This window comes from Eublepharis macularius, chromosome 5 (assembly GCF_028583425.1).
Source record: "Eublepharis macularius isolate TG4126 chromosome 5, MPM_Emac_v1.0, whole genome shotgun sequence".
Taxonomy (NCBI): Eukaryota; Metazoa; Chordata; class Lepidosauria; order Squamata; family Eublepharidae; genus Eublepharis; species Eublepharis macularius.
The window spans coordinates 143533679-143822036 of NC_072794.1; the positions used below are offsets into that span (position 1 = coordinate 143533679).

At 42.3% G+C, this 288358-nt stretch overlaps 4 protein-coding genes across 5 annotated transcripts; 1 reads left to right on the forward strand and 3 right to left on the reverse strand.

Moving 5' to 3' along the window:
• Positions 1-24543: 24543 nt before the first annotated feature.
• On the reverse strand, positions 24544-108491 carry STK4 (serine/threonine kinase 4). 2 transcript variants are annotated; one of them, XM_054981074.1, is made up of 11 exons: positions 108358-108491; positions 101827-101907; positions 98802-98930; positions 97647-97761; positions 95376-95540; positions 94873-95040; positions 93091-93228; positions 90911-91039; positions 89745-89931; positions 73364-73515; positions 24544-27230 (listed from the first exon to the last, which is right to left on the reverse strand). In XM_054981074.1, exons 1-11 carry the CDS (start codon positions 108387-108389, stop codon positions 27072-27074), a joined length of 1455 nt encoding a protein of 484 aa, XP_054837049.1. In that variant the 5' UTR covers positions 108390-108491; the 3' UTR covers positions 24544-27071. The 2 variants fall into 2 exon arrangements, with proteins under 2 accessions (XP_054837049.1, XP_054837050.1); XM_054981075.1 differs by lacking the exon at positions 73364-73515.
• Positions 108492-108745: 254 nt separating this feature from the next.
• TOMM34 (translocase of outer mitochondrial membrane 34) lies at positions 108746-131477 on the forward strand. Its single transcript, XM_054979226.1, has 8 exons — positions 108746-108815; positions 110807-111106; positions 116130-116229; positions 118124-118276; positions 119358-119527; positions 124703-124850; positions 128974-129100; positions 130053-131477. The coding sequence occupies exons 2-8, from the start codon at positions 110986-110988 to the stop codon at positions 130155-130157; spliced, it is 924 nt and encodes a 307-aa protein (XP_054835201.1). The 5' UTR covers positions 108746-108815; positions 110807-110985; the 3' UTR covers positions 130158-131477.
• Positions 131478-134562: 3085 nt separating this feature from the next.
• PABPC1L (poly(A) binding protein cytoplasmic 1 like) lies at positions 134563-162761 on the reverse strand. Its single transcript, XM_054980575.1, has 15 exons — positions 162569-162761; positions 161186-161379; positions 159736-159851; positions 158062-158201; positions 157473-157567; positions 155937-156074; positions 154430-154525; positions 152122-152388; positions 149721-149811; positions 149416-149529; positions 147172-147311; positions 146517-146610; positions 139313-139443; positions 136402-136490; positions 134563-135016 (listed from the first exon to the last, which is right to left on the reverse strand). Exons 1-14 carry the CDS (start codon positions 162759-162761, stop codon positions 136407-136409), a joined length of 1893 nt encoding a protein of 630 aa, XP_054836550.1. The 3' UTR covers positions 134563-135016; positions 136402-136406.
• A 6941-nt stretch (positions 162762-169702) lies between these two features.
• YWHAB (tyrosine 3-monooxygenase/tryptophan 5-monooxygenase activation protein beta) lies at positions 169703-186010 on the reverse strand. Its single transcript, XM_054980060.1, has 6 exons — positions 185865-186010; positions 175308-175609; positions 174401-174524; positions 172676-172839; positions 171938-172033; positions 169703-171504 (listed from the first exon to the last, which is right to left on the reverse strand). Exons 2-6 carry the CDS (start codon positions 175599-175601, stop codon positions 171448-171450), a joined length of 735 nt encoding a protein of 244 aa, XP_054836035.1. The 5' UTR covers positions 175602-175609; positions 185865-186010; the 3' UTR covers positions 169703-171447.
• Positions 186011-288358: the final 102348 nt, after the last annotated feature.

Genomic DNA, 288358 nt, shown 5'->3' on the forward strand with positions numbered 1-288358 from the left:
TAGCCATAGACATGAGGGTCATTGTCTTCCATTCTTAAGAAGCCCATGGGAAACATTCATGGTCCAACTGTTGCTTGTTGTTGTTGTGATTGGTGAAGGATGATGATGCAGATACTTGAATACAGGAGTGTCCAATCACTCCATTCTGGTAGCAAAATGTACTTGATGTAGATGCCAGTTTCAGTGTGCGCAAAGGAAACTGTTATGCAAATAGTTCATCAAAAAGCATGTACAATAATTTTATATTTATGCATGGGGTGCATATGGTATATTTTATTAAAGAGCTAACTAACCCATCATTGAATCTGGTTGTTCTTGTTTGCTTTCACACTGAACACCCAATTTTCCTGAGGACAAAAATGCGCAGCCTCCTCTCGTGGAGTCAGATCAGAATTATTAGACACATTTCCCCCAGGTGCTGGGCTGGCATGGGAGAGATGTTCTCAGCGTGGCCCTCAACTGCATCCCTATACTTCAGCCCTTTGTTCAACTTCACCAGTTTTGCCAAGCTCACCAAGAAACCACTGAAGGGTTCATTACATCCAGTGGTTACCTAGCAGCTACAAATAGCTGGTGATGTCACTACCCTTGACCTACCCTGGCTGGCCTCAGTTCCTTCCTCTCTGCACTAAGAAAAGGTCATGTCTGGGGCAATGATCTTGATGATGAGGCTAAAATATTGTAAACTTGTAATCAACGATGTACCACATGCTATGTGATGTAAGCAAGCTTGACTATTTCAGCATCTGAACTCTCTCTATTCGGGGCTCAGAGATTTTGAAGTGATATGATATCACATCTGAGCCAGCCGGCTTAATAAATTTTCCTTCTTGAGATTCTGTTGGTTTCAAGTCCTTGGGCAAATCCCTAGTCCTGCTACAGTCAGAGCAATGGGGCAGGCAACCATACCTTGAGGACAAGGGTAGTACCAGGAGAAGGTAAAAGCGAACAAAAACATGGAAAGGGAGCAGCAGAATGGAGACAGCCCAGCAGTATGGCCAGATGGCCAATGTGAGTAGAACATTCAGAAGTGAGACCCAGCATTCATCACAATAGTGCAGACGGTTGGGGGAGGGAGGGGGTTGTATTACCTACTGTTTTTATTGCCCTAAAAATGTTGCTTACCATTAAGCCCTTACAAATCCCACAGATTTCAAAGGAGAGATCTCAGCATGCGCTTAACTCTTCCATTGCATTTAATAGGGACACAGATGTACTTGACTCTGATTGGATGATGCCCTCTGTTTATTCATAAAATTTACTTCATGCATTCCTGGACAATAGCAACATCCAATGAAATAAAATAGATTAAAATATAAAAATGTAAGTCGTTCTATGGTGGACTTTGCTCAGGCCTATTTTTACGTTTACTTGATTTATTAATCTGGAGAACCATTTTACAAGCACTGTGGGATAGGACAGCGCCAGCACAAGGGCAACACTGCAACTTAAAACACCTACTTACCCGCAGTAAGAACACCATAACAAAATCAGTCAATACACAAGAGCACGCAATGGCCCCAGCTGTTGACTGTCTCCTTTAAATCAACACCAGCAATATACAGGACTGAACGGCACCATCCATCAGAGATATGTACCACTTGGTGTCTGTTAATGTGCTGTAAATTTGTTGTCATGATTTTATTTTGCCCTTCCACCAAATATGTGGTTCTGCTTTCTCCTGCTTTACCCTCGTAACCACCCTGTGAGGCAGATTACATTGAGAGAGACTATCTGGCCTAGTGTTACCCAGTGAAATTTATGGACAACCACTTGGAGAAAAAAGATGTCATATTCCTTTAACAGATGATTAATGGGATGTTGTTTATCAGGTGATGTTATTTATCTATATCAGAAGAAAATCTGCAACTACCACACTAAGCTTCTAGTAAAGGGACAGGACATTTTTACTTCAGGTGTGTTAGAAACAGGGATTTTTGAATATCATTCTTTCTAGTCCTGTTCTAACCATTATACAATATTATGTCATTTTGAGACAAATGGCTGTTGGCCTAAGTAGCCTATACTATGGTAAAGAAAAAGATGACTAGACATCTATACAAAATAAAGTCCTGAGAGTGAATACTTTAACACTTGGCATCAGATTTCAAAACAGCAGTTCTTCAGATTATTAATCCTGGTGGATAACAGGAGCAGGAAGTAATTCTTAAAGAAATCAACTGTGTCAATAATTGTTTCTCACATCAGAAAAAAACAGGCTTTCATTTTCCTGGGTTCTGGTTTTTACATCCTGAATTTTAGCTCATACAGATTGAGGAATGATGGTAAACATCCCAATAAGTGATTGATCTGACTAGCACCCCACAGTTCCATTCTAGCATTTGAGGAAGCGAGTAACTGCCTGCAAAAGTTTGTGGCCTTCCAATAAAAATAATTTCATTTAGTCTTAGAAGGGCCATCCTAGAAGGGTGTTTGGGGAGCAGTTATAACAATGAGAGGGTGATGTGAAATAAAATCCAATGCAGAGAATAATCAGTTCACTCTATATTGGTGTGAGACACTCCCAACTGTGCTGGGCAGCAAAATGTAAAACCGAATGCAGAATGCAAATAAAGAACTTGAGACTATGCTTTGGATCTAACGTAGGGTTGCTAGCCTCCATATGGTGGCTGGAGATCTCCCGGAATTATAACTGATCTCAAGCTGATAGAGATTAGTTCCCCTGGAGAAAATGGCTGCTTTGGAGGGTCGACTCTAGAGTATTATACCCCACTTAGGCTCCTCCCTTCTCCGAAACCTGCCCCCTCCAGGCTCCATCCCCCAAATCTCCAGAAATTTCCCAACCTGGACCTGGCAAACCTACAGTAAATCTCAAAAGCCTGGGAGGGTGGAGTGTTGGTGAATCCCTCGTTCCAGTTCAGATTAATCCCTTAAGCTGTTTCTGGGGCTCCCATTGGGACTGCAACAAGATGGAGGAGGCAAAAAACTCTCATTCTGCTGATAGAAATCCATCTCCCTGGCTATAACCTAACCACTCACAAAAGCTGATATTGGAATAAATTTTGTAGATCGTTAAAGTGTTGCTGGAGTTCTGTTTTATTCTAAGCTGAGCAACACTCTTCTATGATCATTGCCTTCAGTGGACTTAAAAGGGTGTAACTTGGTTTTGGATTGCGCTGTTTTCCTCTCTAGCCTCTAGATACCCATGACAGCATGATGTAGCTGATTGGGGAGCATCTGAAAACTACTACAGAGCATACGATAATGCATTGATAGTGATGTGCTATGTAAATATGACTGATGGTTTCTCAGGGGTCTTGGCAGCACTTGTGTGGGCATGAGAAATATTTCTTCTGCAGCCTGGAACATTCACCATGATTAAAAATTAACAGTAACTTTTCTGGGCATAACTAAATAAAGAATCCATTTTAAATTCTGATTCTCTCTTCCCCTGAACTCAATTTAGCCTCATCAGAAACTTGGGAAATTTAGGAGAGTGTTTTAGTTTTAGTTATATCTGTATTTATGTTATGGTATTATAATGTAAAAGGTCATGCTGCTTTAAATGGCTCATATGGAAAAAAATTAATCGTTTGTGATTTTCAGGGTTATGCTGTCCAAGTAACTTTTAACTAATTAATTTGAGCTCAACCTGTGGGAATCATCCTGACCTAAAAACAGAAAGGGCTAAATTTAAAAACACACAAAAATGCTGTGCAGCTGACCACAGTATAAGTTCAGAGAGTTAAACAATCTATCTACACGTTTTCACTAATAATATAAAAAAATCAATCCATATTTCTAATCAAAATGCCTCTCTCTTTCAAATATGTTGCAAAGCCAGTAGATAAACAAGTGGTCATTAGACTCCATCTGGATTAGCAGCACTGATCTCTGGGGAGAATTGATACTGGGAATTTTATGATTTATTCCAATAGGTTTAAAGAAGCTAATCCTACAGTGTGAGATTTCCCACTTTAAAAAATACCTGATCTGCATCCAGTGCTGCTGAGAAGAGTAGACTAGGGGCATGAAATTCTGGGGGTTTCTGGTCACCCTGTAGGTCCATGAAGCCAAACGAGACATGATTTGATTTCCTATGATGTTTGGTCATGTCTTAGGGGTATAATGTAGAAGTTAAAGGGACTCTTTGCCTGGGGACCCATGGGCAGCTTGGCAACCCTGCCTGCCCTCCCATTGCCAGCAAGCTTGATGAAAAATGTCTTGTCTCTTTAATGGAGGCTTAATGTGCAGAAATGGGCCACTGAAGTTTTTCATGGCATGGAGGTAAAGAACATCACCTAGTAAATAACATCTCATTAAGCTTCTATTATTTATTTAAAATATTTCTAGGCCACCTTTCTACCCAAATAGGGACCCCAAGGCAGTGAACAACAAAGCATTAAGGTATTTTAACATTCAAAGAGCATGACATTAAAAACAGATTCAAAATACAAGTGTATATAGAATATTTAAACAAGTGAATAAACACACATAACAATACAATCAAAGAGGAGGGTCAATAAGAGTTACTGGGGGTGTGCATGCAAAAAAAGAACTTCGCCTGCTGGCAGAAGACTACAGTAGAGGGAAGCAGGCAGCTGGGGAGGGAGATACAAAGTTTTGGCATCATAGTCAAGAAGGCACTTTCTTGGGTTGTCACCTGTCTAGCCTCAGATGATGGAGGCACCCAAAGTAGGGATCCCAAAGATGACTGGACTGGTAGGTTCATAAGAGAACGGGTGGTCCATCAAGTGTGCTGGGACGGGACATGTTTTTCTACAGGCCAGCTGGCACCCTAATTTGCTCTAATGCCTTTAACAGCAATTTGGTTAGCTGAAAATCAGCAGATGAAGCTTCTCAAGGTATGGAAATCACAGCTGCCTATGAAGGAACAAGGGGGTGCCCCAGTGGGCTCCACTGCTGCCTCCTAGGGGCTCTGCATCAATTCATAGAATCAGGCTATTGAGCTAAACCATTCCAGTCACAACCTTGGCCGATTCCAGACGGCCCTCCCCATCCCGAAACGTCGCGCGGAAAACACACAACGTTTCGGGATGGGGAGGGCCGTCTGGAATCGGCCCTTGTATATCTCCAGGGCTCATTTCGAGGGGGAACGCACAGGAACGCAGTTCCGGCAGTTCCCCAAAGAGGTCACATGTCAGGTGGCCCTGCTCACCTGACTCTCGGCCATTTGGGGCCCGTTTCAGCCTGGATTAGGGGCCAAAACAGCCCAGATCGGGCCTCTGACGGGTGGTAGATCACTCTCCCACTCAGCAACGGCCCGATTCTGACCATTTGGGGCCCCTTTTCAGCCATTTTCAGCCCCGTTTTTCCATTTGGGGCCAAATTTCGGCCCTGAACGGTCAGGACTGGGTCCAAAACAGCCAGGATAGGTGATGTCAGGGGGTGTGGCATATGCAAATCAGTTATGCCAATGACATACTGCCGGTGATGTCAAGGGGCGTGGCATATGCTAATGAGTTGTGCTAATGAGCTATGTGAATGCGTTCCTCCAGCTCTTTTTCTATGAAATGACCCCTGTATATCTTTATCCTCATTGAGAGGATTGTATAACTAAGTAATGAGGAACTTGTGGCCAATTTCTAGATGGAAATGTCTTTAAGTTGAAGTCTTTCTCCATGCATCATAACATAGTTTAGAATGAGCCCTTGCTTCAGTTTGCTTGAGAACACCTTAGAATAATTTGGAAGTCTCTATGTTTACAACACTTTCTGTGTAAAGTGTATGGAACAACAACACCCTCCCCCACCCCGAACTTAAAAATATTATGCTGACATGTTGTGAACTTGCTGAAATGGAGAAAGAGAAAGAGACCTGGGGGTCATAGTGGATACCTCAATGAAAATGTCAACTCAGTGTGCAGCAACAGGGGAAAAGACAGTAAAGAGTCCAGTAGCACCTATAAGACTAACCAATTTTGTTGTAGCATAAGCTTTTGAGAACCACAGTTCTCTTCGTCAGATGCAAGTTCTCGAAACATGGTTCTCAAAAGCTTATGCTACAGTAAAGTTGGTTAGTCTTAAAGGTGCTACTGGACTCTTTGCTATTTTGCTACTACAGACTAACATGGCTACTCCTCTGGATCTATGACCGGGGAAAAGACAGACTCTGTGCTGGGGAATATTAAGAAAGGAGTTGAAAATAAAGCATCTGGTATTATAATATCCCTGTATAACTCTATGGTGTGGCCTCATTTTGAATAACATGTGCAGTTCTGGCTGCCGTATCTCTAAAAGGGCATTTCACAGCTGGATGAAGTATGGGATACCTAAGAGGAATTATGCCTGCTGGTACCATCTCCATCCATCTGAACACACTAGGAGCCTGATATACACATAAGTGTAGGCTTTGTAACTGCTTCTCTCTCTCTCTCTCTCTCTCTCTCTCTCTCTCTCTCTCTCTCTCTCTCTCACACACACACACACACACACACACACACACACACACACACTGTTGAAAAGGCTAAGTATGTGTGACTGGCCCAAGTCACCCAGCAAGCCACCATGGCAAAGCAGTGATTTGAACCAGATCCTTGTCTGACACTCTTAACCACTTTACCACTCTGCCTTAAGTATGGGTGTCCACCATGCATTGGATGAAGTGAGCTCTGACTCACAGAAACTTAAGCTGGAATAAATTTTATTAGACTTTATGGTGTCAGTGGTGCCCTGCTTAATTCTTCTACAACAAAATCACTAACAACAACTACAACTGCACTTATATACTGCTCCTCTAGACAGATCAGTGGCCCACTCAGAGAAGTGAACAAAGTCAATGTTGTTATCCTCACAATACGTCTGGGGAGCTGAGACTGAGAGGAGTGGCTTTCTCAGTGCTGCTACTCTGGAAATATGTGGCTCACAGAAATCAAACCAACAATTGTCACAAAACGTCCCCCTTGGCTGCCCAACTTTTCTCCTTTCTATAAAAAAAAGCCCAGTTGGCAAAAAGGTGTGAATGTTGGAGAAATCCATTCTCTCAGCTTCAGCTTTTAATGAACTGCAAAAACCTCTAGCTCTGTGAAATGACTACCTCTGAAAACCAGAGGCACTTTTTGTTCCTTTGATAGCTTCTTAGTAAGAAGTTACTTGTATCTTAGTTTGCAGAGCTCCTCTAGGGAATGAAGAGTAAACTGGCAACATTTATTGAATTTCCCCTGTCAAGATAGAATCTCCTGGTCCTCGATTTTCATTCTCACAATGCCTGCCAGGCATCAATTTTTAATAAGAGCGGAGGAACCAGAGCTAGAAAAGATTTTTTCCTTATTTTTGTTTATTAGTATGGAGACTTTCATGACAGATGCTGAAATTACATTCCATTTAATATCAGAAGAAAGAACGTTCTGTAACTTCGAGAGAGCACCTTGTTTGGAGGTGATCAGCAGAGACATCCTTCTTCTGAATTTCATGAAAGGTAATGAGCCTCTCAGCTCATAATGTCAACAAAAAGCATACCAGCATAGGACTGCCGCCTTTTCAACAATGGCCTGATTTGCAGCAATTAGCAAAGGCTGAAGCTGGGTATACTTGGTCCAATCCTTGCTATAAGCACACTTGGCTTTGTTCTCCTAGTAGCATAATACATACACACTTGAAAATGCCTTACTTAGGTCAGACCCTTCATCTACCAAAGTCAGCATTTGTCTGGCAGCAGCTCTACAGAGGCTCAGAGATAGGTCTTCTACATTGTCTCCTACCTGATCCTTTTAACTGGACATGCTGAGGACTGAACTGGGGATCTTCTGCATACAACACAGATGCTCTACCACTGAGCCACGGCTCTGCCCCTCCTGCAAGCATCCCATGATGTGTTTTGTAGTATTGGGTATTATGAGAGGGGAGGAGGAGGAGATGACAAATCTAGAGGAGAAGAGAGCAACTTCTTCAAGACAACTCCATTCAGTATGCTTGAGCATGGGTTTGAACCTGGGTTTCCTTACTTACAAGCCTCTCTAGCTATTATATTACACTATATGTTAGAAGGAAAGTGATGTTCCCTTGAGGCTTAGGAAAACAGATCTGAGTGTGTGATAATCTTCTGTGATAGGCAAAATTTTTAAAAAATTAGCACAAGAACAAACCACCCACAACAAAGGGCTAAGTAGGGAAGAGTTGGATAAACAGGGTTGCACTTACCTGTAACTAGTGTTCATCGAGTGGTCTTCTCTGCAGTTCCACATTGGGACTGCACACATGCAGGCCAGCCATAGAGAAGATTTCCAGAGCTTTCTAGAAGGCTAAGAGTGCCCCTCCTCCCTTTGGCACTTTCCCATCAAAAACATCACATAACCAGGAGGAGGCGCACTATTTCCTCAGTTCTCTCCATGCCGCTGCTGGAGACAACCCCCACCCCCCAAACTAAGGTTCCAGAGAGTTCACAGCAGGGCAGGAGGGAGGGATGTGTGCCTGCATAGAAGACTACTCAACAACCAAGTTACAGGTGAGTGCAACCCTGTTTTCATCTTTGTGGCTTCTGTGCAGTCCCACACTGGGAGTAGCAAGCTGAAGAAGGTGGGTGTGAAGCTCTCAAAGACTATGGAGGACCACCTTCTCAACAGATGTGGGACTGCACAGAAGCCATTGAAATGAATCTATCTTGCCAAATGCATTTTAGTGAGACTATTTGGCCCCTTTTAAAATGGTGCAAACTGAATTTTGAAAACATCTGGAGCCTCAATTCCCAGATGTTTTCACTGTGTTGCAGATCAGCAGAAGTGCACATTTGCTTCAATTTGTACATTTGTACATTTGTACATCAAGAATTTTTCATTTTTTTTCGGGTTTCCTTTGTGAACTTTCATTATATTCTCTTATTTTCTTACTCCTGAATAATTATTTCCAAAAACATGGTGCTCCTGACTGGTCACATTATTGCCTTTCCAAAGGAACAGCAGATCATACTGACGACCTGGAAGTTGTAAGAAATGGCTGTATTTTATTCATTGAGTGAAGGACTTAATTTTGATTCTCCTGAACCTACGACCCATCAACTACTGCTCCAAATTCTCGTGATGGAGAAAAAGGTTTGCTCTCTCTGCCCCATGGAAAATTTTATAAACCTCTCTCAACTGAAAAGTCTCAAATTCTTTAGCCTTTCCTTCATTTTTGTTGCTCTTTTCTGCACCTTTTCCAGTACTACAATATCCTTTTTGAGTTGCAGTGACCAAGTTGTACACACTACTATTCCAAATGTGACCAAATTAGGATCTGTACGAAAGCGTTACTATACTGGCTGTTTTGTTCTCAACCCCCTTCTTAATCATTCTGTGCATAGAATTTGCCTCTCCCGTCGCTGCCTGTAGGCAAAAACATAATCTTACACCCCTTCATACTCATCAGGCAACCAACTCATTAGTGCTTCTAAATCAGATGCCCGAATTAGGCAATCTGTAGTGGCGCTCAGCATGCCAGATGCTAGCATAGCTAAAACCTTGCCAGTAGTGTCTGGCCCGTAGCCTTTTGGACAGGGAAAAGTGGGACAAGTTACATTTCACACAGGGCTAAGTGGTCTGAGGCAGGCATAATGTCCTCTAGTAGGGTAGAAGCATTAAAATACAAAATCCTGAACCAGTGTCTGGAGTCTCTGAAGGGACATACAGGAGCAAACTGAAACGTCACCTCAGCGTGAAGGAAGGACTGCGAAACAGGAGTAAAGCTGATTTGGGATCAGGTATATCTGAGTTTGTATTTCCCTCATTGGAAGGACTCCTGGATCCATCACTCTGGCTGGATAAATTGTGAGATGGCCAGGAATGCTTTTCATCAACTTTGTCTGAAGCCATTCCTGGAGGCAGCAGACCTGCAAACAGTTACATAGGTCCTGATAACCTCCAGATTAGGTTACTATAATACACTTTATGCATGACTGCCTTTGAAGACCATTGAGAAACTTTAAGATTCAAAATGTAGCAACTCAAGTTTTAACAGATTCTCATCATATTGTTTGTATTATATTATCAGGTAAGACTCAAAAATATTTGGGGCCCACATCTAAATTTACTGTGCTTTCCAGGGGCCACTTTCAGAGTAACTCCAGCGATTCTTTCCCCCTCCACACAAAAAATAATGCACTCATTAACGCTGAGTAACTCAAAAGCAAACTTCAAAAGAAGGAGCTCTGAAGACTTAGGGACTTTCCATAGTATTTCTTTTATTTACAAATATACAGGTAGAGCACAGGTGGAGGCAAAAAGGCACTTCTACAGGACAGCAGAGAGCGTGGCAGGAAATTATTGATCAAGACTGTAAATACCAGAAATGCTCCAAACTGGAACAAAATTATTTCTGGCATTCAGAAGCAACTAGAAACATCCAGATCTAACAGTCCATTTTATTTTTTCAGGCAGTGGGGGAGAGGAGGAGGAGGGGAGGAGGCAGTGAGATGAGTGACTCAGCATCATTAGACACGTGCTTGACAAGAACACCAGGAAACAGTGTCATCTCTAAACGATCAGCATTTCAACTTCCCATCAATCACTGTATCATACCACTGGCTTTGGAGAGCTTTGCAATCCTATGTACCCATGGATCCTGGTTACCTGAGCTGGGGTGGCATGTGTACAAGACAGGCAGGGGAAAACCTTTGCTTATATCTACTGTTATACAGGTAGGGCAGATGGGGGGAGGAATATAGAAACATCAGTGTTACGTTCTGACAGTCGTACTGCAAACCAAAAAAGGGATTAGGTGCAAACACATGAAACGGCCTTATACTCATATCATTGGTCTGTCTGCTCTAAATGACAGCTCTTTGGAGTCATAGGTACAGCACATCACCTTCAGCTTGATTCTTTTAACTGGAGGTACCCAGGGATTGAACCTGGGTCTTCTTGGTGAATGCAAAGCAAATGTTCCACTACTGAGTGACAGCCCTTCCAGCTTTGCCTCTAGCCTATTGAAACCAAGGAATACCACACTGGCTTGCTAAAACCACTAGCTTTAGTTCTGGTACTAAAGAAATCTGGTTTAGGTTTTAAAAATGATGGATGACCCAACTCAAAATCCATCACCTTTTTGCACATTCTTATCTGACACCACTGAGGTCCCATTAAATCTTTGTTACTCACTTTCTAAGAGACCTAACCTTGAAAATTTATCCGTGGTAGAAAGGCAAGAATAGTTGAAAGCAGGCTTACCTGAGAGGGACACATTTTAAGCGGGATGACGTTTTCCTCCCATAAGCATTCCGATCAGAGCTGACTGATCAGAGGTGACTGAAGCCTTCTGTTGTTTCTTATGAAGTGAAGAATGTGTACTAATTGTGCAGGCAGCTGCCTAGGAAGTCCCTACAGTTCAATGCACTTCCTACCACTCAAAATGTGAGATGGGAACAGACTTCACGGCTGGAGAAAAACAAAAGGGAGCTATGTAGAAAACACAAGCTTTGAGCAGTAACCTTTATTAAGTTTATAAAACAAGTCACTTCTCTGCTAAACAGTACTCTAAGCAATGGACCAGTGAGATGGGGTCAAATGACATTTCAGGGAAAACATATGACATATTACATATTATTACATACAAAGTTCTTAATGGCTTTCGTCTGGCATACCTATGGAACCGCCTCCTTCCCTATGCTCCTCCACGGCAGCTTCCCTCATCTGAACAGGGTCTCCTGCAGGTGCCAGGCTGCATACAGGTGAAGTCAGCAGCAGCCTGTACACGGGCTTTCTCTGTGGTGGCCCCTATCCTGTGGAATGACCTGCCTGAGGAAGTCAGAAGAGCCCCCACTCTCCTGGCTTTCCGTAAACGATGCAAAACTGAACGATTCAAAAAGACTTTTTACTCAAATGGGAGGGCTGTATTGTAGGGATGGGGTCTCAGATGCTTCACTAACGAGTTGGGGATCATAGACTTCATCACCATTTTTGCCTTATATATTATCTGCTGCTTTAAATATATACTCCTATGTATAACCAGTGCTCCATGTTGTCTGATGTTTGTACTAGAATTGATTATGTTTTGCTCCAGTATTTTTTCTACTCTGTCTTGGATGCTTGCTAATGCTATGTCTTTTAAACTTGTATCTGTTTACCTTATGGTATTGTATTGTAATGTACTTGATACTGATTGTATTAACCTCATACTGTGTAATCCGCCTTGAGTCTCAGTGAGAAAAGCGGACTATAAATGATGCAAACAAACAAACAAACAGAAACAAACTCAAAAACAGCAGCATCAGAAAGCCTAATTTAAAAACAAACAGAGATGGTCAATGAGATATTTTTCAAGGCCTTCCCAAAAAGAAATATTATGAGCTTGGTGTGTAATAAAGCAACCATCTCTTTTTGAGGTAATGGATTTCACATGGTAGGTGTCACAATATATTGGCTGGAATCCAGGAGGGTTTGTGCATGTGAGCAAGGCATTTTACCTGTCTATGAAGCAGGGTAGGGGCTGCCCATTTTTTTCAACCTGCAGCAAGGCCAGTCCTCATGCCTTAAGGACATTGCTGTGGGTGGTCCCCAAATTGGAGGTGGGGGCGCAAAAGTCAGCTGCTGGAAGGGATGAGTCAAAAAGCTGTCTTCTATCCAAGCTTTAGATAACATCCATTAATCATTGTGACAGATTGATTGCTGCAAAATGAGTGTTACATGCTTTATGCTACAGAACTATATATAGCTAAGGCAGCAACAAACTCTCAACAATATAGAACACATTGATATTACAAGTTATTGTATTCATATCTGGTGCTTTCTTGGACATTTATTAGAATGCATTTATGTTTTTTTCAGTGGTCCCACATTAGAAATATATTGTGTTGGCACTTGTTTTATTATGGGGAAATTGGGCTGTCCCTGGGAGAGGCTGTGGCTTAGCTTCCACATTCCTTCTCAGTACTTTTCATTTTACTTATCTGTTGATACAAATGCACCATTGTTTTGTTAAGGATGCTCCTAAATCATTTATTACTTGAAATTAGAAGTCTGATTAAAATATGCACCATTGTTGGGGAACATTAATTTAAACCCAGATTTTGTTTTGAGAAGCCAACAAACTGAAACCTAGACTTTTAAGCCATTTTAGTTCTCTGGTTGTTGGGGGTTTTCCGGGCTGTATTGCCGTGGTCTTGGCATTGTAGTTCCTGACGTTTCGCCAGCAGCTGTGGCTGGCATCTTCAGAGGTGTAGCACCAAAAGACAGAGATCTCTCAGTGTCAACGTCAGGAACTACAATGCCAAGACCACGGCAATACAGCCCGGAAAACCCCCAACAACCATCGTTCTCCGGCCGTGAAAGCCTTCGACAATACATTTTAGTTCTCCTTTGAACTGCCTAAAAAGGCAAACAATTGAAACCATGTTTTGTAACATTAGATTCACTTATATTTATTTTTGCAGTGTGCTTTTGATTATTGTGCTTTCCCTTATATATTTAGAGAATTGGGTATGTGATTCTGGGATAGGGATTATATCCTATGAATCTATTCCATTAAGAGCAACGCTTGTTTGTATAAATATCCCTACTGTGTTTGGCATATGCCTGATTGCTGAGTTACCCCTCTTCCCTTTTTATGGCATAAAGATCAGCCTCCTGGAAACAGTTATTTAAAAGTGGTGGTAGACATACACCTTTTAGGGAATACCTGGGAGAATCTGTAACACTTCTAATATTCACTGGGTGTCATCATGACATACATGTTCACTATATGAATCCCAGCCTTTCTGACTGGGACTCAAGGCGGACTGTAAGCATGATAAAAAATTCAGTCAACCAATAAGTATAGGAAAAACTGTATACCTAATAGAAGTCACCTCCCAAGCCGATCCATTACATAGCAGCTTTCCTCCTCCTACAAGAATGCCATCCTAAACCATTTTGTTTAGTACATTTTGTGAAATGATTGATGTGTGGGGAGCAGGCTTTGTAATAGCCTCAGGGAAACCATACCCTAACGTAGGAGCCAACACAGAGTATGTGCGCAAATGGGTGGCCGCTGATTTTACCTGTTGCAGAATGGCACCTTCAGAAAGCTTTGCTCAGATGAGAGGACCTGTCACAGCGGAACATAGCAAGAGAGGCAGACCTGCAGGTTTGTGGGTCCATTGCTTTTAAGGGCTTTGTAGGCGGTATCTACAAACTGGAACTGAACCCAGTAACTGATTGGTAACCAATGGAGGGTCCGCAGAAAGGGAGCGATATGTAGATTCCACTTAGAGGCCGATATTAGCTTGAATTTTTATTTCCTATCAAATTACCAAAGGGTATGTGAGAAGGAAGTAACTGCAGCATCAAATTAGCACAGTTCCCAGCACACTGAACGTTGCTGTTACTGAGATCCTACAAAATGTTTTCAGTATATTAACTTTGAGCCCGCACTAAAACTCAGCTGATTTCCATCAGCAGAACAGGACTTCTTGGCCTCCTTTAGAACAGCATTGATGGTGGAAGACGGACGTTTGTAGACAGAGAGGGAAACTGGCAAAAACTATTCCTCTCTTCCATTAGTGGAAATTTTCCATGGTATGCAACCCAGTAGCTTGGCCATTTTTCCTTATTTATATAATCAGAAATATTGACATAAAACATGTACCCCAATTTTAAAAAGTAATTTTAATACATTGTAAGGATGGTGTCATCTAGTAAAATACAACTAACAAGCACAATATTGACTTTCCTTATTCTCTCAACTTGTTCCTTATTTTAACACCAGTAAGATTTCCAGGGTATCAGCTTTTGAGAGTCAAAGCTCCCTTCATCAGAAATATACACCCTGGAACTCTTTTGGTCTTTAAGGTGCTACTGGACTGAAATCTTGCTCTGCTACTGTGTACCAACACGGTTACCCACCTGAAATTATTTTGGCACCCTTTCCGTTGGCGACCCAACAGGTAAATAAACGTTGACTAAATTTGTTTTGCATAGTCTTGAATTCAGCTTTGAAAGTGCAGTAAATCATAGAGCAGGCAGTGCCTACCCTCTTCTTCTTCTTGTTCCACATCATTCTGGGTTTATGTAACTGAAGCAATGGTACACATTTTTTTTTAAAAAGCTGTACAAGTTCTTAACCTTCCCTTCCCAGGAAATGAGTGCATTCTTATTGTTAACAGTGGGTAAATCTATTTAACACATTCTCCTGTTACTGCTGCTGAAGCTGCGACCGAAGAAGATGAATGACACAGTCACTAATTAGTCCCACTGGCACTCAATTTGTTCATAATGTTGGTAAATACTGTGTGCATGTAAAGTGCTATCAAGGTGCAGCCGACTTATGGTGACCTGTTGGGTTTTCAATGCAAGAGACATTCAGAGGTGGTTTACCACTGCCTGCCTCTGTGTAGCAACCCTGGATTCCTTGGTGGTCTCCCATCCAGCTACTAACCAGGGCCTGCTTAGCTTCCAAGATCTGAAGAAATTAGATTAGCTTTAGTAAAGATTATTATATGATAAAATTAAACATTTTACTTTCTATCAAAATAAACTATCACCAATTTTAAAAATACAGGGTTGAGGAAATAATCTATTATTTTCAAATTAATCCAGCCCCCCCCCCCCCCCACAACACCTGTACTAATCATAATCTGTGATTGGTTCACATATATGCACATTGCAAAACTTCAGGCATCCATTTGCTACTGCTGCCTTACCAAAAAATTGTGGTCAGTGAAGGCAGGAACAAGTTTTTTAGCCACTGTATTGCACTGGCTGTCAATGACAATATAATACATCCAAGTCCATGGTAGAGAGGCTTGGGATGGTAGGGGGGAGTGTCTCCAACCACTCCCCAAACAGTTTAAGCGAAACAGGATGCCTCTGCAGGATTTAGTAAATTAGGAGCTTGAAATGAACCTGCTGGTCTTTGGGCAAATTATAAACATTTTGCTGGATTTTCTTTAGGATTAAGCAATAGACGAACTGCCTGTTTAATCTAATCCATAGCCGTGTTAGTCTGTAGTAGCAAAATAGAAGACTCCAGTAGCACCTTTAAGACTAACCAACTTTACTGTAGCATAAGTTTTCGAGAATAACAGTTCTCTTTGTCAGATGCATGGAGGGTAAGAAGATAAATAGGTGGAGAGGGGAGGGGGGAGTAGATGCAATCAATGGCTTCTGATAATGGAATCAGTTACTTCTGATAATGAGATAACCATTCATAGTCTCTATTCAATCCAAGCCTGACTGAGTCAAATTTACATATGAATTCCAATTCAGCAGCTTCCCGTTGGATTCTGTTTTTGAAAGGTTTCTGTTGAATGACAGTGACTTTTAAGTCCTTGATGGAATGTCTTGGTAGACTGAAGTGTTCTCCCACTGGTTTCTGGATGTTGCCATTTTTAATGTCAGATTTGTGTCCATTTATTCTTTTGCACAGAGGTTGGCTGGTTTGTCCAATGTACAGAGCAGATGGACATTGTTGGCACATGAGGGCATATATCATGTTGGAGGATGAGCAGCTGTAAGAGCCAGAGATAGTGTAGTTAACGCCATTGGGTCCTGTAATAGCATTTCCTGGGTAGATATGAGGGCAGAGCTGGCATCTGGGTCTGTTGCAGGGTCTGGTACCTGTGTTGGTGACTCTGCTAGCCGATTCATGGTTGTAAGTGAGAAGTCATTTAAGGTTGGGGGGCTGAATTGGAATTCCTATGTAAATTTGACTCAGTCAGGCTTGGATTGAATAGAGACTATGAATGGTTATCTCATTATCAGAAGTAACTGATTCCATTATCAGAAGCCACTGATTGCATCTACTCCCCCCTCCACCTATATATCTGACCAGTTTCTTCTTACCCTCCATGCATCTGACGAAGAGAACGGACCTTTGGACACTTACCGTGAAGGGTCCTTCTCCTCTGAGGAAAGGAGGACATCTTGGGTGATTCCCACCATCCAATCAGGGAGGCAGGAACTAACTTTCTTCCTCTTCCTGTCTAGCCTGTGGGACCACCCTCTCTTCAGTTCAGGTGACTCCACAAAGCAGTAACATTGAATTTATCATTCAGCAACTGTTAATACTGAGAGAAAAAACACCTGTTGCATTAACATGTACTGTAAATAAAGCATAACCCGGAGGAGGTATAAGAATGAGGCAGCAGGGTAGAGAAGGACGGAGACCCGGGGAGGGCAAGATGTCCTCCTTTCCTCAGAGGAGAAGGACCCTTCACGGTAAGTGTCCAAAGGTCTGTTCTCCCTCTGAGGCGGAGGACATCTTGGGTGCTCCCAAAGCAGTTTCCAGTTTCTGGGTGGGATGTGGTCTTCGTCCATGATCACGCACTGCAGTACTTTTCCACTACAGTCGCTGTCCGCTGAATCATATAGATTCGATTTGTAGCATCTTAATAAGGTCAAGACTGACAAACGTGCAGCCTTCTACAAAAGTGTTCCCGTGTAACGCTGCACTGGTAGTAGCATCCCTCAAAGAGTGAGCTGGTATCCCACAAGGAACCTCTGCAAAAAGAGTTTTTAAAAGTTTCGATAGTGTATGTTTTGCTATTGGCACCTACTGCTGCTGAAGACATTTTCTTCCCTAAACTGAGATGAGATATATTTAAGAACAGTAAGACTGACTTTCTAAATTGCAATATTCGGAGCAGAGGCCTTAATCCTCCTTCTGACATCTAGGTTGTGTCAGAGCCCCTCCCTAGTCTATTTAGGGTACAGGTATAAATATGGTAGCCTTATCTCTTGCAAACTATGCAGTTTGGAATACGGTTTTGGAAGACAGTACGAGGCATCACCTTACTATTGGGAAAGATACAGAGTTCAGGTCTGACTAAATCTTCTGGCAGACGCGAACATAATAAGGAAGATAGTCTTCATTCTCAGCCTTCTCAGGGGAACATCCTTGACTGGTTCAAATGGATGCTTTGAGTGAGGGCTTCCCAATAAGAGTTGTAAATTCTGAGCATAAACTGTTTTCTGAATGCTAGGAGAGTGTCGGCCACCTCTCAGAAATATTCCCATCTTAGGAAGGTGTTCCTTTCTATTTCCACACGGTTAAGCAGAATAAGTCTAAATGAGAGAGCCAAATCGGCCCCTGCTGTAACTTGACTGGATAGGTCAGTAGGATGAGAGGTGGAAATATCACCATCTGTTGGAGGGTGGAAAGGCATGGTCTGTTACTGGTAAGGGTAGTAATACATAGAGGAGGCCTAATGGCCACTGCAATGTCAGGGCATCTGCTTGTGAGTAGAACAAATCTTGTCATGTACCCCAGTAGTTGATGGCTGTGTTGGGGCGCACACAGGTTCATGAGGTGTTGTGAAGTGCAATGTTATGAGATGTTTCTTAAGGGACTATACCCGTTGTCCCCTCAGCCAGTCTGCCTGGGCATTGGATATGCCTTTGATGTGTACAGTTCTGATTGAAGCTAGGTGACCATCCTCCCAGGTAAGTATCCTTGCTGCCACCTGTGTCACTTCAAGGTCTTGAATCCCCCCTGCTTGTTTATATATATTTTGTCTGCAACCTTGTCCATACAGAGCTCTGAACTGGAAAAGGGCCAGACAAATTGCTCCCCTTTCTACGTCTTTGATAGGAAGACATGCCTAACCTGATTCTTACACCTGTAAATATTTGTTGTTCTTGAAGGATCATGAATCTTTTGCTTTGTATTGGGTTGGTGACCTTAGCTCAGATGGGTTTTGATCTGAAGTGGTATCTGAATGGGAAGATCTGTCTTCTCCATGATCTGTTGTTAATCAGATCTAAGTAAGGTCTGAAGTGGTCTTGCCTATAGACGACCCCAAAGGTATTGCATTGTAGGTAGCAACTAGCAAACCCATCAGTTTCAGTAGTGTTGTGAGAAGTGATTTTGCACTCTGATGACAGTCTCAGTCAGCAGTTTGGTCTTCCTGACCTTTTCTTTGGTGAGGGATAGAAAAAACCCTTTTGGTGACTGTGATCTAACCCAGGTGTTCAAGCTTGTAGGAACTGAATGGTGAATTGAGTGTTGTGGTGAGATTTTCTCTTGAACCGATCAGGAGATCATCTGGGTACAAGTGAACATGAATACCCCCGTCTCTGAAACGTATGATGGGGTTGAACATGAATTTTGTAAATACTCTTGGTGTGATGGACAGGCCAAACCAGGATGGCTCAGAACTGCCAATTTTTGTTTATCATCATCATCATCATCATCATCATCATCATCATCATCATCATCATCATCATCATCATCATTTATTTATTTATTTTAAAAACATAAAATCTTAGATAATTTTGATGGGCTGTTAGAATTGGTACATGGAGGTATGTCTCTGTGAGATCTGTAGATGTCATGTGTTCTTCTGATTGATTAGTCACTGCGACTGAGCACAGAGTCTCCATTCAGAATTGATATAATTTGATAAACTTGTTCAAAAAACTTGAGGTCTAATAACACCCTCCAGTCCCTATTCTTTTTAGGGACTGAGAAGAAGATTGAGTAGACCCCTTTCTGGAGGGCAGCTTTCAAATTGTATGGAATAGCCTTGTGAGACTATGTGTAAGGCCTGCCTGCTTGTCAACCTAAGCTTGATGGTAAAGAGTAGTTGGCCTCTCACGGGACAGCTAGCAAGTTCTGTCTTAGAGATCTGGGTATTAAGGTTGATCTCTTTCCCCGTGTGGAGAACTGTCTGTTTGATCTTGGGAAAAGGTAAGCATTATCCCCACAATACAGCTGGAGAGCTGGGACTGAGAGGACTGGTTTATCCAAGACCATGTGGCAAGTTCATGGCAGCGGTGAGAAGTAAACCTGCAGAGTACTGCATCACTGTTCAGTTATTTAACCGTTATACTACAAGTGTGGTCTTAAAAAGACACACACACCCTTATTAAAGGGTTGCCTAGATTAACCTCAGGATGGCCATTTGGAATCTTGTCTGGACCTTAGTAGTGTGTGTTATGAATAAAAGGCTGAGGTCCAATGGATCTCCTCTCAGAGTGTTTGAGTGTTTTTGGCAACACATTCTTCTGTCCTAGGTCTCAATCTAGATCTTTCCCAGGGCACCCCCAAATAGCTTGTCTCTCTGAAAGAGGTAAGCCAGGATGATAATTTTAGAGTGTGAATCTGCTGGCCATGCTCTTACTCAAGCGTGCCAGCTTGTCACTGCTGTCAAGACCATAATCCTAGAAGAAAAAGGTAAATGTATCCAGGATGATGTCTGTCTTGAAGGTATTGGCCCTTACATTTCTGTTTGCCCCTTCAATGGGGGCAGCTATTGTTGTACAGGAGGAGTTGGATCAGTTTCCAGATCCATACTCCTGACACTCTTGAGGCAATAGAGACAATAGCTGTAGCCTTAATAGCCATGGTCACGGACTCGTGAGCTCTTGTTAGCATGGCCTCTCTCTTCTTGTCTAAGTGGTCTCTGACTGATCCTTACCCATCTTCTGACCAGAGCCCAGATGACTGAAGAGTAGCCACTGGAGGTTCCATCGCAGGTACCTGCAACAACTCATAGCAAAAAAGGTAGTAAGTACAGGGTTTTTTTTGGGGGGGGGGGAGACCAAGTTTGGGGATTATTAATTGGCTTATGGTGTAGAACACTCAGCCTTGAACCTTCTCCACAAATATTCTGGAAATGGGAGGACCTTTCCTGAGGAACCTTCACGAGGAAGTGACTCGTTTCCCTGGGCTGGATTTAGTATTCCCAGTCTAAGGGTCCTACTCCCCCAAGGCTAATTTTTACAGCTCTAAGGCTGAGAATGTCTTAGGTGTAAATACTGGTAGACCTCAGATTCTGACAGCTGGACTGACTGTTCTGGTAGGGATATTTCTTCCTTTTCCACATCTGAAGGAATTCATCCTTCTCCCTGTCATTACAAACTCCATCTGAGGGTGATTCCCCTGCTCCGTGGGGATCCCTGACTTATAAATGTTACAAACTGCCTTATTCTGACTCAGACCATCGGTCAGTGTTCTCTCCTCAGACTGGCAGCAGGTCACCAGGGTCTCAGAAAGAGTTTTTTTTTTTTCCTCATCTACCTAATCTCTTAAACTGGAGTTAAGGGGAACAAACCTGGATCTTTTGCATACAAAGCAGAAGCTCTTCCACAGAGCTACAGCCTTACTCATGGAGGGAGGAGGAGGTAGACACCACACCACTATTTCCTCTCTCCTGGTTAGTCTTAAGAGTTAAAAGGTTCAAAGACACCAGCAAAATTGCGCCCTTTATACATTACCCATCTGACAGGGAAAGGAAGGGCTAGATCCTGTTGTAAAAGCAGGGCTAAATCCAAAGGGGAAAAGGCCTGCTGTAAAATCTCCAGGCAGGAGATTGGCATGGGCACATTCACATGGAGCCAGGGCTGAGGAGATTCCTGGAATCTTTATAGGGCCAAGGTGCTTCTGACTGGTAAAGTAACAGGATTTCCTCCCTCACAGCCAGTCTAATTGCTGACAGGAATTCTGGAGGTATAACACGCTCGGGGGAACACTTACGTGGCCCTCCTGGGCTTGTTGGCTGGAGCTCTGGGTGTCTGGATTATGTTTCAGCCATGTTTCTCCTGCCAGGAGATTGGCAAGTGCATTGCGTTGTTTCCCGCCAAAATTGAGCTCCACCGGGTGGCGCTGTTCTCAGCTGGCTGGCTGAGGCACGCTGTTTTAACAAGCTCCCTCTGTGGAAGATGGAGCTGTTGAGAGGCCTGCGTCTCTTCCAAGGCCATTTCCTTGCCGGGGAACACATACAGCCTCAGAGGCATGTTGGTGCCGGCTGGGCCTGTTCCCACCATCGGTAGGACGGCACTCCATGGGAACAGCCCATATTCTCCTTGCCAGGGAACCCATACAGCCTCAGAGGCATGCTGGTGCTGGCTGGGCCTGTTCCCGCCACCGGAAGGATGGCTCTCCGTGGGAACAGCCCAAATTCTTCTCCATGAAGCTTTCCTCAGAGTCCGATGACTCTCTAGAGACCATCTCTTCCTCTTCTTTTCTTTCTTTGGCAAGAGGAGTAAAAGAAGAGGAAATGGGAGTAGAGTAAGGTAATGAAGTAAGTAAGGAGTAAGATAAAGAATGATTTGAGGAAGAAGAAAGATAAATAAGAGATAGAGAGAAAAAAGGCAGCAGAGCTAGTCTGCTGCAGAACTGCTCTCCCTGGAGGCAGGAACAGAACTGAAGAGAGGGTGGTCCCACAGGCTAGACAGGAAGAGGAAGAAAGTTAGTTCCTGCCTCCCTGATTGGATGGTGGGAATCACCCAAGATGTCCTCCGCCTCAGAGGGAGAACTGTGATTCTCTAAAATTTATGCTACAGTAAAGATGGTTAGTGCTACTGGACTCTCTTATATTTTGTTTCATCTAAGATCCAGCTGAAAGGGTGTAATCCAAAGCACAGCACACCATGAAGAAACTCCTTTCCACTTGATGGCTAAATAGCTACAAACTCAGGAATCTGTTTTCTAGAGGGACAGCAGCAAAAGAATCTGGTTTCTCCTGTAACAACTGGCTGCCATAAAGGGAGACTCCCCTTTTTTCTCTAGCAACTAGGAGGCAACAATCCATTGGGCTCCCTCTCACGAGGGTGGCAAAGTTATTTTTCTAATAATAGAGGCTGGCTTGGTTTTATCACCAATCATAGAAAACTGATCTTCCTAGGCTGGCTGGAGTTCAGTTCTCTTTATGTGACAGCAACTAGGTGAAAAGACTGGGCATGCTTCTGGATGCAGATTTTTTATTTATTTTTTTAAAACACATGTGATTGCTGCAGTCAGGAGTGTTTTTGTATCAGATGGAACTGATTTGGGCTATATTAATATGCTCTATATTGGGTTGCCCTTGAAGATAACCTGGATACTGCAGCCAGTACAAAATGGAGCAATATACCTGTTAGCCGGTAAGGAGAAGCCCTTGCAACACTGCTCCTACTGATGACTGCAGCAGCTTCCAGTTTGCTTTTGGATTTGGTTCAGGGTGCTAGTTTTAATCAATAAAGCCCTTAAAGACCTGGGACCTACATACCTGAAAGACTACTTCACCCAAAATATGCCTACACAGCAATTTATATAGCACAAAGTCATTTTCTAGTAGTTCCTTCATTCCAAGAGGCTCCCTGTGTCTTCTGTTTGGGCTATGCTTTTCCAAGTATTAATCCTACTTATGGATTTGAGTCCAGTGGCACCTTAGAGACCAACAAGGTGACCTTTCAGACACAAGGGGGCTTTGACTCTCAAAAGCTTACACTCTGGAATGTTTTGCTGGAGATGACTAGAGCATCATCTTTGACAAGATTTAGGAAAATATATACAGTGGCATTATTCTGGCAGGCCTTTGGTATGACTGATATGAATGAAGTCTGTCTGATGCTGAATCTATTTTCTGGTATGTGAGGATCTGGCTGTCAATTTTCTTGAGAAATTGAGTGGTTGTTTGGATTTATGTGGCTATGGAGGATGTGATTTAATTTTGAAAGTAATTTGTGGGTCTAAGTTTTGTGTATTGAATTTTTATCGTTTCTTGCTTTTTGTTTTTGGCATATCTTAATTGTGATTTTATTGGTTGTGGGTATGTGTTGCCAATTTGCAAGCTGCTTCATGCTGTGAAGCAGCAGAATAAACAAAATACTTAAAATAAATGTATGTCTTATAGTAGTTGAGTGATGGCTTCAATTGGAATTGGCATTCTAGATTTGCTACCTTCAGCATTCTATTAGCAACCTCTAGGTCACCTAGTTTGAAAAATGATTAATATATAAATCAGAGATGGAAAGGGAAAATTTAGACAATACCTCCCCATACATTCAAATGAGGCAGATATGCTAAGGCCAGTCAGAAAGTTTGATCCATCTTAAACAAGTAACCGAGCCACATCAAGCACACAGCAATGCCATTTTGCACCATGAAAGCAGGTGTTATACCATAAACCACAAATAGTTTTATCAGAACACTTTATTTTGTCCTATTAAACCAACAAGGCAAGATACTTAAGACTCCAAACGAACAAAAATATCCTGTATCAAACTCAAAAAGGAAATGCAATAAAGTTATTTTTTTCATACATATACAAACCAAGGATCATGTACTATTATATACAAAACAGACAGATCTCTACAAAAGAGGATTTCAAGTTAGCATGTCATACCAGCATAACTTCCTTTTATTACAAAATTTTAAAGCTACAAGCTTCACATTAAGTCTCTCAACATAACTGACACCAGGCATCTCTGATTTCAGGTTGCTAAAAGGAAATCTTGGCAGCTGGCTTGGAATGCTTTGGGCAGTGCATATGGACCCATTAACCACATGAGCGAGATTTCCTAAGTATATGAATATTTTGCCTAAAGCTGTTCAAATTGGACATCATAACTTCAAGAGGTTAATCTCTGAAATCACAACCTGGGTGACAGATGAAATGATACATTCCTTCAGAAAATTCCAAAATGAGGTCTCCTGATAGCTAAGTTGCTGACTATGACAGTTGGCTTATTAAATGCAGGGACTCCCAGGGTGAAAAAATCTAGCATTTTATCCGGATGTACGTGCAATTTATGGGTGGGTAGGGAATCTAAATTAGACCACTGTGCTTTCTTGCCCATTTGTTTCCACAGCACAGTTTAAAAAAATAACTAACAATAACTATTCCCAACTAAATATGCCACCATCATCTCCTTCATGTGAAGTTACCCAACTTGGTACACATATGAGTCACACCCTAACGAGAGGCAAAATGCTTCTATTTCAGAAGCAATTTGGTTCATAGCTAACTATTTAAGGTCCTTCCATCTTATTGGTGTATGCAGATATTACCTTTACAGCAAGAGAACAGGGTGGGCTGCAAAAATGAGCCCATGAACAACAAACATGAACAGTAAGCTGCACTGTAGAAAGCATCTGGGCTCTGCTTTTGGTCACTGACAGTCTTCATGCCATACTATTTGCTGGAGAGTTCAGCCATCAACAACCAATATTTCAAAAAGGCAGTTGGTCTTGCAAGTAGGCTTGTTTTTAATTTACTAGCTTTGTTTGCAGGGTTACTCCTTTGAAATAGCAGAAGTGACCAGAGCGCGTGCTTCCTCAGAAGTTACCAGCATGGCTTCACAATGGACACACAGTTACTTTGGTTTATTATTCAATGCTCCTTTTACAATCACAGAAACTGCATTCCTTATCTGCCAATATCTGTGAATTGGTTGTTTGGCTTTTTTCTTGGTCTCTGAACTCCAATGTAAGCCAAGGTATTAACAGACATGTCCTCAAAAAAGGAAATGCCATCAATTTTACTGCTTTGTAAAAGGCAGGGAATTACTCCTATTAATACTAAAACTGAAAAACAAAACATGTTGCTTCCTTTAGAACTGTAAGAGTCCTAAAGAAGGAAATACTTGGGCAGACACCACCAATCTGGCCTTTTAAAAATCTGAACTGAGATCAGCTGGTGGGGGGGGGGGGCTGCATGTCCAATCAGACAGTTGAATCAACAGCTATTCTTTAGAACAGAGTTCTAAATGGAAAATATCAAGAAGAAGAACTCTGTTGTGGCAAATGTAAAACACCCTCACAAATAATGTTTCCAGGCTTAAGCAGCAGGAATGGTCTTTGTATGTCCGAACAAATGCCTCTGAAAAAAACAGGAGACTGTCCAGAAAGAATTCCATTAGGCACAAGGGGCTGCTGCTAGAGGGGAAAATTCACAGTGCACCTGTGCCAGACTGTTATTTGGATTTTGGCCAGCACACACCAGTGATGTTCACAAAGTCTGGTCAATCCATGAGATAGGGGTTAAAAATTGTGAAATCCAAACAGACCACATGCACATTCAACTATAAACTTCTGCACCAATTCCACTCTAATGAATGTGAATTGTGGGAGAGGTGAGTCTCAGTCTTACACATTTCCCATTTAACTTCCAGCTGGAGTTCCTAGAGGAATCTGCCTAGAATGAATGGAATTACTTTGTTAAACTCAACTCTTCAAGCTTTTCCTAAAAGGACAATTTGAAGATATTTAGTTCAACAGATTTTTTGTTTTACATTTAACCAATAACCTTCTTCAAAAGAAACTACAAATGTGCCCCAATTTAAATTTAAAGTAACATTGCAAGCCACAAACAATTAAGCCCAGAATAGCAAAGCCCATAAACGTTCACAATCCCTTAAATATTTTAAGCCTCTTGTTATCTCAAGAGAGTTCCTAATTTCCTAAGTTGCAAGCACTTCGACATTCCTCTGCTGCATGCAGGAAGTGGTATTCATATTGTGTCCAGTGATCGATTGGTCTCACATTAAAAAAAGGAAAAAAAATTAAAAAAACACTTAAGGCATCAGCATTCACTCAAAGGGGACACACACAAAAAAGAACCAAATGGTAACTTTGAAATATGATGCAGTAAGTGTGGCAATATAAGGCATGGGGCTTTTATATCGGCTTTTGAAGGAATAAAAATTGGAAGTGTGATTTCCTTTTCAAATTCTTTTCACAGTACCATTAATACAGTAGTAGAGCACAATAGAAAGCAAGATTTACAGTGCTTGCTTTTGGTGGCTCTGAGGGAGAGGAGATAACAGAAAAGGTTAAATGATGTATCCCCCCCCACTTTTTGAGATCACTTTTAGGTGGGTATACAAGTATACAGAGTTTCCAGTTTCACTGAAAACATCAACCTAAGAACATACTGTTGGTGGCTGTTTAATATAGATTCTCACACACTTGAATATACATACATACATATATATATATATAATATACACACGTATATATGTACAGTGTATGTATATGTGTGTGTGTATTTCTATGAAGATAGGCACCCTTCAAGTATTAGAATGACAGGCAAATTATGCACTTTGTAATCTTCAGAAAGTAGCACTGCAATGCTACTGTATAGAATAAACTCAAAACAGTAGACTATGGGCCAGTATGTGACTGAAGCTATGTTAATTAATTAATCCACTTCCAACTTTTGTCAAAAGACAAAAACAAGCTCCAAACAGTAATGTAACAATTCCTCTGAAGCAACATCACCCTCTTTAAAAACACATCAAACACTGAAACACAGCATTACCTGTTCATGAGGATTCCATACTATGGCATTCCTGAGTTTGAAAAGATGCTACAGTAAAAGGGGGGAAAGATGCTGGCCTTCTGCTTCGCTAATACATTTTAAACAGAAATCCATCTACAGAGTCGTAAAAGCACAGTTTATTGTTAGGAATGATGGAAATCTATTCTACCGGTGAGCCTTCCTCAGAAGTTCTGCTGGCGTCTTTTCTTTGCTTCAATGGCATCAAGAATTGGCTGCCGTTTCGACTGATACCTTTGTCGAACTTCTTCTATCTCCTGTTCCATCATTGGATCAAGCGCACCAAGTCTCCTCTGAAGTTCTTCCACAGTCCAGTTCCTCAACTAAAAAAAATACACACAACCCAGATGTGATGAGCAGAGAGTGGAAAAACATTTCAAACTTAAGAACTCACACACTGAGCCATGCAGGGAAGTTTACCTTTTCATACAAGCAGTAAGATTTTTAAAAGGTTTTGACTTCAAGGGTCAAGCTACATGACACCGAGGTCCTGGACTTCTGTTGGTCTTTAAAAGCTCATTTATAGCCATGTACAAAGAAGGGTATAACTTTTCCATCACTCCCATCCATCATTTCACTAACAAAAACTCACCTCTCTATGCACACAGTTTAAAGGGGGGGAAAACCCAGGTTCTAGTAGCAGCACTGGGAATGGGGCAAGACTCGAGTTTTGAGTAGTAAAAGCATAGTTGTAGCAGGGTGTGATGGAATGGGCTTTTAATGAAAGGTTTACTAAGTGCAGCACCCAAAGAATGATAAACTACCTAAATGGAGAATGATTGACAAGCTGCTCCCCCCCCCCCCTCCTCTGTGACTGGCCAGTGAGAAGGTAACATTTGGTGCTGACAGAATTATGGAAGCAGTTGAAGTCTGGACTGGAGTCTGACAAGGGAGGTCAGACTAGTAACCCTCTGTGTGAAGAAAAAGGGAAGGTTTGCCCTAACCGAGACAGCTTTAGATTGAAAAAAGACTTTTAGTTGAAGCACTTAAGTGTGAATGCGAGCATTAATTTAAACAGACAAGATAGAACTGGGAGTGTGTTGTTGGCAGAGGAAGTGAACCTCTTCCCTTCAGCCAAGTGAACAGGGTTATTTCTTTTGGTGAAGAATAATTCCTGCCTAGTGTCTAAAAAGGGGTTTAGCTCTTGGGAGGAGCCTGGATCTGGTGTACAGGGAAAAGAGTGCTGTGTTGAAGTCAGAACACCTAAGCTATAAAGTGAAATCTATGAAGAATCCTTGTTAATGTAGCCTAAGTCTAAAACTACAAACCTCTCACTTTTAGGAACTGTAAATAATTGAAACTAATCTGTAAGAAGATTATTGTGCCTAATACTTTTGAACTATTCTGTTCTAAAATCAAAATTTACCTCAGCTTTTCTTTCACTGCCTACCTGTATACCAACCCTGCCTGTTTAATAAATCTGCTGTTTCCTTCTGAACTTTACTCAGCCTCTAGTGCCATTTCATTTTAAAGATGTGCCTTCTGTTTCTTCCCTTCCAAGCATCTGGGCTGGGATATGAGCAAAATATGTGTGCGTTGAGTTTGGGACAAAAAGACCTTTAAATTATACTTAGAGGTATGATACCAGAGGCTTCCCAGCCACAGCAAGCAACTTTTATCAGTTGGAGGGAAAATCTGCCTCACGGTGGTGAAAGTGAATAGGGCCTTACGCTACACAGGATTAAATCCTCTCTTCCCTCCCCATGCAGCACCTGTCTGAACTAGGGCTCCATGCACTACACTTTAACTTTTAGAGATAGAGAACCTTAATCTCTATCAGTATGATCCTAACAAAAAAAAGAGTAATTTTTCAGACTTAAAATGTAATTAGAAGTTCACTGACAAACAAAAAAGAAGAAACAGTTACCTGGATCTAGCTAATAAAGGTGTGAAATCATAGAAGGGAGATTTGCAGTCTTCCCCTTCCCTGAGCTACATTCCCTGCCTTTTGGGGGTCAAGGGGCTGCAGCAAGAAAGGATCTCTCCTCACAAACTCAGCTCTATTTGAATTTGGTTGGAACTGAGCCTATGAGTCTAGAAACTCCCAAGACCTGTTTTTAATAAAACCAGTTTACACATAACACAATAGCCTTGCACTTAACACTGCACTTCCCTATGGATATAGAAAAAATGCAATTTAAATGGTTTTTGTAGAGAGATACTTTCTGAAGCATGTGTTTGCAGGATACTGCTGTCTACTGAGGAAGCAGCCAAAGACTTGAGATGTACACTGATCCTTAAGTCCAGGACTGCTACACAGAGGAAAGCAAAAGTCAACCATCTTTGCTCATCTCTTGCTTGAACCACCCATGGCATGGATTGCTATGAATCAGTTGCAACTCAATGGCATATTGTTGTTGTTCTTGGATCATAAAATTTATGTAATTTTTAAAAACAGCCAGTGTTGTATAGTAGATAAAGAGTTTCAGATTAAGATCTAGAAGATCCAGATTCAAATCCCTATTTTGACATGAAGCTTGCTGAGTCATCAAACTCAATCACTCACTCTCCTTACTGCAGCCTACATTCCATATGGCTTTTGTTCATGCAAGCCCCATAGTCCCTGGTATAGACTTCTGGTGGTCCAAGGGGACCCTCAACTTTTTTTCCACCAAGGTAAAAATTTGCTTGGGTCCTACCCAGTATCTGGATCTCAGATAATACAGAGAAAGATTATGATACATTACATCAAAGCTGTATAACATTTATGTAGATCATGTTCCAGTGTTTTCCCCCTGCATGGAAAAGACGCCCCAGAGTTGTCAACTGTAATAGAGCCAGCATGACTTAGTTTGCAGATTTCATTTATTTTTTTTTGCATGGTATGATGTTATTCCTCTCATTAGCAACTGTCTTAAACTCATTAAAAATGCATAGATTATTGTGCTGCCAAGCACAAGGGAAATACTAATCATTTTAGCAAGACAACACAGATTTCTTCCTATTGAGTAAGGAAGCTGTTAATCGGGGAAAGGCCCTTTCCTGTCAGATGTATTATGCATGCACATTAATAGAGCTTCACCTGACAGCTATTTAAGTGACGTATTGTACCCGCTATGATTTTATGCTAATTGTATAACACCTATGTTAGAGACTGTTCAATACCCAGTCCTCTGAAGATGAATATAACGAAACATAAAAGAAAAGATGAACATATTATTTCAGGCCTGCATATAAAGCTCTAGCTATTCCATGGTGTTAAGTAGCCTAATACTGTATAACATATTCATCCTCTGATGGTTCAGGACTTCAGCCAAAGATTCAGTTTTCTCTTTTTGTTGAAGGGTTCTTTTGGAATTCTGCCTTGGAATTTTCAGTGAGAGAGACCAGATTCTGGGTTTGGCCTCTCTTCTGATGACCCAAGAGCTTCTCCTTTGTCCTCCTACATGCTATTTCCCACATGCTTTGCTTGGTAGTTTCTGGTGTAATGTTTCCAGGTATTTATTTTATTTATGTAATTCATGCCTTTCTCACTGAGACTCAATGCAGATTACATAGTGCAAGATTAGTACAATCAATATCAAAGACATTTCCATAAACAATGCCATAGGGTAAATAAATAGAAGTTTACAAAGGCATAATATTAGCAGGAATCCAATACAGAGGTACCATGTACATAAGCTGACTATACAGCCCCGGAATGGCAGGCAGAGGATAGGGCTGGCTTCTCTGAAAGGTATGAAGGCACTATTTAAAATATTTATACCCCAGCTTGCTCCTAAGTAAGAACACAGAAAGTCAAGCCCCTGCAAAGAGCTCCCAATTTATTAAGTCAACAAAAGGGAATGGTGATGGAAAGCAGGCTGTTTAATTGACAGTTCAATTAATGCCGCCTGAGAAGTGAAGTGATCTCTGACTAACAAAAGCTTGTGATGGAATAAATTTTGGTAGTCTCCAAGGCGCCACTGGACTCTTGTTTTGAAATCTAAGAGAGGAGCCTTGTAAGGCCACAAAACACAAGGAGGCAAGATCTCACTCTACCTACTTTCCAACTGCTCCACAATCCCTCTTCCACCATTCCCTTTCCTTGTTTCATTATTGTTTGGAGGGGGGTGGGTCTCTGCCCTGCTTGTCCCTTACTCCATCAAGATGAGCACATGCAAACAAAATGGTCTCTGTGACCTGGGAAGCTGCAAGTCACACTCCTGAAAAAAAGTGGGGGAGCATCTATAAATCTTTAGGTACTTTCAACACAGGCACACAGTAGATCTGCAGTCAACAAATGGGCTCCAACAAATATCAACCAACCAAGAAATCAGGTCTGAATAGTGAACTGGTGAAATTGCAGCATGATTCCTACTAGGTACTAGTGCTGGTTTAAATGCACTATTCTGGATTTCAGACAGCCACAATTTACAGCCTTACTGCTTATCCCACTATCAACTGTAGCAGACCTGTGACTGTGAAGCAAAGGGATGGCTACACGGAACATCATCCAAAACCGCACATTAGAGAAGGAGTTGTCCAACAGTGACTTCTCAAATACCATAAAAAAACAGACTCTTCAAGTTGCTTTGTGTAAGTACAAAGGCAGAGATTCTTTTAATGAAACAAAATTTGCCCATGAAGCTCTTTAAATCAAGAGAAACGACTCATTCATATAGCCCTAAAATGTTCAAATATGTGTCACAGTCTTGAGAAATGCTGATTTCTCAGCTGTATGAGGGAAAGCATCTGTGCATATTCCAAACAAGCATGTCCTACAGTATACGAAAATCATATACTGTTATTCTATGTGAATAAAATTACGCAGCACTTGGCAGCAAAATGCTGAATTCTAAGGCAGTAGAAAAGAGGAATAAGTGAGCTGTGTCTCACAAAAGCTCATACCCTACCACAAACTTTGTTGGTCTTATAGATGCTACTGGACTCTTGCTCTTTTCTACTGCTACTGACAAACACAGCTATCTATCTTGACTGAATTCTAAGGCAAAGTGATAAAATTGCATTTTACATGTTAGCCAAAATACAGTGATACAGAAAACAGAATCGCATTACATTTCAGCTAAGGTTAAAACATGAACCCTAACAATCTAATAAGAATCTAATTAGTTATCCACCAAGCATTAATTCTGTAATGTTTATGCTTCGCTTAAATGGAGACACGGTGTCTATATGGTCAGAAACCAGAGTGGGGCTCTGGTGTTATAACTGCTCATGAAGGAATTTTCAGATCAATTGTTTTGGAGTCTGTCCTTGAACTTATTAGCATCCTTGGCTGCCAAACATTCTACATTAAAAATGGGTCCAAAAATACACAAGGATTTGACATAAAATCCAATATCCTCTCCCTGTATTGATTACAGCACAGCTACAGATTAGGAGAAAAGCAACAAAAATACAAGAACAGGCGACAGGGGGAGGATACACAGTCCTTCCTCCTCATGCGTATAGCGTGTTCACAGGGAGGAGTCTTGACAAGGTACGCCCTATCCCATCTCATCACATGCAGGTGGGCACTCATTGTGCCAGATCATCAAAGGAAATAGGAGACATGTGAGCTTTTCCCATATCCACAGGCAGCTTTATGTGGTGACCTAGCAGTTGGTTTTTGGGGGGGGGATGGCAAGATCTACCATACCAGCTGCCACTGGCCACCCAAGAACTAGAGGGAATAAAACAAGGTTGCACTTACACAGAGCGTTCTTCTGTGCAGGCACACACGGGAACTGTGCATGCGCAGGCCAGCCACGGACATTCTAAGGCTCCTAAAGCCGCAAGATGCTCGCCTAGGCTTTTCAAATGCTTTTTGCACAGGCATGACTATAAAAAGTAGAGTGTGGCTCCCTCTGTCTGTTCTCTAAGCCACCAGCATAGAAGGAATGTAAGAAAACAAAAGAGCACATGGCGGGGAAGGAGGGTGGAATATGTTCCTGTACAGAAGAATACTTGATGAACAAGTTAGAGGCCCTGTTTTCATCGTTGTGTCTTCTGTGCAGTTCCACATGGGAGATTAGAGAGCTAACTTACCCAGCAGATGGGTGTGAAGCTCTTTAAAGGAAAAGGCTCTTCAGGACTGTCTTGCCGACAGCTGTGCCCATTCCGGAGTCATGGAGTATCACATCGTCTTGTAGCAGAGATGGTGTTATAGGAAAATGATTATTCTGCCTTGTACCATCTGGAATACAGTGACAAACAAGGCTTGTCTTGGAAAGTAAGGGGCTATTATGATCACCAAGGAACCTTCCCTCATCATTTTGCTGAGTGTTAACATGAGAGGAAGAGAGAGAATGCATACAGGAGGGTGTCCGATCAAGAGATCTGAGAGATGTCCCCAAGAGAAGCCTTTTCCTTTGCTGCGCATAAGCAGTATCAGGCACATCTGTTGTTGAGGTCTGTAGCAAACAGATCTACGGTAAGATGCCCTCACAATGCAAAAACAGGACAGAGGAAGTCCATGCTGATGGGCCATTCAAAGTTCTGGGCTTAGTGCATCTTGCCAGAACATTGTCCTTGCCCGCTATTTGTAGGGCAAAGAGAGTGACTCGATGCTGGATAGCCCATTCCCATTTCAATGAGGATTCCTGGGAGAGAGCCAGAGAAGCTGTGCCCCCTGTCTGTTCAAGTACTGCAGGCAGTAATATTTTCTGTGCATATTTGAATATTCTTGCCTTCTACTAGGCAAACTAGAGCCTTCAGAGCATACCTTATTGCCCTGAGCTCCAGGAGAATGACGTGTATAGAGGATTCTTGAGGGCACCACACTCCCTTCACCTGGGTGGTCCCAGAACAAGCTCCCCATCCCAACAGATAGAGATCGGTGTTGATTGAGCCAAACGGCCCATACTTTTTTTGAGGCCCTTGACTTGGGGAGTCTCAGTGAAAACAGAATAGGCAGAAAGGTTAGTAAATGGAAAACTAAAACCTTCTTGTGGTCATGGTGTCTCCCTTGTCTTCTTGTTTGGTTTTATACACATTGTCCAGCTTTTTCAACGTTGCTGGAGTCTAGGCTGGCCTGGACCATATGTCTTTCATCACATCGAGCATACCCTGCATGATTAGAAATGCCATCTGTCCAGCTGCTTCCAAGAGAAGGACGTTGAAGACTGAATACAACAAGGTCGGAACAGAGCAGATCACCTCAATGTCCAGGGATCTTGCCATCCGGACTAACTGCTCGGTGTACAAGCAGAGATCCTCACTTGGAGACACAGCAGAAACTTCAGGAAGGAATTCTGGTGGAGATGGTTCTGACACAAAATCAGAACCGACACTGAAGTAGACATTAGACTGTGCATTGTGGTTTAATGTTAGTTCTGGGACAGTGTTGTCTTCAGGAACCATGACTGAGACGATGTAGGTTTAGCTTTACTTCTACGTTCCGCGTGAACCACAACATAAGGGCTTTCTTCATGGGAGAAGTAATGAGAGGCCAGGTACATGCCCGGAGAATCTTCAAACCCATAAGAGTAGTAATGGTACAGGGAGCCATATGGGGAATAATGGAACCAATGGGGTCTATGATAAGAAGCCAGTTCCAATCTATTATTCTCAGATGGATCTGAAGAACCCCTTTGTCTTTCTACAGGCCTTATTGGTGACAGCAGCAACGAAGAAATGGCCGGAGAGGGTTCCATAACCTCAGGAATCTCATCCTCAGAAAGGGACGGAACTGATGCGGAGTGCCGACTAAGGGTTGGAGATGGGGTTCTCAGAACCCAGGACTTGATATAACTGATGTGGTCAGAGCTGAATACGAGGATTTTTTCCTCTTATGTGACTTAGAAGTTGACACTTCATCAGCGTGCTTCAACTTGTGCTTAGCCTTTTTTGTGGGAGGCTCTGATTGGCAGCAAGGTGGAACCAAGGTGGGCTAGGTGAGCACCTTGAACCTTTAGGGGCTTTAGAATGCCTGCGGCTGACCTGTTCACACACAGTTTCATGTGTTATTGAACAGAAGACACAATGAAGAATCATCCTTACTCTCCAAAGTCTCTTTAAAAACTAGAATCTTGCTGCTTGCTAAACTCCTGTATGATTCCCTCGTGAGTGCTTGGCTGCAATTTCTGGATGCTGCCAAAGCAATTAAAATAGTGGCCCAACTCCTGCCCATACCAGCATACTCCAAGACCATGCTCCTTGACTGAATGGCTGACAGGCATGTGGGAGGAGCCTCTCATTCCTACAGCAGTGTGCAACAGTGCTTTGATACGTGCTTATCTGCCTTAGGTCCCAGAAACGCTCATGTGAAAGGCAGCATTATAAATTATTTCATGAGTAAGTGAACTCCTGAAAAGCCTCTCCCCCCTTCCTTACCACTTTTACACCAATAAGGCTTCTTCATACACAGCTGTTATTGTGTTCATAAGAACTCTTATTCAGCCATTTCTCACTCCATCCTTTTAACAGCAAAACACACTTATCCAACATGAAACTGCAATTTTTAAAAATGAGTTTTGGAGACGGTTTTTCTAAGAAAACACAGCAACTGGGGTGAAGCAGAAAAACAGACTTATATAGTGCATATCCACATTCTCATATCCTCCAACTTTTGAGAAATTAGAAAAAGCACAGACAATAGGAAAGGACAGGCAGCCTCTATTTCACAGGGATCCCTTTGTACCTTTACTAGAAATATAAGAGCCTTCACCTACCAGAAAGTTAAGGACAAATGGTTTTCCCTCATTTCTTTCCCTCCTCTATCCAGAATTTTTCTTTAATTTTTTTTTTCAGCGGGAAAATTGGAAGCTTGAGAGAGCATTGAAAAACACTCCTCTGAAATATTTTCTTTTGGAACGAGCACAATTCTTGTCAAGATAAAATTTCACTCCAAATGAACAGGATAAAGATTCTTATGTAAGACAGCATTAGATACTGTATTTGTTTAAATGTGCCTAATTTTGTACATAACATATTACAGGTATAAAACACTACTGAATAGTTCTGAGTGTTTAATGTTATAATGTTCAACTCAATATCAATGTTCTGAGTTATAATGTTATAATGTTCAACTCAATATGGTTTTGTCCCCAACAGATCTTGTCAGACCAACCTGGTTTCCTTCTTTGATCTAGTGACGAGCTTACTAGATCGTGGGAACTCTGTCGACGTGATTTGCCTGGATTTTAGTAAAGCTTTTGATAAAGTTCCCCATGACATTCTAATGGGTAAACTGGAAAACTGCAGACTAGACTATAGGACAGTTTGGTGGATAGGGAACTGGTTAAAGGACCGCACCCAAAGAGTGATGGTCAATGGTGTTTCATCAGATTGGAGGGAGGTGTCCAGTGGGGTGCTACAGGGCTTGGTTTTGGGCCCAGTACTTTTCAATATTTTTATCTATGATCTGGATGAAGAGGTAAAAGGGCTACTCATTAAATTTGCTGATGATACCAAATTGGGAGGAGTAGCAAACACCCAAGAAGACAGAGGTAAAATTCAGCAAGACCTGAATACTCTGGAGAAGTAGGCGGTTGTGAACAGGTTGCAATTCAACAAAGATAAGTGCACAGTATTACATCTGGGCCACAAAAATGTGAAGCACAAATATAGGATGGGGGATATACTTCTGGGTAGTAGTGAGTAGTATAAGCGAAAGAGATCTTGAGTAAGAGTGGACTGTAAACTAAATATGAACAGTCAGTGTGATGCGGTGGCAAAAAAAAGGCAAACTCAGTCTTGGGTTGTATCAAAAGAGCCATTGCATCGAAATCAAAGGAGGTCATAGTCCCTCTCCATACTGCCTTGGAGTATTGTGTGCAGTTCTGGAGGCCTCACTTCAAAAAGGATGTGGACAAAACTGAGAGGGTGCAGAAGAGAGCGATGAGAACGATCAGGGGTTTGGAGACTGAGCCCTACGAGGAAAGGCTGAGGGCCTTGGGAATGTTTAGTCTGGAGAAGAGGAGATTGAGGGGGGACATGATTGCTCTTTTTAAATATCTGAAAGGCTGTCATTTGGAGGAGGGCAAGGAGCTGTTCCAGTTGGCAGCAGAGGATAAGATTCAAAGCAATGGGCTTAAATTACATGCAGAAAGGTACCGGCTGGATAAACTTTTTCACAGTCAGAGTAGTTAAAAGGTGGAATCAGCTGCCTAGGGAGGTGGTGAGCTCCCCTTCACTGGCAGTTTTCAAGAAGAGGCTGGATGAATATTTGTCAGGGATGCTTTAGGCTCATCCTGCATTGGGCAGCGGGTTGGACTAGAAGGTCTGTATGGCCCCTTCCAACTCTGTGATATCCAAACATGTAGTTAGTCCTATTGTGATTGTACAGTAATACATGGGCAAAGACCATCTTTTGCTTACTATAAAATTTGTGTTTTCTGTTTTCAGCTTAATCTTTTTCTACCTGTCAGATAACAAAAACTAAAACTCATGTAACTAAGGAAGCATAGAGTACAGCAGTTTGCAGCTTTCATTCTCTTTAGTATTGATCTGTAATTAAAGCATTTATTCTTTAAATTCCATATTGTCGTAGCAAAAAATATGGTTAGGTTTGACAACATAATTTTCTTCAAGGGGCAGACCCCATCCCATCTTCCCCATGTCTTCAAGATTCAGAAATTTTTTTCTACATAATACATGGGTGAAGCAACCTGAAATAAAGATGAAGGACAACACAAACGTTGAGCATCTCATGGGGAGTATACTAAAACACTGTTCTGAGAACAAAAAAGGGAGAGAGGAAATAATTGTGCAGACATGCCCTTCACAAAAGGACAAAGGCATACGTCTCAAAAGTCCTTGACCAAAGAGGCAAATTCCATGCCATGTCCTATTTCTTTCTGCTCACATCTCCAAAACATATGGCCAACTTCCTGCTAAATGCCTTGGGATTTTGACGCAGGAAGCTTGATTCCCCAAGCTGACCTCTCAATTTCAGCACTTAAAATAGGTTTCATCTGTCACAATGAGGCTCTGGTACAACATCAAGCTTTTTTGAATCTCAATGAAATTAAAACACTGAAGAGGAATACACAACAAATTTAAGCAGAGACAGTCATAGTTTATACTCTTAAGGACGCATTGCTGAGTAGCTGTATAGCATCACAGCCCCATTCTGACCTCCAAAGACCATTCTTTAACAGCTATATGGCCTCCCAAGATGCAATGGGACAGATTTAAATTTATGACACTTACTGTTAACACAAAAACCAGACACAGGAAACCATGTCCCTGTCTCCCTGCCCTTCTATCACTGTTAAAAAAATACAAAATGCAAATACTTCAATGACTGTGCATCAGAGCAAGTCTCTAGTAAAAGAGCAAAACAATGAGTGGGACTACAGGGGCAATTACTAGCTTTCTCCAGAACCAGGCTGAAACATCCCCTCCCCTTTCAAATACATCACTGCCACCTTCTGGCACTTAATTTTACAGTCCCAGACTACATCCTACTAAAATCTGTTAATCTCTGTTCCGCAGAGAATTCCATGAGGTATGACTGGAAAAACTCCAGAATTCCTTGTAAGTGTACATCAGGCCTACATTATCGGTAATTCTCTAAAATCAGAAACAGTTGACCAACTGGAGGCTTGATAAATCACTCATTTTGTGGGGTGGGTGTTTAGAGATCCATAAGCAAGGCAGGGGAAGGGGCGCTGACAGAAGAAAGAAATGTGAAGCATGGCAGACCATGTACAAGATGATGGTTGCCATCTCAGGGTAACGTATGACTTCTGAACCTTGATGGCATATAACTAATCCATATATGGCCTAGAAGGGCCACTGATAAGTAAGTATTAAGTGCTATTAACCATTTACCACCTGGATTCATTGTGTGCCTCAGGGCCAACAGCAACAGAGAGGTGGGAAGAAAATTTTGTCATTGCATAAACATCTTTCTCCTGCCAGGTCAACCAGCAGGAAAGCCCATTCCTTCTCAACTTTGACGGCTGGGAGGGGACAGAAACTACAGCCTTTAGACGCAGTGGCATTTAGCACTACTTGACACCATGCTTTTGGGAGGGGGGGGGGTTTCCATGCGTGTGCATGTGTTATGTTCCCTAGGACTAATACGCTTTGCATTTCAGTCTTGTGTTGTTTTAGCCTGCTACAAACTGTCTTGGAGATCATTTGAGGGACGGACTGGATGTATGCGCAATAATTTCTGAGTTTAGCAATGATGGTGCTTTTTCATACTATATTAACTAGCAGTTGTTTAAAAGGTCACATATTTATTCATGTGAGCTCCTTCAGAAAGCAAACTTTTGGCTTCTAAATGGTCACCTTGAAGCTTCCAGTTTAGCTTTTTAATATTCGGAGAACAAAAGGGTAAGATTGCTCCTCTTGCTGTGAGGAATCCATGTGTATCTTCTCTCAAGGTCACAAGCCACTTTCCTATGCTGTTGCTAGAAATTAAAAACACAACCCAGGTATATTACCGCCAAAAGACATTGCGAGAATCACTAAAGGTTATAGTAGATAGTGTTGGAAATGTCAATACACAGATGCAACATTTTACCATATGTGGTAGACTTGTAAGAAAGCGAGAAATCCCTGTCATATTCTTTGATCCAGGTTAGAGAATCCTGGATTTAACAGGCCATTGTTCCCTATGGGGAAAAATGTCTGGGGGCATTTTTAAGCAAAATCCACCAAATTTGCTGGGGACCTACTCCAGATTGTCTACTAAAGACCACCCAAATTTCAGGAGGATTGAACCTTGGGGTCCAATTCTATGGGTCCCTGAACAAGCTGCCCCCAGCTACTTACCATTGTTTACTATGGAAGAAAATTTCCAGTGCTTTTAAACTCTGCCACTTGTCCTCCCTCTCTTGCCTGGAATTCTCTTGTTTGACATTAACCCCCTTGCAACCAGCTAAGCCCAACAGAACCAAACTGCAGTAGGGGAATCAATGTCAAATCCGAGAATCCCAATGTCAAACCAGAGCATCTCAATGCAGAACTGGAGAATCTCAAGAATCCCTTTACTGAAAGCAAGAGGAGGGGAAGCCTGTTGAGCCAAAGAGTTTTAAAAGTGCCTGGCAGCAGTGGCTTGAAGGACTCTTTTGGAACTCAGGCAGAGGGGGGCCAAACAGGATGGGAATCTACTCTGCCTGCTGCCTTCTTCCTTTCCCCACCAACCTCATGCCACTCTCCTTCAGCGGCATGGAGCTGGCTCCATTCGCGCTGCTGCCCTCTCAAGGCTGCTCTCCTCCCACACCCAGCTGCCTGCCTATGGCCAGATAATTTGGCCCAGTAGAGTCCAGATACTCAGATCTGTGGTTCATCCTGGGAAATCAGCATAGCCAGATTGGCATAATCCATCTTTTTTGCTGGTTTCTGAACCAAATCACATATCCCTACTGGACAGTGCCTGTGACATCAATTGAATTTCATCACAGTTCACCATCACCACCTCTTTTAATGTCTAACAAAAAATCTTTTTAAAATGTTTTTCTTTGCTAAACAAGTAATCCCTTTCAAAAAGCTGTAAATCTAAGAATACACCTCTTTATTATCATGTAACAAGATTTCCCCACACCCTTGACCCACAGTAGATCACTTCACAGAATAAAGGCCCTGTATATTATTATTTTAAAAGGAGCAAGTGACAACATGGATATGTTGCTTTCTATAATGCTGATGAGACACTGCACTGCTTAGGCTTCTGGGGCTACCCTGGAAATGCAATTGGGTATGCTTATGATTCGCTGGATAAAACTTGACCACCATTACCTAGTACTACTGTGCAGATCTGAATTTTCATTTGATTTATATTCAGCACAGGGAGGGATCCAGAGTGTGGTGCTTACAGGCTTTTCAGCCCCTTTCTTCCAGCAGCAATCCCCTCCCCGTGAGGTCCGGGGCACCCCATGAGCAAAAACAACTACTGCTGGAAGGAAAAGTCCTCCCTAAGTGAACATAAGCCTCTCTAAATTCTGGCTGCTGTTTAGATGTCCAAAAGGACAACAAAGGAGACTCTGTTAACCAAGATGAATACCAGCGTTTTAAAAAAGATTATTAGGTTGGGTAAAAGACTCATCAAGAACAAAGACACAGAACAACAAAATATTGAACACACTGCAAAATACTTCTTTACAAGGAAAACACATTTCACACACACAAACTCAAGCACGGGGAGGAGACATAAGCTCAGTGGTAGAGTGTTTAATGAAGCAAACAGAAGGCCCCAGGTTCAACCGCTAGCCTTCTCCACTTCTCAGGTAGGGGGTGCTGGGAAAGACCTCTACCCAGACCTTGGAGAGCAGCTGCCAGAGTTGACAGCGGTCTGACTCAGCTTCATATGCTCAAACCCATTTTTAATCACATATTCCCAGACTTCTATAAATGAATGGTATACTTCACATCGTTTGACCCTGTATCATCTGGATGACTAATTGTCCTTCAGCCAGTCTAAAATGATTAATACTGGAGTGCTTTATCTCAAAACAGAAAGAGAATACTTTCTGATTCCTTGTAAAATTGGATAGAGAGCTTCTAATTTAATTTAGAACTTTTGTGCCTAATGCCTACTGATTAAGAAATCAGATTTTCAGATTCAGACATTATTCATTTTTAGAAAAGTATTTCAAAGCAAATGCCAGCTCGCTGGACACAAAACAAGCTACCCACAATTCAAGACCAATACAAAAGATACTTCTATGACACAGCAAGAAGACACACACCACATTTTACTTGAAACCAGGAGGATGACAGACAAATACAGAAGGGTGAAAGTCGGAAAAGTTTCCATCATTAGCTTAAAGTGTCAGTAGTACAAATTCAAAGCAACTAAGAGAGATTTAATTAAGATGGCAAGTTGTCCAAGAAAGAGTGAAAATGTGGATATCTACTACTACAAATTATATAGGTACATTCTTATTGTGGAGGGAGAGCTTTGTATGCTGCCTTTCCAGACCTACTCAAGGCTACTTACATTAAAAACACCACAAAACCAACCATGCCAATATAAACAAGTCATTAAAATAAAGTTAATGAAAAGAAGTACATAAAACCAACAGAGAAGTCAAATGATACTGATGTAACAGTACTCATGCTAGAAGCAGACCATGAAATAGCTTTAAAAAAAAGCTATGAAGGAAAAAAGTTTCGGCCTAGCACCTAAAGGAAAGTAAGGTAGGAGTCAGGTGAGCCTTCAGGAGGCAAGATATTCCAATGGTGAGGCACCACCACTGAAAAAGCCCTGCCTCTAGTCACCATCCACCTTACCTCTCCATGCAGGGCCATAGGCAGCAGGACTTAAGAAGATCTTAGTGGGCAAGGTGAACAACACGGGAGGAGGCAGTCCTTAAAGTATGAAAAAAACCCCATATAAATACAGGCACTGCCATTTCAAATGGAGGGCTCACAAAGCAGCAACCTTAGACAAGAGTTATAAAGCAGTACTGGATGACACTCATTGATCACTGAAGAGATATGAGGTTGGTAGTAATAATAGTTTCATAAATTAATGGTTTTAAGGTTCTTTTTAAAAATTCTATAAAGATCAAGAGAATAGGGGGAAAATCCAAACTATTATTTACATATACGCCAATAAAAAGAACACCAAATCCATAAAATAATTCTTCAAACCGTAATAAATTCTATCACAGAAACATACTGTTGAATTACATTAATCATGGTTTCCAGTTCTAAAAGAAGAAAAATAAACTGACACCTGACAAAAGTATTGCATAATATTTCTATTACCCTCTAATTTGTATTTTGTCCTGTACGTTGTGCCCCCCACCCCACCCCAGGACAGGAAAAGTCTGATTTACAGCCAGGACTCCAAAATTTCTAGAAATGTTACATCTGTATTCAGGAACAATGTAGGATGTAGCATAAGAGGCTCAATTTGGGGGGGGGGGGAGGGAATCTGCAGAAAATCATGCCCCCAAATTGGGCAAGCACAAGGAGAGATCTGTACACAACTCAAGAGTTACAAACAAACATATAATATAAAGTCTGAACTAGTTCTGAGAGGTGGAATGGGTTGGGGACACAAAGTGACAGCTAAAAGTACATTACTTGGGATCAAAAGTACAGCTAAAAGTACATTACTGGATGATGGTAGAAAAATACAACTCTCAATAGGGAACATTTTCTTGGTAATATAAAATATAATTCCTTTTTCAATGCATGATTGCACTCATCATGGGCAAGAACCTCTTAATACCCATTTACCCAACTGCAAGGTTTTCTGGAGGGTTCCTGTGAGAACGGGGCCGATGGGCTTGGGTGCATAAACAGCACCAAAAGAACTGTAAAAGAAGGTCTAGAGGAATGAAAGTAGGCAGAGGCTTTTGCACAAGTGGCCTAAACACTGAACAAAATGAAGAATGGGAAGGCGATAGAGAAGATTCCTAATCATGTCAAACAGTAGTTCAGTCATGTTACTAGTGAGATGTCTCATCCCTCATATGCATGAAGAGAAATGTGTAACACTGGATGAAAAATCGCTAGCAGAACTTAAATGTGAACCCACACAAGCATTTCTGGACATGGACAAACCTCCTTTTATCTGTCACCAAGGCCCCCTTTGTCTTCAGACGATACACAGCCTTCATAGTCCAAATTCAGGTTTTCTCCAATGCTTCCGATGTGAAGGGCATATGTGAAGAACCCACAACTGGGTTCGTTCCAGGAGGATCTGACCCCCCCCTTTGGGAATTCCTTGCCAGTAGACCGTCCAAGGCCTCAACATTCCAACCATACACCTCCTCACCATATCTGTTCCCCCAAGACTTACCCACCCATAGGGGATATGGATTCTGGGATTGACACCTGGAAATCCACTCTCTCCCCAGGATAGTGGGATTTTGGCTGTGGCTGCTTCTTTTCCACATACGCATACCTCCCGCCCATGCCGTTGTGTTGTCCCGGGAATCGTCACTTCCACCCTTCCCTGTCCACACCTGCCTCCCCACAAGTTGTGTTCCTGCACAACCCAAGATGCACCTCACAGCACAAAATCGACCTCATAGTGCAACAGCAACACCCACTTCATGAAACAACATCTACTTCATCTACCTCACACCCAAAGATCTACCTCTTAGCACAACACCTACCTCGTGGACAGGCATCCACCTATGCAGCCTCCACCTCATCAAAAATCCACCTGCACAAGCAAGTTCGTTTGACTTTTGCACCCATGGTTTCCCCAACTACAGCAACAATATCCCAAATGTGGAGGCGGGCAGGTGACTGCCTCTTGGGCCTGCGAGAAAGGGACGGCCACCCCCAGAATCCATGTCCTCTACATGGAGGCCTGCAGGTAACCACCTCCCAGGTACCTGGAGAGTGTGGCAGCCCCCCTCCCACACCAGGAGCCCGTTGCCCCTGTGTAGCCAACCTCCCAGGTTGCAACCGAGGACCAGTAGGTATCCTGCAGGGTTGGGCTCTTGGAGGCTGAGATGCTGGGAGCTGCCAATGCAACTCAATTGGCATTCGTGGCTCCCATTATATCTAATGGAACTTTCCTTGGGGCTTCCGCTTTGGGGGTCTGTAACTCAGACATTGGAAATCCAATCATCACCAAACTTGGAGGGTGGCTAGAGGAGAGCTTGCTGAAGACTCCCTGTGAGTTTGGCATCTCTGACTGTCAAGGGGGCTGTTCTACGGCCTCTGGAAGTGATGAAACAAACAAACCAGTTGCGAACTGGGCAAGTTCATGGTTCGTGAAATGCGACAAACCATGAACCGCCATTTTCCCGGTTAATGCCCATCTCTAATGTAGACCTATACTCAAGGTCTTTCAACAAATGAAAAAAGATAAAAGAAACCAGGTCTTTCACGCTATCAACAATAGCTGCTTGCCTTCAGATGCACATCTTCAGAAAGCAAAATGCTGGAGTGCTATCCAAGAAATTAACATCAAAGTATATCCAAGTTTTCCATACACAGCAATCAATATGGACCAAGCATCAAGAAGTGGTCACATCTGACCCCCAAAGTAGCTATTATTTCAGTAGCTGACAAAGATATTCCTATAAATAGTTTGCTAAGTGCTTGGATATCCCGTTGGGATGGAAGGTATTCTGTGTACAAGATTACAAGCATCACCTCTGCTTCAATAACTTTGGCTCCAAGAGACTTCTGTAATCAATACATTTAAGTTCTCTTTAAAATAAAAGATGTATGAACTGGGTCTTCATGTTTCCACGAGCTAGCCTGGCAGAGGCCAGGCAGGCTACCATCCACCCGTCTCACTCCCTTCATTGGCCTCCCTCCTTCATAGCCTATCCTGTCTTGATCTAGTTTTTCACCCTCTCCTGGCTTCATCAGTTCCCATCTTGCCCCTCTTTCACACACTCTAGCTCCCAACACTATTATTGGTAAGGAAAAATCTTGAAGCAGCACTGCCTCTACTGTCTGTATGGAAGTGGGGCTTAGTAGCTGTCTTATAAATAAAATGGGCCCAAAACATTTATCATCCAAGCTTTCCAGACTACTGTGGAGTAGAACCTTATGCGAGGGACCTTGAGGAGATCAGTAATGTCAGACAAATTCTTCTGCATTACAAAACCCTTCAGCAACAGAGACTGATAGGTAAATTATCAGTTTCCCTGGGATAACAGCTAGCCAAATACTCAGAATAAACTGAGAGTTCAAACAGAACATGCCCTGGAAACAGAAATTTGTTGACTGGGGCAGTGGAAATCTGATGCAGAAACACGTTCTCAGAGTGAGAAGCTTGCAAGCAATTGTTCTAGACTAGAGATGGGCACGAACTGAAGTAAGAATCAAAGTTCATGACGAACCAAAGTTCGTAACAAACCGGGCTGGTTCGTGATTTGCGAACCAGCGATTCGTCAGAGCCCATTTCCGATGAACCACCACTAACTTTAGGTTGGTCCTTTGGTTTTGCTTTTTGGTTTGTCACTGCAGACAGCCTGGCACCGATCAATCAGTTTCCTAGACAACAGGGGATGGACTTCCTGCAGACCTTCTGCTGACCGGGAAGTGACAGTTTGCTGACCTAGATGTGATGCTTTCATGAACTAAGCAAACTGGTTTGCAAACTGGGGCAGGTTTGTGAAAGTTTGTGGTTCGTGAAATGTGAAGAACCATGAACCACACGGTTCGTTTTCCCCCCGGTTCATGCCCATCTCTATTCTAGACTGATGTAAAGGATTTAACAAGTCCTTTGAATTCCAATCTCTGAAGCAGGAATTTATTATATTGAAATTACCATCAACATTATCAGGAAAACTCAAAATCTGACAAAACATTGATCAGACACTACAAGATACTAAAACCACAAGCACCGTTATCTTAAAGGTTTTTATATATTCTGAAAACAGAGGAAAAAATTTACAGGGTGGGAAGGAGAGAACCACAAAGGTATGAACTGTTGACAGTGTTGGAATTCCTGTAAGACTACAGCACAGATATTAATCTTTCAGAGAATTTGAATAATAGAAGTCTCAGCACAAGCTTCTGCTTTTAATGCAGCTTAATTATTTAGGCAGCTTGCTAGCCTAAGAGACATTGTGGGTGGCAGCATGCAAAGGAATTCATAAAAGTGCACGTTTTTTTAAATAAAGATGTTAAAAGAGGAAGGGAGAAACCATTTTGCTCCAAACCAATGATTCAAAGACAAACTTCAGATTACTTGAGGGATTTTTACATATCATGAATCAGGCTTTACTTACTACTTATGATAGAGAGGGCAGGATGAAGATATGTGAAAGGATTAGTTGATATGGTTGGGTGCAAGTAGCAGTTTTCTTTAAAAGATAAAAAAGTCCCCACCAAACCATGTTTTGTAACCAAAATAAGGATAAGAATGAATGTGCTTGGGTGCTTTTGCACTCCCAAAATTGGGAAGGCTGTGAAGACAAGCCTCATTTTTACCAGTCATATGCAAAACTACAGTAGCAATTAATATTTATTTATTTAACTTATATACCACCTCGCCACCATGTTTAATGCTCGAGGCAGTTTACAGCATACCAAATATGGTTTGGCAGTTTCCATGAAACAGCTAGTTAATCAAACAATTGCTTAATTTTGTTTCTAAAATTTTTTCCAAGAGGCCTTGAAAATAAGCACCATACATTTGACATATATAACTGAAAAATATATTTGGTAGCATCTTTTAAATTATAAATAATATAGAGTTGGATCCAGTGCAGCATTTCTGCAAGTGCAAGAACTTTCACTTGTGAAGTGCAACTTGCTCAGCTTCCATCTCCCACAATAGTCTGCAATCTCTCCCAATCTTGCCCTTGGTGGAGAGGAGATCCCACCTCCCAAGAGCAAGATTTGAGGTGGCATGCAACAGTGCGGGGGCGGGGGGGGGGCGAGGAAGAAAGTCACATTGCACAGGCTGGATCCAGACTAAACTTCCCACTAATGGAAGGCACTTTCCTGCCTCCCCCCTCCCCAGTGCAGCACACTGATTCCCCCCTCCCCAAGCTATACCTGGGGAATGGGGACCCTCAGGACTGGCATGAGGAGAAAACTGGAGGTCTGTAGCATGAAGAAGAAATTGGAGGAAGTTGACTCACCAATTCTGTTTCTGGAAAATTTAGTCTGAAGCAAATCCCATAAGTAAAAGTCCTTGCACCCACACCCAGAATCTGTATGTCTGGAAATCAACTTTTTAAAAAAAGGTGAACCATTTGTAAGATAAGCTTCTAAAAAAGCTCCCCAAAATTGTTCTGTATATGTCATGGGTGGTCAAACTGCACCATCAGCAGGACGGGTAGGGAGCCACAGAACGGGCTATGACACATTAGGGTCTGCACTCTTGCCTTGCTCCCCTGAACTGTGTTCTTGGTTTCCCAGCACACTAAGTTAGAGCAAACATCCAGAGAGCATGAAGGGAGTACTGCTTATTTACTATGAGTCAGATCCAGTGCAAAAGCTTGAGGAAGAAATTATCAAAACAGATTTTACCCCGCATTTCCCATACCCTAGAAGCCTGCTGCTTGTTGTGAAAATGCTATCCAAAGGTTGCAGGACATAATGAACAAGTACAGAGGGTTTGGGGGTGGGGGAGAGAGAGAGAGAGAGAGAGAATGTAACAGATATAGACCCAACCCTCCTGATTTGCACTTCACTTATGGCATACTTTTCAGAGGCTAGCCATCAATGGTCTAATGGTCTAATTATCAACAATGAATTCACTTTTTTATTTAATTTATGGTCACCAAGATGGCTTACAAATTAAGACAGACAAAAAAAATCACATCTTGAAAACATTAAAAACCACCCCTGCATCATTAAAACAATTAAAACCAGAGCTAAAAACAGACAAGCATTAAAAACAACAATTAAAACATATAAAGGCTTTCTAGTACTAGCTACCAACATGTTTTTTCAACCATTGATGGAAATGCTCAACCTGTGTTGAAATGCTCTCACTATACACCTCCAGCATGAAGGGAAGAAATCATTCTGTTTCCACATACATAACTTATTATCGCCTTCCTTCATCTCCAGGCAAAGCTCAGAGGCTGATCAAGCAGCAGTTGTGAGTCACTGAAACTGCAGCATGAGACAGCAATGGGGAGTACTGTGGATGGGCACTTAGCAGTTCTGGGATTCTGCTTGAGATCTGTTGGGCTCAGAGAAGAGGATGGCAGAATAAAATGAGAAAGAGATGGGGAAAAATAGTGATACTTATTGCCTTGTCACTTGCTTGTGAGAAGAGCAGGGTATAAGTTGAATAAAATAAAAATAAAAATAAAAATAATTCAATATTTTTGCTCAAGTCGCATGTCATGCTTTGTTCTTGCAGTTTTACTGCAAAGATGGTATTATTGGACTTGAGACAGACTTCTGAAAGTCTATCACAACACAGGGATTGTAATACGCGGATTAAAGAGATTTGTATATTCACCATATGGTTTAGAGGAACTCCATCTACATGATTATGCAAATCAGACACCCACACTGAAAATGGAGGCAGGAGAAACAACGTGAAGAAAAACATGCAGTTCTGCATCAGCAACATGAGAAGCCCCAACTACCTCTGATGAACTGAAAAATTCTACTTCAATAACACTTAAATCCCTGAAAAGAAGAGACATACTTGAGTATTTTCTCATATAATGTTTGTTAGTAATAAGATAAGCTACCTCTAAATTTTACACAGAGTAAATTAGAAATCACACTGCATTTTAAAATGCCATAGAAGAGTTAAACAGATGTCCACATAATGTGCAGAGCTTCCTGTCCTCTGCACAGGGAAAAAATGTTTTGTGCAACTCAAATCCTGTGCCAAGAAAAGTTAGATTTGCACAAATTGAGCAAATTTGCATATTTGTTTTGCATAATTTAGTCTGGTTTTGTTCATTATGTGGAAAGACGCAACACAGAACTCTGTAGCCTCTCCCCAGCACTGGGCATCTACTTCTGTCTCTTCTCTGGCTTCTGAGATGTCAGCAGACATTGTCTATAGACTTGTACACAATCACCTTCATAGCCATAAGGATCAGACACTTTTTTAAATGAAAGACAAGCTTCTCCAGATGTTGAATTATAATGAAAGACAAACTTCTCCAGCTGCTGAATTATGCACTCAATATAGCACCCTCCACTTTTCTGGGACTGCTGCAGAGCTGCAGCACCCTTGTGCGTACAAACCTTGCTCATGTTTCCACAGCTCATGTGCCTGAAATTGATACTGGCAAGTTTCAGTCTTGGATCATCAACGTGAGCGGCTGTGGCTTAATGGCAGATCATGAGCTTTGCATGCAGATTAGAAACTCACAGGAATTCCCAGTTTAAAAGATGTCCATCAGCACAGGATGAAAAAGACCAGCGAGCCAATGCCAGTCAGAGTAGCCAACAGTGAGCTAGATGATCCAGTGGTCTAACACAGTATAAGTCAATCTCATGAGAACTTTTGAACAAGTAATCTTCTGGTTCAGTCACTCATACCTTCTCCATAATGACAGAATCGGTAAGATGAAGGGGGGAGAAGAAGGGAAGAATATATTTGTAGCAGGGCTCTTTGGACACTAACTGGAATAAGAGTTAGTTAGGTAGCCGAAGCAATCTTGTGTGCACAATGACTAGGACTGCCAATAATTCATTCTAAACTTGCACTTTGCTTAATTCCCACAAACATCTTGAATCTGTGCACACATGACTGAAAGACAAGAAATGTCAAGGTATCTCAATTGTCTTGTTCTAGAGCAAATGGCTACAAACATTTCATTCTTTCAAAGGACAAGGACTCTGATGGTGTAATCTAATCAACCACAAAGGACAAGGTCTCTTTCTCTTCCCCGTCCTCCTAAAACTGAATTACAAGATAAGCAAAGGTCAATTTTTCAGGACCAACAGAAAAGATTAGTTTCTTCTCCCTAAGACATTTAGTAGATCTGGAATAATGCTTGAAACTGCTTACAGTGGGAGACTTCTACAGTTTCAAAACGACCTATTTTTTTCCTTTCAAATGATTACTACCTTTCCAGATATTAATGAGTAGTCCTCAAAGAATGATAAATCAACTTAGGAGGCTCTGACGACTGTGCATGTGTATAGCTTTCAATACACACACACACAGTTACAGTTGTAAAGACATGTACAGATAATTCTGAGATTTGGAACAACTGGAAAAAGATTTTTAGTGGCTCTGATTTGAGGCTTCTGTAGGAACAAGTAGGAAACTTCAAGGAATTGCAGGTATTTTATGAGGGAGAAGTACTTTTCTTCTTTTGCTCAGCTTTCAACAAACTAACCTTTGGAAGAGAAAGCTGAGCTTGGAGAAGGTCTTATCTGACCCACTCCCTCCTCAGCCCCATTGACTTAGTCCTCATTTCACGCTCAGAGTAACTGTTGTGCGGAGAGAAAGGCATCCAAAACAATGATGTTTACCTCTTTCTGCATCTTATCTTTTAGGTATTCTATCAGTTAAGATTGCAATCAAAGGCAAATAGAGGCTTGAAATCTATATATCCTAGAGAAATCCAAACGGATTGAGTTGCTGCAGGATGTGGTATACGGCTCAATTCATCATTTAAGACCTTTTCTTAATAAAAACATATATATGAGAGCAATGAGTTCCAGAGATACTGACAATCTACTGCAGCTGTGTACAAGGAAACTCTGAGGACCCCTTTTCTATTGCAAAAAGTCCTCGGGATAGGCAACCTGCATGTTTTAATTCACAAGAAGAGAGAAACCAGATTCATTGGGAACTACTCTTTGACTGCAACAACTATACAGATACTGTATTGTCGAAGGCTTTCATGGCCGGAGAACGATGGTTGTTGTGGGTTTTCCGGGCTGTATTGCCGTGGTCTTGGCATTGTAGTTCCTGACGTTTCGCCAGCAGCTGTGGCTGGCATCTTCAGAGGTGTAGCACCAAAAGACAGAGATCTCTCAGTGTCACAGTGTGGAAAGATGTGGGTCATTTGTATCCCTAACCCTAACCCCACCCCTCCTGAGTAGATACAAATGACCCACATCTTTCCACACTGTGACACTGAGAGATCTCTGTCTTTTGGTGCTACACCTCTGAAGATGCCAGCCACAGCTGCTGGCGAAACGTCAGGAACTACAATGCCAAGACCACGGCAATACAGCCCGGAAAACCCACAACAACCATATACAGATACTGTCTAATCCCCTCTTAAGAGGGGATTAGACAGACATACATATAATAGATTAATCTATGGTGACTAATGAGAATTTCAACATCCAGAGGCAGAAAACCTCTAAGCAATAGTGATAAGAGGCAACATCAGGGGAAGGTGATGGTCTCTAGACTGTTTGTTGGTCTTTTAAGCAAACTCACTGGCTACTGTGTGAAATAGGTTGTTGGAATAGATGGGCAACTGGTCTGATCCAGCAGGGCTCTTATATAACCTGTGTTGGTATTTCAAAGTGCTACTGGACTCTGTGATTCTTCTACAAGCATTGTTAACTGGCATAAAAGCTTAAGGACATTAAACTTTCAGGACTTCTTAATAACCCAGCTACAATAAGCGACCTTAAAATAAAGAAGCATGGGAAGTTTTTGAGTAGAAAAGGAAGACAAAATAAAGACAGTTCTAATATTCATCCCACCATGTTTTCACCAACACTTGCATGGTAAAATGATTTACACCCCAGAATTTGTATCAAAGTTTACTATAATTGGGTCTGCACTCTGTACGGGCTCAGAGGACACAGAGCGCCGTTGCTGCCTGGAAGGATCAACAGAAAAAGAGTGAGAATGACTCACCTTTCAGGTATCCAATACCATAAAAATACAAATGGACTTAGTTGGGAGAAGGACAATAGGCAGATGAAGTCACACCCAAGCCAGAGCCCCACTTAGGCTATATAGCTACAAGAGGCCAAAGCATAGAAGGGCCCCTTTCTGCAAACAGGAAGAGATGGAAAGTCTGCAGAGGGTTGGCAGAAGGGAGTTGATAAAAGTCCAGGACACATGGAAGAAACCCTATTAACCTCTACAAGCTTCTCTTGCTCCTTTCTGTTGCTGCTCAGTCTCCATCTGACTGCAAGCCTCTCTAAGGTGTCTCCATGTTAACCCTGACTCCATCCTGAGTACACATGGCTGAGTCCACTGTGGAAGGACACAAAAATGCTAAACCAAGGTAATGGATGATTTCTAGATACTTACAACTCCCAAGACTTAATAGGTTGTCCCAATTTTCCTTCATTTAGGGTATGTAAAATATTAGGAAAAGAGGATCGTGGTTTCATCATCTTTTCTTTTGGTCCTTGCTCAGCCTGTTGGGTCTACAACATTGTGTCCACTTTTATTTCTTTATTAAACATTCTCTACATTTTGAATGCTGCCAGTCTGGCACCTGTGATCCATGTTAAGCCCTATTTAGTTATGCTTATCAAGGAGTAGGAGGGGGAGGGACAGCAATCGATCCTTTCATCCCCAGAGTGTGCAGGCGAATGAGCTCGTCCCCTGAGTAGCCAGTGCAAATGAAGCAGGAGATGTAAAAATGAGGTGGAGCTTTTAAGAAGCAACATAACAGAGGGTGCCTGGGTGCTGGCTCCCAGGTAGATCATGCCCTAGAAACTGACTATCTGGTGGCAGTGGTACCAGAATAAAGGAGAAGTAACAGGAGTGCAGGGAGGGAAAGCCTTCTCAGACAGCAGACCCAGGATGGCTATGTGTTCACACAAACACACCACCATAATTGAATAAATGAGGGCTGTCAAGAGCAAGCCCCTGTTTTCTCAGCAACCTGCATTTGTGAGTATTCACACAGCAACATTCTCCCTACTTCCTATCAGTGGTGTCTTTCAGAGTGACTGTGGTGCCCTATCTCCCAGAAAGAGACCTCCTAGATAGTTTGTTTTCAGTCATGGTACTTACGCATCTGTTAAAAAGCATGTGCATTCAAAGATGACTACAAGAGCATCTCAAGCATTAAATGTGCATGTAAAAAACTATGAAATATTTTAGTAAGTCATTAAATCCTTAAGATTTTCAAAATAGTTAGCATAGTATCTTGCCATCCGGTTTGTGCTTCACAAGATTAATGTGGTACAGTGGATAGACTTGGAAAACCCAGGTTCAAATCTCCACTCCGCCACAATGAGTCAAGTAAAATGCAGTTGTTATATCTCAGAACAAAGCCCCATCTCTGCAAGTTGCACAGCATCTAGATGACATCGCTAGTTAATGACACCGCTTAATTGAAGCCAGGGCTTGCCAGTGTCATGTCAGGGTATACAGAAAGCCACTGTCAGATCTCGGAACCAGACCTCTCTAGCTTTAGCTGGCACTTTTTCTGAATAGTTCATAAGCAGCAAGGTGCATCTTTGACCTCTCCTTCCAATTCTTCACCACTCTCTCTCTCTCATTATCCTCCAAAGGTCAAGAGCACATACAGAATTAATAACCCACTGGGCTAAACACATACCATATATGCTTATCGTTAACTGAATTCAACTAATTTATCTATATACATATAGAGAATAAAGTGAGTTAGTACCAACGTATTTCAAAGTCTTTTCTTTAAAAAGTCTTAAATATCAAAGGAACATATAAAATATGGCTTTGGTGGAAACAAAGGGAGAAAACTTTACAAATCAAATCAGTGTCAGGGACACTTATGAATGATGGGTTCAACTTATGAAGTGGAACTTCTGTGCCTAGTAAGGCTGGGGGGTGGGGGTGGGAATCATCTTATGCGGTAGATATTAAAAAACAAATCAAGCCCCAAGGTATCTGTCTTTTTCCCAATTTCAAATACTGGCAGAAAGAATTTTCTAAATCCAACGTGATGCAATCCCATTGTGAGTTACAATGGAATTCAAAGCTCATAAGATTCGTAATGAAGGCATATGAGAAACCTGACACGTAACAGAAATAGAATTTAAAGTAGATGTGAATCTGCATAGAAAATATCCAAAAAACTCCTCTGCATTGGAGGTGGGATGTTATAAAGAACTTGTCGTACCACACCCATCCTAGGCTATAATGTTGTTTGGGGGATGGAGGGAAGCTTGACCTAGTAAAGCATGCCCTAGGAAATATAATAAAGTAGATATGAAGCTCAAGTTCAGCAAAGAAAAAAGCTTTCATTTAATAATACTAATTATCTAGCTCTCATAGTTGTAAAGGTAGTTTTGAAAGGGTAAGGGCAACACACTGCAAAATCTTAAAATCCAGGGAGGCTGTATGGGAGTTCTACTGGCCAGTTCTGCCTCACAATTAGTAAAAGCAGAACAAACCCATATAGACAAAGTAATTATACACAATTTGCATATACAGGTTGTAGAAAACTGCCCTTCTTGGCTTCGAATTGCTTATATTTTTTTTTTCTTCAAGCACAAACACCCTTGTTTACATAACAAAGGATAAGAAAGACTAGAGCAGTGGTACTCACTTCATGGCTCATGGAGAGCCACAATTGCAATTAGCATCGCTCCCACAGCCAGACTTGCATGCCTGACATAGAGCCTGCACCTCTGGGAGACCTGAAAGTCACCTGTTTCTCTGGAGGTGCTTTTTCAAAGTGGGAACCATCTGCTATCCACAAGCACCACAAGGCAAAGGCCTTGCCAACTTTCCTAAAACATGAGGCAGGTGCCACATTGGGGAACAGTGATTAGAAGAGCCACAGATGGCATGTCAAAGAGCTACACACACATCTCCCGAGCCACTAAGTGAGCACCATTGGCCTAGAGGAAGTAAAAAGTTTCCAGTGACCTGAAATATTTAAACCAATGAAGAGTACAATGAAAATGAACCTAATTCCGTTTTCCAAGTTTTCTTCAAAGCATATTTTCATGCTTTGTTTTGGTTCTTAATTTTAAAAACTACAAAAGAAGGTCTAACGCTAGTGTAGAGAATTCATGCCATTGTAAGCTGCCTACCTACCAATATTTCAATTGTGGTACCAAAATTCCAATATTTATGCAACACCCCTGGATCCAGAACAATGTAGTTATGCAACGGGACAATGAAGTCAGTTAAAAAAAATTGCCCTCTCCAAAATAGGATCATTTAACATTCACTACAGCTGAGAGATCAATCTATGCAATTCTATTTTCAAATATGAAGCTACTCAGATACTTATGAATACAAGAAAGTGCACTAAAAGAATGAATAAGGCATGCTGTTGGAAGGGGAGAAAGTTGGCAAAAAATATTACTGTTGAAACCACATTTTCTCTTCCTACAATCTGCCAATGGAAAATATGGAGACACTTTTGAACAGAGAAATCCCTTCAGATTCAGTAAAAGTGCAGGATTTTACTCATAAAACATTCAGTGCACAAAAGGAATGCTTCACTTTAAAGGACACTTGTTTTTCTAGAAAAAGAAGCTTGACAGTAGCAGAATTCTTGATACAATCCCATTGCAAAAAACCTCAAGAATATCAGAAAGCACAGTGAGTTATTTACTCTTACTCGTAAAGAATCCAGTGGCACCTTTAAGACTAACCAACTTTATTGTAGCATAAGCTTTCAAGAGCCACAGATCTCTTCGTCAGATGCATCTAACATGGCTAACTCCTCTGGATCTTACTCTTATCATAAGCTCTCCAGCAGAGAGACTTGCCTTCAGTTATGCTTCCATACTTCAAAATTAAAACCTCCAACGTAATCTACTACTTACAAACAACTACCTAGTTGGGTTAAACTAAATGTTCATCTAAGTCTAGTGTTCTCTGTCACTCAACAGCCAATCACACCTTTCCCGTTCATCTCCAGCATCTGAAACTCACCGCATGCTACCTAGCTAGAGCTTTTTTCCCCTGTGTGCTGTTTTGTGAATATGCAAGTAGTTACTGAGAAAACATTAAAAGGTTCTCTTCCACACTTGCACAAAGCACCAATATTTCTGACTAAACAATTGTTACTAGAATGATGTGTCTAGGGATGTTTTGGATGGAATCTGACTGCATCTGAACACATTGGAAATCTGTGGCCTATCATAGCTTCCCAGAGTGTGTATATACAGCAAGCGCATACAGTAACTGCATGGAGAAATCTCACATAATACCATATAACATGATCAATGGCAGTATGTATTCAGGATTTATCTCAGTTCCAAATGGATGGATCACTATATACATCAATATAATATCCACTGTCTAAAAGACTGCTGGCTCTTATCTCATGTTTCACATGAGCCTATCAGATCACATTCTAAATATCCATGCTAGCTAGCACCATGCTTCCCTAAGGCTCCAAGAGAAACAAAATGGAATGCTCCTCTGGTTGTACATGGCTGCAAACATATGGAAAGTCTGTCACCAATCACCATTTGTCTGCAAACATTCACAATGGAAATAATTTGACCTTCTAACTTGGCAAGTGTGTACCAATACTATTTATTTTTTTCTTTCTTTCTTTATGTCATTTATAGTCCGCCTTTCTCACTGAGATTCAAGGCAGATTACACAGTACGAGTTTAGTATAATCAGTATCAAGTACGTTTCCATACAGTGTCAGGGACATTTCCATAAACAATGCCATAGGGTAAATAGATACAAGTTTAAAAAGACATAGCGTTAGCAAGAATCCAATGCAAAGTAGAAGAAAATACTGGAACAGAACATAATCACTTCTAGGTTTAACATCAGACAACATAAAGCACAGGTAGTACATAGGAATATATATTTAAAGCAACAGATAAGGCAACATAGTGGTGGAGTCTATGGTCCCTAACTCATTAGCAAAGTATCTGAGACCCCATCCCTACAATACAGCCCTCCCATTCGAGTAAAAAGCCTTTTTGAATAATTCAGTTTTACATCGTTTGTGGAAAGCCAGGAGAGAGGGGGCTCTCCTGACCTCCTCAGACAGGCCGTTACACAGGGTAGGGGCCACCACAAAGAAAGCCCATGTTCGGACTGCTGTTGATTTCACCCATGTGCAGCCTGGCACCTGCAGGAGACCCTGTTCATATGAGCGAAGCTGCTGTGGAGGAACATAGGGAGGGAGGCGGTCTTGCAGGTATGCCAGACCAAGGCCATGAAGAGCTTCGTATGTGATAACCAATACTTTCAACTGAGCTCAGTTAACTGATAGGTAGCCAATGGAGCAACTGTAGGATGGGAGTGATGCTCATGCTCCTGCTCGCTCCTGATAACAGTTGAGCTGCAGTATTTTACACTAATTGGAGCCTCTTAGTTAGCTTAGACGGGAGACCTATGTATAATGCATTACAATAGTCAAGCCTTGATGTTGCCATGGCATGGATCCAGGTGGCCAGGTCAGCCGTGTCAGCATAAGAGGCCATCTTCCAGGCAAGAGTGAGGTTGTAGAAAGCATTTTTTGCCACTGCCTTAACTTGTTTTTCTAGTAGTAGCGCTGGATGCAGTATAACTCCTAGGCTCTTAACAGAGTCAGTGAGGGTCAAACAAACTCCATTGAAAATGGGGAGTACAATATCCTTCAAGATCTCTGCCTTCCCAATAAGCCTCACTTCAGTCTTGTCTGGGTTCAATTTCAGTTTGTTGTTTTTCAATCTGGAGTTTGCCATGTTAGTCTCTAGTCACAAAATAGTAAAGAGTCCAGTAGCACCTTTAAGACTAGCCAACTTTGTGGTAGCATAAGCTTTCGAGAACCACAGTTCTCTTCATCAGATTTCTTACCAGCAATTTCAATTGGCCTATATTTTGCTACTGTATGAAAATGTATGGTCAGTCAGTGAAACTGACAGGCAGAAGAGTGGAAGGCAGGTTGGACTGGACAAGGGATTCTTGAATGGTAATTGTGGATAAAGATGTGTCGCCGAGGACCAAGATCAAAATAATCCATACAATGGAATTTCTTATTATGATGTATGGATGTGAAAGTCGGACAATGAAGAAAGCTGATAGGAAGAAAGTTGATTAATTTGATATGTGCTGCTGGAGGAGTTTTATGGATACCATGGATGGCCAAAAAGACAAACCAGCATGTTCTAGATCAAATCAAGCCCTAGAAGCTGAAATGATGAAAACTGAAGCTAGGAAAGGTAGAAGGCAACAGGAAAAGAAGATCCAAAATGAGATGGCTTGACTCAATAAAGGAAGCCACAGAGTCCACTGTGCATGATCTGAAAAGATGTTAATGACAGTGTGTTTTAGAAGTCTTTTGGAAGACACTTCATGGTATATAACACACAAAAACTGTGGATGTGAACAGTTTATAGGTTGGATCCCATGGTCCATCAGCATAAAGTTCCCTCCCCCAGCAGTCCCATCTTGCTCCAGGAGTGCAGGATCCACATGGACAATAACTACATGGGTCAGGAGGTGGCAGTGTGGAAAGATGGGGGGGGGTAATAGTATCCCCTTCCTGCTGCGTTTTGTCAACCCACATGGCTATTAGCCACACAGACAGAGTTATTAGGGGTAGGTGAATGTGGGAAACATCTGTGACTGTCAGTGATTCTGCCGACAAATTGTAGGATCCAATCCATAGTTTTACTTTTACAGCTACTGCTAACAGGGCTTTTCGTTATGACATCTCAATGCCACACCAGAAATATTAGATTTATTATCTTAATATTTTTCTATTCTGATTGATGCATGGAGTTTACGTAAGACATGAACTCGACCAAAGGAAAAATTATTGATAAAGGGTCATCTTCCTGCATTTAAATGAAATTCAATATTCACATAAACTGAGCTCTTAGGATATGGTGAACTACAAGAGGCCAGACCACTGTCACCCGCACAGGAGAGGCATCACTGAAAGTCAACAGCTAAGGGTCCGTTCGAATGCAATCCTCCATTTGCTATTTTGTATTGATCTTTGTGCAAGGATGATTTTACTGGCTGCTTTGAATATGCCAATGGGCAGTTAGGATATAAATCTGATCAATAAAACGTATACTGCTTGACGGGGTGGGGGCACTGATGGAACCAACCTCCAACAAGGTCAGACAGGAGGCACTGAAAGAATAAGTTATCAACTTTAGGTTATTAATATGCAATTCAGTATCAGTGTTCAGGAGAGAGAAAAATAAACCACAGGGAGGAAGAGGCACATATTGAGATACTGACCTGTTCATAAGACAAATTACACCAGCACAAAGGCTTGTAACACATCAGACACAGCAGTCATTGTAAAGCAGAGTGTGCTTCCATTGATCAATAAGCAATAAATCACTTGGCCTCTAGCAGTTCCTCACTATAAATCATTTCCAAAGAGGGTAATGGATGCTTCCTCTGTACCTCTGGTGAGACCATTAACATTCTGCTGAGCGAGTTATGAAACAGCCACTATGTATCGGCACCAGAATATGAAAAGTTTGAAGGTATTGAAAGTACTTACTATTAAGCTTTGCCAAGCTTCCACAGCATACCAGGAATTGATGGTAAATAGGTCTTGGTTATAGTGGAAATGAAACTTTATAAACTTAGCTGACAAAGCACATCAAGGAAAGCACTATAATTTTATTTTCAGGTAGATAACTAAGTTGGTCTGCAGAAGAACAGCAATATTTGGTATTGCTTGGTATTACATTAACTTTAGTATGCAGTGTGGCATGGCAACAGCCCAAATGTTCATGCCCTTCCCCCCAACTAATGGTCTTCTGATCTTAATTTGCCAGCCCTCTGCACAATGTCCATAACATAATATTCAGTGTGTATACCGAGTGCAGTCCCCCATCCTCCAACATGGAAAAAACAGAGTTGCACTTACCGTAACTGCTGTTCATCGATGTCTTCTGTGCAGGTACATATGGGACTGTGCTCGCACAGGCCTGCCAACCAGAATTCTTTTTTCTAGCAAAACATCCACTAGGGGGCGCTCGTCTGCCAAATGTGCATGCGCGGCTTTTCCTGTCGATCACAACATCTGGCGACGGCACCCCCTCACCCTCAGTTTCTTCTACTTCAGGAAACTCCCACTTTGCAAAAACACTGTTCACATAAGTGTCTGCTAAGGTCCACTCGTAGTTGTCGGACACCACGTGACTCAACTTGTCTGCTACTACGTTTGTGGTACCGGGGATGTGTATTGCTTGTATGTGGATGTGTCTGTCCAGTGCCCACTCCCAAATCCGCACTGCCTCTTTGCAAAGATCTCTGGAAGTGGTGCCCCCTTGCTTGTTCAAATAAAACATCACCGTACTGTTGTCTGTGAGAATCTGGATGGATTTCTGGTGCAAAGTATCTGCAAAAGTGATAAGGGCGTAACGAACAGCCTTTAACTCTAAAAGGTTAATATGACACTCCCTTTCCTGATCTGTCCAGGTTCCATGAGCCCTAAGGGCCCCACACTGGGCACCCCACCCTACCGTAGATGCATCAGTAGAAACAGAAATTTCAGGCTGAACTGGGCCAAAAGCTATACCCTTAAGCAGATTTGCTTCACTGAGCCACCATCCCAAAGAACGAATGACACCCCAAGGGATTGAGTACTTCTTATTTCAGGAAGTGTCTCCAAAATTGTGGACCGACAGAAACCACAGTTGGAGGGTACACATATGCAAGCGTGCCATAGGGGTGACTGTAGAAGAGGCCATAAGCCCCAATAACTTCTGGATAGCTGATGCAGACTGAAATCTGCACCTCGTAAAAAGGGCTACCATCCTACTGATCCTTCAAACCCAATCACAGGGTGAAAATCCCTTATTTAAGATGCCATCCAGCACCATACCTATAAAGAGGATTCTCCTAGAGGGAACAAGGACTGATTTCTTAAAGTTTGCCAAGAGCCCCAAGTAGGAGCAAGTAAACACCACCCTCTTAACCTGCTCCTGAGGAGCATCTGCTGAAGGGGCTGCTAGTAACCAGTTGTCCAAGTATGGGTAAATTGTACATCCTTGCTCCCTAAGAAAAGCCATGACTGTGGCCATACATTTTGTAAATACTCAAGGAGCAGTAGACAAACCAAAAGGCAGTACCTGGTATTGGAAAAGGTTATCCTTATAGGTGAACCTAAGGAACTTCCTATGATCAGGGCATATAGAGATATGAAAGTACGCATCCTTTAGGTCTAGGACAGCGAACCACATATCATCGGGCATTAACTGAAGCACTGTACTGAGTGTGAGCATTCTAAACTTCTTGACCCAGACAAACTTGTTCAGCTCCCTCAGTTCTAGGATAGGACGAACTCCTCCATCTTTTTTCTCTACCAAAAATATCCTAGAATAAAACCTCCATGGGGATGCCTGTGGAGGGACCACTTGTACAGCCCCTTTCTGTTGTAATGCCAGCACCTCTGCCTGAAATTTGTTAGAGGAGTTTTGGTGAGAAAAATCAGGAAGAGACAACTTTGGATAAGTTTCAAACTGAACTTTATAACCAACTCTGATGATACTCAAAACTCAACTAGCAACTGTAATCTTGGCCCATGCCAGAATGAAACAAGCCAGTCTCACCCCAAAAACTACAGACTGTTCTTCATCTAGTCAGAACTGCTTGGGTTGAGTAGAAGATTCTTTGGTAGCAGGGCTCTGCTGGTTGCGGTGAGGTCGGTTGTTGGACCTCCTATGCTGATACGAGCCCGATGCAGGCTGGAATTGCTTGTAGGACCCATAGTGAGGATACGGGTGGTATCTCTGGTGCCTATTGCGGTAACCTTGAGGGTTGCCATACTGATAATGCTGCTCAGACGGTTGTTTGGTTGGTAGAACTTTGTAAGAACGGGCTGTAAGATAGTCTTCATGCTTCTGCGAAAGGTACGCGTCTGTCTTGCTCAAAAACAAGGTTTGCCCCTCAAATGGTAAATCTTCTACCTTATTTCATGTCTCAATAGGTAAGGCCATAGTGTGGAGCCAGGAGTGTCTACGGAGCACAACAGATGAGGCCAAGAATCTTGCAGAAGTGTCCACTGAATCATGGCCTGCACTGATTTGTTGCCTTGATAGGCGTAAGGCTTCATCCATGATAATCTTGGTGAGGAGCTTCTGATCCTCAGGAAGTTTATCCATGAAGATACGATTCCAGAGAAAAATCTTGTAAGCTCCCATGATGGCTGAATAATTAGCTATCTTTAGATTTAGGACTGCTGATGAATATAATTTCTTGCCCAATGAATCCAGCTTCTTGCTTTCTTTATCCACAGGCATAGCATGGGAGCCCTGTCATTGGCAAGCCTGCATTTCCTTGGTGACCAAGGAAGATGGTGGTGGATGTGAGAAAATGTAGGTTCATACATTATATCTCATCTTATATAAGGCCTCCAGCTTGTGAGAGGTCGGATGAAGAGATGCAGGCTTCTCACAAATTGTAGTGATGACTTCCACCAAACCTTCCATTATGGGAAAGGCAATCGTAGCAGGATTCCCCGAATAAATATACTGTAGAATCTTATCCTTAGGTTTCAGGTTGACAGCCGAGACTTCAATTTCTAGAGATCGAGTCATTCGAAGCATCGGCTTGGTGTAAAGTCTGTAGTCCTCATTAGGTGAAACACGCCTTGCCCCAATAATACTCTCCTCAGGAGAAGGATCTGAAGGGGGACTAGGGCTCAAATTTTGGCATGGTTCCAACGATTGATATATAACATCCCGTTCAGGGGAACCGTAGCGGGAGTAATCACTCCGACCTCCGTTCCAGTCATCTCTGCCCGAAAAAGGAGAATACGAGCGACGTGATCTGGAATAGTTCGATCCCTGACTGCTATAGTCTTGATATGATAAATAGCAAGACAACTCCTCCCGATAAATATAATCCCAGGCAGTTCCTCTACGGGAAGCTGACGAAGGGACTTCGAGTAGTTCACCTTCATCGACAGAAGAGTGGCAGGACGGTGACCTTGCACGTGGGGAGGGAGTCTTGGGTCTCTCCCACGAGATCTGTTCACTTTGTACTGCAGCAGAATGCCTGTGTTTCGACTTCTTCTTAGCCTTTTCTTTGCAGATGGAACCACATCTAAAGAGTCAGCACCACGTTTCTGATCCTTCGGATCCGAGCTCTTGTCGGATCCAAATCCTTCGGATCTGATAAAGTGGACTCGGCAGGTCGGCGAATTGTGGAGTCAAGCTCCCTCGACTTCAGGTCCAATGCTCTCGGATCCAACGCCCTCAGCTCCAATCTAAGTGGCAGGGCAGGATCCAAGGCAGCTCTCTTGGCCTTTGGAGTCGGAGTACTCATCGGTTCCAATTGTGAAGGAGACCTCGAGCAGTGTTTACAACCTCGTCCCAACTCCTGGGTGGATCTTAAGACTGGTTGGGGCATTTGAGACCCCCTTCGGATCCGAAACATTAGTCAAGGGCTGATGGATCCAATACGGAGAACGGAACTTGGAAGTTGAGGCAGTGCTACGGACAGATCCACCACTAACAGACAGTGGTTTAGAGGATGTCTCAATAACACCAGTAACCCACATAGCCCTTTTCCATAGCAAGGCTTGAAAAGTCTGATCACCCTCTTGGCCTTAGCCTTCGGTGTAAAGTGCTGACAATGCTCACATTTTTGTACATTATGAGTTTTGCCCAAACATTCTAGACAGACTTAGTGACCATCAGTCTTGGTCATCTTGTTCGAGCAGATGGAACAGAGCTTAATCAAAGCTTTATCTGAGATTTCGACAGAAACGATCTCTCACTAATGACGCACTTCTTCCAACAGCGGACGAGCTAGGTCTTTACTAGTTGGTGGCAAAGAAGAAACTGAGAATGAGGGGGGCGCCTTTGCAAGCCGCGCATGTGCATTCGGTAGACGAGCGCCCCCTAGTGGATGTTTTGCTAGAAAAAAGAATTCCAGTCAGCGTGAGTGCAGTCCCAGCTTCCCAGCACAGAAGACGGACAATGAAACTGAAGTTTTCATGCATCTGAGTATGAGAACAGAGTTTTCTAGAGTCAAGATTTCTAATGCAGGAAGCCTGACTCTCAAAAGATTATACCCTAGAAATCTTGTTGGTTGAGGTGCTATTAGACTCAAATTCTGCTATACTACAATTTTATATGCAGGAACTTTCAGGTGCAGACAAAACATGGGAAAATGAAAACACCAATTTTGCTTTTCCCCACCCTTCTTCCTAGAACTCCTTGAAAACTGTCAGTTCCTGAATTTGAAGAGTACCCGGTTTGAATTAAGTACAAGCAACATTCACTTCTAACATGATCAGTTCTGGTGCTTACATGTGCACAGAAATGTTCCCACCTCTGTTCCCATACTCAGATGCAAGAAAACTTCAGATTCTCCGTATGTGTGTGGGAGTTGCATTCTATACATGCACTGCATACTATATTGTGTACATCTGAACAGAGGACTGGCAAACTAAGCTCAAAAGATTAGTTGGGTGAAAGGCATACAAATTTGGACTGTTACCATGCCACACTGCATATAGCATGTAATACATGCTTCTCTACTTATATTATGGGAAACCATTTGTTTTAATTTGTGAAGGTCTTTCCAGAGGCAGAAATACTTAAGATGGTATTATGGCAGATGAAGGAATATTATCAGCAAAAACAAAGAACTGCTTTACTTTTCATGTGACAGATGTTCTCTGCAAATAACAGCTCAAGTCGGAAAACAAGAGAAGTGCCATACTGCAACTCAAGGAAAAGACAAGCAAAACATTAAATTAATTCCCTTGAATTTTACTGTGCTTGCACAAAGGGGAAATAGAAGTAATAGCAGTTCAGATCTCAGTGGAAAATTTTTACATTTACACATACACAGAGAGTGGCTTGGATATACCCAGAGCATTTCTGCAGATGGAAATGGGGCATTTTGACTGCAGGGAGGGGAGGCAACAAAGTTGTGTTCTGTGAGGGAAAATCCTTCAATCCACAGAAATGTTCTAGTGGATCCAAGCCATAGCACTCTATAAAGAGAATAATTCTGATATTCAGGAATCAATATGACTTTGTAATACAGAAGCCCAGCCAGTATGAGTTCAAATTCCCACTCAGCTATAATTCCACTGGATGACTGTAGGCCAGTCAGTATTCTTCAGCCTCACCTATGTCCCAGTTCCTGTGACAGTAAAACTATGTATATCACCCTGAGCCCCCTAAAAAAAGGGCTGCCTAAGAATGCAAAAAGACAGATAGCCAGTGATGTGCAAACACAATGAATTACGAGGAGAAAATGAGGAAAGCTAAATCTAGAATCTAAAATGAAACAGCTTGGAACGTAGCTGTACAACTTATCTATGAAGGATAGCGAAACCTGGGGGAAATCAAGGTTTTTGGACAAAGGGATTGTATTTGTTGAACTCCAGATGTTCCATGGTAAAACTGACTGTCTAGATGCATTTGAACCTTGCTTCTGTCCCAGTTTGGGGAGTGAGTGCCTTTACTGTCCTTGTAGACAGTTTCCACTGGAAGAAAGTGACCAGCCATCAGGTAACTCAGCATTAAGTTGTCTTCTGACAAGATATCCCACATTCTAGTGAAGTAACCAAGATTGTATTTGCCTTTCAGCATCAGATCCACAAATTGGAGATGCTGTTAGATCTGGCCTTGGCTAAATAGCATCCATGGCTTGAAGCATCTTTCACAAAATTCAGTTGGTACAAGCAGGGGGCCCTGTGAAAACAGCTGCTCCCCCCACCATTACCCTGGCCCAGTTTTCTTCCCTGAGCAACCTCAGGATAACAACTATGTCAGCTTTTCCCCCTAGCCTCAACCCAATGTGGACACTCAGCCTCTTCCCGGGGGTGACCTCAGATTTGCCATGCACCTGTACTTTTGAGGACAGTCCCCTGCATGCCACCCTGCTCCCTCCCCCACTGGGACCTCCTAGCCTCCACTGCAGCCTGAACACAATGATGCTGTGGCAAGGACAGGGGCCCAGACAGCATTCCTGTGGCAAAGATGGCAGAGGCCAGCTTCCCTGAATGTAGTGATGGGTCTTGTGTTGACTGAGGCAAAGGTAGGAGCACTGTATGCAATTACACAGACTGTGGTGTTGTTCCGAGGTGGGCAATTTGGGGGAGGGTTCAGATTTTTTGCAGAAACATGTTTTGTACCAAAGAGGCCCTAATCCACAGGTTTAAGTATCAGTGCATTGCGGCTACTTGGCTATTAGATATAGGATGCCAGCTATGGCATTTCCTGGAGAAAGGTGATCATGCCACAATTAACCATACTTTGACACTATCCTGGTTAGATTACTGCAGTGAGTTATAAATGAGGCCATCTACGAAGATGATTCATAATTTCAACTGGGCTATTAATAACCATAAGAATAGAACTGATCATATTTCACCATTGCTTAAAGATGTATACTAGTAATGATGAGTTTGTTTCTGAACACAAATTGCCCAGAGTTTTGATTTTTAAGGCCCTAAATAGCTTGAGACCAGAGGATCAGAAGGAACGCCTGCTCCCATATGAACTGACCCAACTGTTAAAAAGACTTCTGTGAAAGTGCGCCCCATTTCCAGAGGCAAAGTGATGGCCCAACTGTAGAATTCCCACTCAAAATCTAATTGTCAAGTGCTGTTACCATTTAGGTTCCAAGTTCAAAACCTGATTTCATTTTTAGGGATTTAGAAGTATCTGAATTTATTTTGCTTCACATATGCTAATTATTTTTTGTGGTTCATGTTTTTCTGACTTTTGCGAACTTTGGGTTGGATCCAAACTAAATTTTCCATAAGCGAAATGGAACTTTCCCACCTCCCTCCTTCCCACTGATCTCCACCAAATGCTCCCCCTGGGCCCCAAAGAATGCCATGAGGGGACTCTACATGGGAACTCTTACAATACAGTTAAGTTTTTTTATATTACCTTTTAACAACAGGATCTTAATAATTGAAAAAGCAAATTGGGATCCAGAACTATATACTGACAACTGAACTTTTTGCTCAGGTCTAGATTCCCAATTCTGAAATTTCAAACATTTTCAACGTTTTCCCCAGCTGATCCACATATACATCTGGATGCATGCTTTATTTACTTAGATTCCTGTGCACTAAATTCCAAACCAAATGCCAAATTCTATTATTGCACTGCACAATTAGAAATGCACGAAATACATTCTGCTGTGGTGATACTCCTCAAACTGAATGAGAGACAGGAATTACTATAAGAGCACATAGCAGTATTTCAAATTTAGAGGGCATATCTACTTATTCAGGGAATTTGTATGCTGTGTCTCCAGAGTCCAACTCAAGTCCTGAACATCTTATCCGACCACCTTAAAATGCACTGTTCCACGCTCGATTAGCTCTTCTGAGCTGCAAGCCAGTACATTTGTTGAGGCCATAATTTCCAGGGTGGCAGCAACAATGGCAGGATACGGCGTCTTCTACTTTTCAGAAAAGAAATGCTCACTCTTCCAGTGTTATGTAATGAAAGGAGTACAATAAACACAAGGACAAGCATAATTCAAACATATCCTAAAATATGCAAAGGAAAGAAGGAACACCATATACCACTGAGGAAGCCCCTGGAAAAGAAGAGACTCTCTTCATTGTATTCTACAGTGTAAGAAAGCTCTTGCGTAGGAAAGCATCCACAGAGCACCTCAAGCTGTAGAATACACTCTGCAACCCTGTTTACATAGAACACGAAATCAGTTACTTTTGTAAAAATATGTATGTAAGAAAGAAGTATGCCATCTTGTATGCTTGTACAAAGCCTGTAAGCTAAAAAAGAAACAAGGGGGGTTTGTAACAAAATATTCTTGATTGTTTTTAGCTTGTCCAAGGATTTTTAAAAGTTTACTCCATTTATCCCCTGCCTTTCTCCCCAACAGGGACCCCAAAACAGCTTGCATCATTCTCTTACCTCCATTTTATTTCTCACAATGCTGTGAGATAGATTATGCTGAGAGAATGGGACAGGCCCAAGGTTACCTAGCAAACTTCCAATCTTGGGTTTGTCCAGATCCTAGCCCATTGCTCTAGCCTCTACACCACTCTACCTTTCAGTGGGAGCATTTCTACCTATTCAGCCATCCTTGGGGACTGCAGGTTGCTTCCTGAATAGCCCTAGCCCCTTGCACTCTTCCTCCCCATCAGCTACCCTCCTATTTTCTCCTTCCCATCCCCATACCCAGCCACCCACCTGTTCTTTCTTCTCAACTGACCACCTGATCCCCCCCTTGTCAGATCCCATTCTTCCTTACTCCTTCCTCTCTATTCACCTCCTTTCATTGGTAGTTTCCAGATGGAGATGGCCTTTTGTGGTTGGTGCAGTTGCTGACAATGTGCAGTATCAACAGAGTTTTTACATGGCAAGTTTACCCCCAGTTTCCCTTTATAAGTCCCCCAACATATATAGTTATATCAACAATGTTATAACCGTAAGTTTAACAGGTTCTCCGAATTTTCAGCTTTCATGTTTTGAAAAAGTATCTAGCCTCTTCTGTTATGAAGCTATGCCTCCAACAAAAAAAGAGCTAGAGACTTTAACAAAATGAAAGCAAGTAATTCAGAGAACCTGTTACACATACTGTAACAATGGTATATTGATACAATATTCTAGTGCCAATGTATTAAAAAAATTAAGAAGCCCCTCACATGGCAAGTGGGGGAATGGCTGCCACAAGGTCGGTGTCAGGGGAAATGGCTGCCATATGGGCAGGAAAATCCAACATTTCTCACCCATACATTAGCAATCCAGGCTGCACTGAGATCTTTCCCCAAACTTTGCAGCAAAGTGGGTTTGAGAAAGATCACAGAGAAGCCTGGAAACCCTAGAAAATACTTGAATGCAACATGATGCTATGGCTAAACAGGAAAAAAAGCTCCCCAACAGCACTGAGCTTGAGGCAAATAACCCAGGAGGAAAAGGTCATTGTCAACCACCACTTTGGGTTGCTGTGATAACCCCAAATGCCCCCTTTCTCCTTCCCCATTGACAGAGCTTTGTATGCAGACAGTGCTTTTACAGCCCAAGGGTGGGGGTACCAGCCATAGTTTTTGGAAAACTGAGCAGTCACTCAAGGTCTACATAAACATACACCTTAGTTCTCTATGCCCCCCCCCCCACACACTAGTAGTATGATGAAGTCAGTTATTCTCATTTTCTTCTACCAAAAGTCTCCAGTTTACAATACTGAGACACATTAAAGAGGCAAATATAACTGTGTGAGAAAACTGCCTTAAATTCAGAGCAGGCATTATGAGACATCATTTATTTTTATGTTTACAGAAACAGCTATGAACTTTAGTATAGGATCTGAGAATTCACTGCGAGTGTTTATTTCCATGACAACTATGGATATATCTGTGCCAAGTGACATTTTAACCTCAAGGGGTTTTTTTTTAATAGAACATCTTTCAACTCAGACATATAAATTAAACTGGAAAAGGGACTTCATTAACTTAAGGGTGTTTTTAAAAGATTAGAAGTCCAGTAAACACAACTCTTCATGTTGCAAAAGCTAAGTTTCAATATATGGGGATTGAGAGGCCAACTATATATGAGAAGTACTTCAGAATAAAAAGGGCACATAATTTATTTAAATCTGCAATACTACGTGACTAATTACATGCACTGGTGCAATGGTATTCAAGCCTCTCCTGTTGACATTCTTGATTACTTCAAATGCTGTCACACAACTCCTGTACAAAACAGCCTAGAGAGTCCCATACAAGTGTTTCGCTTTATCTCTGAATACCATCTGCACCAGTAGCCCTCGTTAACCTAAGACCCTACAAAGCTTCAAGGACACACACAAAAAAAATTATCACATGATATCAGAATCACGTGACTGGAAGAAGAAACTACAGTTACTGCCTCACCGGGGTCAAAGCCAGGACCATGGGAAAAGCCAAAAGAGCCAGGGACAGCAAACACAAAGCAAGTACCAGGAAGGTGTACTAGGGTGAGGAACAAGCCAAGGAGGAATCTTCTCTACCACTGAGGGGACCTCATTTTGCATCCTGCTGCTCTTGTCAACATGTATTCATAGAGGCAGGAGGTATAGCACTTTGGCTCCCTAACCCAGTTGGTCCTTCCAAAAGGCAGGTGGAAACATGGCAGCTCTATAAGTCTTCACACTCCAGCAAACAAGGGTCCTTGACCTATATGAGCACCCTGACCCAAGACCATTAATCTACACCAGAAGCTGCATAAACATGTGAACACACATAAGTGATGTAGTTCTTGCAGTAATTGTTCGTTAAAATCCTCACTTCTGCCTTCTAAAGATACCCCACTTAATGATGCAGGAATCAAACAGTAAGTGAAAACAACAGTCCAAGATCAAAAGAACTATACTACTACTTCCATTATAACATAAGGTGTCATGCTGGATTGAGCTAGCGGTCCAACTATTTTACACAGTAGTGAACCAGTTGCCGTGGAAGGCCAACAAGCAAGGGATCCATACAGCCGCCTAAGATTTGGAAAAACTGGTCTCTTTTAAAAGAAAACCTCAGTCTCGTTAGTTCTTTCCCTCAGTTATAATGTACAGGAAGTATAGCGGGCATAAAGGTTTTGGGGTCACTGCCATGAGATACATTTTGTGGTGAGCAAGAAGAACATGGAGATCACTGAGCAGGAGTTGTATAAAAATGTCAACACAGATTTATTTACTGGGTATTTTTAAAGAACAGTTCAGCAACACAGGTCTCTGGGCAATCACAAGAGAAGCCTGGCTGAGGAACTTAAACTAAGCTAGTTATGGCTGCAAGATGTGATTTGAATTCCCTTTTATGCTTGGGGTTTCAAACAGTAGTTCACCTCCTAATCACCAGGTGGGCTCCTTTCTGCACACAGGGTTCCACCCATACCAGCCTGCACTCTCCCAAGAGTGAGACTAAACAGTACCAGGTCTGCTCATCACCAGAGATAAGTCTCACAACCGGGTACTCTGTTCTTTCGCAGAGATAAACTACTCTGCCACAATACCAAGCAGAACTACACATCAAACTGTCCGCTGTCTCCCTGAAGCAGCCCTGAACTGTACTGCTGCTGCAGTTCCCCTCTAATATTCCATCTACCCTACCCTCAAAAGGTGACTGCGTGCTGGAGTAGTACTCCTGAAGGTTCAGGTGCAAAATAGCTGGTTGGCTGTTTTACCTTTCAGGGGCAGGACAACCTCCTGTCCATCACACCTGTAGACAGAGGGATCTTGATAGGGCCTAAGTTTGTTTTCTTCCTCTCCTTGCCTGGGTGGCTTTCTTCTTCACACAAGCTCTGAGCTATCCTCCTTTGACCAAAAATGTGAGTGGAGGAGCACTAAATGGAATATGTGAAATTCACACAATCCACTCATCAGCTCCCCCCCCCCCCAAAATCAAGTGTGGTGCACGGATGTAACATTCATATTAAAGGGTGAAGAGAGAGAGAGAGACAAAGCTGTATTATGCCCTAAGGGAACCCCTCCACTGTAACTACATGGAGGGCATACTCCTGCAGCAGCTGTGTTCTAATTTGACTGATGTTTTATAAACTTGGGAGACATTTCCAAATAGTGAAAATAAAAATTATGGGAATAAATACATTCGTGGCTTCAAAATCTATTGACAAATCTTAGAATTTAAGCCTTATCACTGTTACTTTACATTGTATATAGTATTGTTATTTGGTTATTGGTTGTGTTTTAGTTACCAATTGTTACTTGTTAATCTGTGCTATCTTGTAATTTATTGTATGCATTTTATTAATAAAACTGTTTAATTTTTAAAAAAAATCTATTGACAAAAATGTATACCTGCATTTTACCCAGAGACATTTAGCCAAACATTTAAACATTCCTGTATTTTTTCCATGTGTGATATTTGTACAACTGCAGAGGCATTCAAAATATTTAGAAAGGCAAGATCTCTGGTTAATTATGTAGGGGACAGATTTATGCAAATATTAAGAATGGAACTGCACTTATTTTCCAAGAACCGATTTTTCTAAATAAATAAATAAATGCAAGCCTAAAAAGCTGGAGCAGTTTGTGTTCAAATTTATAAATGGCATTTTACTACATTTAATCATATGTCTCAATATGACTTCTAGGGCCAGGAATCCAACAACTGGTCTAACACAAAGGCTAAATACAACACGCTCTGGAACAACTAATAATGGTTGCTGTTTTTAAATATTTTCCTTTTCTGTCATATTCAAGCATATTTTACCAGAAATTTACAGAATGTAACCATGGGTTCAAAATGAAGAGTTTTTTTAAAAAACTTAAACCATACTGTCAAACAGCTTCATGAAAGTGACACAAAACATTAAGTTTGTCAATAAGACTATTCCATGCTTTTAGCTCACAGTTAATCCATGTGCTGAACCTTCTTTGGCAATAATGGGGATAGGCAAGCAGAGTCATCCTGATCATCGTGTACATAAAATGTGTCAGGGTTCCTTCCTTTCCCCAATCGCATTCTACGTTATAAATTACCATCATTATGTACACATCTCCATGGATGTTATTTACTGTGGCTTTGTCTCTCATGAAAGTGTATCTAATCCCTTAATAAGGATATGGACAGTTAGGCACAAAGCAGAAGTTTCCGTTATAGATTTTTATTGATAGATACATATGGATGTGTTCCCCCCTGCCATCTAAAATTTGAATGAAAAATACAGTCAAAATCCTTTCAACATATAATTAGGCTACATTATGTTGCCTAAATTCTGTCAACATTTTAAAATCACTTATGCAAGCATATATTTAATAAGGAAAAACAGCAGCAGCAGCGCTCAGAAAAATACAGCTACCCTATTTCTGAAAGATAACATACAGGGTAAGATACAGAGCTCCACAACAGCAGCTGTTCAGGCAAAGTCTTACATTCAACAGGATCAAGTGTGAATAAGGGGATCACCACAGTCACTTATTTTGATCAATAAGCATTAGCATGGTTGGCCATTGTGAAAGAGAAAACTTAGATTAACATTGATCCAATAGCTCTTATGAGCTGCCCCAGGGTCACGGTGAGCTACGCCTGAGACTGAGGTTTTCCAAGGTTCAATGCACAGGCAAAGACGCCACTGAAATCATTAGCGCCACTCATTACTAGAACCCAATCTGTTTTCTCCTAGTTGGCAGCAGTTATTCTCCTGTTCAATGTTCTCGTTGATCTTGACCAACAGAAGGACGGAGAGCCTGTGATACTCATATTATGCCATTTAAGGAGGGTGGAGTCAAGGGAAGTGTGAACAAGAGAGTTCATTAGCATTTTGGTGCTCCTTTTTCTACATTCACCAAAATGAGTTGTAAGATACTGTACACTCTTATCATTTTTATTATTTTATTATCATCACTTTTGTCATTTTTATCATTAAAACCAGCGTGATCAAAGACTATACTGAAAGAAAAGGTTTTACTTACAAATTCATAATCACCATCCTGAGGTACTCTCCATTCCGAGGAATGTCTTTCAGGTACATGCCTTCCATAGTTGTTTCTCTGATTCTCCTTTTCTTTTTGTTCAAAATATTCAAGGAAAGACGGTCTGACAGACTCCATTGTTTCATCTCTCCCTATAAATATATTTAACAAAATATAAATGTAAAGTATCAACTTTGTCAATTCAAAGGCAAAATAGTCGATTAACCAGAGTAATTACTTACTTCGTTATGGTCAACAATTGGAAACAAAACTATCGATTAAAAACCTACTAGGTAGAACACTAATGCTGCTAATGCTTTTCATCACCTCTGGAGGGAACTGAGGCAAGGAACATAAGGGCATCCTTGCTATATCAGACCAAGAGTGCATCTAGTTCAGCATCCTAATTCCAACAGCAGCCAATGAGAAGCCATAGGCTAGCAGACAATCATTACCAGCTAACTGCTCCCCAATATATGACAAGCAAAGGAATTTAGCCTGTAAACTTAGAGGCTCCAACTGGGTCTCATGACTAATAATCAACGATACACCTATCCTCCATAAATATGCCAAACCCCATTATAAATCCAACAAAGACAGCAGCCATCACCACATTTTATGGGAGCAAGTTCCACAAGTCAATTACCCATTGTGTGTTGGACTTCCCTCTACCTATTAACTACAATCTTTGATATACTGAAATACCAAGCATAATTCATATCTTTCTAAGGCTAGATGATTATACTGCTCTCTAACTGCGGCTGCCTTGACCTTTGGAAGTTTCAGCTAGTTCACAACATGGCAATCTTCTTCTGATAGAAATCGATCACCGGTAGATATTAGTAGCAGTGCTACAGTGCCTGCATGGCCTCTTAGATAGGAGGTGGAGTTTCAGGAAAACATTTAATCTCTGGCCTATACTCAGTTTTGTACACTGAATGGATGAACACCAATTCCTACTATCCATTATCAGTCACAATGCAATCTGGAATGATAACCACGGATACCTTCAGCCTACAGATTGTTATATATGTCAAGGACAGTTTCATCTCTTGAAGTAGATCTCAACTCTTTTCAAACTCTGTTAATGCTATTATCTGTGAACTGAACAGAACAAGCCACGTTTAGGTTCACTTGTGAAAGGTCTTCTACAGTTCTCGTATCTGGGGAATTCAAAGTCTAAGCCTGAGGACTACCCAGAAGCATCATCTTGCTTGGTCAGGGTTTTAATAGACTGCTGATATCTGGAAAAGAGAATTTCAGTGGGTAGTATTTTATGTTTTAATGGGCATTTAATCTCATTTTCTTTACTAAGTTGATTTAATGCATTATTCACAACAGGGCAAGAAGAACAGAAATAAAATAAAAAGTTACCTTGATACAGAATGTACTCATTCTGGCATACAATACAGAGAGCTTTTCAGGAAGCAAAAAGCAAGCAAATGTCTCCGCTTAATATGTGAGTTTTAATAAATATTTTAGATGCACCACCACAAAAATGAATGACGCTACTCTGGCACTGTTGAGTCATTAAAACACAGTGGATGTAATATATATTGCATATATGTAATTCATAAAAAGTATACAAAAGACTCAGGTAGTCACCCTGGTTCATAAAATGGCCATGTAACATCTTTCATTAAGATAAAAATAATAAACAGTGTGGAAGCTTTCAGGTTCTCCAGAACTCTTCATATGATTGGATGTCTTAAAATTAAAATGGGGGTAGCAGGAGATCTCATGATCTCCCTTTGTCTGCATCCTGGATAGAACACTCAACTGACTTCAGTGGATAATACTGGGTTGCATTCTGTATTTATGAGCAGAAAAAGCAAAAAAATTGGAAGCCATCCCATTGAAACCAGTAGTTAATCAAATGTCTCTCCGATGCCAAACAAAACAAAAAAAATCTCTAAAAAACCAACAACATATAATAATTTTAGTGTGCTATTTTTAGGATTCATTCTTTTGTGTGGGGGTTTTTGCCTGCTTGCCCTCCAAACAAGTATAAACCAAAAACAAAAAGTTATTATTCCAATTATGTCTTTTATGTTTATTATGAGAACAACTGATATGAAGCTGTTCTCATAGATTCACTGAACTGAAGCTTTGTGTTGCAGAAGGTGTTTAACCTTGTGCACAGTTTTGACAAGCCAGCTTTTATGGGTGTGAGATCCAGGTTTTGGCAATCCAGGTTAACCTGCTTAAGTCAGATCACATGCCAGAACCCTTGATAGAATCCTGGCACCCAGACTCACTGGGCTGGACTGTAGGCAACAACTGCAGGCAGATGCAGCAGAGGGGGCGTAGCAACGGCGACAAGAGGGCAGAGGCGTGAATGGAGCCAAGCTTTGTGCCACTGCAGAAGAGCAGCATGACACTGGCAAGGTGGGAGAGGAGACAACAGGTAAAGTGGATTCCCATCCCATTCTGCTCCTCCCCCCAGCCCAAGCACCCAAAGAGCCCTTCAAGCAACTGCCAGCCACTTTTTAAACTCCATGACTTGACAAATCACCCCCTCCCCTTCCTAGCTTCACTAAAGGGATTCTTTTGGGATTATCTGTTTTGACATTGGGATTCTCCGATTTCACAATAAGCTTGCAAGAGAATTTTAATGTCAAACCAGAGAATCCCAAGAAAGGGGAAGGAGCCGTGGAATTTAAAATCCTTGGAAATGTTTCCTCCATAGGAAACAATGGAGAGTAGCTGGGGAGGGGGGGCGGCGGCTTGTTCAAGGGCCCACAGAATTCAATCTCAGAGTCTAATCCTCTTGAAATTTGGGAGGGTCTTTAGTGGACAGTCAAGAATAGGTTCTCTGAAAATTTGCTGGAGATTGCTTAAAAAATGCCCCCCTCCCCCAGATGTTTTCTCCCATAGGGAATAATGGCCAATTAAATCCAAGATTCTCTAACCTGGATCAGAGAATCTGACCTTGATTTCAGCAATCCTGGATTTTTTTATCTTTGAAACTGAAACCCGGATTACCAGGATTTATTTTTGATACACACTTCTAACCAGCTTTAACAGTGACACTGAAGAATGTACACTTGCAAGGAAAAGACAACATTGCACCAAGGACCATTTCCTGCCGGCACAAGGTGCTGGGGCTCCCCTAAACCTTCATATTTACAAAAACATTGTTTTACATGACCAAAGACAATGGAACTCCAGAAGCCACTCGGATTGTTCAGATGTCTGCAGGAAGACAGATGTATTTCTCACAAATCAACATTACACATATGGAACTTATAGAAGTAACCATTTTATGTTTGCAGATGGTATTACAGAAAAGCCTTAAACATAAATGCTTCAAGTTCTTTACCAAGAGAATTCTCACAAAAAGCAGTATTGTTGACTAATATCTCAGATGCTAATATTCCCCGTGTCCACAATATGAGTTTGCATTGCAAAATCAAATCAAGTAATCAATAGATGCAAACTAGTTGTCAAAAATACCAGCTCTCCCCCTGAAGTCATAGTCTTCAAACCGACCACTCCAGATCCCTTATGAACACATGGAATTACATAGAGAGCAAAGAGATTATACCTAGGAAAAATCTAGATGCAACCATGATGATGGTGAGACCCCTCTAACACAAGCCTTACATACATCTTGACACCCACCTCAAACCTCCCTTCACAGATTTGGGGTTTTTCAGGCAGGTAAAGGCTGGGACTCCACAACATGCCACTAGTCTACCCTACACGATTTTCCCCCACAGCCAACGATTTCAAGCCAGTCAGAGTTAAACAAAACAAAAATAAACTTTATTTACAAGATGGAACATAGGAATGAACAGCAAAGAAACATTGATTCCTGTCTTTTTTACTACATGGCGGGGGGAGAAGGGAGGGGGAGTGAGTCAGAGGCAGGAGCGGGAAGGGGACATGTGAGTGGCCAATTCTTGCAGCAGCTCCTCTTCTCAAGAAGGAGTGTGCCTCTTATAAACTGCTGCAAGGAGTTAAATTAGTAGGCTTGCCTCAGTCAGCCTCCATTTTGCTCTAGCCTCAAGTCTGAGAGACACTGTCTGCTTGTTACTGCTGCTGGCTTTCTCTTCTGGTCTGCTTTGGACATCAACTGGATCCCGCTGCCCAGTGAGTGGAGAGGATTCCTGGCTACTGCCTGGTTTGAGAATTGTAAACCCACTGGATTTTTCTCTCTTTGCAGGGAGGGAGTTGCCCTGTGTCGGGGGGATAGGGGTGGGGGGGATGGAAAGTGGGGGGGTTTTAAGCTTCATTTTAAAAACTACTTTTTTGCTGTGGCGGGGGGCAGCGGCTTTGATTTCTGCCTTTTGGTTATATTTACTGTTAATTTTGCTGCTTGTTCTTCTAGGGGGGCTGTTTTCTCCTGTTGTTGGGCTTTCTTTATAGAAGTTTGGTTGGTGTTGTTTGCTGGGTTCTGTTTTCTGTTGGCATAGAAGTTTGGCTTGATCAGATGTTCAATTGCTGTTGGTTGTTCTTCTTGGGAAGGTGTTTGTTGGGATGCTTTATTCAGTTTGTTAACTGAACCTAGTGATGTTTGGGTGTACTTTTTGGGTATCCTGAAAGAGTTGTGAAGTGCAAACTTTTAAAAAGTGTTTTTAAGATATCCTGAAAGAGTTGTGAAGTGCAAACTTTAAAAAAGTGTTTTTAAGATAGGCCAGTTGCAGGTTTTCCCCATAGGGAATAACGGAGATTGGAAGTGGCTGGGGGTATTATCTTTGGGGGACCCTAAAATAGCCCCCCCCCGGATTCAATCTTTATGAAATTTGAGGGGGTCATTATAAGGCAGTTAGGAGTATGTCCCCTGCAAATTTGGTAAAATTTGGTCAAAAAATGACACACACACCCCACCAGCCACTGGAAATTTCCAAATTGAGTTTCCCATAGGAAACAATGGCCAAATGTTACTGAATTTGCTCTGTACTACTGAACCGAACTGGAGAATGAATTCGGTACATCCCGAATTCTGATTTTTTTTTCCAGTTCAGTATTACCGAACCGAATCAACTGAATTTTTTCCTGTGCACACCCCTAGTAAACAGCACTCTTTCTCTCTCTGCTACATGCCCTTAACAAAGACAAAGCCCTTCTCTCTCAGACACACTTAAGAACCTCCTTTCCCCTCCAATAGACTCTAACTCTCATTGGCCCACCATTCTGCCTGCTCCATTGGCTGTCTCTTAGGAGAGGCAGAGCTGAAACCAGTCCTGTCCATAAATGCAATTATATACAGTGGTTACGTCAGATCAAAAAGCTATTGTAAGAGCCCAAATTAAGGCCAGCCCATACATCTACTTAGGAAATTTATTTAATGGGGGACAGGGAGAAAGTACACATTAATTATATGGAGTATTTGACAAACTGTTTAGTGAGATTATTCCAAACATCTTTAAATTGAAGCAACAGATATAGAAGTTGTCACAATGGTTACCATCTCACTGCAACAAATCCACAGTATTTTCTACTCAGTAGCAGAATGCATATGGAAGAAGGTGGTTCTTGATTCCGTTCTGGCAGAAAAAGGTCACACTGAGAGAAAGCCTTGCCCAAGACCTTAAAGAGGCATTGAGCACACAATTGTTGGCTAGATGGATGAATTACCATATTAATACATGGCAACGACAGTTGCGTTATAGCACAATTCCCTCTGGCATTTAATTCTGAGCATTTCGTTCATTAGGGTCTCAAGGCTAAACACAGTATCTTTATCTTATGTTACAATAAACATTTTATGAGGTCATGTTGGAAAAACACTTTTTAGCTTATAACTACTCAGCAGGATTCATAGTAAACAATATAAACTACTGTTCTCCCATTTTCAGATCCTACACTCTAGCAATTTCACTCTTTAGCTCTACCCAACCCATACTGTCATTTATTCCTCAAATGTATATGAAACTCTAGTGGTTCTTAGAGACATATTATTTGCACAGCAGAAACAAGCATCCAAGTAGATTCTCTGGAAGGTAAGAGACTTGAAAACCTGATTAATATACCCCAAGGATCATACAACACTAAGGAGGGGATTGTGCAAGGGTGTTTTACAATGCCTAAAATTATTTATTTTTCGGCTCTGTACACACCCTTTCACAAATATAACAACGGATAGCCAGCTATCGTTCCTGAGTTAAAGGAGAGTTCAAGTATAAAATAACTGCTTGAACTTCTGAATTACACAAATCAAGCAATTTTACTGTACTGCTGACTACAGCTTGCCTCTTAACAGCCCTCACTGTGTACCATCATATCAAGATTGCTAACTTTAGATAAGCTTGAAGGAGGCCAGAATACAGAAAGTTTTTTGCAGAAATGATTATTCAATATATCATAAATAGAATCACTGTCATTGCTATCGTGTTTAGAGAACAATATTTTTATGCATCATACAACCTATGACTAGTTCTCAAAATACTAGAATAATCTTAAGGAAGGCAATCATTAGTTGTTAAAAATGATAGTTCAATTAACTTCACAAGTAAACAAGATGACTCCTGAGTCCAGCTTTTTTAAAAAACAAACAAAAGGGGTGTTATTTTATAAGAACGTTTACACTCTACCAAAAGCATGCTTTGCAAATGATTTCCACAGGTGGGGGAGGGGGGGAGAGAGAATGCAGATGTCATAGTGCTATACAGCATACCCAGTTTAGGGTACACGGCAGTGCTACTGAGCATAAAACCCCAGTACTGCCCTCACTCTTAATAGGGAAGCGGGGGCACAAAGAGCACATTGACAAGGCTCCTGGGTGGGCTGTGCTTCATTGGATAGTACTGCTTTTTTAGATCACTGGAAATTATACTAGAAAAGCCTGCAAATGGAAACAAGCCTTTGGATGAGAAATAGCCTCAGCAGACTTTGGGCTTCTGAGCTCCCCTTGTACACAGCACATAGGCTGAAGACTTCCTGGATTCTAACAAACAACGATTTGCTGAATTAGACAAACTGACAAGCAGCAACATGCAAAAGTCAAACACCATTTTTTTAAAAAAAATCCTCATTATTTGGACATCCCAATAAATGGAGGTTATTTCTAAAACAGAAAATCTTCAGTGCCCATGTGGAATGGAAGGGGAAAGGGGAGAGGAGAGAGGGATGCCATGACCCCAAGAACTTCCTAGCTTGTCATTTGATTCAAATTAAGATTAAGTGCCTTGTAAATCTGACACCAACGTAGAGAATATTCTAATCTAAAACCTGTGAAGTTTCTGTTTGGATGAAAGATAAACCATTAAGGATTGCGCTAGCGAGTGGCTCTGTAGTATACATCTTTAATTCAGAAATGTTTTGGTGAATCAGTCACAGAAGTTCAAATCTGCAAAGACTTTGAAACATCAAAACTAAGTAGTGTTCTCATGGAAAAGTGATCCATCAACAATGGGCATTCTTTATCTTGACATGGCCATCTCCCAAGATGCTTCCAATAACAAAGGTTGCATTTTAACACTAGCCAGTCAGGCAGCAATTTGCCTAACACAGTAAAAGTAGATTTGCAGAAAGGGACATCGCTTCTTGGCCTTTAGGTTAAGATCAAGTGTAGTACCAGAAACATACATATTGGTTTCATCATTAAAATTAAACACAGAGTATCTTGATGGCAACAATATTGGAATTTGCATCCTGAAATGAAATAAGTATACATAGATGTTATTAATGCCACGGAGACCAATGTAAAAAGCAGCATACATACTGGACTTCTGTATCAAGTCTAGTCTCTATAAGAAAAATAAAATGCTACTGAATCCAAGGAAGCCAGAAGGAATACCAATGTTACATTATACAAAATAAACTCAAATTTGATAAGAGATATTTTGCATGATGGAAGGTTGCAGGGGATGTAAGGGTACCTGCAGAAGCATGAGAAATTTGCTTTTACAGGCTGCTAGTCTGATATAATACTCCAAGCAGCAATTCAGCAGGAACTCATTGATTTCCAGGCAAGATCCAAGGCGACTAGAGGAACAGCAAGTGGCAGAACATCTGCTTTGCATGCAGCCAGAAATGTCCAGGCTGAGTCCTCAGCATTTCCAGTTAAAAAGCACCAGGTAGCAGGTGATATAAAAGAGCCGAGATCCTGGAGAGCCACTGCCAGTTAGAGTAGGTAATACTGACCATAACAGAACATTGGTTTAACTCAGTAAATGTGTTCATGTAGCTACTCAAACACAAAACACTCACTCTTGCTTCTACAAGTGCATCTGTTAATTATCTTAATTTGGCTACCAACATTATATAACAATACTAACTAATGTTGGTAGTAGGAATGTGGCCATTTATTCAAGAACTACCTTCATCTGAATTGTACAAATATAAAGTTAGCAGGCACTAGACACCCAAATATTTCATTTAATGGAGAATTCTGCACAATTCAGATGCTTGTGCATGCATCTGTTCCAACAGATGTTGCTTCAACAGAACTCTGTCTTAATTTCTGGGATCAACAACCACCTACACTAGACTGCAAAGGGATAATTATTGTTAAGAGGAAGCAAGTAGGCAACAGCTTTTACCAGCGCAATTTAATATTTTGGGGCCAAGCTGTACTACAATTATTCATTCAGCATTTCCTCCTTTGAGTTTAGTGATGCAGCAAAAAGTCTAGTATTTTACAAGTGGTATAAGCAGTTTTTATTGCCTGTTAACTGCACCATCCTAGGTAGAGCTGCACCCTCATAAATCCATTTAAACCAGTGGGCTTAGAAAAGTGTAACTCTGGTAATGATGGCAATCTAAGTACATAAAAAGGCGTATTTTATCGTTTAAGTGAGCTTCAGAAGAACATGAAATTTTAAAATGTTATACATTCAGCATTTAATGAGTCAGGAGGATGACACTAATCTACCATTCCTGAAGTTTAAGATAAATCTAGAATACAAATCTGCCAAACTTACAATTTTATTTTCTTAATGCTCTACCAAAGCATACCTTAAAGAATGATTTCATCAAGCACAACCCAACAATCTTATCTGTAATTCATGCATAAAATCATTTATCTGTCTGAATGCTGTGCAATACTTAATATGAATATCATCAAACTCCTTTCTTACAAGTTTAGGCTGAATAAAAGCCACATATGAAGGATAAGGCACAGGCCTTGTCATTACATGTAAGTATTTTAAAACAATTTGTTAGGCAACAGCTTTCATATAGTAAACCCATTAAAATCCTTTATTTGAGAGCGGCTTCAGTGGACCACAACAAGACATTTGATTTGTAATGCCTCCTGGCAGATGTGGCTGTGCTAATGAAATCAAAAGGGTGTTTGTAGTACAGCAAACACAAAAGGTTAATGTCAGCTTCATAGAACAGAAGTATTCCATGCAGATTATAAAATCAGTAGCCAACCAACACAGGGAAGTAAACCTTAGACAAGAATTTGTCCCATTAATTCCTGATTATTTATGTTTGCCATCTAGCAACAGAAAAGGACAGAATGAAGAATGAAGTATTAAATTTTGTCAAGTCTGCGCCCGCTTTTGAAATTCTGAAAAAAGGTAGCGGGCACCCAATACAGCTGCCAAAGTTCTGGGGAGGTTCCTGGCCAAGTCCCATCCTTTGACAGAGACTACTGCTTACAAACGGACACTCCCTACAGATGTGCAGGTGATGCCTCCTGGGCTCTTCTGTAGTATCTCCTGTTCCAAGCAAGAAGAGGAAAGCTGGGGCTGGCTATTTTCCTTTGGGGAAGAGATGCTTTTTGGTTTCAGTTTCCAAAGGAAGGAGAGGGTTTGGCTCTTGCAGAGCCAGACTGAATGGTTTCCCAACCCAGAGACATTACGCCTATGGCCAAAGCTAAGGGTGCGTGACTGATGCACCTGCTTTGGCTAAGCTCAGTGCTCTGCTTGTTAATCAGCTGGTAGGAAGCAACCTAAATCTCCCTGCTTCATACCCTTTGGATTTTATCCCCAGAACGCAAGAAGCAAATGGATGCCAGAAAACTCATCAGTGGGTACCATATTGAGTACTTCTAGACAGATTAATGCTGATCATTACAAATCACAAACAAATGAATAATTCTTTATAATTCTAGTCACTTAAATAATGCAGTTGGTTTCTGATGCTAAGACGGTTGCAGAAAACAAACTATTGGAAAGAAGTTATAAACAGGGTCAAAGAGCCACAAAATGCAGGATGCACATAACGTGATACTATTACATGAAATTCAAATATGATCAAGAGAAGAACATTCACAACAATCTCCTTAGTTTTGCTAAACTGATTAATACAAGTAATGGTTAAGAAAAACAACTGGAAAACCTAGTGGTAACAAAGAATAAAGTTATTTCCTACAACGGCCAACATCCTTTTCAGTACTAAGGACCAATGCGATGACAAAAACTGCTGGTATTGAACAACCTTCAGTTCTCCCTTATATAAAATATCAGGTCGATAATACTTTGTCTAAACTCATAACCTAGCTTCACATTTAACGGATGCCTCCTATATTTAATTACACTCCTTCAGATCTTCAATTTTACAGAGAAAATAGAGCTATTGCTCTACATGAAAAATTACAGACAAGTGAAAGGTTTATTGAACAGAAGCAAGAGTTTTTTAAAACCCAAAACTTTGCCAAAAGTATTAGCACAACTAACAGTGGAATTCTTTCTGGGGAAGAAGGGTGGAGTCCCACCCAACAGACCCAAGGAGAATTCTGAATAGACCTGCTTAGGATTGCTCTTTAACAGTTACTCAAGTCTATGCCCATTGACTTAAATAGGCTTCAACAGGAGTAATTCTGTATAGGATTGCACTATAAGATACTTGAAAAAGGCCATGAAGACTTAGGCATGGTACACGTGACCACAAAACATAGTTGCTAGCCTGGAAGATGCCCTATCTTGATATGGCTAGTCAGACCACCTGGGTTCATGCTATGGTAACATCCAGACAAGACTACAGTAATACACCCAGGCTCATGTGTTCTCTACCTCCTCTCTGCCCCTTATGTGTAGAGATCTAATTAAAGACTTAATTTACAACAAATAAAAGTTTGTTGCTTCATCAAAATAACAAACGATGGTTTGCTTTTTGTGTACAAACCAGGCTATCAAACTCTAATCTTCATTTAGAATCCTGATTTATAAGGAAGACAGCAAGCCACAGTTAAGCAGACTGACAATCATAAGACAGGGAAAGATGAAGTATGCAACCCCACACCCACATTAGCGCTTTCACGTGACAAACCATGGTTTGGCTTTGTATCTGAACTGTGCATATAGAACATACCACACATGTCTTGTTCACTAGTAATATGAAGCAATAGATTTCTACAGAAGAATTCTAGTTGTTCTAGCAGTTGCTAGACATAACTTAGAACAAAAGAATTTTAATTCTGGATAAAGGTAAGAACGAAAAAAGTGGATCTTACATAGACAGAAGTTTCTTAGTAAAATGACTGGGAGCAACTAAGATGTGGTCCTGTGCTCTGCAGAACCCCAAAATAAATTGAATCATTAAAAGTGCCAGAGGTCAAGAGTTGAAACATCTAGGCTGCTTCCACATAGAGATGATTCTCCATGTAGCACCACTGCTGAATATGGGGCACACCATGGAGAAGGGCTTTGGCCCAGCAGAAGAACAACTGCTTTGCTTGCAGAATGTCCCAGGTTTGATCCCCAGCATCTCAAGTTAAAAGAATCAAGTAGTAGGCAATGTGGAGGACTTCCGAGATGTTTGAGAGCCTCTGCCAATCAAAGCAGAATACTAACTTTGACAAACTAATGGTCTTACTCAGTACAGGTATAAGAAAATTTCACTATAGTTAATAAGCCCCGGCTTATCTTAAAGTGTTTGTGGTTTTTAGAGCACAGGTGAGTTTGTAAGCAGCTCAGCTCTTTTTCTAAACCGCGGGGATTTCGTTTTTGAAATTCTAGATCAAAACAAACCCCTTTGACTATGCACAAATCCCTGGTCGGAAGCAGAGGACATAAAGTTCAAACGGAAGCTGTAATAAATTCCTTGCCATGTTCCCCCTCTTTTCTTCTGGAGGTATGGGGAAGTATAAAATCCTGCTCTACAACATTGTAAATGCAGAAGCATAGACACAGTAGGAAGATTCTTTTTACCAGTTACATCACCAGTCAGGAAATATAAGTCACTTTGATAATATTAATGACCTTACCTCCACTGCATTTAAAATACCATTTAGTTATAGTGATTATTAAAAACCTGTCCCCAGAAGAACCCTGCACAAGGCAGATGAACTTTTACAGCTAAATCAATTTAAGTGAATGTGAAAGGAACATTACCATGGAACTGATAAGGTGAAAAATAGAGCACTTGAAGCAATTTAGAAGGAAAGACATATGTCTTTACATACTGGATGTGGCACAGGTCACCTTGCCAAGAAGCAATTGTATCAAGCCAAATTAACCTGGTAAAGGTCTCAAAACCGACCAGGTTGTGTAAGAAATGCAAAGCTATTTAGATTCTGGTCAACGAAATCTAGTCAGCAAGACAGAATATTCAGTTAAAAATTGAGGGAAAACAGAGTGAGAAAAATCTCCTCCCGTTAATAAAATGTTAATTGCAGGCTTCTGACACTACTATTTGAATCAGGGCCATGCAGGGAAAGGAGATGATGTTTTGAGCTTCCCCTGTGCTTCACTTAGAAACTAGGGGTATCCTTCCTTCTGTCTAAATTCGGGTTAATAAGGAGGGGTCACAATTCAGTTGCAGAACCCCTGCTTTGCATACTGAAGGTTCCAACTTCAATTCCTAGCATTTCCAGGTCACTCAATTTATCTAATTCTTAACATGGCCAAATCTGTGGATACTTAAATCAAGAGTTTGGAGCCATGAATAAAAGAGACAAATCTTTCTACAAACCAGAAAAATGCCTCAGGTTTGTAGAAAAATCTGAAATCTAAATACAAAAAGGGACGATTTCCCCCACTCCCACCCCCATAACAGGCACAGTAACTGTTAGTGTAAGAAGCAAATGTCCTCAGTGGCAGTCACTAGGCAACCACAACAGTTTCGCCAACCTTTAAGCCTTGGTTTCTGTCAGTAAAAGGCAGGATAAGGGGGCAGGGCCTTTTCAAGGGCTGCTCTGGCTTTTGACAGAGGACTCATCAGGGCCATGCCTGGAAACAACTACCAGTTAACTTATTACCACACATCTTCCATGGCTCACCCAGGCCTGGCTGCTTGCTACTACTCAACAGCAGCTACTCAAAGAAAGTCAGTGTGGTGGAATGTTTAGAGTTTGAAACTAGGATCTGGGAGACCCAAGCTAAATCCTCACCCTGCTATGGAAGCTCACTGGGTGACTTTGGGCCAATCAAAAACACTCAGCCTAACTTAACCCAGAGGGCTGTTGTGTTGATGTAAGCTGTTTTGGGTCCCCACTATGAAGAAAGGCAAGGTATATATGAAATAAACAAATACATATAGTTGAAGATGGGGGCAGAAAGTGTAGGTTGGTTGGTGGGTGCAACCGAGAGAAGGAAGCTGGGAAAGGTGAGGATATGGGGATTCCCAGGAGGAATGAAAGAGGAAATAGTGTGGGAAAGGGGATACAGGGAAAACAAGTCCTTATGGGCCCAACACTCCACAATGGGGCTTGGTCCAGTGGCCGGCACCAGACAACTGAGCCACAGTTTTTCCCACACAGATCACCAGAGGGAGAGAAAGTTGACAATGGGGAGAGGGGTGGGATAAAGGTTGGTTGGGAAGGAGAAAAGGAAGCAGGAAAAGGGAAGAGGCGATGGGGGCTTTCAGAGAAAGAATAAACAGTGGGGGAGGGAATACTAGATGGCCTCCGCAAGTCCTGCGGGTTCCCCTCTTGTTAGATCTTAAGTAACAGCACCAGGAAGGATCTCTGCCTGTCAAGTAGGGCTGCCAACCTCCAGGTAGCATATGGCGATCTCCTGGAACTACAACTCATCTCCAGACTACAGAAATCAGTTCCACTGGAGAAAACGGCTTCTTTGGAGGGTGGACTCTACAGCACTATACCCCACTGAGTCTCTCTCCACCCCGCACCAAACCCTGTTGTCCCAGGCTCCATCCCTAAATTTCCCAACCCAGAATTGTCAACCCTACTTTCATCACATATTAGGGTGTACAAAGCTTTAGTCATTCCAATGGTCATTTTTATTAACAGAAAATGGTAGGGAATGCCTTGTTAAACATCTGCTACAACTTTAAAATCTGCCTGTTCTTTTTAGCATACCTTCTCTTTACTCTTTGAACATATGGGAACATATGAAGAGCTGTACTCCACCTTTGGATAACTCACCCTCCCTTTACTGTCTGCACACATGCTCTGATATGCCATTGATCTGCAATCCAGCTCACTTACTCTCCTTCTTCATGTCATTTATCTGCCCCTTCCAACATAAAGCAGCGCCCTTCTCCCCCCTCCAATCTTTTTCTTTGTCTCCTGCCTACTTACCATTCCTCCTCTTCACTGTATCTGGCAATAATAGCAAACAAAGTTTTACTGGCTCCAGTAATCCATGCATGGGACAGTCTCAGATGAAGACGAGCCATATACCAAAGCGGTCTGTAAAAACTGGTGTCAACTACACCAAACATCGCTGACCCCCAGGGATGTGACAAGGCAAACATAGTGACCATGAACAGTCTCCCACTGCTACTTCTGATGGACTTGGGTGAGTCACAGAGAAGCCCTCGCAAATAGTTAGGGAGAAAGCTGCAAACAGTGGTTGTTTTTAAAATGCTGCTAATGGACAGCAAATAGAGGGGAGCTTAGAACTGGCCCAAGAGTAAGCAGTGGCCTAAGTCTAATGTCCAAGCAACTGAATATTCAGTGAATCCAACTGTAATAGTATGTGAACCGTCTCTGCAGAAAATTGGCTTAATATTTATTATCAGTGATAACATGGGAGAAATCAGGCATCCTAAGATGATGTACAAACAGCTTTCTACTAGAAACTGTGCTGGAGCTCCCTCTCTTGGCTCAAAGCTGTCAGAAGGATTTTAGTACTATGTTTCATCAAAGGGTTCAAACTGAGGGGACTGTAAGCAGGTTAGGATGAGCTGCTGCTTAGCTCGGAAATTTTTTTTCCTGTTCATCCTTCCCATTTTTATTCTCAGTACAAATAAAACTGTCTGAAGTTCATCTAACTCTTAAAGAAAAAGAGGGTATGCCGCACACTGAAAACCAGTTCCTTCTTTGAATTAAATGCATGAAAAACCCATAAATCGTAACTATGCTGCTGTGTTTCCAAACTGCTCTGGGGGTTAGCAATAGCTGTCTGCCCTATATTTTATTTAGGCAATTAGCGTAACACCCTCCAACACCCTGCTGCGTTAAACATCAGCCATCACTAACTTTTGCCTTATCGGTTAAGACATTTACAGCTAAAGTTCAGGCACTGGAAGAGCTGCCTGAGGGCTTAAAGCTGAGCAGCTCATAGCATTCTTACATCCTCCCACACAAGTGTTTTACAACTCAATATGATTTCCGTGTAATACCCAATCAATAGTTTTGTTCTGACTGAAAGGGGAAGTAAACTCACGTTGCTTTCCTGAATATCACAGAAAGAGACCAGGAATGGAACTAACTGGTATGGTAACTTTGTTGAGAAAAAAACTTCAGATAGATTCTGAAGCTGATTCCCCTTTCAGGCAAATGGAGGCTCAGGGGCTGTGGGATCTCCTAACTGAATAATCCCAAATACCTAATCCAGAATCACAAGGCTGCAGTTAGATCTAAATATTCGGCAACTGAGTGAGATCAGGAAGGGAATAACTGTCACCCAGCAGCTCCCCCTTCCTTAACTCTGAATTGGATCCCATCTGAAGGGAACAACTTGTTGAATAGTCATCCTTCTCTTCCTTGTCTTCACCCATCCCAATCCCACTCTGTTGTTACTCGGAGAGTGAGAAATCCAAGAGCTACTTTAGGCATCCTTAAGGGCTTGGGTAGTAGTTGTTTCACATCTCCCTCCAAAGGGTCTTGGTGCCGCTTCATAGATTGCTTGGAAAGTCCCCTTGGTTCCAAAGCATATCCCCCCCCCCCCCCCCGGTGTACAACAGGAAGATTACTATTTGAGAAACACAAATCAAAAACCTCTTGGATTTATTTGATATTCTTTAAAACAAAACTAAAAGTTTCAGAAATAGCATAAAAGCTATTTTTGGTAGATGTCTTGGAGATATTTATCTTGCTAATTTGTTACTGCATTAAAAATCATTTTTGTCAACTAACACTTCAAAGAATACCAGTCTGAGACATAATTACTTCTCTTGGAGCAACCTCTTTTACTTCACGAAAGCAGGAACTGTTACTGGTGTCACAGACTGGAAAATGTCCAGCCAATGTCCTAGAACACAAAGATCACTCAGATTGCTACACTTCTTGCTAGCGTCCTTACATTACTGATTATTTGTGTATGACCGAGCGCCTAAATAAAAACTGACCACTTACTCTTCATTGTTCCTTCATCATCTTCATCTTCTGCATTTATGACCATTGTCCCAAGCTGCGACTCTAAAGTGTCATTGTATTCTATCATGGTATTAATGCCTTCACTCATTCCACAAGCAGTCCTGATTGTGCTCGCCTCCTGACCGCTGGCCCGCACCATGGTCCTAGAATCAGTTTCATCTTCTTCCTGAACATAGGATGCAAGAAACACACTTCTGAATGATAATGACCCCTCCTTTGGCATCTCAAGAAAGTAGATGAAGTAAAATATTAGCTCTTAGATACCAAATAAAATGCAAGCAATATAAATTGTTGGAATTACATGTTTTATCCTAGCTTGTCAAGTGTTAACCTCCTTTTTGTTCCTCTTCTTGCACCTTCAATCAACAGAATGATATTCAATAGGCAGCTCTGAATGAAACCTCCTATTTAGTCAGACATCAGCAAATAAATAGTGTACAGATAGTTTAAAAAAAACCCTTGCAAAACAAGCTTATTTAGTAAAACTTTAGAATAAGATAAAAGGTCTTTTCCATACTGGGCTTTTTTATCAGCTCTGGCCCCATACTGCACTGATTTCTCCTCAGAGTTCTGCATGCATAGTCAAAGTACCCCAATTCAGTCTCCAAACTGCTTCCCAGACTGTTTTGCATTCTACATGGTGAAAGGCTACATCAGCTACATAGTCAATTTCCCCCCAGGTTTTGTTATTTTTTTCTGGCGTTTTCCACATGTACACTTGCACTGGATTTCCTGGGCATTCAATCCACAAGGATAGCATCCACTTTGGGCCTCTGTAATTCTGCACTTGAGGAAATGGAACCAAAGTGGTATCTGTTTATTTTTTCTGAACTAGAAGAATGTCCATTTCGGCTGCAGGCTTTGTTTTGTCAGTTGATCAGGTAAGGAATCCTCAGTTGATCGGCTGAGGAAACTTGAAAGGTTTTTTTTCCCTTTTTTTAATGCACCAACTAGGACATTGTTGTTTAGAAACATTAAAAAGTGATTTATTTCTTACTGTCAAGGTTAGCGTGCACATACAATATACTTTTTAGTCCATTCTTAAAATTTCTCTTAAAATAGTCAAAAGCATCCAAAGTTAAATACAGAAAATCAACAGTGTCACAGAAAATCAACAGAGCTTGTTATGCAGTTTTAATACTCACTGAATTTTCTTCATCCTCATGATACAACTCTCGCTGTTGAGCTTCCTGAATTTTCAGTTTAATATCCATTGCTTCATTAATTAGATCTCTTAGAATGAAAACTCCTTTGGCATTTTTTACAAATGGATGCTAAAACATACACATCAGAAAAAAAAACAGACATTATATCCAGAAGCTGTACTAAAATGCAGCAGTAAAAATGCTACCTAGAGGTATGTTAATCTCATTAATTAAGTTGAAGCCTTCGCCCCACACACACCCCTAAATCTGGCTTGAAAGTTCCCAGTTGCAGGCAGGAGAGATTAACTCAAGTTAACTCACATCTCTCACTTTGTGCATCAAGGATAAACAGAGTTAGTTTTTAATTCCAATTGGAGGGAGGGGGGTTAGGTGCATACTCTGATGAACAAGCTCAATTCATCTACATTTTCCCCCACTAAGTTAAGACATCTAACCACAGCCTATGCCCAATTTTACCAACATAACATAAGCACTGCTTCATTTCAACTGAAAATATGTAGAACCTCACTACAAACTGAGGTTCACTACAAACTCCCTGCTCTGATAATCTCCTATCCTGTGTGCAGTGTCTTGGGAGCAAGCCTTTGAATTATGGACATGATTGCAAAATTTAACTGCTCCTCGTTACTGATAACAAAATAGCTGCGCAACAAAGGCAGCCATAAAAGTGGAAGGAATCCAATAGATGATTTTGCCCTCTCCCCTCTCCTAGAACTGAGCACTTTATCCTATACCCGAAGCATTCTGTTAGATTGTTCTCTTGTTCCATGGAACAGCTTCCCAGGAGAACATTAAATAGCCACATCAAGCCACATAATTACATTGCAGAACTGCTCTTAAAATGATAGGAACTTCCTAATGATGCCTACCCTATCACATTATGATTTAGAGTTTTAGACAGTCTTCCAATACCTATTCAAATACCCATGGGATACATCAGAAGTACAAGGAGAAGTGTTCAAAAAGCCTGTACACATCAACTACAGGTCTCAGGGGAGCCAGTTATGAGCTTTCAAAGTTATGCGCAGAATCCTACTTTTAGCATGCATCAATACAAACAATGGACTAACATTTGTATTGCTGCTGCAGTAACTCTCTCTACACAATGCAGTGCATGGACACAACTAGCTTACCAAAGGCTTGCAAACCAAGGGATACAGGCTCTTCCTGTAGCTACCCAGATAGTCAATTCAATTAGTCCTGAATGTTTCCATCTGTATGCCAAGACTGCATGACCATATTATGCAAGGGAGCACTCCACAGCTACAGCACAGCCATAGAACTCTCTCTCACATCCTGATACTCTGCTGAAACACAGCCTGAGCACCTTTGGGAAGCCGATGGCTAGTACTAAGTCATTTTAAACTGATACAGTATTTTAATTAAAACACCATTTCCTACTTTTCTTTGGGTTATAAAAGCTCTTGCCCAACTCAATCCTTGAAGCCAAGACAGGTTACAGTTTTTTAAAAAAATGACTAGTTCTCTGAGATCAGCAAAGCATGTAGTATAATATACTAAATTAAACAGTATGAGTTGCAAATCTGAAAGCCCCCAGTACAAACCTCACCTTGGCTACAAAGTCACTAGATGCATAACAACAACAACAGATTTATATACTGCCCCTCAGGACAACTTAACGCCCACTCAGAGTAGTTTACGAAGTGTGTTATTATTATCCTCATGACAGTCACCTTGTGAAGTGAGTGGGGCTGGGAGAACTCCAAGAAACGGTGACTGACCCAAGGCCACCCAGCTGGCTTCAAGTGGAGGAGTGGGGATTCAAACCCACCTCCCCAGATTAGAGTCCTGCTGCTCCTAACCACACCAAACTACAGTCTAGCAGTCACATAGAAAGATGTAATAGGGGGATAATTATATTGGTTTACCTTAACAAGGTTGTTAAAAGATTACTGAATAATATATGTGAAGTGCTTTGAACCACTTTGTTGTTTCTCCAAGTAGTATTATTATTATCAAGAACAGTATTGAGTCAACACAGGCAGGAAGTACTATGAAAGCCAAAGCACAAGGAGATAAGCACAAAAAAATCACTATTTTGGAAAAGGTAGGAAAATGGAACCTGGACTTCTAAAACCACGTAGTAAGGAATACTGCGTGTTGATTGATTGTTCTGTCATGGAAATGCAGGTACTGACCTGAAGCAGCTGTGTAGCAGTGGCTCTTTGCTCTGGACACTTCACAAGACACTGTTTTACAAAATCTGTGAATTCATCTGACCAGTGTTCTGGTTTTCGGAATGTTGGAGGTGGATTTGTAGGAATCATGAAAATTGCCTGCAAGCAACAACAGTATTTTTTTTCTGCACTGCATATTCAAGTTGTTAAAAAAGCAGAATAGAAAAAGCCAAATACACTGAAAAACTCACTAACCATAATGCACTCAAACTGTATTGTGCTTATACTGGCCCAGGGGGAAACTTTTTATTTCCCAATTTAATGTAATGAAAGCACCAATAAATATTACCTTGCAACATAATAGATACAGGGTCCATTTCCTTGCAGTGGGTGTACTAGTTGCAAGTGTGTGAGCCCATACACTGTTCCTACACCAACACATTGTTATTGTAATTACATCCTACACTTTTAGTAGCATATTAAAAGGTATTCAACCAACCTTCTATATTACAAGAAAAAATTCGACTGATGTCTGCAATACAATTGTGCTATTTCATATCTGTGAAAATTGTGCTTTATGAAAGGAAGCTAGTTCTAGGAGAAAACGTCATTTCAAAAAATATTGTATTCAAAGAAGCAGAAGTCTACCTGTGTATGTAAAGCACTGTCAAATCACAGTCAACTAACAGTGGGGTTTCAAGGGAAGAGACAAACAGAGGTAGTTTGCCACTGCCTGCCTCTTGTAACAACCCTGGACTCCCTTTGTGGTCTCCCATCCAGGTACTAACCATGGCCAACCCAGATTAGCTTCCAAGGTCTGACAAGATGGCTAGCCTGGGCTATTCAAGTAAGGGTGGAGAGTCCACTCACATCAGCCAAAAATATTTCATTCATTAACTTCAGCAATCTCTCTGACCATGTCCATCTAGCCTGCCAAATTATCCCAGCTTCCTGCATTTGGCAGCCATTCCCCAAACATATGGAAGAGAACAGACATGAATGGAGGAGAAAGTGCTCTCACTGACCCCAACATCCTTTGTCACAGAAGTGACAAAGTTCAATGGAGTAAGCTGAACTGCCACCAGCAGCTGGAAGATTGGTGAGATCAAGACGGATGCTAGGAGGAGGAGCAGTGCTAGTTTAGTACTACTCAAGGCTTTCTAGCCCTTTAGCAGTCAATGATTTGGCTTTAGAGACTGCTTCTTTTTCACTGCGATGGGCCCTGGAATCTTCTTCAACTGAACTGTGTTAGCTCCCAGCTCCTTTCCTTCAAATCAAACAAATCAGGTACTCAAGCACTAGTGCCCTTATATAGCTGGGCCACAGGAAACCTGATTTATTTATTTTTGCTTCAGAGGAAGCAGCAAACAAGGAGAGAGTGAAACAGATTCAGGATTTGCTGGTAAGAGGTTAAATCATGTAACTGAAAGATATATGACCTACCAAGTAATATTCACAGATGCCATTCACAGCAGCAGCAGATTGACCAAGGCACCAAAAGAGATTACAAGATTGCAAGTTATGGTAGTTATAAATAGGGAATGGGCGCATGTCTACAAATGGCTTGGCTGAAGAATATAACCATAATCTATTAAAATAGACCAAAGTGAATGTTTATAACTTAATTAGAATGTTCCCATATCTTGAGTAAGGTTCTCCTTTGCTAATGAAACTCTCATTTAATCAGGCCGGGAAATGGATGCAAGAATAGGTTGGTTTGATCCTATAAGCAAGATTAACTGCCACGTATATTCTTTTCAACCTTCCCAGCAGTGGATCTTTCAAGTTTCTACCCACACTTACCCTCATGGGGTGGATATCAGCATATGGTGGTTTTCCTTCAGCCATTTCAATGGCAGTAATGCCCAGAGACCAGATGTCCGCCAGACAATTATATCCAATTTCTTGGATCACTTCAGGAGCCATCCAAAACGGAGTGCCTATCACAGTGTTTCTTTTAGCCATGGTATCCTAAAACAAGTTATAGGAAAGCAATGTTGACATAGCTGAGAAAAGGAAGTGTGGCATGCAGAAGGACATGCAGGGGATATTTATACCAGAAATTGTTTAGTACATATTTCTTTATCAACATCATCTTCTATAGTCTGCCTTTCTCACTGAGAGCCAAGGCAGATTACATACTGCAAGTAAATACAATATAACCAATCACTAGGATATTCAATAACAAGGAAATTCACAGCAAAATTACAATATGATCAGCAGTTGGGACATTTAACGAAAAATAGAATTATACAGAATGTATAATTAATCTAAACAGAAGTAAAAATTTGTGAACTTGTACTCACTGTAAGTTGGCCTGCTACCCCAAAGTCTGCAAGCTTAGCATGTCCTTCAGTGTTCAGTAGTATGTTGCCAGCTTTGATGTCACGATGTATTTTCCTCATGAAATGCAGGTATTCTAGTCCTTTGAGCGTTGATTGTATTATTGTAGCTATCTCATCTTCCATCAACTAGAGAGAGAAAGGAAGCTATTAATCAGTAGATACTAACAGTAGACATTGTCCAGTGACATACGTAAGACTGCCCTGCCTATAAAGAGAATGTTATGTGCAAATCTTATTTATTACTCTTCATAGAATGGATTGTGCCTCATTATTATATTATGTTTTACTTAATAAGCCACATTTCCTATGACCTTTGGCACCAAATGCACAAAAGCAACTTATAAAAATAAGCTTTGGGGATGTTTTTTTTAAAAGTTCATCTTCAAAAAGTTGGCACTGAAGGTTGCAGGCAATATGTGGGTGAAAAAGGCACGTGGCTCCAAGGGAGAGAAAGTGCTAGGTGAGCATTGCTCTTTTGACAGTGGAAAGTTTTGTGTTAAAGTTGCACTGAGTTGCCCTGACTTGGATGTCCCGGCCAGGTCTAGCAAGCTAAGCGGGGTCAGCCCTGGTCAGTATTTGGATGAGGGACCACCAAGGAAATCTAGAGTTGCTATGCAAAGGCAGGCAATGGTAAACAACATCTGAACATGAAAACCCCCACATGGTCGCAATAAGTTGGCTGTGACTTGATGGGAAAAAAAATTTCCACTGTTGGCAAACAAGGAAGGAGGCAGTGGTTGTGCTTGGCTCACCCTCCTTACTGATGCCCCCCCCCCACTAGATTGTGTGGATTTGGAAGGAGGGTAGTTCTTTTGTCCACAATGTCCCACAATCTTCAGGATCAGTGTTGGAAGTCTTTGGGGAAGAGGATGGGTAGGAAAGAGCCATATGGCAAGAGATGTGAGGGTCTGGGGGGAGGGCAGGTGGGGCAGTGAGGAGAATATTTTTTTTTCCTTCCAGGGGCTTTTTTTTTCAATTTTCCCAATAGAAAAATTGGAAAATTTGGGGGAGTGTTGAAAAAAAGCTCCTATGAAATATTTGTTCTTTCTGGGTAACAGAAAGAACTTGTCTTACAAAGCATTTCACTCATTCCAAATGTACAGCATGAAAAAGTTTGAAGACATTCTCATTTTTAACTCAACATAAAAACTGGGAAATCAGGGGGTGCACTGAAAAAACACATACTGTAGGCATATATTTTCCAGACTCTTCTGGATTAAACGTAAATAATGTTGGTAACAAGCAATATGCTATCACGTGTTTAATGACAATACTTTATTAAAGAGTTCAACGTTTTCAATGTTATAATGTTTCACTTAATAACCAGACATAGCTTCTATTTTTCCTACTTTTCAGGCGGCAAAAATAAAACATACATGTGCTGTGGGAGTATAGAGTGCAGGAGTCTGCAACTCTTTCTGAAGTATACTTGCAAAATAGTAAAAAGTCCAGTAGCATCTTTAAGACTAACCAACTTCATTGAGGCATAAGCTTTTGAGAACCACCGTGGATCTAAACCACTGCGTTCTAGTTAAACATGCTCAAGATATGAGGACATTCTAATGGAATAGAGTACTGCCATACACTAATACTCAGCAACTGTTATTTATACACACCTACCACATGCAGTCAGATATGGGAGCAAATGCACTACTGTATTGTGCAGAAATGTATACCCTAGTGATCAGGAAGAGAGGCAGCAGAAAGCCCACAAACTTAGAAAGCTGCTGTCATCTCCATGGCAACGAAGAAGGAATACCCAATGGTGTGAAGCTTCATACCTCATGTCATTCAAAATCAAACTAGTGACCAGAAAGACATCTTTAGCATGTAGATAAATATCTGAAGGACTCTCTCTGTCTTTATGAACCCATAAGCCAATTATGTTCCTTGGAACAATTGAGGCTGGTTGCTGCCTAGGTTTTTTTTCTGCCCCAGCAGTATATATGAGAAGGGTTCTACTTCACCAAGAGCATCTTCCCCAAGTGAGATGCAGGACCATTCTTTTTCAGAAAGTATTTTGTCAATTTGTTAAGGAAGCACAGCTCTATTAGAGGCCTCTTTGCAGATTGCAAGGGTACTTTAGTTTTATTTTAACCTGGTGTGGAACAGGTTGTTACAAACCATCTTAGGCTTAAAAGAAAAAAAGTGGGATAGAGATCATTTAATAAAGTTAATTCAACACACTTCACAGCCATGTGTCCTGCTTTAAGATTGTGAAAGAGCACGTACCGTTTTATTTCGCAGTCTAATGATATCCGACACAGATCCAGCACCACAATATTCCATGACTATCCAGAGGTCCGTGTTTTTAAAATAGCTGCCATAATATTTGACTACGTGGGGACTAAAAGAAATGTCAGAACATGTCATTGAACTGACTAAATTACTCAGATGCTTTACACACACAATACAAAAATGCAAGCCAAGACTCTAACTTGCATCCAAGACTTAGTACAATATACAGGTTCCATTATGAAAACAAACCCCAAAATAGGAAATTGCTTACCATGCTCTTTTAGTTCTGCAATTTCACTTTGATGTCAAAAGAGTGCATGAAAGAGACAGCTGTACATGAAATAGACAGCTGTACGAAGTTGATTAACCTGGCCTACAACTTCTGCCTTTTAATCCAAGGGGAAGTAAACCACTAGAGGAAATAATTGTTCCATAGGAGTGATGAAAAGTGCTAGAAACTGTTAAAGCTGGGAGTTAACATAAAAATTCTACAATATTTAGCTGTTGGCGGTGGGGAGTACCCTCAAGTCATAGAAACCCCTGCTGCAGTTTTCAAGGCAAGAGACTAACACAGGTGGTTTGCCATTGCCTGGCTTTGCAGCCCTCGTCTTCATTGGAGGTCTCCCATCCAATTACTAACTAAGGCCAACCCTGCTTAACTTCTGAGATCTGACGAGATCAGGCTCACCTAGGCTATCCAGGTCAGGGCACAATATTTATTTACCAATAACATAATTAACAGCACTTTGCAAGACAGTATGTTCTCTAATAAGAAATTATTTTTGCTACATAAAAATATTTAATGAAACAAGTCACACTATGCCAGATGCACACTGCGCCAGACATAAATCTGTTGTCTGTTGTTAAATGGACTAGTTCAGCAAATGTCTGGTTTCAGTGGGTGATATGTTTTTATTTTCAATTATACAATATTTTACTTTTGGATTGTCTTTTTATGTAAGCTGTCTTCAGGACCAATTTTGGGGCTTAAAGGCAAGACAGGCATTTTTGAAGTAGGTATGCTTTGAGAAAAAAACCAGCACTACCTGGATTTAGCTCATAATTTATCAGTGTAGGAAACTTTGGATGAGAAGGGGGTGGAGGTGAATGAGAGGAAGGAAGGGCGGCAAATTCATGCTGTGCACTCACCTATCACACTGCTGCATTATGGATATCTCTTTAATAATCTCCTGCAGATCCGACTCAACAGGAACTTGCTTAATTGCAACAACTTGACCAGTCTCTTTGTGGATAGCTTTGAATACACTGCCATAAGACCTGTGGCAACAAAATACAGAACTGGAATACCATAAAAGGTAACACAGTAAGTGAAGGAATTTGGCTTATGCGTTAGAATGCACTACACACTGAAGAACTCAACATTATTCAAAGAACACTTTTAATGATTACCCAAGTTTTATGTTTCTCAGTCCTATAACAGGATATACCATGAGCTAGAAGACCAAGAATAACTGATATTCCACATTAACAGATGCAAAAAAGTTATCTTGAACTGATTTTTTAAAAAATACACACAGAGGAAAAGGGGAATGCAAGGGGTTTCAGTAGGTCTGCATCCTATCTCTACTAAGCCCAGCTATTCAAACATCTGACAAAAGTATGCAGTGCCAAACAACTTTAAAGAAACCATATAACATACACTAGAATATATTCAGCGTATTTAATGTATTTTTTAACTGCTTGCAAGCTATAGTTCCACACCCACACAGGGATTTCACTACTATGGTAGAAAAAAATCGATGAGTGTGTAAAGGTGCTTTCTCTCCTTCCTATAATGCTAGACTGCATGCACCAAACCCCACCACCTGTGTCACCAGCCATATGTAGTGTGTATCCATCATGCCAATACAATTGTCATGCATTGGATGACTTGAGTTTTGACTCACAAAAGATTATGCTGGAATGAGCTTGGTTAGTCTTTAAAGGTGCCACTGACTCTTGTTTTATTCAGAGGACTGTACATTGGTGAGATGTTACAATCAAGCCTCCAGCTACTGAAAACAAGGGATCACTGAAGTATCTATGCACTGCAGAGCCTGGAGGTTCAGCCAAAAGTAAGAGAACTAAAAGCTACTTGATCGGGGTGTGCGTGTGTGTGTTATGATAAACAATACCCTTGGGAGGATTTTATTTTTTAAAAAGCATTAACATCATGTCCAAAGGACCAAACATAGTGCTTACTGGCATTTAAATTCATTTTTTTATTCACTAATTAATAAGAAAAGCTATGTATCTGAGTCCCACAGAGAAAGAACAACATCTCCATATACATGCTGCACCTCCAATTCAGAAAAAGTACATGAAGTTTAGGGAGATAATGGACTCTGACAGAAGGTGGACTGATGACAGTAGTCATACTCCCTTAACTTCCTGGCAATCATCATGGTGAAGTCTTAATGACTTCAGATTCACCCAATTTTTCTTGAATTAAACAACAAAAAGAATGTTTCTCTATGGTTTGCACAGCAGAGGAGATGGAATAAATACACCTGTCACACACATCCGTCTCAGTGTTTCTGTGGTTACAGTTCTAAGAAGTCTAAGCTGATTTCAAAAGACAAAAAAACTGTAAAAGGAGTGGTCCATAGTAACTAATGCTATAGATTTTCAAGACATCCCAAGTTCCAAAACGTTGTTTTAACATATTAGCCATGAAATAACCTCAATCCATAGACTTTGGGGGCTTTAGTTTCAAACAGCCATTTTCCTATATGCTTGATAGAACAGCAAGACTGCTTTCAATAGCTGAATCTTTCAAACTGCTGGGATGATCATGTGACCAAAACCAGAAGTCAGTCGGCCCTTTCCAAATATGCAAGGGAAAGTACCATCAAAGCAAAACAGATCCAATCAGATATTTCAGGTACAATTACTATGTAAAACAGATGTTGTATACAAAATGGGACCCAATGAGCCAAAATCAATGTGAAAAGATCACATCACAAGCTCTGTGGATATATAAACTTTGGTACTTATAAATAGTAAAGGGAGAAGCTAGCTTTGAGTGGGAAAATAAGTCCAAGCTGCACAGTCTTTCCATTTATTGGATTACAGACAGACTGATCCAGCCTTTCACCTCCTGCAATTTCTTTCATAGCATCATTAGAGATATGAGAACCCAGAAATGGAAAAATTAGGGGGAGAAATCTCCAAGGTGGTTCCCCCCCCTTTTTCTGAAACTCCCACAAAAACCCAAGCTCAATTATACTCTCAGTCTCTCTCCTCAAAGGCTAGCAAGTGGCAAGCAAGAGCCCTGTCCCACTCCACTGCTTGCTGAAAGTGAAACCCAGCCTGGGAGCCCACAGCTATTTATAAGCACAGGTCCCATTGAGCAACGCAGGAGGTCTGTGTTTGGCCATCAGAGCTGCCTATCAGGGTTTGCAGGGATGAGATTGGAGTGCCCGTGGCTACAGGACACCCCCTTCCCCCTCCCTCCCCTGGGTGTCTTCTCCCAACTTGTAACTGCTTTGCAGCTCCGTGGTTGGAAGGAAGACCTGCCAATCAAGGTAAGCTGGGCTTCCATTCGGGTTTCCAGGGCGACAGAAGGCGCACAAACAGAGTTCAGACATCCCCCCGGCTCCGTTGCCAGGGGAATTGATTGCTGGCGCCTGAGTGTCTGGCTTCCCGAACTGCAGCCGAACGCACTGAACCGGGCCTCTTCCGAACGCTGGTTCATTGGCCGTGGCCGATTACAAACCGCTGTATCGCAATTACGCGATCGCCATTTTTCGTGGGTTTTTGAAGTTCGTAATGCGGTTCGTGCCCATCTCTACTCATGATACACCACAGGAGATTTTGGTAAGGTTATGTGCGTTTCATGTCACTGATCCTATATTAGATAGCCTCACTCAAAAGACCCCTGTATCTCTAAGATTTGGATTGTATGTGGCTAATCTTTCTGAAAGCATACTTAAGATACTTAAAATTGTATTTCATCTTTTAGATATAAGATATATAGGCCAAAGGATGATATGTGTGCATATCTGCTTCTGGTATCTTTGATATATGGCACTGTTTTTTGTATCTTTGTGATCCTTGTATATTTGACTATTTCAAGTCTCTGTAAGAGGCAGTTCATCTAAGTGTTCCTGTGCATTACTTGTGAGGATGGGGAGGAAGAAAAAGCTTGATACTTTTCATATCACACACTTACCCTTCACCAAGCTTCTCTAGAACATCAAACACTTCTTCTGGTTGCTTTGTTAAACTATCTTCATCGAGCTTCCTTAACTGCCTGTAACCAAAGAAAAAGATCTTGAACTGTATTATATACAGTAGGCCTTTATGCAAAAATACACTTATCTGCTATAGCAAGTTCATCAGCTTTATCAGTAAAGATCACATAATGATTAAATGAAGGCTACAAGCAGCAAACATGTCATTAGGTAATAACAGAAATCACACCTATGTTAGAGATTAAAATGCGTCAATTTTAAAATGCTATCCCAGATTTGGATAGTGAAAAACAAAAGGAAACAGACTCTTCCCAGCTCTGTTAAATTTACTGAAAGGTATCCGTACAGAAAACCCTCAAGAACAAAGTTCCCCAATCTTAGTTCATCATTCAGACTCAAGTTATGCTTGTGACAAGACGTTACAGGTAATGACCACACTGATCCATGACAAAGTAAAAGAACAAAGGTGGATCTTTTCAGCAAACTTCCCACATGTCATCTCAAAATATGGATAAGGGTCAAGCTTCTTTCTTTCTTTCTTTCTTTCTTTCTTTCTTTCTTTCTTTCTTTCTTTCTTTCTTTCTTTCTTTCTTTCAGAAAGTGTACATGCCACCTCTCCATAGCCCTGCTCAAGGTGACTCTCAAAACAGGCAATATAATACATATACAAGCACAGTAAAGATACAGAAATTACAGGGGGTGGGGGGGTATGATTTTTTTTCTCTGCAGCTTTAACATTAGCATTTCAAGTGGCTTTTCTTTTGTTCTACTGAGCAAGAATTGGACAGAAAGCAGCACAGGAGAAGCAGACAAGTATATGTCCACTATGCCATTGCTCAGTCTTTTAAGCCATCTTGTTCCAGTTCATGAGTGCCAGAAAGACTTATTGCTTGTGCCACTTTCTGGCACTGAAGGCAAAAGTTGTCTTCATAAGCATTAAGATCTCAATGCAGTATCAAGAAACAACAACTGTATTACTCAAAGCATGTGCTTATTATCATCACTGTTATGCTATATCCACGAGAGTGTGAATGTTTGTAATTTAAATATCTGTATCAACTAAAGCTACTATTTGTGCCTTACGTACACACTACGTAACAGGCCAAGAGTCCTCTACATAGGGTTTGGGGGATGGGGGTTACCCCCCCCCCCATTCTGTTCTGAATACAGAAAGATGACAAATTATTTAACCGCATGTCTGAAATGAGGAACCATTTACTAAGACTCAAAGCCAGGAAATGGTGAAATACGAAAACTAGCAGAGATAAGCATTGTGACCACAGAACTTGTTCTTGTTTGAAACAAGAGTGCATGTAGGCTTAGGACATCATTCAAACTGAGTGAGGATTAGGCCTCAAATATACCTCCCTAAAAGTAAGGCAAAGCATTTAAAAATAGTGCACACTTTTTTAAAAAAACAAAGGAAATGAGTTCACCTCAGAATATAATTTCTGTGTTAAATTTATAAATAAATTGGCAATTTATTTGATCGTCTCATTGGCCAAACATTAATATAGTTCTGATATTTAAAACATTAATAATAGGATTGTTAAATAGAGTATGATCAATTAGTAAAATCCAGATTACAAAATTTGTTTACCATTGATTCAGTCAAAACAATATTTACTTCCTAACCTGAATGTTAGGAAGTAAGCATTGAAAGAAACACAGAATTTATTCTCAGTTACTCTATCAAAGCAATCAACAGCTAACAATTCTGTAAATACCTATACAACCCAAACTTGATCCTGTGACAGATTTAGCTCAGTTTACTTAAAAAGCCAATGGAAATCATAAAAGATTTATAAAACCCTACATATGAGAGAAAAATATCAGTTGTACTTTTTAAAATTCAATATAAACAAAGGGAAATGTTTGCATGGCTCTAATGAACTGTCAAACAAAGGCAGTGGTATGCCTCCCACAGGCTCCAGACCAAAAGAAATTTAAGTGAATTAAGTGCACAAGAGGCTGTGTTAGTTAAGCTTCCAATGTAATGTCAGGTAACCTCCAATTTGACTGAATAACTTCTCTTAAATCCTAACCTTGAGCAGCCTTTAGCGAATTTTCTTTATTATATTTGGCAAATTTGAAAAGTCCACAAAAGCTCATGCCGTGATAGATTTGTTGGCCTTTAAGGTGCCACAAGCCTCATTTATCATAGTTGTGTTAGAATGTATGTATTCACTTAATTTACAGGAACACTGTCTCACAGAAACACACACACAAGCAACCTGTCAAAAAAGGTTAGTGCTTTGATGTTCAAGTAGAATAATTAAAATAAAAGATTTCAGTTTTGACAATACACCCTCCCTCCTGCATAAATGACTAAGAGTTGCAGTATCTTAACAAAGGATTTCCCAGGGAGAAGTTGGGAATCCCCTCCCCATTTTTTCTAGCTGTCGATACAGCGGGACACAGACTTTCTTGAGCTGAGCCGTTCATATTTTTGCAAAGACTTTACACTTGGACCTCTGCTAATTGGCAACTTTCGTTGCAAATTGAAATCGTAATTAGTGTACATATGTTTGTATGACTGAACTAGGATGTTCTAGCTCCAACACATTTCGTTCTGTGTTGCTAATTTGTGTATTTATATGTTTATTGCCCGAACTCAGGGTCGATTTAAATAAGTCAGCGTTTACTGCTGTATATTCTATTTGTCAATTGTTATTTTTGTGTTAATCTGTATTACGGGGACTTTGTCTTTTTCTGCTATTTATACCCGTAATTGCCTCTTTACTATTTGTATCGTAACAACTGGCAAGTTTTTGTGACATAAGTTTTCAGGGATAAGAACCCACTTCATGTATTTAATGGACTGTATTCAGATGGCAGAACAACACTCAATAAATCTGTTGGCCTTTAAGGCGCTACAATATTCCTTTTTGCTCCAACAGACAAATATAGCCACATTTCTGGCATATATTGCCACTGATACCTTTATCACGAATGACGGATTCACACAAACATTTAAATTGCATTTCTTTGTATGCATGTCCTGTCTCCACCATATATACAGGCACATATCTAACAGGGTCTTTTTTGTTAACATGCTGGAGGATTCACTTAGGGTCAAACTAGACATTACAGCAACCACAGGTCCTACCCATGGCTACTGATGCTATTTTAGAGACAAATTAAGCCATTTAAAAATGCCATTAGGACATTTTGAGCCTATGGTGCAGTGAGAACAGGAGATCTAGGCCGCCACTCCCCTCCACACACACTTTTTCAAGTGCAAGAACAACTCCCACCTCACTGATGTTACACCTGCTTAGGATTGCACTGAAGAGCTTAGAAGAGTATAACTCTGCTTAGATTCTAAGCCTTGCTGCTGTCTGTGCCACTCTTAGTCAGCGTGGTCCTCTATCATATAAAGGTGGTCCTCTGTAATATAATGCCTGCCCATAACATTTGGCTGATTGAAAGGTGGTCTTGCATGAATAGAAGATCCCAGTGTCAGAGGAATGTATTATTCTGCAGAGGACTGTTTCCGCCACAGAAAAGAGTGTAGTACAAGCAGAAATAAGACTTCAGATCTAAGCCTAAGTATGTGTTTGCAAACATGGGATGACAACCTCTGAAAGCGCATGCTAACCAACCCCAAAAATAAAGCTGGAGACATTGCAGATGATTAAGATAAATGCACTATTCTATTAGTCAACAATTTCTGTCAACGAATTATTGTACGTTAAATACTATTAAATACTATTATACATTCCAAAGTTTCTTTGTTTCTACTGTTTTATTTTAAAACATTCAAATTTTACCAAGCCTCATGTGTTTTTAAGATTTTAAAAATCGCTTGTACTCTGAATGATCTGGTGGTGTCATACATCGTCACTTCCTTAATGTCCTCAGCTTAGAAAGAAGCATAGTGTTCCTGATGAACACTATCCTAATAGTGATGCAATGAATACATCTATGCTTAAATTGAAATAGGCCTCAGAGGAAATGCAAAAAGGAAGAGTATGTTTGCCTATCTATCTTTAGTTTTACTTCCACAGATATACATCCTATTCTGCTTTCTGCAACACACGTTTCTTACAGCTACCAAAGCTATACGGTAACTTTCCTGATCTGTACTGCTGCCCAAACCTAGCAAAGATTTGGAAGCACAGAATTACATGAAACTGGGAGTCTAACAAATGAAAAGGCAGTGCTCTACAAGTGTTTGTCTCAAAGCACAGTTGTCACCTTAGTTGGGCAGCCAGTGCTGAGCATCTGCAAAGTTGCTTCTCATTTGCTAAACTGCACAGCTCATGAGCCACTTTAGACATGCGCACAGAAAACACTATGAGCACTCATATGTTCTATATAAATCCTAAGCATTATTAGTGGACTTCAACCTGCACCACACAACTAAAGAAACTGGATTCCAGTATCTTGATTTCTTACCACCAGAACTCATTACGTGTTTCTGAGTTTCAAACTTACAAAAGAGCAATGAACATTAACAAATATAAATATAAACATTTTTATTTACGCTTATAGTCTCTCAAGGGAGATTGCACAATGTAAATCAATACAATCAATGGAATGGAATATTTAATAAGCAATGTAACAAAACGAGGACTGCAGATATTCCAAACAAAGCACACATATTAATGAACAAGTACAGACCATCACTTCCAGCTTTAAGGCTGCTGATACTTCCTTGCAGGTCTGTATGACTGCTACACATGATCATCCCTATTTAGCTGCACGTGATTTCTAAGGGAGAAGAAGTTTCCAACATGCAACATAAAACAAGCCTTCACTAAACATTAATACAAAGCCATAGTATCACATATGCTGCAATAAACAGACAGCAACTACCACCAGAAAACTACTTCATCAAAAAAGCTGTTCTCATACTTCAGGGGTCAACTTTCCAACATGATAAAGTGAGCCGGTGGGAAGAAAAAGTGAAAGGAAACGAGTCTCCAATTATCCCTTCCAGACAGCAGTTCTATTTTCTGTATCCCTTTCAACACAGAACTGCCCCAACTCGGAGCTCCAAAACGAATTTTTGCCCTTGAGCAGTCAAGGTGGTTTGGGGGCTTTTCCCCTCCCTCTTCAGTACAGCACACATCTCCAAAGCATAAGCCCACAATTAAATCTATAACATTTACTGCTTCACTTAATGTGATCACGGTCTTGATTAACTTTTGATTACCCTTGTCACTACGAACTTTAGTTAGCAACTGTTCTTAAGTAATCGATTTTCAGGGTCGTACAGTGCAATCCTAAAAAGAGTTACTCCAGTCTAAGCCCACTGATTTCAATGCGTTTAGACTGCAGTTGGTCATTTCAAGATTGCACTGTTAGTGCAGGAGTACACAACTCTCAGCATGCACACCCAAAAGTAGAACCTCAGACAGTTTTGCTCAACATTCTTGGCCAGTTCCCTACTCAAGAGACTGAGGTGAGCCCCCAAGTACTGGCAGTGAGTCTGGCTAAGTACCACCTTTGTCTTTCCTCATCCCCTCCTTTTGCCAGCGTACAAACATCTCCACAGGTTGAGGGTTCTCTAGCCAAAAAGAATTCCAACCCCAGGTTTGGTGGAAAGTTGCTTCCTGGTTGGCTTTATGTATTTATCATTCATAACAGGAGCAACTCTGATGGATCACACCAAGAGTTCATTAACTTCATTTTAGCAGTCTCCGATTTCCATTAGTGGCTAGCCAAATACCCAGAAGACTGACAGCAAAAGCACAAAAAACAAAACCTCCACTGTACTGTTTCTCCCCAAACAAATGGTATTCAGAGGTACATTATCTCAGAACATAAAGGTTTTCTAACTCCAATTGCAACAACATTAAACAGGAGCCCAGCAGCACCTCAACAGACTAACAAAATGTATTACAGGATAAGCTCTGGTGAGTCAGAGAGCTCCCTTCATGAGATGGATAGTGCCCATTCAAAGCCGATTCATAAAAGTTCATGCTGGAATAAGTTAGCATTTAAGGTGCCACCAGGCTGCTGAGGGTTTCACGCCCACTGACAGAACTATGCTCCATGAAGTTTTCTAATCTTATTTTTAAGCCACTGTGGTCTATGGCTTCCATCCTGTGACAGGAAGTTCCACAGGTGAAACACGCATTGTGCAAAAGGGTTTTCTTTTATCTGTTCTGTAACTTTTTTCATTTATAATGCTTTTACACTGAGACAGAAGTGTAATACTGTTTTAAAGCATACTACAAGCCTCCTTGGAGTCTCTTCAGGATAAAAAGACCACCAAAGAACTCTCTTAATAAATTATTATTTTTTAAAATAATAAGTTAGCCAACATGAAAGCACTGAAATCCGGACCAAACACCTTTGCACACTCTCAGGGGTGCAAGCCAGAATGAACACAAAGGGGGGTTAGTTCCGAGTAAACACACTCGACTGCGCTGCCTGAATCTCCTTCTTCGAGAAGACGCAGGCCTGAGAAAAGAGCACCTCCTCTGCCTCAGGGACCCTCCTTCACTTCCCACCCACGCCCACCTCCTTTCTCTCATCCCTAATTCCGGGGTCCTCACCGGCGCGGGTGGCGCATTTGCACGGTCTCCATGGCGAGGGCGCCAAAGCAGTCGCCGCCTGGCGAGAAGAGGGTCAAGGGCGGCGCACGCAGGACCAACGCCACCCTCACGGCCACTCCATCTTCGATTCTGCCCGCTCTGGCTGAGGCTCTTCCCCCTCCCCCTCCAAGGCACTTCCGCCTCATACAGTCACAGGCGCAGGAGCCAATAGACGAGCGGAGAGAACCGCCGGCGCTCTTGAGTGGCGTGTCGCGTCACTGGCCCGCTTTTGCTCCGCTAACTGTCTGAGGGCTCTGCGCATGCGCGTGACTGTCTCGCTAAACCGCGGTTTTAATTTCCACGGGATGGGGTGGGCGAGATACTTAGGGTTGCCAACTCGCTAGGAAAAAAATGCCCTGCCTCTTTGACAAAGACATAATGTGTGGAGTTGGATGGTTGAAGCTTTCCATGGCATAGAGGTAAATAATAACTCCGCTTATATACCGCTCTTCTTCATGAACAAAGTCAGTGTTATTATTATCCCCACAATACAACTAGGGAGCTGGGGCTGAGAAGAGCGGCTTATCCAAGGCCATTTGCTGAGCTCATGGCAGTAGGGGGATTCCAACCAGCAGAGTGCTGGCTTGGAGCCCAGTCACTATGCTATGCAGCTCTGATACCTAGCTAGAGGAACCAATTTATAAAGCTCATAATACTAGATGTGTTATAGGGAACTAGGAGGGAAAGGGGTGTTAGTCCCTTCCCTACAGCTGAAGTCAATGTGTTAGTTGAGGCCTAATTCATGTGTGCAGGTGGCAAAGTAAAACATAGGATTACCAACCTCCTGGTGATGGCTGGAGATCTCCTAGCATTACAATGATCTCCAAGCTACAGAGATCAGGTTCCCTGGAGAAAATGGCTGCTTTGGAGGGTGGTCTCTGTGATATTATATCCTGCTGAGGCCCCTCCCTTCCCCAAATCCTACCCTCTCCAGGCTCCATCTTCCAAATCTCGAGAAATTTCTGAACCTGGAGGTGGCAACCTTAAGAGGCTTCTTGAGTTTTGAATTATATGTGAAAAAGAAAACCCTGCAAATAGAAAGCAAACAAAGAGGGTGGGTGTGTTTTAAAAGTGGAGTGCTGTAGGCTGGCATCTGCCAGCAGTTTGAACTAATGCAGTTATTTGTGCCAATTTGTCATGGATGAAACAGGCCTTATTTAGTGGGCATCGACTGTGGAAGGCAGTGTTTAAATCCTGTGGGGCTACGATTGGACTGTACTATTTCACATTAGAGATGGGATTGCCATTTCTGGATGATTTCTAATGTTAGAAAAAACACAGTATAGGGTGTGTGGAGAAGCTAGTATAACAGGTGCAAAGTCTCTAGCCATCCTTTTGCTTTGCTGGTTTATGACTTACATGGCTTTTAATTTTTTTTAAGGAAAAAAACAGGCCTCAATTAAGCAGAATGAGATTGTAGAATTGTGCAGTGGTAGAACAGACTGTAGAACTTCTGATGGGGACTGCACTTAGAAATATCATTCCATGTAAAAACATTTCTTGTAACCTAAAACAGAAAAAAAAAACCTGACACACAATGGATAAAAAGCAGGAATCTGTCCAATATCACCCTAAAGACTAACTAAATTTATTCCAGCATAAGCTTTTGTGAACATTCACAAAGGCTAGGCAAATCAACCTAATGGATGTACACTTCAGTGTATCTGATGAAGTGAACTTTGATGTAGAAATAAATCTAGTTAGTCTTTAAGGGGACCCAGAGTCTTGTTTTACTTAACTGAGACAGATAGGCAACCAATCTGGACTTGTCACCATGCATAAAGGTTCTTCTGACTCAGCCTGCTACCTACTGCCCTAGTTTTCTAGTTTTAGAGATAGGGAAAATAAACAGAAGCCCAGTGATACTTTAAAGATGAACAATATTTTATTTCAGCATCAGCTTTCCTGGAATCTCTTTACTCAGGTTCTCTTAGATCCTCACTATGCAATCTAGAAAGTAGGGGGGGAAATACACAATCCAAAACATCAGGCAGCAAGGGTCTATTACAGATGACAACTCTGGTACATGGGACTTACTTCTGAGTAGGCCTGCTTAGAGTTGCTCCCTAATCAGCATAACTAGTGAATGACTTGGACTAGATTTTAATGTTAACCCTGCCCTTCCTGCATTTATTCCACAAGGCTTGTTTTGTTTGCATGCCTCTCACATTAAAAAGGTCAACACAACGAGCCACTTCACGGATCCCAAAAAGGGGTCTCTAGTCCACCACAGTTTATACTTGGAATAAAATGTTGTTAGTCTGAAGGGTGCCACAGGACTCCCGTGTGTATTTTTTGTTACCACAGGCTAACGCACAAAATTGACTGATATAATTTTCCACCTTTTTATTATAGCTACGCCGTACTATAAATAATAATTATAACTATAGCGACTCTGTTATTATTACAGCTACTCTGCCGGGCTGAGCACGACACCTCTGGGTCCTTCTGGCCGCCTGTGAAGGAAGGAGGAGGAGCCCCGGCGGGGTTGTGCCCGCCCTTCACTGAATCAACCCGAGGAAGGAAACCGCGGCTGCTTTCTGCGGGTCGCAGCCGGCGCCGGCTTCTCAGGGCTCTCTCGCCGGCCTCATGGCTCCTGCGCCGCGGGTCTCTGACTTGCGCCAGGCCGGGAACGAACAGTTCCGCAACGGGCAATACGGGCAGGCGGCCGCGTTGTACGGCCGGGCGCTGGAGCTGCTGGAAACGACAGGTACATTGGCGAGGGAGGGAGAAGCCCAGCCAGGCCTCAGGACGCCGGCTGGGGTGAGCGGGGGCTCGGGGCGCCCTAGTTACAGCACCGCCCGGATTCATAGACTTTTCTTCTTAAAAACAAAGCGAAGTTAGTCGTGTTCGCTGCCGATGGGCTTGGGAATCGCAGGTTAACTCCCATGATAGGCCACTTTTTTAAACGTCATTTATACCCTGCCTTTCTCCCCGGTGAGAAGCCAAACAGGCTTATATCCATTCCTCTTTCCTTCATTTTTCCCTCGCATCAACCTCTGTGAGGTAGGGTTAGGCTGAGAGTGTGTGATTGGGCCAAGGTCACCCAGCAAGCTTTCATGGCACAGCAGGGAATTGAACTTGGGTCTCCCAGCTCCTAGTAAATCACTTTTAACCTTCTCGCCTGCCTCAAATTTTACTCCAATAATCATAGATGACTCTGATGGCTTATTTAGCTCCAAAGCCACATTCTATTTTTTTTTTAATTATGGAACACTATGTTGAAAAATCCTCACCCTCACCCCATAATAGTTTGTCCCTTCTTCCTGCTATATTTCATCTAGGCACATCACCAGGATCAGACCTATGGCCCATCTAGTCTACCATTCTGTTTCACAGGTCAACTGCCTGATACTGGCTTCTGGTACTGGTATTCGGAGATTCACTGTCTCTGGATGAAGAGGCTCCTTTTAGTTATGGACAGTAACACATTTAATTTGTACGGTATGAGTGATGATCACTCTCAAAACATTCCTGTGAGGTTACTGCCCCAATTTTATAGGTGTGGTGAGCTGTGTTCGCTAAAAGATGACTAGTCTACCACTTCCTAACAAAATACAGATTAACAGGCGAAATGTGTCATATACTTGATGCTCACTCTTTAATTCCCATCATTAAAGCTAGGAAGGATCTCTGCCTGGATACCTATGGGCTGGAGTGAACACTAATCTGATTCGGTACTAGGCAATCCTTTATATCCTAACTCACATTTTCCAATTGGGGGCTCTTTTGTACAGAGACTCACACTGCTCTGGTTGTTCTAACTCTCCTTAAATATACATGCACAAAACTTCTGTGCTGGTAGAGAACATTTTGTGTGGTGAAGCTCAGTCTTGGCTTGAGGATCCTGAATTGTGTTATTTATATATCACTGAGCACAAGACAAATCTCTGTCCCAAGGAGCTTACAATCTAAAACTTACCATAAGGGAAGAGAGATGGGAATAAAACATGGGGTAAGTATGCATTCGTTTTTGCTCCCTATACTTAAGGCTTAGCTTCAGCAGAGGATAAGGAGGCGAAGAGACAGCCCACCCAGATGCCCTTAAGACTCCATGCATTTGGGTACCCGGAATAGTTTAAAAACAGTACCTGATGGCAGAATAGAAAAACTCCATCCCATTAGCTGGTTTGGGGTGCTCTAGGCTTTTACCAGCTCTTTAGGTAGGGCAGAGATGCTTTATGATCCTCTGGTTTCATGTGGAACCAGCCTTCTTTGTCACATACTACATATTCTTGGAATTGTCATGGAGTGCAATACACCAAATGTGGTAGAGTGCAGTGGACGTACAAGCGGAAGATGTTTATGTCTTCATGATTGCCCAGTAACTGGTGGCCTTTGAAACCTGCTCCACATCCATAGACTTATTATGTCAGCAGGCTGTCTGCTGCAGTCATTGTGTCATAATGAGGGAGTTTGGGTTAGTGGCAGAAAATAGATGCAAGTTCAGCAGCCAGCCAGCTGGCTGATCTACTTTCTGTTTCTTTTCTTCGGTGTGCTTCTGGCTTGAATTGAGAGGGGCGGAGGCTTACAAAGCTATCTTATGATTCATTTATTTTCCCTGCATTCCTCTTGGACTTAAGGTGAGGGATGGAAGCTCATTTGAGCCCTCTTCCCCCATCTGCTGGCATATATCTCTGCGGGGGGGTGGGGGGGGAGTTTCTTTAACATAAACGACTGCAGAGCTTGAAATGGGGGACAGACGTCTTACCTGAAATTGTAGTAGTGCTCGGTGGAGAGTTTGGGGCCTCTTATATGAAACAGGAATTGTCTTTTGTCCATCGAGGTGAGGAACAGGAGTATTAAATAATTTTGTAGTCTTACAATAGGGCATTATTTTGAAAGGATATATAAGATTGCAGTATCTGAGAGGTTTTCCCCATTTGTTTTGGGCTCTGAAGGCTTTTTCTGCCAGGATTTTTGCATACTTAAGTATGACTAATGGATACAAACGACATGCTCTGCCTGTCAAGAATAAAGGGTGTTTGTGTGCGTGTGTGTGTGTGCGCGAGAGAGAGATGTTCCACTTTAAAAAGCACACAAGCAGCAATCTGGTTGCTGTTCTCAGGAATGTTAAATTTGAACATGGCAAAAATTACCTTCCTTGTAGACAGGCCACAGATGTACTTTGTTCTTGGATATCTATATTGAGTTACAAGGAAACCCGTAAGAAGTTGTCAGAACTTAGTTGTCAGATTTTTTAAAAAGAACTAATCCAGTGCCAGTATGTGGTAGTGGCTAGAAATTTGGACTTTAAATTGAGAAGTGCTGGCTCAGATCTCCTTTTAAGTGAAGAAATTCACTTAGGCAGAAATCTTACCCACGGTTAACTGGAAAGTAAACCCCATTGAGTTCAATGAATTAAGTAATTGTGCTGAAAATTGCACGGTTGGTAACTGAGCACTACCTTTCCACATAACCTATGATTAACAGAAGGATAAAAATGTTGCAAACAAATAACTGGAGCACAAGAAGAAAAAATAGAGCTATGCAAATGCAGGGAGAGGCGCCTCAAACATCAGGTTCGAATAAGAGAGATCCCTAACAGTCTTTAATAGTATGAGTTCTCTTTATAATTGAAGCAGGATGAAAATTAATATTCTCTTAGTGGTATATAAAATTAAGTTTTTATTTAGTGATGTTGCTAATAAATCACCCATTTTCCTCCCCAGTTGTGACCTCAGGCTGCCATCATAGTTACTGGGCTTTGAAGGTTTTAATAAGCAGCATGAAGCATCTGATGGAGGAAGAGTAGGTGGCTCTAAGTCTCACTCTCCTTTGCTACCACTGAAGATACTGATCCGCGACAGATATTCATACTTTGTCACATTTTGGTTAGATTGCTATAATGTTCTTTATATACAGGGCTGCTAAGAACACTGCGGCACGTTCTTGAGAAGTCCACCATAATGAACATATGTCACCTATCCTGAAATGTTTGCACTGACTCTGAATTTGTTTCCAGATGCAATCCAGAGTTCTAATCCCATAAACTGGGAACTGTCTATTCCAACAGCAGCCTGCTCGTTCCCTTAAATCACTGTTGGAGGCTGTGCTCCAGTTGTCTTTGCCTCCTGAGGTGAAATGGTTGGTAACTGTGGGTCTTTTCCACTGTACTATTGTGTGTGTGTGTGTGTTATGTGCCATCAAGTCTCCTCAGACCTATGACGACTCTATGAAGGAAAGGCCTCTAAAATGTCCTATCTCTAACAGACCTGTTCAGATCCTGAAAACTGGAGGACGTGGCTTCTTTTATTGAGTCAAGTCATCTCGTTTTAGGTCTTCCTCTTTTCCTGCTGCCTTCTACTTTTCCTAGCATTATTGACTTTTCCAGAGAATCTTGTCTTTTCATGATGTGACCAAAGTACAATAGCCTTAGTTTTGTCATTTTAGCTTCTGGGAGAATTCAGGCTTGATCTGATCTAGTACTGACTTATTTGTCTTTTTGGCTGTCCATGGTATTCACAAAACTCTCCTCCAGCACCACATTTCAAATGAAAAATTTTCTTCTTGTCAGCTTTCTTCACTGTCCAGCTTTCACATCCATACATAGTAATGGGAAATACCGTAGTTTGGATTATCTTGATCTTAGGACCCAGAGAGACATCTTTATCTATAAGGATCTTATGTAGCTCCTTCACAGTTGCTCTTCCAAGTCTCAATCTTCTTCTGATTTCTTCATTGCATTCTCCCTTTTGGTTGATGATTGAGCCAAAGAATAGAAAATCTTGAACAATTTCAATTTCCTCATTGTCAACTTTAAAACTGTGTAATTCCTCAGTAGTCATTTTTCTTCTTGATATTCAGCTGTAGTCCTGCTTTGGCACTTTCTCCTTTAACTTTCATCAGTAGTCATTTCAAGTCTTGACTATTTTCTGCCAGTAACATGGTGTCATCTACATATCTCAAATTGTTAATGTTCCTTCCACCAACTTTCACTCCATCTTCTTCTAGATCTAATCCAGCTTTCTTTTTGATGTACTCTGCATAGAGGTTGAACAGGTAGTTCTACCGCACTTTTGGAATACTCTGCCAAGAGCTGTTAGCCTGCTGTAGACATAAGAATCAGTTCTGTTTTCTGGTGACTTTAGTGAGTTCTCATCTTGATTATTTTTCTGAGCTATGGATGGGCCAGTCACATACTCTAGGCCTAGCCTACCTCACAGGGTTGTTGTAAAGATAAAATGGAGGAGAATAACACAAGTCACTTTGGATCCCCACTGGAGAAAATGGTAAGATATAAATAAAATAAATATATAAATATTTATCTCTGTCTAGTATAGTTTTATCCTGCCCTTCCTCAAAGGAGCTCAGGGTGGCATCTATGGTTCCCTTCTGCTATTTTATCCCTTCAGCAGCCTGTGAGGTAGAGTAGGCCAAGCGAGTAGTCCAGTATCACCCAGCAAGTTTTGTGACAGAATAGGGATTTGAATGCAGGACTCCCAGATCCTAGTCTGACACTATACCACACCGGCCTCTGAAGGTTTTGTTTGCTATTTTTAGCTTTTAAATTAACATACCATGTATAATAGCAGTTTTATTGATAGAATAGACATTTTGCATTGTGAAGGTTCCTTGCTCAGTAATAATTATTTATTTAACCAGATTTATATCCTACCTTTCAACCTTCACAAAGGCCACCAATTACTTTCTAATAGTAGAAAGGTGGGGTGGAAATCTTTTTAAATAGTTGCCTTACACTTGTCCTGCTGTCTCTTTGCTTTGGTGCCTAGGAGGTGCAAGTGCAGAAGAGAAGAGTGTTCTTTATTCCAACCGTGCTGCTTGTTACTTGAAGGATGGGAACTGCAGTCTCTGCATTAAGGATTGTTCTGTGTAAGTAACACTTGCTTGGAGGAGCAGAGGACAAATGGCTGGCTCACACACGTATATGTATCACTGTCTGTCATCCTGTGTTTACTGAACACTTCCTAGCTCCTTGTTGGAGCCTTAAACTTCTGCCTAAACTGCGTGAGAGAATGCTTGCTTCACTTACTTCAACTGGCATGCTTAGTGCAACCATTCCATAAAGAGAGGGCCACCGTAGAAACCTTTCTTTCCTTGGGCATGCACAGATCTGACTTCCTTTAAAGATGGGAATGGAAGCAAAACATCATGTTGTTTAATATTTTACTACTTGTATATTGGTGCTGCCTTTATACAACTATTTTATGCTATTTGTTGGCTGTGTGACTCTATATTTTAACAAACGTTGTTAAACTATTTATATTGTTTTGATCAGGGGTCATTTTGTAGAAAAAGAGCTGGAGGAACTCATTAGCATAACTTATTAACATATGCCACGCCTCTTGCCATCACTGGAAGTGTGTCATTAGTATAACTGATTTGCATATGCCACTCCCCTTGACATCACCTATTCTGACTGTTTTGGACCCAAACCTGGCCATTCAGGGCCAAAATTGGGCCCAAAATGGCAAAAAGGGGCTGAAAAGGGGCCCAAAATGGTCAGGATCAGGCTGCTCATGAGTGGGAGAGTGATCCACCACCCGTCAGAGGCCCAATCTAGGCCATTTCGGCCCCAATCCAGGCCGAAATGGGCCCAAAATGGCCAAGAGTCATGTGGGTGGGGCCACCTGACATGTGACCTCTTTGGGGAACTGCCAGAACTGCATTCCTGTGCGTTCCCCCTCGAAATGAGTCCTGGTTTTGATGGTTTTCAATTCTCTTGAGTTTCCTCAAGAGCCATTCAGCTGAGAGTGCAGGTGAAAAATCATTGAAATTGAATAATGCGGACGGGAACAGCCTTTTGAGTGAAAACATGTGGAGCCAGCTGCTTCTGTGAGCAGGCATAAAGTGTGGCCTGTCTCTACTGAAAACTATTGTTTGAGTGTTGGCAGCAGGATGAGGCAATGATCTTTTTGTATGTGTGAATGAACCATCCCCAACAATTACATGATGAACAACTAGTCCTATGTTTCAGTTGTTTTTAATGAATTATATAGAGCTTTGTAATATCTAACATATTTCTCCTTCCCCCCCTCCCCATATCTACGTTCACTGTTCTGTGCTTGTTGCACTGCATGTACCCTCCCTATTTTTATTTTATTTTTACTTTATACAATTTTATTCTTATTTCCATTATTGCTGACTTTCTGGAGCTGATCTTGTATCGTAATATTCTTGATTGATTGAGCTCTTTTTTAAAGAATGTATTAGAATTTTGCTGCCATCCCAAACTGTTGTGTTGGGGAAGAAGCAAATATAAAGAATTGTCCAATATTAGGGTCGGACTTAGCAAGACGAATTTAGCGCTACTTAGTTTTTGTACCATTGCAAGCCAAGTGCCAGTTTAAGTGGCTGATAGATGAAATGACTTTTGCTTATGATACTTAAGAAAGTAGAGAATTAATCTCATCTACTGAATTTTACAGAATTAGGAGTGTGCTGAATTCTAGTTTATCCAGATACATCTTTCAATGCAGGGGGCTCCACAGACATTATTTGACATAGAGGTATCCAATTCTTTCATTTCTGAGAAACTGGTGTGTGGAAAGGTGAGACTTTGCAGTGAGATAGTAGGACATTATATTAAAGCAATGATTGTCTTCCTGCTGCAATGAAATGTAGCAGAGTGCAATTTATCTCTCCAGCTCTCCAGAAGATGCACATGTTCAGACAACTAGATGTATGAATAAATTTCCGCTATCGTGAGTTTGCAACTCCTGCTGCTTAACAGTTTTTGTGTTTGTTTTCTTCTCCACTCATTTAGTGCCTTGGATTTGGTCCCGTTTGGAATCAAACCCCTGCTGAGGCGGGCAGCAGCATATGAAGCCCTAGAGAGATACCAGTTAGCCTATGTGGACTACAAAACTGTATTACAAGTTGATTGCACTGTACAGGCTGCACATGATGGAGTCAACAGGTAATTCCTTGCTTTGCTGTGTTAAAGGAGCTCACAGGAAATCTTGAAATTGTGTTAGAATTTACTATACTTAGAAGAAGTATTTGCTTCTGGTCCCAAACAGTTATCTTGCTTGACAGTTCAGTCTTCCTAAGATTCAGTCTGTCTCCACTAAAATCAATGTAAATCTTGCCCATAATAGGCTAGGACTAGGAGGGGAACTTCTTTTGCTGGGGACACTGTGTTTCTGATAATAAACAGAATGTGGCTATCTCCATAAGGTCCTAGTAGTGAGCTTCTGTGGAGCAACTGGATGTTCAGTATTGAGACAACAGTGCTGGATTAAAGGCACCTGATCCAACAAGATGGATCTTGCCCAGCAAGGTAATTCTGTATCCTAGCTCTTCTGAATTCCCAGCTTTCATTTTTTTTCAAAGTCTCTAGCCCTTCTTGTTACAGAGATATAAAGGGAAAGGCATATAGCTGCAACAAAAGGGCTGTAATTTGCTTTAAAATGAAAGATGGCAAGAGGAAAGAATAGAGAGATCATTACAATGTTACAAGTTGGGAACCTATGAGGACTTCAAAGGGTGCAACTCTTTAGGACTGCAGCGTAAGAAAATTATTTAGTAATTGTCTAATCTTAGTCCAGCTCTGCTGTAAGGAGATGTTTTTTGAGCCCTGGACACTGCATCATTTGAGCTCAAGAAAGTAAAAGCATTCAGACAGCCCAGCTGAACTCTGGGGATTTCATCACTCCGTTGTACACTGTAAGGAAATCCATAGCTGACTGTTTCAGTACTTCTTACTACTTCAGATGAGACAGTTGTTCAGTCAAGGAATGGGGCGGGGGGGGGGGGCTTTGAGCCTGTGAAAGTCCTTTGAGCCTCTTCTAGTCCACACAGCTGTGGGAAATCAATAAAAGCTTGGGTATGCAGGCTGCTTCTGAAAGTGGGTTTGAGGATATTCAATGGGGAAAGCACCTGGCTTTCTTCGATGACGTCATACTTGGATGCACATGAAGAGGCATATTAAACTGGCTAGCAACCTATTCCTGTTAAAATGGCCTTGTAAGAACAGATAAACAATTCTCCTTTTTCAGAATGACCAAGGCCTTATTGGAAAAAGATGGTCTCCAGTGGCGCCAGAAACTGCCCCCCATCCCATCTGTTCCTGTTTCGGCTCAGAGAAGGTGGGAGCCTCCTCCTCCAGGAAGCCACGAAGCTACTACAAGAAATAAAGCAAATGACACTGTGCCTGTCACAAAGCAAGGTGAGTGTTTCTGCTGCTTAAAGGTTTGTGCAAAGAGTGCAGCATTCAGTGCCTGATCTGAGATCTGAAACTTCCACACCTAACCAGCATTCTGATTCAGGAGGAGCATTTAATTCTCTAATTCTGCATCTGCAACCTGGGGTAGTGTGGCAGGGAATTTTACCTTCCTCATCAGTGGTGGAAGGTATCCTTATGCCTCCTCCTCGCTCTGTGGGTAGGGCATATGCTGGCTGTCAGTCCTCCCCCAGTCCATTCTGTGGACAGATCAGCTTCCACACAGCTCTCTCACCTCGTTCAGGAAGGAGCAGGAGAAAATGCTGAAACACATGAAGACAGCAGTTGCTCCTCCTACCTGCCGCTTGCTAGCAGTAGCAGCAGAGTCTAAGAAGAAGCTGCTGCCTTGGATGGAAAACACCCAACAGCAGGAACTGGAGCCAGACTGTCACAACATGGCGGCCCCAACATCCAAGGTACTGGGACAAGCCTCCACAGTGACAGCCAGAGCCTCTTCTTTGGCTGCTGCTCTCCTCTCCCCTGTTGAAGCACCAGCAGACTCCTCCTCTCCCTCTCCAAAGCATTGGTGGAGAGCCCAGTGGTGGAACCACCTGCACCACTCCCTCCCCCACCCTTCCACCATCTGCAGGAAAAAGCCTTCAATTCTTGAAGGAAGAATTGGAAGCCAACTGCAGGCCTTCGCCCCTGCTTGATTTCATTCCACCCAGGACAAGCAGGTGTGCCAACGGTCAGTCATAGACCACCACCAGAAAACTTCTGTTTTCTCCAAGATCGAACAAGCTGGAATGACATCAACTTATGCTCCAAGCCACCAGTAACCTGCTGCAAATCCAGACCATAGAACCAGTACCAGAGAAGGAAAAATTTTCCAGGACCTACTCTATCTTATTTGTCATGCCCAAGAAAAATAGAGATTAGAGAGCAATTCTGGAATGGACTTGTGAGAAGGAGATTTCACATGGGAGACCCTCTGAGGATCCATAGTAGAGACTCTCTAGACAGGGGTCTTCTTAGCCTCCATAGATCTCCAGGAGGCTTTCTTACACATACCCATACGTTGCAGCTCCAGACAATACCTTCGCTTAGTCTACAGTCACCAGAACTTACAATACAGAACCACTCCTATTTGAGCTATCCTTCCCCCCACTACCACCACAAGTCTTCACCAAGTTGATGGGTGCAATAATGGCCCATCACAGGACGCAGGGCATACACTAACCTCTACCTAGACAACCTTTTAATTAGGTCACTATCTAGATTACAGATCCTCCAGGACATCCAAACAACTCTGCAAGCCCTCTGCTTCCATAGGTTCCTCAGCTGGGGAGCACATTGCCATCACCCAGTTGTCCAGGGGAAGAGGGCCAATATAGAGAAAAGACACAGCATTATTGTTTGTTGCTAAGAGCAATCCATCCTGTGCTGCTCACCTTCCAACATGTGGTAGAGGACTTTCATGTCATGCTCACTGACAGCATGACAGCAAAGGCCTATGTCAACTCAGGCACAAAATTCCTCTGTCAGGAAGTGACTCTTCTAATCCAGAGAAGTTAGCCATGTAGTCTGCAAAATAGTAGAGTTCAGTAGTACCTTTAAGACTGACCAAGTTTATTGTAGCATAAGCTTTTGAGAACCGAAGAGAGCTGTGGTTCTCGAAAGCTTATGCTACAATAAAGTTGGTTAGTCTTAAAGGTGCTACTGGACTCTTTACTATCTTCTAATCCAGTGAGTAGAATCTCATCTTGCTCAATATCTTCATGGCATCTACTGCTTGAAGACAGGCTGGCTATGTTGGCAGGACCTGGAAGGTGGCTCTTTAATCCCAGGGTCTTCCATGTAATGATCAAGAGGATGGGCCTCCCCTGCCTGGATCTCTTTGCATCCCCAATCAACAACAATATAACAAGACTCCTATCCCGAGTCAGAGGGAGCAGATGCTCTCTCAGCCCTCAGGTAAAAGGATTCTTTCTATATTCCCCCAATGTCACTCCTAGTATGAAGCTTCACCCTGCTCTGACCCTGCCGGAGCAGGTTCACCCGTAGCATCCCTGACCAGGCGGGTCTCAGCTGGGTGACCCAAGCCTCAGGAAAAGAGTGGGGGGTAGGCTAATGCTGCCCAGGCTTCCCTCCCTATTTTCTTATTTAGCTCTGTACTTGCTCTGCACTCTCCTTCCTCTCCACCCCTGCCTGTGGGTGGACTTCCCTTTCATCCCTTCACCATTCCCAGGCTCCAGCTCCTAGACCCCCCCCCCCAGCAACCTAGCCACTGCCCTGGCTGCCTTAGGCAGCCACATCTGGGGTTACTTCACTTCTAGCCTTTTCTGGCTATTTCCAATCCCTCCAGTCGGTTTGCTGGGCTGTTGCCCTTCCCTTGCCTGCCACTGGGATGGAGTGTGGCTCAGTGCCACCTTCACTGCCCTCGATCAGCTACTTGTGGGGGTGCTGGCCAGGTGTCTCTGCCTCCTGTGCCCTCTCCCTCTGGCTGGGCTGTTGGGCTTCCTGCAGGCTGAGGAAAGGAATTGCTCTGGAGCCTTGGCTCAGAAGATGGCGGTAGCTAGGACCCAGGAGCTGCCGCCTAGTCTGCCTCCTGCTTACAAGGCCTTGGCTGCTCCTGGGGCTTCCTCAGCATTCCTGGCCTCAATTAGTGCTTCTGCTTCCCCTGTTGCTGAGGGTGGCAGGGTTGGAAGCCTTGTTTTGGGGGGAGTGTGGCTCTTGGAGGATTCCCAAGTCTGGCCTGGGCGCTGGACACATAGCCTGAGCACTCAACAGAATACAAAGAGAAGCAGCAGGGGTCATCTTCATCACACTCCCTGGTTATCTGGCCTGCTAGCAATAGTGGAGCAAACACTGTTGATCATCCTGATGGCCCAGGACATTCTCCTTTATCCAATCCCAGTCTGGGTTGGCTCCACATGGACATTGAAAAGACAGCACTAGAGTAATATGGCTACACAGAAAAAAGACAGTATGGTGATCTTGGCTTCTAGGAGACCCTATGCCCACAAGATGTATGAAGCTACTTGGAGAGCTTTCCACAGGTGGTGCTGTATGAAGAAAGCCAGTGCACCGGTAGCAGGTGTACTAGAGATCCTTTGCTTCCTCCATGATGATTTGGATCAGGGCATCAGAACCAACACTCTTCAGTGACAAGGACTGCCCTCTCATCGGTTCTCCATCCCGTCACAGAACACCCTCTTTCCAGATGCAGCCATATAAAGCGTTTCCTAAGGGGAGCAGCCTTACCCAGACCTCCCATTCACCATTGTTTCCCTTTAGGTTTACCTCCATAGGGAGTTATATAAACCTCCATTTAAATCCTTGAGGTAATTTCCATTGACAATTGTGTCTTTCAAGGTAGCCTTTGTAGCCATACCTTCAGCCTGGAGGACTGCAGGACTTGCTACCCTTTTGATCAGAGATGAACTGTTTGTTCCACAGGGATCAGGAAATTCATCTTCATTCTGTCATCATCCCAGCCATCCTAAGGCATATAAGTTAGATGTCTAGAGGACTCTCCACATCTACATAAAGAGGACAGTGGCCACCAAATCTTCAGATGCCTTGTTAATCTCCTTCTTACCCAATACCATGAGGAAGAAGGTATCATCATCAGCCTTAGCCAGATGGATCAAAGCATGCATTTCCTTGGCTTATAACATTTAACATCTTCTGCTGCCCTCAAAGATCACTGCACATTCTGCAGGAAAATGTCAGTCCATAGAGAACAACAAGATTTTCAGGGAGGAGTGGATTTGTCATTATTTAAGGTCCTATTGGACTAGAATCTTGTTGTTCTACTATAGACTAAAATGGCTACTCACCTGAAACATTCTACAGGGGCAGCCACTTCTTCTGCAACCCTCTCTACCAATGCATACGTTGCAGAAATCTCCAAGGTGGTTACCTAGACATTGGCCTCTACCTTTGTGATGCACTAAAGAATAGACATATTTGCCTCAGCAGATGTGGTGTTATTTGCAGAAGAGTCTTCTAGAAGTCTTCCTCAATAATTCCTCTCCTCTTTGTTTTTCTGACCTGAGATAATAGAGCTTTGCAATACCTGCCTCCACTGATGGAGAATGAAACATTTGATTTACTGTGAGAGTTTTTTTCTCATCAGTGGATTGGAAGGTAGTTGGCAGAGGAGGAAATGGAAAAGAATTCCCTGAGGCAACAAGCAGACTGGCTGGGGTTTCTGTGTCCTGTTCTTCCCCTTTACAGTATCTCCAGTTACAGGTTTCCAGGGAGAAGTTGGTCTTCATCTGTGATTGCTGGATCAGTCTTCCTCAGAAGTTTGACAAGACATGAATGGGGGGGGGGGGGCGCACCTCAGGATAGTAGAAGCCTTTGCAAACAGTTTGCTTATGCCCCACTCACAGAGCAAGGAGGAAGCACAACCCATACAAAAATACCTTCCATTCCACTAATGAGAAGAAATTGTTACAGTAAGGCCAATGTTTCGATGTCTGGGTATTAGTTGTGTGAAGTAGGCTGAGGACAGTGCTGCATGACATGTTCACTAAACTAGACAGAGTCCAGCAGCTTAGTATTGTGACCTGACAGATGTTTGACAACCATTCTCCGCCCCCGCCCCCCCCCCCAGTCCTCAGTAGGCAGCAAAACCAGATTTTTTAAGACTGGTAGGTCCAGCATACAAACCTGCTGTATGTAGCAGCAGGCATATACTACCCTTCTGGACAACTTAACGCCCACTCAGAGCAGTTTATAAAGTGTGTTGTTGTTATCTTTATGACAATCACCCTGTGAGGTGGGTGGGGCTGAGAGAGCTCCAAGAAGCTGTGACTGACCTAGGGTCACCCAGCTAGGTTCAAAAGTGGAGCAGTGGGGAGTCAAACCCAGTTCTCCGGCTTAGAGTCCTGCTGCTCTTCACTACACCAATACAAATAGGTTGGCTGTTGTGCTAGCATCAGCTGAGTTAGCTATTCATTTTGGGTCCTTTAGGCTCTGCCAAATGATCAAGGGAAGAAATTATACTTGAATACTTGTAACATCATGAATTGACCTTAATTATTATAATTTCACACCCCCAGGCACCATAGACTGCATTTTAATTCATTTCACCAGCTGCCATGGCAAAACATGTGTGATTGGCTGCTCTGATTTTTACAAAGTCTTGTTTTGGTTTTCTTAAAATTCCAGTGCCTACAGCTGCTACCACTGAACAAGCAAATAAGCTGAAACTAGAAGGAAATGAATTCGTGAAAAAAGGCAATTATAAGAAAGCTATCGAAAAGTACACTGAGAGCTTAAAACTTCACAAACTGGAAAGTACCACTTACACTAACAGGTAAGAGAGCAAAATTCAGATCCAGTAGCCCCTTAACCATTTTGTCATATAACGTTTCACTCCCCACTCTGAGCACTCTGTTCATGTAACTGCAAGACAGGGTCAGGAAAGCTGTTTTGATTGCCAGTTTTAAACTGTCCTGTGGATAGAAGACACTAGCAAGAGTCTGTGTGCATTCATGATCCCCTTCCACTATCCTTCACTTACACTTATTCCAAGTAGAACTAGTTAGAGGTACTGAAAAAAACGGAAGGGACAAGAGCGGTCTTCCTCATTTCTCATACGAATCTTGCTTGCCTTTTCATACTGCTGTTCCTTCTTTTAAACTAATCCCCCTCCTGTTCGCCATAAAAAGGGTCCAAGCGATTTATGTACAGGTGTGTGGCATCTTTAAAAGAATCGAGAACATTTTAAAAACAGCACTAAACAACACAGCAAGATCTAAAAAACCATAAATATGAAAACAGCATAGCACATCATCTGTTAATGTACAGATATGGGACCAATTAACAAAAAGGCTGGTTTATAGGTCCTTCTGAAAAAAAGACCCATAGAAAGGGCATGCTCCTAACTAGAGATGGGCACGAACCCAAAAACGAACCAAAAAAATCCATGAACCAGCCCGGTTCATGGTTCGTGAACCCGTGGTTCATGGAAGCTCGTTTCCACGAACTTCCACAAACTGGTCTACTGGTTCGTTTGGTTCGTATTAAAGGGGCAGTTTAAATGGCCATTTCCCCAGGGAAATGGCCATATAAACTTTTCCTGCCGCTTGCAAGCAGCAGGTCCCTTTAAACTATCAGCTGGCAGGCGCAAATCCCCCCTCGCTGCCTGCCAGCTGATAGTTTAAAGGGACCTGCTGCTTGCAAGTGGCAGGGCCCTTTAAATGGCCCAAACCCCAGCCGCCCTGCAGGCCCGTGGCTGCCTCCCCCCTCCTCCCATTAGGGATGGGAAGGCCACTTTTGGCCTGTTCTGCCACCGCGTGGACCCGCAAGGCAGCGGAGGAGGCCAAAAACGGGCTTCCCGCCCTTCAAATGGCCATTTTCAGCCTCCTCTGCCACTCTGCGTGCCTGCCCAGTGGTGGAAGAATTCAAAAACAGCCTTCCCACCCCTCGTGGGAGGTGGGGGAGGACATCGTGGGCCCGCGGGGCAGCTGGGCAAGGTAAGTGTGGGGCTGGGGCTTGGGCTGTTTAAAGGGCCCTGCCGCTTGCAAGTGGCAGTTCCCTTTAAACTGGCAGGTGGCAGGGGGGATTCCCCCCGCCTGTCAGCTGATAGTTTAAAGGGACCTGCCCCTTGCAAGGCAGGAAATGGCCTTTTAAACTGTCAAATGCCCCTTTCTCTGCCGCTGCTGAGTGGCTGGAAAGGGGCATTTAAACCCCATGAACCACGGACTGGTTTGTGAGCTTGCCTCAGTTCGTGCGAGTTCGTGGTTCCTGGTTCGTGAAAAACCACAATCCACAAACCTCATGGTTCGTTTTTTTTTTGTAGTTTGTGCCCATCTCTACTAACTTCCTCTGATAGTCCATTCAGAGAGTTCAGGCAATGACATGATAAGGCTGGGGCAATCATACCACCCAATGCAACAGTAGCAAGTAGTGTTGTCATTGAATGTTGGAAGCAATGCAACTGGCTCAGGTTCTCACCAGGAGAAATGGTCCTTCAGCCATGTCCATGCCCTGCAAAAGCCGTGATTCTGGTTCCTATGGCACTTGGAGGGTAGGGTAAGCCAAGCCAGTAGACAGAGTTTGCAGTGGGCCTGCTGGAAATTGTTGGAGATCCTTAGGGTTCCACATTTGGCTTGTGGGCCATTTATGTAGCTCAGTAGTCTAGGAGCCTCTTTTAGTGTGGCTCATTCCCATAATGTGGCTGTCCACGGCTGCATCAACGGCCCTCCCCACATGACCTTGGAGTCTCAGCATTATTGGCCCACTGCAGAGGCAACACTGAAAATAGCCTTTCACATCTGGCTAATCAATCAGGCATGGGCTTAGATTAAAGCAGGCAGATACAGTTAATTCTGGTACTCCGTCTATTCTGCATCGTAAGGAAAGAAAATAGGGCATCTTCCTGCCACTTCTGGCTACATCTGGCACATGAGTCTTTTATGCAGCAATTGAGATAAGGGAAAGATTGGAAAACATAACTTTTAACAGAGAGGAAGGGGCTCTGTTTCAGAAAAAAATTTCCTGAAGTTTGTCAGCAAAGCATGTACTTTCATTCTCAACACAGTGAGCTGGATCCAACAGTGCTTCCTCAAACAGCAGTGAGTATCCTCTGGGAAGAGCAGCAGAGGGAAAGGCACTGATTTTATTGAACCCTGTATGAACAAATCTCCTGCCTGGATTGCTTAGGGCAGTGCAACTTCCAGGAGTCCTATTCTTGTAGGCTGATAGTTTCCAACAGATTCTCTTTTAGTCAAATTCCTTCCTTTAGTAAAGTCTTGTTATGTTGTCTCAGCACAGCACAGTTCAGTGGTTCTGCAAATGCCAGTTGTACAGAAGCACCAGTTGTGATACTGGGTGCAAATGCTGCTTCTCAAAAATACCAGTTTTCATTCTTTAAGCAAATTTCTAGCATTTGTTATTGTGAAGATACATTTAAAATCTTTGGGCAGTTCTGACTGAACACCACAGCAACAGTTCCCCTCTCTCTTATCGCTAAGCAATGCAATGGTTAGCAAAAATAGTCAACAATTCTGACTGAAACCTTGTAAGCCAGAGAAGTGGCTGAGCCTGCATAGTTTCTTCTCCCCATGATCGGTAAAATTAGCAGAAATTAGTAGAAATATATTTTCTGCAAATCTGCTCAGCTTGCAGACTATGTGCAGGCTGCATATTCCAGCTTTTCATCATGCAGAATTTGGATTGTCTAAGCATGACATTTCGGGGCATATTGAAGAAGTTGAAAAAGAGCACACGGGCCCTCTTGCACTCTTTCTGTAATAAAGTCAATCCTGAATGTGGTTAATACGTCATTTAATGCAATTCAAATGTTAGTTGCAAAGAATGCATATGAGTGTGCTGAAAGCAGTTTACGTAAAATTGCGGAGAGTAAAAGTCAGCATTCAAGAGGAAATGAGAGTTTGTTATTGAATGGAGCCGAGTTTGTGTTTGGTGGGGTGGTTCCCGTCTGCTGCTTCTCCCCCTCTGGTAGCTTCAGCAATGGCAGCTAGAAGCTGAAGGGAAGGGGTCTTCAGGGGCCTCGGAAGATCAGCAGAAATGGGAAACTTTCAGGTAGCCAGCTCCTTCTCATTGCTCAGCTTGAGCAATTGCAGCAACACAGGATGGCTCCCATGTGCTGAGGAGTCCTTGCAGAAGCACTAAAATTACTCCTCACCATCTGCTCACACTAAGTAAAAGCAATTATAATTCTATTTACATTTCCACATGCCGTTTCAAAACCAAATTAAATCACTTCATGTGACCTGTATGTGGAACACGCCGTTGCTCCATATATACATTTATGTCTTGATAGGTATGTTAAAGCGCTACAAGGTGTTGAGGAAGCAGAACTGCTCTTCATACACTTTCCTGTCTGCTCACATACAGCTGGATCCAACCAAAAGTCAATTACTGCTGAGCTGAAAGCCACTGCTTAGAATATAAATCCTGGCAGTACTGCTAATGCAGGAAAATTACAGCCTTGGTAGCTTCTGGGAAGAGACAAGGAAGCAGAAGTGTGTAGACTTAACAAATTGAAAACTTAAGTCTTTTCAAAGGTTGTCCGTTCTTTATTAACTGAGAGCTGGTTTGGTGTAGTGGTTAAGAGCACGGGACTCTAATCTGGAGAGCCGGGTTTGATTCCCCACTCCTCCACGAAGCCAGCTAGGTGACCTTGGGCGAGTCACAGTTCTCTGGAGCTCTCTCAGCCCCACCCACCTCACAGGGTGATTGTTGTAGGATGGTAATAACACTTTGTAAACCGCTCTGAGTGGGCATTAAGTTGTCAGGAAGGGCAGTATATAAATCGAATGTTGTTGTTATTGTTGTTATTATTAATGCAAACAAAACATGTGTAGTGGCAAAGGGAAAGCTGTGCACCCCACTTTATCCTCTCAAAACTCCTGTGAGGTAGGTTAAGCTGAGAGTTTTTAATAGGTAATTTTGGTTTTTTTTTTCCCCAGAGCTCTGTGCTATCTGAATCTAAAGCACTACAAGGAAGCAATTCAAGATTGTTCGGAAGCCCTTAAATTAGATGCTAAAAATGTCAAGGCATTTTACAGACGAGCACAGGCATATAAAGAGCTCAAGGTATGGAACTTACTGGTCACTTCAAAGTACAATATAGGGGAATATTAAGTTGTGCTTTTTTAATTTCAAGAATGCTTTTAGAGAGTTTTGATAAATACACTTTCTCCCAACCGTATGAGAGACGCCACTTCCTTTACAGATAGTTGTGTGAAAAATAGTTAGTAGCTTGGCCAAGTCCATCAAGGAGTCCCTGGATTTTACCCTGCTTGTGTGATCTGGGTTAGGGCAGTGGTAGAGCCTGCCTCCCTCCCACCCGCATTCTCCAACAGCTTGTGCCAATGCACCTTTTCCTCTATTGTTATTTTAATCAGAATGCTTTTAATCGCAGTTCCTCCAAGAAGGTGAGGCACCTAACACAGCATCTTCATTTTTCTTTATTCACACAACAACCCTGTGAGGTAGGTTAGGCTGGGACATTGTGATTGGCTCAAATCCCACATCAGGGATTTGAACGTGGGTTGATCCTAGACCAGTACTAGCCTGTATATCACACGGGCAGTAGCTCTTCCTGCTGACCAATAAGGTAATAATTGTTCATTCAGAGCACATTAGATGCTTCTGTAGGTCACTTTAGCATTGCTGCAATTAAACAAAAGGCTGTTCCTGTATGCTAAGTAGCTTAGAGGGTTCTTCAGAGTTTTAGTTGCCCATACAGTTAACACAGCTGCTGGAGGAGCCACCTGGATGAGGAGGAGCCACCAGAGATATTCTTTCCTTCACTGGTGCAATATACACCCCTTTCCTGTTTCCAAATAAATTAAAAGTCATCCAAAAGCATAAGCAAAAACCACTCATTCCCTGCAAGAGTTAACAGTATCTCCTTTTCCTGAAGCTTTCTTTGGCTTTGTTTCTCACCAAGGAGCCATTCAAAAGCTCTAGCTAATGCAGATTCTTGTCAAACTCCTTGCCAGGGTCTCAGATACCTAGACTAATCTCTTAAAATTATTTCCAGGACTACAAATCCAGTGTGGCAGACATCAACACTCTCTTGAAAATTGAACCAAAGAACACTGCTGCTCAGAAATTACAGCAAGAATTAAGCAAGCTCTTAAAATAAGACTGGCTAAAGAACAACTTTGTGCTTTTCTGAAGATGACACTTGTACCCTGTAAAAATTGTCATTCGGACCAGGCTGAAGGCATGGCCTGCCAGGAAGTCTGCCTTCCAGACCTGCTGATACCACTCTGGTTCCATGCCATATTTTAAAAAAGGGTTTTCAATCTTTTTATCAGGCCTTCAGAAAGTTCGGCATAACCTCTGAGGTTCTTAACTCCCTAGTACAGTTACCGGTTTTAGGAATTGGAAAAAAATCTCTGTAGCAGATGGGGCAGACTAGTATTTGTCAAAATGTGGAATTTCTGCAATATTTACAGAAATAAGAAAGAACGTCACACCTATAGTAGTGTCTGCTAATACCCCTGGGTAACAACTACAGGGCAAACCAAAACCTTGGGTTAACATTGTGGCAGAGAGAAGTGAGAGTCTTAAGAGTCACGTGTGCGTTGCCTTAACTTCTGTGCATTTGGGCTACACTGCAGCATCTGGTCCCCAAAGCATTATTTAGGAATTTCAGAGTTGCTTTTTTTCCTATTACCAAACAGCCTGGCAAGTCTTGGCTTTCTTTCTGTTTTGCAGTTAGATTTTTCATTAGTTAGCCTCGGCTTCCTTAAGGTGGCTAAATGCCTGTTAAGTGTTTTGTACATGCAAATGCATGCTATTGGACAAGGCTAATTTTATTCCTCATATACATGGCAGAAGATTAAATTTCCTGCTATGTGATAGGACAAAAAAAAAAGTAAAGCAGCATGGAGCCTCTTCATCACAAGTCAGGACCTGTAGCTTCTTTCAGTTCTCACAAACAGCGGCTGAGTCCTTAAACTTGGTGGTTTATCATTTCAGACTGCAGGTACAAGGAGTGTGCAGGCGGAACTGTATCGTCTGTTTTGTGAGAACTAGGCTTTAAATGATAAGTGGTAACAGAGGAAGCATAAACTGTTTAGACTACTGTCTTTCCTATTTCACAGAGCTACACTGACAGTGATATAAACATCTCCAGGTGAATCCCAATCCCCACTCTTTCCTTGGAGCTAGTTTAAGACTGGACTAAAGGAAGGCTTGTGTGGCCTTTTAATGGAAGGGTATGCACCAAGTTCTTCGTAGCACTAATGTCTTGTAAGACACAATGCAAATGGCAGCTGCTTTGTTATTGGCAGAACATTTTGAGGGGGTGGAAATGATTTCCCCCCGTGAATATACTCTTGGTTTTGCTGTTTAAGACCTCACCTATAAGGAATTAAGCTGGATTCTCGTACCTTAAATTGGTCCACATTCTGAGTGTTACTTTGAGCTTTTAAATAAACAAGTTTGGTTGACTTTACTACTTTGTGCAGTTATTCATAGTAAAAATATTAGCTGTGATATATCCATTTTGCCACCAGGTGTACTTTGCACAGGAAAGATGCCTTTGTGTAAAGCAACCAGGTGCCTGAGTCCTCCAAGAAAGTGGAAGGGGGTTGTGCAAGCTGCATTAAAATACAAGTTTGAGTTTTGAAATGTTAAACCACTTCACAGGCAAGCCTGTAGAACATGAGATTATCAATTGTTGCATCCTGCTCAGCTCAGCCTCTGCTTGAGACTCTTATACTAAGATCTGCATGCTTGCTACAATTCCACACAAATGCACAATGTGCTATTTATCTTTCTGAGGATTTGTTTGTGAATTCATGTGTCTCCTAGTCACTCAGTCAAGCCCACCCTCAGGAGGGCTGAAAATCCATTATAACCTCCTCCATGATGCCCTTAGAATTTAAAGTCAGCAGGCATACCCCACCTGCACCCCACACACCTAGTATTTGCAAAATGTTCCAGTCAGGGTTTCTGACTCGCCCTCTTCCCTCCTCTCAAATATTCTTCCTGAATGAGAATATATGGCTCCCTTTCAGGAAACTCAGAAGACTTTCTTCAAGGTAGCTTCAAAGAGTAAATTCAGAGCCTTGTTTCTACCTGCAGAACAAGGTGATAGTATGAGCAGCACCATTTTCGATTGTAGGTAGAAGGATCATGTTTTCTGAATGGTGTCCCAGGATTAATACAAATTGGAAATGGCACCATGGGTTGTATGTAGACTGGGTTAAAACTGGCATCCCTCATAAGCTTTTTAAATGGGCATACTAAAAAAAAAAAAAGTATCCTTTACCTGCAGTTGTACAGTCCACTCTCCCACTTTATTCTGGTGCATGGGTAAATCTGACTTCCTAAGGCCTGCTCTACAGGAGAATCCTGTGGTGGTAATAGTAGATGATGCCACTTCACACAGCATTTCACATGATTTTTAAAAAATACTTCCCCACAGAAAAGTCCAGGCCAAGCTTTAAAAAGCACACCTGTGTGCTTGTTGCTTAAAGAGTGGTTTTTGTTGTAAACATTAAAAATCCAAAACAATATTTTCCCCTCCTTTTTAGTCTGAAAGGGCATAGCTTCTTATGCCACCACATGATGCTGCACACAAAGACTAGGCCTCGGAAGGCAGGATAGAGGAAAAGACTTTCTGGTTGTCAACCTAGGGAATAGCACCTCAAGGCCCTGCACAGCCCTATGATTAGAGATGGGCACGATCAGCATTACAATAGAAAAATACCTACGATAATGGTATTTGCGCAATCAGGACCCAGCGGATCGATGCCGTCCACGGCGACCGATACAGCGTTTGGGGGGGGGCTTCATCGGGGTTTGATTCGGGCCATCGGGATCTGATCAGGGATGTAGACAATCAGGCACCAGTAATCTATTCCCGGGGCAACGGAGCCAGGGGAATGCCTGAGCTTTGTTTGCCCTCCTTCTGTCGCCCTGGAAACCCGAATGGAAGGCCAGCTTTCCTTGATCAGCAGGGCTTCCTTCCAACCATGGAGCAACAACACACCACCAGTTGGGAGAAGAGACCCAGGGGAGGGAGGGGGAAGGGGAAGGGGGTGTTCTGTAGCCATGGGCACTCCAAACATTTTTTGCTTTTTAAAAAAACGGCTTTGTAGGAGGAATGGCTGTTTTTCTGTTACTCTGTTTTTAACCTGCTTTTAAAACACTGTATTTTGTGGGAAAACCTCATTCACGGCTCTTGTGTGTGTGTTTAAAATATGCTTTTGGAAGACTGGCTGCTTGCTTTTAAAATTGGGTGGAGAGGAATGGAGGATTCTGCCCCTGCTTTTTTTTAAAAGCTGGCTGAAACATGTTGACGGGGTGTCTCTCTCTCTCTCTATTTGGAGAGGCAGGGACAGGTTAAAAACTTTTTTCCCCTCTGCTCTAAGTGTGTGTGTGAGCGTCCCCTCCCTGTGCCCGCCGGGCCCGGTGGTCGCTGCCACCACCCACCTTCCCACATAGCTGGGAACAGTGGGGCGCCCCTCCGCTTTGGCCTCACCACAGGATTTGCAGATCCAGAAATCTTGTAAATACCTGAGATTTTGGATTCATACATTCTTTTTCAGAACAGCGCTGTTGGCAATCCACATTTAAAACTGATTTTACTTTTATATATTACGAGCACTTCTTTCCATTGAAACGTTCCCGAGAGGAGCTCTGGGACATTGGTATTCAGCAGAGAGAGACAGCTAGATTCAAGTCCAGTGGTACCTTAAAGACCAACAACATTGTCAGGCTATAAGCTTTCAAGGGTCAAAGCTCCCTTTTTCAGATACAATAGAGAGAGAGTCTCACTTCAGTTAGCTGCTGCTGCTGTTCTCTCCCTACATCCTGCTCTTTTCAAGATTTCTAGGAAAAGCTGCTTTAGCTACTTAGGTGTACTGCTTTTTCCCCATCAAATGTGATAGGACTGAACACAGCTTTGTGGCATGTAGGTACAGTTTCTACCTTATTCAGCCAGAGGAAAGGAAGGCAGAGGATTTCTACCCTTGTACTGCTTCAGGATGTGAGATTTACTTTCACGTATATCAAAATGTTAACACTATAATTCCAGTACATGCAATGCAAGCTACTTATTAAATATTAAAGCCACCTTAAGGATAGGAACCATTTGCAAGTCCTGCACACTTCAAAGTATATTACTCCTGTATAGCTCTTGCTGCAATCCCTGCTAACTCTTACCAGTTCATTTTCATCATTTTACTTAATGGCTAAGTATTCCTTGAAGGAGGTAATCAGCAGTTGTGCAAAATACAGTGTCCATCTACTGAAGGAGACACCGGGCACAAAAGTGACATAGGCAACTAGTGTGGAAAAACATCGTTTAGGGGTGATATTTTTTTTAAAAAGGCATTGAGGCAAGCTGCTGCAAAGGGCCACATCTGATTTCCAGTTTAGCTTAGCACAGTTCACACGTGCTTGTCCCCTAACATTTGAGGTGCAGTGGGGTGCTTTTCCTGAAGCACAACTGGAAATCCCATTTACACAGTGATTGGTAATGAAAAACTTCTTAGAAAAGGACACAGAGGGTTGGTGAAGTGAGGCTTATGTTCTTTATCGTGCCAACAGGAACAAATAAAATATCAGTGCAGGCCCCTGTGTTGGTTTTTAAGATTAAAGCTAATAAAAAGGATCAGCATTGAGAAATTAACTTCTGAATAAACACAACCAAGAGTTACGTTGTTCAGTTACAGAGGAACTGATTTTGTTCCATTTCATTCTCCCATCATACTAGTAGGGCTGCCGGCAGAGCCCTTGTGTGAGATCTATACATATATATCAAACCTAGGTACAATTTGTCAGTGGGGAAAAGAAACTGCAGTGGCTCTTAAGTGCGCAAAGGAAAGTACAATTCAAAATGGCTTGATTTTGCACAAGAACCAGGCCTATACATATACAGAAGACGACTTTGATAACATATTGGTGATGGTGCTTCTCGGATGGGGCTGCTTTCTCTTCAGTCTTGTGTTACTTGGAGCAACAGGTGTGTCTGTTTTCCTTTTCCTGCATCAGATACATAGTTTATTAAATGCAGAAGTTATACTGAATGCACATATGAGTATCTATCAAGCTTGACTGGCTCTTTTGAGCACCATTCCCTAAAGGGACACCTACCCCGTGTTTTAAGTGGAATTTTCCTGGTGGGACTAAAGGTTGGCAGGTGGGTCCTACCTTGGAACAGCCACCACCAAAGGAGAGGGGAGGCTGTGAGCCTCCAAGAGGTGCAGGCTTCATGCCAGGGATTAAAGTTAATGTGGCTCTTTGCGAGCTGCTGACTATCACTGATATACACTATCTTCCTGTTTCTACTTAATAACTCCTTCAGTAGCTGAAGGGATGAGACATGATTCAGACTAGATTGTACAACAATAAAGGATAATTCCCAAGGCACGATGCATACAAGCTACAGCACAGTGGAAGAAAAAGAGGCTGTTTGACCAGCTATTTGAACATGCAATGAAGCAGACAAAATGGCTGCTTCACAAATCCAGGACAAGTTCACTATTCCATCGACCTTATGCTCACACTAGTGTATGAAGGGGCAAGCTTATGAGTTATTTTGAATTAGAGCCTGCTAGACCCCGGCCCTTCAAAACTGTTCTTCACACAGGGCTGTAGCTAGCCTTTTCTCACCGGTAGAGCTACCATACTTCTAAGAAGGGTTTCAAATAAAGACGCTCCCCCACCCCAGTGATTTCCTTATAACCGGAAGAAATTTCTAGAACTTTCTTGCAAGCCTATGCCTGTGTATCATTAATGTCTGAAGAGGGGTTTTCCCCCAGGATCACTGAACTACAGATGATAGTCATCAAGAAAAATCCAGTGGGACAGGGGGTATTCGGAGCACTACCACTTGGGGGGGGTGCCCCTCCCCTTTTTTAGCCATACATTTTCCTATTCTAAAAAGCAGATTCCTTTACTGAAGAATGTGGCCAATTATAAATCTATTAAAAAATTTAAAGAGTGGCAAATCAGGATTTCAGATAAGGTACAGTGCACCCACTGGGTCCCATCCTGGCTACAACCCTCCTCCTGACCCTTTAACACCCTCCATGCCTGCAGAAGAGAACAGTGGAAAGTGTTGGAGTTTTGTCAACATTTGGCTAGAATTGCTTTGCTGGTCACAAAAGCCAAGCCCCACCCCTGACAAGCCAGAGCCTGTTGCATTTCTCTCGCACTCTCCCCCAGCTCTCATTGAAATGAAATACCTCTATCATTCCTCCATCATGACACCACACAGTTCCCACCTTGCTATTTTTCAGATCACAATATAGAAGCTACATTTTGATTAGTGCCTCCTAATGGAATCAGCTGAAAAGCATTTCAACAGTTCTTATGGCACTTCATGTTGCAGTCAGACAAGGACAGACTACTTTATGCCCACCCACCTTGGTCACTGGAGGAATGCTGTTGAGCTGCTCTTATGGGTGGATTCAGAGATCTGGTGTGCTTGCAGGACAGCAACCGCTTCTTCTATCTAAGAAAAAGCAAAGCCCAACATGGTCATTTAATAAAACCCTAGCAGTACCACAGCACGAGTGGTTCAGCAACATCCTGGATAGCCTAAGCCCTTTCAGCTATCCTAGCAGCGTCCCCTTTCCCCAAAAGCAAAGTTGCTGCACAGGCAAAAAGGAGCTATTAAATAAGCCTCACTGTTTTGGTATCAAGAATTTAGGGCATGCAGAACAATGAAGTTGCAAAACTGGACTACATCACAACAGAATGCAAGCAAGTATTTGTGAAGGATCACATTTTGGAATGCGTTCCTATGTCGAACGCACCCTGGTACATTATCTCTTTCTGCTGTATGAATTTCAAATTTGTATAAAGTTTTTAATGAGACTGAATACACAGAGCCGGAATGAAAGAATATTCAAAACCTGCAGTCTTACTGTAAGTCATTAGAGTGAGTCACACAGTCCCTTAGAAGTACTGGAAGGACTTGTTCCTTCCTTCCAGAGCCAGGGACATAATTTTTCATTGGGCCCAGCCTTCAAAATGCAGTATGTGAACTTTCAAGGTACATGGAAATCTTTCTCATACTGAAAGGTAAAAGAACCCCCAGATGTTTTTATAAGCAACCCTGATTGCTCCTTTTCCCAATAAGGAAAAGTTCCTGCAGACAGGACAGAGGGAAAAAGAAAAGATTGTACTCAGTACAGCTCACTTGATGTCTATTAAATGGTCTCCTGGGATTTTTATCATCAAATCTGAAAGCAATCATTAAGGTAAATGCAGCCACACTCCCATTTTATATGTTCTTCGTATGCAAGAACAGCCTGGTTTTTTCCCCTCCACCAGATTCTCTCCCCCCCCCTTTAAAAAAAACCCACTTTTTTTACAACTTATTTTCCAAGCACATACTCTGAGGTGGGGCAGTTGCCAGAGCCCAAGACTTCTGGTAGGACCCATGGCCACTAACCAACCCTTTATATTCCTTCCCTGCCACCCACCCATGCACCCTTTCCCCTCCAATTCACAAGCACTCCACCATTGCCACCTGTGCTCCCAGCTGAACATGCTACTCAGTGCCACCAGGGAAAGGCATGCAGGTGCTACACACTCAGTGAATGCAGTACCCCCACACTGTCAGGGCTACAGGTGACTGTGAGCAGAGGTGATGGGAGGGATGGCAGGAAAGGAAGTACAAGCAGAGGGCCTAGTAGTGGGGAGAGGAGAGGAGGGGGGCCTCTGAGCACTCTGCCAAGGGCCCCCCAAACCTGGATTCTCCAGATTATAGTTCTGCTTGTTGGAAATACAATTGTCTCATTTACAGAGAAGTCAGAGACACAGAATACCTGCAGGGGGCAGCAAACCTGACAGATAGTAAAATAAGATCCTTCTTTCCTCCTCTCTTCTGTCCTCCTTGCATGTCTCCAGATTGGTATTCTTAGGCTACTTGCTGCTTCTTCCCAGAAGTCTCTCCTCTCCCAGTCTAGTAAGGTAGTTAGTATCTATTCTGTTTCTCTGCTTTCTATCAAAGCTGTAGTTCCTAAATACTCTCTTCGTTCACTCCTTAATCAAATTCAAAATCATTCCTAAGATATACCAGAGCCTACACTGCTAACATCTAGAAAGTGCTCGTATCACAAACTTTCTATGAAACGCCACCGAGGCGGATTTTCAAATGGCTCCTCTATCATTAAACTGGTGCGAGTGAAGCAGCGCAGAGCTCAATGTAGGATGGATCCTGCAAATCGGTTCCCACTAGCAATTGTACTTTGTTCCAGCGATAGAGCAAAGTGCCGCAAGTGGAATGGATCTGTAAAATCCAACCCTTATTCTTCCTTGTACTATGATATATTTGCACGGGGCTAATCCAGACAGACTGCAAGACTTTACGTGACAGACTGCTGTTTTAGACAGTCAAAACTAGAAGCTAAATCCTGCATGCTCCGTATCTTTCCCAAAATTAATGTCACAGCTTTGTCATGTAAGTATCTCCTTCATCTTCCCCAGAACACAGAGTCATTTTTTATAACTGTTTTTAATTTTAGGAAGAAAGTGTGTATTTTTACCATACTGAAACAAAACCGTTGTATGACGCAGAGATGCACAAGGAAGAGTCAGAAAGCACACACATCCAAGCCAAAAGATTCTTCTGGGCATGAAAGAGCACAAAGGCAAAGTAGAGATTTGAGTGATCAGAAGTGGAACCTGCTTGCTTACTAGCGGCTTTGGATGGTCCCAAATCAACACACACACCCCAATCCCAAATACATTCCAAATTCTGACCACACATGCTGGAATGCACATTCTGCAGGCATGCAAATTATATAAAGTTGCACATTCAAGAAATCCAGCACAATGTAATTCAGTTTTAAAAAAAAAGCATGCTCGGACATGGATTGGGGAGCCCAGGGTTCAAATCTCTACTGTGACATAAATCTCACTGAGCTTTATCTGATCTCTAAGCCTAACCTACCTCTCAAGGACATGGTGAGGACAAAGGCTACCATAGGCTACCAGGGCCTCTAAAGAAGGAACAAGAATCAAAATCAAACTGAAAAGAAGTTTGGTGTAGTGGTTAAGAGCAGCAGGACTCTAATCGGGAGAACTGGATTTGATTCCTCAATCCTCCGCTTGAAGTCAGCTGGGTAAACTTGAATGAGACACAGCTCTTTCAGAGCTCTCCCAGCCCCACCCACCTCACAGGGTGATTGTTGTGAGGATAATTGTAACACACCATGTAAACCGCTCTGAATGGGTGTTAAATTGTCCCAAAGGACGGCATATAAATCCAATGATTGTATATTATTATTTCAGATTTGGGAAATTTTGGGCACAATTCTCCAGTACCTTAGAGTGGAGGGATTCTGGTGACTCCAGCAAAAGTAGCAACTCCGAATTATCTATCTCCAGCAGCATTCCTGTGATCTTTCCAGCCATTGAGGGGTGCATTGCCTGAATTAGGGGGTAGAGACGTTCGCCTGTGCATAACAAACAGAACAGTACATTTGTCATATTCAAGGAATGGAAGCCCTCGCCTTTTCAAATGAAGCAGAAGCGGCAGCAACCTCTTCTTTCAGCTTTTCCTAGATTGATATCATGTAATAGAACAAGGTTCTCACCCTCCCTAATGCCTCAGATACCCCTCCTGAGCATCAGAAAGTGTCATGACTAGGAACAGGGTATGCAAGTAGCTGTGGATAGGCAGCCCATGAAATTAGATGGTATTGTGAAGGCGTTCTGTTCATGCTGTGATTCAATTGCCTTATATGGGGTCAAGACCCCACCCCCTCAGAACCATCCTCGTCTTCCTCTACAGCGCATGGCCTTCACTCTTGCTTGTGGTCTTCTCTCTTGCTTAATGCATCTGAAATCATTTGTTCTATAGAGCACTTTTCCACATCCTGCTTCTCTACCCTGTGAGAGAATGGTAGCTGGAGAGCCCTGACTCATAGCTGAGGACTAGACAAGACGGCTCTGTGATAAAAGAGTAATGGAACACACTTCTACGTGGGTGTAATTGCCAGAGACTTATATAAAACACCGGATATTTAGCGTGGTATAGGCCAAATGAGCAAGCATTCTCTGTAACACGAGTGTAATCTGCAACACATTCAGTACCAGGCTTCTTAACACTTTGTTCATATATTGCAGGATAAAGAAATATTGCTTTTAAAAGTCTGTGCAAGAATACAACTGTGCTAGGAAGCAGCTAGTGAATGAGGGGGGAAAGCTACATGAGACCTTCCAAAGATGTGTAAGCACATTTTAGATGTTCCTAAAGGCTAAGATGATTTTCAAAATCATAACAGGTAATGAGGGTGCCCAGGAATACTAGCACCCACATGGAAGCACCAGATACCTAGCACCAGATATCTGCCTGGGCTGTCCAAAGGGAACAGTAATTCAGATAAACTGTGAGCTTTGCCCGTATTCCTCCCAAGGCCTCTCTGAAAAATATAAAGATATAAAGCCTGCACGGAGCAAGGAGACTTCTAAGGTTCCTTCAAGGGAATTTTAATAGTGTCATAAGTCAGAGGGTGTGAACTTGAAGCACTTCCAAGTCGTGATGGACCAAATAGCTGGATACTATTGTCACTACTCACAGAGATTAAACAGGTTTAACCATATTAAGAATGTAAGAAAAATCTTAGAGGATGAGATTGAATCAGTATTCTGTCACTCACCAATGGCCAGCTCACAATGAGGATACATGTCTGATAAGCCACCCTTACTACTTGTTCCCAACATCCAATAGCCAGAGATATACTGCCTCCAAATATGGAGGATATATTTTTGGCTACTGAAACCAACTTCTGTGGATAAATCCATCTTGTTTTTAAAGCCACCTAAACCAAAGTTGCTAGATTAAAGCCCCCTAAGCAGTGTTCCTTAAGTGTATTCTGGCATTCAGCACCCTGACGACATTTGCAATCAATACATAAACATTTTCTCTTGTTTTCCTCTTTGTCAAATGATATAATTGGCTGACCAATTCCATCATTCTCCAAGAATACTTCATCTTTCCAACATTAATTGTAATAGTTGAGATCTCTTTTCCCTTGTGGTTTCATCCTATTAAAAGGGGATTGAAAAGGTCACAACGGATAAAACATCAGCTTGAATCACTGGCTACAGTGTTTGGGTTTTGTCATACAAGATTATGAAGGGGGACAGCAAGCATGCAACAGAGGACAAAAATGGAAAGCAGCTGAGGTCGTGGGATGAAACCAGGTGGCAGTACCTGGCTGCTGCAACTAGCACACTGCTGGCCCATATCAGAAGCAAAATATTTCAAGAAGGAGTTGATATTATGCAAGAAGTCAACTCTTCCTTTCAGCATTTCCCCCGATAACTGTCTAAGATCAAAAGTGCAACCTAGAACAAGCAACTTCTACTTCTTGGTCAAGTTCATGGTGCAGTGGCCTCTTCGAGAATCCCTCTTCCTGCTGTCTTTGTCCCAATGTTGACTCCCTGCTGCTCTTTACATAACTGTAGTACACATGCCCTTCTTCCTCTCAGGTTTGGGGGCCAAAGTTAATAGGTTTCAAACGACGCTAAAATTTTGCAGAAAAGCTGTGTAGCCCTTCAAAACCCAATAATCTGGCCATGTAATTTTTTTTTTAAATGTGGAGGCAGGGAGGGACACTCTTAAGAAATCTAAAACTACATTGTAGTAACTGGATTTGTGTAACAAAACAGAACCCTTCCCTATCAACATCAACCAGAGAAATAGGAATGTCTCTTTTCACTGGCAGAACATGCACACAATTGGATTTTAAAACTTGATTGTCTATCTAGTGGTGGTGGTTATTTTTTAAGGCAGTGAGAGGGGACAATGCTCAAGGTAAACAACATATGAACTAGGAAAAAATGTAGGAAAATTACTATCTGCTAAACAGGGCACTAACCGCCAGGGAGATCTGTAGTTGCTGCTGTTGATTGGGTGGGGATTAGACTGGAGTCATAAGGGGACGTTCCGATCTTTTTAGCCCCAACCCGGTTGAGTCCCTCCTCTCTGCTGTTTAAAACTGGAGATGCAATCACAAACATTCCACCAGTTTGGCCCTAATTTTCACACTATGAAGCCCAGTGCGGGCCACCATTTGGACACATCACCTGAGCAAAGGTTGAATGCACAAGCCATTTGCAGTATTGCCAGCTAAAAATCCAACCGAACAGTTCGTATGTTCCTTGTTGCAGATCTGATGCAGTAACACATACCACATTTGTCAACACTGTTATTTGCTACATTTTCAAGCATTCAGTCATTTGATAAAAAGAAATCATTATTTCCATATTGCAAATGGAAAAAAATAGTAATAATTATATAGCCCAAGGTCTCATAATATATTAACCCTAGCTAAATAGATATCCCACTTTCAGACTCTTGCAGAGTCAGTTAAACCTACTGGAACCTGTATTGTCGAAGGCTTTCACGGCCGGAGAACGATGGTTGTTGGGGGTTTTCCGGGCTGTATTGCCGTGGTCTTGGCATTGTAGTTCCTGACGTTTCGCCAGCAGCTGTGGCTGGCAGCTGTGGGATGCCAGCCACAGCTGCTGGCGAAACGTCAGGAACTACAATGCCAAGACCACGGCAATACAGCCCGGAAAACCCCCAACAACCATCTACTGGAACCTACTGGATCCAGTGCTATTACTAGAAAAGAAAGTGAAAACAGCCACAAAAAATGCTTTCTACAACCTCACTCTAGCCTGGAAAATGGCTTCCTACCCTGACATGGCCAATCTGGCAATCTGGATTGATATTATGGTAACATCAAGACTTGACTATTGTAATGCACTATCCTTAGGTCTTCCATCTAAGTTAACTAGGAGACTCCAGTTGGTGCAAAACGCTGCAGCTCAGTTGTTAATCAGGAACAAGTAGGAGCATGAATATCACTACCATCCTGCAGTCACTCCATTGACTACCTATCAGTTACTGTGCTCAGTTCAAGGTATACAAAACTCTTCACAGCCTTGGTCCAGCATACCTACGGGACCACCTGTCTCCTTATGTTCCTCCACAGCAACTTTGCTCATCTGAACAGGGTCTCCTGCAGGTGTCATGTCTGAGACACTCAATGAAGTTGACAGGTGATCAGTTCAGGACAAAGGAAATACTTCTTTACTCAACAGTGGGATTCACTGCCAATGAATGTAGTGAAGGCCACAAGCATGGATGGCTTGAAAACAGGGTTAGACAAATCTGTGGAGGATAGGCTAGGCTACTAGCCATGGTGACTAAAGGGAAACTCCCTATTCGGAGGCAGTAAACCTCTTAATGTCAGAGCTAGAAGAAACATCAGGAGAAGGTCACGGCTACTATGCCCTGACGTCGTCTCTTCAAGGCAAATTGTTGTCCACTGGGGGTGGAGGTTGCTGGACTAGATGGACCACTGGTCTGATCCAGCAGGGTTCTTCTGTTCTTAACCCAGGTCCTCCACCTCCAAACCCAAAGCACACCTATTTGACTACACTGGAATGCAATATGGCATTCCAATAATCTTAATTCAGATTGCTCATCATGCCCAGTTTTTATAACACAATTCACCTTCCTTAACCATTGTGGCAGTGTGAGACAAACAGGGGCTGAAGTAGGAATGCCATATTGCATTGCAATCTAGGCTGTGCAGATGAAAGAAAATCCTCCCAGGAATGGAGTATTTGTTTAAACTTTAACGTGAGGGGTTACTCCATGAGCAAGACAAATGGCAGCATGGAAAGGGCCTGCATAGCCCAGCTTTCAATAATCCAGCTAAGGCTGAATTCAGTTTAGTTTCATCACCTCATGACACGGTTTAGTTTTATCCACTCATCAGGAAGATACCAGCTGCTCGGTCAGCAGGGAGGAGTGGCCTCCCCATGAAACCCGAGCATGCTAAGAGATCCTTGCTGCCATGGCCCAAAACAGTTGCTATGACAAGATGCTCTGAGAGCCAAGCTACAAGTGACGCCTTACACAGGTTGGACACTTGTCAGCTTACCTCAAGTTTTGATGGGAAATGTAGGCGTCCTGGTTTTACAGCTTGGCTCTCCATTACAGCAAATAGAAGAGGAAAAAATCCACAGGGAATACAATATTAATTTACAAAATTACAAAACTGTATTCAGAGTGCAAAGGCTACAAAATTTCATCATTGTATTCAAATAAGTAGATAACAATCTCTTGATGCAATTTTGCGTGTGAGAGATTTTCAAGGCTATGCTTTGGGCATGTAAGACTTAAACACATTGGAAATTTCCTTTTCTGCTGTAAAGCGTTCCACATGCTCCTGATGAAGGATTCCGATATCTGCCACAGATAGCCGGCCCCAGATTGAGCATGGGTTGGAGCTTTGCTTCGCGGCTGGGCTTCACCGTTCACTTGCTGAGGGGAGCCCTGGAAAGAATTGTTATAACTATTCCAAGAAGATTGTTGGGAATTGTGTGTGTCTACTGCAACTTGCCCTGTATGATTACGTAAAAGATTATTGTTTTGTTGATGTGTGTGCCTGAAAATTGCATCAAGAGATTGTTATCTACTTATTTGAATACAATGATGAAATTTTGTAGCCTTTGCACTCTGAATACAGTTTTGTAATTTTGTAAATTAATATTGTATTCCCTGTGGATTTTTTCCTCTTCTATTTGCTGTTTCACAAGGGAATAGCCATTTTGTTCTCCATGGCTCTCCATTACAGCTGCAAGACCAGGATGCCTACATTTCCCATCAAAACTTGAGGGAAGCTGACAAGTGTCCAACCTGTGTCAGGCATCACTTGTAGCTTGGCTCTCATTGACTTCAGACTTAATAGCAGGCAACCAGAGTAATTTGCCATCGAGCAAGTGAATAAAGTGAATGAACATTCAGAACAATTTGCCCACACTTCTGGCTGCTAGAGGAAGTAACCAAAATTTTCCAAAGAGTAGGAGAGAAAAGGGAAGCAACACCTTTAAAGATCAGATGAAGGGTTAAAATGCAGAAGCTGCTATGTGAGAGCTGGTGTAGTGATTAGAGTGCTGGACCCAGGTTCAAACCCCCACTCTGCCATAGAAGCTTGCTGGGTGGCCTTGGGTTAGACATACTCTCTTGGCCTCCTCTACCTCACAGGGTTGTTATGAGGATAAAATGGAGGAGAAGGGAATGATGTAAGCTGCTTTGGGTTGCCACTGGAGAGAAAGACAGGGTATAACTTAAGTAAATAAATAAATATTCTCCCATATTCTTTTTTAAAGTAAATTTCAGGTGCATGGAGCAGGGAAGGGAGAAAGGATTAAAGCCATCTCAGCATAGCTCTGCCTATCAAAATTGCCCCTTTCCTCCATGATCCTATCAGCCTTGTGGGGGAAAAAAGACAGGTGCTTGTCTTTTTCCTCTTTAGAACTAGTAACAGCACATGGAGGTGGTTTCAATACACAAAGCACAAGCAGGGGTAGAAGGATTAATCTCCCTTCCTGCACTCTACACTCTCCTCACCTGAAGCCAAGCATGCCCAAAATTTACCTTTCAAAGATGCTAGGCAATCTGAAAACTAGTCTCGTCTAGCTGCTTTGACCCAGTTAAGAGATAGCAGGGCACCACGATCTTCAATGACGACAATCAATTGACTAAGGGAATATCGACACAACATATTTACATCTGTTGTATAATTTAACTGCTATGGCAATCCTCAAAGAACTCTGGGAGTTGTAATTTGTGAATCTGAAAATTCTCTGCAAGAGATCCCTAGCTTCTCTCACAGAACTAGAGTTCAAAAAAAATTCCCCCATGGAGAGAGAATTATTAGTAAACTAGTTTTAAATCTGTGGTGTGAGTATGGCTGCAAGACGGTCTAATGTGCTGCCTAATGCCTCAGTCTTGCACAGGACATTAGTACTTAAACTGATCTCTGTCCAGCACTGAAGTGCAAGGGCTAGCCTCCTATTGAAGAAGTGACAGTGAATCAATTCATGGGGCATAGTATTTATTCCAATTCTTAATGAAGAACCTCCAAGAAATATAATTCCTGTAATTTAATTCCTTTGCCTTATCCAACATCCTCATCCCATCTGAACTGACCAGGGCAGGCAGCTACTAGAGGACTAAAAAGCTGAAGCACCTCCCAAAAAGTGAAATGGAGATCCGGCCTGCCCTTCTTTCTCCTTCCCAAATACTTTGGTCCTACAATCCTAGATGGAACCAACCAATGAGCAACCAACAATGCTCTTCTTGGAGTCCTAAAAAATAAAGCAAGCAGATACACTGCTTTTCAAAGATAAAAAGGAAGCAAACATGGAGGGCTCAATTTGCACTGTGGTTTAAATCCAGTACCTGTTCTGAATACAGGACTTAGCCTCAGGGGAAGGGCATGCGACCTGAACATATGCATAAAGCAGTCCCAGCATCACTGAGCAACTACAATCAGGTCGTACATGTTTTCACAAGCTGCATTTTGAGACTGGTCCCACCTACCAAGCCAATATTTTTTTGACTGGCAGGACTTAACATTTTGGGGGAGGGAAAAATGCCGTCGCTCCCAGAAGCAAAATCTGCCCTCCCTTGTACCAAAGGACAACACTCTCCACTCACCAAGCATTTGCTTCTGCTCCTGTGGTGGGGCTGCAGCCAACATGGATGCTGACAAAGGCTCCTGTCCATGGATGTGAACAGCTGGCTCTACAACCTAGGAGGAATCCAAGCAAAAACAACCATGGTATCCAGAAGGAAGTAATTCTACTTCCCCAGGAGTCCTAGTCCAGTGGGTCCTCAAGGAAAATGCCCATTCCCTTGGTGGAAACAGTGAAAAGGCTTTTGATCTTAGCAACTCTCCTTCTTAGGACGCTGACAACTTTGCAAGATCCCTCTGGCACAAACAAACCTGGAGGCATCAAAGATTCTCAGAAGAAGAAAAAAAGGGTCTTCTCCTTCCCTTATTCCAACCACAGAGGGGAAAAGGTAGACTGCTGTATTGTGTACAACACCTAGCAGATAATCAGTAATAGGTATCAAGTAGCAGTACGTTGGGAAAGTGAAGGGCATAGCAGCTGTGCAATCCCAAAGCTGCCACAGATATCCACATTGTGAGTAGTCCCACACAAAGACCAGAACACTCACAGAACTTGCCAGAGATCCATGGGCTCTACGTTAAAGGGCACCAACACAAAGGTTTTCCATTTTCATGAATGATAAGAAAACACAGTCCATGATCTCTGATGAGAGAGGGGGCATTGCCTTGGGGTGTTACCTGCTGCATTGGCATGGGTGTTACAGTGCCCAAGGGTTGGACATTCCTCACTGCCGAGGAATACTTGTATTGAGAAATACTCCGGGAGAAGGTTGGCGAGGAGGGCGCCCGAGTGCTAACGGTCTGGGTTCCTATATTGACTGAAACAAAAACCGAAATATTACAGAAGGCTAAGGAAGAATAGTATCATTACCCACCTGCATTTAGACCTAGAGGTTTATACAATTTTTGCAAGCTTGAAAACAAGGAAGCCATGCAAAAAACATTAAAAACCCTCAGCCAGGCTTCCAAAGGCTATGCAGGCTGAAAGAAGACTGCACCAGCAGTAGCTGTAACTTGTATCTAGGACCTGGGGACATAGAACTTTTTAAAAAAACTCCACACATTCATAAAACACAGCGTGGTTGGGGCCCCCACCCTGCATAACCATCAGATGTGAGTTACAGGTTCTATGGAATCCCCATATAAACCGTTGGATTGCCACCTTCTCAAAGATGAGGTTCAGAAGCCATGGCAGGTGCCAACAGATGTTGTTCCAGCAAAAGCTCTGTGTGAACGAAGGCCTTAAAGACTACTGTGAGGAGGTGGTCTGCTGGTCTGCTCCCTCCAGGAGCAGTACCTGATTATGGTGAATATTGCAATGGGACTGAGGCGGCTCAGGGCTTGGGAAGGTTTGAAGTGTCCGTTGGGGAGACACAGTAGGCTCTGGGGTGGAGAAGTCGAAAGGCAGGGCAGTTTCCCAGGGTGAACAGGCTGCCTCAAGACTCCAGCACATCCAAAGGGGCTCCTAGAGATGTCCCAACTGCCTCCGGTGATGGCACTAAATGTCCTTCTTCCTCTGAGTCTTGGGCCTCTTCATCTGATGAGGAGGAGGAGTCTGTATGCAGGTCCATGACAGACTGCGATCACAGAGCATGTGGAGGGAGAGCTTCAGTCTCCCACCCACCCAATTCCATTTACCTGACCTGAAAGCCACATTCCCTGAGATTCAAGTGGGTTCCCCAACAGGCCAAAGAGCACCTCTGGAGCCATTTCAGGGGGTGAAAACAGTACGGGAGAGAAGGCAGAAGCCCCTTCTCCATGTGTGCCAGGGTCACGACCTGACTTGGGAACAGCAAACTCAGGAATGAAGCCAAACCTCAACTCCTATCTGACGTTCAGAGTGAGGACCCCAGATCCAACCCAGGTACTCTGTAACATGTGAATCAATGCTAATTAATCTTACTCCAAGATTCACATTGCATGCGACCATTAATCAAAAAGTGCCCCAATGTTTGAGGAATGAATCCTCATTCATATCTAGGGGCAAAATAAATAGATGCATTCAAAGAAACCTTTAGAATCTCTCAGAGCCAAACTACAAGTGACAAATGACACAGGTTGGACACTTGTCAGCTTCCCTCAAGTTTTGATGGGGGAATACAGGCAGTTTGGCGGAATGTTGGACAAGTGCCAGTTGAAAAGTCCATTGGACAGCAGTTGGAGAGCCAAGCTGCAAGACCAGGATGCCTACATTTCCCATCAAATCTTGAGGGAAGCTGACAAGTGTCCAACCCATGTCAGACGTCACTTGTAGCTTGGCTCTCACTCTCCAAAGGAGACAGGGTAAGAGCAGTTTTTGTCTTTCTCCCCTTCCACTGCAGCCCATGTATCTGATCCTGAAAAACTCAATGGCACCTATCTAAACACCCCCTATGTGCATAGCTCTGTCTTGAGTGCTATTTCCTGGACAGACTGAAGTGTGAGAGAAACCAATAACTGCAGTCAATAGAGCCAGTTTGGTGTAGTGGTTAAGAGGGCGGGACTCTAATCTGGAGAGCCGGGTTTGATTCCCCACTCCTCCACTTGAAGCCATCTTGGGCTAGTCACAGTTCTCTGGAGCTCTCAGCCCCACCCACCTCACAGGGATAATAATGTTGTTGTAGGGATAATAATGACATACTTTGTAAACCGCTCTGAGTGGGCATTAAGTTGTCCTGAAGGGCAGTATATAAATCAAATGTTGTTGTCATTATTATTATTAGAGTCTTTTATCATAAAGAAACTATCTGCAGACATATAGTCTCTAATAATGAAGCCTGCCTGCAGCTTTTTACCCTGAAAGCCCCATGCCCTCCAGAAACTGGCCACATGAGAACATATGCTATGCCAAATATACTCAATGGAAGGCAGTAACAGAATCAGCACCTGTCTCTCCTTTCACATTCTAGATTATGACTGAGCAGCCAGCATTGCCTTACTCACCCACTCTGTGGGAATGGTGTGGTACCCGTGGAGCTTGAGTGGAAGCTTGCCTCATGGTGCTGATGTTAGACAGCAGACGCCTTGGAGGTGCACTAGTCCTTAGGATGGGGGTGTCTGTGTGACAGAAAGTTCATTTATAGGAGTTGTGCTGTGCCATCCATTCCATATGTCTAAGCAGGGAAACATCCCACAGCCCGCATATTCCTCAGTGCAGTGATGTCTTCGGGAGAGCTTTGCATCAAGGACAGTTTTACCCACTTCCACATTTGGTCAACATGCCACATAAAACCAAACTTTTAACTCACGTGGAGGCCTGGAGGGTTGAGCATTCCATCGGGGGGCAGGTCGAACAGGAGCAACTGGACTGGGACTGTAGAAAGTAGTTCTGGTTTGTGGCTACAAAAAAGAAAAAGAGTATTGTCTGTGCAGGCTTGTAGATAAACATAAGATGGTAACTATTCTCACAGATAGTGTGTATTGGTTAGAATGTTACACTAGGGATGGAACCACACAAGATGCACAGGCGCATATTGGATCCTGCAAGGATTTCTGGGAAATGTAGTCTTTAAAAAATCAACAACCAGCTGCTCAATGTAATTCTCAGCTAGCAAGAATCGCAACTGGAGGGACTCTCTCTCTTTCACATACACTCTCTTTCAAAAATCCTCCCCACCCCACCGTCTCTGAGCTCCTGAAGGAAAAGCAAAGCTAGTGGATTTTTGAAGAGAGAATCTCTCCAGTCCAGCGGCTGTTCTTTGTAAGAAAATCCACTTGGCTCAGTTTTCCTCCAGGAGCCTGGAGAGTGGGGGGAGGGTAAAACTACCACTCCCAGGGAAGCTTGCACAAGCCAACTTGTGCTCTTCACATGTAATTCTTTCTTGTGTGTTTCCACTTTAGGATTGGGCAGAATCGCTCAGCTGTGGTGCTCATCCAGTGAGCTCACCTTATGCTGTAAGAGCCAGCAGTCTGTGGCAGTTAAAGTGTTGGGCTAGGATCTGGAAACCCAGCTTCGAATCACTACTCAGACAAGGAAGCTTTCTAGATGATCCCGAGGCATTTACTCTCAAGCCTACGCTACCTCATAGGGTGGTTGTTGTGTGGATAAAATGGAGGAAGGGGAAAGAATGTTATAAATCATTTTGAATCACCACTGGGGTGCAAAGCAGCGTATAAATATTTAAACATGCTATTTCCTCTTAGCCCAGCCTACCTCACAGGGTTTTTGTAAAGTAAGGAAAGATTACAGAATCATATAGGGCCCTTCTGAGCTTTTTAGGGAAAAGGCAAGGTCACACACCTCAGGTAGTTTAAAGGGCAAATATCACCAGGTGGAGAACTTTGAAATACTTCAAAGGAGCATGCAGGTTCTTTTTATGCACTTATACTGGCACCATGTTGAAAGAGTAAAAAAAATCAGGAAGATAACTACATGATTTCAAATGTCAAAAAGGCAATCAGTTGTTAGAAAAAGAATGTTAACATGGTGGGGCATATTAACAGCCATTTCCAAATTTTTAAGAACACATCTGAAAGTAATACGATCATAGAAAATACACTTCCCAGTCATAAGGCGTTCAGCAGCATGAATCCTTGAAGACTTTCAGAAAAGAAGCATGTTGACTGCCTTTTCTTTCCCTGCAATTCCATGCATCATATTCAAGACCATAGTGCTTACATTGAAGACTCTTTGCTTTGGATCTTTGTTTGCAATACCAACCGGAATAGCATTGGTTGCTGACTCAAATGCTGCCAGGTGGGGATTTAGCTTCCTACAACCACTGGCCAAAAGAAGGAATACATTCCATCAATGGCTGTTTGCTATAATAGCTAAACTTAGTGAATACATTCCAAGGCAGTTTTGTCCCCAACTACTGAGGGGCAAGAGCAGAACGTGGCTATTGCTTTCACAGCCTGCTTGTGTGCTTTATGGGGCCATCTGGTTGATAAAAAGGATGCTATCCCACATGGACCTTCTACATGATCCAGCAGCACTTTTATGTTCTAACTGGCAAAAATACCTCTTGACTGGAGCTCAAAGCAGGACTGAGCTCAGCGAAAGCTTGTGGTCAGATATTCTCTGTTCTGAGCATAAACAGGACGCTGATGGAGCAATGGCTGCTCTCAGTTTTTGCCACAGACTTATCTCCTTTTGCCATCGCACACTAAATTAGAAAACTAGTTTCAGGGACTGGCTTCCTAAGAACCAGTTTACAATGAGATGAGATATACAGTTGAGGGAATCTCACATGAATGAGAGGAACTGTCTCCATTGAAAAGGATGGGAGAAAAGGTCCCATCAATGGCTACTAGCCGTGGTAACTAAAGGCAATCTCCCATCTTCACAGGCAGTAAATACCTCTGAATATCAGTGCCAGGAGGCAACACCATGGCTACGGCCTACTTGTTGGCCCTCCAAAGCAATGGTTAGACTATCGTGTGAATACTACACTAAATGGACCACTGGCCCAATCCTGCAAGGCTCTTCTTACATTATTAAGTATTGTGCTCTGAGATGCCGTAAGGAGACATAGAAGTTCCATCTACATTGTTTGACTGAGAAGTCTGTTTCACACCTGCACGTCATCACCTGACACCACAAATTCTCTATAAGGATGTTTTACGCACCCATCTTCATTCACAGCATCTTGACTGCAACTGGTACTATGCATTCTGTTTTAACAGTAGCAGACACAGGAAGGAACTTACCTGTGGAATGGAGGGAAGGAAGTAGCCTGCTGGAGGCTGGAAGGAGCAGAGGAGCGGCCCAGGCAAGGCCCTCATGGTGGCCAGTCTCTGCATGTATTGGTTGGTGAGAATGGCTTTCCTTTCCTCTTTCCTTTGGGCAAGGGCAACATACAAAGGCTTGGTGCTGACGATCCGGCCGTTCATTTCAGTCACCGCCTTTGTGGCCTCTTCTGGGGAGGAAAAACATACAAACCCAAAACCTTTGCTGTGTCCACCCTCTGTCATCACCTAAAATTGAAAATTAGAACAAAGTCCACTGAGAGCATGGCACTCCTATCTGCAGGGCATAGGCAGAGAGAGACAGACAGCAAGGGGACGAGGGGAGCAACGGGGAACTTTTCTGTACATACACTCACTCATTTAGCCTTAGGCTTAGAAAACACCTGGGCCGATTCCAGATGGCCAGAAATTGCGGTTTTTCTGCGGAAATAATCGCTTACCAGCCACACGTTCACTTTCGTCTCCATCCGCTTTGTCTCGCAGCGTGCTGTGCCATCCCGCTTCTGGATGTTCGCATGGCCAACTGAGGTACCCGGGATTGGTTGTTCCTCCCCGTCACAGTTGACGTCGGGGGCCTTCATTGGTTCGCATTTCGGTTTTTTTTAAAAAAAAATTTTACGTGTTTTGCGCAAATGCGCAAATGCGCAAATGTGCAGGTATGCAAATACGCAGCGTCAACTTTTGTGCATTTGTGCATTTGTGCACATTTGCGCAGTTCAATGTGCGCAAACGTGCGACTGCGCAAATGGCGCCCGTTTTTTAAAAAAAAATTAAGGGAATATTGTTGCCGGCCGGCCGGCAAAGGAAGGAGGGAAAGGGGAGGGCCTCTCCACGGCGATGAAGCATCCAGAAGTGTGCAAACCCGCAATACGGCGTTCACACCGTCCGCTTCTGGAGCGCAACACAGCGCCATGAACCGGAGGTAAGCAGGGACGGGACATTATGGGTTTTTACGAGTGAGGTCGCTGGAAAAGCGAAAGCACTCGCTTTATTTGTGCCCGTCTGGAATCGGCCCTGGTAGAGTGCAAGTCTTTATTTTCAACCCAAAGCAAGACAAGAACAAAAGCAGGCTACAGCTTCACATTTGAAGTTTATTTTATCATCAAAGGGGGGCCACCACCATAAGACCATGAAAGCTAGAGTCTACAATTAACTGCATCACAGAATGAAGGCAACAACCTTGTTCCACAGTTGCGCCCCCACCCCCACAGCTGGGGTACTTAGAGGTGCATTCATTTAGCATTACCCGAAAATCAGATATATATCAGTGTGTGCTTTTTGCAAGCAATTGCCACAGTGTGATAAATTATGCAGTTTTGAAATTGCCACTTCCTGATTTGGTACTTATAGAATTTCTGCTGCACTCTTACTGGTAGTCTCACATCTACTCCACTGATAAAAACAGAAGTTGCCACCTTGTTCCTATAAGTATCCTAGTTTTTCAGTGAAAAGATGAAGTGCTGCATCCAGTCAGAATCTAGGAAAGCTGCATACGGAGTCCTTCTCATTTCTGGAAGGAGCCATGACTTAGTCAGTAGTATAGTAAACACCAGGCATACAGGAGGATCATATGGAGCAAGGATGGGAAAGGCCTTGATTCAAGGTACTGCCAGTCAGATTAGGCAATAGTGAGCTAGATGGACCAGTGGTCTGATTCAGCATAAGATGCCTTTACAGGTTCAATTGCTGTCTGATTTGAGAGAGATGGGAGAGACAGGACAATTCCTGGAACATCCTAAGGCCTAATCTGCACAACCAGATAAGATGATCAAGCTGTTCCTGGAACGTACCATTTCAGACCAGGTAGGGGCTCATGGGACTCCCTGTATAAGAATAAAGAAACCCCTGCACATACAAAAGCTTATTTATTTTGCTTCATTTATACACTGCCTTTTCCCCCAATGGGGACCGAAAGCAACTTAACTCGTTCTCATCTCTAATGTAAGAGCAAACATACACTCACCTTCCACCCACACACAACCTAAAGTAGTACTATACAGAAATAGGTTTACTGCTTTACCTGCTTCAGTTGGGTAGCCATGTTGGTCTGCAGTAGAAGAGCAAGATTTGAGTTCTGTAGCACCTAGTTAGCATTCCTACTTGTATCTGACAAAGGGAGCTTGATTCTTGAAAGTTTATACCCTGGAAATCTTGTTGGTCTTTAAGGTGCTACTGGACTAGAATCTTGCCTTATCTGCTGTTAGTGAGAATTAGGTCTAAGCCTCCATATTGAACAGCATAAAGACTACTTGCCATACATATATCTTACCTTGGCACTAGTGATAGTTCCATAGGGGGAGAATTCCTTCCTTAATCGCTCATCATCAATCCCGTCATCCAAGTTTTTTACATACAAGTTCACTCCCTGAAAACAAACAGATACAGCCCGGTTCCTCAGTGTTCCAATTATTAATGATCCACATGAAATCATAAGGACAGTAGTGAGCCAAATGTCCCTAAGGCTAAACATCTGCCCTGGACACATCTGGAGTTTTTCAGATCTTTCAAACTCCTTGTCATAAGAGGGTATAGCAGGGGTACGCAACCCCTGGTAACTGTGCCAAATGTGGCACACCAGTCCATTTTGCTTAGTACTCATGGATAGATCTCTGCTCAAGCAATCAAAACTCTGGCAGCACTGCTGGGGCCAGTGATACAGCAGGTATGGCTGATGCCCATCACCTCCGTCCAGAAATGCCCAGCCATCAGCCAAGTCCAAGGCAAATCCCCGAGACACCGGCTACACAGCTGGGAATCAGCTTGCTCTAAAAGCACGTATGGCTAACAACCCTCATATCTCCTTCCTCCTCGTTTATTTGCCAGCACACCAGCATCTCCAAAGGTAGGCAATGGATTCTTTCAGCACATGGGTCAAAACAGTTGCCTGTCTTTGGAGTATACGAGTGTCCTGGTACTAACTCTTATTTAAATAGCAGTTGTGACCTGCCCACCACTTGTACATTTGATTGTGCTCGCTCTCCCAGCCATTTAAATCTACGAGTTTAATTCTTCACCTCAATAGGAATCAATATTGAATGCTGCCATGATGCATCATTTAAGGGTAGAACACTTGTCTTCCACTTAATGAGAACACAAATCCAAAGTAGTTGCCATAAGAGAAAAGTAAAGGAATCCATGCACACATTACGTAGTCACCATTGAAAACTGACTATTTCTTTAATATATTTTTATCTTACTCTTTTTTGCAAGGAGCTCAGGGCAGAGTTCTCTCCTTTCCTCCACTTTTACCCCCACAGCCACCATCATGTGAGGTAGGCTAAGGCTGAGAGTGACTAGCCCAAAGCTCACCCAGAGATAAGCTTACCCATTTGTCCACCATGGGGGGCAACCTCCCACCCCTACAGGACCTCCCCTGTCCTAGAAACAGAAGAAAATTAGAAGGGAAGAAATGACAGCATGGAAGCAGCAATGTCACTTCCAGTGGTTAAGCTCATGCCACTCCAAGAATTTCCCCAATCTCTATGACTTTTACCACAGATTGGGAGAATCCCTAGAGCAGGGGGTGGCAGTGACATCACCACCATGCTCCACCCTCCAGATGCTCTCAAGGGTTGTCAGTGCAAGGTTGGCACCCTTACCCAGCGAGCTTCCACAGTACAGTCGGGATTTGAACTTAGGACTCTTAGATCCTAGTCTGACACTCTAACCACTACATCTCACTGACTGACTCCAAACTTCTAAATTAACAGGGCTACAGAATTCCTATGCCCCCTTGATATAGCCACTGGGATATCTTGCTTTTGGTTTTGAATTACCTGGTATCGGCTCACTCTTTCCTGTTTGATTTGCTCAAATTTGCGCTTTAATTCACTCTGACGTTCCACCCTCTTCTGGGCTCTGCCCACATACACTATTCGTCCATTGATCTCCTTTCCATTCATGTCTTCAACAGCCTGCCATGAGAGGAAGGGGCATCAAGAAACAGCTCACAGAGAGGACAGAGCTGCGAGTTCAGCTCTCCCCCTCTACAGATCATGTGTGTCTCATACAATGCCTGCTGCTCTGCACCGATTTTCATTCCATATTGTCATTCAAATGTCCTGACTTACACTCTCACACACCACCCACACATACTCTCTTATTTTACTCTTCCTCCAAGGCAACATACAAGGTTCTCCCCTTGACCATTTTATTCTAACCCCACCCTATGATATTGCTCAGGCTGAGAGCGCAACAGGTCCAACGTCTCCCAGTGGCCTAAATGAGGATTGGATCTCAAGTCTTCCCTGACTTCAGTCAGCACTTCTCCATATTGAATCTTCCTGTGTACCTGGAAAACCGCCAATACTTCCCAAGCAACAAAATCTTCATGAGAAGAAAAGTATTTATTTATATTCCCATTTTACTTCCCAACATAGACCCAGAGCAGCTTACATCATCATTCTTCCCTCTTCCACTTGATCCTTACAACCACCCACCCCCAGGAAAGTAGGCAAGGCTGAGAGAGAGAGAGAGAGAGAGACTTGCTCAAGGTCTCCCAGCGAGCTTCCATGACAGAGTGAGAATTCAAACCTGGGTCACCTAGATCCTAGTCTGACACTCTAGCCTAGTTCCAAATCATGCCATTGAAGCTCTCATGCACATGAAGAACATGCAAGGACGTCTTCATAACTCTGTGCTCTGAGCTTCTGTTCCTCCTCTCTTGCATGCATTTAATCTGGGTACGGGCAGAAGCATGAGCCTTAGGGCTACCAACCTTGAGGTGATGGCTGGAGATCTCCCAGAACTACAACTGATCGCCAGACCAGAGAGATCTGTTCCCCTGGAGAAAAGGGTTGCTTTTGAGGGTGGACTCTATGGCATTATATCCTGCTAAGGTCCCTCCCCTCCCCCCAAACCCACCCTCCCCAGACACCACCCCCATATCTCCAGGAATTTCCCAACTTGGAGCTGGCGATCCCATTGCACCACTGATTTTCTTCTCGGCTTTGACTGTACTGGTGCATCCCCCTCTTTTTCATAACATCCTGTAACCCAAAGACAGGGAGCTGGTACAGTGTATTTTTGTCATCACTTGTCTAAATTATGTTGTTCTGTTTCTCTGTAAGCTGCTCTATCTCCAGAGGGTAGAAAAGAGGGACAGAAATACCTAAACAAATGACACCGACAACAATTCTGCCTATGAAAAAGCGCTGGTCCAGAAGCCCATTCATTTCTCATTCATACTAATACCCAAACCAAGTCTTTCTCCTCCTGATAAGTCAAGCCTTATCAACTATGCTAATAGGAATAAAAGGTCTAGACAAGGACTAAGATCCCCCCAAAAGACCAATAAGCAAAAACCATCTTGCCTTCTGAGCATCTTCATGTTTCTCGAAGTTGACAAATCCAAAGCCTTTTGAGCGACCTGTGTTGTCCATCATGACCTTGACACTCAGTGTCCTTCCTGGAAATAAAACAAGCCACCTTAACCCCGACTGACCACCAGCAAAGGTGTGCTGGGTAGGGCTGCCAACCTCGATAGAGCCTGCAGACCTCCTGGAATTCCAACTGATCTCCAGACTACCACGATCTGTTCCCCAGGAGAAAAGGGCTGCTTTGGAGGGTGGACCCCATAGCATTCGATCCTGCTGAGGTCCCTTTCCTCTCTAAACCCCACCATCCCTAGGGTCCCTCTCAAATCTCCAGGAAGCTCCCAACCCAGAATTGGCAATTCTAGCGCTCAGCTGCAAAGAAAGTTTCTGTAAGATTCCCAGAGTTCATAGGAGAGCAATGAAACAATGCCTTAAAGCTGTGCTGGTGTGCTTCCTCGGGGTACCAGGCTAGCCTAAAGGATTCTGAGATACAGCAGTGCTGTAAAAGGAAATTCTCTTTGGATTTTCTTACTGACGCACCCTATTAATTAAGCTCACTGAGCACTACTTTAAATGCTGTACTTACCAAATATTGAAAATATTTCCTGCAGCCTGTCATCACTCATGTCATCTCCAAAATTCTTGATATAGACATTGGTGAATTCCATTACTTTGGCTCCGAGTTCTGCCTCACGCTCCCGCCGAGATTTAAAATGGCCGACAAACCTATGAAGAGAAAGCAGCTCCTGTGAAACTTGCTTTGTAACAGTGATGAGGCCTCAAGCAGAATTATCAGACTGACTCAGAGCTCCTGTGCTGCTAGTATCTAAATAGCAATGAGATGTTCAGGTGGTGCAGCCTTTTTCATCACTATGTTGCGGAGGAATCACAAGTAGAAAATTTCCTTTTGACAAGGTTCAAGGGCACTATGGAAAGCCAGGCAATGCTGAGCTTCAGAGAGATGCAGGGTAGTCCTAGAGATTTTTCAGGCTCAGGGACCCAGAAGCAAATACATTTAGAGGAGTTAACTGTGTTAGTCTGCAGTAGCAAAATAGCAAAGAGTCCACCTTTAAGACTAACCAACTAAGACCAACCAACTTCATTGTAGCATAAGCTTTTGAGAGCCACAGCTCTTTGTCAGATGCATCTGACGAAGAGAGCTGTAGCTCTCGAAAGCTTATGCTATAATAAAGTTGGTTAGTCTTAAAGATGCTACTGGGCTCTAAGCAATACATTTGCATCAACCACACAAAATGGATTCTAGCTGAACAAAATCATCTCCTATTAAGCCAGCAAAAAGAACACCAAGACTTTGGCGATTAAAGGACTCCAATAATAGCCTAGCTGCAGGATTGGTAAGGGACAGGTTCCAAGCATGCTGAACTGCTGATCCTCCTGAAAGCTACACAAGTACTGGATCAGTCCTCAATACCTACACACGTATTGGATCCCCATGATGGGAGCATCACAGATCTTCCTTTCTCACAGAGAAGTCAAAACAGTGAATGAAAATAACTCTACAGTGTGTTTTGTACTTTAACTGAAGAATAAATTGTTTATGCTTATCAGCCTCTAACAAAGTAAAATTGGATTATATGGCCACCCATGTACAAAGGGCCAAGCATTATTTCCCTTGGCCCAGTACAAACTTATAATACATCCCCCGTCCCTTTCTCATCTTAGAAGTCAACTTATAAGTCAAGAAAGAACTTTTTCTATTTCAAAATGTCATAAACATGTATTAACTGGCTTTCTTACCAGGCCTCCAAAGTCTTGCTGAAATGTTAATAAAATTGAAAAAGAAGGGTTGGATCCTATGAAGCTTAAGTTCAAGGCATTTGCAGATCTTTCCCCACATTCCCCTTCCTCAAGCAATCTTTTGACCCATGGGACACAAAGAGCATGCTGGACCAAGGAGCTGCAACGTAGAGAGGAAGCAAGCGAAACGGCCTCTCTGTGCTGTCCTGCCAGCAGTACTTCCACTGGTTCAAGAGGGAGAGGGGGACAGCTTCACCTTTTCCCTCTCCTCACAGCAGCTTCCCATGCTGCATGGCTCTTTGACCACATCTTCCCCCCACATGCAGGCCTCAGCATTTTGTGGGTCAAAAGGAATTGCTGCATGGGAGGAAAAAGGTCTGCATCTGCAAGCACCTTCCACGCAGTCTTCCTAAGATTCAATTCCCAAGTAACTAAGTTTTGTGACTACAGAGTACCCTATAGGAGGTGTCTTCCCGTAGCCCCAGCCCAGGTCTCCACTTACACCTTGCGGTCATTGAGCAGCATTCCATTCATTGTTTCAATCGCTCTGTTTGCCGCTTCATGGGTCTCAAAATGGACAAAGCCATAACCCCGGGATCCATTCTCATCACAAACTACCTGTTGACATGGAGGAGCAAGGAGGAGGGAAATTGAAGAAAGCAAGACACTTGGAAATAAAGTGGATCAGAGCCTCTCCCTCTTACCCCCAACTTTACTTGCTATCTGCAAGGACATGTAACCTTAAAAATGGGGATACCCAGGATGGCTAAAATCCTGTTTAGCTTAAGGAATGGAGGAAATTCCCTCCAGTTCAGAAGAACAAATCTTAGGGCCAAAGTATACCACAACGGGATCCTAAGCACAGTTACACCCTTCTAAATAGAGCTTTGAAGAGTGTAGCTCTGCTTTGAGTCAAATTACTAAAAGTCTACTGTCTCACTGAAGGGCAATAATTGAGTATCTGCCCCAAGTAAAACCTGCTAAGTGCTATCAGACGAACTTTCGCGTTATCATTTGGTATCATTTTTTGAATGACATATGACTTGAGCCCCTACATTTTTTTAAGCTGCCAAAAGATACCATATTGGACTAGGAGACTCCAGTTGGTGCAAAACCCTGAGGCTCAGCTTTTATCAGGAGCAAGCAGGAGCATGAATATCTCTCCCATCCTGCAGTCACTCCACTGGCTACCTTTCAGTTACTATGCTCAGTTCCAGGTATTGGCTATCACATACAAAGCTCTTCACGGCCTTGGTCCAGCATAACTTTGGGACCGCTTGTCCCTCTATGTTCCTCCATGAAAGCTCAGCTCATCTGAACAGAGTCTCCTGCAGGTGCCATCTGCACATGGGTGAAATCAACAGCTGCCCATACACATGGGTTCTCTGTGGTGGCCCCTGCCCTGTGGAACAGCCTTCCTAAGGAGGTCAGGAGAGGCCCCACTCTCCTGGCTTTCCACAAACAATGCAAAACTAAATTATTCAAAAAGGCTTTTTACTCAGATAGGAGGGCTGTATTGTAGTGAGGTGGTCACAAAGAGATGCTTCACTAACAAGTTATGGACCACAGACTTCATCACTATGTCGCCTTATGTCCTATCTGTTGCTTTAAGTATGTGCTCCTATATGCTACCTGTGCTTCAAGTATGATCCTACTGGGTAGTTAGGATAGTTGTCTAATGTCAGTCCTAGAATTGCTTATGCTCTGTTTCAACATTTCTTAACTCTGTATTGGATTCTTGCTAATGCCATGTCTTCGTAAACTTGTATTTATTGATCGATCCTATGGCACTGTTTATGGAAATGTCCTTGATATTGATTGTACTAATCTCACACTATGTAATCTGCCTTAAATGTCAGAGAGAAAGGCAGATTATAAATGACATTAATAATAATAACAACAACAACATAATAAACACATTACTGTTACACTTCTCCTGATAGCATACTGACCTTGCAAGACAGGATATTCCCAAAGGCTGAGAATGTATCATACAGGGCTTTGTTATCAATGGAATCATCAAGATTCTTGATGAAGATGTTTCCAACACCAGATTTCCTGAGTCCTGGGTCTCGCTGGGACCACATGATACGAATGGGCCGACCTTTTATCACTTCAAAATTCATGGTGTCCAAGGCTCGCTCAGCTGGCAAGAAATAAGCATACTCATTTGCCCACAGGCAGGACACAACATGAAGAGGGAACTAACATACAGCCTAGCACCTAAACTTTCAAAAAAGTATATGTATATACACATCTAGTTTACTACTAAATGGAGATTCACTCCAGTTTGCTACCAGTGGGGATTCATTCCAAATTTTATAATAAGAGGGAAAGTGTAGAGATTTACTATAGCCAGATTTGGCTCCCAGAAGTTATTCAGATAGATCAGGAGTCTGGAACATATGGGTCTAGAGCCAAATGGAGTTTAATACAGAATCAAATACAACTCCTTTAAAAAAGAAAATGAAAGCTTTACATTAAGGTCTACAGGAGGGGTGGATAGAATATTGTGAAGGGAATGGCTGGCCAAGATTTTTATGGGACTAAAGGGGTTCTTAGCAATGCTTTACAGAACGGGAGATGATAGAGATGAACAGATATTGTTATCCAAGTGTGAACCACGCACAGATTTTATGCCAATGCGTTAAAACAATAACACAGAGCGTTCTTGTGTATATTACATAGTGTACCACTTCCTGACTTGCAAAAATAGTGTTTGGATTCAGAAGCTTTATGGATTATTAATCAACAGGTCAGTTATCAGTAATGTCAAGTTATATATTTTCATTTATGCAACTTTCTCATATTGTCTCTTTGCTGATCTCTTGCTCTGAATTTTGATGTAGTTAGGCTTTTTAAAGAAAAAAAGATTGCTGAACCCTGAAATAATCATCTATGGGATAACCATGGCCAGGTTATCCATATGTAAAACAGAACTATTGTTTGGTGATGCATACAAAGATACTATACAACATTTACAATGGCTAGCCTTAATCACTATGGTTTGGGGAACCTATAGACTGGGACTTGATTTCACATTGGTGTGGCATCAGTAATTATCTTGCAGCTATCAGAAATCAGTTAAGTTAATCAGCAAATAACTTTTTCTATCCCAAGTAATTTAAGAGCTAGCAATTTGGAATTAAAATGAAAACTGCAGTGGCCTTAGGACAACATGATATTCTACCAAAAGAGTTGCATACTTCTCAGGGAAAAATTATTTTTCTTTTCCAAGGAATAGAAAAGTATCTCAGAAAATGTCTATGACTATACGGCAAGTCCTCATACATAGTGAGAGCGGCATAATATTCAAGGCAAGAGATCTAACTTACCATCTGCAGGCTGCTGAAAGTTTATGTACGCGTAACCCAGAGACCGGCGGGTGGCAACATCTCGACAAACTCTGATGGACATGATTGGGCCAGCAGGTGAAAATTTCTCATACAACATGGCTTCAGTCACATCCGGGTGTAAATCGCCCACATAGAGAGAGGCTAAAGGATATCCGGGGCCACTAGCATTCATGGTCAATCATGCAGCTTAACTTTGGAAGTGAAGCAAAACCTAGTTACTTCCATGAGATACAACTTTGCAATACCCCGCCCCCAAAAGCAGGTCTTGGAATCACACTTGGTTTCTTTCATCTGGAGTTGCCAAGGCAAAAACTGACAACGGTGCAATGAAAAAGCCCTGCTGGTATCGGTGGAGCAGTGTTAAAGCTGAAGGGTGTGTAATGGCTAGAGCATTAGACCTGAGAATGTTGTTGGGTCTAATCTGCAAACTTGCTGAGTAACTCTGGGCTAGTCACATACACTGAGACCCAACCTACTTGCCTAATGTCGTAAGCTGCTTTAGGCAGGGTATGAATATCTTTTTAAAAAAAATAGAAAGCAATGTTGCTCTCACCTCTCTTAAAGATTGCCTCAAGTCTTAACCAGAATAATATGGCCATGAAAAAATAAATTCTAATGCCATTTGCCACAACACCATATCATATTACAGCTGACTCACACACTCTCAAAGTGTGAATAAAGGAAAAGAGAAAGTTCAAGAATCTCCAGCAGTTCTGCTTCTGCTTCTGAACAGTCATCCAACAGGTGCTGTTCACAGACTTTAGAATGTACATCTGACAAGCACTAACTAAAACATATCAACGTTTATACAAAAAGGCAAAGAATCTCTTTACTTCCACTCTCAAAGAATTTGAACAGCAGCCTGTGAAATAATACAAATGTATCAAACTGCCTTATAAAAAGTCAAATCCTTGGTTTAATTAGCCCAGTAGGTAAAGGTAAAGGTAGTTCCCTGTGCAAACACCAAGTCATTACTGACCCATGGGGGAACGTCGCATCACGACATTTTCTTGGCAGACTTTTGTTATGGGGTGGTTTGCCATTGCCTTCGCCAGTCATTAGCTCAGTAACATCAGTAATATTAATGCCTTACCCCATTCTCCAAAATTACACCAGGATTACAACTGAAAATGCATTTTAACCTACACAGTACACTGATTCCGAAGCACTTCTGGTGTTTGGTGTTTTCAAGCTCCAGAGTTACCCTCTCCAAGAGCACCACAAGCCCATTTGCAGTAGAAGGAAGCCATTAAAAAAAATCCTTGTTGCACTTTGCTTCCAGAGGGAAGGCAATTTGTCAGAAGCAGTTCTCATTGCTCGAAGCCTTCATCTGACAGGTTAATTAACTCCGAAAGCACTTCTGAGAAAACCTCTGAAGGTTTGTATTGCCAGCTCCCCACACAAACCAGCTCTCTCAGCTGATCTTATCTGCTCCAGTAGAAGGCAAAAAAACAGGGAGCCCGAGGAGGGTTCTGTTGCATTCATGTTTCAGGTTCGGTCCCTGGAATCTGCAGTTCAAAGTCACTAACAAAGGGCCCTTCTCTGCCTGAGGACCCATGTAGGGTTACTACCTCCAGGTTAAGAAATTCCAGGAGATTTTGGGCTGGAGCCTAGGAGAGAGAGGGTTTGGGGAGGGAGCTCAGTGTGATGTAAAGCCATAGAGGTCACCTTCCGCAGCAGCCATTTTCTCCACAGGAACTGATCTCTAGAGATAAGTTGCAATTCCAAGAGATCGTCAAGCCTGACCTGGAGGTTGGCAACACTACCATACAGTCACTGCTCAAGTAGACATAAGTAGAGCATGGGTCAGACTCATTATAGAGCATATGTATAACACTGCTCTTTTGCAGTTTCTAAGCTCATGGGGGAGTTACAGTGCCTTACTCCCATCACCAGCATCCTCCATTATGAGGGCAAACCTTGACCATGTTAGTCTCTTTGAAGAGAAGGAGAACATCACCTCAGTTAAGTGCATAGCATGTTGGCAGGGCAAGAGGGAAGTTTTCTGGCACAGTGACTGGGTGAGAAGGAAGGAAAGAAGAAACAAAATGCTATTGAAAAGATGCTGCTTTTAGTTAGACCAGCATGAGAGCTTTAGGCTAGACACAGGGCCTCTCTCCTTAAGAATGCAATCCAACACACATTACCTGAGAAGTAAACCCATTGCACCACGCATCATTGACTTCTGAGTAATTACACTTAGAGTTGAGCTGTACATATAATAAAAACTTCTCAACCACCACAATCCCAGGCCTCTCCCCCAGCTAGCTTCTCCACCCCACCAAATACTCACATGCTGCTGTAGGGAAGACCAGCAGTAAAAGGTTACCTCCAAAGCAGATGCTCCTTAATGTGGGAGAAATGCTTAGAGAATGCCAAGCCCCGCCCCTTCCTCTGGCAGGTGTGGCCATCCACTTCCTGTAGCCAGCTCCAGTGGCTCAGCCCCAATGTATCCTCCAGCCCTACTCTCAAGCTCTGCTTGCCTCTCCCAAGGATAATTTACAGGGGAAGGTGAGAGTAGTCAATTGCTCTTTTTCTCAGCCCTAAAGGGTAGGAAATGTTCAGGGCCAGTAGTTGGTGTGAAGAATTGCCTATCCCCCCAGGTAAAGTACAAGGACAAAGAAGTTAGAGTTGTTATCCATTCGTTCTGAGCCTCCTCTCAGCATTCTGCAAAACAAACCATTTTAGCACTGGGCCCACCTGTAGAGCTGCTTTGGGGTGGTTAAGTTTTAAAGGCGGAGGTGCTGGCTTAGTTAAAGCCATGACCTTCACTTTCAAAACCTTGGTGAAGTGTGAAGGCAAGGGCATATTTCAGTACCACCTGGTTTACATTATATCCTGGATGTATCTTCCCAAGCAGAAACACACGGATACCCATTTACTCAGTTTGTACATGGGTAGATGTTATGGGCCAAATTATATGTATACTAAATGTTGACATCTTTCAAAAAATTCCAGTATCTGGGGGCTAGATGTACAAGAGGGATGTAGCACAGGGTGTTCAGTTCAAGGAGAAATTGCCTACCCCCCTTGCATAAGCTGCAAATGGAACAAGGACTCACATTAGATTGTATGCAGGAAGCAATTTCTCATAATTCCCCCTTCTTGCTGCTGTATGTCATACCACATCCCTCTTGATTCCTGGGAGTCCCTCAGCCCTCAACAGCAGCTTTTGTAGAGTTGGCAACTCCAATTTGGGATATGCCTCACAATTTGGGGGCCATGCCTAAAGAGGGTGGACCTTGGTGAGGCGAGGGAACTCAGCAGAGATGTTATGTCAGTCTAGAAATTCAGTTTCTCCTAGACTTTATGGACTACCACAAAGTCCACCCTCCAAAACTGCTGTTTCATCTGGGGAACGGACAGCTATAGCCTGGAGATTAGTTGTAATTCCAGGAGAACTCCAGGCCATAGGAGGTTGACATCCCTAAGCTTTTGGGATAAAGAAACCGACAGCTGGGAAAAGATCTGTTCTGAGAAGTTTTTCCATTTGTAGTTCATAGAATCCAATCCTACATTTACAGAACCCAGATACATTTTCAGTGTTAGTGCAACACACAAGCTGATATTAAAAGTGGAAATACAGGAACTATTGGGGGATTTTTTTAGGCTCTCTAGTGCCACAGTGAAACATTGCTACAGCCAGGTCAGACAGTTCAATGTGCTCCTTATAGGCTAGCAGTTCTGCACTTTGCACCCAAGCTAATTATAATATATATTATAGCAAGCTTCCTAACACTCTGATTTACAATACCCCTCCCACCCTCTGCCTGGATTATAAAGACTCCTTCCTTTTTCCTCGCATCTGACAAAGGGAGCTTGGACTCTTGAAAGCTCATACTTTGGAAATCTAGTTGGTCTTTAAGATGCTATTGGACCCAGAGAGTGCTCTTTGACTGCAGACCAACATGGCTATCCACTGAAACAATTTTAAACAGAGTTATACTTTTCTAAAGAGCAAGAGTCCAGTAGCACCTATAAGACTAACAGAATCTGTGGTATGTGTTTTTGTGAGTCACAGCTGTAAGATGGACTCACATTCTAGCTGTATCTGAAGAAGTCAGCTGTGACTCATGAAAGCTCATACCCTACCACAAATTTTGTTAGTTTTATAGGTGCTATTGGACTCTTGCTCTTTTCTACTGCTACAGACAGACTTAACACGGCTACCCATCTTGATCTATACCTTTCTAAGTTCACTGAAATCAATGGCTTAAAAGGGTATAACTCTATTTTAAGATTGCTGTGTAAGCTTTTATGAACTATAGGCCACTTCCATCAAATGCATGAACAATAAACAGGAGCTACTTTGAATGAGTGACTGGAATCTTCAAAGAATGATTGTGGCGATGCTTTCAAATGACTGTTGCCAAAATTTTTAAATGCTGCCTGCTGAGAACTCCTTGTGCAAAATCCTGTTGGCAGCATCTGCTATCCAAGCAGAAGCCACTGGTTCAAATTACACCTCCATTTCCTCCTCCCATAACATCAGTACTCTATTCAACGATTGAGTGTAATTTACCAGCTGTAGGCAAAAGACCAATGAGAGCTTTGTTGATTTCACTCTGCCTGGCATGCTGCTCTTAATAAGCCTCTAAATATTATTACAAGGCCTACCTTTAAATATGGCATCTTCAGTGTTTTATTTCATACTGGGAAAACTACTGAAAATCATGTTAACAGCTGCTGATATTCCATGACCTTTATAAATAGGTTATGCCCCAGCCAGATGCCTAACCCCAGATACAACCCCTGTTGTATCTTCTGGGCTATTCTGTTTCTCATCCCAATGCCATTGAGGTTGGTGTGCAATGCTGCTGTTCATTAACAGGCTCCATACAATCTGTTATAGTTTAAAGAGGAACCTTAAGCATCATCATTTACATAGTCCAGCATCCTCTCTCACCCAGTGGCCAAGCAGTTGCTATGGAGGGCCAACAACAGGGCAGAGGCTGAGGCCTTCCCCCGCACTGGAATTCAGAGCTTTTCTGCTTCTGATTGTGGATGTTATTCTATTGCAAGGCCAAACTAGGTATGACAGCAGGAAATAAATGAATGGTCCTCAGTTTTGACTGTGTCAATAAGAGAAAGAGGGCAACACTCCCCACCCCCCGACACCACTCCCCAAGCTATTTGTCCTTAAGTTTGCCAACTGGCAGAGAGAAATGCATGTCTTTTTAATTTACCAGGTGAGGTTTACCTCTGTACCATAAGAAGCTTCAGCTGCGCATTTTCACATATTAATCCTCTAAAGGGAGAGGGCATTTTTCTGCAGGCCTCAATTTGCTGCACTGGGGAAAACTTACAGTCATCATGCATGCTTATCTTCACCTATAGAAGTAAAGCCCAGCTCAGGACGAGGATCGTTTTAACTGGGAAACTGTGCTAGAAAGAATGAATCATCCTCCATGCCATATTGCAAATGCAGGATGGGGGTCTCCCAGTTATTATTAGTACCTCCTAAAGAGCTTTGAAACGTATTTGGGTTTTCCTTAGTGACACATCTTGTTTAGTTTAACTCTAGGCACCTTAATCCGGGAAAAACGCACCAGTTATGGATTTTATTCTGCAGCGACTAAGGAATGAGTAATTCCTTGAAATGTATAAGCTTGCTCTGCACCATTTGCCTGATGGTTTAGCCCTTGGGAACTGGAAAGGTGGATCTGGGTGTCTGCTACCATTCTGGTTTTCCTATTAGGCAAGCTAGCTTGCATCCCCCCATTTTCCTAATTTCTGTGCAACTTCCTCATAGCCCTGTCCTGACAGAGTGATCTGTAAATGTTTATACAGCTAGTCAAATGAACATTTCTTCTGGACTTTTAGTCTGCCTTTCTCACTTAAAGTGGATTAGAGCGTAAGGCAATGTAACCAATACTTTCCAACGCATGTTGGGTTGTTGACCCCCCCCCCCAGGTGCCTCAAGTGTGCCCATATGAGGATGCTGAAGGACTCCATTTTCTTGGCTTTCTTCTGAATGTAATGATAAAGAAGGCTCCAGTGGCCAATCCACCCATTAACTGGGCAGCATTGGAGCTACTTGATGAGCCTCTCCCTTCCCATTCCAGTCGTTTTTTTTAACAGAGTAATCCTACATTAGACAGTATGGGATGTAAATCCCGTAAACCACACCATCAGTCTCAACCCCCATAAATGCATTTTACTAATGTTGCCAGACCAGCTGGGAGTAAACAATCATATGGAAGCTTTTCTTGCAGCACTTTAGTTACCCTATCTTGGTTATGCAACAATTGTTTCCCCCCTTCCAGTAAGAAAGCCCTTAAAATAGGATGACATTTTTCCTTTGTGTGGAATCTATGCACGCAGCTGCTTCAGGGAACTTGTTGAATCCCAGCTCATAAGATGGAAAAAAGCTATGACCCAACAGAAGCGCAAAGCAATTATTGTCCTGCATTACCATCAGTCTTTGCTATATACATTCCTTCCGAGAGCCAGTATGGTGCAGCATTTAGAGTAAGAGCTGGGAGACCCAGATTCAAATCTCAATGGATTGCTGGGTGACTTTTTGCCAGTCGGTCACACATACTCAGCCTAGCCTACGTCACAGGGTTGTTGAGGATAAAACGAAGGGGGAATGTTAGAAGCCATTTTGGGCCCCCATTAGAGAGAAAACTGTGGTATAAACAAAGAAAATAAAGCTTTCTAGATCCTACAGTATAGTAGTTTTCTAAGTGAAGGAATTCATTCAGCTGCAAGGCTGCTTACTCTTCATTCACTTTTTTGTAAGTCGAACACTATAATATGTACTTTAGTTTCATGCCATTTAAAGTGAATTATTTGATAATGACAGCACTTATAGAGACTATGAGCACAGAATGTTCTGAAATTATATAAAGCGCAATTTTACTCTTAAGTAGAAAACCAATAAGCAGGAGCACTTTGCTCAAATTGGTTTAATTCAGTCAAAACTGCTTAAATTCCCCCCTTTTATGTCTTCTCATCTATGAAGATATATTTATGTATAACCTAGACTCAGTTCACTCCACTACAGAATGGTCCACTACACTGAAGATATAGGACATTTGAGAGCATCAGGATTCTACCACCACAGTACTCTTCAGCCATGACAGAAACAAAAAATGTAAACAGACCACAAACTGATAAAATTTTTTATTATTGTCTGAATTCTTTTACACTTTCCTGATTGTGTAAGGTGAAACTAGAACTGTTTAAAAGACATACACGAATCTAGTACATCGATAACCAGGTATTTCTTTTTGCTATACTATTCTCACAACCACGTGTGTGCTAGGCAATACAACCGTCACAGAAGCAAACTTTAGGCAAAATACTGGTCAGTAGAAACAAAGCAAAAAGAGCTACCAGATATACAGACAGGCTCGGTTCCACATTCACTACTGCATTTATCAAGCGCCAAGTATAACTGCACAATTTGTTCAGCTAAGAGGGGAAATTTTGAGTCAGTGCATGAATTTCTCTCTTCAGCAGACAGATGGACAGACAAACAGATGGATTCTATGTGCTAAAGTGGAATGTAATAGGTAGAGGAATGAGATTGAAAGACCAATAGGGTGAGTATTCCCATTCTTCCACTGCATTATTCATGCAACTCCTATTGAATTCTAATATCTGATTGGACATTCAGAATTTTAGTACTTCAATCTAACAAGCAACACAAATGTGTACGGTCTGTATTCCTAAGGCAAATTTAGGGAATCTTGAATATGAGCCAGACCTTGATAGTAACCTAGGATCAACAGATACTGAGAGCTGAGAACTACAGCGATATCAGCAGCTCTATAGCATCTAAAACAGACGTCCTCCATATACTTAAACCTCTTCCACCACCACAGACTAACACCATTCACGAAGAAGCCCAGACTAATTGAAGCAGGGGGTGGGGTGGGAGGGAGAAGTACACATTGCATGCAGAAGAACAGCTCAGCCAAATTATTAAAAAGGTACAGGCCCACTCTGAGGGGTGTGTGTGTGGAGGAGGGTTTGATATTTTTAAAGTGGGAAATGAGTTCTATATAGCATGACTATCCAGCAAACTAATAAGGCCATAAAAAATAGAAACATCCTGTTGAAATTCCATGGTAGCGCACTAAAAATTCACTACTTAGAATAGTCCACACTGTAAATATGTAACTTATTGCTGTGGGATGGGACTTAATCTACATGGTAAGAGCACTGGACTATTTGTCCAGAGACGAAGTCCCAGTTTTTCTGCCACTGTAAAGAGTCTGGAAGTTTGGCTGTAATTTCCCCATATCTTATATTGAAGCCTCAGAAAAGGTTTACATTTACATGAGCATTTGGCTGAAAAGCAGTGTGTCCAGCATCAGTATTTCATAACAAAAAATGTCTGAATGAATGTGCCCATTAAATTCACAGCAGTGAGCTACTGAACTGGAATGCCACCCAACATTGTTTTTTTCCTTCCATGTTGCAGTGTCACAATATAATCTCTATAATTTTCTGTACACCTTTACAACAGAATTGTACTTCAGCTCTTTTGATGCCAGATTATAATCTTTCCAAGGAATTACATGATTCTTATCTACTCTTCCACCATTGCACATTTTGTAAAGTCAACTGTAATTGCAAAAACCCATAATCACAGTGTTCAGTTAAAAAAATATAAACACGGTAATCATAACTGCAAGTGTTCATAATAGGAAAGGTTCAGAATGCCATTGCTCAACTTATCTCCATTTTACGTACACAGAACACCAACCAATTGTTTTTTACCCCACAGACAGTTTGCTACGTTGAGGTTGTGAAGTCGATGTACTATTCTTTTTGCTTGTCGCACAAAGGGATATAATGTGTAGGATACAGAGTGACATTGAACATATAGTGAAGCGAGACAGCCATTAGTTCTCGCCCTCCCCAGCTTCCCCTTCATCTCCCTGGTTTTCCGATGTCCATAGCTGTAAGAAAATACAAATATGTTTATGCTGAAAGCATGCAGTTAATTACATCGATCAGGAAAGGGGGAGGGGTGCAATTAAGTTTTAGTACAGCGGTTCTCTTTAGTTGAGCAATATGATTTGTCCGGGTGGAAGAGTTAATGAATGATGAACTAAAGACTGAAGATTAGATGAAGTTAAAACACTGAGCACACGAAGCCCGCAGGCAGTACACAAATGTTAGCAGCCTGATAAGGGCACTTGGCAAATTTACCACTGTGTATCTGACCACTTAAAATATGAAGCTGAGGGCTCTCAATTTATACAGAGCTGATCTAACTTTGACCTTCCCTCAAAACTGTTTGTAAAGATGCAATTCTTTCACCATTTCTGGCAGAAGAGGCTGAAACCCTCCAACACTGCCATTTTCAGTAGTTTCCCAAGAAATACTTACAGTAAGGTTGTCTCTAAGTAGCTGCATAATCAGAGTGCTATCTTTGTAAGATTCTTCATTCAGCGTATCCAGTTCAGCTATCGCTTCATCAAATGCCTGAAATAATTCAAATTGTTTCACATCAATCTTCCATGCTTGTCCAATCTGTCCTTCCACCTTTAGAACATTTGATCTGTTTGTATCAGTGTACACAAATTCTTGAGTATACAATGACTAGCTGGACAAAAAAATACTATACACTACATAAGGTACATACTCAGATGCTGACCACAGCCTTATTTTAACCATTAAAGCCAAGTTTTCTAGTTTCTACATTCCAAAAATAGCAGTTCATCTCCATTTTTAGAGACCGTTTCTAAATTTCAGTCTTTTAAAAATAAAAATCATTTCTATATGGCCTTTCTCCCCAGTGGAGACCCAAAGTGACTTCCGTTGTTCTCCTCTATTTTATCCCCATAACTATCCTGTGAGGTAGGTTAGGATGAAAGTGTATGCCTGGCCTAAGGTTACCCAGCACACTCCCATGGCAGAATGAGGATTCGAACTTGGTCTCCAAGATCCTAGCCCAACACCTTTACCACTACACCATGCTGGATCTCAAGAGGAATGCATTTGAGACTCAGTCTATTTATTAAATACTACACAGGGATTACTTTTCAGAGAAATTGCTTTATTTCCAAAATTCTTTAATGTATACCCTCCCCCATCATCACTTTCAATCAGATTATGTCTGCTTACTGTCTTTGCCAGACTACAGGCTTTCTCTGGCGAGTTTAGTATCTCATAGTAGAACACAGAGAAATTGAGTGCCAGACCAAGTCGGATTGGGTGTGTTGGCTGCATCTCTTTCTTGCTGATTTCAAATGCTTCTTGATACGCCTGCTGAGAATTTGCTACTGTTGCTGCAAGGAGAAACAGTGGTGTTACATTCAAGTAAGCTTATATCTGTATTTTAACAGCTTCCTGCCACAAGTAATATAAACTGAGGAGATTTACACCTGCATCTCCCTGTTTTAAACAAAATACCTGATGTTCTCCAATTAACATCTTCATAACAAAATTTCCTGATGGCTCCCCAAACTTTTACTTATCTGGTATCTGATTATCACAACCTGAACAGCTGCTGCTTCAGCACTTTTTTCTTTTACAATCAGCCACTTTTTAAGAGAAGCATCAATCAGCCAGATTTGACTATGTGATGATGGCGGAGAAAGCAACAAAGCTAATTCAGAGGGAGGGCAATATCAGGGATGTGAAGGGCTCATAAAGTACCAATGTTGCCTGAATGGCAGGGGAAGGAATGGGGAAAGGGAGCTGAAGTGCTTTCTATATGAGGATTTATTGTTCAAAACATCTCTCTGCTATTTTCATTCAGCTCTGAAGTTAAACAAGTTTACCAACACTGGTTTATTTACTAAGCTATCTACCTCTCAGTTTGCTTCTGGGCCCAATTGAAGGTGCTGGCATTGACCTTTAAAGCTCAACATACCCGAAGGACTACCTAATCCCGTAAGAACCTACCTGGCTTCTCTAGTCATCTTTGAAGACCCTGCTTCAAGTGCCCTGCTTTCTGTTGACAGGTGGCAATACATGAAAGGGCCTTCTCAATTATTATGCTGAAACTTGTGAACTTCCTCCCAAGGGAGGCTCAACTTTCCCCCTCTATCACTGTCTTCTGCCAGTGGATGAAGATTTGTTTTGTTTGACGTTCTCTCACTCGCTCTTTTATTAGCCCTCCACCCTGGTTGTATACTGGAACTAAGTTCTGCGGTATGTAGAACAACTATTGTGGTACAGTAAACAGCAACAGCTGCTATCAAGCCACGAACAGATTTTTACATCTAAGTATTTCAGCAGCTCCTACGTTTGTTGACTTCCCCAGCAAACTGGATAATTTGAGGAAGCTGAAAGAATACAGAAAGAACAAGCTAAACAATGAAATGCTGAAGTTTCTATCATGAGCAGACCAACATGCTTGCAAAAAAAATGGATGTCCTACCACCAATTTTAAAGGTGTGAGACATTTACCAGATGAAGACGGAATACAAATCCAAAATGACAGACTAAGATCAAATTTTAATTCTACTGAATGATCTTCACTTGGCTTTGTAGGACCCAAGATGCAGTGAACTGGAACCAGAAAAGACTTCACAGTTTGTGCTCCTAAAGCTTCTGGTAATATCTGAAGTGAAACTTTCGCATCTTCTCTTCCAGACAGCAGGGAAAACTCTTCCTGAATTAGGAATCTGCGCATTTGTCTACAAGGGTGGTCTACTTGATCAGAGGGACAATGCAAACAGAAACTCACATGTGCTTCTTGTCTTCCTTCTGCCCCCTCAATACTAAGTCACCAAGACAAATCTAACAAATCTTTTAATTCAATTTTTTAACCCTTATTTGGAATGCGTTATCTCTGAAGTGGTTTACATCATAAAATCTAGGTATCATTTATTAGTGACCTACTTTGCTTATTATCTCCAGATGCCACCTCAGAAAGGTATCTGTAGTAATCTCCTTTCATTTTCAAATAGAAAACCTTGCTTTCTGGTTGTGTGGCATTAACAATAAGGTACTTATCCAGAAGTTCCTGAAAAACACAGCAAACAATATTAGACACAGCAAACAACATTAAACTTTTTTTCTTCAGTCCATTGTCATGATGAGAGAGAGAGAGAACAAACAAAAACAAACAAACACTGGGAGAAAATTCCTCAAGTTCCTGTTGTTTGGAGGAAAAGACAAGAAGACTGGCAGAGAGTTATCAGAAGACAAGTCTTCATTTTTTTAACATTTTAAGTTCAAATCAAGTTCATTAGCTGTAGGTTACGTACTTTATGAGACAACAACTACTAAGCCAAGCTATACAATGCTAAGCAATTTAAGTTTCCATTCAATTTATGCAGCAAAACAGTACTGGTGATACTCTACTTCTTACATGCAGCTATTTACTTAGACACAGCAACTATAAAAGCATCAGGGAATCCAAAACATTCCCCTGAAATCTAGAAAGGAGGAAGCAACTAATTCTGGCTAAGAATGGGGGCATTTCTAAAACAAATCATCAAGCTTATACAAGTGACAACTGTATATACATCACATGCGAATGAATACTCCTAGGTACGTTTTACAAAAACAGGCAAACAACTTTAGATCTTTTCCCTACAAGTTTACAACGTTCTCCAGCATACAAAGGACTTTTTACTGATAATTTCATATAAATTTTAAGAGGTAAACAAAAAGCAGTAAGAACATTTAGCCACTGGACTAGATATGTTAACGGGTCAAATTATAACCCTCCCATGATCTTGCAATTCTTCCCAGATAAAGCGTCTTAGCAGTACAGTTGTACCAGATACTACTGGATTATTACCAGAACATCGTTGCAGATGTCCTGTAGTTCAGCCTCAATCTTCTCACGATATTCTCTTCCCATCTGCTGTTTCTTCTCATTCCGCTCCGTTTTCTGTTCAATGCTGGAAATGACACGCCAGGAGGAACGACGGGCACCAACCACATTCTTATAGGCAACAGAGAGTAAATTCCTTTCTTCATTGGACAGCTCATGCCCTTGCTCAGTGACAGCCTTCATGGCAGCAGCCATGTCATCATAGCGCTCTGCTTGCTCAGCTAGTTTGGCCTTCTGCACCAGCTCACTTTTATCCATGGTTAATCCTGAAGAAAAGACAATGTCATGTTTATATGATTTTCTCCATGAGGGTTGAAACGCAATATGACAATGAACATGAGATAAAATTTTGTCTTTATTTTTATTTACTTCATTTATACTCCATCTTTCTCCCCAATGGGGATTCAAAGCAGCTTACATCATTTTCCTCTCCTTCAGTTTATCCTCACAACCCCATGAGGCAGGTCAGACTGAGAGGGTGCGAATGGCTCAGGGTCACCCAGCAAGCTTCCATGACAGAGTGGGATTCAAACCTGGGTTTCCCAGATCCTAGTCTGACACTCTAGCCACTACACCACATTGGCTCTCTTGAAGGTTACATAACCAGGGTGTGTCTTGGTCCTCCTCTCCACCTCAAAAACTGCTCACTCATCAACAGGTGCCAACCAATTCTGACTTTGTTTTCTAGCCAGCCATTATTTGTGGTCACCACCCAACCCCTCCTCCCTCTTGACCAAGTCTCATACGACTTCTGCCTGTTAAAGCAGTTCCTGCTACTCTACTTGTGTCCCAACAACACATTCTAGAGTCTGGCTGCAATACCCTGAGATCTAAAGGCATGCCAAGAGTGCCAGAAGCTGTTAAAGGGTGATAACATGTGGAAAACTTATGTCACATTGTGAGGAGGCCAGTGACCTCAAAATCCAAACACAGGCAGAACAGAGCTGAAACCCAGTACACGCTGGTAATGCTGAAGCAAGGAAAGAGTCAAGTTTCCCTCCTATGAGGGAAAGATTTGGGTAACCTGCTCTGATGATGAAATTTTGGATGAAACTGGCTGGGAACAAACCCCCTCAAAAGACTTCTGTCCCAGGCAATTTATGGAGTGTGTAAAAATTAGAGCATATATTGTTCAGGATCAGGCAGCCAAAGCTTTCCCATTCTGAGTTAATCACCCAGCAACCCTTTGTTCCAGTTTCAAAATTAGTATTAACTACAGAATACATTTTCGGTCTCATTCTCAATGAGTAACTCCTAAGCATCCCACAAACTCCATAGTGTACCCTTTCTCCCCTCACCCATTTAACACCCACCATGAATACTAGAAGAGAAGGATCAAAAACAATCCCAACTTCAATTCTATGTTCAATGCTACAGCAGCACCAAGATGCCAGAAACAACTACTACAGGGGGATTCAGAATCGACAATTTATCAATTCCTTACAAACTTCTCAAATGGACAGAAATTCGTATAAAACAGTATAGTGACTATAGTCTGTGTGTGCAACACCACAGATAATGTATTTGTGTGAATCCTTTGAGAATATATAGACCAGAAGTAAACCTTACTCCTCAGAAGCTTATGAGATAGCTATAAGCAAACTGCTGGATTCATTTCCAAGAGTTTATTATTATTCTGATCATCTCTTTAATTTGAAGATTGGAGCCTTTTGCTCCAATCAGGTTGGCTTGCCATCCTGCCTGGACAGTAAATTCCCACCTGTCCAGAAACCCTACACAATAGCATAATCTACTGAAACAAGAGTTTCCAAACAGGAGCCAGTGACCAGAAGCAATGGGTAGGGATTGAAGCCAAACAAGTCCAATGTACAACTCTGTAAGACTATATATATCACAGAATTGCCTAGACCTAAGATCATCAAAACTAGCAAGAGTGGAAGGAGTTCAGCAGTGTGTACAGATGATGCAATTGTAAGCTTTCTGGCTGTTTCTTGTAGTGGATGAATGCTGCTCCCACATGGCTCTGGTAGTAAAAATTGTGGGCAACTCCGAGATGACAACAGGTTAAGCACACTCCACAGCAGTATCATGTTTCCTCCATTAAGCAGAGCTACCATGAATATTCTCAGAAGATGCAACTGTTGTGAAAGAATAAATACACTTTTAGAACACCACAGGCTAATCTGTTTGAAGTGAGAAATAAGATCCTCAAACTACATTCCGGGAAGCGGGCAGGCACTTTTATGGTGATGCATATGCTAGGAAACAGCAGGATCCCCAGGCCAAATTTTGCCATCTGGGCCAAGCTGTCAGTTGTCCTGAAATTATTCCTGGCCCTATAACCCCTCTGCCCTCAGCACTGAGTTGCACATAGGATATTTTTGGTGCAGTATGCAAAACTCCCGTAGAGGGGCAGCCTGGGATGCAACTGATTTCAGTGTTGAGAGGCAGTTGCTTGCAACCCCATGTTAAGGAACAGATGAGAAGTGTCAGATATCTGATCTTTAACATTCCACACTTAGGCAGAGGGATGTATTAGCTTGTGTAAGTAAAGATTAGCCAGTAACCACCTTTTGCTTTTAATAGCATGCTGCCTTAATTCTACCTGCTTGTAGCTAGTCCTCAGTTATCTGTGCTTTCTAAAATGTGTATGTCATTAATAAAGCCTCTTAAACCCTCATTCTCTAGGTTTATTAGTATCTGGACCCCTTGGGAAGATATGAGTGTTGACTGTTTGGAAAGGCTTATCAGTGAGTCAGTGCTGAAAGGACAGTTCCAACAGAGAAAAGGGAGGGGAGGACAAGATGAGATCGAAAACCTTCGTCCTCACACACACACTTTACAAGCTGGCCAGAGGCAGCCAAAGGGGAAAAGTGATAGTGGCAAGCTTACTTGAGTGTGTTCCAAGTTGTTTTATTTTATAACATACCCCTTGGTACTTGGCCACCTTGGTCTGCTGAGGTGAGACCCCAGCATGGAGGGAAAAGTTAGCAGATGGAGAAAGGCAAGAGCACAGTAAGTGGGTGTGTGTATTTGTGTTTTGTGTGTGTGTGTGTCTGTGTGTATATATGTAATGTGACAGGAACAGGCTCCAAATATCCTAAGAGGTTTGAAACTAATCAATACCAGAAGATGTGCAAACATCCATATATCCTGTTGCCAAGGACAACCAGAAATTTAGTTCTGGAAACCAGCAGGGTATCACAGGAGCAACCCATTTAAAAAAAAAATACACACAACACAGGGTAAAAGTGACTCTTCCAAAACATAGATTAATCTTGCACTGGATATACCATCATTATCATGGGTTTGAGAGGTTAATACTGCTCCCATTGGGGGAAAACCCCTCAGTAGTCAAAGGAAACAGGATAAACATGCTTACATTGATTTTGTGAAACAAGCAGAAATAAAGCAGAGCTTTTCTGACTACTAGAAACAGTTGGCTTCACCAGCATTCGCAAATCTTTCCTGCACACCAGCTTTCATTTCAGAAGAGTTCTGCCCATTGAGGAAGAAAGAGAGAGACCCTCCAACTACAAAATTAGACATTTCCTTCCCACCTCTTAGTATATGTTACATCAACAGAGGGATCTCACCTTGTACAGACAGAATTTAGTTCCTAAGAAAAGCACAATGAAATATGAATGACCCCAGAGACAGCAAAGGTGCAGGCTAAAGCATAACATTCCTTGCTCTTGTAGCTGTAATCAAGATTCAGAATTAATTACTTGCAATATGAATCTACACAGAACTATTGATGCTGTTTTAACAGTATTTATCAATTATGAACTCCAACAGTAACTAGTTTACAAACTACAAGAACCAAGAGTTCAGTGCAAAACTTACTCAATTGTTGCCATTTGTTTGGCTAGGGTCTATCCATCCATCCATCCACCCACCCACACAGTGAGTGCTTTTTAAAAAATTCTGTTAAGATTCCTCATCCTCTTCCCAAATCTGGAAGACACTCTCAAATTTTGATACTGAACCTCAGCATGACATGAACAGCCTCCACAGCTCCCACTTAGGGACAGCTCTTACCTCTGAAGTTTTGCAAGGCTCAAGGCACTATGACTGTCTCCAGGCAAATTATATCATCAGATTCACCCCTGAATATCGGAACAGGCATGATTAGCGTAAGCATAAAACACTGATTACATGCTAAGATCAGTGGCTCTCTAGCCTAAAAATGCCTTGTACTGCTGCACCTCACTGCCACTCTTTGTGACTGTGTATATGGTATTCTCTTTTAGGAGAAGCGATCATGTTCATGGTCCAGTCGATTCATGACCCTAGCTGAAGGTCCTCTGAATCTTTTTTTGCAGCAAAATGTAAACGTTTGGAAAGGAGGGAATATATGAAGAGTATCTGCCACAACTGTAACATTATTTAAGACACAAGTACATCCATTATGCATCACTGTCTGAATGCACCCTTAAAGCCTTTGAAAGAAACCTTCTGTTCTGACACATATAAAGTGGCCCCATGATCTGGGATGAGCGGAACTGAATAACATGGACAGTACTGCTGCACTGAAAGAGGACTGAAACTCCTGCTACCTGCACCTTCTCAAATCCCCAGAAAGACACCAACTTCCCACACCAGCCTTGCTAAAAAGTATAAAAGGTCAGCCCAGCAAAAAAAGCTAGCAGAAGGGATTGGCAGAGCAGATCTTTCTAGAAATCCCCTACTGAAGGTCCCCATACTGCGGTGCATGCACTTTTTTCAAGAGGTTGTCCTAGCCCTCAGAGGTTTTTTATGACCAGAAGCAGGCTGTTAAGAGAAGGTAGTAGATCTATACTGCCAACTCCTTCCATTAGTTTTCTGATGGATCCAATACTGTGACTATTCTTAATGAACTAGTTATCTTTACAACTTGTCTATTAAATACACGGACCACAAAATGTATAAACTCAAATACACCACACCACATCTTGAGTGATTCCGCACACGTTGGATAATGCACTTTCAATGCACTTCGTTTGAGGTGGAATTTTTGTTCTGCACACGAAAAAATCCATTCCAAATGATCTATAAAGAGGATTGGAAGTGCATTATCCAATGTGTGCGGAATCACTCCTTCAGTTCAATCAGGCTCAATCTTTAAGACTCATGTTTTTCTTATACAAAAATTAGCACTCAAAACAAAGATATTATTCATCTTGATACTATGCTTTGAAAGAAGGTTTGCTAGCGAATACTTAGCACTATAAAAATGTTAATCTTAGCATTTGCATTCATTATTCTTTCAAGAAAGTGCATGTTCCTCCCTGATACTAGTAATTCCATCATCTGAATCTAAGCACAAAATTTTGGATGTTCACCATTGCTTACCTTGTTAACGAAAGCTCTCTATATTTGTGGCGACGAAGATGTCTGTAAAAGGATATATGAACAAAAGATGGAAGCCACTATGTTCCAAGGAGACCCAATAAGCAGGTATGACTGCTCAACGGGTACCCCTGTAGATACATACAGATAGAAAATGGCATGCATTTTTAATTTCAGCATTTGGTTACTAGCTTACCATACCACCCATTTTTAAAAACTTGGTTTAACACTCTGAATTTTCTCCCTTGAAAAAGCCTGACAGGTTAAGCAACAGGTATTCTCACTCCTGAAGACAACATACTGCCATTACACAACAGGTGCAGAGCAGAGTGAGTGCTAAATGACAATGTTCTAAGAGAATTTTCTGAACATGGTTTCTATTTGCTAGAACCAAAAAAGGAAACATACACACTTCAAGACGAACACTGTAGAACTGGGGTGTTCCTCTTGATGAAAATTCAGGAAGTCAGCTGCTTTCAGAAAGCACAGGAAAAATAAGCTTCCTTTATAATTCAGTCACAGACATGCTGACGCAAAAGCAACTGTGGTATTGACAGATATTGTGGATTATGTGAATGCCCTCCCAGCAGGCAGCTGGTGGTTACTTTTCAGAGGGCACAGGAACAGTATGTCCCTGAAGCCCCTTCCAATAGCTTGGCAGGAATTCAATTTATCTGTTTACAATAGATGGATTCTTGCACGTGACTATTACATCCCTTTATCTGACCATAGCCAGGAGAGGAGCACTGGTCACTAAGCAGGTTACAGTTTACTCAGCATGACAGATTGCTCACTGACATCTGATGGTGGTCATTTATTCATAAAAGTTTATGACACAATAGATATTAGTAAATTCAGACAAGAGTATGCTGTCACTGACCTGAAATATCTTATCTATACACATACTATATATCACCCTAACAAAAGTAAAGTAAACATAATGAATTGGATCTTTAGGTGCCCTTATATGAATAAAAGCCGCTTCTGCTCACACAAGGCAAAGGCCTTAACATGTCAACTTTCCATTCAATCCTTGCACATGTTGTATCCCACAGTTCACAATGTTCCTTGACTGAGGAGGAGCTTTTCAGATAACTCAAAAGGGCTACACAAGATAAGGGAGGCAGGACAGAGAGTTGAATAAGTAGCATGCTGTCATCAGCCCTTTGGATCCAACACCATGCATTAAATGACCAGTTCTAGGATAATTTCATTTAAATCTGAAAGTCCACACCCAGCATCCATTAGGCATTATTTAATTAAGGCTACAGCCAAATATGCGCTTTCCGTTTTTACACTTTAGGCAACACAGTATTTGGTTTCATCAGCATTCACACAATAATCATTATTGAACTTTGAAATGAACACAGCTTTTAACCTCCCTACACTCTTTCCTTCTTGATTTTTAGGGCCATCAGAAACTACCACAGTATTACTTTTATTTTACCACAACAATATAATACATAGTGGCCTGGGAGCCAGATATGGCTCTTTGACATGCCAACTGCGGCTCTTCTGAGCACTGTTCCCCAATGTAGCTAGCACCTGCTTCAGGTTCCAGGAAAGTAGGCAAGATCATTTACCTGGTGGGGCTTATGTTGGGCAGACAAATTATAACTGTAATTTGTATGTGAACATAAGATGAGCTCCTCTTTTTTAATGGCCTAAAGGTAAAGGTAGTCCCCTGTGCAAGCACTGAGTCATTACTGACCCATGGGGGGACATCGCATCACGATGTTTTCTCGGCAGACTTTTTATGGGGTAGTTTGCCATTGCCTTCCCCAGTCAGCTACACTTTACCCCAGGAACCTGGGTACTCATTTTACCGTCCTCGGAAGGATGGAAAGCTGAGTCACCCTTGAGCTGGCCACCTGAACCTGGCTTCCACCAGGATCAAACTCAGGTCGTGAGCAGAGCTTGGGCTGCAGTACTGAAGCTTATCACTCTGTGCCATGGGGCTCTTCCTTTTAATGGTCTAACTGGGGGGGAAACCTGGTTTTGTATTGGAGTAAATAATGTAAAGAGTCCTTCCATTCCAACAACTGTGCACCCTTCTCTCACTCTCATCCCAGCTCTTAACCAAACTGGCTGCACTGAAGGAACAGTAAAGCCATCATGACAGACTCCCATGAAAAGATCAAACTGGCCACAGTGTTGCAGTACTCCCCTTTCTCCACAGTGCTCCTCTGGGCACCTTAAATCTCACTCTTACCTTAGCTGCTGCTTGTCATGCTGAGGAGAGCCAGAAGGTAAAAAGGAAAGCCCTTCCTCTCATTCCAGATATGCAATGCCTGGCTAAGATTCAGCCTTACATGCCAAGATGCATTCTGGTAACTTTAAAAGTTACATAGTCAATATTAGTAGTTATAGCACTGCATGTATGTGTTTGGTAGAGGATCACACAGGACAGTAATTGTGGCTCTTCTGGTTGCTGACAATTGCAAATATTGCTCTCCGCAAGCCACTGAGTACTACTGTTTTACCACAAGCAACCATAGTAAAGTTACTAACAAAAGTTAGTTGACTTCACAAGTGATGGGTTTTTAATAAGAAAGGTGCTGAGAAATTTATGTGCATGTTTTAAATTGGTGCTATTACTTGAAGTGTGTGGGACAGAAATTATTAAGCAAAAAAACTTAGTGTGGTATAAACATGACAACACAAATGAGAACACACGCACAAATATGTAGCATATCAAACAAAAATTATAGGTTTTTGAAATTATTTGTAATTCATGCTATTACTGAAAACATTCAGGGTGCAGTTAAGTGGCCTAAAGTTACAACAGAAATTAAGATAATTTATTAGATCACACAACATTTAAGAACTAATTTTCAAAATTTCAAGCCAATGCTGAACAAATACTTGTTGATTCCTGTGCACCAGCAGCAAATTTTAGGCCCTTTTGATTTCTCTAGTCCTTAGTGTGCTACATCATGCATTCCAATCCATGCAGAAGCAGCATGGCACCAGCACACTTGTATAAATATACATCCCCATCCACCCTGTGATGTCAATCCAGGCTCCACTGAATGAGCTGAGATACGCCTTGATATGGATTCTTATCTGTGGCTATTGGGCTTTTTACATGCAACTAGCTGTCCATAGCCAGACTGCCTTAAGAACATAACTAGTACAGCATAGCTAATAGGCTCCTTCTACAAATGATGTAGGATATTTTGCTGGTAAAGTCCTTTATAATCTTTACTGCATTAACTGTCATAACATTCCCAAAGCTACACAATGAGTTTATGGTAAATGTCTCCCCAGATACCAGTCCACAGTTCAAAAAAACCAGTGTTCTTCTACAACTGTGAGACAAATTCCTTGTGGGTCACAGAAAACCTGAAACGGAAGCACAAAGCTCAAGGAAGAAATTATTCCAACGCAGGTGAAAGGATCTTCCACTCACCACTCAAGTCATGTGGTGGATTTAATGACCTGTAGTGGAAGATCCTCACTGATTCATACTGGGTTTGTGGAGGTCTCTGCTTCCTTATCTGTTCTAATAACCCAGCTTGATTTGGGAAAAACTGTTTTGTTGATTGGTATTGAGTGGGGAAACGATGATGGGAAAACTCAGATATGTTTAAAGAACTAGACATATTCATAGTCTAATTTTATGATAATGTCTGAAAAATCCTGTCTAAGCTCCCCCCTCCACCTACTCTGCATTTCCCTCAAAATACAGCATACAGTTTTTGAATTAATTTTTTATTTTGGTCAAATAGCAGTTACATTTTTGAGTTACAGATTGTAAAAAAACCCTTTTATTTTCAGAAACTCTGCTAGTTTGACAGCCAGAGTGATATAATGGCTAGACTGTCCAAGAGTCAAATCCCCACTTACCCTGGGGAATTTCACCTTGGGCCAGTGACACACTTTCAGCCTAGCCTACCTCACAAGGCTACTAAGTACAAAGGGGGGAGGGAGGTAGGGAGAGTACCATGTATGCTGAGTGGGAAAAGGCCGAGATAAAAACATACAGATACTGGTCAATTTCCAAATCTGCATGTATTATTTCCTAGGAACTGCAGTCCTTCCCAAGCTTACTACAACTATTGCAAAATAACTGGCCTTTAGTCACAAACCCATCGGGCTTCCAAAATACTATTTATGCCTTATTCCTTCCCCTATTATAAGAACAATTAACCTAAAGTTTCCTGGAATGCACAGGTCAAATGCTACCTACCTTCAGGCCTTTAGAAAAGGAGAGGCAAAGCAGAAATTAGATTTCAGCAGCAAGAAACTATGTGCTTTTGTTTCAGTATTTATTACTCACTCCCCCTGCCAGTGGAGACCAAAAGTTGCCTACATCTTTCTCCCCTACTCCATTTATCTTACCTACCATTCTATGAGGCAGGTTACCCTGACAGAGCATTACTGGCCTAAAGTCACCTGTCAAACATCCAAGGCACAGTGGGGATTCAAACTCAGATCTTCCAGACCTCAACGTCCACAGCGCATCATGCCGGCTCTTTCCAAAGGACTTGATGCTGCGGCTCCAACATTAAAGGTGCTTCCCCTACCCCTTACGTGAGAACGATTTTTTTAAAAATAATAGTAATGATACTTATATATCGCTCTTCCCGACAGATTAGCGCCCTACTCAGAGCAGTGAACAAGGTCAGCGTTATTATTACCCCCGCAACACAGTTGAGGAGCTGGGGCTGACAGGAGTGGCTTACCGGCTGCTCATTTAAATTAACGGCTTCGTTTTTAGTCCGTCTTCCTCACAAAGGTGGATCTTGTCCTGCCCTCCCACACCCAAGGCAGGCAAAGCCGAGGCGAGTCAAGACGCCTCCACGTCGCTCCCCCCTTTCGCCCAAAGCGCAGCTCAGAGACAGCAGCAGACCCCCCACGCCGGTCTGTTCCGCACAGGTGAGCCGCCCAAGGTGGTGACTCAGCCAGGGTGGGGCCGCTCAGAGGCGAGGTGACGCGGCCGGGCGAAACCTAGGGCGGAGGCGAGGCGGCGACCGGAAGAGAAGAAGCCGCCCCGTTACCAAGGCGGGGCCGCTCCCGTTATCCGGGCAGCCTCTGGGCGGCCTTCCTCAGGCTCTCGCCCGCGGGGGAGCTCTGCCCTCAGCCGGGGACTGCGGAACCGCCGCCTCTGGGAGCCCCGGGGGAAGGCCGCGGCCCCCTCTGCGCGTGAGGGAAGGGCGGGAGCCGCGGCCGCTGAGCGCGGTGGGTGGGGTGGGAAGGAGAGGAAAATGGCGGGGGGCGGCTCACCTGGCGCGGGAAGCACGAAGGAGGCGGGGACGGTCTCGGAGCTCGCAGGCTCGGGCCCGGCAGATCGAGAGGCTTGGAGCGCGGCGGCAGCCCGCTTCGCGATCACCACACATACACACCCTGCGGCTCCCGCAGCCACTTCCGGCGCCAGGGCCACGCCTCTTCCGCCAAGGCCTCGCCTCTATTCCCTCCTCCCTTTGCGCCTCGCCCGCTTCCCCCATTGGGCTGACAGGGCCGCGGAGAGGAGGGGGCAGGCAGGAGGGTGGGGAGATGCCCAGCGGTCGCCATGGCAACAGGGCGCGGGAGGTAGGCTGAGGTGGGCTAGGCCGCCCCTCTTCCTTTCGTCCTTAACCTTAACTGCATGGACTCCCAGAGTTACCAACTTCCAGGTGGGGCCTGGAGATCTCCCCAAATTACAGCTGATCTCCAGACTACAGAGATCGGCTGTAATTTCTGGAGAAAATGGCTGCTTTGGAGTGTGGGCTCTATAGCGTTTGCTTTGGAGTGTGGGCTCTATAGCGTTATCTCCCACTCGGCGCCACCCTGCTCAGCCTCATCTTCGTGGTTATGAGTCAGGTGTGGTGTTTCTCTGGGAGGCATGCAAAGATGTCTTGCCCCCAAAGAGGCGATAGCGCCAGGAACAAAGAGTAAAATGTTTCTGGCCCTCTTCCCGCCAATGAACGTTAGCCCACCTTGGCCTGTTGTGTACTGCACTTCTGGGAAACCCCTTGGGGTTAAGGTGGATAGCATGATGGAAATGTGAAAGGCAAACAGCTGATGTAGTAATATGCTCATGTAGATCTATGGTGCAGCTTTGTTTGGGCTACTGTGTACAAGCGTAGCTGCTGTATCATCTCCCAAAAAGATATTGCAGAACTGGAAACCATGCAGAAAAGGGCAACCAAATTATTAAGACGTTGCAGTGCAGAGTCACACTAGACAATTGAAATTCTTAGGACTGCACTGTTAGTGTACCTTTCCTCCTGTCAGGATGTTGGCATCTGCCATCTGTCCCAAGGGTGGGGGATGGTGCAGCTGGGTTTCTCTTTCAAGGTTGTGCAGCTGGGAGCCTGGGCGATTGGCCTTGAGTTCTCTAAGCCTGAATGCGCAACCCCCAAAAGGCAAAAGTTGAAAGAGAGTGGTCTCCTCTTGCTCTATCCTGTCCATCAGTTAAGATCTACTTCCAAAGCTGTGATCCCTGTACACCCACCTACTCTGGTCATTTCATAGAAAAAGAACTGGAGGAACTTACTAGCATAACTCATTAGCATATGCCACACCTGCCAGAAGTGGTTCATTAGCATAACTGATTTGCATACACCACACCCCCTGGCCTCACCTTTTCTGGCTGTTTTGGACCCAATCCTGGCCATTCAGGGCCGAAATTAGGCCCAAAATGGCAAAAGGGGGCCGAAAAGGGCCCCAAAATGGTCAGGATTGGGCTGCTACTGAGTGGGAGAGTGATCCACCACCCGTCAGAGGCCCAATCCAGGTCATTTTGGCCCCAACCCAGGCTAAAACGAGCCCCAAATGGCGGTGAGTCAGGTGGGCGGGGCCACTTGACATGTGACCTCTTTGGGGAACTGCTGGAACTGCGTTCCTGCATTCCCCTTCTAAATGAGCCCTGCACGTACTGATGGGTGATCTAGAGACGGCTTTTTTATTGGTAGTACTTTGCCTTGAGGTTCACCTGGTGTCTACCAGGCCCAAACGTTTCTTTTTAGTCAGTTTTTAAAACAAAGATTCCCCACTTCCCCGTTTTAACTGTTCTGTGGATTATAACTTAAGAACTAATTTACAGATTTTTAAAAGGCTGGTTTATGCTGTGTTTTGTGTCCCAAGCTTGTTATTTAGGTCTTGTTTTTAATATTTTTAATTCTGAGCTTCCTCTAGCAGATCTCTAGAGAGGTAGCATAGAAATGCTCTTTTTAATTTAGAGCAGAGGTTTAGAAAATTATGTTTAAGGTAGAGAAAGTGAATAGAGAGAACTTTTTCTTCCTTTCCCATAATACAAAAATGTAGGGGCACTCAGTGAAGTTGACCGGTAATAGCTTCAGGACCAAACAAAGGAAGTACTTCTTTACCCAGTGGTTAAATAGCAGAATTCACTGCCAGTGGATAAACAGTGCCATCCTAAGCACCTTGGGAAGTGGTGGGTTCTCCTTCCTTGGAGGTATTTAAGAATAGGCTAAATGGCCACATGACAACAATGATAATTTTACATATGAATGTACGTAAATTGGGAGAGGGAGGGCACGAAGGGATGAGTCAGTGCTACACTCTCATGCCCCTTTCTTACATGCCCAGGGTAATGCCAATTGTCACTTTGGGTCAGGAAGGAATTTTCCTCCAGGCCAGATTGGATGGGGATCCTGGAGATTTTTTGCCTTCCTCTGGGCATAGAGTGGGGGTCAGTGGGGGAGGTAAGGGGGAAGAGACAGCTGAGAATTTCTTGCATTGTGCAGGGGGCTGGACTAGATTACTCTTGGTGGTCCTTCCAGCTCTATGTTTCTAAGCAGAGTTACACCCTATAAGTCCATTGAAGTTAATGGACTTAAAAGCATATAACTCTGCTTAGGATGGTACCAATCATGATGGCTACTATGTGTGTGTTATGTGTCATCATGTTGCCTCCGACCTATGGTAACCTTATGAAGGAAAGACCTCCAAAATGTCCTATCATTAACAGACTCGCTCAGATCCTGCAAACTGGAGGACATAGCTTCTTTTATTGAGTCAAGGCATCTTGTTTTAGGTCTTTCTCTTTTCCTACTGCCTTCAACTTTTCCTAGCATTGGCTGTTTCCACACTGCCTTAAAATAGCGGCAGGCTCCTGGAATGCTGGCGGCTTTTGAGCTGAAAAAACACCCCACATCCATTTTAAAGAAAACATTGCATGAAGAAGCTGCCAGAGTTTCGGGAGCCTGCCACTTTTTTAAGGTAGTATGGAAATGGCCAATTGACTTTTCCAGATAACCTTGTCTTCTCATGATATGACTGAAGTACAATAGCCTAAGGTTTGTCATTTTAGCTTCTAGGGAGAATTCAGGCTTGATTTGATCTAGTATGCACTTACATGTCTTTTTGGCTGTCCATGGTATCCACAAAACTCTCCTCCAGCACCACATTTAAAATGAATCAATTTTCTTCCTGTGAGCTTTCTTCACTGTCCAACTTTCACATCCCATAGTAATGGGGAATACAATAGTTTGGATTATCTTGATCTTGGTTCCCAGAGAGACATCTTTATCTTGAAGGATCTTTTCTTGTTCCCTCACAGCTGCACTTCCAAGTCTTAATCTTCTGATTTCTTTATTGCAGTCTCCCTTTTGGTTGATGATTGAGCCAAGCAATAGAAAATCTTGAACAATTTCAATTTCCTAATTGTCAACTGTTAAACTATGTAATTCCTTGGTAGTCGTTACTTTTGTCTTCTTGCTGTTTAGCTGTAATCCTGCTTTGCCACTTTCTCCTTTAACCTTCATCAGTAGTCCTTTCAAGTCTTCTCTATTTTCTGCCAGTAACATGGTGTCATCTGCATATCTCAGATTGTTAATGTTTCTTCCACCAATGTTCACTCCATCTTCTTCTAGATCTAATCCAGCTTTCCTTATGATATACTCTTCATAGAGGTTGGGTAGGTAGATAATATGCATCCTTGTCTGACTCCCGTGTCAATTGTTTCCCCATATTCTGTCCTGACAGTAGCCTCTTGTCCAGAGTACAGGTTGCACATCAAAACAATCAGATGTTGTTGCACCCCCGTTTCTTTAAGACTCTCCATAGCTTTTCATGATCAACACAATCAAATACTTTGCTGTAATCTATAAAACACAGGCTGATTTTCTTCTGAAATTTCCTGGCATGTTTTATTAGCCATTGTAAATTTGCAATGTGATCTCTAGTGCCTCTTCCTTTTCTGAATCCAGCTTGAACATCTGGCATTTCTTGTTCCATATATGGTAAGAGTCTTTGCTGTAGAATTTCGAGCATCACTTTGCTTGCATGGGAAATTAATGTGATAGTCCAATAGTTGCTACACTCTTTGGCATCCCCTTTTTTGGAATTGAAATGTAGACTGAGTGTTTCCAGTCTATGGGCCATTGTTTTGTTTTCCATATTTGTTGACAGATTCTTGTTTAGATTCTGATGGACTCCATTTCTGTAGCTTGAAATAGCTTCTAGTATAGATGAGTTTAAAACAGGATTAGACAGATTTTTATGGGGATGTTCATCAATGACTACTAGCCATGGTGAATGCAGGGAACTTCCATATGCAGGCAGCGAACTCCTGAATACCATTGTTAGGAGGCAGCATCAAAGGAAGGGCCTTACTTCTACATTTTGTTTGTTAGCCCTCCAGGGCTGCTGGTTAGTCATCATGTGAAACAGTATGCTGGACTAGGTGGATGATTGGCCTGGTCCAGCAGGACATCCCTGATGTTCTTAAGACTCTCTGGTGCCTTCAACAGCTGCCTGAGAAGCAGAAATTCAATAAACAGAACTTGGAGGGGCATGCAGCAGTGGAGAAAGCGGCAGCAGCTGACATCCAGAGGGTCCTGTTAAAGGCCTCTGCTGGGAGGGGGGAGGTTGCAGTCCGCCCTCTTTCTGTTTTCTATGCATATGGCTGGGCAGGCTTTCCAAATCCTCTTTCTTTTTATTAATAAAGATAAGCATAATGTCTCTATTCTGCCAACTGTATTGATTCATTTGGAGGACAGGGATCACAGAAAGTATGTAGCTCATACAAATGCATTTATGTGCCTGGCAGTAAAGGCACTATGTTGCAGTCAGCCACTAACTGGCCAAACATTTTTAATATTCTTATAATTATACCTGTTTGGAAGTATGTTTGATTGGAGCACCTAAAATCAGGTAGATTTGTGCAGTTGAAATTCAAAAATATATCTCATGAGAAATAAAGAGCCCCCAAATGCCATCACGGGATGTTGTAGCTGTTGAGCAGAGTAAATGAATTCATTCTGTATTTGCGTATTTCCCTATTAGGCTGATTAGATGTTTTTCTGGCTTCATGCAGATTTGTATTCTGATTGCTAGAAATCTGGATGGCTCTTGCAAGTACTTCTGAAAAATTCCCAGACTTTTGGCAAGTCTCCATGAGCAGGGAGTTTCTCATTGGCAAGTTAAGGTTTTGAAACCACCTTGCTAAAACAAATTCATGAGAAGCAGTCATTCCATTATTTGAGACAGACCTGTGGAAATGCACTTGGCTCGTAAGGAGAACAGAATCTGGAAGAAATCCTAGCAGCCCCCCTTTCTTCTAGGCCTCTCTGCAAAGAGGCTTGATAACATCAACACATGGACATTCCTATCCTAAGACACAGATGTTGGTGCTCCGCCTATGCCAGTGATACTCCAGTGCTGCTAGTCAGTATCCTATGACCAAGCTGGAGGGAAATTAAGCAGCATAGGAAGGCTGCAGTCACATAGCAGCTCTGCAACATTCACCAGTTGTGGAATGACAGGTCCCCACCTGCATGAATGACACACAGACAGCCAAGTGCTGTCCATCAATGCAGCCATGGCCTCCTGACACCAAGCAGCCACTGCCCACATGCAGAATGCCAGAAGGCAGAGGGAGAATAATGGCCATTCCTTTCTTCTCATGGAGGCAAAGGGCTGTGAGCTGTTAACATACACCAGCGAGTTCTGTTGATGTCAGTTCAAGTCTTTTCCTGCAATCGAGTTCCCTTTCCGCTTGCTCCCATTCTCATGCTCCTGCAGCTCTGCAGTGGCAACCACAACAGACCTCCCAAGAATTCACCTACTAAATTAGTGGCAGAATAGGATCAGGTTCAAATCCCCACACTGGCGTGGAAACTCACTGGGTGACCCCTGGCCAGTGGCTGTTTCTCAGCCTAACCTCACAGGGTTCTTATTGTGAGGTTAAAACAAAGGAGAGGGTAATGACATTTATTTGGGGAGAAAAGTAGGATAAAAATATTACCTAAACAAGAATAAAGTAAAAAAGGTTTGGATCCCAACCACAACAGGACTGGAGAACCAGCCTTCTGCCAGGCGATGGGCATGAAGGCACTGGGGCAGCAACAAAGAAACAGGCGCCTTCATCTATGCTAATCCCAACACCTTCCAGATCGCACAGGGGAGAAAAGCACCAAGGAGGCTAATTGGATTCAGTTCCCAGTAAGGGGATACTGGCCAGAAGGCAAACCTCCCTTTCAACCCAACAACATGCTGAGCAGCAGCAAAACAGGAGGCCAAAGTAGAACTCAAGCCCCCCACAATCCGAAGCAGTCCTCTGAACAAGACCCAGTGTGGTGTACTGGTTAGGGTGTCAGATTAGGAACTGGGAGACCCAGGTTCAAGTCCTAGCTCTACCACGGAACCTCACTAGGTGACCTGGGACCAGTCCCACCTTCTCAGCCTAACTTTTCTCACAGGGTTGATGTGAGGATAAAATGGAAGTGAGAAGAATGATATAAGCCATGCTGTGTCCCCATTGGGGAATAAAGGTGGGGTATAAATAAAAAAAACTGCACCCAACAGGGTGAAAAAGAACATTAAAACTGTGCTAATGGATCCACCTAGTCCAGCATATATTTTCATGTAGTGGCCAGCCTGTTGCCATGGAGAGCCAACAAACAAGGCCTTCTCCTGATAATACCCAGTTACTATAGCTAGTAGCCACTGATGGGGTTGTCGTCCTTGTAGCTGTCTAATCCCCCTTTAAAGCTGTCTGTGGTCATGGCAGTCAATACATCCACTAGCATAGAATCCCACAATTCAGTAACGTATTAAGTAAGGAAGTATCACCTATCGCCCATCAACTTCTTGGGTGTCCCCAGTTAATATCTAGTATTTGGAGATATGGCACACACAGAAATGAGACACACCACAGGACATTAGGTATCTCCCAACTATATGTAGCAGGACATATAGTGTGTGGAGTGTGTGGAGACAGGCATGTGCAGTGGGAAAGGGACACCATACACAAGTTTTTCTTCTCCGGTGGAGAAGAGCACTGAGGCAGTCCAGCTGGAGTCCCAAGCACAGCTAAAGTTGTGCCCTGTCAAACGTTACCATGGGATGGAAACGACTCATGCTTTTTGGCTGCCCCAGCACACCCATCATTTCAGTCACTGAGCCTGTATGTGCCCCCGCTGCACACACTACTGCTCTCTCATTCACCATCACAACCTTTGCCCTCCACCAGTCATTGCCTGTCTCTCTTATACAACCTGCATGGCTTATCAGAAACCAGCAGTGATGTGGGGAAACATGAAGTCTAGGAACCCTTCCCCTCCTCCCTACAACAGCATATATGTCTTCCTCTTAAACCACTCTCTCCCCCCCTCCTTGTGTGAACTGCATGCCAAAGAAAGCTGAGGGGTGGGAAACAAACCCAGTCTGCCGGGCATCAATCACAGAGACCCAGCTCAGCTACAGAGCAATCCATATATTTAGTGAACGTCAGGAAACTGGAACCAAGTCAGACAAATGGGGTTGCCAATCTTTAGTAAAGTTGTTAGCATACTTGTTAAGTGGTTGGGCTGTGAACTAGCACTCAACTGTTTCAGTTCCCACTACTACCATGAGCTCTGCAGGTGGCCTTGGGTAAATCATTTCTCTCAGCCCCAGCTCCCCAGCTGTATTGTGGGGATAATAATAACACTGACCTTGTTCACTGCTTTGAGTGAGCCACTAATCTGTCTAGAATAGTGGTATATAAGCACAGTTATTATTTATTACCATCATCATCATCTGCAACCTCAGAGTCACAGGTAGAACAGTCCCAGTCACGGCATCCCCAGGAGTAGAACAACTATGCCTGACAAACAGCATCTGATCAGCTTGTATAGTGCGAGGGCTGGGCTGGAACAAGAGAGTTGGCAACCCACAGCACAGCAGCCATTGGAGGTCTTCTAGGTTTGGCAAAGGGTTGGCATGATGCTCTGCTGGATGACTGCCTGGGAAAAGACCACTGACAGCAAAGAGGAAGTGACCACGGGTTCCGCTTGTGGTGCTTGGGCAGGGTCTGTGGTTTCCCCTCCACCTTGGGAGGAGTCACCACATGGTGCCCTTTCAGACGCAGCCCCATGACTGTGGAACAATCTCCCCAGGGAAGTGCATATGGGCCTCTTGATCTTCAGGAGGCGGCTGAAGACAGTTTTATTTAGAACTGCATTTGATTAATATGTTTGATGATGATTTTAATCGTGTATTTTTATGTCTGCTGTAAGTTGCCATGAGTGCCACAAGGTTGAAAGACATTTGCTAAATGTTTTAGTTAATAAATAAATAGTGCAGTTCATAGCTAGGTGGCTGGTAGTCACAAAGAGTTGCCTAAGGGACTAAGGAAAATGTCCTGTCTCTTTAATAGAGGCGGAATAGGACATTTTTTCCTCTCCAGGCTGGCAACCTTATTTTGCCCACATCTTTCTGCCTTGTCAAATTCCTTGTTAAAAAGTTGTTTTTTTTTCCCGTAAAAAGGCAATGGCAAACCACCCCGTAAAAAGTCTTCCAAGAAAACGTGATGTGACGTCCCCCACATGGGTCAGTAATGACTCAGCGTTTGCACGGGACTACCGTTACCTTTACCTTTACTGTGTAGTATTTCATTTTTCTTTCTTGATTATTGTGTACTTAGTGATTTATATACTTAGTGTCTGTGACATGGGGTCACAGTCATGGCATTCCGGTGACTAGGTTTTGCCAGATCCCCTTCCCCTCCCAGCGCTTACCTTGTATCTACTCCTGGCATGCTCCTTGCATGCACACAAAGTGCGCGTGGTCCCATACTGGTGTGATGATGTCACTTCCTGGAAGTGGGCCAATTCGCGGGAGTGCTCTCAGAGGCAGCACAATGATATCAGTGATGTTGTCACACTGGCCCCGGGAGCGTGCCCAGGGGGTCTCTTCCCCACCTTTCCAACCCCCTAGCCAGATAAGTGTGTGGGGGGGAGGTGGGAGCCAGGGATCCCCTGCCTCCACCAGGAGAATGAGATGCCTAAGTACCACACAGGGATGAAGTCACACAGATCTTGCAAGAGAAGTTTTTTGTCAATCTAAAGGGGTAGCATGTAAAGACCTATTTATGAATCCCAAGCAATAATCAGTTACTATATTATAACCTCAGGAATCTGAACTTCATGAAACGGAAAAAGAGATAAAGGAAAATAAGCAGGCGATAAAGCAGAAAGCAATATAGGATATATGAATTATGATGTCACACAAAATCCCCAAGAAAACCAGCAGGACAGAAAGAGCAACTATTGGTAATCATTATGCTATTTCCAATCTGCTTTTTAAAATGTAAAGGTGGTTTTTCAGTACAACTCCTACTATCGAATGAAATGGTATCCTGAAGGCAATTCAGGAATCTTTTCCACATGGGAGGAAAGTATTTAACTAAATAGATGTTTTCCTCCCATGTGAGAAACATCCTGAATTGCTCCCAGGAATTCATTTATGATAGTTGTTCTGTAGAATGAAATGGTTATCTGAAGGCAATTCAGGAATCTTTTCCACATGGGAGAAAAGCCTCTGTTTAATTAGATACTTTCTTCCCGTGTGGAGAAGTTTCCCCTGTAATTCTCTTTATTAAAAATGACTAAGATAACATGTTACTGTAGTGCATTCAGCATTGAGTCTGCTTTCCCTCCCTTCTCAAGGAAGCAGCAGTTGGGGGAGGTTCAACCATCCAGCTGATTTGGACTGGATGTTTCCTGTGGGTCAAAGCATATTTGAAGCATCTCTAATGCACATTTGATCCGCCTGGGTGCACCATAAAATCTGTCTGGCTTTTGCCCTGAGAGCACTGGGGATCTGGATAGTGTGAAATCATTGTGCTGTCAGTTGCAAGAGGCTGAAGTGGAACAAATGTACCTTTTTTGCTTGTGATGTGGGATTAGCCAAGGGAGCACACTAATGAATGTAAACAAGAAGTACAACGCTTTATGGTATAGCTAGTGCAGTTCCCCATTACTCCCAGCAGATGGCACAGGAGCCTAAGTTATTTGAGAAATGGGTGCCTGCCTACATTTGCATTCAGAAGATGCCTGATCTTTGCCAAAGCTGCTGTGCATATTTGAATTTATTACAGTTAAGTCTCATTGGCTTCTGCTCATAGTAAGTAACTATGGAAATATTTGCATGCATGGACGTGAGGGAGGGAAACAATGGCATAGTTATGCCACAATGCCGAATCATCTAGAGATCAAGACGCTGGTGCCAATTACATATTATATAGCACCATGAATGTGCAGGAAGCTTTACAGAAGAACAATAAATAACACTAATGTTATTTACTTAGAACATGTTTTGCCACACTTTTCTCACAGAAGTGTACAATGGCTGTCTATAACTAACGCCACATAATGCAAATTGACAGAAACGGATACTTTGAACTACTTGGTTGTTTTCAAATTGTGGGCCATGTAGTAGATATGTGAAGTAAATAAAGATAAAAAGATACACTGAGAGAACATTTTAGGAAAAAATGCTAGCATTTTCTTACCTATTGTTTCTCGTTAGTTTTTCTCTTCATTTTACCATTCATTTATTGGAGAGGGGAAAGCATTCTTCCTGGATGATTCCCAAGCAACATATAAGATATTCCAGTACCTTACTATGGCCACATTGGAGGCTGGATAGAGTAAGTAGCATCATGCTGGAAACCTTGGGTGGGGTATATTGAGTCATGCCGATCTGCATTTTTCCCTCCATCAGCTACTGGGCCCAGTACAACATTTTTGCTAGTGCAAGTCTTTTGAGCTACAAACAAAAATCCCTCTTTAGCACAGTCAAAGTCCATGCAATAAATGCACATGTGTATACACAAACCTGCCAAAGCAAAGGAATATATAAGGTGCAAATTTTCAGTCAGATGAAAGACAGCCACATGTTCTGCTGTGGTGGAAGTGGCTTCTTGTAGAATTAGATAGGAAGCTGACCCAGAGAAAGTGACTTGATTAATATTGGTCATTCTTCATAAAAACTTATGCAGGGGGTCAGGGACCAACCCAGCCTTGCCTAAAATGAAACAGGGAGCAGCACCCGGCTCTAGTAGTCAGTCAACTTCTGCCATCAGCTGCTTCCTATGAGCAGGTGGGAGGCCTCCTTGAGAACAATATTGTGCTTGTGAGGAAGGGTCTACACATGAAGCAGGAAGAGGGTATGGCTAGAAAGCTTGAGGAAAAAGGCAAAGTGGGGGGGGGGTACTAAGGAGGAAGGGGTGCTGTGGCTGTCTTGGATGGAAAGAAACCCCACGCTCCAGAGAAGAAGGAACTTGGTACAAGTAACTACCACTTTCTTGCTAGGATTGCCAGCTGCCTGGGGGGAAAAATCATGTCTCTCTAACAGAGGCTTAATGGGATGTTATTTAGCCGGTGACATGATTTGCTTCAATACCACAAAAAGTTTCAGCTACCCATGTCCTCATATTAAGCCTCTATTAAAGGGACAGGCAATTTTTCTCCAGGCCTGCAGGCAATCCTGTTTGTTACCCAACATTGCAAAGTGCTTCACCTCTGATTTTCTTCCACTTGGTACTATTTGTGTGGGTACAAGTGGCTTGTGAGTACAGGTGGTACAGTTAGTACAGCCTGACGGTGCTATAGCAATACCAAATTTACAGTGTGCATCAGAAGTGACCCACCCACCCACCTACTGTCTCATGACAGTGTTATATGGCTGGGAACAATACCAGCCCTCCCTAGCAGGCTTGAAAGGGATGGATTGACCAAATCAAGCTGGAAACCCAAGGGCATATACTACTGTAGTATTTTCATCTCAATGCTTGCTCTTATTGGGGTGGTCTTAGTCATGGGGCACTGAGGCAGCTAGCCCAGGCCCCATGCTGGACAGGGCTGCACTGGAAACCCCCACCATCCTGCAGCCCACTCTCTGGGCTGCTGCCCTGAAGCCCCCATCACTGTGGAATTGCCACTGATTCACACACACACACACCCCACACACAGTGCCCAAGTGATTTGGAACTCCATCCTCAAGTTTTACCCAAAGCCCAGAATCATCAAACCACCTCTAGCTCCTGTTCTTTGCATCCAAACCCTGTCCCCATATACTCAAATCCATTTCTCATTGGTGGTAGCCAGTCAGTAGGCATGGACACTTGCCTCTCTCTTAAGGAACTATACATCCTACTTTTATTTTTTTTTTGAGCCAGAAAGCAGCAAAACGTTTTCTAGTGTACTGCCCTGCCAAGCAGCGTGCTAATAAATGTAAACAAAGTTTAAGTATAGTAAATACATTAAAAAGAGTAGAAGGAAAGAAGGTGGTGTTTATGCTTCAGGTCAGGCTACAAAGCAATTGCAGTGCATTGGGGTTCTTCAAGAAGACTCCGCATTGAATCCCTAGCTGCCAAGAATGTATTCATGTTTTGCCCTATCTCTGTAAAGGCATTGAAAATAGGGTGTGCTCCGGTGCAGACAACTTGGAACAGAGTTGTGAATTGGGCTGGCCTGTTGGAACAGTGAGTGAGACTCACAACTTCTTTTCTTGCTGATTTCTGCTTGGACCCATCCCTTCCGCCAACATTTACAAAAGACTTGGAATAATACCAGTCTGGACATCTTGAGCTCTGTACCACATCCCTTCTGTTATTCGAGTGGTATGCTGCACGCACCTGGCTCGTTAATGTCATTTGCGTTGCAATTTCTGCTAGGGCCTTGGGGCCATTTCTCATACTGTTTTATATCACGTTAGCCAAGAGCTTAAGTGGAAAGCTTTTTGAAGCAAGGAGTTGTGTGAGTGTTTCCTTTCGATAAGGACCCCGCAGACTCGACTCTGTTCACTTCTCAATATTATATGATCTGCCCAAATAAATTATTCAGAGGGGAGCCTGTAGAGAGTCAAGTCTTATCTAAAAACCTATTAAGATGTAATGAGATTGAGAGGACAGGTATTCAATTTGGACCCAAGTAACAGCCACTCAGCCTTCAACGTCAAGTATATTGAACTGGGTAGAGACAGCAGAGAAGAGGTTTTTTTTATCTTGGTTCTCCTGACAGGCCTGCTAAGAGCTCTGCAGTGAGTCCTGGCAACTAAGAATGGAGAGAGGCAAGGATAGAATTCATTTCCAAAGAGGTCTCTACAAGATGCTTTGCAAAACTTCATCCAGACCAACAGATGCTGTGGGACAAAGACTGGAAACATGAATGAGCGAGGCGTGCCATTGTTGCTAATCCTTACCTCAAACCTCCCCTGAACAGCTTGAGACTTGATTCTTGGATGCAATGACTGCTTTTTTTAAAAAAAGCTTCACTTCTCTTTGCACAAACATCAGTCAGCGAGTGGGTGCCAGCAGAACAGCAAGCAAGGCAGTCTTCGGTCTGAAGATTCCACTAGAACAGAGAAAAATGGTAAATAATGGAAGGCTAATGAGTTTTCAAATAGAAATTAGTTTCAGGGCATCAGGAGTCACATTTTTAAAAAGGAAAACTTGGAACACAACGGGAGAATGTGCCTGTTGAGGAGGAGGGATGGAGGGATGCTGAGGGCTTTGAGTGTGCTAGGAAAATCAGGGGCTGCTGATTTTATATTGTTGATTTTATTGCCTAGCTCATTTGTTGCAGTCAAAGGAAAAATAAAATGAGGCTGATATTTAGACAAAGCACTGAAGACACCGAATTATAGGTCCAAGATCCAGTTAGTCCAGCATTATGTTTCCAATAGAAGCTAGCCAGACGTTTCTGGGGTCTTCTAAGCAGACCACGAAATTAATGGTAATTCCTTGTTGTTTGTCCCAACCTTGGATAGTCAGAGATATACTGCCTATGAATACAGAAATTCCACTGAGGTATCAGTGCTAATAGCAGTTGACATTTAAAGCAGGGGACCGTCTTCCCTTGCACCTCTGTGGGGTGTATTGTTTTTATACCCCCAATTGGAGGAGGAGAGAGGTCATGTGTTCTGAAGTAGGGTACCTATGACAATACTGAGCAGGGCACGGTTAGAAACATACTATAACAATAGAAAAGAGGAAAAGTCCAGTAGCACCTATAAGACTAACAAAATTTGTGGTAGGGTATGAGCTTTCGTGAGTCACACAGCTCTCTTCTTCAGATATAAAGAAGAAGGTATCTGAAGATGTGAACTGTGATTCACAAAAGCTCATACCCTACCACAAATTTTGTTAGTTCTATAGGTGCTACTGGACTCTTGCGCTTTTCTAGTGCTATAGACAGACTAATGCGGCTACCCATCTTGATCTATACTAGACTATAACAATGTTCTCAACAATGTATTTTATTTATTTATTTAGGTAAATGGTGTGACATTCTTTAGGTTTGGCTAGTGTGGGTCTTGTTATCTCTCTGTTATAGGGGTGTGCCTGAGTGCAATCCAGAGACCTTTTTTCTTTCAGCCGGAAAAACTCCTGCTTAATAAAATGCCATTGCCCTCTGTCTGGTAGCATGTTAGTTTATGAATCTTAGAGGACTAACCCCCAAGCTGCTCTGCCCAATCACCAGGCAAACTTAAATAACTCAGAGAGGCCAGAGAGTGGTTGAAAGACTAAGCCTGTGAAGTAAATAATGGGTGCTGTTTTCACCTGCCTCTGGAGTGCTGTGGAGATGCTCTTGCCCTCTTCCCCTGCCCTGGTATTTAACCTGTTATAACCTTGTCTTGCTCATATACACGGAGGAAGAGTTCAGGGATGAATAAAAACAGAACTTTATTTCTCCACAGGAAAAGGTTTCAGTGTTCAAGAATAAACTGTATACACTCGTACCTGTGGGGGAGGCTTGAAGAAACAATTTTGCTATTCAAAAAGGCTTTTTACTCGAATGGGAGGGCTGTATTGTAGGGAGGAGATCTCAGATGCTTCGCTAATGAGTTGGGGACCATAGACTTCACCACTAGCTTGCCTTACATCCTATTTGTTGCTTTAAATATGTGCTTCTATGAGCTACCTGTGCTTCATGTTGTCTAATATCAGCCCTAGAATTGCTTATGTTCTGTTTCTGCATCTCTTCAACTCTGTATCAGATTCTTGCTAACGCTTTGTCTTTGTAAACTTGTATTTATTAACACTATGGCATTGTTTATGGAAATGTCCCTGATATTGACTGTACTGATCTCACACTGTTTAATCCACCTTGAATCTCAGTGAGAAAGGCAGATTATAAATAACATAAATAAAGAAAATAAATAAGGTTGTTGCAATCCGTCTACCGTATGATGCTAAAATAGACAAATTTCTCTCTAGTTTTCCAACCTACTTTAAGATTTCTGAAGCTTTTACTACACAGACTTCCATCTGCCCCTTGGATTCCCCGTACCCAGGAATACTAAATCTGAGAACTACTAACCATTGTGTGACTCTCCAGCCACCACACTGGACCCATCCTGCTTCTTACTGAAAACAGGCTATGAGATCAGGTTACTTATAAATGGCTTGTCAGAAGATCTATCCCTAATCTGAGGAGAATAACCATTGACCACTTCTTTTCTTCCACCAGCTCCCCCTCCCTTCTTCCTCTACAGTTGCTGGGTGTCTCTTTATAGCTTTCTGGCAATGTGGTATTGTTGCCAACCAGTGCTTGAAGCACTAGTGGGAGGAAATGGGTGGGGAAATGGTAGCGCATGCTGACATAGCACCAGCACACAGGCGTCAGTTTCAGTGAAAACCAGAAATGCCATCATAGAGCAATCTAGGATTTGCAAATCCTAGACCATGAATGCTCTTTAGGTTTTCACCAGAAGTGACAGCAGCATGCCAATGCAATGCTGGCGCACCAGTCCACACCCCTTATATGTACCCAGGGGTTGCTGGCAGCAGTCTGGCAACCCTGTCTCCCTCTGTGGTTTTCGATGGCACTGACTGATTGTTTCTGGCTTCTCCATTGCACCAAAAGTGTGAAAAGGGAATTGGCTGATATGGGGGAAAGGAGAAAGACTTAGCTCTGTCCATTACACCTGCTTCCCACTCATAGGGATCTAAATATGCCTAATTGAAATAAACAACAAACAATATACAAACAAAAACCCACCACCCCATACCACATGTTGGGCTGATCAGCTGACTCAAAGGCCACAAGCTATAAGCCATGGACTAAGGGCCAAGGGCCAACAATCTTTTTACTCTTGACCATCAGCTTGCAACTGTGGTCACATCCAGACTTTTAATGCCTGTAAACAGGAAGAAGACAAAGCCACAGCTGTGATATTGTGCAACCGGTAAGGTGTTCCTACTTGGAAATTTGTGCAAGGTGCCCGATCACTAGATTTTCCATCGCCGCTCTTCCCTTGCATGTGTTTTAAGCAGGGCTTTTTTTCTGGGAAAAGAGGTGGTGGAAGTCAGTGGGTTGCCCTCGGAGGAAATCATCACATGGCTGGTGGCCCCGCCCCCTGATCTCCGGACAGAGGGGAGTTTAGATTGCCCTCCGCGCCGCTCGAGCGGCGCAGAGGGCAATCTAAACTCCCCTCTGCCTGGAGATCAGGGGCGGAGCCACCAGCCATGTGACCATTTTCAAGAGGTTCCAGAACTCTGTTCTACTGTGTTCCTGAGCCCTGGTTTTAAGTGTCACAAAACAAGGGCAGAGAGATATATGGCACACCTTGTCATCTGAAATATGAATGTCCTGGATTGGGTTTATGTACTATTTAGGACAGCTGTGATTGGCTGCAAATGGCATATCCTAAGCTGTGCTCTTGATGTGTAGGTGTGGCAAGATGCAAGTGGAGGGGGGTATTGTTTTTTCATTCTTGTTAAGTTCAAGGGGAGCATTTATACTTATGCCAGAGCTGGGGACAGGGCATGGGCTGAGGGTACTTAGGATACCATCTTGCCCCTCCTTTGGCATGTCCCTAATGCCACCCTTGAGTCTCAGTGAGAAAGGTGGACAATAAATGACATAAATAGAAATGCTTTTGAAACAACACACTGCAAATCCTGTTGATCCCTTTTCCTAACCAAATCGCTGTCATCTTCTCTTGAACCTGACTGGAGTTCCAGAATATTGTTCCTCCCCTCCTCCCAAGTAAAACATATGAGCAATGAAAAGATCATACTGATGTTCTTCAAAGCAATAAAAAAGACAATTGTCTGACAGTTTACAGGATTAGCATGCGCAGAGAAAATTTAGTCAGTGTTTTTTTGGAGACTGAATCATAGTAAAATTATGACAGGTGACTAATTTTTATTCCACACATAACTGGGAAAGAACTGGTGCTGGTTTTTTTTTATCACGTCGTCCCTTTTTGGTGAGCATCTGTACAACATACAGAAATGGGTGACATTTGTCATTTGTGTAAAATGGTTTGTAGATTGAGTTATGCTGTTCAGGTATTATTTAGTTGAGCTAGGCTGGGGCACAGCGACGGACTTTTTGCAACGAACAACCTATTATGAACTTAAGAACGCAAGAACAGCTCTGCTGGATCAGACCAGTGGCCCATCTTGTTCAGCATCTTGTATCATATGACAGCCAACCAGTTTCTATGGATGGCCAGCAACGGGGCATAGAGGCCAAGGCCTTTCCCCAGTGTTGCCTCCTAGCAAAGAGGTTTCCTGCCTCTGAATGCGGAGGTTCCCTTCGGTCACCATGTTCAATTAAATTATCTGATTCGGTGGTAATTATTTCTCAAAAAATATGCCCAAGTCTCTGTTACAGATCACAACTGATTCAAACAGCAGATCTTGATGAGCAGTCAATCTAAAGGTCAGCCCAAGATATTCTTTTCTCCAAATGATCTTGAAATCTAGGATTGTCATAGAGGACTACTAAAGAATTGCCACTATAATTTGCAGGGGGGGGGGATGGGGGGACAGAAGTCAAGGAAGTTACTGTGTCACCTTTGAAGCCTGATCTAGAAAACCTGGTTCTTCTGTCACACTTCCAATAGATCTGCATGCAAGAGCCATGAATAAATATTATGTATTCTTCCAAGATCTGCCTTTCAGCCCTCTGCCTTCCTCAGGGGTCTAATTTGTTATTACCCACACATAAAAATTATGGTTTATAAATAAAATGTTGCTGGGTCAGGCCAGGTGGTTTAAATATGGAATCTGAAATTACAAATAAAAATGAACATATTTTTAAGGCCCGGAGGCCGAAATGCATTAGGTCTCGGTATATGTGCAATCTATTTTGTTACTTGGTTCCTGTGTACATGCCAACAATTATGTGGCTCTGTGTAACTAATGTAACTAGGTCTCTAGGTTTTTAACTTTGTCCCACATTTATAAATTATTTATGCACTGTGCAATAAATAATTATATTTCTTTTATATTTTCTTGGCAGTTAAAACCTTGTTGGTTCCTGATGTGTTTATCAGGTTGAGGCTTTTCCCCTCTTGTGTTTGTAGCACATGGCTGTTACACCACATGGGCTCCAAAAACTGAGAATCAACTTTCCCAGAGTCATATGGGACTCTGAGGGGAGTGAAAAGCGGAAGATCACCAATAGACTGTTGGATCCAACCCCAGGGCTTTTTTTCTGGGAAAAGAGGTGGTAGAACTCAGTGGTTTGCCCTCGGAGAAATGGTCACATGGCTGGTGGCCCCGCCCCCTGATCTCCAGACAGAGGGGAGTTTAGATTGCCCCCCGTGCCACAGTGCGGCGTGGAGGGCAATCTAAACTCCCCTCTGTCTGGAGATCAGGGGGCGGGGCCACCAGCCATGTGACCATTTTCAAGAGGTTCCAGAACTCCGTTCCACTGCATTCCCGCTGAAAAAAAGCCCTGTCCAACCCCATGGGTGGAGTGATTGCCTGAATGTTGGGCGCTACAATACTACAAACTCCTGATAATGGGTCTTGAAGATTGGTCTTGCACTTTATTGGTTACTCCAGTGCGATCTACCTCAGTATTCACAGCACTTACATCTTGTATCGACTAAATGGACTATCTTTCTTAAAAATTCCCCAGGAATCATTCCATCAGCTTTGTACATCAGTGTCGTATATTGGCTGGAACAATTGCAATATCTATTTGTATTGGAAAGTATTTATTGTACATGATTGCATATGTTTACTTCTTTAATGCACTTTCAGAACTATTGCACTTTCTTAATATAAAATTCGTAAAAATTGTGTTGCTTGTTTGGTTAAGAGACCCATTACCAGGAGTTTGTAGTATTGTAGTAACCTGTGTTACTCCTAGGTTTCACCCTTTGGTTGAGTTATTGAATGTAGGGCACTGCAAATGATTATTAATTTGGGTAATTAAATGATGAATTGAAGCCATGGTTTGGTTTGTTAACTATGGTTTTGTGTAATGTTCTGGTTTAATATTATGTTTTAATCCTGGTTGGTTCCCTGTAGGGTTGCCAGCTCCAAGTTGGGAAATTCCTGGAGATCTAGGGAGTGAAACCTGGAGAAAGTGGGGTTTGGGGAGGTAAAGTGCCTTGGAATGGCATATTTCTATTTTCTCCAGGTGCACTGATCTCTGTGTCCTCGAGACCAGCTGTAATTTTGGGAGATCTCCAGCCACTACCTGGAGGCTGGCAACCCTAGTTTCATGATGTCACCATCATGAACTCCCCAGTCTACAGCTACAGCTATGCCTGGCCAGAAAGGCACTACATTGAATATTCTCTGCCTCTCACTGAAGTCTCCCTGCTTGATGAAAACAGCATTCGTTAAGGCAAGTCAGGATTTTGTTGAAGAACCAAATCTTGGCTTCACAAAACCAAAGTCAAAATAAATTTTGGTTTTGCATTATGTCTGAAGAGAGCCAACTAATAACTTGCTTAAGGCTATGTATAGCAAAGGCAAGATTTCAACCAGGGACTTCCTGATTTACACCCCAGTCTTTTAGCCACTGTGCTATTCAACATATTTTAAAGACTCTGGGCCAAGCTACAAGTGACGAATGACACTTGCCTGGCAAATGAACAGACGTGTATTCCTCCCTGTTCACTTGCCATTCTCTTGCTCTCCACTTGATCAAGTGGAGCGCAAGTGAATGGCAAGTGAACAGGGAGGAATACACATGAGTCTGTTCACTTGCCAGGCAAGTGTCATCCGTCACTTGTAGCTTGGCCCTCTGACTAGCAGTGTGTAGTTCTATACAATTTACTCACAGCTTATAGATTTTATTGTAATTGCCGGGCCTGCAAGAGACCAACCAGTTCAATATCTGCAGCTTGCAAGCACCCAAACCCTTTTCTCTGAACAGTGCCACCCCTCTTCCCTCTCTCCATTTGAATGGTAATGTTGAAACAAGTCCATGAACTTCTTCAAGAGGCTGTTATTGCAAAACACATTTGCTGTTCTTGAAAGCACATCGCAGTTCTCCACTAGACTTTGCTATGAAACCCAAAGGAATATATTGTTTTATGTATTTTTAAAACTGATCACGTCTCTGGCGAGGCAACAGATAAATTTTCTGAATCAAAACAACTTACCTATAGGATAGAGAAAATATCTGCAAAAATGAGAACATAGATCTAAATCCAATCTCAGAATGGCAAAGGCACATGACTCACAAAGTCGTCATGGTAAACAATGAAGGAACTGCCAGTGCAGAATGGGAAATTGATGGCTTTTGAAAAAATGATGCCATCATTCCATTCTAGACCTGGTCTTTTTTACTATGAAGCTTACTTCCTAATGATTCCGAGGCCTCCAAGCCATTGTTACCTTCAGAGTGATATGGATTTCTCTCTCCCCACCCACACATGTTGCTCATACCCAGGATAAGAGAATTCTGCAATAACTCCAGCTGCAAACACACATTTGGTTACTGAAATCAGTAAGGCAGAGCCAAAGGAACAAAAATATGCATTGAGTCACCCGTGCCAAGCCATGATTTAGCATGACCGGAACTAGCCTTGTGCTCATCTGCTCTCCGTTCTCTTCTCATTCCTCGCACACATTGTAATTGTTTGCTCCCATTTAGCACAAGCAATCATTTGCTGTTTCTTTACAAACAGAGAAATTTCACTTGCCCTCCAAACTAAGGTTGCAAACTGGCATTTTAAGCTGAGTTGCAATCCTGGTTTGGCAGGAAAAGTGCAAACTGCACTGTGCTGATTCAGATATAACGACCAACAACGTCACAGGCTAAAAAGAAAGCAACCTTTATTTATTTAAATAATTGTTTATCTGTATTCTTGAAAATGCTCAAAGCAGCTGCTTGTTCCTGTAGAGCCAAACCATGGCTTGGTGTTACATGTGAGCTGCTCCTATATGTTGAAATATAAGGATATTACTTGCAAGGGAGTAGAGCTGCCAATCTCCAAGTGGAGCTTGGGGTTCTCTCAGGAACATTGACCATACAATTGATCTCCAGACGACAGTGTTCAGTTCCCCTGGAGTAAATGGCACCTTTGGAGGCTGGCATCCATGCCACCACATCCCTCTATCCCACAAGCTCCAACCTCCCCACACAGCACCCGCAAATCTCTAGGAATTTCCCACGCTGGATTTGGCATGCCTAAATGTGGGGCACCTTGACAAATCAGTTTCATTCAAATCTGAGAGCTCCTAACAATCTGGGGCCCCTGAGACATTCCCCGTGCAAAACTGTGTAACATTTGAAATAATGCTTATCGTGGCAGGAGGAAAAACTCTTTGAGCATCCTTTAAGCTGAACATGACCAGACTTGGAGGGATCAGAAAAGCAGTGAGCCCATCAGTTACAAACCATTTATTAAAACTTTCCTTGGCAGGAACATTGATCATTCCCTCGCATCCATGTCATTTCCACCCTACGTACCATTCCATCACACTTAGCAACAATTTTCTGGCTTAATCATTTTTTTTTTCAGGCCTGAGAAATAAATCAGTGCCCCCCTCCCAGGTGGTGAATGAGTGAAGCAACGTTTATAACAGCTCCAGGGCTAATGAAATATTAATCGCAGAGTCTTTAATAGGAATAGATGGAACTCTGTGCCTCCTGGCAAGACCTAATATACCCAGCCCAAGCAAAGGGAAGGATGCAGTGTTCAAAGAAGATTCAATTTCTCGTTTCTCTGATACCTGGAGACAAGGATGTCCAAGGAATTGGCAGTCAGGGGCTCAGACCAGGCTTAATTATGGTCCATATGGTGTATCGCATCCATTCAAGGCTTTCCGTTTTTCATTCCAGGCAGCCAAATTTATACTGATGTTGAAATAGAAACTTTGCACATGGATCAAGATGAGAACATGGGCTGTATGAAATAACTTGATGGAATCCAAGTTAGAGCATCTTCTGGGAACATGGCAAGGGTGTACATAGACCTTGATATTAGGAATCAGAAAACATTCCCCCCCCACCCCGCCCCCATATGTCACTAGCTTTGCTTTCTCCACCTTCATGCCAATGATGCACATACTTGATGCTTGTCAGGAAGGGACAATGGCTCAGTGGCAGAGCATCTGATTTATATACCAAAGTCCCAGGTTTGATCCCAAGCATCTCCGGTAAAATGGATCTGGTAGTACATGATCAGAACAATTTCTGCCTGAGACCTGAAAGTCTGGGTCCTAATTTGCTCAAGAGAGCCAGCACTAACTACTGAAAAATACATGGTCTAGTTGGACTAAAATAAATAGAACTGATTCATTATGCACAAGCACAGTGCACAACCCAGCAAATAAAATAACACGAAAGCAATAAGCTTCCCAGGCCAAGGAAAAATAACACATGAAACAGAAGTGCAAAATAAGCATCCTAAAGACAGGGCCAGGAGGACTGATGCAAACGAGGCATTCCCAGGATTGCGCTGTTAGGCAGTTTGCATAGCTGCCCTTTGGAGTTTGTAGGTAGAATCCTTCCAGCAGAGGAACCTCTAAAAAGGAAAAATACAGCCACACTTTAGAAGATAAAAGGTAATGAAATCAGAAAGAATCAAAGCAATAGGGCAAAGTAAGTTGGAGAGAAAAGACAGAAAGAAGCAAAGCAATAAAGTAATGCATGCAGCATGAAAGGAAAAGGAAGGGGAAGGCTAGGATGAGGTTTGAGGTAGAATAGAGAAGAGAAGGAAGTCTGACTATAGCGTGTTTTGATCAAGTCTTTTATGCACTTTTTCACTGATCAGAAGGATGAGAATAATGGACAAAGTCTTGGAAGATACCAGCCACAGAGAACCCCCAAAAGAAAATAATTGGAGAATAAATTTTGATTATTGGATAAGCAGAGAAAGAGCTGTCACTTGTTTCTTTCCCTGCTTTTCCAATAATCAAAATTTATTCTCCAATTATTTTCTTTCGGGGGTTCTCTGTGGCTGGTATCTTCCAAGACTTTGTCCATTATTCTCATTAAAGGAAGCTCTTGATGGCTCCTTCCATCTTCATCACTATGCACAGCTATGTGCAAAGTTGCCGGGCTGCCCATACACTTCATTGCACTTGTGTCTTCAATTATACAAGACATGCCAGATGTGCCCTCATATTAAAGCAACTGTTGAATTACCATCTTCACTTGGCTTTTACCAATTCACTGAGCTCCTAAGATCACATAGTTAAGCTGTTTCCTCTCACAAAAGATTTTTCATCCATCATTGCTGGACCTTTAGCCAATTAAACTTGGGGTTCATCGGAATGATCAGGCTGGGCTTTGAGGTCTCGAGATCACTTTGGGTGGTTGCTGCCAGAGTAGACAATTCTGACCTTGAGAGACCAATGGGCTGACTGGATAGAAGACAGCTTCATGTGTGTGTATCAGTTATTCAAATGCGGATAACGAGGCCTACCTTGCTCCCAGTACACCACCCACCACAATGTTTTACCTTAGCACCTTAATTATATTAGCAATTGTTTTGTATTAAAAATTTTAGAAGCGGGGAAATTACTCCAGGATGAGAGAGTGTGTGTGTGTATGGCCTCTTAATAGGGGCCTGTGAATCGGTGCTCTGCAGAAATGGCTTCTAGTTACAAAAAAAATGGGTTTCCCCTGAGTTTGATCTGGAAGAGATCTCTGTAGAAAGCAGGATTCTTCCTCCCCCACCCCCATGCATGCACACATTGGAGACACAGTATATTCACTGACTCCCCAAGTATTCTGAGGAATTCCTGTTTTAGATTAGGGACGTAAAACAATTACTAGCAATGACGAACCACCTAATAGAGACATTAGTCAAGGGACAAGAGCCTGTAGCAATCCCAGATGCCAATTTGGTCCACACAGCCACTCAGATGACCCTATCACAGGATCTAATAACATAATTTATATCACCAATGGTATATTCACCTGCTATCCTTCCGGTGTCATATGTGCAATCATCTCTCAGCAATGCCATTCTACTCTCTACACTGAATAAATAGGTCTGTCACTGCACAAAAGAGTAAACGAACATAAATGGATGCATACAATTGGCAATGCACAGAAACCAGGGCAAGAACCACTGGTTCAGTCTGCCAGGATATCCTGATGCTCTTCCTTTGCAAATGGAAAAGTTCTGTATGAGGGAGGGCTGCTGTTGGGTCAGTGGAATGGCCCTTAAGATCAAGCCTAGAGAGTCTTGGGGCACCTGAAGAGTAACAAACTTATTGTGGCTCCTCAGTAAAACTGGATAGCCACATTCCTTCTGCTTTCCCACCAAAGTAAGTGCTCATCAGCTCTCCCTGCCCTGTTGTCTCCACCTCCATGATTTTCCTGCAAAATGTGCGTCATGCAAAGTCATTTGGAGGTCTGTTTAGCCCAAGTATCCACCTGTCTGTTTGCATTCCTGAGCTAATGGTTGAATTGGTGAGCCCCATTTCACATTCCAAACACTCTTTCAACAAAGAAAAAGGACTGAAAACATCAGAAATGATAGCATATTCAGAGCTTGCATTCTCTCATTTGGCTAAGCCCCATCAAGTGTTCTGGAAAAAATTATGGGTTTTTTACAATGAAGAGCACTTTGCTACTGCTGAAGGGAGGTGGGGTTGGTTGCACTGTGAGAAATGTTCCCCATTATCGCAGCAATTTCCATTCCATTACTGGTCTACATTTCCATCAGGTAATTTACATTTGAGAGAAACATGTCAGGATAGTTCAGGGTGTCAAATGTGAAGCTGTTGTCTGCTTGCTCCATCTCATGGCCAGATGGATTCTGAACACACCGCAAGGTGAATGGAGGCTTGTCAACACAAGGCTGTATCCGTTAGATTTTTCCCCTTTACATACTTCTCAGCATTATATCCTCTCCCTAAAGAACTAGATACAGATCTGCAGAAAGGTGAGGTGTTGCCCTGTTATGGAGCTCGGTCAATTTTACTTGTTGAGCAAAAGCAGGAAGTAAAATGTAAATTAAAAGAATGGGCTAAGAGGGATGTATGTGTTTGTGTTTGTGTGTGTGGACAATTACTTTAAAAGAAAAGAGAAGAACCTGTGTGATAATTCTAGTACTGGGGAAAGGAGATAGCTTTACAAGTGTTCTTTCTCTCTCTCTAAGGGGTGAATGATGTCACAAGCTACAGCCAATAAGTATATATCTTATCCACATAACCATAGTGTACACAGCCCTCATGAACACAGCAAAAGCAACAGCTTGAAGGGCAAGGAGGACATAGAGTTACCAACGAACCTGTAGGAAAATGTCCTATCCTTTTCATAGCGGCTTTCTGTGTAGATATGGGCAGCTGAATCTTTGCATGGCATGGAGGTAAATAACATCCCCTGCAAAATAAGTTCCTATTAATCCTCTATAGAAAAGAGTCCAGTGGCACCTTCAAGATGCATCTGACAAAGAGAGCTGTGATTCTCAAAAGCTTATGCTACAGTAAAGTTGGTTAGTCTTAAATAGAGGTGGGCACAAATCCAATTACGACCCAAAAAAATGCACGATCCAGGCCAGTTCATGGTTCGTGAACCACGGATCGTGGAAGCTCCTTTCTACGAACTTCCACAAACTAGTTACTGGTTCGGGTTTGTTTGGGTCATATTGGGAAAGGAACAGTTTAAATGGCCATTTCCTTAGAGAAATTTAAACTTTTCCTGCAGCTTGCAAGTGGCAGGTCCCTTTAAACTATCAGCTGGCAGATGGCGAGGGGGAGATTCCCCCCCCGCCACCTGCCAGCTGATGGTTTAAAGGGACCTACTGCTTGCAAGGCAGGAAACGGCCCTTTAAACTGTTAAATGCCCCTTTCCCTGTTACTGCTAAGCGGCCGGAAAGGGATATTTAAACCCCACGAACCACAAACCACGAACTGGTTCGTAACTGGCCCCAGTTCCGTGCCAGTTTGTGGTTTTTGGTTCGTCAAAATCCACAAACCACGAACCTCATGGTTCGCATTTTTTTTGGTTCATGCCCCTGTCTAGTCTTAAGGGTGCTACTGGACTCTTTTCTATTTTGCTACTACAGACTAACACGGCTAACCCCTCTGGATCTATTAATCCTCTATTAAAGGGACACAGGACATTATTTTCCTCCAGGCAGTTGGCAACCCTAGCTAAGGACTGCATCTAAATGTTGTGGTCTGAATTCTCCGAATGGAATGGCTGTGCTTTATGTCCCCCCCCCACCCTGTTTTGCACTAAAAACAAATTTCTAAAAGGCTATGGATAGAACTACCTCCCAGTGCTTAGTGCCAGTATGACGCACATTGGATTTACTGGGCAGCATGGGTCAATATTGAATTTTCTGAATTGGCCCTAAATCCAGTACCATTGAGACTTCCAAGGTACTTCCCCGCAGAGAAGCTGCGTCTCTCCTTGTGCGTCTGTGGTTGCACTGAGCGAGTGCCAGATAGTTAAAAAAAATGGCATTGGAAAGCAAATATTCTGACTGATGTGGGCACATAGCTAGCCAAACAAAACCTGACTGGTTCTTCCTGCACTGCATATCCATCATGTAGTGCACTCTAAACAAGGGTCACCCTGACCTGGATGGCTTGGACTAGTTTGATCTTGTTAGATATTGAAAGCTAAGTAGGGTTAGTGCTGGTTAGAACGTGGATGGGAGACCACTAAGGAAGGCTAGGGTCACTGTGCACAGGCAGGTAATGGAAAACCAGCTCTGTTGATCTCTTGCCTTGAAAATCCCATCAGGAGTTGCCATAAATAGGTGGCAACTTGAGGCACATTTTAGAGGTCCCATGGCATTATTTTAAAAATGGTAATTTAGTAATATTTTTAGGGAAGGCAGCATGGTATAGACTGATCTTGGAAGCTGAACAGGGTTGACCCTGGTCAGAACTTGGATGGGAGACTGCTAGAGAACAGTGGGTTTACTCTCTAGAGGAAAGCAATGGCAACTCCCCTCTGTTCCTCACTTGCCTTGTAACCCACATGAGGGGTCACTGTAAGTCAATTGATGGCACATACATATGTATACATTTCTTTGTATTCAGAGACCCCTCATAATCTGAAGCTCTAAAATGTAACTTAGGGCCAAGCTACAATTTATTTATTTATTTATTTATTTATTCAATTTATATACCGCCCATCCCCAGGGGCTCTGGGCGGTGAACAGTTAAAATCGATAAAAACAAAAACTAAAATCAATATACAAATAATAAAACAAATTAACAAGGTGCAGTGGTGGGGAGAACCTTCCCCACCCCCAAAGGTGGGAGGCTGACATGGCACCGCCCCCTTCAATCACCAAACGCCTGGCGGAACAGCTCTGTCTTACAGGCCCGGCAGAACGATAATATGTCCCACTGGGCCCGGGTTTCCATTGACAGAGCGTTCCACCAGGCTGGGGCCAGGACTGAAAAGGCCCTGGGCCTGGTTGAAGCGAGGCGGGCTTCCTTAGGGCCGGGGACCACAAGTAAATATTTATTCGCTGATTGGAGCGATCTCCGGGGAACGTACAGGGAGAGGCGGTCCCGAAGATATGCTGGTCCCAACCCACTCAGGGCTTTAAAGGTAAGAACCAACACTTTGAACCTGATTCGGAATTCAACCGGAAGCCAGTGCAGCTGGCGCAGGACAGGTGTGATGTGTGACTGGTAAGGTATACCAGTCAGGACCCGTGCCGCCGCATTCTGGACCAGTTGTAGTTTCCGGATCAGGCCCAGGGGTAGCCCAGCGTAGAGTGAGTTACAGTAATCTAGCCTGGAGGTGACCGTTGCATGGATCACTGTAGCCAGGTCCTGGGGCGTCAGGTAGGGGGCAAGTTGCCTGATCTGACGAAGATGGAAAAATGCAGACTTGGCAACCGCCGGGACCTGGGCCTCCATCGATAGGGAGGCATCCAGGAGCATACCCAGACTCTTTACCACTGGCAAAGTTGCCAGTGGTGTCCCATCCAGGGCAGGGAGCTGGATCCCAACATCTGGCAGCCCCCGTCCCAGCTGCAGGACCTCCGTGTTCACAAGTGATGAATGACACTTGAACGGCAAGTGGATTGAGTGGAGGGCAAGTGAACAGGGAGAAATACACTTGCCATTCAAGTGTCATTTGTCACTTGTAGCTTGGCCCTTACTTAGCTTGTGTATAAATCCAGCTCTGTTCTCAGGCAAGAGAAATGAAACCGGAGAGCTAGTGCTGTCTGTGGCTCCTAAAAGACTGAACTATGAATCAGGACATCACAAGTTCCAGTCTCACCTTTGCTATGAATTTACTAGATGCCTTTAGGCAAGCCACTGTACTTTTGTAGTATTGGAATAATAATACTCATCTTCCTTACACAGTATAAGGGTTGCAATGATAATAGCAATGATAAAGGGTTGCAATGATAATGATAATGGCTTGGATACAGTGATGCACAAGAGGAAACATAAACAGACTTAGTGTGGTTCCTCTTTCATAAGATTTTGTGGAACACTTAGGGCCCCCTCCCAATATATTATACTACCCATTGTATGCAGAACAACACTTGAAAGTACAATACACACACTCAGCGTCATTATGGAGTCTGATTGCATAAGATTTTGCACAAGCAGAAACACAAGTGAGGATATAATAATTCTGACTTAGCGGGAGCAGCTACCACAGTCTTTTTCTTGCATTTCTGTTTGCACGAGAGCTCTAGTACAAGCAGAAATTTTGCACTGGTTCCAACCCATTGTATGCAGAACAATGCTTGAAAGTACAATGCACATACTCAGTATCATTATGGAGACTGTGGACAAGAGCATGAGTCCAGTAGCCCATATAAGACTAGCAAAAGTTGTGATAGGTGCAAAATTTGGACTCTGGCTTTTTTCGACTGCTACAGATAGACTTACATGGCTAACTGTATTGATCTATTATGGAGACAGGAAAGGGTTGTTGAGAGCAGAAGGTGGTGAGACTGGCCAAGTGGTGGGACATCAACTTTGCATGCAGAAGGTTCCAGTTTCAATCCCTGGCATCTCCAGTTAAAAAAGATTTCTGGTAGCAGGTGCTGGAAAAGACATTCTTCTGTCCGAGAGTTGCTACCAAACAGAGAAGACAATGGCTAGATAGCCTAGCGATCCAAATCTGTATAAGGCAGCTTCATATGAAAAAAGATGGCAACTTTGGGTCCCGCTTTCACTTCTGACAACTGGTTTGTGTGTGTGTGTTCCTGCCTGCATTTTGCCTAATTGTGCTTGATCTGTTTGTAGGGCAAAAGCAGAGGCTCAGCTCAGACTCTTTGTGAAACTACAGTTTAATTTAACCAACTATGCTTAGTGTTGTCTGAATACAGGCACTGGATATGATCAGTTACATAAAAAAGAAGTCAGTGGCATTTCAAAGGCTGACATAATTTATTCCAGCATTAGCTTTCAGACCCACAATAAACATATTAGCTTAATGGATGTACGTTGCCTGCATCTGCTCAAGTGAGCTGATCAAGCCTCCAACTCACAAAAGCTGGTGCTGGAAGAAATGTTAGTCTTCAAGATGCCACAGGACTCCTGCGGCTCCGGACTAACATGGCTACCCATCTCGGCTCTGATTTAAAGCCAGGGTTTTTGTTGGGCATAATAGACAAACAGTCGGAAAAGAAATATGGTATCTTATTTTTATATATGACAACGGCGGTAAGGCTTTTATATGCACAAAAATGGGAAAGTACAGTATTGCCTTCAATGGATGACTGGATTGTGAAAATGATCGAGTTAGCGGAGAAGGCCAAACTTACAGTTTTTATCAGAGATAAAACATTGCCTAAATTCATAACCAATTGGAAAATCCCTATTGACTTTCTGCATAAAACAGGAAAAGATGAACTGATGATTTGTGGATTGGATTTCTAAGAAGATAAATTTGGGGAAATTAAATAAAAGGGGGTATTATAGAAAAGGTAAATTTTTGCGGTATTAGGACTACAAGTGTAATGTATGTAAAAATATTGTAGGTGTTATAGAGAAAACTGAAAATGATTTCTTATACATGTATCATTTTTCTCTGTTCTTTTTCTTTCATTTCTCTTCTTTTCCTTTTCTTCTTCTCTATTTTTGTTTTTTCCTTCTCTTTCTTTTTTTCTCCCCCCCCCCCTTTAACAGGATTTTACATTTATCAATAAAATAAAAATAAAAGTTTTAAAAAATAAAGCCAGGGTCTGAAGTTACTTTATTAACTGCAGTTAGTCTTAAATGTGGTTTTGTATGAATGTCAACCCTGTATGAATGCCACCTTGAACAGGGCTCTGGAGAGGCAGCATATGAACTCCCTAAACAAACAAACAAACCAACCAACCAAACAAACAAACAAACAACATCCTCGCTTAACCCTGGCTTGTTCCCTGATGACATCTTCCCAGGCTATGAAAAGAAGGCAGTGAAACCAACATCCATGAAGGCAAGCCAGGGTCTGAGTTATCATCTGTGACCTGAATCCTGGTTTCAGAAACTAATCATAGTTAAAACAAACCAGGGCTTTGCCTTATGTCTGAACAGCGCCATTGGCTGGCAATACAGCACAGAACAGAAGGCACTGGGGAAATGTACACTGTCTGGAACACATTGTATGCACAGCAGCACCAACACCAGAGCCTGGGAATTTTCTCCAAAGTTAAGCTACAGCATGAGAAGGAACCGAAAATGGAGGCTCCCTGCTGAGCAATATCTTTGGTCACATGTTCCATTTGTGGCGACATCCAACTCTGTTGCTTTTCTCCTGCTGTGCATTTTCAAATGAAAACAGGCTTTGGCTTTTAAGGGGGGGATTGTTCCTTGTTCCCACAGGGCAGACAGTATTGCTTTTTAAACAGCCATCAGGGGTTTTGCACTCCAGCTTGCCCTTCGCTAACGAGCACATGCTAGGCTGACAAATAATTAGTAACTTTGCCATGCTCAATGTCATTTGCTTAAGTCTATAAATGTCATCCACTGGAGCCCCACCCTCCTGATTGGGGGGGGCAGATACACGTGGATGTTGGAGGCGTGGAGTGGTGAGGCTGTGAAAAGCAACAGGCAACTGCAGCAGCTTTCCGATTTTCCTTTTCGGAAAAGCACTGCTTTCATTTCTCTAATGAACAATATCAGGTTAAAAACATTACTCATGCACACCCCAAAGTTTACATTCTGCTAACTCAAACGATGGTGACCACATAGACTTTTACTGGAGTTGAATCCTGATGAGTTCAGTGGGATTCACTCTGAGGATGTGCACATGGAATTGCAGCCTTAAAATTACTCATGTCTGAGCACTGAGCTAAATGAAAATACCCCTAAGGGCCAAATTAGGAGTAAAGACAGAAGGCTCATGAACAGATCTCTTGCCATTCTTCTAACTGTAAATAGCAGCCATCTTTGCCATTTTCATTATCTCAGTGCCCTCTACCCTTAGCTTTAGTTGCCCTTAAGGATCCACCCATGATGAAGCTGCCATAGAGCAAAGCTACAAGTGACGAATGACACTTGCCTGGCAAGTGAACAGACTCACGTGTATTCCTCCCTGTTCACTTGCCGTTCACTTGCTCTCTACTTGATCAAGTGGAGAGCAAGCGAATGGCAAGTGAACAGGGAGGAATACACGTGAGTCTGTTCACTTGCCAGGCAAGTGTCATTTGTCACTTGTAGCTTGGCTCTTAGAGCCAAGCTACAACTGATGCCTTACACAGGTTGGACACTTGTCAGCTTCCCTCAAGTTTTGATAGGAAATGTAGGCATCCTGGTCTTGCAGCTGTAATGGAGAGCCAAGCTGTAAAACCGGGACGCCTACATTTCCCATCAAAACTTGAGGTAAGCTGACAAGTGTCCAACCTGTGTAAGGCATCGCTTGTAGCTTGGCTCTTAGACTGAGTCAGACCATGGTTCTATCAAGGTTAGTATTGTCTACTCTAACTGGCAGCAGCTCTCCAGGGGCTCAGGCAGAGGTCTTTCATATCACCTACTACTTGATCCTTTTTAAGTGGAGGTGCTGAGGATTGAAACTGCAGCCTTCTGCACTCTCTACCACTGAGCCACAACTCCTTCCCCACAGGAAGAGAAAATATATCACAGCCATACATTACCGATATGTTTTTCCTGCTGGTCAAAGAACTGCTCTAGGGGCAAGCAACTGCAGTCATGGAAATGGCACAGAGAATCTGTTCATTTATTACTGTTGTAAATTCATAAGTATGGCAAAAACGGGGTGGCTGTGAATGATGTTGGTAATATTGAACATGAGCAGCCAGTTGCTTCAGTTGCTTCTGCGTTCAGCTGGCAGCCTTTCTTGTAACATTAAAAAGGGGAACTTGTACATTTCTTACTGGGAGCTGATGATGAGCAAAGTGTCCCCTCACTGGGAACTTGCACATCCAGTTGCAGAAGAAGGAGTGCAGTTTTCCCTTTGAATGTTCAATGAAACACCCCCATAAGATGCAGAACTGAGTGTGCATTCAGGCTGGCAGCGCAGCTTCAGTAAACCACTATTGCCATAGCATGAGAAAGGGCATATCTAACCAACGTTAAGCACATTGGATCCATTAATTTTAATTTGTGAGTTGCAAGAATACTTATCTTTATTGAGTTCAAACAAATGAGACATAAAGGTGCTTCCCTTTATCTGAATCATGCCCATTGGTATTGCTGGAGTATAGCAATGGCTAGTATACAAAGAAGAGAAGATCTTGTAGCAGGTAGTAAGGGGTAGATAGACAGGACTGTAGGAGGAGTACTTTCTTTCTTAAGGACCTTCCCCCCTTGTCTGTCTGCAGAATGCTAATCTCAGAGCCAAACCATACAAGATGCCTGGCACGTGATCTATACATGTTGGATTTTCACATGTTCCCCTGGGAAGTGTAGTTGGGCCCTGCCCTCAAGCTCCTGGAGGAAGCTAGGATAGCTCTGAGGCTATCCTAGAATATCATACTCACTTTTCTTTCTCAAGCTAGCTAGGCTACTAGGCTTATCTCTCCACTTTCCTATCCAGGTTTGTCAGTTCCAATAATCAATCTTTTGTTAATCTTAAATCAGTTTGATGTCCTGACTGCTCCACAGGCACTCTTCCAACAGTTTTCACATACTTCAGATCTCAACAACCAATACATTAAAATAAATACATGTATTATTTATCTACTTTATTTATAGTGCACCTTTTTCACTGATACTCAAGGCAGATCACAGGATAAAGCAGTGCAATCAGACAGCATAAGGTAACCAATGAACAATGCAATATGATTAGGGTTAGAGAACTATGAGAAAATAATTATAGAATTAGAGAACTATGGGAACAAAATACTATCTAAGACAATGTATACTTTAAACATTACAGAAAGTGGATCATAAGGTACAAGGCAAAACAATAAAGCAAGGTGATATAGAACAATCATTGCCATACACTGCAGTTCTATTCCATTATAAAGGTGCCGTCTTGGACCATTCAATTCAACTACAGTTCTAATCTCCTTTTAAACAGTCCTCTTGAACATTACTGTTTTGCACATTCTATGGAAGGCTGAAGGCACAGGAACGTTCCTGACCTCAGGCAGGCCTCCCATAAAGTGGGAACAACAACAGCGATGGCATGTGAAAGGGCCTCTGCTGATCTTACCCATTTTCAGGGTGACCAGTGCGGCTAAAGCACCTGAAAGTGATGGGGGCTCAGATTCAAACCTTACTCCCCCTTAGAAACTCTTGGGGTGATCTTGGGCAAGTCACTCTATCAGCCAAACCTACCTCACAAGGTTGATGAATTGAAGATAAACTGGAGAAGGGGGAAACAATGTTTACTATGAAGGAAGGGCAGAATTAAAAAGTTACACAACATAAATAAATAGTAAGTATCTCATGAATAAATTAATGAAATCATTAGCAAATAATGCTGTTGGCCACATAACCTCTGCAACTGTGCAAGATGTAATGCCATCCATTTACCTCAGAAACAATTTTGACTTCCTAGCCAAAGATGCGGACAAAGAGAAACTATTTACTTCATAGCTAAGGTGAAAACTGAGGGACAATCAGAACCAGATTAAGACCTGCTGAGGCATTAAACTAGGTCATGTTTAAGAGGCCCCAAATAGGATTGCCAGGTCCCCTGGGTCCCAAACCGGGGAACGGGGATAGTGGTCATCCGGGCTTTTTTTCTGGGAAAAGAGGTGGTGGAACTCAGTGGGTTGCCCTCGTAGAAAATGGTCACATGGCTTGACCATTTTCAAGAGGTTCCAGAACTCCGTTCCACCTCATTCCAGCTGAAAAAAAGCCCTGGTGGTCATGGTGGAGGTTGTGTCGTGTGCAAGAGAAACTTACCACATGTGGGTGCAAAGTATGCATGCACTCTGGAGCCTTCCTTTTTGTGCCACGAATGACATTGTTCACAGTGTGACAAGGAAGGGAAAGCCTCCATGCAGGGGAATTTTTGCTTAAAATCAACTAAAATCAGTCAATTTTAAGCAAAAATACCCCTGCATGGAGGCTTTCCTATCCTTGTCATTCTGGGAATGATGTCCACCCTACTCTAGCACTGAAATTTTGTTTTTAAAAAATATTTGAGACCCCTCATAGTCTGAGGCCCTAAGCTGTAGTTTACTTAGCTTGTCTGTAAAAGTGGCTTGGGGGCTATACTTCAGCATCATATTTTACAGACTTCAGCCCCGCCCCCCCCCCCCACTGATGAATATCAGAAAATAATACATAACCTCATGAATAAAGTCCTAGAAGATGTGCAAGTGCCTTTATCAAGGGTATTCTATTATCCAATAGACACAGCAGACCCAGACCTCACCCTCTCCGGTTGCTTGAGGCATTGGTGCTATCATGGACCACTATAATTCAAACTCCATTCTCAGGCCCAAATGTTAACCATGGCCCTAATTATTTGTGGAACATGGTTGACTTCATGAGGAAACCACAGTCCATTGATAATTACCCAGATAATATTGTCATGGAAGTCATGGATATAGAAGCTTTATATATACCAATGTAAAGATGGACTATAAGCCATTCAGAATGTTACCTCTGATGACACTAAAACATATTTGGCCACCGAGTTTTGCCACTTTGTCTTACCCATAATTATTTCAGATTTAAGGACACCTTGTACATGCAGGGCAATGACACTACCATAGGTACCCCCTTGATTCCACAGTATGGCAACAAAATCATTGCTGACTTACAGCAATAATGATCCGTCTCATCCAGTACCTGATGGCTTCTACCTGAGACATCAATAACATCTTCATCATATGGACCCCCAGGAAAAAGATCCTTGAAAAATTCCACCAGGATGTTAATAACATCCATTCTGCTTCACTGTGAATCTGAAACAGTTCATGTAAACCGGTTCATTTTCCGGACATCTGAGTGCCACTCTGCAGTCACTCCATTGGCTTCTCATCAGTTACCAAGCTCAGTTCAAGGTCATGATGATCACATTCAAAGCCCTTCATGGCCTCGGCCCCTCATATCTGTGTAACCACCTCCCTCTCTATGTTCCACCATGGCAGCTTCACTCATCTGAACAGGGCATTCTGCATCAACTGGGCAAAATCAACAGCTGCCTGCCCATGTGCCTTCTCTGTGGTGGCCCCCACCTTATGGAACGGCCTGGCTGAGGAGGTCAGGAGGAAAACTCCCAGTTTCCTGGCTTCCTGTGAACAATGCAAAAGTGAATTATTCAGGTGGGTTTTCTATTTAGATTATTAGGCTGTGTCTTAAGAAATAGCTCAAAGGACAGGGGCTATATGGACTATGCTATTGAGTACTGTCTGCTGATGTAGATATGCTCCTACTGTGTAGTGTCCATGTTGTTAAAGATGTCATGTTAATTAGTTACACTTTGTTTCAGACAGGTTTCATCTCTGTGCAAATTGGTCTTGGATCTCAGTGAGAAAGGTAGACTATAAATAAATTAATAGCAACAACATATAATCATCACTTTATGTAAGTCTCACTGATTCATTGCTATACATATGCACTGCTTGCTACCACCACAAGCATCTCTATCATTAGTGATGATGCTGTTTTTTGTGATGCATGGGTTTTAATGTTATTATACTGTGATACTGATTTTAAAGTTTGGATTTATATTATTTTAATATTGTAGATCTATGCTGTAAATTGCCTCGAGCATTAAACAAGATGAAAAGTCAGTATAGAAGTTAAATAAATACATCTTTACTTTCACAAGAAACAAATCTGACATAAAACTCAACAACATTTAGCTATCACTGGGGCTGAATCCACACTTACAGCGCTAAGCAGGCAAAGTAAGAACGTCTTTCTGGTGCATTTTATGATGTCATCGCATCATGATGCCGCTCTCGTGGCACAATGACATCATAAAATGCGCCAGAAAGACGCTCTCACTCCGCCTGCTTAGTGCTGTGCTGGTAAGTGTGGATTCAGCCTGGGAGAACATTTCAGTCTCTCAGGGCCAAACTATAAGTGACGAATGACACTTGAACGGCAAGTGTATTCCTCCCTGTTCACTTGCCCTCAACTTGCTCTCCACTCAACTTGCTCTCCACTTGATCCACTTGCCGTTCAAGTGTCAATTGTCACTTGTAGCTTGGCCCTCAGATTGCTCTGCTGCTGACCTCAAAGACAACATACTTCATACTTTGAAGAGGGGAGGGCTCTAGTGAGAAAATGTGCAAACTAGAATTTACCACCTAATTCAATTCTCCTATACCTGGCTGAAGGGCTGTCCTTTCTCATGTGTGCAAACCCATGCAGCAGCTTAACTCGGTGCAGTAATGCATAGTTAATCCAAACCACTGCAGCCCACTTGCTGGCTTTTTCGGTGGCTGCTCCAATGCTTTGGAACAGCCTTCCAAGGAAATTAGAAGGCTTACATCTCTCTTGCTGCTTTTGGAGAGCTTGTAAAACAGAAGAGCCTTTAGCTCCTCAAAGTTTGTGGTTCTATTGATTTTTTTTTCAAAACCCTGATTTTAATTTTGTTGTTGTTAGAATCATGCTTTTGATTTTGATAGTATGTTTATTGTTATTACATATCTAGGGTCCTGGTTATCTGGGAGAAAGGTGGGTTCATAAAGGTTTTTAATCTATTAATCAATATTCCAGCTTAATCAGATCTCTTTTCTACTACAGATACTAAATTAGAATACCATAGATCGAAAGAGAGCATTATCATAGAAATGTCACAATTCAGCTGCCAAACCTGGTGGTTCATGCAGTTTTGGTCCCATGGTTTATTTTTAAAATCTGTATTCGAGAAGGCTTTAGTCCATTATTTATCTATTTACTTCATTTCTACCCCAGGGGGGGAACTCAGTGCAGCTGAGTGCAGTGCAACTCAGCACAGCTCCTCTTCTCCATTTTATCCTCAAAACAACCCTGTGGAGTAGGTTAGGCTGACAGAGTGTGACTGGCCCACTTGCTATGCAGAAGGCAGCAGATGAAATTTTGCACAGCATGGAAATAAGCATAATTGCTCACTAATGTCTGCACATCAAGCAGCTGTTCAAAGCACAGCCTGAGGGGCACTGGGTGTAAATATTAGCAATTGGTTCACCTAAGGTCACTCAGTGATTTCCATGGCAGAGTGGGGATTTTAACCTGGATCTCCCAGATTGTAGCCTGACGCTCTAACCAAACTCGTCCACAAAAGTTTATACCATAGCAACAGTGCCATTCCAAGCAGAGTTACACCTTTCTAATTCCACTGAAATCAGTACTCTTAGAAGGGTGCAGCTTGATTGCACTGTAAATCTTTGCCATCTTCAGAGTGCAACAGGATTCTTGGTCATTTAACCAATTAACAGTGCAATCCTAAACAGAGTTACTGCAGTCTAAGCTCATTGATTTCAGTGGGCGGTGACTGGAGTAACTCTGCTTACGATTGCACAGTAATATGGCAGCATCTCTGGAATTCATATCTCAGGTATTAATGGGATGGATGAAGGCATACAACTAGACATGCTTCTTATTAACGTGTCCTCTTTAAGAGTATGCTTGCTTTCTCTTTAGTAACCTGCTGACTTTCTCTTTAATGAATATATTTTTAAAATATATGAATCATATCCCAGAGCTTTCATTTCCTATCTCGCACATGGGTCTCCAAAAATCCAAACTTCAGCCCAGATCTTTGCCACACATATAAAACAGTAGCTTGCTGACCTAGTAATATTTTTACATCTGCTATGAGAGGCACACACTGCACTGCAATGGAAAAATCAGGCCCAGGGGCCATGGAATTGGAAAAGTTGCTGCTCTATAAAGATGTTAATATAAATGTTGTACATATAAGCACCCTGGAGAGAGAGCAGAATTATTTAACATCTGCCCAAACTTGTTTGGACTCATCAGCCTTTTGGTGGTGCTCCTAATATGTCTAGTTTTAAGATATTTTGTATTAGTTGTTATTGCATCCTGATGTGTCGTGTTTAAGGCAAATTAAAACATGTATGCCATACTTGACAGTGTGGCTCAGTGGTTTTTCCCTATGAAGAATTTTTTTTTATTTAAAACCTCTGTGCCAACTTCTGCCCAAATAGGGCCCCCAAAGTAGTGAACATCAAAAACATTAAAAGATTTCAACATAAAAACTGCATTTAAAATAAATTATATGTAAAATAATTCAATAAACATGTATAAACACAAGAACATGGAGAAGAGCCAATAATAGTTATTGGGGGTTTGCCAAACAAAACAAAAGAAGTCATCACCTATGGATTATCTCCATATGTTGGGAAAACATAATGTGTGAAACGACTCCCTCAAAAGTTATATGATCCATGATCTCTATGTTTTCAGAGCACCTTGTTATAAAATGAGACACTGGCAGTACAAGCACTACTCATACCTAATCTCTAAGCACAATATAACAACAACAACAATATTTGATTTATATACCACCCTTCAGGACTGCCACACTCAGAGGGGTTTACAAAGTGTGTTATTATTATCCTTATGACAATCACCCTGTGAGATGGATGGGGTTGAGAGAGCTCTGAGAGAGCTGTGACTGACCCAAGGTCACCCAGCTGGCTTCAAGCAGAAGAGTGGGGAATCAAACCTGGTTTTCCAGAAAAGAGTCCTGCCGCTCTTAACCACTACACCAAACTGGCTCTAGGAGGTGTTGAGACATACACTTATAGGTATCCATATGTGATTTACTTATTTTCAATAGTTGAACTCCAACTGGTAAAATATTAAGCATCCTAATTAGTGTGGGCACCCTAAGAGGCTATCCACTGGGTTTGTCAGGATATGGGCCATCTCATCCTGGTTCAAAGCACAGAGCAATAATGAAGCTACTCTTTACAGGCCCATAATGTGCCTAGGGTTGCCCGCTCCAAGTAGGGAAATTCCTGGAGATCTGGGAGGTGAAACCTGGAGAAACCTGGGGTTTGGGGAGGGAAAAAACCTTGACATGGCATAATTCCATGGAGTCTAACCCCCAAAGTAGCCATTTTCTCCAGGTGAATTGATCTCTGTGGCCTGGAGACCAGTTGTAATTCCGGGAGATCTCCAGCCATTACCTGGAGGCTGGCATCCCTAAATGTGCCTGTCTATTTTACCTATCCGCAGCCCAAAGGAGGAGGAGATTTGATCAGGGAAACAGCATGGAGAGGAGAGTAAAACTCCCTCTTCTTCTGCATGAGACCTCCAATCCATCTCCTCCAGTTGCTTTTTGAGGTTATATGAGCAGTTGGAGGGTCCAGTCACAGATTTCCAATATCACATGCCCTTAGTGACAGAAAGTTTCAACCCGAGTTCACCTGACCATTCCTCTCTATGTTAAATAAAATGTTGTTATTTTTGAATTTAAAAATGCTTCTAGTGCCATTTAAGTCAAAGGGGAGGAGGGCATCATAGAGGTGCTTGAGAAAGCTATGAGGCCCACATCCAGGCATGAGGGAGGAAAGCCAATTGGTGGCTCAGGGCCGATTCCCTCATTTCAAAGGTGGGTTCTGGAGTCCTGGGCCCATGCGATTCTTTCACAGATCAGGACTGTGTTCAGGGAGAGGATGCTTAAACCTTTACTTCCCACACCTTCGTCCCAACCTGAAACTGTGCTGGGGATGTTCTCTGTTGTGGAAACTGGTATGTAGTCAACTGTATAGCACATAGGCTTTCTCCAGTGGTGCAGATACTAGGTCCCCAGAGCTCTTTTAGATTCAGAAAATGGTACCCGGCAGAGCACAAGCCTTAAGCACCTTCCCCTGCACATGGTCCAATACAAACTGGGCCCACACACATCTGAGAGGCATGGATGCAGGGCTTATTTAATTTGGTGGAGTTGTTGTTGAGTCTGCTTTGCCACTTCTTGTCTATGTCTCCAGGTAAGTTCACAAGTGATAGGACACAACCACAGTCCACTCCTTACCATGAAAACCAATTATAGCATGACTTCACACACCCATCCCCCCCATATATTTTAAAAGAAAGATATCAGTAATTCAATGCCCCCCATGTGTTTTGAAAAAAGGGGGGTGCTTTAAAAATCCTAACTGAGTTACATAGAGCTTTGCAGTCTGAAGATCCCAAAAAGGATGGTTTTTTATACATTCAATTACATCCTGGGAATTAATTTAACATGCTGAATTCGTTTTGCCTTGCCAGACTTTAAAATAGTTCAGAATCCCATTAAAAAATAATCCACCCTATTGCCAGACACCTAACTCGTTCTATTTTAAGCCACGCCTGAGAGTTTTGTGCCCGTAGTTGATAGATAGCTGAAGAGAGAACGAGGCAATGTGAAGATATTCTTAACATATAATGAGAGAATTTTTATAACTTTTTGATTGACTAGATCCAATCATTCATGTGAGGAAAAAATTCTTCTTAATTTCAGAGGACTCCTGCAATGGAATTAAAATGGCTTAAATCAAAGTACTGTGGCTTAAGTGACATTTGGTTTGGAGTTGTGTGAGTTTCAGATAGTTAAAGTTCTTCCTCCTTTATTTGTAAATTTGTAAAAGAAGCTAAAGCAGTGTGGTGTGACTCATATGAACATTCATGACATCAGATTGCTCAAAACATGTAATTCAGATTCTGAAAGACACATAGGCTTCATGTTCGGGAGTCAAGGCCCAAACTGGTTCACGCATCTATCTCTGACAGCCAGCTGTCAATCTTTGCCTTCTCCATGGGGAATATTGATTCAGCTACTTCTTGAGATCCATTTGGGACACTATAATACCAAAAGTCACGAGAAAACCATTTTTAGGACCAACCAGAATATCACATAGCCATCAGCATCACAAAATAGCGTGCAACCATTTGAATTCTCTCATCAAGCGGAAGGTTCCGTTTTTTAAAAAGAAGGGGACAGAAAATAAATTGTTTCAGGACATGGTGGCAAAGCCCCAAATCTTCATGTTTAGTTTTCAAATGGAAAACAGGATGTTGTAAAATAAACTGCATTAGTTTAGATTAAATAGTTCTGGCTACAAACACAACCAACTTACCACGTTAGCAATCCATTCACACACATTACAGAGGACACATGCTGGATCTGTGGTCCCCACCTTTGTAACAGTCAGATGTGAATTGTGGGGTTTCCTCAGTTCCATCCTGAGCTCGTGATGCCCAGTTTGGATTGGGACCACCTCATTTTTCTGACCTTAAATGGTCGGGGGGGGGGTATTATTTGGCCCAACGGACCAAATAGCATCCCTCTCCAGGACTGTGAAGCCATGTGCACCATGCACACATGGGGTACCTTGCACACAAAAAATGAGGAGAACCACAACTCATGCCTGAAATTTACACAAGATGGGGCCCAGACTCAACCTGCATGCTCTGTAATGTATAGTGATAACACTGCTTGGGGCACCTCACCTTGAGGACAGCAGAGTAGCTTGCACCCATCACCACAATCTAGACCTTATCTGCTGCCTTACTACCTTACTGCAGGGTCCAAGTTAAATACCATCTGTGCTATCACCTTGGTTTCCTCCTAAGAGCTGACGGCAAGAGATGCTGTAGGTGATACATCACCTTCTAGCCATCCAGGAGAAAGGTGAGCTCACCTTGGACCTAGGCATTGTGGTGGCAGACCAGGTCCAGGAGACAAGAACAGAAGCAATACTCTCCTCAAATTGTGGTGTGTTACTTGCTCAAAGTAATATGTCCTGAAAGGCAACATGATTTTATTGTCCCTGTGTGCAAACAAAGCAATTCTGTGTCCATCCACAGCTCTCCTCATTGCCATTTGCTGTAGGATCTAACAGAATGGGATGAACTCCTGTGGGATCTTCAAGTATTGACCATATTGGCTGAAGCATAGACAACTTCAGTTTTGATGTTGTATCCCTGTTTACCAAGGTTCCAGTAAAAGACACTATTGCACTGATTAATCAGATTTTCCCAGAGGATGTAACAGCCTTATTCCATCATTGTCTGACAACCAGTTACTTCCAATGGGACAACGAATTCTATGAACAGATGGATGGGGTGGCCATGGGGAGCCCACTCAGCCCAGTTATAGCAAACTTCTACATGGAACATTTTGAAAAAACAGCTCTAGAATCAGCACCCCACAAACCTAGTGTATGGTTCCAGTTTGTGGATGATACATTTATCATTTGGAGCCATGGGGAGGAAGAATTGATGGGGTTTTTGAATCATCTCAACAACATCCACCTGAACATACAATTCACCATGGAGAAAGAAATCGAGGGAAAACTCCCATTCCTGGATACCTGGGTCATCCACAAAGCAAACTTTCAGTTAGGTCACAAGGTCTACAGGAAACCAACTCACACTGATCGGTACCTACACAAAAACTCCAATCACCACCCCCGACAGAAAAGAGGCATAATGAAAACATTAGTGGATCGTGCAAGACGGATATGTGAGCCGCACTTTCTCAATGAGGAAATTAATCATCTAAACCACGCACTTCAGGCAAATGGCTACTCCAGAAATGAAATCCGAAGAGCAATCAAACCCAGGATGAATCAAACAACCAAAGAAAAACAGTCTCCCACAGGAAAAGTGTTTTTGCCATATATCAAAGGAATTACTGATCAGATGGGAAAGCTTATGAAAAAGCATAACCTTCAAGCAGTATTCAGACCCACCCAAAAAATACAACAGATGCTACGATCAGCAAAAGACAGTAGAGACCCCCTAACCTCTGCAGGAGTATACCGTATACCCTGCAGCTGTGGACAAGTTTACATCGGGACCACAAAGCGTAGCATCCAGACAAGAATAAAAGAACATGAAAGACACTGCAGACTTGGACAACCTGAAAAATCAGCAGTGGCTGAACATAGCCTAACTCAAACAGGGCACAGTATCTTATTCCAGGACACCAAAATACTGGACAACACTTCCAACTACTTTGTCAGACTGCACAGGGAAGCCATTGAAATTCACAAGCATAAGCAAAACTTCAACAGGAAAGAAGAAACCTTAAGAATGAACCGAGCATGGTTGCCAGTTCTGAAAAACACCAGGCTAACAAAACATTCTATCCCTGACAATAGCCCTGCAGAGAAGATTAGCACATCAAGTACCAATCCATATGCAAAAGAACCTCCTCAGGATACAGTGAAGCCTCCCGCCATTAGCATTCCACACCCTGGGAAACTCTTACAGGATGACTCAGCTCAACCCCACCCCTCCTGAGTAGATACAAATGACCTACATCTTTTCCACACTGTGACACTGAGAGATCTCTGTCTTTTGGTGCTACACCTCTGAAGATGCCAGCCACAGCTGCTGGCGAAACGTCAGGAACTACAATGCCAAGACCACGGCAATACAGCCCGGAAAACCCACAACAACCATCGTTCTCCGGCCGTGAAAGCCTTCGACAATACATTAAAGAGTGATTGTTTCTATTCTAGTTTGACTTGATTTCTATCCTTAAGCTCATTGTCTTTTTAAATTTACACATATTGCTTGCTTTAAATGTATATTGTTTTGCTATACATCCATTGAAACCCACCCTGAAGATCTTTGTGAAGGTAGAAGGTGGGACATGCATCCTGATGGGCTGGGGGGGTGTGGCTTTGGGAGCAATCCTAAGAAGGTCTTCTTAGAAGTATTTGACGAAGCTTGCTCCGAGGAAAGCATCCTTAGGATTGCAGCCTTTATCGTAAAGCTGGGAATGAAGGGTGAAAAGAGCTAGGAACCCCTGAAAAGTGGAGGGAAAGGGGTCTAAAGCTGCCAGTGGCTGGGAAAGAGAGAGAAAGGAAGGAGGGGAGATTTTATTTCAGCAAGGCGTATCCCGGCTGGCACTTGCAGGCTCTGGCAGGACCATGGACAGCAGTGTGCATTAACGCTGCTGCTTGAGTAGGATATGGTTGGATGGTTAACCCTTCATGGATATGTAGGAAGCTCGAAAGGAGCACATGCCACCACTTATTCCAAGTAAAAAAAGCAATACATTTATTCAAATACAATGCGAAGAAGAAGGGCAAAAGGAAGGGGTTTTGGAATAAGTACAGAATAACTGGCAGAACCAACTGGTTTTGGTCAAACCATTAGATGCAAAATAGAGAAATAAAAACAAACACATTATCTAACTACCTATTCTTTACAGTCATTCTTCATACCAGCTTACGGATGGGGGGACAGTCCTTGGATTTATTCTTCCATGCTTTCCCAGCAATCTTAGGAAAGAACAAAGGTTTTGGGGTTGCTTTATAGAGAATAATTGAAAGCTGGTGCTAAGTCACTGCATTACTTTCATCTTCAGTGGAAAATTGTGGCTCATCCCGTAGTACCTATTCTCATGGGGTTTCTTAACCAATTCAAAAAATGTGGGGAGAATTTTTGCAGATTGTTCTGCAGGATGGTCTGGCAGTTGGAACTATATATGCCTCTCCTCTATGCATCCTTTTTGCCAGTGGGGCACCCCATAAGTGAGTCACACAGATCAGATGGTTCTACTTAGTTACAATGTGAAAAGAGAATGTAATGAGGAGGTTCTGGGTCTGGTACCACATATATTTAAAATAATAATAATAATAATAACAACAATTACTACTGCTGCTGCTGCTGCTGCTACGCTTATATACTGCTCTTCTAAACAGATTAGTGCCTCGCCCAGATTAGTGCCTTGCCCTTGGTGAACAAGTTAGTGTTTTTGTTATTCCCACAATACAGCTGGGGAGCTAGGGCTGAGTGGAGTGGCTTACCCAAGGCCTCCTACTTAGCTCATTGCAGTAGTGGGATTCCAACCAGCAGAGTGCTGATTCGCAGCTGAACCACTTAACCATTGTACCACTGCAGCTCATAAAATATGTTTCTGTTAGAAATCATAAATGGAGGTGAGCAGGCCTGTATCAGCAGTATAGTTCATGCAATATACTTGAGGTTGGGAGTTCAAATTCCTTAATCCTATTGACTGAGGAGCTATACATTAAGAAAAATTTGGAAGCAGGTCCAAACCTCTTTAGTAGAATGCATAATTTGCACACTTATGATCCCTTGCATCTTCATTTAATGGACCTCAGTTACCTGAGCTGGGAAACATATCTCCATCTGAGTCCTTGGAGAGCCACTTCCCATCAAAGCAGACAACACCTGGCTAGAGGGATTGGCTTGCTGTTTCCCACCAGTACCAGAAATGATTCAGGCAAATATAAGAAGGCAACTTCATAACAGAAAACTAGGAGTATGGAGGAATGGCTACTAGGCAGCATATTTATCATCCTTTCAAAACTTCCAACCCCAGAAAGAAGTAATTGAAACTAGAGATTTGTGATTGGGAGCATGTACTCATTTGAAGACTGGAATTGATATAATTTGTTTGCCGCATTTAGATTTATAGCCCAGTCTTAGAAGCATGGAGATTGCCACATAAATGTCCAATTTTTACATTCCTGATCCCCATAGAGTTTATAAGCCAATGTTTCACTTATAAGGAAATGCTGATGAATGTGCCTGATAGGTTCTTTACTGTGTATTTCTCTCCCACCTGACTTCATTCTCCCAGGTAAATATAGAAAGAAAACTCACACCAGTTTCTTCATCCAGTGTCTGATCCTGGCTTCTTCCTGCCTTTACAATTTGCATGATAGCTAGCAGTAAAATGAATGCTGGATCAGGGTCAATTTTACCACCTCCCATACAGACTTTCAGTGCAATCCTAAACAGAGTTACTCCAGTCTAAGTCCATTGAAATTGATGGGATTAGACTGCAGTAACTCTACTTAAGATTGCACTGTTCATGTATGATACCCATTTTTCTTTAAGAAGTTAAAATGCCTCATGTATATTTATTGGCTATTCACTCAACCAGTGGATTGGATCCAAACAGCTGTTCCCACAGCAGTCCCAAATGGCCCCCAATCTTGTTACTGGGGGAGACAAGATCCTCCAGGAGCATGGTTTCAGGGGGGATTTGGTACTGCTGCAGAAGGGAAGAGGCAGAAAAATCACACGCCATGGGCTGTTTTGCAAACTTGATCCCATGGATCCTAGCTTTTACCTTATGTTTTTCAAAAATGATAACAACTTAACAAACATTATAAAAATTTGCAAGACAGCTCTGAAGACATGGGATTTATGGTATGACAATAAAGCCACAGGAAGTGGTTTACTGCATTATTTCTGCTTTATAGGCAGCTAGTAAAGACAGAGAAACTCTGCTGAACAGAAGAATGATACCCCTAAGCCAAGTCCTTTCCCACTTTATCCAAAAATCTCCACTTGTCCCCTCTCTCAGTCCCCACTTCTGCCCTGTCCACTCATGGTTCCTGTCCAAAAATAAGCAAGGTTTTCTATCTGAGCTCAAAGAGTTCAATATATACAGTCTATGGATAGTACCAGGTATGTGATAAGTAATAATAATTAGTCTGCCATGTAAAGAGTTGTTCATCTGGATGAAGCATGGTGCTTTTCTGGCTGGCTTGTCTCCCAGAATATACAGCATTCTCCTGTACTTCAGCGCTTCCACAAGGCAATTGTTGTAATTAGCAAAAGAGAAGACTATGATTTCTAGATCCAGAGGAGTTAGCCGTGTTAGTCTGTAGTAGCAAAATCAAAAAGAGTCCAGTAGCACCTTTAAGACTAACCAACTTTATTGTAGCATAAGCTTTCGAGAATCACAGTTCTCTTCGTCAGATGCATCTGACTACAATGCTACAATAAAGTTGTAGTTATGCTACAATAAAGTTGGTTAGTCTTAAAGGTGCTACAGGACTCTTTTTGATTATGATTTCTAGAGGAATCCCAGACTGATTACACCATGTTTTTCTTTGTAATGAAAAATTAATCCAAAATCACAGGCCTTATTCCTTAAGCTGCAACAGGGCTATGCCTAAAAATGCACACAATTTGTTTTTGTTTGTTTATCTTATATACGGCCTGCCCACCATATTTAGTGCTCAAGGCAATTTACAGCATACGTAATTTAGATTCACTTATTCATCCATCATTCACAAAGAGATATATAAACCTGCATATGAACATACGCAGAGTCAGGCCACTGGCTTCTCTAGCTCAGGAATCCCTGCCTTAGGTGAACCTGTGGATACTTTTGGAATTTTGAGATCAGGCAGTGAATGTCACAACAAAAGGGCTACCATGGGAGGAATAAATTACAAACTGGCTTTCACGAGGTCTGGGTCCAATCACAAAATAGGGAGATTCCACATTTTAAGTTTCCAAGCCAAATATCCTCCTCAGAAATTTTTGCTCCAGACAGGTGGACAAAAACCAGGATTTGCTCTTTGCTTTGAGGAAGAAGCAAGCGGGCAGCAGGAAACACACAAATGGGTATCACATTTGGGATCCCTGATCTAGCTCAGTACTGCCATAAGCAGCTGCCTGTCTCAGGGAAAGAAGAGGTTTTTCCTAGCACCTATAACCTTACTAATTTTTTGGAGATTCCGGGATGAAATTTGGGGAGTTCTGCATGCAAGGTATGTACATTGCACTGAGCCATAGATTACTATTTATTGGTACCTCCGCACAACTATAGAAACCAGTAATTTCCAATATCATGCTTACCATACCTTTGTAAAGCAGCCTGAAAAACTTATTGTGATGGGAGGGGTTTTTAGTGGAAACAACTGTGAGAGTTTTTATTTTGTGAGAATATACAACATTTAATAAAACCCAGTAAGTTGTTTGTAGTAGCATGTTATTCATTTTTAGAAAGTATGAGGACTAACTCCCTTCCCCCATCCTCAGCACAGGGTAAACTCAAATAACCGAATAACCTAAAAGTGTTTGGTAAAATTCTTTGTAGGCTAACCACCTGTGAGGTAAATTATATTAATGTTTAACAGTATACTCCCCCCTTTCTCAAGTGTGCTGTAGAGGTACACTTCACCTCTCCCCTACCTTGATAATTAAGATGGAATACCTTCCCTGCTCATAATAACCAAGAAGGAGACCAGAGGTAATGTAAAGAAGAACTTTATTTATTTCCATGCAGGATGAAAGAATAGATTTGGTGTTAAAGATTAAAATATACACATTTGTTACAGCATTTGAGACTTAGACTGGAGAAACAGTTTCACTTTAGAATATATTGTTTCAGAAAGAAAGAGATAGCCAGAAACAATCAAGCTACTGTTTGAAAGTAGAGTTAGCAAGTTTTCCTCAGGTTTCCCAAAACTTGAATGTGACTGGAGCTAACAACACACATACCTGCTCCTTAGCTTTTAGAACTAGGAAGACTAAGTACTAGAGCTTTACAACTAATGTGTATCCCTCTCAGCAATTATGCTAATCCAATCTGCCTTTGCCTAAAGACAGATTATGAAATAGAGCTTTACTTAACCTGCCTATTAAACTTCTAAACCCTATCTAAAGAAGTGGCATTCAAAGCACTCCTTTTACTCCTATCTCCCTCAGAGGGTATATTGGTGTCTTCGGTACAAGGGAATTGGCAGATATATAACAAAGGGATGGATTCTATCATACCTATCTTCGGTTGCATAATTTTAGTAGAAACAACTGGAAATCAGCAATTTGCATCATCTATGCATACATACTGTGACGGAATGCACTTAAAGAAAGTTTCCTAAATGCAGCAATCAGAGAGCTAGAAGGGGAAAAGTTAACAATTGCCTGGAATGAGAGCTTTAAGAGCCACCAATGATGGTACTTTGCTTCTGGGTGCTGTAAGAAACTGCATTGTGAAATTGGTAAGCTTTACCTATTTGTATGTATTTGATTTTACTGTTTATAGAGACCTTTTAAATAACATTACTTATTTATTATAACTATTTTTTATAAACATCTAATATTTATTATGTTAGCATTCTTGGTGGACCCTTTAACTGCCCCCGAGGAAGTCATCCAACAAAACATCAGGTTTCCTTCACTGGCCCTGCATGTTGGGTGAGCAGGTGACGTCTTTCTGATGTCCCGACTTGAAAGGCACCATCTACGAAGATAAACAAAAGAGAACAACATTAATCAACTCACCTTTCATTGTGGGAAGTTACTTTCTGGACATTTCCCTGCTTTTGATTCTTTTCCTGCACCTGTTGGACTATCAAGATGACATGCTTGATTCATAAGTAATTGATGCTGTATAGAGTATTTGATTTATATAATTGATGCTGTATAGAGTATTGGCGGCCTTTATGGTTGTTGCATATGCACTTTACCTTCATTTAGTGAAATGTCTTTCATATATATGTGTGCTGTATTTATGTTTATTTAAGTATTTTGCATAGAGCACTTTATTATATTTATAGAGAGTAAATTGCACATTATTACTTTCACTGCATAAGTTTGCTTTTTCCTCCGTGTGGAAAATGAATGTTTTGCCCTAACTATATAACATCATTGTCCTGAAGAAGAATTCTAGTTAAGAATCCTTAGTATAAATGTCAGCATAAGCTGAAGCCTGCTTGACATAGACACCATAGAACTTGGGGTATGTTTTTGGTAAAAGTGATTGGGTAGTAACTGGAGACTCCCTTTCAAGCCAAGTAAAGAAGGGGTATCTAAGGAGAAGAAGATTAATTCCAGCCCAGTTTCTAAAGGTGGTTTGGCTTTAAGGAGGACCCTGAACCTGTTGTGAACTAACTCTAGGAAACCTGAGTTGTCCAAGGGAACTCTGAGAAGAAACAATGTTGTGGTACCTAAAGAATTAAGTAAAACACCTCTTAGTGTTAAGACATATGAACATAATAAACTCCCATCCTACAGTCACTCCATTGGCTACCTATCAGTTACCACGCTCAGTTCAAGGTATTGGTTATTACATACAAAGCTTTTCATGGTCTTGGTCCAGCATACCTACGGGACCACCTCCCTCCCTATGTCCCTCCACGGCAGCTCGCTCATCTGAACAGAGTCTCTTGCAGGTGCCAGCCTGTACATGGGCGAAATCAACAGCAGCCCATACACGGGCTTTCTCTGTGGTGGCCCCTACCCTATGGAATGGCCTGCCTGAGATGGTCAGAATAGTCCCCACACTCCTGGCTTTCTGCAAACAATGCAAAACATTATGTTGCCTTACATATTATCTGTTGCTTTGAATATGTGCTCCTATATACTACCTGTGCTTTATGTTGTCTAATGTTAGTCCTAGAACTGATTACGTTCTGTTTCAGCAATTCTTCTACCCCATATTGGATCCTTGCTAATGCTATGTCTTTGTAAACTTGTATTCACTTATCCTATCACAATGGTATATGGAAATGTTCTTGACACTGTATGGAAATGCCTGCCCTTGTCCTTGCCACTGATTCTACTAATCCCACACTATGTAATCCGCCTTGAGTTTCAGTGAGAAAGGTAGAAAATAAATGGCATAAATAAATGAATAATAACAAACTAAGCTTCACGGAAAATATTTTGCCTATTACTCATAGTGTAATCTGTACTATCAAACAAATTCTGTCTTAGCACTTTCATTACCTGACTACACTTATTCCATCCCTGCCTGTTAAATAAAGTTGTTATTTCTTTTGAACCTTATACAGTCTCCAATGCCATTTTCCACACACTAGAAGAGGACTCCTGCTTTCCCCCCATCAAGTTTCTGGGCTGGGCTAAAAAGCCAAAATTATAACTGCTTATTAGGATCGGACAAACAGACTTTCAAACCACAAATAGAGACACGCTACATGGAGCTGCTCAGCCAAAGCAGGCAAACTTTAATTTTGTTGGGAAAATCTGCCTCATAGTGGGGGAGTGAAGGGGATGTCTGTCATACATATGTACATACATATACATACAGGCAAACATGCATAAATACATGCATGCATGAAGTGGTAGGGGGTCAGAATTTTGCAAGGTAGGTAAATGTGAGAATCTATACATGCTGTGTATTCCATTGCTGAAGTAAAGATCTAGGAGTCAGCAGCTGATTACAGAAACATGAAGCACAGTTTGACTCCAATTATATCATGACCAGAAGGCACAGACCAGCTGGATTTGAAGGCAGAAGATAGTAGGGCAGAAGAGTGATTTTCCCCTTCTGGGTTCATCCACCTTGGAAACAAGATATTTTAGAAGACATTTCCAAGTGGCTCACAAATACACTGTTAATAGATTCAAGGTTAGACATTTGAAAGTTACTTTTAACTGAAGAATAGACATCCTAAGGGGAAAAAATATCCCTCCCCTCCCAATGTGGATTTCTGGAGCAATTTTGGACAGAAAACACATTTGAAGAGATTTAGCTCATATAGTCAATGTCTTTCTTACTGATTCCTTATCTATAGCAACAGTACACTCCTAGATTACTACAGAGCTCAATCATGGCATGCCCCTTAATAGAGCTGTCTTGAGAATGCTAAGCAGGACAAAGGGGTGATGCTTATTTCATGGTATTGTCTCCCCCAAGATGTTGCCAGACACTTAAAACTGATCTGGACAATGCAAGAACCAGCTGTTTTATTGCACAGAATCACTGCTTCAACCCCTTGTTCAGTGCAGGAAATCCAAACTAAGGAATTCCCAAAAGAAAATCTTCCAGCAAGGAAAAGCTCACTCATCCTTAGGTAACAGGTGGACTGGCATACTACTACTACTACTACTACTACTACTACTACTACTACTACTACTACTACTACTACTACTAGTAGTAGTAGTAGTAGTAGTAGTAGTAGTAGTAGTAGTAGTAGTAGTAGTAGTGATAGTCGTACTAATGGTACTTGTTAAGATAGTTATACGTGTCTTTTTTCAGCATCACATAAGGCAGCTTCTTGCAATAATTCAAATATTATACATAATAAGCAAGAAACACTTTAAAGGGCTTGCATTAAAAATACAATAAAACATCACTCAGATCAACAGAATCACATTCATTAAAAGCAGAATAGAAATAATATATTTTTATGATTATTTATTGATGATGATGATAAGAAGCAGTAAAAATAATAAAAATCCTGGTAGCAACCAATGCCACAATAAATCTGTTAGTCTTTATGATGCTATGAAGCCTCTTTTTGGTTTTTCTGAAATAGACTTAATGACTTAATATGCCTATCTTCCAGTCAGGGATGAGTTGTGGATTCCCCTCAGTTCCCACACATGGTGCTAAATTCAGACCACAACTATGGGGCTCAGGAGCTTCAGCCTTCCCCTAGGACATTTTCCCAACCTAAAATGCTCTGGCAGGATACAGTTTTCCCTCTTTTTCCTTCTCAGATGGATCAAAGGTAAACCTGTAAGGCCCAAATAGGTGTTTCATAGGAGCGAACCCCAGTGAACACAATAGGACTTATTTCCAAGTGAACAAACACCTATAGGGATCTGGCTGTAAACTGCTCTTGTGGATAGAATTCAAGAAAGGCAGGAGACACAAAACAAGAAAGTATGGGGCGAGAGAAAGATGGTTGATAGAAAGATCAGGCAGCAGGTTGGCTTGTTCTGTGAAATGATAGCCAATCCTGAGTTCCAACTGGGAAGGCATCCATCAAGCAGATCTCTTGCTTGTATTTGTAGGAAACACTGCATATGATATGCTGTCAGTGGGTTGGATCTTGTCATCCATCGGTGCAAGTAGGGCTGGCCCATCCACTATGATGACTGCATAGGGTGCTAGAGGTAGAAGAACAGCCACCAAGACTGTCCCCCCCCCACACACACACAAACACACACAGACTATGCACTCAGAGTGAGGAGGCAGACACTGCCTCATCTCACCATCTCTGCACCTCATCACCACATGCGGGGCAACTGCCACCTCGCCATGGTGCTGGGGAAGGAGGGTGCATGCCATTTTCCTGCCTCCCCTGGTGCAGTGGGGATGGGCCCCCTACCCAGGGTACCTAAAAAGCTTGGGCTGGCCCTGAGTGAAAGGTGCTGATAGATCCAGATTTTCCCCTTGTTTTCTTGCCCAGTAGCCCTTCCTGTCCCCTGGGGAACTGATGCCTGGAGTCACAGAGCCTGCATAGACTAGGTCAAGGGACTGCATTGAGACAGACAAAGTGATGTCAGCTCAGCACAGCCCCCATCTGCCAATGTGGCTATTCATCCCTGTGAGTCTCACAGCTCTGGAAATCCACTTACCGGTGGTTGGAAAGAACTGTTGGGGGAGAGGAACATGGGGAAGATCTGTGTAGGTAGCAGAGAACCTGGATGTCCTTGTAGGTAATAGAGAACCTGGATGTCCTTGTAGGTAGTGGAGAACCTGGATGTCCTTGTAGGTAGTGGAGAACCTGGATGTCCTTGTAGGTAGTGGAGAACCTGGATGTCAAGAGTCTAGGCCTGGATCCAACTCAGTGTAAAGATAATGATTATTTTCATTGTTCAACTGTCCTTATATTTAGTTTAACTTAATGTCCATTTTGAGCTGTGTCCTAGATGTCCAGGAATTTTCTTTCCATTGACTCAGGAACTGGTCTTTAATGCCTTGGCAACCCTACACACTTGCAACTATGATTTTATCACTTGCAATGCTCTTTTGGAGCGTGACCCTCTGCCCTGTGCTGAAACAGCAGCAGGACTTCAGGACTAGCTCAGGTGTCTCAGTAAATGGAGGACAGGGCATTCAAGCTTCAAGTAGGGTTGGATCGACCCTTTAGCTTACTGGGAAAGTTCCCGGTGGGTTGCTGGCTGCCTTGGGGAACCACGGGCAGTACAGAGCAGGTTGGGCCAAATGGCTCTGCCATGCTGGCTGCTTGGTTCAGATCTGGACTGTGGACTACGGCCTGCCATGGACTAGATCTGACCTGATCTGAGCGGTACTGGTGGCACTGCCAGTGCTGCCAGAGTTGTTTGGTTCAGCTTAATCCAGGGTGGTTTTAACATCTCAGTTCACCCCATCCACAAGATCAGAAGGGCCAACCTAATCAAAGATGCTCAAAATGAGTATTATTTAGAAAATTTATATATTGCCTCTCTAGAGACCTGCTTGAGGTGGCTGGAACTGCTCAAGCAATTGGAATACAAAATAAGAGAGCAAAACGGTAAGGAATAAACACAGAAAATGCATGTTTGGAAAAACTGATCAGGTGCTTGCAGATGGCAGCTGTTCTCTGTAGCTCTGATTGATGTTGTGAATGCCGAGGCGTTTGTGGCAGCAAGGGAGAGTCCACACAGCAGTTTCCCCTGAACTTTACTTGCCTCAGTCCCCAAGGGATGCCTTCCCCAACCCCCTCCAATAGAGGACATTTCCAAGCTTTTTTAAAAAAAATGGCAATTGCTGTGTTGCTAGAGCACAATAAAATTATAAAGAGCAATTGGCACAATCTACCAGCAACTCTGAATTCCCAGCTTTAATTTTAAAATTAACATCCCTTGACATCTCCAGGTGCTCAAGATAAGGGCAGGTATATAAGCATTTTAAATAAATAACATAAACCTATCTCCGCAATTAAAAGGAGAGGCTTGGGCTTTTGTTTTAAAATAAAAGCTTGTGGTTCAGAGGAACTAGTAGATTGTGTTAATAAATCTGTATCACAGTATTACTATATAGTGATTGCGATTGCCAATCTAAAAAGCTCAAAAAGCCCCACAGCAGTGGTGAGGGGGAATTAGGGTTACTAGATTTGGGTTGGGAAAATCCTGGAGATTTGTGAATGGAGTCTGGGGAGGGTGGAGCAGGAAGAGGACCTCATTGGTATTTAATGCTATCGTTCCAAGCAGTCATTTTCTCGAGATAGTGAAGAGTCCAGCAGCACCTTTAAGACTAACCAACTTTATTGTGGCATAAGCTTTTGAGAACCACAGCTCTCTTCATTGAATGCCATCTGATGAAGAGAGCTGTGGTTCTCAAAAGCTTGTGCTACAAATAAGTTGGTTAGTCTTAAAGGTGCTACTGGACTCTTTACTATTTTGCAACTACAGATTAACACGACTAACTCCTCTGGATCTATTTTCTCGAGAAGAATTGTTCTGTGTTGTCTAGAGATCAGATGTAATTCTGGGAGATCCCCAGGCCCCAGCTGGAGGTTGGCAACCATGGGAGGAATGGCAATAGGGAAAGGCAAGGGAATGGTGCTGAAGACGATAGGAGCTGCAAAAATATGCCCTTCCCTTCAACAAGATATGGAAATGTGCTTTGACGGTTTTCTTTTCATAAGGAACAAAGCCCAAAAATCTATTCCGTCTAACATTAGAGGCCAAGGTGATGATACAGGAGATCCTGGGATCAGGATTTCTCACTGTTTTTTAAGGGAAAAACAGTTGTTTGTGGGAGCGGAGATTCAGATCAGAGCCTTGGGAAAGGAATTAACCTTTTCAGCTTGTGCTGTTTTCCCAGTACAAGTCCCACCACCATCACCCTGGAACGGTCAGTTTTGGAGAAGAAGTCTAGTATGGAAGCGGCTCTTTTCCCTCCACAAGAAAACACAGGAGGTAGCTGGGCTTCCTGGAACAAAATCTTTGGTGGGCAGCTGAAGGATTCATAGGTTATCCACTGACATGCAGGGTTGTAAATTTTGGGTTGAGAAATTCCTGGAGATTTGGAAGAGGAGCCTGGGGTTTGCATGGCAAAAGACTGACAGAGGTGGTTTGCAATTGCCTGCCTCTGCAGCCCTAGTCTTCATTGGAGGTCTCCCATCCAATTATTAACCAAGGCCTACCCTGCTAAGCTTCTGAGATCTGACAAGATCAGGCTCACCTGGGCTATCCAGGTCAGGGATCTGCTGAAGGAGGTCAGGTTTTGTCCCACTTGAAAAAGTGGAGAACCACTGTTAGAGTAGACAGTGCTCAAATAGATGGCCTGGTGGGCAAATTCATATTAGTTCAAGAAAGGAAGGATCAATTAAGATGTGGCTGTGAAGGGTACTTCTTTCTTTCCATGTGTCTGTTCCATTTGCATATAAATCAGGAGGTAGGGTGTGTCTAGCAATCAAAGGAACATGTAGAAAGAAGTTGATAAAACTTCTTGCAGGTGTACAACCTTCTTCCTGTCTCTACCGTGCCTGTCCTTCCTCAGACTGCTGCTTCCTTTACTTTTCTCTGCTCCTGGCTCATCCAGAGTTGGGAGAGGACAACAGAGGGCCAACCATCCTCCTGTGCTTGTCATAACGGTAAAGTAAGGCTCACATCTTATTCCTCACCAGTATGGATGGTTTGTGAAGACAAAGGAGTAGAGAGGAAAATGATGAAAGTTTGGAAGCTGAACAGCTCAGAACACAGGATTCTATGCCATAACAGTGCAATCCTAAGCAGAGTGACAGCCTTCCAAGTCCATTGATGTCAAGGGACTTAAAATTGTTTAACTTTGCTTATGATTCTTTTGTTTTATTTAGTGTTAAGGAAAAATTTCTTAAAAGTACTCTATGTTCAGATTATATTTCCCAACAGCTGTCACCTACAAGTAATTAAGTCACCAAAATAGTGCTCCATAAAGAATAATGAGTTTTATTGACATAAGACCCAGATGCGATGCCATGTTCCGACATATGCATAAAGATCAGATACAGCAGAGAATCTTATATACCTTTCAAAGCTAATTGTTTACAGAATAAAAGATCAAAGGTTTATACAAATACAGGGTTCATACAGGGTTTATACAAATAATTCTTTGGAAATGCTGCCTTCAGGAATTATGGCTCCTGATGGGTCTGGATGACAAGACAGTAAACACTTCCTGATATAAACATGTCAAAAAGTTTGGCACCTTGCTTCGTACAGTGACTGCTTTCTAAGGCTATGTCTTGATTAGAGAAAAGGAAAACAAGAAATGTTGACATTCTTGTAGTTGCTGTAGTTACAAAATTCCCTAACTTTTAGATATTTATACCCCCTCACTTTTAATCTCCAACAGGTACCCCAAAGCAGCTTACAACATTGTTCTCCCCTCCTCCATTGTATCCTCACAGCAACAACCCTGTGAGGTAGGTTAGGATGACAAAGAAAGTGACAGGACCAAGGTCATCCAGAAAGCTTCCCTGGCAGAGTGGGAATTTTAATCCTAGTCCAATGATCTAACCATCAAACCATGCTAGCTCTTTATAATTTGCACTGTAATGCAATCATACACTGAAGTATGGAAACTATATAGTAAGAATGGTAAACTTGGTCTCTTCAAACTTCTTAAGTTCAGCTTCAGTTTATGACTCATTCCAGATGCTATCATGATCTTCATCTTTAGTCTAGGACTGAAAGTTTCCATGGTGCTAATGAATTAATTCATTTATCATCACAGATTGTAAATGTGGGTTTCTAAATGCAAGTGCCCTCTTCAAAAAAGCATTCAGATAATGTGACAGTTCATGAGCATCTCTTGATTCAGGCTTTGTGTTCATGGCATTTTCCCAAACAATAACTGATTTGGCTGCATGAATTAGTCAAAAAGAAATGGTACCTTCATAGGTAGAAAAATATCAGTTGCATTGAGATAACTGTGTTTTCTTTATATGAATAAGTCAATCAACAATTCGATCAACAAAAATGCTGGGGGGGAAGGAATAGGCTTGCAGGAAGATGCTGAAGCAGAAAAACAAAGGAGAAAATGAGTCATGGCAGACAATAAGTACATCATAAAAAGGCACAGAACTCTTGCCCTGCAAAGAATATTTTCCTACATCATCACATACAAGTGGAAAACAGCAGATATACGGTGCAATACTAAGAACACTTTCTTGGGAGTAAGCCCCATTGAATAGACCTGAGTAGGATTCTGAGTAGACCTGCTTAGGATTGGTCCTAAGCTCTGCCCGCTAAATTATGGATACTCCTTTCTTCTTCCAGCTTAGTACTGTTATCTCCTGGCTGTCACTGATATATGTTGTTGGTGATTTCTTGATTGCCATAAACAGGAATTACTCAAGCATAAGTCCTTGGTAGTAGATGATTTCTGTGCATTATTTCTCAGCCAGCCCTTTTTCTTTTATATTGTTTCTGTAAAATAAGATAAGGATTTATTTGTTGAATCAAACAAAAAAAAATCAATCTAGCGCTGCATTCTTCTCCTAAAAGCAGTCTGCTTCTTGTTATTAGACAAACTAACTCAGATAGGATGGATCTATCAAAGATTATTAGACCATATAGCCAAACAATTGCAAAGGATTTGTGTTAGACTGTGTTACTGTTGAAGCAAAATAAAACCAAAGTCTAATGGTGCCTTTAAGACTAACAACATGTATAGCCAAATAGCATATAGCCAAATATCTATCCAGCACATTTTAGCCTTCTCTTCCTCTGAGAAGTTCAGGGAAGTGTACATTGGTTTTTCTTCTCCTTCATTTTATCCTCACAACAATCTTACAAGGTAGGTTAGGCTGAAAGTGACTGGCCCAGGGTCATCCAGAAAGTTTCATAGCAGAGTAGGGAATCTAACCTGGCTATCCCAGATCCTAGTCTGACACTCTAACCACTACACCACATAGAATTCTGTGTACATGTCTGAACAGAAGATGCTCTGGATAAGTGACAGAGGGGTGTCAGACGTTTGGCTGACCACTGATGGAATTTATTACATTTGTATCCTATCCTTCCTACAAAGAATTTTTGGCTGACACAGATGGCTTTCTCTCCTATTTTATCCTCACAACATCCTAGCTCCGTGGCTATATTATGATCCCTAGTCTTCCCAGCCACTCTATAACACTGCTTCTCAGTCAGAAAATGTGGGTGGACCTTTGGTTTAGTTCAGTAGGCATGAATTATATTCTTACTGCCTCCAAGAAGACATTTTCCTCTGACTTGCCCTGCGTTTGCATGTTCTTGCAACTGCTTCTAAGGCAAGCACATGCCCTCCTCCTCACCGCATTTGAATATAAATCAGCTTTCTTTTTGGATTTTACAGGACTCATTAGTGGGCATGCAACAGCATCCCAGTGATTTTTGCTGTAGCCACAGCTGATTAATAAGAAACAGGAGACACGGCATCTCGCTCGTGAAAGGCATCCACATTTCTAAATTATCTCAAACACAAGTGTTTAATAACATCTCACATAAACCATAGATACAGCCCAGTCTCATCTGGAAATAATTTATAAGACATTGCAGACAGAGTAAAATTTGGGATCAAAGAAAGTATTTCCTAAGTAACAGTAAGAGTTATTTCTAGTGTTTACACTCTCAGCTTGTATGGTAGACTTTCATCCCCCACTGAATGATTTAAAGATCATTGCAAAACTTCTCCTTTGGCTGAATCCCATGGGAAGAGAAAAAGATCTGACAGCAAAACTAAAACACTGCTGCTGAAGAAAAAGGTTGCAGGTAGCCATATTGGCTGAAAAGAAAACCCCAAAACAAAAGCCACGGAATACCTTTTATCAAGTCAAGATTAGATAAAATGATGTGCCAATTAGATAAAACTGTGCCAACTTTCAGTTTTCCCAGAATTATTAATCACACCGGATGTTAAAATAAAACCAAAATGTCAAGCACACAACTGTTTTATGCCTGTTATTTTACACCGGAGTTGTCAGGTATCCCTTGGCAAGGTAACCAGGTACTCCCTGGCAACTGGGGGCTTGCTGGTGACATGATCATATCACCAATGATGTGCTTCCATTCCCGTGCACCCAGAAGTGAAGTCACTGCATAGTTGGAGGACACCAGGGATGCTCTGGTATTTGGGCAAAACTCTATGGTTTAACTATAAAGTTTTGCTCAAATAACACAGCAATCCCAGCATCCCCTGTTGAGGCACTGACATCAGTTCTGGGCACATGGGGAGTGACATCAATGTGTTAGAATGCTGCTGATGTTCTCCCCATTTACAGCCGTTCTTCCCTCCCCCTGGCCAGCTGAGCGGCAGATGGTGACAGGGGACCCCCTGCCCTGGCCAGGAGAATAGTAAGCCTACGTTGTACTGATGCCAGAAGACAAGGCTGTAAGATCACAGCCTAGGGCAGGGGAGGGCTGGCTGTATGTTTCTGCGAGCTACTTAATTTTTTTTCAAGAGCCTTAGGAACTACCAGTCACAAAATGGTGGTGGAGCCAGTCACAAAATGGCAGCTTGTACAAAAATTACAGTATTTCAGACATATCTCAAAGCAACCTCCTCCCTTCCCAAACTGTAACTTGCTCTGCATGGGAAAAATGTAGTTTCTTCTATGTTTTCCCTAGAAAAGGAAAAAACAGCTTTGACCAAGGGAGAAAAATTCAAAAGCATGCTCATTTCCCATCCTGATTGTCATTTTCATGTCCAGAGTAAAAGCATCTGAGTGTGTCTCCTTCTCTTTTGCACAGAAGAGAAAGAATTTGCTGCAGTAGCTTTAAAGGGAAGGATAAGAAAGTGATTACAACCTGAGAAAATTTTCATTTCAGTTTTGGATCCAGGTCTTCTGAACCAACACTGTTCTGTTATTGGTTTGTTCCAGGTGGGCCATTGCAAATTCAGATCTGGTCTGTTTGGTCTTCTCCATTATCATGAGTTTTGGCCCATTGCACATCTGCAAGACAAGTGTTGTCTGTGCATGTGCACATGCACACTGTTCTTTTCGAGGGGGGTTGGGGAACCAAAGCTCTATGTCAGCTATTTTTCCACAGAACACAGTCCTCACTTTGAAACATCAACCCACTGTGTTTTTTCTCAAGTTCAACACACATACAACCATTGATCCCTGAAGAAGGTGAGTGTTGGGGGCAGGGCACACATTATGGCGGGAAACTGGCCAGCAAAGTGGTAGTGGTGGGGCAGCACAATTCCAACCAGTGCAGCAGAGTGACGGCATTGAATAAGAAAGCCTACTTTATATTTTATTTTTTCCTTTTCCAAGTGACAATAGTGACAATAAATTATTCTTACCTTTGCACCCTTGTATGTTGCTTGCTGCTATGTTTCCTTGGGCTTCTTTGCAGTTTTGTTCCCCATCCCATGATGAGGGGTGGCTGGTGGTGAATCTTTCCATTTCAGTGTTCCAGTGGAAAACAGGCTGTCTTGCTACCAATCTCCTGTGTTGCACAAGTGCAAGCAGCCAGGTGGCATCAAATCCCTTGCCACCCCAACAGAACTCTTTTTTTCTATAATCCTTTATTTTGCTGCACAGGTAGATGGGGCAAACACCTTCCCCCCTCCCCATCAATGGAGCTGAACGAATGATTCCAAAGCTGATGTATGGAAAGGACTGGCAGTGCTTCCCCAAGTCTTGATTGACAGGGAGACAATGCCATTGCCCGGGGAAGTGCCAAAAAAGAGAGGTGCATCTTCCCCCTTCCCCTCCAATGGAGATGAATGGATTTTTCTGAAGTCAGTGGGTGAAGAGTGGCAGTGTTCCCCTGAGTCTCAAATGGCATGGAGACAATGCCATTATCAGGGAAGTGTGGAACAAGAAATAACAACAACAACAACAACAACTGCATTTATATATTGCTCTTCTAGACAGATTAGTGCCTCACCCAGAGCAGTGAACAAGTTAGTGTTATTATTATCCCCACAATACAGCTGGAGAGCTGGGGCTGAGAGGAGTGGCTTACCCAAGGCCACCTACTGAGCTCATGGCAGTAGTGGATTTGAACCAGTAGAGTGTTGATTTGCAGCCAAACCATTTAATCACTGTGCTACAGCAGCTTCCATGCACTCATGTGTACCATATACATTCCTCTTCCTGCCAGTGGAGTTAATGGGTATAACACTGGTAGCCTTGTTATTAAAGAAAACAAGATGCTGCCAGTCCACCACTGCCTGCCTACACTGCCACTGCATGGGTAAGAACAAAAATAAAACACACAAGCTTTTTGTTGGGAAGGTCCCATTATAACTTGGTTTTCTGGATATGGTTCACTGTTCTGGAAGCTGCTTCAAAGAAATGAAACAGCAAATTCTGGGTGTATTTCCAGCACATTTGGTTCATTTTGTGCATCCTTAATTACAGTAGCACTGGAGGAGGGGTGGAGAACTACTTTTTATTGCTTGGAGAGTGACTGGTCTCTCCAAAGTGACCTTCTGTTCATGTCTTTTCTTCCTCCCTCCACCTCGTTAACATCCAGAAGAATTCTGGAGAACTTGTTTGCATCATTTTGTTTTAGGATACTGCTGGAGAAACATTCTTACCACTGCTTCATGCAGAAAAGAATGGGAACTTTCCTGATTTCAGTGAATTACCATAGTTAAAATGAATGTATGACTTAAAATGTTATTTCCCAGTTTATCCCATCAATGTTGCCAGCTATCAAACTGAATGAATGTTAACTTATTAATAAGATATATTGGCCTATTAAAAAAGATGTGTGTGGGGGGGGGGAAGGAGGGTTGTCCTCTGCATTTGTCAGCACAGTCAAGAATCAACCTGGACAGCAACCGTAACGCAATGCCTTCATTAGGACAATTTCATAGTACCAGTTTTGTTTGTTTCTCAGCCACATCCTCATGCCAGGACCTGTCAATTGTTTCCAGGCCCTCAAAGAAGCGATCTTTAAAATATTCTGTAGATTGCATTTCACACCACTCAAAATAAGCCTTAACTATATAAAAAAAATCATTTCAACACTTCTTTGGAGATGGTTTGTAGCAGAGGCACATCACTGAATCTGTGGAGTATATATAATAAATCATGACCAATCTGGAGTGAAGCACTTTCCCTCATAAAGAATATCATAAGCATCAGGGAAATGATAAACCATCCCTGTAGTGTTTTTTCACTCATTAGGGAATCATGAGGAACTATAATGTTTTGAGATCATGGTGGCATTTTTATTGCTGACAAGAACATTTATTATTTTCAGAAGAAGTTACTATGCCAATACATAATCTATTGATAGATAAAGTATGAAAGCTTAGCTTAGGATAATGGAAAATCTCTCCCATTAAATGGAAGCTGTGAAAGGAGAGGGCATTTGATGTGCATGTACAAACATTGCAGGAGAAATATCCCACAAATTAAGTATAAAGTGATTATTATGTAAATAAATCATGGAAGCATCACAAAAGTATGTTAAGTCATAGCTATGGCTGGGATTTTTTTTTCTAATTCATGAGGAAGGGGAAGTGGAGAGGGGTTGATTCTTTCCTTGTAAAATTCCTCTGACAAAGTCTTTAGTTTCATATCCTTTAGAAAACACATGCTTATTATTGATGCATATTTTTTATTTATATGTCGCTTTTCTTCCTCATTGGGACCTAAGGGAGCTTTTCACATCATTCTCCCTTCCTGCACTTTATCCTCATAACCACCACCTTGTGAGGTAGGTTAAGCTAAGAATTTTTGATCAGCCTGGGGTCACCTGGTGAACTTCCACAGCAGAGCATGGATTCAAACTCAGGTCCTAGTCCTACACTCTAACTGCTATGCTAGTTCTGCCCAAGTATTATATTACTTGCTTTGAAACTCTTTGCTCATGTAAGATCGATTTCAATGTCTGCATTCTGTAGTTTCACCTCTTAGATTTCCCCATTAATTGATTTGTGCATATGTAGAACAATCTGAAATTTTGCTCTTTGATTTCTATAGACTATCTGGATTAGTTTTCTTCATGAATCTGCCACTCAAGCCCAAGGTTTATCCCTCTAATACAGACACACAGACTATGTTCAAGAGAAGCATTAGTGATTGGCCTGGAGCTGTTTATGAATATATTTCAATTCATGGCAGAAACTTCTACAGAGTATTTGGATCCAAGGGGCTGGACTGCATGTATAATATCCAGGGCTTTTTTTCAGCAGGAACACGGTGGAATGGAGTTCTTCTGGCACCTCTTAAAAATGGTCACATGGCTAGTGGCCCCGCCCCCTGATCTCCAGACAGAGGGGAGTTTAGATTGCCCTCCGTGCCACCGAGCGGTGCACCGACCACGTGACCATTTTCACCGAGGGCAATTTAAACTTTAAAAAACTCCCCCCTTGTTCCAGCTGACCCAAAGTGACATCATTGTGCAGTCTTGAGTTCCTCCACTGAGTTCCACCACCTCTTTTCCCAGAAAAAAAGCCCTGATAATATCTGATACATGAATGCCCAGTATATCCAGAAAATGGGCAACTGTAATACGACAATGTTACTTGCACCTGTTTAAGGGAAATAAAACAAAAAAACTAAATAAAAACTAAAACCAGAAAGTTGCTCCTAATTTTCATAAAAAGACCAGCCACTTGCTCAAAAACTCACAGAGAAAAGAAATCCTATTCAAGGGGCTTCCAGAATATGTGTATCTTTGAAAGGGGAGGGACAGGAAAGTTCTTGAATAAAAGAGTTCCACAGTTTAGCAGCAGCTGCTGAGAAGGCTTTTATATGGTCTTCATAAGCATACCTGTGAAAAGTTGAGCCCCCACCACATAGATCCCTCAGCCAACCTCAGAGCACAAGCAAGTGTGTACAGGTGTAGCTTGCTCTTCACAGGCTTTGGACCCAAGCCATTTAGATATGAATGGGCCTTCTTTCCTGCTACTGTGTGCCTGCCCAGCAGTCCTCATAACTTGCTCAGCAGTAATTGGCTCAAAGCAAAAGCTCAGAGCTCTGCAAAGGGCTTGCAGAGATGTTGTCGTATGATCCTGTTACGAAGGTGGGATTTTTAAAATTATGTTTATTTGTAACTTCAAAATCTATGCAAACAGATAAATAACTCCTTATTGTATAAATGCATACAAAGTTAAACATTTGAAATCCAGACTCATTTAGCATACTACATTTCATTTCTTAGTATAATAGTTCCAAAATAACCTATCATTGGCATGTAATTTAAAATCACAGTTGCTGACACAAATGGTACTTTAATTCCCAAGCTTTGCTCTAAAAGAGCTACTAACATTTTTCAGAATCTGATCTAGGGTTGCATCACCAACCTTCAAGTGGGGCCTGGAGTTCTCCTGGAATCAGTTGCTCTCCAGACTCCAGAGATCAGTTCCCTGGATAAAAGGGCAGCTTCAGAGGGCAGACTGTACGATACCATAGATTCCAGGTGAAATCCCTCCTCCAAATTCCTCCATCCACAGTCACTGCCCCCAAAATCTCCGGGAACTTCCTAAACTGGAGTTGGCAATTCTAATCTGCTAGATCTTCCACTGGTCCATCACATGCGGAAAAAATTGCCTTTGGTGTTTTTCATTACCCACATGAGCAGTCTGCTGTATTAAACATTTTGTTTAATCTCCGTAGAGATAACATTTTAATCATGTTCTCTTTAAATAACAAACAGACCAAATTATTATTATTTATTATTTTATTCCTTTTGTATTCCAATCTCCCCGCAAGCAGGGTCAGGTCGTGGACTATGTAGGTAAAGGTAAAGGTAGTCCCCTGTGCGAGCACTGAGTCATTACTGACCCATAGGGGGGACGTTGCATCATGACGTTTTCTTAGCAGACTTTTTACGGGGTGGTTTGCCATTGCCTTCCCCAGTCATTTACACTTTACCCCAAGGAAACTGGGTGCTCAATTTACCGACCTCGGAAAGCTGGAAGGCTGAGTCAACCTTGAGCCGGCTATTTGAACCTGGCATCCACCGGGATCGAACTCAGGTCCTGAGCAGAACTTGGACTGCAGTACTGCAGCTTACCCTCTGCACCACAGGGCCTTTCACCTGGACTATGTTCACATTTCCAAACTTTATTCTCCATTTCATAATTAAGATCTTTACACTATTGACATGTGATTCCCCCCCCTTTGATTTACACTCCAATTCCAATGACATCATGCACAGAAGGAAAAATGTATCTGATGTCTTTTATCATTAATTTCTCAAATTTTTTGATTCCTCTCAAAATCTCCCTTCTGCATATCTTTGAGGTCAAATAGCCTCCAAATACTTAACAATGGCAATGCGGTAATCACTGCATATAGAGATAAGATTGAAATACACTGTCTTATTATTAGGTACCAGCTCTTTAAACAGGTCTGATCTGGATTTTTCCCATGTCCTAAAGGATTTTAGATTAAAACCTTGTGGTTTGTCAAGAAGATCCTTTAGTGCACATGCCAGAGATTGATGCAATTGGAGGCAATTTCATTCTATAGGGATTCCAGTCCAGTAGCAGATTATTAACTATAAAATTGCCTTGATCATAATATCTGAGCCTATCCAAAAAAAAATGGGACTTCAGAGCAGACACTGGAGAAAGTAGGATTTTAGAGATTTACAAAAAGGTGAGATGAGATCAGCCCCCGCCCGCTGTTCTCTTTGTGCTTCTTCTACCTAATATGTGTCTGGGGATTCATGGCTTGGTTGGAATTGCTCCAGGCAGCTGAGAAGCCATGAAGTGAGTTGCCTCAAAGGATTTTGGGGACCTTAATCTAACACAGAAAAGGGCAACCTTATAAAATCAGTGAGAGTACAACACAATTGATCTAGACTCTCTGTTGCTTACCTAAAAGCCATCATTCAGTAAAAGAACTTCATAAGCTGACCCCAGTATGAAACTGCTGGAATAGAATTGATAAATAAGTATGAATGTATTTTGCAAGAACTGGATAAAGACCAGGCATTTCACACCCACTGTTGAGTGTTGATCAGTTTAGCAAAATTAGGAGAGATTGTGATACCAAGGATGATTGCTTTTATGAATGCGCCCTATAATTAGTGTTAAGGGGATTTTTTTCCTGATTATATAATTTGAGCTAAATTCTTATTATTATAAGTTTAATCATGCTTGGGTTCTATCGAAAATCATGCTGGGATGAGTCTTGGCTGCCTCCATCCCTTGTCCTTCTCTTCACCTACATGTAACGGTCTTAGCAGTTTAGCTGCCGACAATGGGAGATGGGCATGTTCTAGAACACATGATTTACAACAGGAGATGGCCTCGAGAGTGTCTAAATGTTGTGGCTTTGTTTCTTCAGCACTCTCATACTGTGTCTCAAATGTACCCCTCTTAGTATGTGAGAGAACAAGAGGTGCCATAAGAGTGTCAAGTATAACATATACCTGATATATTTTATAATTTGATTTTTAAGATAGATAACATAAGGATATTCAGGGCTTTTTTTCTGGGAAAAGAGGTGGTGGAACTCAGTGAGTTGCCAGCACAGGGGGCAACTCTTGGAGGGAGGTGGTGCCCCTGGTACCACATGTGCATGCGCAAAGTGCGCACACGCTCCCAGGGCCACACAGCGACATCACTTTGAGTCAGCTGGAACAAGGGGGGAATTTTTTAAAGTTTAAATTGCCCTCGGCAAAAATGGTCACATGGCTGGTGGCCACACCCCCTGATCTCCAGACAGAGGGGAGTTTAGATTGCCCTCCACGCCGCTGTGCAGAGGGCAATCTAAACTCCCCTCTGTCTGGAGATCAGGGGGCAGGGCCACTAGCCATATGACCATTTTCAAGAGGTTCCGGAACTCTGTGTTCCAACTGAAAAAAAGCCCTGAGGATATTTGATAGATTCGGTAAATAATTGGTAAAACAGATTGTACAATTTGGAAATATTGATATAAAGTCAACACTGCTATTGAAAAGTAAAGTATAAGGTAATGAGATGCAGAAGGGATATAAGATTTTCTTCTTTCTTGTTTAAGATAAGGAATAGAAATAGATTAAAATCTTTTATAGTACTTTATATTTATATTAAAAGTCATGTTAATCAGTTACTTCAAGAAATAAGTACCCCCTTTTGCTTTAATAAAATAAATTAATATTTTAATAAAATAAATTGAAAAAAACACATACCAGACTATACTACCTGTCAATCTTTTAAAAGTGTTTTCTGAATATATGTTTTTACATTCCTATAGAAGTAACTTGATATTTTAAATAATCTTTTTGATGGCTTGTTTGTAAGAAGGTATAAAAACCGTGGGCATATCCTGCGTGGTATGCATCGCCAGAGATATCTGCAGTGCATCAGTTTATTTGGGTTTGTAAACATAAATAAACTTTCTTTTATTTTGCCGGTATTTCTGCCTTGGTCAATGGAGTGCTGAATCTTGTACCGGGGTCTCCCTAAATGTGATCCCCACACAGTTATCTACAATATATTTCAGTTTTATATTGAAATGCCACAGACTGTACCTCTTTAAGTTTCATGGGCTTTTGACCCCAGAATCATGTGTGCAAAAATCTTCCAGTAGGGGATACACTTCATGCATCTGGTGAAATGGGTCTCCATCCATGAGAATGTAAGACCTCATCAATCTCTCTGTGAATAATATTTATGCAAGTCCTTCACACCACAACCCAAGCCACTCAGTGAGGAAAGCATCTACCTAAGTCATTCTTTCACAGTTGGATCTTACCAGCTTTTCCAGTTGTGCCATCCTCTCCTCTCTATGGCCCCTATCCTAAGTGGCTTTTTGTCTATGCAGGTTCCACCAACCCCTGCATAGCTTTGTGAGGAAGGGGGAACTCATTTACATCTTATTCCAGAAAGAAAGTTAGTAGGACCCAACCCTTAATTTGATATCTCTAGTCTGCTTCTTCTTTGTTAAAAGAAAGCCCTAGATATAAAAGTTCAGTCAAGGGCATCAATATTGCATCCACATTCTATGACAGAATTGCTAGGATATATTCAATTTGTAGCAGAGTAGCAGAATTGCACATTGCACATAATGAGAACACATTCCCAGTGTTTAACTCTATAAAAATACTTTTCTACATAAAAGGATTTTTAAAAAAGTTTACATTGGTAGAAAACAAGAAATGGCTAGACTGAGAGGCTTTCTTGAACTTAACAAAGAGCAATAAAACTTCAGTATATCTTTCCAGTTAATTGCCCCCACTCCAATAAACTGGTTGCCCAATAGAGAATCCTAATCTTACTTCATTAAGCACAGAGACTCCCATTCTTATGGCGGGAAATCTCACTCTACAGCTAAAAGTGGTTACATGCAAATAGGTTTTCTAACTAAGTGACACAAACAACAGTTTAACTCTTTCATGACTGAATGTAAACACTTGCTTAAATTATTTGTTTACAGGTTTTCTTGAAAACCACTTCTTGCTCAGATTAGCAACGGGAACCTGGGACTGATGCTTTCACACATTTTGAGCCTGTTTTGGGGTAGAGTGCTGTAAGACTCTGGTTGTTGTGACCATCATAGAGAATGGTTCTTGGTAGTACACTTAAATATTGGACAGTTAGGGAGGGAGCACTTTCCTTTTGGCCAAATACACCCAGGAATTTCAGATCAATAAAAAAGGTTAAATGTCTTTACGTTGCATGTGGCATGAAACCTCACTCCACTTCTCAGGCGATGCTTGGCTGCCTCTCCCCACCTCCAAATTTGTTGCTGCTTGGTATGATTAATCTTCCTGAGTGAGTAAGATGTTTTCCCCGCTGAATGAGCTGCCACGCAGGGATGCTGACATTTTCCAAAGCAATCAGGCTAATGTGTGTGGATCCCTCAGACCAGGGCAAGTGACAACAGTGGACGCAGTCAAACCAGCTCCGTCAAAGCCTCAGCAACAGGAATGAAATCCAGGTGACAGACAGAAATTCAACAGACATAGGTTTCCTCATCAGCAATGCAATGAGATTTAGCCGGTGAATTTCTTCTGGCAAGAAAGCTATTTCAAAAATTTAAGAGGCTAGCCAGAAAAAGGTGACAACTCAGAAACGCTGCCTGTATGGGATCTGGGTGTTGCGACATTGGCATATGAAAGGCACATTGTATATGCTCATGAGTACTCTCTTTGTCATTACTTAATCATGTCTACAGCATTCAGAATCAGTTCTGGGGCTAAGCCATAACATCTCACTAATTGACAGGTATTTCAGCAGGTTCTGTGTCTTTTACTGGTAATTTAAGTGGGCTCCATGACAGTCATCTGTGCAAACAGCGGCAACTGGGGGGCAAACTAGACCTGATGGCCACAAGGACAATGCTGTCATTTTAAAGCCTGATCCTGATCCAGCCCACAGCACAGCGGGCTGAGTCCCTTTTGTTTCCCCCTCCCATGCCTTACCAAATGCCGAAATAGCCATTTCCACCCACTGTGGCTGTTTCGGCACTTGAAAAGGCACAGGAGGCAGGAAACAACCGCACTGCACTGCAGGCCCAGTTAGGATAGGGCCCTTGTAACATTTTTCAATGACTTTAAAATGGAGGCAGCAGCCTTGTGGTGGCCATGTTTAGTCTACCCCTGGGACAAGGGCATAGCCAGCCTTCTTCACGAGGGAGGTTTGCCAGAGAGGTAAATAACATTACCTGGTAAATAACATCCCATTAAATTTCTGTTAAAGGGAAAGGACATTTTTCATCAGGCCTGTTGGCAACCCTAGAGGGACAACAGGTGGGGACTTGTTATCCAAATGGGGGAGGGTCTCCTTGCGAACTCGAGGAATTAGCATGCAAAGAAACAAGCTAGTGAAAGGGGGTAACTAGCAGGATCTCCACCAATGTATACCAGGTCCCTTCCCCCAGGGGACTCTAAAAATGACCAAGCAGGTGTATAACAAAAGTGATTTTTATTAAAGAGCAATGATACAAGAATATATACCAAATGCATACAGAGCTGCCTAGGAAAAGCAGAGAGGAGGTTGGACAGAGTTTCGGGGTTTGGGGGTTATAGTTACCAGTCCAGAAGGGGAGCAGCTTGAGCATCCAGTGCTTTGTGGCCAAAAGAGAAAGAGGGGCTCAGATGTGCAGTCTGAGGGTGCATGGGTAGGTCCAGAACACACACTGAATGGGGCAGCAGATAGTCCAGTTATCCTGTGGAATGTACCTTGGGTCAGGATGGCATCTTCTGTCCCCAAACAATAACTTCATGGCTGTCTCTGGGGTGAGACAAAGAACTGGGAAAGCTTTGATTAAGCTTTTCCGAGCAAAACTAAAGGTAAAAATGACCCACAATGGCTGGGATAGGTGAGGGAAGGGGACAAGAGAAGATCCAAAGGGTGTGTTGAGATTAACTTAGGAACTTCTCGAGTACCCCTATTGTCTGAATTTTTGCACATCTCTGGAGCGTGGAGGGGCAGCTAGTCAGCCTGGCACACCTTCTAGTAGTTTTCCATACTCCAAACCAGGTGTTGGTAGCCATTTCCTGCCTTGCCAAGCAGTGTTCCTGCATTTAAAGCACATGAGAGGGGCTTATGATATTGCCATATTCCTGTTAACATGAGGGCAGGTTGGACTGCTAACAGACTAGGTTGCCAACTGCCTGGAGGAAAATAAATAATCTGTGCCTTTAATAGTGGCTGAAAGGGGTGTTATTTTCCAGGTGAGGTTATTTAACTCCATGTCATGAAAAGTTTCACCTGCCTATTTCCATACACTAAGCCACTATTAAAGGCATGGGACATTTTTCTCTAGACCTCTTGGCAACCCTTGTGGGGACAGACACTTGGGCAGGATAATGTCAGGGCCAGCTAGGATCAGGTTACCCAGGATGAAGAAGCTGGCCATTGCTGCTTTGTTATCCCCCTTCAAGCACCTTCCCATATTCCCAGTTTGGGTAGCTAAAGGGAAATATTCTTATTCCAAAAAACATCTTCATTCTTTAAATGGAAATTTCTATCTCTGGCAGGGGCAGAAGGCTGAGAATATCTTTGAGTTATGGTTGTAACAGGCCTGGAGGAAAGAAGCTTTAGTGTATGGAAATGGGCAGCTGAAGCTTTTCATGGCATGACATTAAATGTCTCTTAAAGCGACAGGCATATTTGCTTCAGGGCTATTGGCAATCCTATCAGATCCTGAAATGATGAATCCTGTACTTTTAAGAGCTGCACAGAAGAGAAGACTTGGCTTCTCCGGACTGTAGTGTTGTGATAGAAAATATACAGAAATCGCCAGGTTTAAGCTTCCCAGTGCTTGGCACTAACATTATCACCTGCAAATTGCTGCAGATTAAATTTCTATTTAATATGGGTACAGGTCAGCAAAATCCCACTTCTGGCAATGGCCAACGTGGGGAATCCCTTTGAACAACAACCAAAAAAAAAGTGGAGAGAGAAAGTTCTGATATGGATCATTAACTTCAAGGTCTTGGAGGAATGTGTTTTACAGGCAAGGTGTCCTTAATGTATTTTAAAAGCTGCTTCTCATCTGAAGGAAAAGAAATGCCAGAATTTCTGTAATCATTTCAGTCTGTGATTAGCAGGAGGAAGTCTGAACCTAGAAGGGACTGCTGAAGTCTGCTGATGCCGCCACACTGAAGCAGGCAGGTAGAGGCCAGGCCAGGCCATCCCATAGTGCACTGCAGGAAAACTGGAGCAAACTGATGAAATTGGATGAGATTAGCAAAGCAGTTAAATTATTCTAAGCTAATAACACGACTGGTCCAGATGGCTCCTCGGGTGAATACTATTATGAAGAAGATTCTGGGCAAATTAGGAGATTTGGGGCTAGCACTTTTAATCTGGACCCTGAAATGTCTCACATAGAGGCTCTCCTTGTAGAGAAGCTCGTAAGGCAAGAACGGCAAATGTTTCCCAACTGTGGCTACATGTTACATCTTGCTTACTTGCCAGCTAAGGCTAAGGAGGGCCTAGGCAATTGCAGAGGGTGCCAGAGGGAAAGGGGCCCCCAAAAGATGCTTGCCAGGGCAGGCAGCAATCCTGAGTGGTGCCCCCAGATGACTTCAGCATCACCAGCTGTGTCACCTCACAAAGGAAGGAGAAAAAGCAGACAGCCACCAGCTCTACCATGAGCCCTTTCTCTGGCATTCTGGACATAGCGGCTCACCCGACCTGGCTTCCCCTGCCCCCACGAAGGAAGGAAGAGCAGGCAGGCAGCCACCAGCTCTACCACATTCCCTCCAGCTTTGTGGCAGCTTCAAGCATGGGCTATAGCAGGTCCTTGCTGTGTGTGCACTGGGGGGATGCCGCTGGTGACTAGTCTAGGCTGCCAAAATGGCTTTAGGGAAGGCAGGAGAACTCCCTTTCCTTGGGGTGCAGATTTGAGCTTGTTTGAGCTCTTTTTAAAAAGAAGCAGTTCCCCTCTGCTCACATGTGACTTCAGGGAGCACATTAAAACCCACGCATGCCTATGCAGAAACATATCGTCCAGAGAGACCCTGTGACATAGGAATGTGGGTACATGGGTTAACCAGAGCAAGTCTCCCCCTTCCACACAGGGATTCTAAATCTGTGTTTATTCCACATTTAGAAATCTGGTTTGTTGAGAGGGAAAGGGAACTAAGATTGCAAGAACACTTCCCTGGGAGTAAGCACTGTTGAATAAATGGGACTTGCTTTCAAACCCAGTAAAGAGTCCAGTAGCACCTTTAAGACTAACCAACTTATTTGTAGCATAAACTTTCGAGAATCACAGCTCTCTTCATCAGATGCACGGTGCGTCTGACAAAGAGAGCTGTGGTTGTCGAAAGCTTATGCTACAAATAAGTTGGTTAGTCTTAAAGGTGCTACTGGACTCTTTACTATTTTGCAACTACAGACTAACACGGCTAACTCCTCTGGCTTTCAAACCTGGTACTCGCAAGTCAAGTTCGTACACATTCAGGCTTAATATTGGCTTGCCGTGATGTCTGAATGCAGGTTGCAGCCTCTCTTATGAAAAGTTTCGCCCACTTCATAACTGCATATTGGACAACTGCTAAAGATGCTGGAGTAGGACAAGAAAAAGGTGGCAACTGGCAGCAGATGGAGGGGGAGTCCTGTTCCTTTAACATGGCATGGAGCCAAATAACTGTCAGATACGCCTCCAGCATATCTGTCATGGGTTATGGATTTCTTACTGCAGTGTGTAGTGTACCTCTGAGAATATGCAGAGGGGACCTGTTTTGCTGACTGGTTGCTAGCTGCTTATCTTGCAGGTGTTTTGGTTACAATTTCTTGGCCGGCCTGAGAATGTGGCCTTGAAGTTCCAGCAGAGACTGCACCAACCTCCTAAGAGACTGAGCAGAGCTCATCCTTTCCCTCCTCCCCTCTTCCCATGCTCAGCATGCCAAAATCCAAACAGACTTTCTTTCCCACTGGGGGGGGGGGCAGGGATTTTGATCTATAATTAACCTTGCTTTGCTACCCTGAGTCACTTCAGCCAATGATCCTGTCTAAACATCTTGATACTGGTATTCTTCTTTAATAAAGTAACTTTAACTCATACACCTAAGTGATGTAGTGAAGTGCTTGGGGAAAATACCTGGCAAGACCTGACAATAACTTGACCTGATAATTGCTGCAGATCAAACTGATGAGAGGGCTAGAGGAGCCTCTTTAAAAGTTGGCAACTCTAGCCAGAAGGGCTGTGTGTAGGTTTTGTTGCCATTCCTCTACCCTAGCAGGAGGATCATTTGTCTATCCCACTTTCGAAAAATTATCTAGATTTTAAAAGTTCACAGAGAATCATATTATACAGCACATGTGTATATATGGGTCAGGAATTAGAAACAGATTCACAATATACTGAACTGGTAATAGACAACAATTTTCATTTTCATTCCAGATAGAACCAACCAAAGAATAGCAACTATATGCATGATACAGACACTATATATGTTTCCAGTGTTGATGTTTCTAGTTATATATCCCCAGTAAGTGAAATCCTAAATGAAGTTATTCCCTTCTAAACCCATGGACTTAAATAGGTGTAATACTTCTTAGGACTGCACTGTAACTGTCCAGTTTGTCCTTCAGAATGCTGTTGAAAATGTTAAAATTTATTTTTTTAATTTTTATTTATGTCCTTTATAGTCTGACTCATTTATAGTGAGACTCAAGGCGGATTACATAGTGTGAGATTAGTATAGTCAGTATCAAGGACAATTTCATAAATGATGCCATAGGGTAAATAAACACAAGTTTACAAAGACATAACATTAGCAAGAATCCAATACAGAATTAAAGAAATGTTGAAACAGAACATAAGCACTGTGTTAGCTGTAGTGGTACGTCACAACAAACTTATTTACAAAATAATATGGAAGGTCGAGGGGAGAAATTAGTCAGTGCAAGCAAATTACAAAAACACCAGCCAATTTCTTGACCTTTTCAGGTTTAGCTCCTCCTGTGTCCCTTAAAAAGCAAACTATCTAAAACCAAGAGCTTTTCTCTTGTTGATTGACTGTTCAGCAAAATATCCGTACAGCAGTAATGAAGCCAAAAGGAACATTCAAAGCTAGAATCCACCCCTTGAAACCTGAAGTGGTGTAATCAGTTCTACCACTTCAGGGCTCTGCCACTTTATTCTTCTGCAAGTAAGAACCAGTTAGATCAGTGATCCCTGACATGGTGCCCACTTACTCCCCCACCCCACCCCAAAGCATCTATTTTCCAATGTAAACAGTCCAAATTGGTTCTTCTCTACTTCACTGGAACTGGAGATACTGCAGAAAAGCTCAGTAGGCATCACCTTGCAGTCTGCAAGGAACACCACATTGCTATCTTCACTTTAGGAGGGTCCACATCATTTTGTGGAACCTCTCAACGTTTTGTGAGCAGCCATTTTGTGAATGGTCCCATCTCCTGGCAGCCATTTTCCGGAAGCACCCACTACCTGTTCTCAAAATTTTGAAAATATCTATAGGCTCAACAAGGTTGGGAATCACTGGCTTAGATGATAGAATTCTGCTTCAGGCAACTAATTGTGCATCACTTTGTCCCCAGACTGGAGGAGAGGAAAGGAGAGGAGGAAGTAACATTGGTGGAGCAGCCCTCAGTAGACTAACAATGGATTGGCACATGAGCTGCCTTCAAACCTATGTTAAAGAATGCTCACGGGCACATTTAGATTGTTGTGATTCCCTTTTTAATGTATCTTTTCCCAACATGTACTGACAGGAGATGGATGGGGAAATTATGGGGTGCTGTGCTGCTAGATATTGGCCTGTCCCTGTTTTTATCTGAGAAATGTTGGAAGGAGAGGGTATTACGGAGCATTTTATGAGTACACAAGAGAGAGAGTGCAAAGTATGATCTATTCAGTTAGGGCCTTTTTATAAAGGGGTCATAGTTAATGTCTGAAATTTTAAGTTGCTTTGCTAATTATATATATTCTACTGTTGCACCTGTTTCTGCAATCCAGTTTTGTGTGTGTGTGTGTGTGTTATAATGCTTTTGGATTGCTGTTCTCTAATTTGCAAGGGAATTTTATTACATTGTTGGTTGTACGTATTATGGTGCTCTTACTGTATTGTTTTTAATTTGTGTAATCTGCTTTGCTTGAGAAATGCAGATTACCAATTAAGCAAATAAACAAACGATGTTATATTGGGTCTTGCTTCTAGTCTAAAGGAAAGCAAAAGGGTGCATTTCACAAAGTCAAGACAAAGTCATGTTGTTTTTCCTTGTGACAAACAGTGTCTCTGTGCAACAATTAGAGCTTTCTGATCCCCATATCTCTTGTTCTTTGGAAATAAGATGAGTTCTTCTTGGCAAGCATGCCTTGGAGCCCAAAACCACAGGATTCATTCTCAGAACATTTCCTTTTACATTTGGAGTCACCCTAATTAAAACACCTGGCCTCCTGTCTCTTACTGGGTGGAGGAAACAGCTTGGGAATGCTACATGCCAAGACTATCTAGAAAATGAATAAGAGTATTAAGAAAACCTGTATCTGCTCCTAATCTTTTGATCTGTGTAAAACTGTTACATAATATCTTCAAACAAGGGAGGGGAATTTCCAACAATAAACAGGAGCAGACTCCCGTGAAATGCTCCAATTCCTTTTGCTTAGACTTGTCTGTCATGTGAAGTTAAAAAAATACATTAGCTGAGAGATTAATTTATTTTAAGATTTGTCCTTTTCCACTTGCATATGTGACATAATGGTCCGGGAAACTACATTGCTCTATATCCAATACCTTGTCATCCTTGGAAGTGAGTAGACTGAGATCATCTCTTTTACAAAACACCACAGATGTGATTAAAATCTTTGATACAGAGAGGGGGGAAAGGCTCAAAGGTATCTCATGCCAAAGTAGTCCAATACTCAGTCTGTTCAAGGGGAAAAAAACTTGGACCTGCTTCATCTACAATTTGGTTCAGCTTTTATTAGGGTGAAAACAGGCAGATGACATTTGGATGGTGAGTCCCCGACTCCCCTATGGGGACTCATTCATTCATTCATTCATTCATTCATTCATTCATTCATTCATTCATTCATTTATAGTCCACCTTTCTCACTGAGACTCAAGGCGGATTACATAGTGTGAGATTAGTACAATCAGTAAAAAAGACATTTCCATACAGTGTCAAGGACATTTCCATAGACAATGCCAAAGGATAAATAAATACAGTTTACAAAGACATAACATTAGCAAGGATCCAATACAGAGTTGAAGAACTGCTGAAACAAAACGTAATCAATTCTAGGACTGAGATTAGACAACATGAAGCACAAATAGTATATAGGACTGGAGTACAAATTTAAAGCAACAGATAATATGTAAGGCAATGTAGTGATGAAGTCTACAGTCTCTAACTCATTAGTGAAGCATCTGAAACCAGCTCCCTGCAATACCGCCCTCCTATCTGAGTAAAAAGACTTTTTGAATAATTTGGTTTGGCATTGTTTGCGGAAAACCAGGAGACTGGGGGCTCTCCTGACCTCCTCAGGCAGGTCATTCCACAGGATAGAGGCAACCACAGAGAAAGCCCATTTATGGGCTGCTCTTGATTTCACCCATGTGCACCTGCAAGAGACTCTGTTCATCTGCATGCAGAAAGTCACAAGTTCAATCCCCAACATCTCCTGTTAAAACCAGGAAGGAGGTAATGTGAAAGGCCTCAGTCTGAGATCCTAGAGAGCCAGTGCTGGTTTGAGCAGACCACACTGACCTTGATGGACAATAGGTCTGATCCTGTATCAAGCAGTTTTATGTCTGAGCGTATGGCGTAACTGGGATTGCAAGTCTGTACTATATAGAACCATCTCACCCGACTCATCACTGCTTAAAATGCCCTCTTGTGGAAAGTCTAAGGAGCATTTAAGGACATCCAATGAGCTTGAATCTAGCCACTGGGGGAACTTTTCACCATGTCATTAGTCAGAACGTAGCAGAGAGAAAAACACACAAGGTTAAAAAAAATGAACACCGTTTTGCTCCTAAATTCTGTCTCCATTAAAATCATACTGCTCATTGATTTTAGATTCAGCATTAACTTTAATGGGGTGTTTGGGCTTTTTTTGTTTTAATGAATGTGAGAGAGCTTTCTGTGGCATACTCCAGGAACCGAAGAGATCAAGAAAAAGAGGCATGGGGGGCATTACAAATAGAAATAGAAATGCATCGGATAAAATTTAATTACTCATCCGAAGGACTGAAAGATGAGGATGAAATTAAACGAGGATTGAACTGTAATTTCTGCTTTTATGGTCTCTTACCTCCAGTAACAGATGCACATGTGCCTATTTTGCTGTACATCATATTGTATGTAGGATTCATATATGGTCCATCTTCTATGAAGGTATTTGAGTGGCTTTTAAAGGGAAGCTTCCCGGAGGCCTCTGGCTTTAGAAATGGGGCAGGGGGCTGATCCCTGCTGTTGCAATTTTAGTCTGGAAGTTAGGGTGCTTATGTGAACATGCCTATATTGCTTCTCTCTGTCTCCCGTCATTCCTTCTCTCCTGTCGCTTCAGAATCAAGCAAAGGCTCAAGCGGAGTACTTAATTTGGTGTTGCACCAGAAAACTGCATTTGTGGCTAGGGGTGTGCACTTTTTAAAAAAATTGTATTTCCTTTTAGGATTTGGGAGAGGGCGTGCTTTTCATTATCCTGATTTTTTAGGAGTGTTGTAAGCAGTTTGGGAATCCCTTTGGGCCCCTTTTTCAGTTTCTGAAATTTGAGGGCCATTATTTCTGTCATTCCTCCCATTCCTCCCATTTATCGATTTTAAACTGTTCACTGCCCAGAGCCCTTTGGGAATGAGCGGTATATAAATTGAAATATAAATAAATATAAATAAATTCCACCTCCACCCCTGCCAAAGGCAGCAGGAGCAGGGAGGGAGGAGAGAGAGGGGAAACATGCCTGACTTGGCCTCCGGACTCAGGAGGGCCATTATTTTCAATGGGTGGTAGACCAGGTTTCCAAATTCTGCCCGCCAGTTCCCTCTCCCACAGCAGATCAACCCTGGCCTTCCTCAGGGCCTGCTAACCACCAGCAGCAGTTTTCCTCCTGATCTGCTTTCTGGGAAGGGTCTCAGCAGAAAAAAATAAATAAAGTAACACAATGTCCTGGGTGGTGCTGATCATCATAGCTGAGCATGTCATAGGGCTGCCAGCCTCCAGATAGTGGCTGGATAGCTCCCAGAATTACAACTGATCTCCAGGCCACAGAGATAAGTTCCCCTGGAGAAAATGGCTGCTTTGGATGGTAGACTTTATGGCACTATGCCCAGGGGCATGCCGCGCCACCTGGAGGGGGGGGGTGCCCTGAGGAGTGCACTTCCCGCAAGCCAAGTAAGTGGGCTGGCAGGGGGGAAGGGTGGGAGCAGGGGATCCCTTGCCCTGGGCAGGGGAATGGCAGCCGTACTTTCCAGGCTCCACCCCCAAAATCTCCAGGAATGTCCCAACCTGGACATGGCAAGCCTAATCATGTCTTACTGACACCACATCTAGGTCTGCTTACTTAAGCAATGCAACAGCAATGCTAATTGTATGTATATGTTGATTAATTGAATTTATGAGAGAATATAAATCAAATAGTAGCTATTGCAGAGTATATTATTTTCAGTTACCAATTGTTAATTGTATTATAGGGGCGTCTGTCCTGTTGAGTTGTTATCTATACCCATAATTGCCTTGATCTAGTTAGTACTAAAGCAATGCAGCAGGAGAAACGATGCAGCAAAGTTGCTTGAACCCCGGAGCAGGGCCTGCCTCTCCCAGCACCTCTGGGCGTTGCTGCTGCTGTAGCCCAGGCATGGAATGCTGGAGAGAAGAGTTCGAGTTATGTCTGGATCTTGCCTTGCAAACAGAACAAGACCAGCTGCTTGATAGGAGGAAAGGGGTAATATGTGTGCAAAACTTGGCATCAGTTGTATCCTGGAGCACCTTCTGAGGGTCAAGCTTGACATGCAGGTTGTTAAAGAATTGAGTCTGGGTTTCCCCAGCAGCAGCTCTGGGGAATGGCTGTTAAAAAATAAAGGAGAGCCCAAACAGCCTCAGAACCCCATCACAGGAGGAGGAAGGGCTCCTGCCTCTCCCCTCGGGCTATTTTCCAAAACAGAGAGCAGGGAGGGGTTTCTGGTTTTGCTGCTCCTCGTGGAGTATTCTGTGCAGATGGAGCAGAAAAAACAGGAAAATACCCTCCCCCACCCTGTGCTGTTTTGACATGGGGAAATGGCTTGAGGGGAGAGGCAGGAGTCCTTCCTTCCTATGTGGAGGCATTCTGTGGCCACTTGGGCCCTCCTTTATTTTTCTTCATATCTGCTGGGCAGCTGTGGGGAACCCAAGTTGGGTCTGGGTCTGCACATCTAGCTTGACCCAAGGGCACTAGATGGAAAGCTGAGACTGTTTAGCCAAACAAAATGAAGCAGTGGGTCACTTTACTGTGCCCTGAGGCAGCTCGATCCAGGAGAGGGTCTCTGGAGGCTTATGTCACTGCGTTAAGGTATTGGCATCAACCTGGAAATTTTGGAGATGGCGCTAACTGCCTTTTCAGAGACAGAATTATATGTGGCAGGTGAGGAAGTGGAAAAGGTTCTTCCAGCTGATTAGGAGCAGATGAGAGAGATCTGGCTGACTCTGTTTCTCCTCTGCCCCCAGGTTCATGAGCCCTGAGGGCTGTAGCCTACAGCTGTCTGGAAGATCTGGAGAGAGAGAGAGAGAGAGAGAGAGAGAGAGAGAGAGAGAGAGAGGAGAAAAGCAGAACAGAAATGAATGAATGAAATAAAATGAGATTAAGTAGAGATCAGCATTGTGGTGAGCAACTGTTTAACACTAAAGTACTGCATAGAAACTGGCAGCGCAACAGAAGTTTCTAAAGAGAGGATCATAATGATAGAAGGGTCGTCGGAGGTGCAGGCATTGTACATGCAGTACAAAAATGGTCAGAGCTTCACCATGAGCAGAACGTGCAGTCTAACGGAGGGCTGCTCAGGAGAACATGGCAATACCAATACGATCAGAAATAATGTGAAAAGCGAAAAAAGCCCAGCATATGAAGAGCAGCATAAAGGGTCTAGCAGCAAACTTCTAAAAAGTCACTGCAGCTAGAGTGTGAAGCAACCTCAGAGGCTGACAGTGGGGATGCTGTAGGAAGCCCGTGGTGAGACTAAGGGCCAAGCTACACATGACGAATGACACTTGAACAGCAAGTGGATTGAGTGGAGGGCAAGTGAACAGGGAGAAATACACTTGCTGTTCAAGTGTCATTCGTCATGTGTAGCTTGGCCCTTAGAATGGTGAGGATGCCTCAACTGCGATTCCTGGACCGGTCAATCAGGATACTCATATAGTGAAGGACCCTGGAGTGATACTGCATTTGCCAGTAGGTTATTGGATAATCAGTTTGCTGCCATTTGGACTGTAGGACCCACTGCAATGTGCTGCTATGAGCACTCATTAATGCAAAGAAAGACCAAAGGTCCTCAAACTTTTTGAAGGTCGCACTTCTAAACTTGCTGTACAATCCAGGACCTCTTGCAAAATAACTTCACGTTACGTGGCTCCTCCCCAATATAAAGTGCAGGACCCCACCCCAATTAACACTGAACAAGTTTTTATTTAGTTTTACATTTTTAAAAATTATTATGTAGTATTATTGAGCAACAAGATGTATTTCATAAGTGTTTTCTATATTATTTTATTTATTATTTATTAATGCTATTTATGATCTGCCTTTCTGAGACTCAAGGCAAATTAAGACAAAGATGATCAATGGCTGAGACATCCAATAAACAGCACAATGTGTATGTGCCATTAAGTCACAATCAACGTATGGAGACCCCAGCCAAGGGTCTTTCAAAGCAAAAGAGAAGCAGGGATGGTTTGCCTTTGCCTTCCTTTGCAGGGTCTTCCTTGGTCGGTGCCCATTCAAGTGCCAACCCTGCTTAGCTTCTGAGATCTGACAAGATTGGGCTATACCATGCCACCTTTTGTCCCCAAACAGTGCAATAGGGTTTGGATTTCAGAAACCCTTCTACATAGTAGGAGCATACTACATAGTATGCTCCTACACAGTTCACAGCAGTATAGTCTACAGTATCCCTTTACCAAAGCATCTTTCTGAACCATTTTCTTACAGTACAGCCCTTCTACCTACGTAAAAAGCCCTCTTGAATAATTAGTTTTGCCTAGTTTGCAGAAAGCCAGGGCAGTTCGGGCCCTTCTATCCTCATCAGGCAGGCCATTCCATAAGGTGGGGGCCACACTGGAGAATGTGCTTGGCAATCATTGATTTTATCCATTTGCAAGGTGGCACCTGCAGAAGGCCCTGTTCATATGAGTGAAGCTGCCATGGCAGAGCATGGCGGTGTCACAGATATGAGGGACCAAAGCCATGAAGGGTTTTATATGTGCTAGCCAATACTTTGAATTGAGCCCAGTAGCTGACAGGCAGCCAATGGAGTGACTGCAGAATGGGAGTAATATGCATGCTCTGCCTAGCTCCTGATAATAACTGAGCTGTGGCATTCTGCACCAGTGGGAATCTCTGTGTTGACGTTGAGGGAAGAATAATGCAGAGTGTATTGAAGAAGTCTAGTCTTGATATTACAGTGGCATGGACCCAGATGGCCCGATCAGCTGCATCAAGGTAGGAGGCCATCTTCTGGGCTAGACTTGAGTTGGTAGAAAACATTTTTTGTTACAGCATTAACTTGCTTCTCCAACAACAATGCTGGTTCCAGTGTAATGCCTAGGCTCTTAACTGAGTCAGCAAGGGTTAACTGAGCCCCATTGAAAGTAGGAAGCACAGCGTCCTTCAAGACCTCCACCTTCCCAACCAGTATCGCTTCTGTCTTCTCTGAGTTCAGTTCCAGTTTGTTCACTTTAAGCCATTTGACCACAGCAGTCAGGCAGCCACACAAGACTTCTCTTGCATCGCCAGGGGTTTTGGATAGAGAGCTGGGTATCATATACATACTGATGATGACATCCAGTTCTAAAGCTATGAATTATTTCTCCTAAAGGATTTACATAGAGGTTTAATAACATAGAGGATAGATTATGCCTTGTGAAACCCCACAAGACAATTCCCACACTGAAGATAATTGGTCTCCAACAACAACCTTTTGAATGCCTTCCATTAAACCAGTCCAACTAGGCACATCCCCAGATACTACTTCTGCCTCCAAATGCCTCAACAGTATGGCATGGCCTACAGTATTGAAGGCTGCAGATAAATCAAGGAGGAACAACAATGAAGAATAACCTTTGTCAACATTCAGGTGAAGGTTATCAACTAGAGCCACTAGAGCTATCTCCATCCCATAGCCTGGCCTAAAATCAGACTGAAAAGGGTCCAAAGGATAAGAGTTGTCCAAGAATGCCTTGTCAGCTACTGCTCTCTCAATCCCTTTCCCTAGAAAGGGCAGATAGGAGACTGGGTGATAAATGCCCACATTATTTTTGTCTAGGGATGGTTTTTTAAGTAGTGAACAGATAACCAGCTTTTTGAGTAGCCAAGGGAAGGTGCCCTGAGTTAGTGAAATCATGCAGAGACAAACAGAAAATTGCCATTGAGCTTCCCACAGACTTCTCTCCTAGAAACCCTCTGTCTCCCTCCTGGGAGTTAACCACTTTGGCCTACTTTGGGAACCGCTGCCTTAAACCATGAGGCCAGATGCTTGTTATGGATATCAAGAATACCCTGACACTTATGAGCAAATTCAGACTTAAGAATGGCAATCCTTAGCACAGTAAGTTTTATTGGTTAGACTTTGGTATGTAGAATGGGAACTCTGTAGATCGCTGCTGGGGAGACTGTCCATGACAGACACCTGAAACAGGGATTAGCAAATATACACACCAATGTTATAAGTGCTCCAGAAGAGACCATCACATCGTGGCTCAGCAGTTTGGCTGTCATACAAAACCCTGTGCTAAACTGTGGCCATTGCTCATTGCCAACCATTGATGATGCAAGACATTACCTACCCAAGGTCTGCTTGGTGCTTGATGTAAATAGAAGATTCTGGCATACAGAACTGGACACATAGTTCAGCTAGCCTACCTTTTTTGCAACCCCATTTGGCAGGTATTATTGGCAACATCTACCAACGGGGATCAGCTGTGCTGCAGAAGAGTCCCAGCAAAGGCTAAATGGAGAGAGAGAGAGAGAGAGAGGATATTCCAAGCGTTAGAATCATTGCTGATGACAGTTGTGGAGAGGCAATAGAGATCCCAGCAAAAAGGCTGTGGCTTTTTGGAGTGCTGTAGAGAGAGAAATATAAAACAAAATGCATTCAAGACTAAAGCAAATGCCCTTCAATGGCCACTTGTTGACATCAGAGGATCTGAAAGTGAACCCTGCAAAATATGGTTTCAGGTAGGTAGCCATGTTGGTCTGGAGTAGAACAGCAGGATTAGAGTCCAGTAGCACCTAAAAATCAACCAGATTTTCAGGGTACACACTTTCAAGAGTCAACGCTCCATTCTGAAGAAGGGATCTAAAGAAAGGAGCTCTGCCTCTCAAAAGCTTGAACCCTGAAACCTTGTTGGTCTGTAGGGTGCCACTGGACTCAGTCCTGCTGTCTTGCAACACATGAAGTTTTTTGGAAGATACCAATTGCTGGATGTTAACGGAGTCCAGAGATTCTTGGGAATGGCAAATTACTGAGCATTTTTTGCACAGGTTAGCCAGTGGTTGTCAGCTATTCCAACAACTGTCACAAAGCGATGGAATGGGAACAATCAGAAAGTCATCAATAGGCACTGGAAAAGATTACAGACCCATGAGCCAAGAGCCTTGTATGAAATGCTACAATGCAGGTGATTCATTTGTGTTACATTGTAATGCATCCAAGACAGGGATAGAAGTGACCATGCCATAGAGATAGCTGTCAATTGCATATTCCAGTAGAGCACTATCAAAAATTGCAATGGGGCACAGACAGATTGAGAAAGAACTGTTGGCTCTGCTTTTTGGAAATGGAATGCTTCTATCTGCTCGTATTTGGCCAGACAGTATGTGCCTAATCAGGCCATAGGCCACTGGAAATGATTATGTGGAAACTATTGCTGAACCTTCTAATGTTTCTGTGAATTTTTGTGCAACTACAAAATGATGATTGCACACCCAGAATCACCCATGCAAATGATTCATACTGGCAGGCATTTTAAGCTGAGTTACAGAGCCGAGTGAAATTTTCTTGATAGAGAAGGACATGGAATCAGTACATATGCTGAAGTACCTACCAGTTTCTCAGTTCTGCTTACAGGTGGTAGAAAGAGCTCAATACCACGGCTCACTGATAGACGAATGCATTATCCTTGAGATCATCTGACTTGAGACGAAGTATCAGCAACCCCTAAGGGCTGTTTGCGCTTTCTCCATGTGGAAGAAGCTCAATATACATGATGAGATTCTCATTAAAAGAAGCAGGACTGTTGTCTCTGAGGCTTAGACATGATGAAAAAAGTAGACTTCATATGTCTAGACCTGAAAACTGTCTGCAGAACGCAAGGCAAGGTGTAGACTGAGGGGGCATGAATGCCCAGTTGAAATCATATAGGGAATAATGCAAGATCTGTAATTCACACAGGGAGGGGGGCCATGACTCAGAGTCTCTCTACACAAGACATCTTAGGGTCAAACCACACAAGACAAAATACACTCGAATTACACTCAAATACACTCGAATTACAAAATACACTCGAATTACCTGTGTAATTTGAGTGTATTTTGTCTCCTGTGGTGAGACCCTTACATGAGTAGGATCAAATGAAAGATCTTTCACTTGTTCTCCCATTGTGGATACACATGCACTGCTAGGGAGACAGAGTACACTTGAAAAGTACACTTGAATATAAGACCATACAGAAAGGAAGTCACTTGAGCATCCCTGTGTAAGATGTCTTGTGTAGAGAGACTCTCAGTGGCAGAGCATCTTTGAGCGGTAGAATGGCAGAAGGTCTTTGCATACAGAAGGTCTTAAGTTCACTTGTCCCAGCATCTCCACTTTAAAAAGTTCACCTAGTGGGTGATATGAAAGACCTCTGTCTGAGACCCCAGAGTGCTGCTGCCAGTTAGAATAAACCATACTGAGATGGATACACCAGTGGCTTGGCTCTGCATAAGGCAGCTTCATGATTTCATGTTTCATACATTAGGGGTCCCCAATGTGGTTCCCGTGATGAGTGCCATAATGCCCACTGACACCTTTTTTGGTACCCCGGGTATTTTTAGAAAGTGGGTGAGGCCAGATGGGGTTTCTGCCCAGCAGGTCTTCTGATTGGCCACTGGAGATCTGCTTTGGGAGCAGCTGCCACCACAGCACAAGGATCTTCACAAGGATCTGAGTGACCGACGTTAAGCTGCGTGCAAGAAAAATATTTTAAATCAGTATGTTCATTTTAAAAGGCATCCTGTTAAATAGAGCTTCTGCCTGAAATGTTGAAGAGTTACGCATTTAGAGTTATGCACAACCTCAGTCCCTGACATTCTGTGGTTGGCTCCACCTCCTGCAGTGGCCACTTTGTCATTGGCACCACCTCCTGTGGGGGGGGGCATTTTATTATTGAGTCCACCTCCTTCATGGTTGCACCCACAACACTGTGTCTGAATTCCAAAGGGGTCCACAGACTCAGAAGGTTGGGGACCCTGCCATACATCAATAGATATTGAGTATTGTTGTGCAATAACAGTGGTTCACAACTGAGTTTTCCTGTATGGACAATTTGGACATTTGCTATAGCACAACAGTAGCATAGCATCTAGAGATGTGTGGGTGCAGCCTATATCTCAGACAATAAGGACTCTAAAAAGCCAGTTTTCCCATTATAGAATAAAATAAACTTTATTCTTAGATAATTAATGGCCTACAGTTTGTATTGAAAGCCCAGTGAAGGGTAGCTGTATATGGAATTGCTGTAATTAAATAGTTGTTGATTTTTTTTTAAAGTTAAAGTTTTAAAAGGAAAGATGTATCAATGCAGGTGGAACTAAGGGAGTTAGGAAAGCAGAGAGGAGGAATACCTCATGACACAGAGGAAACACACAGATTCAGGGGAGCCAGGAAATGACTCAGTGCTAAGGCAAAATGAGAGCAGAGCAGAGGAGGTTACGTAGAATTCTTTTAAAAAAGATTTTGCTTTGGAGTCTTGGCTAATTCTTAATTGAAGTAATCATCTCTTGCAATGTTAATAGGTTTGATTTTTAACGTACTTTTAGAAAAGTAATTGAAGCAAACTCCATGTTGAGAACATCTGACCTCATCTTAGTACTGTAGCTTTGTTTTCCGCAGGGTACCTCCTGCCATCTAAAACACTTCTGCAAATGGGCCCATAAATGCATCCGCCTCTGTATTGTTCTGCCTGTTTCCATACATGGGGATGGTGCTTTCTGGTTTCTGGAATGTAAATATATTGGCCTTTCAAGTTGTAGTGGTAGGAGTGCTTTTTATGTTGCAGCTGTTTAGCTTGTGTAGATGGATGTGCTGAGAAGAAGCCATGAGTCAACACCGTGGAGGTGTTCTACTTGCCTTGTTGTACAGCCTTTTGATTTACAAATACCAAAAACTGGTCAGTCCATTTGATGAAATGCCAGATAAACTGGATTGATTGGGGGGGGGGTGGAATCTGAGAGGTATATAATGAACCCATGTAAACAGATGTGCCATAATTCATTGATCCCCAAAGGAAGGTTTAGATGGGGTTCCAGGCACAGAGAGAACCAGTCAAAATGGACTTTATATTTCATGAGGAACTGGAACCTAATGAGAACTATATCAAGAAAATCTCTTGATTGGACCACTAACAGTGCAATCTTGAACAGAGTTACTCCAGTCTAAGCCTACTGAAATCAATTGGCTTAGGCTGGAGTTACCCTGCTTCGGATTGCACTGCTTGTATCAAGCGGCAGGTTTTGTGTGTGGAGGGAGTAAGGTTGCCTACTCTGGTCTGGGAAATTGCTGGAGATTTAGGAGCAGTACCTGAAGAGTACTGTTTGAGGTCAGGTGGGAGCTCAGCAGGGATGTGATATCATACAGGCCACCCTCTGAAGATGTCATTTCCTTCGGGAGAACTGATTTCTGTAGTCTGGAGATCAGTTGTAAATTGAGGAGAACTCCAGCCCCCACCTGAAGGTTGGCAAATCTAGGAGGAAGGCTGGTAGGCCAGCTACCTCTGGTCAACTTAACAAAACAAAGCCACCCTGAACCTGTAACTAAAATAGGAACCCAAGGCCCAGGGGAAAATATATAGCAACTTTGTACATAAATAATTTTTATATAATATTTATAATTATAAGAATAAAGTGTTCAAATACAAAATACAATATAATAAATAGTAACAGTAAATAGTAATTTCCAACAATAAATGTTATCCCAATACAAAAATTATTTCTATCTAAGAATCTTCTTTAGTGCAAGCAACGGCCAGGAAGTTGAAACACAATTGTCCATCCACACCCTTAAATTAATACTTATTTCTGTTCTCTTGCAGGTGCGTGGACACAAGGTGTGCTCAGAGGAGTATATGAATCCAACAGGTAAGTATAAAACCACTTGGGGCCATCTGCTCCATCAGAGATCAACAGACACACTTGTAAGCTCTTGTGTGTCTGTCCCAGTGCACCAAAAGAAGCAGATGGAGGACCCCTGATGAAATTGTTACTGATGAAACAAGCCTAATCAGCCAGCCTCTTGTCGGGTTCTTAACAGGACTTGTTCCTGATATTTTTGGATCCACCTATATGAAAGAAATACAAAAGAATATGCATTATTGAATAATGGCTCCAAGTAAGGTGTTCACCTTACTTTATAGGATAAATGTGTTCCATTTTGAATTTGTTAATGCAGGGCTTTTTTCCAGCTGGAACGTGGTGGAACGGAGTTCCGGAACCTCTTGAAAATGGTCACATGGCTGGTGGCTCCGCCCCTGATCTCCAGGCAGAGGGGAGTTTAGATTGCCCTCTGCGCCACTGGAGCTGGAGATCAGGGGGTGGGGCCACCAGCCATGTAACCATTTTCTTTGAGGGCAACCCACTGAGTTCCACCACCTCTTTTCCCAGAAAAAAAGCCCTGTGTTAATGTATACTTCCTTGAGATTGTCTGGTGGATCACAAGCTTCATTCATATTTACTGGAGCACTGGAAACCACTCTGGTGGAAAAAAACCACCCTCTCTTTTACACACATTTTTATCCCACCCTTCCTCCAAGATGCTCAAAGGTGAAATACATCTCTATTTTATCCTCATAACAGATCTGATGTAGGCTGAAAGGTAACCCAAGATCATTCATGGAACTTCACAGCAGCAGAAATTGGAATTTGTATCTCTCCTCTCTTAGCCTGAAACTAATGACTACACTATACCATACAAGCTCTTTAAAAGGTATCATATGCTATTCCAGTAAAGTTCATAGAAAGAAACAACATGATCATTCTTACCCTAGAGTTGATTAATGTTTAGAAAGGAGCGACACAGATTTGGAAAACCACATCATTCACCTGCTACATGAGAGTCCTTCCCAAAGAAGCCATGGGGACAATGTACAGACCATATGACATGTAGTGGGCCCAGAGGTCAGTGGTAGAGTACACAGGGTGGTGGAGAGTGCCATCAAGTCATAGCTGATTTATGTCGACCCCTGGTGGGGTTTTCATGGCAAGAGACTAACAGAAGTGGTTTGCCATTGCCTGCCTCTGCAACCCAGGTCTTCACTGGAGATCTCCCAAGACCAACCCTGCTCAGCTTCTGAGATTTGATGAGATCAGGCTCTCCTGGGCTATCCAGGTCAGGGTAGAGTATACATGAACACATAACAATAACAGTGTGCTTATATAGTGCCTTTCTAGACAGATATGTGCCCAACTCAGAGCAGTGAACAAAGTCCCCACAATACATCGCGGAGCTGGGGCTGAGAGGAGTGGCTTACCCAAGGCCACCTGCTGAACTCATGACAATTGTGGGAGTCAAACCAGCAGAGTGCTGATTCACAACCCAGCCACTTGACCACTCTGCTACAGCAGCTGCCTTATCCTGCCTTTTATGGAATCAGACCATTGTCCACCAAGGTCAGTACGGTCTCCTCAGACTGGCAGCAGCTCTCCAGAATCTCAGGCTGACATATTTCACATCACCAACTACTTTGTCCTTTTAACTGGAGATGCTGGGCTCAAAACTGGGACCTTCTGCATGTGGCGCTGATCTGTACCTCTCCCCAAATGTACATAATTTGTACATACTTTGCATGCATAAGATCCCATGTTCAGTCCTTTGTATTGTCCATTTAAAAAAGAGTGTAAGGATCTGCCAAGCAACTCTCAAAATGACTCCACTCTAGTAGTAAAAGCACTTTATTGAAAAGCTGCCAGTATCAGGATCTCATTCCATCTTTGCCAGGAATAGATCCAGAGGAGTTAGCTGTGTTAGTCTGTAGTAGAAAAGTCTGTAGTAGAAAAGTCTGTAGTAGAAAAGAGTCAAGTAGCACCTTTAAGACTAACCAACTTTACTGTAGCATAAGCTTTCAAGAACCACAGTTCTCTTCGTCAAATGCATTGATTGATTGATTGATTGATTGATTGATTGATTGATTGATTTGATTTGATTTGATTTGATTTGATTTGATTTGATTTGATTTGATTTGATTTGATTTGATTTGATTTATACCCCACCCTCCCCACAGATGGGCTCAGGGCAGCTAACAACATTCAAAAATACATTAAAAGTCACAAAACCATAAAATCAATAATAATATTTAAAAAGTCATTAAAATAGTCCAGGAGCAGGCTATTTAAACAAATATTGGGAGTCCGTATACAGCTATAGTGGATGGCCGAGGGCAGCCCCAGAAAAAGTGGTGGTCTTAGATGGAAGAAGGAGGACACCCGCTGGCACTCAGCCAAAGGGATCTGACAAAGAGAACTGTGGTTCTCGAAAGCTTATGCTACAGTAAAGTTGGTTAGTCTCTTAAAGGTGCTACTGGACTCTTTTCTGTTTTTCTAGGAATGATGTTCACATGCAAGCATCTGACATATATAGGTTTCTACAGCGTGGGCAAATTCTAAATTCCACCCCCCCTCCCCCCAGCCCAATGGTTAGTTAGCTTGGCGGGAAAAACAGTTAAGCAGGAAAAACAGCAGGACTGATGTATGGGATGTTCAAGGACGTGGCATCTGGGCAAGCGCCTTTTCCCAGACCAAGAAGAGGGGCCCTGGTACCATTCTGGGAGTCATAATAACAGATAACAGCAGGAACAGATGCCTCCTTTGCATATTTTCACGAGCGAGTACCCTTTGCAGCTCAGTAGAAGAATAACGATTGACCATAAGCATGACAGTAAGCATTAGGCATATAATCATGACAGTATTGCTGGGTATAGCAGGTGATGCCAAACACCTAACAAAGAGAAACAATGGTAGGTAGCATGGGTGGGGGGAAACTCATCTGAGACCTTGGAAAGTACTGCCAGGCAGAATAGGTAAAACTTAATCTGAGTCTGTATAGGTCAATATGTCAAAAGGTTTCCCCATCACTTTAGCGACACAAGTTGAGCTACAGTCTTTCATTCTCTGTGTGTCTACACACACACAGGCATGCCCTATGGGTTTCTTACAATATAGATCACCACTTAGGTCTGAAATGTGGTTTTGCTGAAAGGTGGATCAAAGAAAGCCTGTTCCTGTTGTGCTTACTGTTGTGCTGTTTCTTGCCATCAGTCCTCTGAGATCAATATGGCCACTGTGTATTCTCGGCATTATGCAACAGCAGCAGAAGCGGCAGCATTTGCCCAGAAATTGATCAGGCTTCCTGGAGATGGAAGGAAAGGAAGATTAAATGCAAGCTTTTTGTTCAGTGTCTCTGTGAAGCAATCAGACACTGCAGATTAGAGAAGGTCGGTCACCTCCTAGAATACAAGTAGGGTTTATTGACCTGTTAAAGCAATGAATGCATTTCCTATGAGTTACCATTGCCAATGCTTGAAGTAAAAGTTTAGATGGAATTGTGGGATTTCTCTGTGTGGTTTTCTTTGTCAATGAAAAGGGTGACATGCCCCCTCTCTTCAATTGATCAGAGCTAAACTTTGGTTGGAAAACTTAGATTCTAATCCTACCACTTCTGAGGTCTTGTCGTAGTGCATTGAGCAACCAAATGCATCTATGTTCATATTTGCACGTTCCATATTGGCACAGTTACTGAAACTTCCATGATTCCCCCAAGCCCTAGCCTCTTGTTTACGCATTGCTTGCATGATATGTAAACACATCATTCAGAAGAACCATGTGGGTGAAAGTTTTGCACGTACTTATATCAGCTTGGGAGCATCAGCAGACGCTGTACAACTATACCAGTACTAGCATGTGTAAAAGGGATCTAGTCTTCATTTCTCTATAGAAGAAAAACTAATGTTATGATAAGAACCAAAACACATGAAGTGTTCTAAACCAGTGATATGTAAATCTTCAGTTGCAGCAACAGCAATAAAGCAGGAAATTTTTAAAAAGTCTTTCTGGATCAGATAGAGTTCATTTAGACCAGTATTCTGTTTCCCAGAGTGGGCAGCCAGATGTCTCTGGAAGCTGTAAATGAAGGTAACAAGTCTCTTGTTATTTGCAACACTTGTTCTTTATAGCTAAACCTCTTCTGAACATGGAGGTTCTATTTGACTGTCACAAGTTTCTACCTTTCTAAAAGCCATCTAAAGCTATTTAAAGCTATCCAGGACCAGTTCTAGAGAATGGATCATGGTATCTCTGCTGTCTACAGAGGTGTATCTTGCAGCAGATTGGCAGGTCAACTTTAAAATGTAATGTAGCCCACATGATAAGAGAACATGGCATTCTGCACTGAAGAATATAGCACAGCTGCATAAATTCATATGACTTGCATGGTTTCTTCTGGTTGCCCAGTTTTGGGAAATGACTCAGTGGTAGAACTCGCTTTGTATGGTTCCAAGTTTGATCCACAGCATCACTAGTGATAAATAATCAAGTAGTAGAGGCACTGCTAGTCAGAATAGACAATACTGACTTTAATAGATCAGAGGACTGAAGATAAGGAAACTCTTGACGGTTTTAACATATTAAAGGAAACAGAAGGCAATGTTAGAATAAAATGAAGTTTCTAGTTGAGGGACTGGGAAAGTGTTTTGCCACAGAACCCAATTTCCTCATTTCAAGGTCAGCAATAGTTTTTTGGGTGCAATTCTTTTTTTTTTTATAAATTTTTTTATTTTTCATAACTACAAAACACTACACCAGACTATCACAAGGAAAGGGAAGAGGGAAGGGACAAAGGGGAGTGGAAAAAGAAAAAGGGGGGGGAATGAACTACAAACACTAAACACTACACTTCAATGTTTCCCTTCATACTGTCATAATACAAAAATAGCTCCATAGAATAATGATGGAGTGGTTAATCATACAGAGAATAAACATTTCAAATTCTGATTAAACTTTCCTCCCCCTTCTGGGTCCCGGACGCAATTCTCTCTGTGCAACTGCTGTTGCAATGCTCTCCTCCTCCCCCCCCCCTCCGGCTCCTCCTTTTCTTCGTTCTTGGTGCAGCAGAGTTCTGGGTTTTTATTCTCAAAATCCTTTAGTTGATCTTCTGATAATATCTTATAGGCCTGATCTTTATATCTGAACCATATTCCTTCCGGGAATAACCATTTGTACTTTATTCCATGGTCCCTCAGAAGAGCTGCAAACTTTTTATATTTAAAACGCCGTTTCCGGACTAGAAATGGAACGTCCTTCAAAATCTTGACTTTCAAACCCATAAAGTCCAAATCCGCATTGTATGAGTTATATAGGATGGTGTCCCGAATCTTTTTAGTTGAAAAGTCAATAATGATCTCACGAGGCAACTGTCGCTTTGTTGCATATTTTGAAGAAGCCCGACGGACCTCCAAAATGGCGCTTTTAACCTCTTCTTTAGTCGTCCTCGCGGGTGTCGCCAGTAGTTCCGAGACCAAATCCCACAGATCCTCATTTTCCTCCTCTTTCACGTTTTGGAGACGCAAAATTGTCTGCGTTCGTTCCACTTGTAGCCCGATCAGTTGGTTCTCCACCAACTTCAGCTCCTTTTTTGTAGCCTTCACAAGTGACGCACTTTCCAGAGCAGACTTTTCTGCCCCCCCCGCTGCTGCCTTAATGGTTTTCACCTCGCTTTCAATTAAGCCCACCCTTTGATCAGTTTCGTTCAGCTTGTCAACAAAGGGTTTTATGGCTTCCACCACCGCCCTGCGCACCAATTCTTCGAGCGACTCCCCTTTCTGCAAGGTGGCCGAGATTGACTTACCGAGAGCGGGACTTTGCTTCTTTGCTGCCATTTTGGGGGGGGGGGGCGCCAACAAAATTCTGGAACTCCACGAAGGGGAAGAGCGAGTCTTCTTCAGATCAACCTCTCCTTCACAAACGCTTGTAGAACAGAAGGGATTCGCTTGTTTACAGGCTTCCGCCTGTTTCTTTTACTTGCCGTTTCTCGTTGCCCGGCGGCACTCGAGGCGCCGCGCACATCTGCCGGCCTCCATAGGGACAAACGGGCAATTCCCTCCCCGCATTGATTTCGGGGAGTTCTTCCCGCCGCGTCCCGGACCCTGGCTCCCTCCCTGGGAGTCCTGGGGGCTAATCCTTGCAGATCAGCCGCCCGGTCAGGGTGCCCGGTCGTTTCCTCCCAGACCAGCCGAGAGGAGCGTCCGGCATGGCTGAGAAAACGAAACCGAATCGTTTTTTTGGGTGCAATTCGAAGGGGCTTCCTCTTAGGAAAGGGTCTTTAGGATTGCAGCCTTTGTGTAGCTATCAGCCATAGCATTAAACATAAACACAAGGAAAAATGAAATATCAATGTAAAACATCTGTGTTTCTGACGGCTTTTGGGTTCATTTTGAGAAAAACTGAGAACAACTATTTTTTTTGTAAGGGCACCAGACACTATGTGTGTGTGCTTTGAGAGCTGCTAACTAAATGTTCCCATGCGATCACTTTTTCATTTACGTTACATATAAAGGAAACGCGCTTTAAACAACCCCTAATTCAAGTGTCCCTTGAGAAAACAGTCTATGGTGCCCAGGGCTTTTTTTCTGGGAAAAGAGGTGGTGGAACTCAGTGGTTTGCCCTTGAAGAAAATGGTCACATGGCTGGTGGCCCCGCCCCCTGATCTCCAGACAGAGGGGAGTTGAGATTGCCCTCCGCGCCGCCAAGCGGTGCGGAGGGCAATCTAGACTCCCCTCTGTCTGGAGATCAGGGGGCGGGGCCACCAGCCATGTGACTGTTTTCAAGAGGTTCCGGAACTCCGTTCCCCCACGTTCCCCCTGAAAAAAAGCCCTGATGGTGCCACTTCTGCTTGTTTTGTGCTTTGAAACGCCTGCAATTGGAAGAAGCCGTCAAATTGAGCATGAGACATCCAAACCACACAACTGACAGCAAGATTGTGCCTTTGCAAATATCTTGACACCGTGCTTAATGTTCACAGTGCTAGCAACTCTCTCAAGGTGAAAGCATATTAAAAAAAAACCTGTTCAAGCTACATGAATCCATTCATAAATATTCTGCTCTAGTAACATTACAAAAAGGCTCTACATTCTAGCACACTTGCTACAGAAGATCTGAACATTGCATGTTCAAGAAACCTTGCTTCAGTAGGCCAAAATTATGGGGGGGGGCACTAATGTTTGTTTATGGGCCTGTACATTCATACCTAAAATGATAGGTGGGGGGAGGTTTCTTTTTCTTTCTTTCTTTCTTTCTTTCTTTCTTTCTTTCTTTCTTTCTTTCTTTCTTTCTTTCTTTCTTTCTTTCTTTCTTTCTTTCTTTCTTATAAAAAGAACAGTTGGCAAAGGAAGCAAAATCTTTTTCTCTAAGGCAGCCAGGAGATCTGAAGTGCCAGTGAGAGAAAATGAGGGGTAAAATGGGGGCGCATGCCAACATCACACCAACTTTGATACTAGAAGTGAGCTGACATCACTTCTGGTAAAAAAAAGAAGTGGTGACATGCATGCTCAAAGATTTGCAAAAATTCTATAGTTTTATCATAGAGTTTTTTACAAATCCTGGAGCATCCCATGACATCAATTCTGGTTTTCACTGCAAGTGACGTCAGTGTGTTGGTGTGACACCGTTGGGCCAGTCCCTGCCCCCAATTGCTCCCTGGTGTTGCCTGTTGCAGCTTTTCCTCTCCCAGTTGTATAGTTAACAAGTAATTTTAGACTCTTGATTTAATGATCTTGTGACCTTACCCCTTTAGTTGGTAGTATATATTTCAAATGAATAAGCTCAAGTAGATACCAAACAGGCAAACTTGAACAGGGGGATGGCCAGAATGTGGCACCTAGAGGACTGTAATCAGTGAAGGGGGACATATGGAGAGAGCCAGTCCTTCAGATGGTCCCTTGTTTGGGTGAAGCATGTTTCATCCAAGCCAATTCTAATAGAAGAAGTGAGCCAAGCTTGGAGAAGACCACTAAAATCAAAAGAATACTGCAACATAAAGAGGCATGGGGAAGGAAGGGGACATAGCTCCATTCACTTCAATTTTCTGTAAATAAAAAACATAGACATGTATTTATTTACTTACTTCATTTATAGCGGACCTTTCTCCCCAGTGGGGACCTGAAATGCCTTACAACTTTGTCCCCTCTTCCATTTCATCCTGACAACAGCCCTGTAGCCCTGTGAGGTAGGCTAGGCTGAGAGTGCGTGATTGATCCAAGGTTACTCAGCCCGTTTCCATGGCAGAGTGGGGATTTGAACCTGTGTCTCACAGATCCTAGTCCAACACTCTGACCTCTACACCACACTGGCACAGTCTACCCACATGAGTGGGTAGACTGGATCCACCCTGTCTTTGCCTCTTTGCTGTGCTTTTCCTTATTCTGCCTCTGGTTTCGCCTGTCATGGACCTCTGCCTTGTACTTCACCCACAGTTTTTATCAGATCGCCAAGCCTGCCAGGTACCCCATTCTTTATGACAGTGACCCAGAATAAAAGGATGAGATCATCTCTCAGTGGTTCTTAGACAAAGAGCCAACAGATTAGATCAGCATTTGCTTTTATAATTGTTATCACTGCAGTCACTACCCCCACCTTCTGTCTCACCTTGATGCAGATTACCATACAGCCCTCTTCATCCCTGATTCTGAAGATTCTGGCAGTCAGGATGGAAACTGTGACAAATCTAATGGCAGTCGACCCCTTTTTATGAACCATTCTCAATCTCATTAATCATCTGAGACCTGCAGGTTTCTGCTCTGATGCCTGTGAAGATAGACATTTAAAGACCTATCAGGTTCTTTACCAATGGTACTAGCCCAGCCAGAACCCGACATAGCAGGAGAGTTGAGGCCAGCATTCAATTTAGATACGAAGACACCATCAATACTTTTCTTATATCTCATCTGTAATACAGACTTTGGAGAATGAATCCAATGACCACTAAGCAGTTCTCATTTCTGTCTTCCAAGAAATCCTTACCACATTGTATGTTTTCAACTAGCATATGACTGCAACTCCGGCTAGAATGCATTTGACTCCAGCCATCCTTAAATTTGCCATCTTTAAGTGCCAAAACAATAAAACATTACAGGATTTTTCTGAGGCTGCTACTCTATAGCAAACATTTCAAACACGAGCACTAGTTAATGTTGCACGATGAATAATAATTGCAATGTCCAGTTCTTCAGTTTGAATATTTCAATGCCATTAGAGAACAAAGCAAATCACTCAGCGTGTGGCAATATTGACTTGAGAGAAATGTTGTAGGTGGGGTGGGGGGAATAGAAGCAACAGAGAAGGTAATATAATAACAATCAGCTTAATCTGGGGCAACAACCCCTCAAGCCTCTCCAAACTTGAGCCTCTCACCTGCTACCTTCCTTTCCTCATGTACCTTTTATTATGTGAAACTGCTCATTATCCGCATGTCCCTTACATAGCCTGAAGAGGTTTGCCAAGGTGAATATCTCACAGAAGAAAAATTGAATTTGGGCAGCCCTTTAGGGTGGGTTAAATATAGCATGAGAGCAATGGAGGCAGCATATGTTATGTCTATGTATGTGTTCTATAATGCTTTGTAAAATATTTACATTTTATTTTTTAAAATTCAGGCGCAGGAATTGAGGCAGGGAGCTGCGTTTGCAAAGTCTCTCTCCACTACAGAGGTGACAAGAGGGGTGAGATAGTGGAGTGCTGGACCCACTTCCTCCCCCCCACACACACCTAAAAAATTATCAATGCTGCTGGAGACCATATCTTGTGAGTTGTGCATGCCTTTGACACTGAAAGCAGCTATTTTAACTTCCCCGGACACTTATTGTCATATTATTATTTCTTATCATCAACACGTAGAAACAGGAACCTCGCAGTACCACAAAGGACCGTGTCTGTGTGTGTGTGTGTGTGCGCGCACGCGTGCGTGCATGCGTGCATGCGCATGTGTGCGTGTGTGTGTGCGTGTGTGTAGCATAAGCTTTTCAGAACCGGAGCCCACTTCATCGGTTCCATGTCATGGATCCTTACTAGGCTGACATTTATATATGAGACAACGAAGGGAAGAGGTGTAAACTGGTGGGAACAGGCATAAACAGGTCAAAAGACCACAAAATGAGGACATATTATAGCGCTTTCAGCGAATATAAACAAAGAAAAATTAAAATTTAGACAGGAATTAGTAGAAACCATTAAAAGTCTGGAGGAAAAGCACAAACTGACAGGGAGCAAAAAAACGTACCAAAAGTTAACCGCCCAACGCAAAATTCTAGAAACATTTGATAGTAACAGCGTACATAGAAATTTAATTAAGTCTAAGCAAAGATATTGGTTTAACACTCCCAAAGCTTTAAGAACTCTATCGCATAAAATAAAACAGAAGAATCTGAAAAATAACATCCATCTACTTCAAGATGAAAATAAAGAAAACTGCCATGATTCCAAATCAATCTTGCAAGTATTTAGGAAATTTTATACAAACTTGTACTCATCAAGAAACCCCAATCAAACTAAGATTATGGATTTTTTACATTCACTTAAAAACGTAAAGAAACTAGAAGAGAACCATAGATTAATTTTAGAAAAACCTATTTCCCTACAGGAAACCCTAGAAGCAATCAAATTAGCCAAAAATAATAAAGCCACAGGACCTGATGGATACCCATCAGAGTTCTATAAAAAATATGCCACAATACTAGTTCAATATCTAACTAATACATGTAATTTAGTTTTGGATGAATGTAAATTACCTCCTACTTGGAATATGGCCGATATAGTAGTTATACATAAACAAGGAAAAGACCCAATAAAAGCTGATTCATATAGACCTATATCTCTTCTTAATCATGATTATAAATTATTTACATCAATTCTGGTCAGACGTCTAAACACATTTATAAGCAATTATATCCATAACAATCAGGCAGGCTTTATACCCAAAAGAGAAATTACAGATAATATTTACAAAACACTAAATTTGATTGAGTATTGCCAAAATAACAGGACTGAAGCATTGTTCCTATCTCTGGATATTCAAAAAGCGTTCGACTCGGTGGAGAAAAAATATTTATGTAGCACCCTCCAATTTCTAGGCTTTGGTGAGAAATTCCTAAACACTATTGGAGCTATATACACGCACCCCACAGCTAACATTAGACTTAATGGTCTACGTTCTGAAAAAATTGCAATTACTAGAGGCACTAGACAGGGCTGCCCATTATCTCCCATACTTTTTGCCATAGCCTTAGAACCCTTCGCAATTGCTTTAAGAGAAAATGAAAATATACATGGAATCTCTATCAAAGAGAATTTTTTTAAAATCTCACTTTTCGCTGATGATATGTTAATTTACCTAACTAACCCAACAAATTCAATGATATATCTCCACCCCTTGTTATCTGAATTTGGTGCCATATCTGGCCTGGTTGTAAACCAAACAAAATCACAAATTCTTCCTATCAATCTCTCTAAAAATACTGAAAATATAATTTCTAAACAGTATAAATACCAATGGGCCTCTAATCATTCAACTTATCTTGGCATTAATATTTCTTCTAAATTAAACGATCTTATCAAATTGAATCATCAAAGAATAGCAAACCAAATTAAGGAAGAAATCATCAATTGGAATAAACTAAAACTTAGTTGGTTTGACAGATTCCATCTAATAAAATCATTTATATTACCTAAATTTCTTTTTGTTTTCAGAGCAATCCCAGTAATAATTCCCATAGCACTAATTACTCAATGGCAAACAATGATCAATAATTTTTTATGGCAAAATAAACATCCAAGAATTTCATTTTCCACGTTGAGACGAAAATCTAGAGATGGAGGTTTTAATTATCCAGATCTCAATCTATACCAAGTAGCAACCAGACTTCTAAACTTACTTCAACTTATCTCTATGGAAACTACATCAGAATGGATCACTCTTTTCAATATTCAATTGGACAAATTCTCCTTTAACGACTTAATATGGAACAAACAAATAAATAGACCCAAAAACATTAATAAAAACAAATGTTTATTAGCAATTTTGCAGATATGGGATAAATTTAAAACTAAACTCATTCCACAAAAATCCAGATTCTCCTCATTTGTTAATCAGCCTTGGTTTCCTCCAGGTCAAGAAACTGGTTTCATAAAGATATTCCAACAGGCTAAGATAACAAGATTAATTGATATAGCTACAAATTCAGGCCTGATGGAGAAATCAGAAATAGAAGACAAACTAATGCAAAAACTGTTATGGTTTAGATATTTACAGATTAAAAATATGATGGAACAAATAGACATAAAAACAATAATGAAAACTCCCATGACGGAATTTGAAATGATATTACGCTCCTACACAGCTCAAAAAAAAGGAATGATCTCCATACTCTACACTACATTATTGAGTATTTTGAATAAAAAGCAAATTCTCTGTCAATCCAGCTGGGCCAAAGATTGCAAAGTAGAACAATCACCTGAGATATGGAATAAGATTTGGAATTCAACTATATTTAGATCAAATGTAATCCTAACTAAGTTGCAAACATTTAAAATTATTCACAGGTGGTATCTTACGCCTAAGAGACTATCTTATATATATCCCTCAGCTTCCCCACAATGCTGGAAAAATTGTGGAGAAACGGGTACGTTTGCCCATTGTTGGTGGGGTTGCCCTTTTATAAAAAATTATTGGGAAAAAGTGATTGAATTAATCAATACAATTACAGGATATGAAATCCCTTTGGATCCCAAAATCATTTTTTTAGATCAATGGGATGACTTAAAAATACCTATGATTAGAAAAGAATTGATAGCAACTTTATTAGTAGTAGCAAAAAACGAGATAGCGTTGGTTTGGAAAAAAGATCACGCACCCTCTGTAGATTCGTGGTTTGAAAAACTATGGAATCATTTTATAATGGAAAAAACTCACAATGACCTGTATATAGCCGAACAGTTTCCTACAGAATCCAAGTTCATGGAAAAATGGCTTCCATTCTTTGAACATGTTGAAAAGAATAATATCCAGCCTAAATCAAAAATACTTCAAACAATTACTCTTTCTAGCAGCTTTATATTGTAGCCTATTAGTTTTGTTGTATTACATAGTTCTTAATTGTATGTAATTAACTACCTCCTGTATTACAAAAGTTTTGTACTGGTTACTATTTCAGTTATAGTTATATGTGTATGTTAGTACGTTGTAATAGTTTAATTGCAATAAAAATTAAAACATAAAAAAAAAAAAAAAGACCACAAAATGCAAGCAGTACAGTCAGAGATGTACTTAAATACACATGAAGTTGCCTTATACTGAGTCAGATCACTGGTCTATCAAGGTTAAGATTATCTACTGGGACTGGCAGCAGCTTTCCAGGGTCTCAGGCACAGGTCTTTAACAACATCTGCTATACCGCTTCATCCTTTTAACTGGAGATGCCAAAGACTGAACCTGGAAACTTCTCTGGGCAAGGCAAATACCAGAGGGCCAAACTACAAGTGACGAATGACACTTGAACGGCAAATGTATCCCTCCCTGTTCACTTGCCCTCCACTTGCGCTCCACTCAATCCACTTGCCGTTCAAGTGTCATTCATCACTTGTAGCTTGGCCTTTACCTGGGAACCATGACTCAGGGACAAGCTACAAGTGACGAATGACACTTGAACGGCAAGTGGATTGAGTGGAGCGCAAGTGGAGGGCAAGTGAACAGGGAGAAATACACTTGCCGTTCAAGTGTCATTCGTCACTTGTAGCTT

Excerpts from the sequence above, each read along its gene's own strand:
- TOMM34 (XM_054979226.1), top strand. The coding sequence starts at position 110,986 with ATGGCTCCTGCGCCGCGGGTCTCTGACTTGCGCCAGGCCGGGAACGAA. Across the intron at positions 116,230-118,123 it reads TGCATTAAGGATTGTTCTGT|TGCCTTGGATTTGGTCCCGT; the intron begins GTAAGTAACACT and ends CCACTCATTTAG. Across the intron at positions 129,101-130,052 it reads AGGCATATAAAGAGCTCAAG|GACTACAAATCCAGTGTGGC; the intron begins GTATGGAACTTA and ends AATTATTTCCAG.
- PABPC1L (XM_054980575.1), bottom strand. The coding sequence starts at position 162,761 with ATGAATGCTAGTGGCCCCGGATATCCTTTAGCCTCTCTCTATGTGGGC. Across the intron at positions 157,568-158,061 it reads GGAAATATTTTCAATATTTG|GAAGGACACTGAGTGTCAAG; the intron begins GTAAGTACAGCA and ends TTTTATTTCCAG. Across the intron at positions 136,491-139,312 it reads CAGAATCCCTCCACTCTAAG|ATAGAAGAAGCGGTTGCTGT; the intron begins GTACTGGAGAAT and ends GCTTTTTCTTAG.
- YWHAB (XM_054980060.1), bottom strand. The coding sequence starts at position 175,601 with ATGGATAAAAGTGAGCTGGTGCAGAAGGCCAAACTAGCTGAGCAAGCA. Across the intron at positions 174,525-175,307 it reads ACATCTGCAACGATGTTCTG|GAACTTCTGGATAAGTACCT; the intron begins GTAATAATCCAG and ends TGTGTTTTTCAG. Across the intron at positions 171,505-171,937 it reads TACTTAGAGACAACCTTACT|CTATGGACATCGGAAAACCA; the intron begins GTAAGTATTTCT and ends ATTTTCTTACAG.
- STK4 (XM_054981074.1), bottom strand. The coding sequence starts at position 108,389 with ATGGAGACCGTGCAAATGCGCCACCCGCGCCG. Across the intron at positions 101,908-108,357 it reads CAAATGCGCCACCCGCGCCG|GCAGTTAAGGAAGCTCGATG; the intron begins GTGAGGACCCCG and ends CTTTGGTTACAG. Across the intron at positions 89,932-90,910 it reads ATGAGGATGAAGAAAATTCA|GAAGAAGATGAAACTGATTC; the intron begins GTGAGTATTAAA and ends TCCTATGTTCAG.